The following is a 288358-nucleotide window of genomic DNA, read 5'->3' on the forward strand; positions in this document are numbered from 1 at the left end:
TCCTTGTATATATAAGGGGCACTGCATAGGGGGGACTACTTCTGGGGGCACTGCAAAGGAGGGACTACTACTGGGGGCACTGCAAAGGAGGGACTACTACTGGAGGCACTGCAAAGGAGGGACTACTACTGGAGGCACTTTATAAGGGGCACTGCATAGGGGGGACTAGGATAGATTGGGGATATTGACTGCTGTGCGCTGGTGGGAGCAGACCCCCGGCTGGGCCTGTCAGTGACAGTTACTTTTATTGTGGCAGGGGGGAAGGGAAGTAGCAGGTGGGCCCCTCAAGTGTCCGGGCCCGGGATTCCAGTCCTGGCAGTCCCCCCCTGATGGCGGCCCTAAAGTCAATCACAAATTATTTCTCACAATGGTCACTTCTGATTTCGTTGCAGTGAAAGTGAGTTTCACTGTGTCCCTCCCTACCAATCATTTTCAAAGTCAGTCTCTGGGATCAATCTAATATAGAGCTTCTGTCCCCCTCTGGCATACAAATTATATAATCTTATGTAAGTGTTTTTGCATTATATTCTCCATGTAATTTTTATTAAATGTTTTTTATATTATTAGCTGAGATACCCGTCGTTTCCCGGGTTGAAGACAGCCTTTGTTTGCAATGTCTTCGCCTATAACAAAATTCCATTGATCCTGAAAAAGACCCTAAACAGTGGCGTAACTACCGTGGGTGCAATGCGTGTGGCACACATGGGGAGGTGAGTGGCTGCCAGAGGGAGACGGGGAGGTGAGTTGCTGGGGGCGGGGATTATGTGTAAGGTGCATTACTGTGTGGCATAATGTTATGATCCTTGAAAAAGGGCCAGGAGCCTGAAACGCGTTGGTTTTAGCGCACATCTGACACACAACGGAGACACAGTGACGTCATAACACTGCACCTTTGCAGCATCGTGCCATTTACACGGACGAAGAAGACGATCACCCCGTGCAGGGAACCAGCCGGACGAAGCAGAAGCCGCTAAAGGTAGGCAGAAATAGGGAGAGACAGCTAGTATTCACTTCTGACTCCATTATCACACCGCACCGCAAGGCATTTAATCGGAACCCTGGTGTCAATACATGGACTTCCCTAAATATTAAAAAGGGTTTTAAACATCTTTACTAATCTTTTCTTTTTACAGGTATTGCTTTACACTTATACATGTTTATTCACAAGCGCTCTCTACTTGTAACACATTGAAATTATTTTATTAGGAGCTGCTTTTAAAATAACATCCATAGCGCAGAATATATATATTTTTTATCAATGTTATAAGGGGCATTACTGTGTGGCATAATGTGTAAGGTACAGTACTGTTGTGTGGAAAAATTGTTTTTTGGGGCACTACTACTATGTAGCATAACCTGTAAGGGGCATTACTGTGTGGCATAATGTATAAGTGGCACTACTACAGCTTGGCATAATGTGTATATGGGGTGCTACTGTGCCCCCAAAGTTCTAGTTGCACCCTTGCATGCAAACATAAGGCTGACTAATGTAAATGGTTACTTTAAAAAGGCCTAACTCTGGATTTAATATTAACTTGCATGAGTCATAAAGTTTGACACTTGCTTAGACTGCGAAGTTAAAAAGATACTTTTGTAGCTTTCAGATTAAAACAAAAAATGCTGATGTGCTAATCAAAAAGGGTAATGTTCCCAATATGGCAGACACAAGAATTCAGGACACCATCTGTTTAAATCAATACATTTTATATTATAAATACGTATACATCAATATCTAAAAAGTAAACATATATAACTTCTCATTAAAAATATATAACGCTGCTGACAAAATTTTGCAGAGTAAGAATATGATATGGACAGCCTCAAACACGGAAAGAAAAATATTAGTTACAATCAGTAACAGACTGTTTCAAAATAATATCAATTTGTCACTGATCTCACCACACAAAATAACATATTACGGAGTCCCGATAGTTAAAGTGCTGGATGGATGAACAAGTCCTCCTGTTACGCACATCTTGGGTTTTTCACTCCTAGTTGTTTGGTGGAATTATTTGAGCCTTCAGATATTTGTAACCTATATGCATGTTCTTGATGTTGTATGGAGCGTCTGACATCTACAGCCCCCCAAGCCGGACGTCACTAATGATTCTCCGGGATCCTCTGGGTCTCCGCCTAGACCAAAAGCAGGACCAGCACTGGTAAGTAATTGTGGCTCCAATCTCCGAACGGCTTTATGATGTCACTCACCGCTGGTAAAGGGAGCTCTTGGTCTCTATAACAGCTGTAGCAGGAGATCAATAGTGTCCTTTCAAGACTCAATTCTCAGTAAAATACAGTCTTTCCTGAACAGCGGCAACTGCTAGAAGTTCCGGAAAACAAGGCAATGTCACTCTGCAGTTTGTCAGCACTGGGCAGGTATATCTCTGACTAGTTTCGCTCCTTTATGGGAGCTTTGCCAAAGAGAATCTCCTGCTCACTAAGAGTTGATTTAAATGCCTGACCTCCTTCAGCTAACCTGAGGTTTTGCCTAATTATTCAGAATACCTGTAACAAAAAATCAAGCACACATATACAGTATCTCACAAATATCTAAAGTTACTCTTAAACCTCTACATCCATAAATAAGTATTCAAATACAGAAATAGCTAAGATATTTATAAAAAAAATCACACACGGTGTCCTGAAAATATCATATAAATACAGAAAACACAACTAAGGAGAAAAAAAATATTTATATATATATATATATATATCCCAAATGGGGCCCTGGACTCGCATTCATAGAAAGATACTCGTCGGGGTGCTTCCAAGGACACAAGGTCCCTATACAGTCCAAGAAATATATCCAATAAGGAAGGATGCACTCTCCTTTTAAAAACGTTGAAACTATTTATTCTTGTTACAAAACATCATGTTAGCCACAGAGAATCTGTAGTGCGGTCGACGTTTCGGTTCCCAGATGAACCTTTCTCAAGACCTTTTCAAATACCTGTAGTAGACATCAAATATGAAATGACAAAAATCTGTGAAAATGACAAGAAACACAATAACTTGTCTAGTAGGCTCCAAAATACTTAAAGTCACATATACACCCGTGCTAAGGAAAAAACACCTTTTACCTGACAAAAAATCACCCAGTGTCAGTACAGGTAATCTTATCAGCCCCTGTGTGCAAAGATATAGATAGATAAATACCTCTGTACTGTTTGTATTTGCATAATTGCCCCAATTTACATAGGGCTCCAAATATATCCACAATCCTGTGGATGAACAACAGGTTCAATATTAATATTTACTGAAATGCTGACATAAGTGACTAGTATGTTGTATAATATGTAGGTGATAGTATCTACCTAGATACAGTCAAAAAGGAAAAAAGCTCTCACCACTTGTTGTACAAAAAGTATAAATTGATTGGTTTAATCCATACCACACAGTCTGTCGAAGTTTCGGTCCCTAAGGACAAACACTGTGCGTTCCACATGATGGGACGCATAGGGGCAGAGGCAGCACACTAATGACATATCATTTTTGATATGTCATTAGTATGCTGCCTCTGCCCCTGTGCGTCCCATTATGTGGAACGCACAGTGTTTGTTATAGCTGGGTTCATTATAGATTCACTTGCTCTCTCGGACGCGCTGCTGATCATGTGACTATGCACTTCCGGTTTGCATGCGTTCCACGGCGTGGAACACATGCCACTTCCTGTTTGTCCATGAACAGCCGTTTTTTTGGTGTTATCACATTTGTCCATACATATGCGATGCGCATCTGTCGAGGTGAGTGAGGGATTACACAATATCATGTCTCATAGCCTGCATGGGCACATTGCAGTATTTTTTTGCTATTCTGCAAGGCTACTTCCGGTTTCATGCTGATGAGACACAGGTGTTGTGCATTACCAGGTGTGGGGACTATATAAGCAGGCTCAGACATATGGGTGTTATTGCTTCTTGGTTGCTGTACTGTCTTGGGTGGTGAGTCTTGACAAAGGTCCTTAGGGACCGAAACGTTGACAGACTGTGTGTTATTGATTAAACCAATTGATTTATACTTTTTGTACAAGTGGTGAGTGCTTTCTTCCTTTTTGACTGTATGCAAATGGGCCTTTGAGCCTGTAGAGGAGCACCCCCTGATGTCATTTTGTATGGACTAGAGTGCAGTCTTTTCTGGAAAAAAAAAATTATATATATATATATTGTGATGACTTGGGGTATTTAGCTCGGCAGAGGGTGGATGGGTGCAGTGTTTAGGTGCTTATTGAGGGTCCACACACGGCTTTCAAGTAAACAAATTATGCTTTTACTTCCAGCTTGTGAATTCAGGGTACAGAAAATAACAAACAGAAAATAACAAAACAACCTAGCCCCTGTTTAGGGCATTTAGCTCTCTTCTTGAGCCCTCCCTATAAGGGTGCAGCTAGTCTGCCAACACAGTCTGTAAATGGGGGTCCTTCCTGCCACGTGCAGAACTGGACCCTGGCCTCCTGGCCTGATATAGCTTCCTTAGCCTGCAGCCTCGCTGCTTTATAGTACCACAGTCTGAGAGTTTGATGGTCCCCCCTTGCCTCTTGCAAGATCCGGACTCAGGCCTCCTGGCCCCCAATGGCTCGCTTAACTTCACACATATATATGTGTGTAAAAAAACATTAAAAAAATAAATTCCCTAACACTACTGGGGATTGAACGCTAGACTCCTTAGATGGGAGGTAATGTAACTATCACTACTCCATCACTGATCTGAATTAGAAAAGAGATCTCAAGGAGGATAAACTATACTAAATTCAAAAATGCATAGTAAAGCTCTTCAGGATCTAGTATTTAGTAAATAAAAAATTTACATTATTGTCTTAAACTATAGAACACAGTATGTAAAAGCGAGAGAGACTGTGCTACCTTATTTCTGCTTAATGCTCAATAGCCCATTATTATCAATATAATATTGGATCGAGCTCAGGGCCTGATTCAGACGCGGACGCTATTTGTGGCCGCTCGCTGACTAAAAGGGGCTGGCTATTTAAATTATGTGGTCGCACTGCGTCGCGTAAAGCCGCCCACTAAGTAATAGCGAGCGGCCGCACTATGCGCTCGCACCTGTATAAAGACGCACCTTTGCCACTCGCAACACACGTCATCTCCGGCAGGATTAATTGGGAACATCGAGAGCCATCGGAGCTGCTTGCAGTGCTTGTGATAGCCTTTTCCCACCACAACATTGCGAACAGTTCTGGCTAAAATACAACCCAGTCACGTGTGTAATGACGCTACTTTGCTAATTATGCACACCCATTAAACGCCGTTCTGACTGTAAGACACGCCTGCGTTCACACATCCACACCCCCGTTTACAAGCACCTTCCCCTGTTACCACCCGCAAACGGCACTATCTGTCACTCAAAATAGCGGCCTGACTGCAGGTCTACGGGCGAGCACTTTCCCATCGCTATGACTCGTTCGCGCACGCACATTGCGACTCATACGCATGCGGAGATTGTGAAAAATCGCTCATTGCGAGCGAGCACAGCATAGCGTCCGGGTCTGAATCGGGCCCTGAGATCACTGTATAAACATAAAAAAACAGACAACAATTGGTTATTACCCCCACACTACCAACATAGTTATCAAAAGGGGTCAAAGTATCTGAACTTCATGTGACAATGATCCACATAATACACCCAACCTAACAAAATATACATAACACCCACTGAGAAATGTGTAGATTGTATATAAGCAGCCTAATGATGTACCTCACACCAACAACAAATGAAGATCAACAAATTGATTAAAAATCGATATTGTCATTTAAACCTAAAGGGTGTAATGTTTGTAACTTAAATATCCATAAGGCCTCCTTAGCACACAAAGTTTTAAACCTACAATATCTCCTCATCTCCTGGTGGTGACATTGTGTTGAATGCCTATAAATTTCAAATCTGTCAGGTCTCCCCTATGATACTTGGAAAAATGTGCAGATACGCTATGTAAAGCATATTTTTTAAGAATATTAAGACGGTGCTTGGAAATGAATCTGAGAGACGCAGATGAAGCTGAGAGACATGGGTGGGGAGATTATGGTGCTAAGAGATACAGGAGAGATAAGTGGATGACTGCAGATAGACAGGCACAGGGGATTAGGCTGTTGACAAAGATGGTACTGGAGTGACAGGTGAGGAAGAGGCTGGAGAGATAAGAGTCTAGGCTGGTGCAACACAGACGAGGATAAGGCTGAGAGATATAGTTGGAGATGAGGCTGCGAGACACAGGGGGAAGAGCCAAATGCCAACCTGCATGTACCTACCGGGAGGGGATAGGGGGACCAAAAACATGAGTGTTCCCGGGCCCCAAGATTTCTGTTGCCGGCCCTGGTGTGAAGTGTTAACTTTGTTGACTATCAAAATGCAGAGTGTGCGCAATTGGGTAGTGAAGTTTCAGGGTCCTATTGAGTATGGGATCCTCACAGTAAGGATGCCGATGGTCAGAATACCAACTGCTGCTTCTAATTGGGTATGGGATCCCGACAGTCAGGATGCTGATGGTCCGAATAATGACAGCAGCATCCCAACATTTAGAATCCTGACATTTAGGTAAGTCTTCTAACCCTTACCCTAACCCTAAACTTCCCAGCCTAAGCCTAACACCCCCCTCGCACCCTAACCCTTCTGACCTGCAGCCTAACCCAAATCCTTCCATCCCACAGTTTAACCCTAAACCTAACCCCTAAAACTGATACTTACTGCCTGGATTATGACCATCGGGATTCCGGGGCCGGTATTCTGATTGATAGACGGGATACTTGAGCCGGTATTTTAGAGGCAGTATTCTTACCGTTGGCATCCCTATTGACCTTATTCAATATTGGGAGACAGCTTTAAGTGTTCATGGATGTGAGAGAATTGTGCTGGGGATGGGACTCAGCTTCAATAGATCTATAACCTGTGTACCAAGTAAGTGCAAGATTATGGGTGGAATTCATGCGTGATCCAAGTCAGACAAATGGTCTGGTTCCTGATGAATTGATCATCACTTTGGCACAGTGGTAAGCAACACTGTCTCCTAGCATTAGGGTCATGAGTTCAATTTCCAACCAGTGCCCTATCTTTGTGGGATTAATAGTCACCTCATGATTGCATGGGTTTACTCTGGTTTCAATAAGATTGGTATGGCTTTAAATGCTCAAAGTTCTTGACTGTGAACATTGGGTCTGATTCGGAGCCGGACGCTATTTGCGCTCGCTCGTTCATAAAAAAGGGCTGGCTATTTAAATTGACCGTTCGCTCTTTGCGGTCTGTTGACGCCTCCATGTCTGAACAAGCGAACAAAACATGCGGTCGTAATTTTGAAAAAAACGCCCCCTGGCCGCTCGCTTCATACGTCATCTCCGCTATTTATTAGATTAATCGAGTACATCGAAAGGTGAATGAACTGCTCGCAATTCTTGTGGTTGCATTTTCCTACCGCAATCATGCGAGCAGTTCTGGCTATAAGACACCCAACTGACGTGGTCGATGACGCTGCTTTGTTAATTATGCACACCCTTAAAACGCCCGTTTTGACCTTTTGGCACGCCTGCGTTCTGATCTCCACTCCCCGTTTTCAAGCACCTTCCCCTGTTACCACCCACATACGCCTCATCCTGTTACTCAAAATAGCAGGCATTCGCTATTTTGCGAGCACACGATTTTCGGCCGCACTGACTGGTTCGCGCATGCGTACTAAAACCCGTACGCATGCGCAGTTGTGCGAACATCGCTCGGAGCGAACGAGCAGCCGCTTACGAGCGGCTCTGAATCAGGCCCATTGTACTCAAACCAATGCCGTAACCTCTTATGTTCCTTAATCCTAATCTATAACTACTTAATTTTAACATATTAAATATATTAAATAAGGAGTCAAATACATAGATTTGCCGTAAAAATAAAGCCAATTTATTTTGACAAAAATCAGTAAAACATGGGAAGGTATGGTAGCAAAAATCAGTGAGAACAGCACTGACCACAAAGCATCTAAACACACAACATTCATTGGTGAACCATCCTCCCTTAGTAGCATCTTATGTTGTACCTGTCTGTGTCGCAATGTCTATCCAGGGTCATCAGCATCATAAAACTAAGGGAGGATGCACCCAAAGATCTTATAGAACCACTAAAATTAACATGAGCCACTCCACACCGCAGCACCCAAACCACACCAGGACACATCCACCACTGAACTCAAACCGACATAAATGGAGGACAGGAGGAAAATTTTCAGGATCAAAAAGGAAGAGACCAAGAAGCGCTTTCCCTTGTAAAGGCAATTGTCCAAACTCCTCTTCTTCCATAGACACAACCAATAATCATCCCCTTGCTAACAATATCACAATGAAACATTATTAAAAAGACAAAAGTTAAACCCATTGCACGTCCAAGGTTACACACACAAAAACAGACCTGTGGGTACATTTACTAAGACTTGAGTTTGGTCGAGTATGTAATATGGGGTGAGTTTAGGCATTTTTTTCAACTCTCAAATTTACTAAAGATAAACTCGGGTGAGTTCGGGGGAGATTTCTCTCTTTTCAGTGTAAAACTCGGGTGAGATTGCAAACTCAAATAAACTCACCATCGGCCAAACTCTAAAGTACTTTTCATGAAAAAGATACAATTCGGGAATTTAATAAAAAACAATCTTAGGTGTAGTTGTTGCAAACTCGCAGCTAATTAGAAGTTTCAAATAGACCAGCTCCTGAGCTGCGAGTTTGGCAGAAACATACACAAATCATTGTGCTTTGTGTATGTTTCTGCATTGAATCACTATTGCAATGGTTAATGTTATAAAAAAAAATTATGTAGGGTCAGCCCTCAAAAGACATAACCAGCCCCGGACTGCTCAGCTAGTTCTGGTTCCTAAAATTACGGGGAAAATATGAGTGTGGTAAGGAGGTGAGTATTGTTTATTTTTCAGGTACTCCCAGTGGATTCTATGGGACAAGGGGACACACACCAGCTGGCAACAGGTAAGTATGTGTGAGTGAGGCAGGAATGTATATAATAAACTTGTACTATACACGGTGTGTGAGTGTTGTGGGAAATAGTCATAAACTATTGTATTTTACAGTGGTACTACAGGTGCCAGCCGCCTGCTGACACTTGTAGTTTCACAAGTGCCAAAGGGCAGGCATGCTGGCACCTGTAGTACCACTGTAAAATACAATAGTTTATGACTATTTCCCACATTATTACCCCAGCACCCACAGCCTATGGGTGCGAGGAAGAGCCCCGGGCTTCAGCCTAAGCCTGGGGTTTTCGGAGAGGGGGGACCCCTTCTTGGGGGGGCCCCCATCTCCCCTGAGATCCCTGGCTTGGGTTGACTTGCTTGGGGTATTAATGCTTTGGCAAGGGAGCCCCGGTGATAGGGTCCCCTGACTGTGGCATTACACCCCGGTCGGTTTGGGTCCTGTGCTGGTTTTAAATGTAGAGGTACCCCTATGCATTTTTTTCCTCCTATATTTAAAACCAGGACTGGTTCCTAAATTACGGGGGAACCATACACTTTTTACCCTGTAATTTTAGGAACCAGGACTAGCTGAGTAGTCCGGGGCTGGTTATTTCTTTTGAAGGGGGGGGGCCCTACGTCATTTTTTAAAAACATTTAACCCTTTTTTTACAGGTAGACCACACAAGCAGCCTTCACATATTTCACTGATATGTGCAGGCTACTTGTTCTGGAGAGTTTGGCAGAGAGAAAACACTGCATTCTTGGGTGAGTAATCTCATCTAAACTTGAAACTCGGGGGGAGAAATATTGATCTGCTTCAGCATCGGCCAACTCACACTCAGCTAAACTCACTTCTTAGTAAATTTGTGAGTTTTAGGAGCCTCAAATCACCCAAGTTTTGGCAATGTTAATCAAGTTTAAGGAAAAAAACTTGATCAGACTCAAATCTTAGTAAATTTACCCATTGGGGTTTCATCTGCCTCATTCTTAATTACTCATTCAGCTATATGTCTACACTCACTAGAGTAAGTCGAAAGTGACTCTGTAGACCTAAGAAAACCAGTGGTGGAACCCGACATAGTTAAAATGCTACTTACTTACAGTACAACATTTTAACTGTGCGGGCATTATAACTTTAAATATGCTTCGAAAGCTGTTCACTTGTAGTTCACTATTCAGCAGTTTGTATTTTTTCTACTGACATCTATTACCTCTGCTCAGAGATAGGTAACTCTGATTTGTTTATGTAAGCCAGGACAGTAGCAAAGATATTTGATTTACAAAGATCAGTACAGTATGCATTTGCTGCATACTTTTCATTCATCTGACATGTACAGTACGGTTTTGTCACAATGCCATCTTGTGGCAGATTACTCTATTACAAGGAATTTAAACATTAAATATAGGTCAACCTACCTAAAACAGAGTTTTGTTTCCTTAAAGAATTTTTAAGCACTGCATGATATTAGTCATGCCATAGTAGATGTTATGATTGTATATGCTCTTTAAGTGTGCTTTTCACATATTCCCCACTAATCAGAGACTTGCCTTGAAAGTCATCATACAAGGATTTCACAAAATCATTATTATGTGTAAGTTGCATTACTGTGTGGCATAATGTTATAAGGGGCATTACTGTGTGGCATAATGTGTTATATGGGGAATTATTATTAAGTGGCATAATCTGTAAAGGGCATTACTGTGTGGTATAATGTGTAAGTGACATTAACATGTAGTCTAAGGGGAACTACTGTGTGGCATAATGTATAAGTGACACTACTACTGCATGGCATAATGTGTATAAGGGGTACTACTGTGTGGCATAACATGACTGGGCTATGTGTGGGGCAAATATATGTGTTTATATACCTCTAGGGGGGCCCTTTTATGATCTTGCTATGTGGCCCCAAAAGTTCTAGTTATATATGGTTACTTTAAAAAGGATTAACTGTGGATTTAATATGAACTTCCATGAGTCATAAAGTTTGACACTTGCTTAGACTGTGAAGTTAAAATAATACTTTTGTAGCTTTCACACAGGGTTTTTGGCAGACTGTCAATTTCCACTTGAGTCAGCCCTAGAACCTGTGTGATGTAAGAGTGTACCAATTTGTAGGGATTGTGTGGCCCTGACGAAACTCAAACCTCTGCAAAAACCTAATCCTGGTCAAACTACACCACCCTGCTAAATTTGGTGGAGCTAGGTCCAAAACTCTGGCCGTGCATAAAGGACAAACAGACAGACACGCTTTCTTGCTTATTATATAAATAAGCATTTTACTTGTTATAGTAAATCTAACATTTAATATACAGGTTGAGTCTCCCATATCCAAATATTCCGAAATACAGAATATTCCGAAATACGGATTTTTTTGGGCATGACTGAGATAATAAAACCTTTGATTTTTTGATGGTTCAATGTACAGAAACTTTGTCTAATGCACAAATTATTAAAAATATTGTATAAAATTATCTTCAGGCTGTGTGTATAAGGTGTATATGAAACCTATATGAATTTCATTTCTGTACACAAACTTTGTTTGAGCCACAAAATTATTGAAAATATTGTATAAAATTACCTGCAGGCTGTGTCTATAAGGTGTATATAACACATAAATGCATTCTGTGTGTATATTTGGGTCCTATTCCCAAGATATTTCATTATGATATGCAATTATTCCAAAATACGGAATATTCCGTTATCCAAAATACCCCTGGTCTCAAGCATTTTGGATTTGTTTTGGTTGCTTTAACTAATCCATAAACCTTCTAGAGAATTACTGTTTGGCTGTGTTAACATTTTGATTGCTAGTGTGTGAAGGAGGCCCGGCGACAGGAGTGTACAAAGGGTATACTTATACCAGGCCCCGAGATTCCAAGAGGCCCCGACCCCTCAGGAATTTCAGGAGCTCAGTTCATGTGTCCCCCTTGTCTCTGCCACCTGCTGTGTAAGCTGTTTACACAACGGTCCTGATAACTTGATCATCACTTTGGCACAGTGGTAAGCAACACTGTCTCCTAGTATTAGGGTCATGAGTTCAAATCCCAACCAGTGCCCTATCTGTATGGGAATAATATTCACTTCATGTTTGCATGGGTTTCCTCTGGTTTCAATGAGATTGGTATGGTATGGCTTTAAATGCTCAAAGTTCTTGAGTGTGAACCTTGTAATGCCGTAACCTCTTATGTTCCTTAATCCTAATCTATAACCACTTAACTATAACATATAAAATATATTAAATAAGGAGTCAGGTGCATAGATTTGCAATAAAACTAAAGGCAATTTATTTTGACAAAAAACAGTAAAACATGGGAAGGGGATGAGAAGGCATGGTAGCAACAATCAGTGAGAACGGCACTGACCACAAACCTGTCATGACCTGGATCTGGGGATCTTCAGTCGACAGACTGGTGTCACAACCTGGGCTTTGAGATTCCAGTCCGGGGACTGGGAGTTGAGGGAACTAGGTGGGGAGGCAGCAGATAAACACTAGACGGTGTTGGTAGTGACTGATACAGGGAACACTGGAGAGTATTGGTAAGAATATCACTGGAGAATGTCACATACAGAATGTCACGTAAAGAATATCACATAGAAAATATCATGTAGAGAATATCACTGGAGAATGTCCTGTTGATTATCGGTGAGAGCCGATGTTGAAGAATATCAGAGATAATCGATGTTGAATGCCCAGGAGAATATCGATGAGAACCGATGTTGAATGCCCTGGAGAATATCAGTGAGAACTGATGTTGGTAAAATTGTAGAATTATCAATAGTGACCTATGGTGATCATACTGTAGATTTATCGGTAGATTATCACGGAGGCATGTCACTGGACAATATCACTGAAGAGTAACACTGGTGATTTGCACTGGTGATTATCACTAAAGAGAAACAATCGCACTGGGAAATAGTACTGCAGACAATCACTGAAAAATATCACTGGAGATATTCTTCAGTGACATTCTGCAGAACTATCAATGCAGAATGTCACTGAAGAATATCACTGCAGAATGTCACTGAAGAATATCACTGAAGATCAGTAAATAGAAATAGCACTGAAGTACAACATTGGAGATAGTCACTGGAAGTATACAGCGTGGAGCCTGGAACGATGCTTAGCAGCAAACAGCTTCTAGGTGTAGTGAAGAGTTGCTCAGACAACTTCCTGTTTCCTGAAATCCTGCTTTATACTCTAAGGTAGCTGTCCATTGGAGGATAGAGTCAGCTGAGAACTGATAAGGCTACAATTGGATAAGCATCCTATCAGGTGATACAGACAACATGGCTGCGCCCTTGACCACCACCACGGGAACTCCGATATGGAGAATTGCGTGAAAGTCACCTGGGACCCCGGGAGAATACTCAGCATGTCACCCACTGCCGCACCTGACGTCTGACCGCTCTTGCTAGTCAGGAAAAACCGGCGCCGCGGTAAGCAACAGCTGATCCCAAGGCTTACTGGACTAACCAGACTATGTGGTACGCTTCACAACATAAAGGTATTATTATACACTTCATAGGTTACAGAGAGGTATAGTAGGAATGTAAATTAGTGATCAGACAGGATCTACCCCCCCACCTTCCCCCCCCCTTTTTTCTCCCTTTATTTTACTTATATCTTTTGGATAATTTTTATATACTGTATAATTTGTCATAATTTCAGGAAACTATGTTGGCAATTTATTTGAGTTTGTCTTGCCATTTGAATTCTTCTTTTCTTATTGTATAATTTGATTCTACTTATATACACCAACTGATGTATGTGAAAATATTTTTCCAAAAACTTCAATAAAAAAGATTTATAAAAAAAAAAAACCCAGCAGATCCCAGGCTGAAACCTGACAGTACCGCCTCCTTTTAGGGTGGACTCCGGACACCTTGAAGGTTCAGCTGGAACTTCTCAAGAAAACCCTAATAGGCTGTGCAGCAAGAACATCAGAAGCTTTTCTTAACGAAAAATGAGTTTCCTGCTAGATAACAGAATAAGACTTCAGAATCTTGAAACTTCAGGACATGAAAATGCTCTACTGGGACGGAGATACAAATTGGTTTGGTACGTGAAACTGTAGATTCAAGAAATTCAAAAGTTTCTCTTTTTTCTACGAGAACGTCCTGAGCCATCCGAAAAGGGTGACATTTCTGTCTTGGAAAAAACTTTACTCGAGAACATAGGACCTTGGGGGAGTGGAGTTTCCTCATGATCGGGATCATAATCAGAGTCAGTGTTGTAGTTTAGCATCCGAATTGAATCCTTTTGCTTTGGATGGGAACATTCCGGTGGTTCACTGTAATAACAAGAAGCAGAGGATCCAATACATATTGTAGGCTCTGAAGGTCTAGAGAACTGAGTAGAAGATGAATTGAGGGAAACATAGTAATTTTTTATGTTAACAGGCTGTTGTCTTTGAACTGTTTTTGGTGTATTCTTATTACAGATGTCTTGTTCTTGCTCAGAACTGCTGTAGGAAGGAGATAAAGATGTGTATCTAAGTTTTATGTCCAGGGGTACAGATTCTGAAGTGTTGTTTATCTTGGAGATTAGAAAGTCCTTAGTATGCTGGCTCTTCCTAACTTGATTTTGCTCAAACTGCGAAGAAATGGAGGACTGAGGAATAGTTGATTTCTTGGTGGAACCAGTAGAATACTTGGACAATAACTCAGAGCTAGAAACTTCACCAGAAAAGTGTTATTAATAGGTTTTGGTTTCTCCGTCTTTGGACCAAGGGCCTGATTCAGCAAGGAATGCATGGATGCAGATGCATGCACCCGTCCACTGCGAGAATATGCTAATCACTGCACACGCATGGAGGCCGCAGCACAAGCCGCAGATGCCCGAACCCATACTAAGCAGCCCATCTCCGTTTACTCAGCCTGATCAGCATGTAAGATAGCGTAAACATTGGTAACATTGAGAACCATCAAACCCATTAGCATAATAGTGGTTGACCTGACCTGCCGCAGGATTTTGCCCGCTTCCTGTGTACAGCTTAAGGTATGGCTGCGTATGCCGCTGTACTGCCTTAATTATGCACGCCCCTATAACACCTGCGTTTGCCTGATCATCCCCCGTCACCATCCACAAACGGCACTTCCTGTCAATCAATTTAGTAAGGGTCTGCGTACACACTGCATATAGTCTGCGTACCATAACCAGATCGTACTGGCTAGTTCACGCATGCACAGCGTGATACATATGCATGCGCAGTGCAAAAACATCACTCAACTGCGTGCATTCTCTCCTTTGCGTTCCTTGCTGAATCAGGCCATAAATTCTTTAATTACAAGCTTCACTGGAGGTCACTACATTTTGAAGCATAGGATCCTTAGACTCAATGATAGGATTAGCCAGTCCAAAGCTTTACAGAGAAGAAATCTAACGTTGGTAGATTATTGCCTTTACAAATCAGAAGTCTAGGGGAAGCAGTTTGAAATATAGATATAAATGGCATCAAAACAAGTAAATAAGACACATTAGGGCAACATGCACTTTTTGCTACTGTGTGGGCACTACAGTGTGGCATAATGTGTGGGCTCTACAGTGGCATAATGTGAGGGCATTACAGTGTGGTGTAAAGTAAATGCAATACAGTGTGGCATAATGTTAGTACATGTGCAGTGGTCTCATTTACCCACAACTGACGAGCATTGCAAAGGTTACTGGGTGGCTCATCACTACTTCTCTGACTCCTCCATTCTTACTACTACCTCCATGACCCCTCCATACTCACCACTACCTATTTACACTACTCCCTGACCCCTCCTTACCAAACACTATCTCACTGCACTACCTCCCTGACCCCTCCATACTTACCACTACCTATCTTCACTACTCCCTTCACTCCTCCATACCAAACACTAACTCTCTGCTGTTTGTACTATCCCCTTGGCCCCTCCATACCAAACACTGCACTGCCTACATGACCCCCGATGCCCACCACAATCTTCCTTACCCACATAACTGACTGCCATGCACAGGAGTAGAGCATGACCTCTCCCATTAATAGAGAGAGAGAGAGTTTAATAATATTATATTTTTAGTATATAAAAATAGAAGACTATAAAATATTCCCATTATAGCAGGCCACTCTGCCTCCAGTGACTTACCACACTCCTTTGTGGGCCTCTATTATTGCATTCCCCTGTGGGTCCTTCTTGCTCCAGTCCACCAATGGTCACTGGAAGTTTACAGTGTGGAGCCTCGAACGATGCTTTGCAGCAAGCAGCTTCTAGGTGTAGTGAAGAGTTGTTCAGGCAACTTCCTGTTTCCTGGAGTCCTGCTTTATACCCTAAGGTAGCTGTCCATTGGAGGAGAGAGTCAGGTGGGAACTGAGAAGGCTACCATTGGATAAGGATTATCAGGTGATACAGACAACATGGTTGTGCTCATGACCACCGCCGTGGGAACTCCGATATGGAGAATTGCGTGGAAGTCGTCTGGGCCCCTGGGGAGAATACTCAGCGTGTCACCCACCACCGCACCTGATGTCTGATCTCGCTCGCTAGTCAGGGAAAGTTGGCGCCGTGGTAAGTAACAGTCGATCCCATGCTGAATCCTGACAAAAGCATCCAAACACACAACATTCATTGGTGAACCACCCTCTCTTAGAAGCGTCTTATGTTGTACCTGTCTGTATCACAATGCCTATCCTGGGTCATCAGCATCATCAAACTAAGGGAGGATGCACCCAAAGATCTCTTAGAACCACTAAAATTAACATGAGCCATTCCACACCGCAGCACCCAAACCACATCAGGACACCCCCACCACCGAACTCAAACTGGCATAAAGCAACCTATTGAGGACAGGAGTAACATTTTCAGGATCATAAAGGAAGAGACCAAGAAGCACTTTCCCTTATAAAGGCAATTGTCCAAATGTCTCTTCTTCCATAGACACAACCAATAATCAACCCCTAGCTAACAATATCACAATGAAACATTATTAAAAAGACAAAAGTTAAACCCATTGCACCTCCAAGGTTACACACACAAAAAACAGACCTGAGGTTTATTCTGCCTCATTCTTAATTACTCATTCAACTATCTGAAATTTTACAGACAATAGTTTTGCCCTCTTAACCTTACAAATAAATTTCAGATCAAATGAACGATCTTTTTACTCCTACACCTATAATTGGATATGGTAGAAAGAATAAGCAAGGTGCCAGTTTATGGAAAAAATTACTTTATAAATTATTGTACTAAAAATACATGCTTATTCTTTCTACCATATCCAATTATAGGTGTAGGAGTAAAAAGATTGTTCATTTGATCTGAAATTTATTTGTAAAGTTAAGAGCGCAAAACTATTGTCTGTAAAATTTCATGTTGGTTTATTAGCGCTTGCACAAGCTCTTTTTTGCTTTGCTGCTAGTTGTTATATTTTTTTCAATCAATTAATTAGTGCCTCACCTTTTTTCATTCAACTATCTGTCTACAGTCACTAGAGTATGATCCAACATAGTTAAAATGCTACTTACTTACAGTACAACATTTAACTGTGCGGGCATTATAACTTAAAATATGCTTCTAAAGCAGATCACTTGCAGTTCACTATTCAGCAGTTTGTATTTTTTCTACTGACAACTTATTACCTCTTCTTAGAGATAGGTACCTCTTATTTGTTAATGTAAGACAGGACAGTAGCAAATATATTTGATTCACTACAGTATGCATATGCTGCATACTTTTCATTCATCTGACATGTACAGTACGGTTTTGTCACAGTGCCATCTTGTGGCAGATTACTCTTTTACAGGGAATTTAAACATTAAATATAGGTGATTATTGAATTTGTAAGCATTGCATGATTTTAGTCATGCCATGGTAAATGATCATGTAATGATTGCATATGCTCTTTAAGTGTGCTTTTCAAATATTACCCAGCAATCAGAGACTTGCCTTGAAAGTCAGCATACAAGGATTTCACAGAAAAATGCTTCTGCCAGTGTATGAGATGTTCACTCTTAGATTAATGATCAATAATAGTTTTATCTGCTCAAAATTAGACTGATTTTATTCAGAAATGTAAGAAGGTGAATTTACAATAATCTATACATTAAAATTAGAGATGTGCTCAGACACCCGTGTTTTGATGTTCATTCTAAATCATTGTTGAGTTTTCGTTTTGGCAAAACCAATCTCAAATTAGGGATGGACATCGGAAGCCCACCCTCAGATGATGGAAAATATTGATAGTAGTAAAACATCGGAAGCCAACGTCCATCCCTAACTCAAATGTCTTTGATTTGGATCTGTATTTCTTTAAAAATTGCTAAAAACAGCTACATTCTTGTAACTTGGATTTGTTTTTGTTCCTATATTATTATTAACATCAATAAGATTCATTTCCAGTAAATTTTGACCACCTCTCAGCTCACAATATTATTATCACCAATTTCGGCCAAAGGCTGCAGCGAGCTGGCTGGCTAAACTAAGCGACAGAGGAGCGGCAAAAACACATAAAAGAATATAGCACTTCCATGAAAAACAACTGTAAGTAAGTGCAGCTCACTTCAAGTTCACTTCTAAAGCTGCATACACACACAACGATTTAGTAAATGAACGATTTTAGTAAACGATTTTCGTTCATATTTTCAAGGGAAAAATGAACGAAAATCATTTACTAAAATCGTTCATTTACTAAATGTAATGAACGATTTTTTTTTAACTACAAACGATATTTGCATATTCCCTTACTGAAAATCATTGAGTTTGTCAGTCTGACTGAACTTCAAACTACAAAGGTGAACGCGCATGAATGATAATCATTCATCGTTTTAACTCAGAAAGTGAACGATTTTTCAACAATTGAACGATAAACGATATCTTTATCGTTGTGTGTGTATGCACCTTAACAAATATACACAAAGACTGTTTGCACTGGATTGCAGAGTGACAAAGATGCCTGCAGTCTGTCACATGCTTCCCACCCACTTCATCTACCTACAACTCTCTAATGGTGACTAGTTTGTAGTATTACAGTGTGAACTACAAAATTAATTTTTGGTGCAATAAACACATACTGTCACATACTATTTACAAATATATAACAACTTCAATTAGCAGGAGATAAAGTTACTGTAGTATGAAGTGAAATTAATGTATTAGAGTGAAACAAATGAATATCAGTGGGGACAAAATGGAGCCCCAAGAAATGAAGCTGCCTATTGGCTGGCCATAAAATAGTTGCAGGTGACTACGTGGACCAATAGCAGAGAGCCTGTGGCTTCCTATTGGTCTGTGCGGTCACATCACTCAAAATTGTACACATAGCACCATCTTTTATTGTGGATGTGGAGGGTCCCACATATGGCCCTGGCAGTTAGATGGTCCATAGAGCCTACTTATCTCCTCTGTCTCTTCTGCACTGCTCTGTGTAGTGTAACCTGCAACAGTGGCTTAGAAAAATGGAAATTGTGATATATATAGTTGGTGAGTGCTAACAACACTCTGTCATCAGGGTGACATTCTGTGAACAATTACTGCATCCTTGTGTCCATGCTCCTTCAAACTAAAAAATAGGGACTCATGTAGAATCATCATTGATTTGCAGGGACGGATTAAAGCTGGGGAGTTTGCACCCAGGCTCACACACACAGGGGCCCCAAAATAGGGTCAGCCTGACTCACCAATTACTGAGAACAGGTGCCCAATGGTATCTGTCCTCGGACGGGGCTGCCGCGGTGCTGCTGCTAATTAATGGTAGTGGGTAGATCCCCTTCAGTATTTGTACCCTGACATCATCAGTTACTGTCCAACGTCATTCCTCATGATCCATGTGGACATATGGAGGGGGAATATAAACCTGTGCCTGAAGCGTGGCGAATGAAGTGTACCTGCAAAGGGACTAGTTTCTTCTTTTGGTGGACTTTATGGGCATGGAACCGCACTTCTGCCCTCACGCCACGTCACTTCCAGGTACATCTAGTGAAAGAGATCTATAAACTACCTTAAATTAATAGGACAATATTAAGACTATGCACTGGGAGGTAGGAGTCTCTGTATACACCACTAGGAGCAACTGTAAATGGGTAGCCAGCCCAATTATAAAAGAACAAAAAAAGTTTTATACAGCTCTATAGTGGTGAAAGATATCACACAATAATTCCAATAAAAAGTCTTGTTTATTTAAAACAACGGTGGGGAACCTTTTTTCTGCCAAGGGCCATTTTGATATAGATAACATTATTTGTGGGCCTGGTGCAGACCATGCCCCCCTCCGTGTGATGTCACACATGGGCCGGGCCACAATCGCTGGTTATTACAGCAATGCCAGGAGCACCCTGAGGATTCTCCGGGGAGCTGTAAGGGCAGCGGTGTGACCATCTGGAGCTTCCTAAGGATGCTCCAGGCGCACTGCTGCATATATTCTGGCCGCAGGTTGCCATTCTAGATATCCTGCTAGTCAGATGAGGCTAGCAGAAAAAAGCTTGGATGGCCAGACCAAATGACTCTGCGGGCCTTATACGGCCCCCAGGTCTGAGGTTCCCCATCCATGATTTAAAAGACATAATAAAAAATTCAATCAGCATTCATAAGCATCCTTTTCAAAAGCAACTTATTCTCAATCATGCAATATTCATATAAGTATATAAAATAACCTTCTTGTTGTTAGCATTGTAATAATTACATTACGTCCGAAATACCAAGAATATTGCTAGAAACATGGTGTTCAATCTCGCTGGTCTCCAAGTACCGTGATGTATTGTAGGGAGCCGGCCGAAGCTGGCTTACGACCTGCCAAATATAGCTCTGGTGCCAGAACATAGTCATCAGCATCACAGGCGTATTTAGACCTCATGGGTCCCTAAGCAAGACATCAATTTGGGGACCCCCATCTCGAACAATTCATAGCACATCTTCATTCGTGACAGTGTCCCCCCCCCCATTTGTAGCAATCCTCAGGGCCAAACTCAGACAGTGTTATAGTGTGTGCTCCACCCCCCCCCCCTGTATGTGCCCCCCTCCTCCTCCCACGGCTGGTACTTTACATCAAACACTGATACACTGACCTCGGCAGGCGTCAGCAGACAGCAGCCCAATTCTATGCGCGCGTCCCGGCTCCTCTCACTGTGCATGTGACGTCATACAAACGTACGTCATGACGGGTCATACGCACAAGGCACAGAATGTGAGAGGAGGATGCAGGTGTGCGTTGTGCTGGAGCTGGCACCCGGAAGCTGTTATAACTGACAGCTTCCCGGGACTCAGCCAGCCCAGCACGCAGACATTTCTGGCGGAGCTCAGGTTCCGCCGTAAATAAGAAATGCTCTCCAATCAATGCACCTGTTGGCGTGCAGCCTTGTGGGACCTGTCAGGCCTTAAGCAGCCACCTGGGGTGCCTAGCGGTAAATCCCCTACTGATCAGCATCCTCCTGGACAATAAACATACCAGTTCGTATGGTGAAAACTTGAAAGAAAGTATCCAGGAATATTGCAAAGTATGTAGCAAGTAATCCTGTGTAGCAAATAAAGGTTACAAACCTCCCAAGCTGACCTCCTGACACGTTTCTTCCGGTGAACCTAATTTTTTTACTATGTTTTCAGCAGCAGGAGACCCCGTTCAGATGCTGGAATATAAGCAGGAGGCAGAAAACAAAAGGTAAGTACTCAGTCTGGGGCTCTCTGGGGCATACTGGGGGGAGGGGGGGCACTGGGATATAATATTAGTATGGGTGGCTCTGTGTGGCATATTGTGGGGCACTATCTGGCATAATGGGGGGAAGCGCATTGGAACATATTAATATGGGAGCTCTGTGTGGCGTACTGGGGGAGTACTGGAACATAATATTAATATGGTGTCTCTGTGTGGCATACTGGGTGGGAAATATGTGGCACACTGGGAAGAGGCACAGTAGGACATAATATTAATATTGGGGCTCTGTGTGGCATACTGGGATGGCGATGCGTGGCATACTGGGAGGGTACTGGAAAACAGCAATAATATGGGGGTCTCTGTTTCACACTTAGGTGGTACTGGCACATAGTATAAAAATGGGGGGATCTTTGTGGCATACTAGGGGGGCAATGTGTGGCATGCTGGGGACGGCTGGGAGGGCTCTGTTTCATACTGAGGGGGCACTGGGTCATAATGTTAACATGGATGTCTTTGTGTGGCATACTGGGGCCCTATGTGGCATACTGGGGGCACTGGGGCATATTAATATGGGAGCTCTGTGTGGAATACTGGAGTGGGCTGTTTTTCATACTTTAGGCACAGCAGCATAATGTTTATACTGGGGGTACTGTGATACAATGTATATGATGGGGACAATATGTGGCATAATTTTATTTTATTGGTAGGACCCCCAAATTAGTTGCCCTGGGCCCCCCGCAAACCTTAATCCAGCCCTATTGATTTGTATGGTGCCACAAATTCCACAATGCAGGACATTAAAAAATGATTTCAGGAGAACAAAATACCAAGACGTGTGGTACAAATACAAGTATGACTTGCATTGGAACAATGACAACAAACCAAGGGCAGGTTCCAAATGTATAGGTTGAATGTAGCAAAATAGCACTCAAATTTAAGCATAACACATCATGTCTACAGGGTATGCAAAGAGAGTTCTACCATGAGATGTGAGATTCCTGATTGTGCCTTACAATCTAAAGGAACATTGTAAGTGTCACTTTGTACCAGCAGTCATGAAGACAACTGGATAAAAGAAAAATATAGACTGCACTTGTGCGTATGTGAATCTATACACAAAGCTTCCCAAAAACCTTTTTGTAGGGTATCGTCTATATACTGTAGCAAAAAAGTGGCATATAGCCTGTTGATATAGAGTAATAATATATAATATATATTATGTCACACTGCTCCAATAAAACACTGCTAGGTACCTTAAAAAGAAAATTATTTTTGCAACAATAGAAAAATTAAAAAAGCATTAACAAGATGAATTGTTTTTAGTAGAAATTATGCGCCTCTCGTCCAGATCACAAGGGTCCTTCAAAGCAGTACTTTGTGGTTTCTGTAACTGTAGAACAAAGTACCTTTGAAACAATGTAGCTGCCCATTAAAGTAACAGTGTTTCTGAGTCATTTCACCTGTATGCTGCACTACCTCTTAGGGGGATATTTACTAAAGTGAGAGTTTTTAGAAGTGGAGATGTTGCCTATAGCAACCAATCAGATTCTAGCTATTATCTTCTACAAGCTGCTAGATAAATGTTGATAAGTAAGAATTCTTAGACCGTCAGTTTGTGATAAAGCAGATATAGGTTTTATTAAAGCAATACCTCCACTATTCTGCGCAGAGTAATGCAGAGGTTAGCACATGGAGTACCAGTCAGATCTCTCTGGCAATATACAAGCAAATAAGGGATTTTATACACACCAGAGGCATACATTACAACATCATTAACAAGATGGTGTTTACATGTATATTACAATCAAGATATTGGATTGGTTAATGCACAGGGAAAGGGTTGTGACAATATACAGTAATGCATGTAACAGGGTTGGGTTTCTTAGTGAATGAGTAATTAATATCAGATGATGAGTCTGTGATCTTTGACATCTTATGCTCTGGTCATCATGACATCTTAGATGAAATCTTCTCGATAGGTTGGGGTTATCTCTTCAAGTAAACATAAAAATAGGCTCAAATGTATCACGCCACAGTCTGACAGGCGTCAAACTTCACATATCACGTAGTCCACAGTAAAAGACAGTTTTATGATTTATTTTCTGATTATAAAAGACAATTTAACCCATATACATCCAAACACTCTTGATTCTAAGGCCTGTATTCAATTAGAGGTGAAAAGCCGCGATCGGCGAAAAGGTTTCGCCGATGCGCAGTTTTTGCCTGTTTCCGAAGTGCCGCCCAATTCAATTCCAGGATGATTTTACTTAGGCGAAAACTCCATAGGCAAAATCAGGTGAAAAAGTTGCTCCACCCAAAGGCAGGTGAGAAGAAGTGCAAAATCCATATTTTGGGGTACAAATGTGGGGACTTGGTTCAGAACCCTCTGATCACCAAGTAAATGACGAATTAGGCAAAAAAAAAAAAAAGTCATCTTAATTCACCCCGACAAAGACATGTGATTTTTGGGGCAAAAATGTAGAAGTGTTGGAAAATGGGGCTAAAGTACTGGGACAGGTATTTTGGGGTGCTGTATGGATGGGGCAGGTGTTATTAGGATTGTAGGTTGCTATATCAGGTGTATTTTGAATTTTTTTTTAAATCTGCACTTTATAGACATAAAAATATACTAGTACCCATTTTAATTGTACCCCCAAATTAACTACAGCAATTATTTTTCCCAAAAGACATTGCTTTCCATCATTTTTACACACTTATGCAAATATGCATATAAAAGAAATTTGATATTGATTCCCCACGTCAGTTATGCTTTATAGGGGATACAGACTGATTTCCTCCAGAAAAGCTGACCTTTCCGCTAGTTTCGCTATTTGCTACATTCGCCCATATGCGTTTGCCTGTTTTGTAATTGAATAGGGCGAAAAGCGGGACGCGCATTGTGAAATCACGCAAAAAACTTTGCTTCAACACAGGCGAATGAGTCGAAAACATTGCGCTTTTCGCCGATCTTGGCTTTTCGTGGCTAATTGAATCCGGGCCCAAGACGTAGTGCAGCATACAGGTAACATAACTCAGAGACACTGGGCCTGATTCAGACCCGCTCGCGAGCGCTCGCAAGCGGGTCGATGTTGGCCGAGTGCGCATGCGCACGACGGAGCCGGCTCCGTCGTGCGCTTGCGCGAGACCCGAATAACGACGGCCAAGCCGTCGCTATGGGTCTCACACCAAAGGGGGCGTGCTGTCGATGGTGATTGACAGCACGCCCCCTTTGGTGGGCGTCCCAGGGGCGTGGCTGACCAGATGGAGGCGTTCCCATGGGAACGCCTACCGTCTGGGGCCGGCCCCACTGACGTCACTAGTGATGTCAGTGGGAGTGCTTTTGGCTCTGATATAGCCAAAAGCACTCCAGGGCTTGCGGCAGACGAGACCCTACCACAAGGGTCTCGTCGCAAGCCCGATGGTCGCAATGGTCTTGACCATCGCGACCGTCATTTTGGCCGCTCGCTATAGCTGTGGGTGGTCACCCACAGCTATGCGAGCGGCCAGGCGGCCGCTCTTAAATTCAGAGGGACGGCCCTGATTCAGAGCGAGCGCTCTGTGAGAGCGTCCGGCTGTGAATCAGGGCCACTGTTCATTTAATTGGCAGCTACATTGTTTCAAAGTTACTTAGTTCTACAGTTACAGAAACCACAAAGTGCTGCATTCAAGGACCCTTGTGATTTGGACTAGAGACATTAGTTGGGTATGATCCCTCCCACAAATAATGTTGTGTTTGGCCAATATTTGTCCCGACAAGGAAATTGGAGTTGGGTGCTTTGTGGATAGGGAGGGAGTTGAACACCAATGATTGTGTTGTTATTTGCAAGTCATTGTCTTGTTTGTTTTACATTCTTTTTGTCCGCCACCATACTAACATTTTTAATAATTTAATTCTATATAAAAACTAAATTTTAATCAACTTTTGAATTCCAATTCCAGGTGTCATTATTTTTTAATTAAGGTTTTAATTGTTATATATTTATTAAAGGGGCCAAATGACAGATTTCAACCGTTATGGAGTTTAAGGTTTGAAAAAGTGAACTTGCGCTGACCTACAATAAAAAAAAAAAAAAAATCACAAAGTTGGTTAAAAAGTGTGCTTTTATTGATGTTCTTGTCTATGGTATGCAACTTTTTTGAATTACAATATAAATATACTTCAAATATGTCATATATGAAAAAAACTCTCTAATTAAACTAAGCACCTAAGTATTTCTCCAATGCCATGTTTACATCCCTGGCAAAGTAAAGATGGCACAACCTGTGCCACCTCTACCACCATTTAATAAATATGTACTAAAAAATCATGTATTTCTTCTATTTATTTTAAACTTTGTGTAACGTTGTGACATTTGAAAATTATAGTGTTATGGTTCAAGTCTAGATTAATTGGTTAGGAACAGATCCATTTAAAATTAAAAGTTTTATATTTTTTGCACACTCTTTGAAGGAGGCAAATCATAAAATACAACAGTACTGGTCCTTGTCTGTCTGCCATGTTCCCATTTCTCTCTGTCCTGGACTGTTTCCAGAACTATTTTGCGGTACAGTTTGCACAGGTGGAGAAACAAGGTCATCACAATGTTCGATACATTTGGGAATAGGACATTCAAAGACCGGTTGTGGCATGGGAGAACATCCATTTTGCTCGGATGTGGTGCTGATATAGGATTGAGGTAATTTCTGATGAAATTGTAAAGACATTAACTTGGTTTGTTCAGAGTTGAAGATGTGTTGAATTACATTTGTCTGTTGCAAAGATGTAGAATTTTTCTGTTGCGATGGTGAAGGTGTTTTTCCAATTAGGTTTTTATTTTGGATATCCAGTACATTTTGATTTGACTGTAAAAAGGCTTTCTGTACAGGAGTATTTTCAGTCACGGAATCAGGTGTTTTTGCGTTTGTATGTGAAGCTGGAGATGTTACTTTCCTCAAATAATTCCTGGTCTTTGTTGGGCTTGAAGATTGAGTTCCTGTTTGTAGACCAAGCACTTGATTTTGTGATTGTGATTCTGCAGAGTCTATTTGTATGCACTCATTTGTACTCTGAGAGTTGATCACTTTCTGTTCTGATTGTGGAGCTACAGCCACAGGTTGCCGCAAGGCCTTCATGGTCTGAGGAGAGGGAACTGCTTCTTGAGAATTAACAGATATAGTCCCAGTTTGACCTAGGGTATCTTCCACTGGCAAATAATCCAGTTTGATGTGCGAAAACAGTGATCCTGCTTGATTGGACTCATTTGCCACCATATAATTGGTCACTTTTGGTTGCAATTGAGATGAAGCTATTTTCTCAAATACATTAGGTACTTTGTGTTCTATACAAGACGATGGAGATCCTGTTTGCCCAAAGACACCTGTAGTTTGTAAGTTAAGCACTGTATCTTGTGGGTGTAATGATGAAGACCCGGTTTCTAGAAGTGCATTTTCAATGTGGAAAGCAGTCTTTCTCGGTTGGGTCTGTGGTTCTGAAGATGCAGAACTTCTTAGCACATTTTTATTCTGAGTATTAGTTATGTTTTTTTGTGACTGTGAAAATGGATATTCTAATTCCTCATGTCTACTTCTTCCCTGGCAGTCGTCTTCCTTCTGGTATGATTTTGCAACAGAATGTGAATCCTGAACAGTCTGGTGTGGTTGTGACAATAAGTGTACTGTATTTTGGGTTATCCTGTTTGGATGTGAAACAGACACTTGATGTGTTTTTGGAAGACTCTTTGAATGGGTATCAGATATCATTTGTTGTGTCTGTACAGAATGTACTGATCCAACAAGCATTCTGTTGTCAATACCTGATGCTATCTGTGATGAAGCTTTAGGAGAGAGGTCTACAGTAGGATTGGTAAATTCAGTGGCTTCTTTGGCATCAATCTTATTGTTCTTTCCCATTACAATTGAGAAACCCGATGAATGTAGAATTAATTGAGCATGATCTGAGGACTGAGATGCATTTTGTTCAGGTTCATTTTTGGTAATTGTTCTATCCATGTCCTGCTCTGTTTGTGAATATGAACTTTCAGCTTGATAATGCCTCCTGTGCTGGTGTGTTAGTGAGGTTAGGTGCTCTGTACATGAGGATGGAGGCTCTGTGAGGTGTCCCGTCTCATTCATTTTGGAATGCAACACATTTTCAGGTGGTGGTAGAGCAAACCTCAGATCTTTAGGTATCTCAACTAAATTTGCATTGCATGATTGATCCTGAGAGGGTAGGCCTTGCTTGGGTTTAGAGACAAATTGAGCTTTGCTTTCGTTTTTTTGTGTTTGAACAGAAGCAACAGGAAATTCTTTGATATCTTTCAAAGCATGAAGATTTGAAGTAAGCGCAGGCCATTCGGTCTTGTCTGGCTCTTGGGCAGTTCTATGTGTTTGAACAGAAGTAACAGCAAATTGTTTGATATCTTTCAAAGCATGAAGTTTTGAAGTAAGCGCAGGCCATTCAGCCTTGTCTGGCTCTTGGGTAGTTCCAAGACAACTGGGTGCCTCAACCATTTTAATGCCTTTAAATTGCATTGTAGAAGGTATGCTGCCACCATTTTCTGGAGCCTGCTTGTTTTGTAAGATCTGCTGCTTGTGTCCCATCTGCCCCAAGTAGTTTGTAAACTGTCCTCCTGTGAGCGTCATTTGATTCTGTCCAAATGAGGAAGATTGGTCATTACAAAGAGGCAGTGATACAGTCTGGTGCTGTGTATTGTCCTTTTTATTCAAAGAACTTGAAACATGTGGAGCAGTTATTGCTACACCCTGTGTCTTGTTTTGTTTAGCATACATAGAATCAGCATTGCCTGAAATACAAATAAGAGATTACTCAATGGCTGCATTGTACAGGTAACGTAAAGTGCATAACTTTTGTTCAAATGTAGAAGTGCACAACCTCATTACACATCTTGAAAGTGCTATAGTCTGGGCACCTTAACCATCATTTGCAAGATTTGTGGTCTATGATTAGGCTGAACATGTTGGTAAAAGTACAAATTAAATTTTAACGTACACGTTTGGTCCCCCTCCTTAATCCATTACAAACTTATCGCCTAAAACTCAGCTTTCTGCAATCTCATTTATGTCTTAAATAAGCTGTGTGGGTAAGGGGACAGCAAGTGTGATGTTGAGCTTTTAATTCAGTTGGAAATGTGCTGCGTCATATAATACAGTGGTTTTCAACTCCAATCCCCAAGTACCACCAACAGGTCATGTTGTGTGAGCACAGTAAGGCTGGCCACACACTAGAACAACTTACATCCAACCAGCCAACTTATTGATTGGTTGGAATGAAAATCTGGTAAGGAATGGGAGTAAATGATGATCAGCAATTTACTCCTAAATGCCAGAAAACAGATGAAAATGGTCGTTCAGACAAGTTGTTAAATGTTTGATCTAAACTATTTGTTCATACAACAGTTTTGGTAAATTTTTCAGCGTCTGGGAGCAAGTTGCTGATTGTATTCCTTACCAGATTTTCATTCCAACCAATCTACTAGTTGGCTGGTTGGACAGATAATCTTTAGATGTGTGGCCAGCTTAAGGGTGTGATTATGCAGATGCAGCTTCTGAGGACCAGCAGAAGTGTGCACAAATTCCTGTAACACAACTGGTACTGAACAGATAGATGACACCTTGTAAACAGTTGTATATGCTGCAAATGTAAATAATGCATCTGACACTGCATTAGACCCAAAAAGTCTCTGAAGATAAATTATATGGGCAGATTTAATTAATCGTCAGCCCTGAGTTATTCAATTAAGGATCACTATGCCGTGTGTCGAGCCCCAGAGGTTGCACTTAACACAGTCTTTGTGCCTTAGGAGCTGTGAGGAAAATATCTGAGTTAAATGTACATTCTGGGAATAAACGCGCGGGTTAACCCATAGGTTCCTGCACTCAATGTGGTATCTATGGGTTAACAAGAGTAACCCATGGGGTTAAAACGCAGGGAAATGGACTATTGATTGAATAGCTTTACCTGCATGATAACTGAATCTGCCCCATTGGCAGGAAGCAACTGTCAGGCTGCTCAGTAAAGTGTATCACACCAGCAAAATCTCAAATGATGTGTAAAAACCCTCTTTTGTCCACTCATACATTTCAAAGCAAGATTAATAAAAAAATGTTGAGGAAAACATGTTGGGGCAGAGCCAGAGCTAAATTATCAACAAAGCTTAACAGGCGCCAGCCTAGGTCCTTATGGGAACTAGAGGATCTGCCTGCCACCGTCAATCCCCTATTATTTTAATGTTATCTCGACCATCTGGGTAGTTTTAGCATTGTAATCGGCAGCCACTGCAGGAAGGATTTTTGTTTTATTTTGTTTTTAAGACTGACACAGTGCCCATGGAGCCAGAGCCAGGCTCCCAATCCTAGAACCCAGAGAAGGATAACCCTCCAGAACCCAGAGAAGGATTAGCTGCATGATGGAAAGCTGCAGTGCAAGCATGGCAGTGGGCACCGGGCTTCAAAGGTGCACCATCATCCTCCAGCTGCCTGCCAGTAGTTTTGGCAGTCTTGCCACTGAAAGCGCGGCTCTCACAAGAAGAGGTGGAGTGCAGCATCTGGCGCCCAGAAGGAGGGCTGTGGACCAAGTAGCACAAGAGAGAGACGGGTAGGAAAGAGATCTTTGTGAGAGAAGGGTTGGGGGGTGTATGAGGGGGGAGAACTGTGTGAGTGATCAGGTGGTGAGCTGTGCGGGGATAAGCTGCGTGTGGGGGCAGAAATGTGTGAGGGATAAGCTGTGTGAAGGGGGAGAATGGGAGAGCTGTGTGAGGGGGAGATCTGTGAGGTTGGATACCTGTGTTAGGAATAGTTGTGGGAGGAGGGAGATCTGTGAGAGGTAAGTTGTGTGAGGGGGGAGAGCTGTGTGAGGGGGGAGATCTGTGAGGGGTAAGCTGTGTGAGGGGGAGATCTGTGAGGGCGAGAGCTGTGTGAGGGTGGAGAACTGTGAGAGATAAGGGGGAAGAGCTGTGTGAGGGGGAGATCTGTGAGGGCGAGAGCTGTGTGAGGGTGGAGAACTGTGAGAGATAAGCTGTGTGATAGATAAACTGTGTGAGGGGGAAGAGCTTTGTGAGTGATAAGTTGTGTGAGGTGGTAGTACGGTTATGCAGGGTACACACTAGCCGATATTTCGTCCATTCAATTGAAGCAGCTATATTGTGGGCACATCTGCGGGTGTGTACCAGTGATATGTCTGTGAACGGCATTGTTCACAGACATATTGCGCCAGCTGTGCAGCACAACCGATGGTCGATATATCTGCAGATGTATAGGGACATCATGCTGTGTGTATGGGCGGTCAGCCGTCCACCTGTTCACTTGCTGCAGATGCCGCCAGTGACTGACATCACAACTTTCCAGGCACATGTAAATGCCGGCCAAGTTGTGACTTCAGGCACAACACATCAGGCCAACGTTTGGTAAGCGTGTATGCACTTGCCAAATTATTTAGTGTAATTTAGAAAATTAATGGTTACTCACAACAAATTTAAGTTAAATTGGAAATGTATTTGCATCTTTACCACTGGGCCGCCTCCTTCAGATTGTAAAAAAAAGAAGCCATTTTGTTATACAAATATTTGCACACTACAGTATTCTAGCACATGACAATTTATAATCTCATCAATGTTTGTATCTCATATGAATTCCTAACACATGTATTTACAGTATATATTTAGAATGTATGATACGTACCAAGATGTCTGTCCGCTGCTATTGATGGAATATCCTCTGCACTTGCTGGATACACAAGCATTTGGACTCCGACACCTTTCATTTTAACCACATCCTTCATTCCCAACAACAGTTGTTTTATTGAAGGGAACTCTTTGCAAGCAAGAGGTTGTTGGAATCTGAAAAGGTAGATTTTCTGTAATTGGAACATGGACATTCCACTTGCATGCTTCTTCAACAGAGCTATGAGGTTTTCTCTGACAATGGAGTTTTCCTTCACAATGGTGTGTAATCTAGGTTGTGCTCTAGAATAAGACTGTATTACATTGGTAGTGTGAATATTAAAGTTTACATTGTTTCTAACAAACTGTTGTCCATCTTGTTTAAATTGATTCATATTATTATTATTTCTGCAGGCTCCTGCATAAGACAGGTTTGGGCGTATTCCTTGCTGCACCTGTTGATTTTGGTTTAATACATCATAAGAACCCTTTTTTAACGGAATCTGGGGAGTGAGCAGAAGAGGCATTTTCTGACTTGGTCCAGTTTTTTTAGGGCACACATTGCCTGGTGCAGCTTTAGGGCCAGATGAACTGGCATTTGGTTTTGGTTTCGAGTTCATTTTCAATTTTGAACTTGCAGGACTAGCATTTTTGATAGATGCATTACTACCTATTTTATTTTTAGTACCTGATGTTTTAGATGTACTTGTAGATTTTGCAGATGTATCTTTAGCTTTGGTGAAATTGCTTGTTACAGATTTAAGCTGTGCTTTTGCAGAACTAGAGCTTGAAGCTGGACTTCCTGCCTTTGCTTTGTTTGAGGCTACAGTAGTACTTGAATATTTAGGTCTTGTTGATGTCCCAGAGTTGGATGAAGAACCAGAAGTTGAAGCACAGCCAATTTTCATTGCAGATTTAGGTTCTCTTACTGGTGGAGAGTAGTTTGAAAGCCCAGAGCTCGAAGAAAAGCCAATGGCTTTTGCAGGTTTAGTTCCTGTTAACAGTTTAGATCCGATTGTTGCATGGCTAGGGCTTGTTGCAAATGTAGGGCTTTCATCAGTCTTTTTTTGCTTAATATTTTCATGGTTGGATGAACTTTCACTGTTTATAGGTCGAGGGTTGTTTTCTTGGCATCCTGAAGGATCAGGACTTTTTGCTGATACAGGGATTTCCGATTTATTGCATTCTTTTGATTTTTTGTTTGGACAGTTTGCACTGTTGACCTGATAAGGAAAAAAATAATTTGTAATTTTTTTATTTACAAAATTTGTTTATATCATTGGGTTTTGGGTTGTATTTGTTGCATTACACACACACAGATATACAAATATATATATATATATATATATATAGGGTAATTTAGCTCGGTTGAGGGTGCACGATAAGGGTCCACATGCAGCTTTCAGGTTACATTACACAAATGTTGCTTTTACTGTCACAATATAGACACAAAATAATAAACAACTTAGCCACCATGCAGGGCACTTCCTCACTTGTTGGCCCTTCTCTATGAAGGGCATCTAGTCTGCAAAGGAAATACAGTCTCAGTCTTTATAGACCTGTCTCTCACAGGTTGAGTCACTGGCCTCCTGGCCTAGCTTGGCTGCCACAAAGTCACACACAGTCTCTCTTGTGCTCCTCCCCGATGCATGCAAAAATGGACACTGGCCTCCTGGCCTTCTCAGATTCAAGGCCTGGCTTCCACAACATCACCTGGGCTGTACACTTGGCAGACCACAGGTTGGTCACATAGTTGTTTATGCTGGTCTCCAAGTAACTGGGATGCTGACCATTGATGTCACACACATACACACCCCCGTGACCACAGTTCCCATGGAAACGGAGGCGGTGGCGTGCAAGATGTCCGGCGAAGGGGAGCATAAATAGTGAGTGTTCTTTTCACTTACACTGTGGTGCCTGACGAAAGCGCCGTATTAAATGCGCTGAAACGTTGCCAGAAGATGCTGTTGTAAGGTATAGTAATTTCAAGTGATGGGATGGCCACACTAAGCTTTATTTTATATATATATATATATATATATATATATATATTACATATATACAAGAAAAAGATAGCTGGCACTCAAATGCTCCTCTGACAACATGCGCCGGTGCCCTTCTAAATTACCAGCCCTGAACAGGATGGAAACACGACATATAGAACAAAATAGGCGGCACTCTGGCGACTTTAAAAAATACACTAGACCCCGTAAATCAGGTCAACATTTCAGAACACTTTACTTGGGTTCTTTCATCAGGATACAGAAGTTATGAAACAGACATACCTTTATACATATCACCACGTGAACAAGACGGCAAAGCTTCCGGTCAGGAAGTTAAATGACGTCAATAAGTGCATACCCATCACCATGCATATTTAAATACAATGCAAAAAACGATTAAAAACACATGACTAAATGTCAATAGATACATGGTCTACATAAGTACATCATTTAGTAACAAAACTGTCAGACAATACACAGACACAGTATCTGAATAATCATAGAAACTGTGTAACTATAGAGAAGCAGTTATAACGTAGCAGAAAACATGAAAGCTCATTCATTATATTATTTATGTTATTAAACATTACCCAAAGATTCGATGCTTTCTCATAAGTACAATGTCTGCATAGACCTGTCAAATAACTCCTATGCTGAATGTAACTCCCTCGGATTCAGAACAAACTTCAAAGAAAAGAGACCAGAGATAAACCAAGCAGCTCTCGCCGCTTGCTTTAACTCACAGCTGACCGATCTGTATAGAAATGGGAAACAACCTGTGTAAACCTTGCAATCATGTCAGTCACGAGATGAATCACAGAATGCGTGTAATGCCATGCCGTAAACACAATTGCCACTAATTGTAAAAGAGACAGAACAAGCTAGCGAGGCAACATTAGAACAGGAAACCTATTACTAAACCCAGCCAATCTCCACATATAATTAATAGGGATGTGCAGGCTCGGTTTTACTCGGATTTACTCGGATTAATTAACCATTTGTTATCAGATATTTGAAGGGAAACAATATACCCATATAATCCATACGGCGTTGTTAATAAAAATGCTTCTCAGTATGAAAGATAAACAGTGGAGCAGTATCATATAAATCCACTCCTCCGTAATAAAATCGAAATCAACAACACTCGTATAAGATGATAATCGCAAACATTTTGAAATTAAGAATAATCAGGATTTAGGTGGAAAATTTTCTATATGTAACAAATAAACTGTAAAATTATAAAGTATAATTTTTTACCTATTTGAAAAAATGTTCACAAAATACTCTGATTAAATTTGTTTAAATTATCACCTATGTAAACTCCATAATTATAGCCAACAAGACAGAACTAAACTTAGTCCGTGGAACCACGGAATAAGATAAAAAGCCGAGTATGAGATAAAAAATGCACATCAATTCTGCAATATAGATATCACTCGCATAAGAAAATATGTACAAATTACAAGAAGCATTGTAGACCTAATTGTTCATTCAGACCAAACGGTGAAATAGTATTTAATCTATAGATCCATTTGGATTCTAATTGTAATAGGCAACGTGACCGGTCACCGCCTCTAGTTGGTGGGGCGACATGGTCAATGATTTTGTATCTGAGTGTAGCTAGACTGTGTCCTGCCAGTAAGAAATGCTTAGCCACAGGCTGATCGCTATGTCCCTTTTGGAGCGTTAATATAATGGAACTTCTGAGCAAGGCCATCCGCTCTCTAAACATGCGATCAGTCTTTCCGATCTAATTAAGACTGCAAGGGCAAGTAATCATATAGATTACAAATTTAGTTGTACATGAAAGGAAATGTTTAATGAGATATTTTTTACCCGTCTGAGGGTGTAAAAAACTGTATCCACTGGACATATATCGACAGGTTAAACAATCTGTACATTTAAAGCAACCCATTTTATTGGAACGTAACCAGGTGCTATTAGATTTGGACAGTTCGGTAATATCAGATCTTATTAATATATCTTTTAAATTCATACCTCTAGTGTAAGATTGCATGATAGAATTTGATGTAAACAATTTAAGCTCCGAATCGGATGTAATGATAGGCCAATGTTGTTGAATATCGCAGTTAATATATTTACTTAAAGGATTAAAATGATTGATCCACGGAATCCGTGATTTTTTTGTACAAATGGAACTGGTTTTATCTGACGGGGCTAATAATTGCCTACGAGGGATGGCTAAAGCTCGATTTTTTTTGTTTCAATAGATCTTTTAAAGGGTAACCCCTTTGTTGAAATTTTTTTATCATACTATCCAAATGGATAATGGCTGTGTCTCTGTTACTTGTAATACGACATACTCTTAAAAATTGGGAGTAAGGTAAACCTAATTTCATACTATTCGGATGACAGCTTTTATGATGGAGCATGTCATTCCTGTCAGTAGGTTTAGAGAAAATCTCTGTTTCAAAATTGTTGTCAGTTTTGATAATAGATATATCTAGATAATTGACTGTATCAGCGCTGATATTCCAGGTAAATTTGATAGGATGGGTCTCAGAATTATGTTGTTCCAATAATTCAACCAATATGTTAATGGGTCCGACCAAACAATCAATAAATCATCTATGTATCGTTTATAAATAAACAGATATTTAAAGATATCAGATTTAGAGTAGAAAATATCCCTCTCAACTACAGACATATAACAATTAGCTAGGGCCGGGGCCACAGTAGAGCCCATAGCACACCCAGAAACCTGCAAATAAAAATTCCCATCAAAGTAAAAATAATTTTTAGTCAGAGTCATCTCCAACAGTTGCATAAATACATCAATATCAGGACCATCATAATGCTTATTGTTACTTATTAATTACCTTACAGCCCACAGACCTGCTTGGTGTGGAATGCTAGTGTATAAATTTTGTACATCAGCAGTACATAACCACAACTCAGACGGCAAAGATGTACAAGAACACAAAATATTAAGTAAAGCCGTAGAATCTTTTAAAAAAGAGCGTTCTTGTTGAACAACAGGTTGTAGAAATTGGTCTAAAAATACTGCAACAGGGTGAAAAGTAGACCCCCTGGCAGATATGATCGGTCTGCCAGGGGGTTTGTCCAGAGATTTATGCACCTTCGGCATATTTCTTCAATCCATAACTTCCCCCAATAGGGAACTCTCAGGGACAGCAGTTACCGCAACTGCTGTCCCTGAGAGTTCCCTATTGGGGGAAGTTATGGATTGAAGAAACAACCAGAAGTCGTATATCACATAGCTGGAATATTTTTATTAAAAATGAGAACATCCCCAGCGAGTTAGGTGGATAATAATCGCGGAAGTACCGTGATTATTAGTACATAGACCCCTCTGTCTGTAACTGGGGAGTTATACATTACTTTGCTAGTTTGGAAAACAGACTTTACTCAGTTGCAGTTAATGGAAACAAATCTTTCGAGATTGTTTTAGCTGTATCCAAAGTAAGAACATTAAGTAGCAATTTACAGCTGTAACCTCAAGCCATCAACTTGTATTATATAGCTGGATTCTACAGACAATAAGAATAAACGGTGAAACTGTAAACTTCAGAGACTATAAATATTTATGGTTGGATGTTTCACAATTCAGACATCGTATGTTATGTAATAATTGTTTCTGATAATAAAGTAATAGGAGCATATAAATTATGATTAAAGTTCGGTTAATGTTCATTTAACACAAAGTATGTTTGTATTCCAAATTTAAACAATTTAAGACGTGATAAAAGTTCACCTACTGTCCCTCCAGCAGAACAGGTATATGAACAATTGTTATGTTATTGATGCAAAAGAAGGTAACCATATCAGTATTGTGTGGAACTGTACTGATATGGAGAACATTCACAGTGTGTCTAGAGTAAAATCACTTCTGTATGTCTAATATTACCACTAATTTATCCTATAAATATTGCATCAACTATACAAAGTCATAGGGGTAAATTTACTAAGAATCGTGTCTGGTCGAGTTTTGCAGATTAGAAACTTGATTAGGCTCGCTAAAACTTGGGTGATTTTAGGCTTCTGAATCACTGAAATTTACCAAATATCATGTTTAGCTGAGATCGTGTTTTCCGACGGTGCATGTGATTGAGATCACTTACCCGAGTTTTCAGGGTCTGACCGCAGCCGAACACTGCCGAACAAGCAGCCTGCACATACCAGTGAGATATGTGAAAACTGCTAGTGTGTTTAATAGTTGAAAAAAGGGTTGACTCTAAATAGAATGATGTAGCCCCCCCCCCCCCCAAAAAAAAAAAGGCATAACCAGCCTTGGGCATGTCAGCCACTACAGGTTCCAAAAATATGGGGGGGAAAAACGTGTAGGGTTCCCTCGTATTTTAGATACCAGCACTGGGCTGTTGAGCCAGTCTTGGTTTTAATAATAGGGGGGAAAAAATTGTGTAGGGTTCCCCCTATTTTTAAACCAAGCACCAGACTCAATTCCAGCCGGGGTGTACTGCCACAGCTAGGGGACCCTTTCACTGGGTCAGCACGGCCAAAGCATTATCACTCCAAGCCGTCAGCTCAATCTGGGGATTTCAGTGGAGGTTGGGACCCCCTCAATAAATGGGTCCCCCTCTCCTGAGCACCCCAGGCTTGAGCTGAAGCCCAAAGCTCTTCCCTGCACCCCTGGGTGGTGTTTGCAGGGGTAATAGTGGTGAAATTAGAATGAAAACTATTGTTTTTTTTACAGTGGAACTACAGGTACCAGCAGGCGGCCGGCACCTGTACCACCGCTGTAAAAAAAATAGTAAAAAAAAGACAGAACACACACACACCATAGAAATTACACATTTATTTCACACCTACCACACTCACACATACTTACCTGCTGCCAGATGTTCACGCCCCTTTCTCAAAGTAGAAATCCATGGCTGTACCTGTGAAAAAAAAACCTATACTCACCCACGTCCTGGCGTCGTTCTCTGTAGCATCCAGGGGTCTTGGCAAAATAACAACCTGACACCCCGAACCATTTTGGACATTTAGGGATGCATGTGTTAACCTATGCATCGCTACCCGGCTAATGACACGAGCCCACGTGGCATTTGTCATTCGCCGGAGTCACCAGCCAAAGGCGACCCCCTCTACAGTTAATGGCCGCTGATTGGCTCTGACCTTCATGGCTGTTGATTGATAAAAAAATTAAGTGGTTTGTTTGTTTGTCTATCAGTTATGCATTCGGACACCCCTGCACCATTTGGAATGAAACCAATGTGAGTTGGTCCTGTTAGATCCTGGCTAGGTTTTGGGGTGGTTGAGGTCCTGGTCGGACCTCCTGTTGGAGTACGCTGGGCAGAACTTTGACCTGGGGAGCCTGTTCTGAGCCTTCCACTAGATGGATTTGGACGACATCACATAGTTTGGATGAAACTTCACAGAGTGGTAACATTGGATCCCAGAAGACATACTAGAGGGTTGAGGTCCCGTTCCGACCTCCCGTTGGTGTACACTGGTCAGAACTTTGACCTGGGAATATTGAGCAGAACTTTGACCCGGGGATCCTTTTCTGGGCCTTCCACTGGATGGCTCTGGATGAAAACTTCACAAAGGGGTGGCAATTGGTCTGGGATGCCTAATGGAATATTTGGGGTCTCAGTCGAACCTCAGGGCGGAGTGAGCCGGGCAGAACTTTGATCCAGGAAGCCTGTTCTGGGCCTTCCACTGGATGTATTTGAATGACTTCACAACATGAAACTTAACAGGTTGAAGATATAAACCTGGGCAATTATGCGTACTTCAGCTAATATATATATATATATATATATATATATATATATATATATTGAAGTGACAAAAGTCATGCAGTATGTATGGGTAATGGTAGGTGGCATCACCATACTGTGGCATCTTAGAAATGCCCAGACCTGCATCAGTTGAATCTGACATCTCGTGATTCAGTTTGAACACCGGCTAGGCTACTCACGGCAAGGCAATATGAATTATCAAAGTTTGAACTAGGCAGTATAGTGGGTGCTTGATGGTTGTGCATACATACTGTACAACATTCCTCATTCTACAGTGTCACGTTTGTACCAGGAATACCTCATGGAAGGCATTACCACCCACCATGTAGTGGCCGACTACGGGTGCTTAATGATTGTGATCTGGCCAGAATAGTCCATTGTAACAGACAAGCGACACTGACTCAAATCACATCCACATTCAATCCAGCAGGTCCCAGACGCATATCCAACAGGTCTCTACAGCATTCTTTAGCTTCCATGGAATATAGAAGCAGAAGACACAGCAGAGTGCCCCTGTTAACATTATGACACCAGACACATCATCCCCCCTGGGCTTGTGACAACGCCAATTGGACCCTAGAGGACTGGCAACATGTGACGTGTTCTGATAAATCATGGTTCTAGTTGTTTTGGGCTGCTGATAGGGTTTGGGTGTGGCGCAGACCCCATGAGACCATGGACCCCAGTGGAGCAAGGCACTGTGCCAGCTGGTAGTGGTTCCATAATGGTGTGTGGTGTATTCACGTGGCATGGGTTGGGTGTTCTGGACCGCCTGAACATGTCATTGACCAGTTGCATTGCTTGCTGACCATTTGCAGCCCTTCATGGACTTCTTGTTCCCCCACAAAGATGGAATATTCCAGCAGAAAAATGCACCATGTCATCAGTCCCAAGTTGTCCAGAATTGGTTTGATTAGCATTCTGGAGAGTTCAGACGAATGGTGTAACTACCAAGTTTGCTTAATATGAACCCAATTGAAAAATTGGGACGTGGTGGAGAGGTGCACTTGCGCCCATGATCCTGCACATACAAATATCAAGGAACTGTGGGAAGCTATCCAGATAGCATGGGTCAACAACTCTCCAGAAGCATCTATCCCATGACTTTTGGTCCAGTATTTCAGTGTGTGTCCTTTTCTCTGGTTTATCCCATTGATGGCAAGTACTGAGATAAAGGGGTCTATTTACTAAGCAGTGTTAAGAGACAGACTGAAAAGTGAAAAGAAAGTGATAAGGTGCCAGCCAATCAGCTCCCAACTGTCATTTTTCAAACAGCCTGTGAGATGGCAGTTGGTAGCTGATTGGCTGGCACCTTATCACTTTTCACTCTGTCTCCTAACACTGCTTAGTAAATAGACCCCAAACTCATCTAACTGACCTAGCAGGTAAAAAAAAGATCCAATTTGATGTGAACACAAGTCTGCAAATTTGCTTTTACCGTCCTTGTGCTATCGCTCTTTGCTACCTTGCCACCTAACCAGACTAATGTCTCCACATTTGGGCTATTGGCCATACAGAACAAGATGAGAAGGTGGGATTGGAACTCCTGTGTCTTATTTGTCCTGCAGCTTGCTAGACCAGGAGATTGCCTACTGTATATCACTACAAAAAGAAAGAAAATTTTCTTTCAGTAGTGTGGACAGTCTTACCTATATGGGAAAACATCACCGGGGTCACTGATCATAACCACTCTAGAGGTAGCTTTAATGGACAGCAGAGAAAAGTAAAAACCTATTACAAATGAGCTTTGCCCTAAAAGCATATAACTTTGTTAATGTAAATAAATGGGAAGGACCACGCCAGCTTGATGTGAGCTCAGATTGCTGCCACACATTGATACCTAGTCTCTCTGTTCTCTAGGTCAGGTTAGCACTCTGACTTAAATGAGGGCAAACCAGCTTAATTTGAAATCTGGAATCGACCTTCCTCCTTGGTATCATCAACTGGTAAAACAGATCTTGGGAGAATCCCATTTGCAAGATGGTTGCTAATATTTGGAATTCAGTAACTGAATCTGCATGGTGGTGAGTTTTTGTTGCTATCATGTTTGCGTTTGTTATCTGTTAAAGTGTTCACCTTTGAGCGATCCTCTTGGGAAGAGTTAGGCTGTGCACAGTAACTTGTGCTGACGAGTCCTAAAGAGACAAAAAGTAAGGCAAGCTTTTTTTAATTTATGATTAACTAAAAACACAGTATATTGTAAGGCTTTAATTGAATAGATATGATAGATAGAACAAGATGATTCTAAACATAAATAACAAGAATTCCGTTCGTTTACATCTTGATTATAAAAAAGGGTCGTGTTTTATCTCAATAAATTAAATTTACAGTACGTGATGGTAAAACAATATGTTTAAACTTATACTATCAACACTGTTACAATGGTTTAAGTAAGATTAGTACCATGTCGGCATAATGTGCTCAACATCACGCTCCCACCAAATAGATTCTCAACATTGTGAATGTCAGAAAATGACTACCTACCAGCCCGTCATAGCCATTTAATAGTTGCAGCTTTTGTGATGGGTCCAGACACTGTTTGTCCCCCCACATTCACAGTAATAGCCCTGTCTGTGAACGCTAGTACATCACTCACCTTTGGGGGAATGGGATGGATGTGGTTTTATTTTATTTATTTTAATTGAATAGTATTAAAATGCTAGTGAGTCACCATCATTAAGTTACTGAAGGTGACTGGTATATCTAGAAGGAAGCCACTTTGTTATACGCTATCAGAGAAGTTTTGTAATGTGAATGGTGTGGATGACATAATGAAGAGGTGATGAATCCTAAAAGACATATTAAAATGCCAAAAACTTGCAAATTTTTGGCGTTTTTATATGTCTTTTAGGATTCATCACCTCATTATGTCATCCATTTATGTATATCTTCAGTTTTGCTTTTCACCCCTTTAGGACACTTAGGTGTAGCGTTTACATGTTCTCTCTTCTCGCAGGAGGCAGTGGAAGATAAGTTATTTTGCTTTCTATAGTTGTATTCACATGTGGGTTCACCCCACACCATTCAGATTACATCACTTCTCTTTCCCTATACTCCACTGTATTTACTTTGTATCCCTTACACATGGTGCTGACTGCATATGCAGTACATTGTCTTGCACCTGCGCATCAGTGACGTTTGTATCTTCACGTTTGTACTAGGCTCCTATCCCCTCCGATGCACTAGGGGCGCCAGACTTATCAGCTCTGTACTGTGCCTGAACGTCTGGGGCAGTGCAATGCGTCATCACGTTGGTGACATCATCGTGTCCACATCAGGATGCTCAGAGCGAACACAAGGATGATGTCACACTCTGGGCTCCCGGTGGCATGGAGCATAACGCTGCACCTATCACATTAGACATGCTGGTATATAGCTATGTACACTTGTATTTTTTGTTGTGTTCTTGATAAAAGTAATTCCGACTGAAACATTGAACAAGGCAGACAAAGTTGTCAGACTGATTCTTTCATCTACTAGGCCCGTGAGTGCCGCCTCTCTTTTTCTGTTCTATATGTGTGGGTGTTCTGATTGAACATCTAGGAGGCCACCAAGGCAAGGTACTTATTGCATTATTGTGGAGTGCCAGCCTATCTATATAGCGTATGTTTAGTTATTTATTTATATTAATATATATATATATATATATATATATATATATTTACACACACACATATACATACACACTCTTTAGCTCTTATGAGGTGCATTCATGATTACCTGATGAAGGCTCAGAGGTAGGTAAAGATACGTTGCACAACTGTGGAATGTTAAGATTTTTTTGAGATGAGTGGTTACTGTTGAAGAACACCACATGGTACTCAGCAGGCGATCGTATTTTTATGAACTGCTGCCCACCTATCGTATATAGCTCAACTAAATCTTTCATGTCGTCCAATAAACTTTTTAGTGAGCTGTAGCCATAGTTTGACAGCTTGAACTGATATCCATGGATCTGACAGAAGAGTCCAGCAAATTCTTCAAATGATACACTTTCACTCTTCTCCAGCACAACGGCCAAAATCTCTGACTTTAGAATCTCGTCCATGTTACAGCTGAAGCAATCCCAAGACACAGGTGCTGTAAAAGGATATAACAATGGCAGAAGTATGAATCCATTGGACAAAGAAAATGTAAGTATCTTTGTAAGTGCTTCAAACTGACAGAAATCAATTAAAGTATTTTACTGATCATGTTAAAGTAAAGGCATATTGTGATTTATTTTCTGTTATGCCTCAAACGGCTAAATCTGTAGACCCACAAGTGCATCTACTTGTTCACCAAGCACATTTCATAATAACACCAATATTAAACAGCTTCATTTATCATTGATTTATCATGCCAACAGTCTCAAACATGATATTAAAATACCTGATTTATGAGCTGGTGCCACACCCATCCTTTACAAACATTTAAGGGACAAGAATTACTGACTATGATTCAGTAGTGACCTCAACAGTGATTATTGGCATATGCTGCGTTCTTACAACCCATTCCTTATAGTTATTATTTAATGTCTACTCATAAATCAACTTTATATATATATATATATATATATATACACATATACACATTTATTTTTTTAATTAAATTTAGTTGATGATTCTCATTAATACGTTGACTGGCTCTCATATTAATATCCGCTTCTGGTACACATTTTGTTGCACTCCGCTATATTGTTCTACCACTGTGTGGGTGGGGAGTGACAACCATATTTGGGAACAGTAAGAAACAGAATTGTGGGCAGTTGCTGCTCACAATATATACCCATACTGTGGGCAGTTGTTAATAATTATATATACACATACTGTAGCCATTAATATTGTATATACATACTGTGGTAATTAATAATTATATATTCATACTGCGGCCAGTTGTAGCTCACAATATATATCCATACATACATACTGTGGGTAGTTACTGGTATATATATTATACATGCCTACCCTCCCGGTTTTCGTAGGATGCTCCCGATTTTTCGGGTAACCCCCCTCACCCCTGGAAGGGAAGGCACTTCTCCCACATTCTGCCCACTTCCTAATGAAGTGGGCAGAATGGGGAGAACTTCCACGGCAATCGCGGGTCCCCATGTAGGGGGCAGGGCTTAATGATGTGATTCTACATGAATCACGTCATTTAGCCCCGCCCCATATTTAAATGTGCAGCAATTTGCTGCGGAGGGGGCAGGGCTTAATGATGCAAATCGTCAGGTCCCGCCCCCGTCGCGACCCAGCTGCTTCTCCTATATATATATATATATATATATATATACATATGTGTGTGTATATATATATATATATATATACATATACACACACATATGTAGGATGTTAATAGAATAGTGTTAAATGTTGTTGAATGTTGTTGCCTATTACACGTGCTGCAAGCCTGAAACCCTGGGAGAGTTTTGCAGAATAAAGGGGCATGGCCAATTTACTAAACCCGAAACGGTGGTATGTGGAGTGGAGCCATTGCCTATAAAGGGGACAGGTGTTTCCGCCTTTGGAGAGACACCATAGAGCTAGGGAGCAGGGAGAGAGCTCCTGCATTCCCCCCGGAGGGGGAGAAGGGTAGGGTCGAGGCAATTGCCACGATGCCCATCTAACACCCAAGGAAAGCGCAACCAGGAGAGAGGTCTGGAGAGAGACCTCATAGATAGTGTGAGCAGCCCAGTGTAATTTCCATTATAAAGCACCCAGGAGAGAGTAAGAGCTCCAGGGCTATTGCTGAGAAGGTGGGAAGAGGAGTGCCCAATGATATAGAGATTTACTGTTAAGGGGAAAGAGGAGTCCCCTATGCTTGAAAGCCCCCAACAGCCAATAAAGTAGGGGGGTCATTGCTGGAGCAGTGTGGCTATAAGCACCACCCCTGTAGGAGAAGGGTGGGCTGCAGCTGAGAGTGTCATAGCTGCATTGGAGAAGTCTGTATACTGCTGTCCCATGTGATGGAGAAGGGGTGCAAAGAGAGGCAGATGTGTGTGTGACCATCTGTATATTGCTGACCTTTAGGGAGCATAGCGAGGCAGACTACATTGTCTGCAGAGAGGCAGAGTGTAGCAGCGCACAAGGACGGAATAAATAATGCACTATTGTAGGGTTTGTTCTTCATTAAAGCTGTAGAGGTGAGAGCAGTGAGAAATCTGTTGGGGAACTACAGGCACGAGCCAGCGTAGGGCCAGGTGGACCTTTCTGTGGCTGGTGGAGAAGTTGTGGGGTAATGTAACCATATTCATAAAATTGGCATATACAGTACCATCTGACATGTCAGGAATATAAGCTGGAGGGAGAAGAGAAACTGCTGTAATCATATTCGTGTCCTTTAAAGTCATGTGCAGGATGGGAGACACATATACTGTGTCTATACAGTATATGTGACTGTTCTAAAGCCTGCATGGGCAGAGACCCCTTTCTCAGGTACTGCCCATTCTCTGGAGAGCTAGCCTGGGGCAATGGAAGGTATATCACTCCAAATGCACCTTGTTGCTGAGGACACTTGGAGATAGGTGGCAGCGGCTTTTAGAAAGTTAGGCTCTTAATCCCACATTCTCTCTTAATCATGGACTTCCAGATATGCAAGTAGTACTCTATCCCCTCCTACTCTGTCCTTCATCCCTACTATGGGGCATATGGAGGACTCCTATTTGGGAATAGATATTGTGTTGGGAAGCGTGCACAAGGGGTAAACTGCAAGTGGATTATTCCGGTTTGATGCTGCACTGGAGTTTAATGGTTGCAAAAAGAGTATATAGCTGCATGCGAATCAGCATCTGTAGTGATTTCCATATATCATTTGGGACATTCGTATGGGACTGAGTCATTGTTATAAGCATGGGAGTAGAAACGTTTATACATTAGGTCATTAAAGAGAACTATTATGTTTTGAACTTTTCTAGGTTTGTGCAATAAATAAATGCTGGGCGTATGCTGACAGATATAATGTGTCAGAACGACAGACATTTTATGTGACAGCCTGACACCCAGCAGATATCATGGCCAGATAAGTCACAGTTTATGCCCACAGAATAGCTGGTTTCCCTGCCCTGGGGAGAAGACCTATCACCATTCCTCCCCTGCAAAGTGGATATGTCAGTTGGCTGGCTGCAGTAGTGCATACACGGCCCAATGCGGCCAACTTGTAGTTCCAAAATATTGCATCGAAAGGACATGATGGACGATCTGGCATGTCCGACCGATTTATATATATGGATTGCTCGCACACATACACAGTAAAATTATCTGGACAATACGCCAATATTCGTCAGATCTCCCAGTTAATTGTATAGTGTATGGCCAGCATTACTTCTTCATCATATAATAGAAGTTTCCCAACACCTGGAGAAGTGTTCTCACCTTGCTAACAAAAGACTACGCACATTCAACATAGATCTGAACAGACAACACACAGCTTCAGTAAATATATGTCACAATTACTCTTTGTAAATGCTGTATCATTTTTCTCTACATTATATTCATGTTTTAACATACCAGCATGAAGAAAGGCATTGTATGGGCAATTATGAATATTCAGCCAGGTGTATCAATGAGAGTGTGAAGAGCCCATGTGCTAATAGGTACAGGTTCACATTTCTCAGGGGAAACATGACATTGTAAAGCTTCCAGCTTTCATTGTTGTGATCTTAAATGTCCTTCAAGGCGTCCTTGAAAAAGGCTCTTAGAGCAGTAACACGTAGGGGACAGTAGGCAGGCAGGAGGACTAAGGGCCTGATTCAGACCCATTCGCTAGCAAGCGACAGCTCTGAGCGAGCAATGTTTTGCAATGTGCACATGCATCGTATTGCGCGTGCGTGAACTAGTCGGAGCAATCGGGAAGCACTCGCTCGCCCAGCATAGACAACCCAGCTGAATGAGTGACAGGTCAAGCCATTTGTGGGTGGTAACAGGGGCAGGCCACTGGAAACGGGGGAGTGGAAATGCGAATGCAGGTGTCCCTGAGAATCTTATCACCATTTCAGTTGTGTGCATAATTAACAGCCAGCGTCATATGACACGTCACTTGGTTGAATTATACACTGAAGTGATCGCAGTGCTTGTTGTAGGGTATGGTCAACCTCAAGCGCTGCGATCGCTTCCGATGGTACCAGAGGTACTAATGGTTTCATGTACTTATGGTAGATGACGTTCGCAAGTGGGCGTCTTATGAATGGCTGGTGGGCGTCTACATACACAAAGTGATCGCACTCCAAGACATAGTGCTTATGCCTTGCCGTGCGATCACCTGCCTTGCTGTCACTTAGCAGAATTTGCATACGCTGGGAGCAATCATCCGCATCTAATGAACGGGTCTGAATCAGGCCCTAAGTAGCAGCCAGGGGAGAAAATAAATGACCATCTTCACAGACAATGAATGGGAAATGCCGGGTTCCTTCCATTTAATTGAATGTGCTACGCTTTATAGCCAACTTTGTCTGGTAAGCAGCCAACTGTGTGTTTTTTATTGCATTGATGTTCTCCATTGGATGGTTATATGGATTTTAAGATTTTGTTTTAAATGTGAGTGCATTTATTAAAGCTTGTTATATGCTTGAAAACTCCTTTTTTATGCTAGATACATTTTTTTTTCTCCTATCCAAGGCCCTCATTCAGAGCCGTACGCTCTGAGCAGAGCGCACGCTCTGAATGAGGGCCGTCCTCCATAATTATGGAGCGTCCTCCTGGACGCTCGTATAGCTGTGGGTCACCACCCACAGCCTATAAGAGCATGCAGTTTGATGGCCGCGATGGTCGCGACCATCGCCACTGCGAGCCGGAGCCTGCGGTTGAGTTTTTCAACCGCAAGGCCCGGAGTGATTTTGGCTCTATCAGAGCCAAAATCACTCCCACTGACATCACTAGTGATGTCAGTGGGCCGGCTTCTGACGGTAGGCGTTCCCTTGGGAACGCCCCCGTCAGGGAGGCACGCCCCCGACACGCCCACCAAAGGGGGCGTGCTGTCAATCAACATCGACAGCACACCCCTTTTGATCAGACACAACGAGCGAAGGAAAGTCCTTCGCTCGTCGCGTCTGGCGCATGCGCACGACGGAGCTCCCGCCGTTGTGCGCATGCGCAGTGCACAACATCGACCCACTTGCGAGCGGACAGCCGCTTGCGAGTGGGTCTGAATCAGGCCCCATGTTTGTTGTTGACACAATGAATTCAGCTTCCGATTTGCTCTAAAGACATTTGTGATGAGCAAGAATGGAAGTTTGTATCTTGTAAGAGCCCTATGATTAGAGGGAGTGGAACACTTTAGTGGTGCCATGTTCTCTTTTACCCCATATTGGCTTGGGAACTTAAACTATCCTAAGGTTGTGGTACAACACATGGTTTACATTTGATGTAAAGGAGTGAATAAACTGGGTGAGTTGGGTACGGGATGCCTGTGCTCAGGATACCATTGTTCAGAATCCTGGCACCGGCATCCCGACAGGGTTAGGATACCATCATGCCTGTTGGTTAGTGTCCTGACCCTACCCCTAAACCTAACCCTCCCTCACCACAGCCTAAACCTAATCCCCCTCCCCCACAGCCTAAACCTAACTCCCCCCCACAGCCTAGCCCTGACCCTCCCCCTAGAGTCTAAAACTTCTTATAATAGTAAGATCCAAATTTGCTCAATTCACTCAGTACCTAATTTATGCATGTCATGCTGAAGGCCTCATAAGCCTGAAGCTACATAAGTGTACAGTCTTGGGGGCGAGAGGTGTGTTTTGATAGTGTAAGGGTTTACATAGTTTAAATTGACAGTTTAAAATTGTCCTGTTAGCCTATCATAGGGCAGGTGCGGAGGGTCTTAGGAAGTTATAAAGGGTGAGGTCAAGTGCACTGACTTCCTCTTTGCTTCATGATTCCCGGCCCACCTTATCCCTTTGTTGTGTTGTTGTATTTTCTGCATGATCAGTGGGGGTCATTCAGACCCGCTCGCGAGCAAAGGACGCTCGCAAGCGGGTCAATGTTGTGCGAATGTGCATGCGCACGACGGAGGGAGCTCCGTCGTGCGCATGCGCGAGACCCGGACTGCGACAGCCAAGCTGTCGCTCCGGGTCTCGCACCAAAGGGGGCGTGCTGTCGATGGTGACTGACAGCACGCCCCCTTTGGTGGGTGTGCCGGGGGCGTGGCTGCCAGACGGAGGCGTTCCCATGGGAACGCCTACCGTCTGAAGCCGGCCCCACTGACATCAGTAATGATGTCAGTGGGAGTGATTTTGGCTCTGATAGAGCCAAAATCACTCCAGGGCTTGCCGCAGCGAGACCCTACCGCAGGGTCTCGTCGCAAGCCCGATGGTCGCGATGGTCAAAGACCATCGCGACCATCTTTTTGGCCGCTCGCATATGCTGTGGGTGGTTACCCACAGCTATGCGAGCAGCCAGGAGGCCGCTCCATTTTCAGGTAGGAGGGCACTGATTCAGAGCGAGCGCTCTGGTCAGAGCGTTCAGCTCTGAATCAGGCCCAGTGTCTTTTCATCTAATAAATTTAATTCATCAATAGCAAGGCTCAGCTTGGCTGGGAAGCATTCTCAGCAGCCACTAGGGGTCGCAAGTGGTAGCTGTGGGGGCACCTTCCCTTTCACAGGGCAAGCTGTCTCTGCCCAAAGGGAGTACCTGGGCTTCTCCATTAAGGTTGGGCCCCAGTAGTCCTAGGCTAATAGAGAGGTGAGTGTAAGCCTTTGCGGTGGTAAATGATAGTGAATAGTACATCTAGGCTAGAGCTGAGATTTGCAATGCTTTTGTTAGCCACCTTTTTATTGATTACAATTAAATAACAGCTGTGACCTTATTTAAATTCCAATACCTGTGTCTGGTCTTGTTATTTCTTGTTATTGGTATTATTAGTTATTATTTAATTAGATTAACTAAGCTTGATGTTCTCAGGTAATAGACAGCATATAAACTTTTGAGAGATTACAGACATTGAAGTTTTTTTATTTATTATTTTGACACTCAAAGTTATTCCTGCAATATTTTTTATTCAAATGAGAAAAAAATTATAATTGTAAACTAACGTTGCTTATAAAGCACGAGCAGAACGAAACAGGAAACAGCGTACATGGGATATATGAGTAAGCAATACACTGATATAAAGGTATGGAAACCTTGGAAAAAAACAACTTTTCAAATTACAGAAACCAACCAGACACCATGTGACAACTGTAAAATCACAGGCTGCAGTAAAATCAGTTGCCAAACTTTCATTACAGACTTGGATTATTAGGTTTGTTTTGACAAGTATTGCCAAGGATTAAGACAATTGTTCTAGTGATCTTGGAAACCAGACACTAAAGGGATACAGGCATGAGTAAAAGTAAAGTACTTGCCCATAATTGCAGAAATGAGAACACATTAAATAAATGCAAAGGATAAAAATGATTAAATGGAGTTAATAATTAACCCAAATTAGTGAATAGGTAATAAATACAATTACAAAAGGTGACACTCCGCAACATAAGGAAAAAACAAATGAAAAAAACATATTACAGTTAAAATTCAGAATCACTTGAGCACACCCAAAAAGGGGACGTGATTTTGTGGGAAGGGATGGGGCACGACCCCTTTTCCGTCGCTCTGTGGACATATGCAGCACTCCTGGAGATGCTGGGCTGCCCCCAGGCTCTGCCCACATTGTAAATCGTATATTAATATGCACAATACCAATGTTAAAATAATAATATATTAATAAGAGGTAGAAAGAAAGATGGGGGGAGGAGTTAGAGGGAAACACATAAACATAAATTATTACAGACAGGTATAATTGTGGCCAGAATAATTAAAACCTTTCAAGAGTTACAATGCAATAAAGGCATGATATGAAACACTGTATCGATGCAAAATGTCAATTGTGTTGCAAACTGTAATAACAAATTCTAAATAGAATAGCCTCGTTGCTAAATAATTAGTCCCATAGAGAAGGATAAAAATGTTTCAACTCACAGTCAACACAGTATATTAAGGAGTCATATAGGGTGACCAAGGTATTCCGCAAAACATGTAGTAAGCCCACAGTAATTAGACTGTGTATGTGGAGCGTACTGAAATGTTACTGACAGGTGTATGGAATATCATGGAGGTGATCAAGGATTGTAGTATTCAAATATTCCAGCCTAAAGGACAAATGTCCCGTTCATGGTGTACTGCTTGTTGTACTTGCCGGTTAAATGCAGAATAAAAACTGTGGATACTGCTGGGCTGTTGCCGTCAGGATGTAAATAGCGCTTAGCTGTTGCCGTGATATGTGGAAGTCCTTAACGCATTTCGTCACGATCCACATGACTTTCTCAAAATGGTACCTTTTTTTATTATGCATTTTCCCGGCCTTGTCCTAAATTTCCAGCAATAGGAGGACTGCTCCCGGTAGATTCCGAGGACGCTCGGACTGAGAGTCTTAGCCACTACAGACTACAGAAGTGTGAGTAGGCACACGGCAAACGCCGATTGTGTGCACGGATTGCTTTTTCATTTTTGGCCCTTCAATTGAAGTGGCTTGTTACAACAAGCAGCACACTGTGAATGGGACATTTGTCCTTTAGGCTGGAATATTTGAATACTACAGTCATTGATCAACTCCATGATATTCCATAAACCTGTCAGTAACATTTCAGTATGCTCCACATACACAGTCTAATTACTGTGGGCTTACTGTATGTTTTCCGGAACACCTTGGTCACCCTATATGACTCTTTAATATACTGTGTTGACTGTGAGTGGAAACATTTTTATCCTTCTCTATGGGACTAATTATTTAGCAACAAGAGGCTATTCTATTTAGAATTTATTATAGTTTACAACACAATTTACATTTTGCATCAATACAGTGTTTCATATCATGCCTTTATTGCATTGTAACTCTTGAAACATTTTAATTATTGTGGCCACTATTTATACCTGTCTGTAATAATTTATGTTTATGTATTTCCCTCTAACCCCTCCCCCCATCTTTCTTTCTACCTCTTAGTAGTACATTGTTATTTTAATATTGGTATTGTGCATATTAATATACGATTTACTCTTTATGATCTGTATTCATGACTATATATGACCTAGGCATGGTTATTTGTATCCTGTCACTTGTATAGACATTCAGCGCAGATCATACATACTTTATATTATTTCGCAATTTTAAACCCCCCACAGGAGCGCTTAGTTTGTCTGCCCACATTGTGTAGATGCTATACAACAAACCACGGGATACTGTGGCCCTCAGGTGCGACAGGACGGTTCCTGAGAAGTGTCACAGTAGGAGGAAATTACTGTATACTAATAATAATAATAATAACAATAATAAATCATTTGGAATATATTGGAAAAGGTAAGTAAGAATCAGTTTTGATAGAAGACTTGATTGCCTTCTTATGTATATATTTTAATTCATTTTAATTCCATAACTACTAATACTGGATACTTAAATATAAAGATGTGAAAAAGAAGTTAAAGACTTACTTACAGGTAAGAGTTACATGCTGTCTCGGCTGTAAGCAACAAACAGCTCTTCATACTGTATGTTCGGCACAATGTGCTCACTACAATGAAGAGATCTCAGGGCTGTTCATTTCCTCTACTATAGCCTGGGTTTCGTTTCAGCAACATAACAAAGGGTCACATGTTATGGACAACCAATCACCACACTTCCTCACAAACCATCTGCTTCTCTGACATAATGGTAGCTCAAGCATTGAAACTGCTTCTAAAATAACATAACTGCAGGGCCGGTATATCAAGATTTTCAGCCCTTTAAATCACTGGAATATGTAAAGCTCCTTTTTACCTAGTGCAGTAGTGTTTTCAGGATTTCAAAAGGTGGGATAAATACGAACACAGCAAAATAAATCAGCTCAGCTGTGCCTGATTAAAGAAATCCAGAAAACATGAACTGAGGACTGGAATTGTGAACCACTGACCTAGGACCTGATTCTGAGCCGCACGCAATCCGCGCGCTATCCCAATGTTCATGTAGTTGAGTGAACTGTGCATGCGTGATCATTTCTGAAAACCCCTACAGCGTGGGCATTACAGAGTGTGCGCACAAAGCTCCTGTCGTGGTCGGGACAGACAGTATCAGAAAGGTGGAGGAAAAATGATGGGCGTGACTGGGAGGTGGCTAATAGTTCATGCAAAAATGGTCCGTTCAGTGGGTTTGATATGGCGGGAAGCAATCAGGAAGCCGACTGTCATATCCCGGCAAGGGTGAAATGCCGGGCGTCTAGATGTAGACGCCCGCATTTCCCCGATGCCGGGAGACCGGCGCCCGGCACCCCGATCGTAGTGATGCCGGGCGCCGCGAGCGGACAGCCGCGGTGGGGGGGGGTTAGGTTTAGGGCTCGCGGGGGGGGACTTAGGGTTAGGCACAACCCCGGGAGGGTTAGGCTAGGGGGAGGGAGGGTTAGGGTTAGGCACCCCCGGGGGGGACTTAGGGTTAGGCACCCCCCAGGGGACTTAGGTTTAGGCAGCGGGGAAGGGGGTGGTTAGGGTTAGGCACTTAGAGGGGGGATTAGGGTTAGGCACTTGGGGGGGAAGTTAGGGTTAGGCACCCCTAAGGAGGGTTAGAGTTAGGGGGGTTAGGTTAGGTTAGTAGATACTCACCTATCCACGATCGGTTTTCCAGCGCTGTCGGGCTTCCGCTGCTTCGAACTCTGCTCATGTCGGGCTGCCGCTGACGGGAATTGGCCGGCGGTATTTCATACCCATTCCGATATGGCAGTGTCATGGGCGAGTCAATGCAAGCTGCTTTAGTCCTGATTCAGCAAGGAACGTAAAGGAGAGAACGCACGCACTTGGCCAATGTTTTTGTACTGTGCATGCATCGCACTGCGCATGTGCGAACTAGCCAGTGCGATCTGGTAACCGTACGCAGACTACATGCAGCATGCACGCAGACCGCTTCTGATATTGATTGACAGAAAATGCCATTTGTGGGTGGTGACGGGGTGGTCGGGCGAATGCAGGCGTGCCTGTGTGTTGGGATGCCATTTTAGGGGCGTCCATAATTAAGCCAGTGTGGCGACGGACACAGTGATGAGACTCCATGCACACAGGAAGTTGCCAAGATCCTGCACGAGGTCTGGTCAACCACTATTATGCAAATGTGGTAGATGGTTCCCTATGTTACCGATGTTTATGCTATATTGCATACTGATCAGGCTTTGAGTAAAGGGAGATGGGCGGCTTCATATAGGGCTGGGCGTCTGCATGTTGTGCCACGGTCTCCATGCATATGTATTGATTACCCATTACACAGTTAGTACCATAATTATGTGACAACAAACAACTGAAACACAAAAATAATACCAAGACACTGGACACGACGTTAACTAAGCAACTAAGAATGTATTAAGCCACATACGATGACCCGCAAATATCTACATATTAGTTTATATCTAAAATAAATTAGATAGTTTCCATGACAACCACATTAACATTAGTAAAGGAGAGACAGACTTTCCTGCAATCAATTACATCCGGTTTCCTTGACAACCAATATGCAAACCATGTCAGACAGGAAACCAATTAGAACCACACCCGGTTTCCATGACAACCCCTATGCTAACCACGCCTCACAAGAAGCCTATTTAAACCTGATTAAGACACATCCATCATTCACGTTAATGAGGAAGGCCGGAAGGCAACAACGCGTTGGACAACATTCAATCCATCTTTGGAACACACGCTGAGATAGAAACGCTTACTGGAGTAAGCACTTACAAGAATAGCTGTTCTCCGAGATCCCACGAGATCTCGCAAGGATTCGCTCAATTCAGGAAGCGAAAGGCAAACCAGAGTATCCAGGAAGTGTGCACACGGCACACACCATAACTGCCTCCATACGGACCTAGTCTCCCCACCATCCGGTGGGTAGAGCGGCCGGCCACGGCGATCGATAGCTGGCGACCAGGTGATCAACTGTGATCGTGGTTCCGGTCGTCTCGCTGCATCTGGTGAATCAATGGGACCTATAGAGAGTGTGTAACTTGGCACACACTCCAATGGATGCAGAGCGACTGTGTACCTGAAAGAACCTTTCACACAAGACAGCAAGAAGAAGGGTAAGTTGTCGGACCGGAGAGCACGGGACGCCGCCCCTCTAGAGCGCAACCCCCCCAGGACATTAATTCCATCTGCATTATATATTTAAATTTGTTTCCTATATTTAAAGGACATTGGCCCTCATTCAGAGCCGTACGCTCTGAGCAGAGCGCACGCTCTGAATGAGGGCCGGGCTCCATTTTCATGGAGCGTCCTCCTGGACGCTCGTATAGCTGTGGGTCACCACCCACAGGCTATACGAGCGTGCTTTTTGATGGCCGCGATGGTCGAGACCATCGCGACCATCGAAATTGCGAGCCGGAGCCTGTGGTTGAGGTTTTCAACCGCTAGCTCCAGAGTGATTTTGGCTCTATCAGAGCCAAAATCACTCCCACTGACATCACTAGTGATGTCAGTGGGCCGGCTTCTGACGGGAGGCGTTCCCGTGGGAACGCCCCCGTCAGGGAGGCACGCCCCCGGCACGCCCACCAAAGGGGGCGTGCTGTCAATCAACATTGACAGCACGCCCCCTTTGATCGGACACAACGAGCGAAGGACTTTCCTTCGCTCGTCGCGTCTGGCGCATGCGCACGACGGAGCTCCCTCCGTCGTGCGCATGCTCAGTGCATAACATCGACCCACTTGCGAGCGGACAGCCGCTCGCGAGTGGGTCTGAATCAGGCCCATTGTTCACTATTTTATCCTCCCCCATTTTTTCTATGTTCATTTGACCATATACTCCTATATACTACCCATTCCCTGTACCATATCCTGCGTACATTACTCCTCAAATTATAGAGCACTGTGACTTCTCAATTGATTTGTTGTATTTATCGGATCCATTAAAACCACCTATTATTCCTGTGTGCTTGGTATTATTAGATCTACATATACATATTGATTGTCACATTAGGCACCTATAGAATTACGCAAACTAGTGCAGGCACTATAATTCTATATATTATCATTGTATGCATTGATTAGCATATTGCGTGCATCTGCTAACGTGCGTTCCATGCTGAATCACACGCTTTGTTCCCAGACGCACAGTCATAGGATGCCATAGACAGATGGAGAATCTGTACCTGTTATAGGGCAGGTGCAAGTATCAATGATGTGATCGATGGTGACGTATAAGGACACACCAATCAGTATTACTGCTTTTATGGATACTGCATGTGGGCGTCTCAGTCCTTGCAGATTCAACCACACACATGTACATGAAGGAAGGAGTTTCTAGCGGTATTTTCCTAAACCCACAGACGGGTGACCATCAATAGACGCTGCTGTGTGCGCTTTTGTGCGCGACTCAGAATCCACCCCCTGATATCCATGTTATCTCCAGCGTTGAACACAAAATTTGAGCATACTGCTGTCTAACAAAATGTATGTGACGCATTAGCGTCACTAAGGGGTGTGGGCTGGACACAATCTGATGGGGCGACACCAAAATAGTAGAGCTCAGATGGCGTCACCGAGCTAATCTGCAGCGTGATGGATGTTGCGTACATGCTTGCATCATCCAGACCAAGCTGGTAGAGGTTGTGGGCTTCCCAGTAGCTCTTGGAGCACTGGACAAGCCCCCAGTGTGACGAGGATGGGGACGTGACACTTGGTCATGCTTCCAAAACTGGACAAATCAGGGGGTGTGACCTCGGCGGCACAAGCCTACGTCCCCTTTGACATGTGCACTTACTTTCGTTTTGTAAAAGTTTTCTAGCTCTATCACTCCCTCTAATGTGTGCAGGTATATGGTAAGATATAATGGCCCATGTGCTACCCACACCATGTTTAGCCTGTATACAGTGCTGGGACACTGGTTGGTCATTATGACCCCTTTCTAGTGCCTGTCGAATGGCTGTTGAAGAGATGACGAGTCATACGCTCTTCAAATTTTCTTTCGGTCTTGCCTACATAGTATACACCACATGGGCAAGGCAGCATATAAATGACGTGTGTAGTGGTACAAATAAGGGCAAAGTTGATTTTTTATTGCTTTTCAGTGTGTGGGTGGTTACATGTATTCACCACAAGCAGTGATCTACATGTCACACGTCCTAGGCATTAAAAGCAACCTATTTTTTTGCTAAGGAAATGTATATTATTTTGTGTATTCATTACAGTTTAACTACTAAATTCTTCAAATTCTTGTCTCTAGTATACTGTAGCTAGGTAATGATTTACATCCGTAAAGCACTGGCAAATCCTTATCACTATTTACTATTGGCCACCATTGTTTAGCCTTTTTTGTTGTAACATTACTATTAGTAGTGTACAGTATTTATTAACCCATTGAATGATGTTTAGAGGGTTTTGATCACTATTTTGTCTGTTGGTGTTACAGTTACTTGCCATGGGATCTTTAGTACCTTATTTTTAACCCTTTCTAATTCACGTCTGTTATAACCCCTGAGTACAAACTTCTCCAACATAGATTGTATAGCTGGTTCTACCTGGGTTGGATCTGAGATGATACGTTTTATCCACAAAAATGTATAATATGGGAGTCCTCTTTGTAAAGGCAAAGGGTGAAAAACAATCATGTTTTACTTTTAATACAATACTTCTATTTGTACTTTTTGTGTACAATGAGGTAGATACAGTTGACCATTAACCCAGCTGATGTTAACATCCTAAAATTGTATATTTGTTTTACTGGTGGTATGCGTGAATTTAACAACACTAATCAATGAATTATGTTCTTCCAGTATTTGCACCAGAGTTTCCTCTGAGTAAACCCAAAATATCAGCAGCTCATCAATATATCTCAAATACAATGCGAATTCCTACACAATGGTGGCTGTGGATTAATCCTTAGGTACCCTGTACTGGGCAGCAGCTGGCACAAATTGGTTCTGCTATCCACAAAAATACTGAATAGGGAAAAAGGAATCGGAGCGCTAGGCCAGAAGCAGTAGATACGCAAAAAATTGCTTTATTAACAATCAGTATATAAAATAAGTCTATAGAAGCTTTGTGAAGCAAAGCACTGTATATTTTCTTTACTGTACCTTTTTATTGTATTTTCCTAAAATGTATTTTGACATTTGTTTTGTTACTTGTCTGGCGCTCGCCCGCAGGCTCATATGTTTTATTTCTTCTTTCCCCCCTCTCACCAGGTACTATTTTCTGGAGGGCATTGTACTCGCTTACAAAGCCCTCACACACTCCTCTCCCATTTACATCTCTGAACTCATCTCCCTTCACTCTCCTGTCCACCCTCTTCGTTCAACAAATGCACGCCGCCTGTCATGCCAACTGATTACTTCCTCCCACTCCCACCTCCAAGACTTTGCCCGTGCTGCTCCCCACCTTTGGAACTCTATCCCTCTCCCCATCAGACTGTCCACCTCTCTACAATCTTTCAAACAGGCTCTCAAGACTCACTACTTTATCAATGCTTTCCAGCTCTCATCCTAACTTGCTGCTACATGCTCCCTCCTCCCTGTCTTCCCCATCTGTATCATGCCTGTATGTCTGCCTCTCCCCTTGAGAATGTAAGCTCTTGCAAGCAGGGCCCTCTACCCTCTTTTGCTTGTCCTTACTTTATTTTCATCAACATCTTACCCACCACTAGGGCATCTAACACTTTGTTGCTTATGCTCTGTTGCTTATTTGGGTGTTATGGCCACCAATGTATCAATGTATATTATCAATTCCCTTGTTCTTCATTGTATTGTATTGTATTGTACTGTAAGTCACTTTTTTGGTTATGTACTTTGTAAGGCGCTGTGGAACACTTGTGGCACCATATAATTATAAATAAATGATAATAATAATAATTGCTCAAAATTTTCTTAGATGTCACTGAGGGATAGCCTACCCACACCAGGAGTGGATCCGTCCTCCTACCGTAGCCTGATTAGGTTAAGCATGGTCTCGTGGAATGTTGGGTGTCTAAATTCACCCATAAAGTGCAGAAGGGTGATCACTCATCTTAGGAAGTTATATCCTGATATAATGTTCTTACAGGAGACTCACTGGCGTACGGGGATGAAGCTACCCTTCGTGCCCCTTATCTAGACTCATGTATTGCAGCCAGATACCACACTAAATCTAGGGGTGTCTCCATTCTGTTCAAACGGGGCCTACAGTTTACTATTTTAAATCAGATTGCAGATAGGCATGGTAAATGTATTGTACTTCATGTTGAAATTCTGCATTCTTGGTTAATATTAGTTAATATCTATGCTCCGAATACGGATTCCCCATCTTTCTTTAATCAATTAATTAAATTATTACAACAAAGGGAAAATTACTCTTTAATCATAGGTGGAGACTTCAACATAGTGTTAGATCCCCAAATTGATAAGGCCCCATCCACCGCCTAGACCCTTTTCTACCACGTGGCGTGCACTGCCATCTCTACTGACCGCGTTACATCTCTCAAATCCCTGGCATCTATTAAATCATACTGAGCGCTCCTATACACATCTTTCAGCAGCACATGGTCCCGTATAGACTACATTTTATTGTCTGATGTCCTAATGTCTCGTCTCCATAATGCCGGTATGCATAATGTAACAATCTCTGACCATGCTCCTCTCACTGTGACACATTTCCCTCAGATCCTTACCGTGATAATATATGGCGATTTCCACGTATCTGGCCTCCTCAGCTGATTTTCTCAAGTTAAAATGGTCTGACTTTGTTGACAATAATCTTGATCACTGGGACAATCCTGGCCTTATGTGGGAAACTTCAAAGGCAGTGCTACGGGGCCATATCATTAGTTACATGGCCAAGCGTAAATGTGAGACGTCAGCAACCTGTGCCTTGCTATGCACCGCGGTATTCCAAACTTTCACTGCCTACACGTTGGCTTCATCACCTGATAAGTTGAGGCAATATGAACAAGCCCGTCAATTATTGGAGGACTTCCTTCTCTCTCAGGCAAAACACAGTTTAGAGATCTTTAAACATAAATATTACCATTGGAGTAATAAGGCTGGCTGCTTTTTGGCAAATATAGCCAAATCACGGAAACCTAGGAACCATATTACAGCAGTACTCCATGTCACCATTAGGTCCCTAGTTACTGATTCGCAGGATATCTTGTCCTTATTTACTACTTATTATTCTATTCTATATTCCCCTCAACCAGACGATGTGGAATGAAAAAGGCTCTTGTTAGCCGAAGCCCGCCTTCCTACACTTACTCAAGATCAACATGACATTCTAGACTCTGCCTGCTCATAAAGCTTCCGGGCCGGGACGGACGGTTACTCTGGGGAGTATTATAAAATCCTTCAGGAACATCTCTCCACGCTTCTCCTGGATCTCCAAAGTACAGCAAAGGCAATGCTAGTAGGGCATTGTGTGAATAGATGGTCCATTCGAATCTGGATCTCACAGCCCAGCACTGAGCAGCACCATACAGACTGTAGTGTAGAATAGTCCGTTTGGGTACAAATGTCACAGCCCAGTGATCCGTACAAGGCTCCAGATACATTAGTGCTCGTAGTTTTGGAAAGATAGCAAGGTGCATAGGCCAGTAGAGTCAGCATAAACCTTGACGCATTTCTCCGGGTCCAGTGGCTCCCGGTTTCCTCAGAAACTTTGCTTTTTCATTATTTGATAAATGATTACGAAACTGATGATTTGTTTGTTGATTTAAACTCTCATTTTTGATAAGACAAATTAATGTTTTTATTGAAGGGCTCTGACTGGGAAGGTCAAATTTAGATTTAGGGCTTGATTCAGCATGGATCGCAGCTGCATAATTGCGCGCAGTGAAGATGTAAGAATATGCTAATGTCTGGCACTGCTCAGCCAGCATAGAAACGACCACTACTGCTTTCTCACATCTGTAATACCTCGCAGTCCTGCGTATACATCGGTAACATTGGATAACATTGGGCTGTTGCGCACAATTACAGCAGGTCTGACTTGTCTCAGAAATTGCAAGTCTCGTCACATGCAGTGAATACACAAGCTGTATAGGCAATCGCAGTGGCTAATTTATGCACCCCCATGCAACGGCGTTCAAACAGACAGGCTCGCCTGCATTTCTCCAACCACTCCTCCGTCACCACTCCAAAATGCTCACGGCCTGTCACTCACTCTGCGAAGGATTCTACGGTGCATCTGTAATCACAGTCAAATCACCGCGTGAGCGCATTGTGATGTATATGCATGCGCAGTATGCAACAATCGGCCGGTCTGCGTATGTGGTTGCAATTGCGATCCATGCTGAATTAGGCCCTTAGTTTGTAGCTTCTTTATTTGATGTGGTATAGTAACTGGTGTAATCGGAGGTGAATGTTTCATAGATTTCCCAAAATATTTTTTTAAATGTAAAGTCCTGTTCAATCTGCACATGTATACTTTCCATTGAAAGGGATCAACCCTAGTGGTAGGCACGAAAGATAGGCCCTATGACAGAACCTTTATTTCCATATCAGAGGAATGGAGGACAAATTAAAGACAAGGTGTTACAAGTCGCCTTGTCATAATTAGGATTCACGGTATGGATCATCTTGGTGGCAGCTCCCAGCCGCAGTTGTGCCTGGGACACTGCACCCTGTCTTGTCTATGTGCAGTTCATACCTGTGTGCTTCCCTGTCTGTATCTGTGCAGATCTCACCTGCACACTAGTTAATTAACTGTCTGTGTGCAGAATTCAGGTGCGCAGTAGTCTCTCATTAGGGCAGCTCTCTGCAGGATTTTTGCTCTGATTGGAGCTTTGTGCTACCATCAATACCACCGGTTGTACAAAGCTGATTGGACCCCGCATCTGAAAAAACACTGCCAGGCCTTCACTACATGCCGGCTATAGCATCTCTGTACGTGCCTTTCTGGTTCCTGTTGCTAGACTCTGTCTCAGTGTTGTTCTAAGTCTCGCCTCGGCCTCCAGGCCACTTCAATTCCTCCTGCTGCAATTATCGCTGCATGGCGAACCAAGCCGCATCAATTCCTCTGGCTGCAATAGCAAATGGCAAACTGAGCCACACCTCGGTCTCCAGGCTGCATCAATTCCTCCGGCTACAATAGCCGCTCCACGGCGAATCAAGACGCATCTTGGCCTCCAGGCTTTTTCAATTCCTCTGGCTGCAATAGGTGCTCCATGTTGAACTGAGCCACACATCGGCCTCCAGGCCGCATCAATTGATCCGGCTGCAATAGCCACTCCACAGCTAACCAAGCCACACCTCGGTCTCCACTAGGCCGTGTTACAAATTCCGATGCCTACCTCATGTGACACCACAAGAACCCAGCTAGCGAGATCTTCTGCCAATAACATGCGCCCATTGTTCCCTTAGAACTAGGATACGTTCACCAGGAAGCCGTTTGGAGATTGGTGGTAGCACGGAAGCTACTTGGAGCGGCTAGGAAGCCGTATGGTAAACATTGGCAGCACGGAATCTGCTGGATTCGGCTAGGAAGCCGTTTGGAGATTGGTGGTAGAATGGAAGCTACTTGGAGTGGCTAGGAAGTTGTAAGGTGAACGTTGGCAGCACGGGAGCTGCTGGATGTGGCTAGGAAGCCGTTTGGAGATTGGTGGTAGCACGGAAGCTACTTGGAGCGGCTAGGAAGCCGTGTGGGAGTTCAGTGAACAGGAGAACAGGAACAACCTGACTATGCAGCCAGGCTGTGGGAACTGACAGACAATCTATAGTCGGCATAGGTGCAATAGATCAGTGAGTATATATAGGCTGAAGTCCCAATCAGGTTTGCACTTGTGGAATACACATCACTTTCTGAGGCATGCCTATCTCCTAGCAACAGGAAGAACTGGAGAAAACTCATCCTGCCTGGGCAGAAAGTGTCAAGTCGTGACCTCGACTTGTAACAGTACCCCCCCTTGATGCGGGGTTGAAGACCTCCAGAACCTGGTTTGTCTGGAAACTCCTGAAAGAAGCATTTTCTCAACCTGGAAGCATGTAGTGCAAAATCAGGAACCCAGGAACGTTCCTCCAGACCATAGCCCTTCCAGTGGACTAAAAATTGTAGACGATCCCTGGAAATTCCAGAGTTCAAGATCTTCTCCACTATGAACTCGTGTTGACCATGGACCATCACCGAAGCAGGCCTGGAAGAGGACCTGAGTTTGAATTTGGCTGAAGAGAAGACCAGTTTGAGCAAGGAACAATGGAAAGTATTATTAATATGGAGAGAGTTGGGCAATTGAAGTTTGAAGGCTACTGGGTTCAGCTGTGAAATAGTTTGGAATGGAAAATAAATCTGGGACCCAACTTCTGTGTAGGCTGACAGAGCTTGATGTTTTTGGTGGAGAGCCAAACCAAATCACCTTTCTTAAAACAACATGACCTCCGATGCTTGTCAACAGATTCTTTGGAGTGGAGAGATACCTTCCGAAAGCTTTGATGAACCTTGCTCCAAATATGTCAGAGCCGAGAGACAGAAGAAGAAGCTGGTGATCCAGAGTCGAAGGCATTTGACCTCGGATGTTGTCCTGTAACACAGAAGAATGGGGATACAGAAGATGCAGAATGGCATGAATTATTAAAAGCAAACTCAGCAAGCGGCAGATGAGATACCCAGTCATTATGACACTTGGAAACATAGAAGCGTAGATATTGTTCCAGACACTGATTAATGCGCTCAATCTGTCCATTCGACTGAGGATGGTAACCTGAAGAAAGACTAAGCTCAATGCCCAGAGAGGAACAGAACACTCTCCAGAACTGTGCCACAAATTGTGATCCTCGATCTGACACGATATCCATCGGTAAGCCATGTAGCTGAAAAATGTGTTGAAGAAACAGGCCGGAGATGGTATGAAGTGTGCCATTTTGCTAAACTGGTCCACCACCGTCCAGATAATGGAACATCAAGCAGATAGTGGGAGGTCAACGATGAAATCCATGGCAATGTGAGTCCAGGGTCTCCTAGGTATAGAAAGTGGAAGTAACAGACCAGAAGGAGCCGTCCGAGGTGTTTTATTATGGGCACATACCTCACATGCCAAGACAAATTCATGCACATCTTTGTTCAAAGACTGCTACCAAACAGAGCAGGAGAGTAATTCTTAAGTCTTACTGATGCCAGGATGACCAGCAACTCGAGAGGCATGAAAATCCAGAAGAACTGCTCTTCTAAACCTCTCTGGGACAAACAATCAACCAAAAGGCTTCTCCGGAGGTGCTTCCGATTGACATGCCCGAATGAGATCTGCCAGATTTCCGGTGAGTGCACAGTGGAAGAAAGAGTGGAATGATAGCTTCATCTGACCTGGATATCTGTTGACTAGGTCCAAAACTCCTGGAAAGGGCATCAGCCTTGATGTTCTTGGAACCAGGAAGGAAGAAGATGAGGAAGTTGAACTGAGTAAAAAATAAAGCCCAACATGCTTGCCGGGAATTCAACCTTTTAGCGGACTGAATGTAGGACTGGTTCTTGTGGTCAATAAGAATCAAAATTTGGTGTTTGGCCCCCTCCAGCCAGTGTCTCCAGTCCTCGAAAGCCCATTTAATAGCTAGTAATTCCTAATTTCCTACATCATAATTGCATTCGGCAGAGGAAAATTTGCGGGAAAAGAATGCACATTGGTGCAACTTACTATCTGCAGGGTCTTTCTGTGACAAAACGGCTCCAGCTCCTACTTCAGAGGCATCTACCTCTAAGATAAAAGGAAGGTCAGGATCAGGATGTCGAAGAACAGGTGCCTGAGTGAAAGCAACCTTGAGAGTTTTGAAAGACTGGATCGCCTCAATTGGCCAGTTTAAAATATCCGCTCCTTTTTTGGTCAGATTAACAATGGGTGCCACAATGCTGGAAAAGGATTTAATAAATCGGCGGTAATAGTTAGAAAAGCCTAGGAACCGCTGAATGGCCTTAAGGGAAGTTGGTTGGTCCCACTTAAGTATGCCTTGACTTTTCCATGATCCATTGAAAATTCCTGGGACAAGATTGTATACCCCAGAAAAGAAACCTGAGTGATGTCAAATTCGCATTTCTCCAACTTGGTGTACAGAAGGTTCTCCCGCAATTTTTGGAGAACCTGTCGTACGTGGTGATGATGTTGATCCAGTGAATGAGAATAAATGAGGATGTCGTCCAGATATATGACCACGAACACCCCCAAAAACTCCAGAAGAATGTCATTGATCAGGTCCTGAAACACAGCTGGGGCATTGGATAAGCCAAATGGCATGACTATATACTTGTAGTGTCCGGAATGAGTACTGAAGGCCATTTTCCACTCGTCTCCACTCTTGATTCGAATCAGGTTGTATGCCCCTCGGAGGTCAATCTTGGAGAAGACATTAGCCTGAAGCAGTTGATCAAACAGTACCGGAACGAGAGGTAACGGATATGAATTTTTTACCTTAATGTTGTTGAGTCCTCTGTAGTCAATACAGGGATGAAGAGATCCATCCTTCTTACCCACGAAGAAAAAACCAGCTCCCAATGGTGATTTTGAGGGATGGATGAATCCTTTAGCCAAGGCATCCTCAATGTACTCTCTCATAGCTTTGTCCTCCGTTATAGAAAGAAAATACAACCGGCCTTTGGGTAACTTGGCGTCTGGAATCAAGTTAATGGCACAATCATAAGATCTATGTAGAGGATGAACATCTGCAAGTTTTTGGAGAAAACGTCAGCGTAATCCCGGTACTGAAGCAGAATCGCTAGAGAAGTCTCAGCAATGGTAGCAAGTACAGGCCGAATAGGCATGGTCAAACAACGAATCTGACAAGTCTGACTCCATCTGATTATTTTACCAGATTGCCAATCAATAACAGGATTATGTTTCCTAAGCCATGGAAAACCAAGAACGACTGGAGCCAAGGGACAATGGAGGAGATAAAAAGATAAAGTCTCCGGGTGTAAGGAACCCACCGATAAACGGAGAGGAGGTGTCTTAAACTTCACATGACCTGATAAAATTAAACCTCCGTCTAGACCACAGATATGAATTTCTTGTTCCAAAGGGACAGCTGGTACTTCCAGAGTTTGAAAGAAATGAAAATTCATAAAATTGCCTGCTGCCTCGCTATCCAGGAAGGCTGAAGTAGACAAAGTGGAATTGGTGAGCTGGATGACTGCTGGGATTAAAATATAATTTTTGGAGAAAATGGATGGTAGGCCTAAGTGCAAATCCTCCCGAACATTTAGGCCTTGCCTTTTACTGGTCTGAGTGGACAGTTATTCACTGTGTGCCCCTTGTCACCGCAGTACATTCAGAGGCCAAGAGACCGTCTCCTGTGTCTCTCTACTGACGATAGGCGAGAGGCGCCAAGCTGCATAGGTTCCTCTGTGACCGAGGATGGAATCCAGGCGGGAGAACGAAGTGATCTGACGGGAAGATCTTGTTCACGTTTGCATTCCCGTACCCGCTGGTCAATCCTTATGGCTTGTTGCATGAGGTCATCCAAGGACTCAGAAGGTGAGTGTTGCACAAGGATGTCCTTGATGGCCTCAGACAGACCAAGATGATATTGGCTACGTAAAGCCGGGTCGTTCCAACTGTAGTCAGTAGCCCATCTGCGGAATTCTGATGAGTAATCCTCTGCTGCCTTCTGGCCCTGTTTGAGAGCACGCAACTTGGACTCAGCCAAAGCAGCATGGTCCAGGTCATCATACAATAGGCCCAAGGCCGTAAAGAAAGCCTCCACTGACTGTAATGCCACGTGAGTAGAATGCAGTCCGAAGGCCCAAGTCTGTGGGTCCCCCTGAAGGAGAGAGATTACCAGTCCAACTTGTTGCAACGGTGTCCCTGAAGAGGCTAGACAAAGTCGGAAATAGAGCTTGCAACTTTCACGAAAGTTTCAAAACTGTCGGCGATCCCCAGAAAACTGATTTGGCAAATTCATCTTAGGCTCTAGATGAGGAGCTGCATGCACAGGAGAACGGTTCTCTTCAACTCGTATAGTGAGTTCCTGGACTTTCTGGGTAAGAGTTTGGATCTGGGCTGCAAGCATCTGAGCAAGACTCTGGACAGCTTTTGAGAGCAGCCAGGTGATGGTCCGATGGTTGCGACCATCGGGGCTTGCGATGAGACCCTTGTGGTAGGGTCTTGTATGTCGCAAGCCCCAGAGAGCTTCCTGCTCTAACAGAGCAGGAAGCTCTCCACTGACATCACTGGTGTTGTCAGTGGTGCCTCTCACAAACGGCAGGCGTTCCTTCGGGAAAGCCTCCGTTTGTGTAACCACCCCCCTCCCCGCCTACAAAACGGGGCGAGCTGTCTATCAACATCGACAGCTGCCCCTTTTGTAGTGAGTCAGGGAGCAAGAGAATTTCTCTCTCGCTACGGGGCTTGCGTGCACAGTACTCCACCATTGACCCCCTTGCGAGTGCTATGCGCTTACGAGCGTGTCTGAATCAGGCCCTCTGTCCCTGCTCCATGATAGCAGAAGTTATAAGTCTGACACAACACTTTCTGTAACTATATCCTAGTGTATCAACTATTATTTTTTGTGACACACAAGAACCCAGCTAGCAAGATCTGCTGCCAATAACAACCGCCCATTGTTCCCTTAGAACTAGGATACGTTCACCGGTACTTAGGCGGGCACCTGGACTTATGCTCGAGGTAGTAGCGGCTCACATGGAGATACAGGGGAATCCAATAGGTAAAGAATGTACAGTTAGGACTGACACAGTTGATGATGATAAGGATATCGATGGTACGGATGTTGTGAGAGTACAGTTAGGTTTTTTGGACAATAGCTTGGGAGCCGATGATGTGGCAGCTGTGCCGATGGTGCAGCAATGATGCCAATGGTGTGGCAATTATGTCGATGGTGAGGCAATAGCCGTAGATAAACAGTCTAGGGTTAGCAAATGGCTCTGAGAGCCGATGGTGCGGCAACTGTGCCGATGTTGCAGCGATGGTGCCGATGTTGGGGCAATTGCCGTAGATAAGGAGTCTATGGTTTGATAATGGCTTTGAGAGCCGATGGTGCGGCAAGTGTGCCGTATGATGAATGTTGGCAGCACGAGAGCTGCTGGATGCGTCTAGGAAGCCGTTTGGAGATTGGTGGTAGCACGGAAGCTACTTGGAGCAGCTAGGAAGCCATATGGTGAACGTTGACAACACGGGAGCTGCTGGATGTGGCTAGGAAGCCGTTCGGAGATTGGTGGTAGCACGGAAGCTACTTGGAGTGGCTAGGAAGCCGTGTGGGGGTTCAGTGAACAGGAGAACAGGAACAACCTGACTATGCAGCCAGGCTGAGGGAACTCACAGACACTCTATAGTTGGCACAGGTGCAATAGATCAGTGAGTATAATTAGGCTGAAGTCCCAATCCGGTTTGCACTTGTGGAATACACATCACTTCCTGAGGCATGCCGATCTCCTAGCAACAGGACGAACTGGAGTAACCCATCTTGTCTGGGCATACAGGGCCTGATTCTGACCCAGTCGCAAGCGCTGTGCGCTCGCAACCGGGTCGATGGTGGGCCAGTGCGCATGCGCACGGCGGAGCCGGCTCTGTCGTGCGCATGCGTGAGACCCAGATAGCGATCGCTCTGGGTCTCACACCAAAGGGGGCATGCTGTCGATGTTGAGTGACAGCACGCCCCCTTTGGTGGGCGAGCCAGGGGGGTGGCTGCCCAGACAGAGGTGTTCCCATGAGAACGTCTAATGTCTGGGGCCGGCCCCACTGACATCATAAGTGATGTCAGTGGGAGAGCTTTCGGCTTTGTTAGAGCCGAAAGCTCTCTGGGGTTTGCGGCAACGAGACCCTACCACAAGGGTCTCGTCACAAGCCTGATGGTCGTGATGGTCTTGACCATCGCGACCATCTTCCTGGCTGCTCGCTATAGCCGTGGGTGGTCACCCACAGCTATGCGATCGGCCAGGAGGCCGTTCTAAAAAAAAAAAAAAGACCGGCCCTGTCAGAGCGTCCGGCTCTGAATCAGGGCTACTGTCAGAAAGTGTCAAGTCATGACCGCGGCTTGTTACAGTCCTCAACTAATCCTCAAGCTATACCAGCTGCATCCAGTATCTCCGGCTGTAAAAGCCATGTCAATTCCTCCAGCTATACTAGCTGCATCAAGTACCACCGGCTGTGCAAGCCGCATCAATTCCACATCAGCTATACCAGCAGTATCAAGAATACTGGCTGTACAAACCGCATCAATTCCTCCAGCTATACTAGCTGCATCAAGTACCACCGGCTGTGTAAACCGCATCAATTCCACGTTAACCATATCATCTGCATTAATACCATTGGTAGCACAAAGCTGCATCAATTCCTCCAGCTATACTATAGCAGCATCTAGTACCACCGGCTTTGCACCCCATATAAATTCCACGTCAGCCATACCAGCTGCATCAATTCCACCGGGTGTACAAAGCCGCATCAATACCACTAGCTATACTAGCCATATCAATTCCACCAACTCCTACTGTGTCGTGTGTAACTCTGGTCCTCCTAGGTTTTCTGTGTAAACCACTACTACTCAGAGTGTAAGTCCAGATGGCCACCTAAGTACTGGTGAAATTATTCAGTTCTAAGGGAACAGCGGGTGGCTGTTATAGACAGAAGACCTCGTCATGTTTGGGTTCTAGGAGGTTTACACAGTGTTACCTAGGAGACTGTAACATTAGGTCATTTATAAACGTGGCAATTTTTTTTTGTCTGCGTTGCCTCTCATTTTGCCTCACCTCGTATATTTGCTGTAGGTTGTTGTTCTTGTTTGTAATCCTAAACAGTGGTGTCACAAGGGGGGTACGGGCTACACCCAGGTGTCACCTGCCAAGGGGTGACACCAAAGTGCCAACTCCTCCTCAGTGACAAGAGCCGGGTGCTGCACTGTAGTATTACATTATAAATAACTGGTAATAAATAAATAATAAAATAAATTACATACAGCACATGGCTCCTGACACAGTGAGGGGAGCCGGCACTGCACAAAGGCTGGTCCCCGGGAGGCAATACGCATCTCCAAAGTAACTAAAACAGGGTTCAGGTCGAAAGGCCACACCCCTACCTGTGAGACCACATCCCCTTTTTTTTACCAGTGAGTAATGCCACTGATTCTAAAGGGTGCAATTCTATCAGAAGAAGTAGATGGTTGTACATCACTATCACTCACTGAAGTGCTAGAACCCCCCATCCCCCTGAATCTGTGGCGTGGTCGCTGATTTCATGGGTGGGTATAATGGTCAACATAAGGATTAGAACTGTTTAACCATTATTAGGATCTTGTATGAGAGAAGATTTATGGGTTTTTTCAAAGTCCACAGAGTTTTCTTTAGTGGAATTCAATTCCCTGGAGGATTCCTCTATAACCAGCAATAGCAAAGAACATTTGTTGAGGATTCCAACCCAGCTACGCCAAAAGGCAACATTATATCTTTAAATTGTGGGCATATTGCGAATAGGAATTTGTTTGTTTTTGTAATAGTCCAAAAAACCTAACTGTACTCTCACTACATCCGTACCATTGTTTTAATTTCAAACATTGACCAAACAAAATTTCATTAGTTTCTGCTATAACATCGTTACCAAAACTCTGTGTAAATAAAATAGTCTCAGCTTCCACATCTGAATAATTGAACACTCCTTGGCATCTACTTGTGCAAAATCCAGTGCTTGCTCCCAGAGTCGTAACTAGGCATTTTGGTGCCCTGTGCCAGAACACTGGTGCCCCCCCCCTATATTTTAAACAGGCATAGTGCGTGCCGAAGGCATGTGCCTAAAAAAGGGGCATGGCCTCGCGGGGAAAGGACCTGTCCGCACAAAAGTACCAATTCACATTACATTTCACAGTAGTGTGTTGTTCACATTACACCGCACAGTAATGTTTGTTATTCACATTACACTGTACAGTAGTGTTTGTTATTCACATTACAAAGTAGTACCCCAATCTCTTTATACACATTATGCCACACAGTAGTATGCCTAATACACATTATGCCCACACAATAGTAGTGCTCTAAGGGGATTCTCATAAATGTAATTCATAATTCAGGATTAATAATCCCCCCCTTCCAACCCTCTCATATGCATGCACTGCAGCACTAGAACAGCATCACTGATGAGTCACTTTGATGGATCAAACACTCTCCCCACTGACACACACCTGCTGGGGACCTGCTGGTGCTGGCCGCCGCTGCCGCCAGACCTGTCACTGTCTGTTTAGGAACTGCTGCAGACAGAGCTTTTTGATGGCCACTGCACCGCCGCCTATCATATTGCAATTTGCAACTAATCAACAGCTCCTCACCCTAGGAACTGTGGGAGCGTCGTCCCAAGAAACAGTGCACAATGGGACCGGAGGGAGGCTTGAGACAAGGGTGCATGAGTGACATGCCCCTTCATTGGAAGAGTCAAAATCGTGGTGGGCGGCCGGTGCCGCCCACAGGGCTTTTGTGTTCTGTGCAGAGGCACTGCCCACACCACCATAATTATGGCCACCTCCCCTGAAGACCAATCTGAGGCCGATACGCATTGGGACACTTTGCACAGACCTAATACAGACACCACTGTATACTGACCTATATGGAGAAACAGCGCTAATTAGCGCTGCCAGCAGAGGCGCGATTCTCATCTGAGCCTGATTAATAGATCTTCTCCTTCCTGAAGGAGAGCATGCGGTGACACCTGTAATCTACCACCACTGCAAGCCTGCAGAAACCGGAGCGCTCTGTGGACCTCATTCAGAGCCGGACGCTATTTGCGCTCGCTCGTCCAGAAAAAGGGGCTGGCTATTTAAATTGACCGTTCGCTCTTTGCGGTCTGTTGACGCCTCTATGTCTGAATGAGCGAACAAAACATGCGGACGTTTTTTTGTAAAAAACGCCCCCTGGCCGCTCGCATCATCCGTCATCTCCGCTATTTATTAGATTAATCGAGTACATCGAAAGGCGAATGAACTGCTCGCTATTCTTGTGGTAGCACTTTCCTACCGCAATCATGCGAGCAGTTCTGGCTAAAAGACACCCAACTGACGTGGTCGATGACGCTGCTTTGTTAATTATGCACACCCATAAAACGCCCGTTTTGACCGTTTGGTGCGCCTGCGTTCGGATCTCCACTCCCCGTTTTCAAGCACCTTCCCCTGTTACCACCCACAAACGCCTCACTCTGTCACTGAAATTACCAGGCACTCGCTATTTTGCGAGCACACGATTTCTGACCGCACTGACTGGTTCGCGCATGCGTACTAAAACCCATACGCATGCGCAGATGTGCGAAAATCGCTCAGAACGAACGAGCGGCCGCTTACAACCGGCTCTGTAGGAGACCCAGTGTACAGTAACATCCCAAGACTGCAGGAAGGAGAATGGCCACGTGAGCACACCGCAAGACGTTGAATCAGCAGTGAACAGACAACTCAGCCTCCCACAAAGCTGTTGAGATGTCTAAACTTAAAAAGCCTAAGTGACTGGGCGTTTACTTGGGACTGAAACAATTGACCTTAAAGAAGGTTGCTACTGAAGCTCTGTCTATATTGGACAGATACCATCAGGATTATTACTCAAGACAACTACCCTGATAAAAATTTGTGACACCAAGAGCACTTGCAACACTTTCCTTCAAGTAGCTTTACAGGTGAATACAAAGGGAGTGGTAAGTACATGTGCGAGACGCCGCCTAAAGTACGTAGCACCCACTTTTTCCCTTACCTCCCTGCCTTCACTGACAACTACATAGCAGTACCCTTGGGGGATGTATGACAAAAGCCCCTAAGCAGAGATCATACGGAGAGCTATCCCTGAAGGAGTCGCTGACACCCCACAGTGAAACAAGGAGAGAAGTTCCTAATATATACTGTATATTAGATTGTTTAATTAGTACTCACTGAAGATGGCTTAATAACCTTTTGGGGAATGTATGAGAGTTGCTTATAGCACAGATCATACGGAAAGTTGATCCCTGCAAGCAGGCCCGGCGACAGGGGGGGACTAAGGGGACACCCATACCGGGCCCCAAGGTCCAGACAGGCACAACATGGGGCCACGGATAGCAGACTCACTGTTCCAGCTGTGGCCGCCGGGACCCATAGTACTGTCCAGCCTCAGCTCCAGGTCACTTGTAACCTGGCCCGGGCAGTGCTGGGCTCTTCAAGGTGGCTTAGCTGCGGCCCGATCATGCATGACCTTTAACTCTGCAACACAGCAGCATGACATCATAGGTCACGTCACCACACATCTTCCCTGCCCGGGCGGTAGTGGACTGATCCCCAGGTGGCCGCCAGGAAGGCCGTGCCACTGTGGCAGTAAGGAATTGTGGCTGCTGTTAGGGATGGGGCTCAGGATGGAGGTAGGTGACAGGGGCTGGGGGCAGAAGGTCACAGAGGCTGGACACTGAGGAAGGTGAAGGAGGCTGGACACTGAGGAAGGTGAAGGAGACTGGGGGCAGAGGAAGTGAAGGAGGCTGGGGGCAGATGAAGGTGATGGGGCTGGGGCAGAAGGTGATGGTCTGGAAGTAGAAGGGGGCAGAGAATGATGAGGAAGGCTGGGGGCAGAGGAAGGTGATGGGGCTGGGGCAGAAGGTGGCAGGGGCTGGAAGCAGAGAAAAGTATTGGTGCCTGGGGATGGAGGAAGGTGAAGGGAGCAGAGGAAGATGAAGGGGACTGGGGGCAGAAGGTGATAGGGGTTTCTATGCAGAGGAAGGTGGTGGTGCCTGAGGACAGAGGAAGGTGATGGGGCTGGGGACGGAGGAAGGTAATTGGAGGCTGGGGGCAGAAGGTGAAAGGGACTGGGGACTGAGGATGGGGGCTGGGGGTGGAGAATGGTGACGGGGGGCTTCTGGGCTGAGGATGGTGATGAGAGGCTGAATTTTAAGAAGGTGATGAGAGGCTGAGGACTGAGGATGGCTTGCTGCAGACACCATCCTTCCTACCCCTGAGGCATCCACAGCACTGTCATCAAGAAGACCTTGCAAGAGACGAAAGACAAGAAGTGCAGCCTGCATCGTTAGCGACAGAGAGACAGTGTGGAAAGTCATAGTGTATTTTTATTTTATTTAGAGGCTGATATATCTTTCAGTTAACATTATCATGCTTCACATATCACACATGCAGGGGAGGGATGTGCGGTGGTGAGAAGATGGGGCCCACAGATAAATCAGTGTATTGGGCCCCGAGATATCTGTTGCCGGCCCTGCATGCAAGAGAAATGGAATCGGTATGTAATACCGCCGGCCGCATGGCCGGCAGTTCGAATCCCGGCAGCGTCAGGCCGACAGAGGAAGAGATCCCGACAGCAGCAGCCCTGGAAATCCTGATCGTCCCCAGGTAAGTGCTAACTAACCTAACCTACCACCCTAAGCCTAACCCTTCCTTAGGGGTGCCTAACCCTAACCTCCCCCCCAAGTGCCTAACCCTAATCCCCCCTCTAAGTGCATAACCCTAACCCCCCCTTCCCCTAGTCTAACCCTCCCGGGGGGGTGCCTAACACTAAGTCCCCCCTGGGAGCCCTAAACCTAACCACCCCCTCCGCGGCTGTCCGCTACCGGAGCCTGGCATCCCTTCGATCGGGATGCCGGGTGCCGGTCTCCCGGCGTAGAGGTAATGACAGGCGTCTAGATTTTAGACGCCTGTCATTTAACCCTAGCTGGGATTGAGGAGTCGGGAACCCAGCGGTCGGTATTGCGGGCGCCGGCATCCTAAACGTATACCAGAGAAACTGACCCCCCACAGTGAGCAAGGGAATAATAGGACACAGATGTCAAACACACTTATCCTGTTTTATATGTATTGTACAAATTAATAAATGTTTTTTTGTTTTTACACTACAGTCTAAGGCAGGGGTGGGGAACCTTTTTTCTGCCGAGGGCCATTTTGATATATATAACATTAATCACGGGCCCAATGCAGGCCGCACCCCCTCCGTGTAATGTCACACAGGGAAGGGGCCACAATTGCCAGTGATTACAGCAATGCATGGAGCATCCTGAGAATGCTCTGGGGAGCTGTAAGGGCAGCGTTGTGACCGTCTGAACCGTCTTAAGAATGCTCCAGGCGGCACTGCTGTATAGATTCTGGCTGCAGGGTGCCATTCTAGGCACCTTCTAGCCAGATGAGGCTAGCAGAAAAAAGCTCGGAGGGCCAGACCAAATGATTCCGGGGGCCTTATACGGACCCCGGGCCTGAGGTTCCCCATCCCTGGTCTAAGGCTAGTTTTCTTTAACACGAATTCCAATCAGTTGAGCACACCTGATATCTATATATTAATTCATTGTCTAAGAGAGGTGGACCCCTCTTTGTTGAGTGCTGCCACAGATTGTGGACCTAGGAGCTCATTCAGACCCGCTCGCAAGTTGCTGCCACTCACTGGCAAAAAGGGGCCGGATATTTAAATGAAGTGCTTGCACTGCATCGCGTAAAGGATGCCCACTATGTTTTAGCGAGCTACGGCAAAGTGCGATCGCAAGTGTATATAGACGCCCCCTTGCCATTCGCAAAACAAGTCATCTCCGGGAACTGTAGGATTAATCAGTACCATCAAGAGCCATCGGAGCTGCTTGCAGCCCTTGAGGTTGCCTTAACCTGCTGCAAGCACAGCGATCAGTGTGGGCTGAAATACATGCAGGTGACGTGTACAATGATGCTACTTTGCTAAATATGCACGCCTTTAAACAGCATTTTGGCGGCCTGATACGCCTGCGTCCGCAACACCATTCCCCCGTTAACAAGCACCTTCCCAGTTACCACCCACAAACGGCACTATCTGTCACTCAAAGTAGCAATCTGATAGTGGCTTACGCGCAACCAAAACCAGATCACAAAGACTGGCTTGCGCAAGTGCACTGCGAATTATACGCATGCGCAGACAGGCAAATATCGCTCAGAGCGAGCGAGCGCAACTTAGTGACTAGGCCTGAATCAGGTCCCTAGTCCAACAGTTCCCAGAGCGCAGTTTACCCTAATTGAGCTATACTAGTTACGGCCATGCTTGCTCTATTTCAGCATTTGAGGTAGACATATTTGTGCAAGCAATGGAATAGTATAAAGTGCAAATGGAAAAAGTGCAAAGTGGTTTAAAAACAATGTATGTACTTATAGACCCACCAAAAGCAATGTACCGATGAAGATGGATAAAAGTCTTAGGGCCCCATTTATTATTGAGTTTTATCACCAAAATGAGTGATAAATTTCACTGTGTATGATAAATGGTGCTCCAGCCAATCAGCTCCCAACTGGCAGAAAAATGACAGTTGTGAGCTGGAGCACCATTTATCATACACAGTGAAATTTATCACTCGTTTTGGTACTAAAACTCGTTAGTAAATGGGGGCCTTAGTTGGGGTGCCTTGGTGATGTCATGAACTGAGTCGCTTTAGTGACAAATACTCCATATATAGTAATGTACTTCCCATAGTATAGCTGTGAAATGCTCCAGTAGCTTCCCAGGGTACGATACTGCCCACTATAATCCAAATAAGGGCGGCACTAAGCAGGCTTATTTAAATCATATAAATGTGATCCTTTATTTCCGACATTTCGGGAGCTACCACGTCATCAGGGACAAAGATACAAACAGTGCACCAAATATTTATTTATTACCAGTTATTTATAAAGCACGCACAAATTCTGCAGCACTTTACAGAGAATATTTGTCCATTCACATCAGTATACAACATATATACCCTTCTATATACCCTTAGACATTATCCAATAAGCATCAGAATGCAACTCACCTGTAGAATGCTGCCATCAGAAATCCAGGAGAGCACGCCATCAACCAGCGCCCCACCCGATGCCTCCAATACACAAAACCGTTACCTGGCAACCTTTACAAGGCATAAAGCATGCATTGGTTATAAAAACTTATGTTCAATTTTCTGTTTGTATATATGCCATGCATGTCCCTGCATCATTTGAAAGGTGAAGCCTGTTGAAGGGACTATTGGGGAGATGTATTAAGACTTGGAGAGATATAGGAGCTCATTCAGACCTGCTCGCTAGATGCTTTCGCTCTCTCCCAGCGTATGCAATTCTAGCGCATGACCAGTAAGGCAGGCAATTGTATGGCAAGGCATTAGCACGCCCGCTATGGGCGTGTGATCACTTTGTGTATGCAGACGCCCACCAGCCATTCATAAGACGCACACTTGCGCACGTCATCTCCAGGAAGTGCATGAAAACATTGGTACATGGAGCACCATCGGATCTGCTCGCAGCGCTTGAGGTTGACTATACCTTGCCGCAAGCATTGCGATCACATCAGTGTGAAATACAACCAGGTGACGTGTGCTATGATGCTGCATGTTAATTATGCACACCTCTGAAACGGCGTTGAAACACTCAGGCACGCCTGCATTTGTACCTCCACTCCCCCATTTCTAGTGGCCTGCCCCTGTCACCACCCACAAACTGTTTCTCCTGTCACTCATTCAACTTTGCTGCCTATGCATGGCGAGCGAGCGCTTCCCGAACTTACGCAGTGGTTCGCACACGCGCATTGTGATGTATACGCATGCGCAGATTGCAAATATCGGCCAGCTACAAGCGATTGCATCCTAGCAAGCAGGTCTGAATCAGATCCATAAAGTGGAGAAATTGCCCAAACCAACCAATCAATCAGCTTCTGTCATTTATCAAGCACAGTCAGAGGTACTAAGCTCTGGAAAGTGATAATTTGGAAAGTGATATATTACCAGCCACTCAGCTCCTAACTGTCATGTTACAGGCTGTGTTTGAAAAATGACAGTTAGGAGCTGATTGGTTGGTAGTTTATCACTCTCCAATGTATCACTTTCCAGAGCTTAGTTAGTACATCTGCCCCACAGTCTTTGAAATGATAGCAGCTGATTGGTTGCTTTGGGCAACTACTTCACTTTACTGCTCTCCATGCTTGATACTTGCATAATGGTGGGTTTCGCTCTGATCGAAATTAAATAGTTACACATGTGACCAAAATGAGTGAGTACAAATGAACACACTATATTTACAAGTAACAAACAAACAATTAACAAACAAAGTATACAGTATACTCAACTTTTGTCTAGGTATTCAGATGACACCGGTAATTCATCATCTTCAACATAAGATGTACTTCATCTTCTTCCGGGGAGCTCTCATTTCACAACGCCCAGGTAGTTCAATTCACATTGCAGGCATCTTTCTGCAGCCTTAGATCCATGCATGAGCCATGACCTTTGTCTAGCTCTCGATTTATATAGCCTAGTATGGGGTGTTGGCGTTCCGGATATTAAGCCCATATTGGTTACATACTAGGTACTGTACCAAGCACTGATTGGTTCAGGCATAGCATTGACCAAACTTATCTCTCTTGCACATGCTCCGTAAGCACTAAGATATATATTCAGACAAAGAAATACAGTAATGATGTATCCTTGTATGTCTGGAGATGAACTCTATTTCAAAATTCCTTTGTGTAGAGTCTCAGATTACCCATAATGCTTAGCGTCTCTACACATCTTACAATGGAATTTGGCTAACTACTGATAAGACCATGTAAGCTATGAATGGCTCATTATACATCTACTAATAGTAATGGTAGGTACAAGCTAGGCCTCTCAAATTATGTCTTATTTGACCCCAAAAGGTTATATCTAACCATTCTATGCTTAGACTGCAACTGTATGAATACAATCTCTTTTCAACCCTCAATGGGGCCTAGTAAGGGTGGGCCTGATTCAGACCCGCTCGCGAGCGCTGAGCGCTCGCAAGCGGGTCGATGTTGGCCCAGTGCGCATGCACCCGGGTCTCGCACCAAAGGGGGCGTGCCGTCGATAGTGAGTGACAGCACGCCCCCTTTGGTGGGTGTGCCGGGGGCGTGGCTGCCCAGACGGAGGCGTTCCCATGGGAACGCCTACCATCTGGGGCCGGCCCCACTGACATCACAAGTGATGTCAGTGGGAGTGCTTTCGGCTCTGATAGAGCCGATAGCACTCCAGGGCTTGCGGCAACGAGACCCTACTACAAGGGTCTCGTCGCAAACCCGATGGTCGCGATGGTCTTGACCATCGCGACCATCTTCCTGGCCGCTCGCTATAGCTGTGGGTGGTCACTCACAGCTATACGAGCGGCCAGGAGGCCGCTCTAAAAATTAAGAAGGCCGGCCCTGATTCAGAGCAAGCGCTCTGTCAGAGCGTCTGGCTCTGAATCAGGGCCGGTATGTGTGTTACATCTTATATGCTTATGTAGAAATTAATTATTTAACACACTGGTTACAATACTTCTACCCTTAAGGTCCCTAAAGGTTGCTGATTATTATCATTATTCATTACACACTATCACATCCACTGTTTTTTTTATTCTTTGATTTTAGGGCAAAGTACATGATTATGCTTCCTATATACTGACTAACGTGGTGCATAACATTGATTGCCTTAGGCAAATTCTATCCATACTAGTGTTTCCCTAATTTGTTTCTCAGGTATGCCAGCCTGGAAAATTTGCCTAATGTTCCAACAGGTCATGACAGGGAGAATAACTAAAAACTGTCCGTGTCTGACTCAAAACTAAAGACTCATTTATTTTACCGTGCCAGTGGAACATTTTATGAAAAATAATAAAATAAATGAAAGTCATGAAGTTTATTGCCAAAATCTGCAGATAATATCCAATAATTTAAAGACTTAAGGGGCCCATACATTTCCTGATCCAGTCCATTTCGCCATCGCTGATTGGTGATCCTTCAGGGAATTGGGGATATGCAGCATGTTAAAAATCCCCGATTTGCCAATTCTGTAAATTTTTGGGTCGGGGAATCAAAATCTGTCAACATGTTGAATATTCCAGATTCCCCGATGTCGGCAGAATGGAGAATTCTCCCAATCCGTCGTAGATGTATGAGGGCCTTAGCTCGCTATAAATAATGCATAAAAGAAAGACATCATATTACCAGGGATCACCGTTTTAAAGAAGGATCTAATGGAGGGAAGAAATCTGCACTAAGTACTGAGGACCAACCAGTAAATTTATCAAACCTTCTAAAGAGGGCAAGTGAAGGTGTTGACCAAAGCAACCAATGAGCTTCTAGCTATCATTTATCTAGTACTCTGTAGAGAATGATAGCTAGGATCTGATTAGTTGATATGGGTAACAACTTCAATTATCCTCTTTAGAAGGTTTAATACTGTAAACCTCCTTCAAAGTATATAGAGTCTGCAACACCACTAATAGCAATTCCTATTATTGTATTAGTAAAATTATATGGGGGGGATATAAGGTGCAGGAAAATTGCCGAGCAATATAAATATTCTCATCTTCGGCAATTGAATCCCCAGTATAATACATATTTGTTATAATGAAGGAAAGGGGATAGGGGAAAGCTTCTGCACCAGTAAGTAATATGATGTCAAAATAGATATAACTAATGTTGATTGCTAAAGAGCTATATTAAGGGTATCTCAGAAAGGAATCGGATCCTCAGGAATACAATATTATAACACCTCCACGTGATATTAAAGAGTTAATGACACATGTAGCTATATAGGAATGATGACATCATGGAAGCTGGAGATCAGCAGCCGCCGACATACGGTTCACATGTGAGAGTTTTCTCAAGGCAAAAAAAAGTGCTTAGGGTATTATGTGGGGACAATTAGACAACATATGATGTCATTCTTTCACTCTTACAGGATATTTGTGAGATGAAGTGAATTAATGTATTAATCCATCAACCCCATGACTCCACTTAATAAATTATACTTACTATTCCATACTAATTACATGACATCCAGCTTCCATGATGCCATCATTCCTATATAGCTACATGTGTCGTTAACTCTTTACTATCATGTGGAGGTGTTATAATATTGTATTCCTGAGGATCCGATTCCTTTCTGAGATACCCTTAATATAGTTATCGGTCTCTTTAGCAATCAACATTAGTTATTATATGTATGACAGCTCACTTTTATATAAGTCTTAGTTGGCTACTTAGGTATATGGATACACTACGGCCACAATCAATGTGTATATCCTAGCAATTTTGGTATGCAGTGGATATTGCAGAATATTATCCCATAATTGATAGGGATGTTATATTAGCACTATTCCACATATAATTGGTCCCAATTAAATGCATCTTTGATTTGCTAACTTGGATTTACACATTTTGTGATCTGTTTGTGACTAATTAGATTCTTAAATATACCAGTATTCATCCTTAATTTGCCATTGCGTGTGTGAGAATAAGACAAGATACCACATAATAAGTAAACAAAGACTTTTTTTCATATTTAATAATATTTCACTGGAGAGTACAAATAATTTTTTAATATATATATTTTTTAATATTAATTAATAAAAGTTAATTCTTAACTATTTTCTATGTAAGTGCGACAGCAAAAAGGACATCTCTGTTCTCTTTTTCTTTAATACATATTTGTGGATTAAAACTACAGTGAAAATACAGAATACTTACATCATACCTGTAATTTACTAACAAATTACACCTTACTATAAATTATATATTGCTGACACATTACACCTTATGCTAAATTATATATACACTGGTACATACAGACTTAGGACAGAGAAGCTGGCACAGCAGAGCATGAGAGAGAAGCTGGGACATACAGGGTAAGGGAGGCTGGTTCAGACAGGGCAATGACAGAGAATGGCAAGATAGAGTGGGAGGCTGGTACAGACAGTGTAGGCAGAGCTAGCACAGACAGGGAAAGGAGAAAAAGGTTGGCACAGACAAGATAAGGCATAAAGCAAGACAAGGGTAGAGAGCAGGGGGTGTAACTAGGTATTTGAAGGCCCCATAGAAAAAGTTTGTAAGGGCCCCTATGTACAACCCAATGGTGAAAAATGTATATACCACTTTGACAAGGAAGATGGGCCCCACTCAGCTCTGGGCCCCATAGCAGCTGCACCCCTTGCACCTACGATAGTTACGCCCATGGTAGAGAGTCTGGCACAGACATGAAAGAAATAAAGGAAATAGGCCTCAGACTAAACACCCTGAACAAATATATATATAAATGGAGGTGCTACCTGTGGAGACAATTGATATATGCACAAAAAGAAATAAAGGTGCTCAACTCTAAATTAACTGATTGTATATAAATAAATACATTTTTGCAGTGAATAGAGGTTTTTAGCATAATCATGGCCAAGGTTATGGGCCTACCCACCACATCCGGGTAACCTCTGTCAGATAGGTCCCTAACATACAAAGAAATAAAGTAAGATAAAAAGAGCACATTTGATATAACCATAGTGTCAAAAAACTCTAGGACATGGGACTGCTTTTATAGATGGCACATATTGGGGTGGAGTTTGTAGTTACTGGGTTAAGGGAGGTACCCTATGGGGTTAAGTTTTGAGATGGGAAGATGGGTGGTCGTTTGTTTGTTAAGTTAATGTCAGGGTTTGGGTGGTCCTTTTTTGCTGAAGATGTTGAACAGAGAAGTACTCTGAGGGGTTTATTTTACTATAGTGTGGGTTTTTAGAAGTGGATATGTTGCCCATAGCAACCAATTAGATTCTACTTAACATTTATCTAGCACCTTCTAGAAGATAATAGCTAGAATCTGATTAGTTGCTATGGACAACATCTCCAATTCTAAAAACCTGCACTTTAGTAAATATATCCCTGAGTGTTAAACTTTACCTTTTCCTTTCCACGTAACAGGGCCTCTAACCACGGAGTGTCTCGGTCACCCCTGGGTCATAGGAAACCTCCCAGGGCTGCTGTGAGGACATGTGCATGGCTGAATCCAGTGACTGCTGATTCAGGGATGCACATATCATGGGAGACTGCTGGCTCGGCTGCTCCTGAGATGAGGGGACGTTTACAGACTGCTGGCAGCTTGTGTGGTCGTATTCCGGTGGTCTCAGCCGGGTCTGGCGTGCAACGCGGGCATAATAGTGGAATGCGGGTCTCGGCTTCCGGTGAGTCCTCTGCTTGGGGAGGGGTTGCCGGTTCCCACAAGGGGATTTCCAATACTAACTAATGGGCCTGCAGCACACAGCAGTGGGAGCAGAAATGTGGGCTATGGTTGCACAGCATGGGGGGCTAGGCCTCGCGGATCCGCCATTATTTTAGATTCACAAAGGGGATCCAATGTCTCCTCATATTATGATGGCAGGGTGAGAGCGGTTTCACAGCAAGGGATTGTGGGGCAGAGTGCAAGTATTAGGCGTAGAACTGTGCTGGGCCGCCAGGTGGTATGCTATGGCATAGAAATGTCATCTGGAAGGGATAGGTCCCTGCGTGTGTGGGGCAACAGCAGTGCAGGCGCAGCACGGGGTCTGGGTTTTCTTCACTGTGCACTTCTATAGTATCTGCATTGCTCTCAATCCTGACTGCTGGGCTCGGCAGCAGGGTGGGTTAAGCTGACAGTTAGCAGCTTTCTTCACAGTAGGAGCAGGTGATTGGCCCAGCTGTTTCTGTTGTGATAACTGCGCAGCATGGAGGTTCACCTGGGGAGGTTCAAAGAGGTGATCTTGCAGCTGACCCTGTACTGGAGGATGTCACCTTTTGTGTCCCCTGCAGGGTTCTTGGTCAGAGTCAAGGAACTGGGAGAATTGGTGGATTGGCAGAGTGTGTCAGGATCGTGGTCGCTGCAGTTCCTTTTCCTTCCGGCGAGTCAGGTTCTGATCCGGACTGGGGGGTCTATCTTGCTTCTGTGACATCTGATAGTTCTGAATCTCTTGTGTCATCTAAGCTCAGGGGCCGTAGGTCTGGGGGGCATAGGAAGAAATCCTGCATTAGGCATAGGGATTCCTGTAGTTCCTCCACTTCGTCTACTGACTCAGAGGATAGTGTACGGTGGTAATGCGTATTCATGAAGGACGGTATGTTAATGTATTTGTACCTACAAGCAAAACTAAGAAGGACCTAGCAGCGGCAAAGAAGAATAGCGGCATAGGGAAGAAGCGTAAATGTAATATTTTCATTTGCAAAGGGCCATGTACGTCTTTGCGGCATGTTACTTGAAAACACACCCAGCAGAGCATGTGAACCATATTAAGTATGTCTACCTTATTCATGAGCATGTAGGGTCTGCGTGGTGCAAGTACGATGAGGAATTATGTAGATAGTAGCACAGGAAGGATAATATTGACTTTGGCACTAAGGATGTTTAGGTTTTTGTAGATGTAATGTAACCTCAACGGGCACAGCAGGAGGGCTTGCAGCAATGGCGCCCCGCAACGGTGGCTAAAGCCCCTCTATCGAAGGCAGGCCATGGCAAATGCTTTAACAACAGTCAGTGCTCTCTTGGTTCACGGTGTAGTGTTCAACACTTCTACAATCGATGTGGGGGTGGACACCCAATTAAGGATTGCCCACGTCAGACAGGTGAATCTGGGAAGCAGCAAAGTTGCATCCCCGCTAAGTAGGGCACCTACGCCAGTGCAGATGGAGAGGTTGGATGTTTACCTGCTTAAGGAGGACACAAAATTTTTGAGGTATGGTTTCCTTAATGGTTTTCCCTCGCCCATTAGGGGTGACGTGCGCATGGGGAAGGTGCGACATTTGCGCTCTGCGGCAGAGTTTTCTGAGATTTTGCAAGGGAAAGTTGATCAGGAGGTGTGCTTAGGATACATGGTTGGCCCGTTCAGCAGTACCCCCAATACAGGATTTGGTGCTCTCCTGTTGTGGTAGTTCCACAAAAGATGCCAGGAAAATTTTGTTTGATTCAGCAATTGACATATCCATCAGGGACCTCAGTTAATGAAGCCATTCGAGAATATTGTTTCCAGGTGGTGTATCAGTCATTTGAGGAGGCCTTGGTCTTAGTCCACTCCTTTGGCCGGGGCTCCCTGTTGTGTAAAAATAGATGTTGAGTCTACTTTTCGGCTATTGCCCCTTCACCAACGGTTTTTCCATTTTAAGGCGTTTCATTTACAGTCGGGTTTCTACGTAGACAGGTGACTTCTCAGGGTTGATCATTGTCTTGTGCATATTTCAAGAAGTTTAGTTGCTTCCTTCACTGGTGTCTCTCGGTCGGGTCCGGTGAGCTCATTATCTGGATGATTTTCTCTTGATGGGCCCAGCCAGGTCTCCTCAGTGCAGTAGGCTTCTATTAGCCCTGTTTTCAGAATTGGGCGTCCCTGTTGCACAGGATAAGATGATAAGCCCGGATACAATCTTGAAGTATTTAGGGATAGAGGGCCTGATTCAGAGCCGCTCGTAAGCGGCCGCTCGTTCGCTCCGAGCGATGTTCGCACATCTGCGCATGCGTATGGGTTGTAATGTGCATGCGCCAACCAGTCAGTGCGGTCGGAAATCGTGTGCTCGCAAAATAGCGAATGGCTGCTAATTTGAGTGACAGAATGAGGCGTTTGTGGGTGGTAACAGGGGAAGGTGCTTGAAAACGGGGAGTGGAGATTTGAACGCAGGCGTGCCAAACGGGCAAAACTGGCGTTTAATGGGAGTGCATAATTAACAAAGCAGCGTCATCGACCACGTCACTTGGTTGTCTTTTAGTCTGAACTGCTCGCATGATTGCGGTAGGAAAATGCTACCACAAGAATAGCGAGCAGTTCATACGCCTTTCGATGTACTCGATTAATCTAATAAATAGCGGAGATGATGTATGATGCAAGCGGCCAAGGGGCGTCTTTACAAATTAGCGAGCGGATGTTTCGTTCGCTCGTTCAGACATAGAGGCGTCAACAGTCCGCAAAGAGCGAGCGTTCAATTTAAATAGCCAGCCCCTTTTTCAGAACGAGCGTCCGCAAATAGCGTCCGGCTCTGAATCAGGCCCGGAGATTGACATGTGGCGAGTTGTTATTGGTTGCCATATGAAAAGGTTTTCCGCTTGTGAGATGCGATCATTCTTTCCCTGGCTCATGGTAAAGTGACGCTACGGCAAGCACAATCTTTCTGGGCTGTTTTAATTTTGCACGTTGGGTTATAGCCATGGGTAAGATATTCTGTAGGAAGCAGGAGCAAAGTAATTTAGTAATTTGGGACGAGTATTTGTCTGTTTTTAATGGGATCTGAATTTGGCCATCCCTGCTGGTATCCAACATAGTTTTCCAGTTGTACACAGATGCGGCCAGTTCTCCTGGCTTTGAGGCATATCTTGGCGGAAGTTGGTGTGCCCAATGAGTGGCATGAGCAGGGCTTGGTAGAAAGTTTGCTTCTCTGGCATGATCATCTGGAGAATAAATGTGTGGTCTTCTGGTGTGATAACTTAGGAGTGGTACATGCTGTTAATAAACAATGGGCGTCTGGCTTGCAAGCTCTCTGTCTCTTGGCACAGATAGTTTTGTGATGCCTACAGGCTAATATTAACTTTAGGGTGAAGCATGTTCTCAGGGTGGAAAAGTCTATTGCCTTATCATGTTTCGGTTGGGCTAGGTTTTGACTAATGGCGCCAGAAACCCCTTCTTATGTCTGGCAGGTGATCCAGCTGACTTGGAGGGCCTAGCGTTGTGGTCCCTGGCCCCTTCCACCCTCCACTCCTACAAGGCAGCCTTACAGGAGTGGAAAAGGATGCTTGGTTGTGCAGGAATCAAGGTAGGAGTAAACAATCTTTGTTTCTGTCCTTTATTTGACGTTGTTATCAAGGTGGTAGGTCGAGTGTTTCAGGAAGTAAGTTGTTAGCTGGGCTTTCTTATTTCTAATGGTCGACGAAGCAAAAGGACTGTACCAAGTCAATTTTGCTATCATGGGTCATGAAAGGATAGGCAAGGGTGGCTCCAGTTTCTCCGGATCCACCCCGGACCATTGACGAGATACTCTTGCGGTGCCGTTAGGGGTAGCCCTTAGCATTTTTTATTCCTCTTATGAGGCATTATTGTTTGGTTTGGCTTTTTCTGTGGCTTTTCACAAGGCATTTAGAGTTGGAGAATTTGTGGCAGCTTCTTGAAGGGCAATGGCTCCATTGCTGCTCAAATATGTTGTCTTGGGTGACGACGTTGTTTTGTGCAGAATACAATGTTACAAGATCAGATGGGCAGAGTTCATTGGGTCCACTTGAAGCAGTGCATTGGGGTTGGGATTTGCCCAGTTCGCTTGGCAAAGCAATATTGTAAGCAAAGAACAGAGGGTCCTGCTACTTGGTTGATGCATTTGGATGGGTCACCAGCCACCAGGTACTAATTCAGTTGGTTCATGTTCATGAAATGCTGTATTTGGGATTTGCATCTCTCTCTGGGGGATTTTTGGTACACAAGCTCTAACGAGGAGATTTGTGCATTGGGCAGGTGGAAGTCTAATGTATATCTTAGGTACATTCGATTTTAACCTGATGTAGTGCTCCTGACTTGAGGATTAGCTACTTATCTTTGATGTAGGTCTTGAGGAACTTTTGTTTCCTGCTGGGTGATACCCATCTGGAAAGGTTTTTTGGTTTTGTCCCTCGTCAAGTCAGGATTCTTGCCCCGCCCAGCCCCCTTGACACTCCCCGCATACATTCTGTTAATCCGCCATCTTAATAGTTATTCATGCTTACATACGCCTCATATTGGTTTGTTTTGCATGGTTTTGCTTTGTTTTGGGGAGTCAGTTTATATTTCAAAGTTTTGTTTTGCTTTTGGGGATTAAGCATAGAAACATAGAATTTGACAGCAGATAAGGACCACATGGCCCATCTAGTCTGCCCCATTTTTAAACATATTGTTACCTCAACCCTTATTGATCATTACTTCTTCTGAAGGATATCCTTATGTCTATCCCATGCTCCCATGCATGTTTTAATTGCTCTACTGTCTTTGCCTCTACCACCTCTGATGGGAAGCTATTTCACTTGTCCACTACCCTTTCTGTGAAGTAATTTTTCCTCAAATTTCCCCTGAACCTACCACCCTCCACTTTCAGTACATGTCCTCTTGTTCTAATACTTCTCATTCTTTGAAGAATGTCTCCTTCCTTTACCTTGTTAAAACCCTTTAAATATTTGAACATTTCTATCAAGTCCCCCCTTTCCCTTCTCTGCTCCAAACTATACATATTAAGATCTTTTAGTCTTTCCTGATATGTTTTGTGGTGTAGACCTTGCACCATTTTAGTTGCCCTTCTTTGTAAAGTCTCTAATGTATTAATATCCTTCTGGAGATATGGCCTCCAGAACTGAACACAGTATTCGAGATGAGGATGTACCAATGACCTATACAGTGGCATTATCACTTCTTTCTTTCTGCTACTGAATCCTCTCCCTATGCAACCAAGCATCTGACTTGCCTTCCTCTTTGCTTTGTTACAATGTTTGCTTGCCTTTAAGTCACCTGAAATAGTGACTCCTAGATCCCTTTCCTCTTCAGTAGTTTCCAGTATAGTGCCATTAATACTATATTTAGCCTGGGATTTTTGAGACCAAAGTGCATGATCTTGCATTTTTTGGTATTAAACTGTAGTTGCCACGTTCTTAAACATTCCTTTAATCTACCTACAGTAGATCATCAATCATTTGTTGTACCCCTCCTGGTATGTCTACCCTGTTGCATACCTTTGTGTCATCTGCAAAAAGGCATAGTTTCCCTTCAATACCATTTGTAATGTCACAAATAAAGATATTAAAAAGCACTAAATGTAAATGTGCTTTTTCCTACCTCATTTTTCTGATTACAACTGCAACTTAACTGTGGCCCCTTGCCCTCTCTCTCAGTAGTGAATTATTAAAAAAATAATTATTAAGATGATAAGCTATTACATTACCTCCTTTAACAAAACTACCTCTCTCTATCTGTCTTTAGTCTATTTATTCCACCTTTTGTTTTTCTCCTTTTGCTTACATACTTAAAAAAAAGTTTTTCCCCCTTTACCCACTGACTGTCATTTTCTCCTCAGCTTTTGCCTTTGCACATCTGAATACTTTCTTAGCCTTGTCAAAGCTGGATTAGTGGCTGAGACGGAATCAGCGTAAAAATTAGCATGCGTGACGCCATCTTGCAAATGGTAGCTAGACTCCATTTTAGAAACAAGAATCTGCAAGATGCCATTTTGTGACCAGCGCCATTTTAAGTTACAACTCACGAGCTAAGTATAGATGGCAATGTTTTTGATAATCTTTTTAGAAGCCATGACAGGCCCATTCTGGGGACAACCTTGCATAGAGAAGTACCAAAAACAACTAGAAAAACAGCCTCCTGAGAAAAGTAAATAGAATAGACAATACACCAGAATACTATGAGTGTTTTACATACAAATTTGGAATCCTTGTATATAGACAAGTATAGTTTTGGCAATTGTAATATAACCCAGACATTGATCTACACAATTGAATTTGTCTGAATCCTAAACAGGTTTTAGTCTCACTCCCAGACAGAATGGCCGCAGCTTCACAGCTGGGGGTCTCCACCTTGTTTGAGAAGTGAACCTCACTTCCCGCAACACATTTGCATTGCAGTTTGAAACTGTTAGTAAGGAATGAGATATGTGTGTGTATATGTATATATATATATATATATATATATATGTATGTTAAGTCCATCATAGATAGAATCTCATGCATAAACACTGCACATTACGCACAGTTGTGCTGCTTACATGATGCTCAGTAGCGAATGCACAATATCCTGCATGCGAACGCTGTTTATTAGCTGCATGCGTGCCCATCTGCCCCAAATCAGATAGACCTAACTAGTGTATTTTCTCATATCCCTAATACTTACATAATGCACACTTACACAAAAGGTTCCATAGCTATAAAGTAAAAGATCCAAGTTTTATTCATTTATTACAAATCCTGTGAAATAAAGACTATTTTGGTATCTAAGGTTTAATATGTGATAAGTAAGCCGTGTTTGATATTATACTGATCCGCACTTTATCCACAGCTTTCCGGTATCATCGGTGTGAAGATCGGAAAATGCGTTCGCAGCTTATGGACCGTAAAGACATAAAGAACCAAAATGTACTTTGTAAAACCGACAGCCTAGATTTGCATGAGGTGGGAAAACGAAGGCAACCAGCTGTTGGATGCTGGACTGTGGCCATTTGAATCAACCTGTTAAATGCCCTGTAACAAATGCACCCACACTGGGAACCAATGGGATCAGCAATAAACTCCTCTATTGTGTTTTCTATTTCTGGGGGGGTATAAATATGTGTGCTCTGACCCTGGGTTGCTAGTCTATTCTGCTGATTGCTCATTGACGGAGGTCTCTTGCTGATGCCGGAATCTGGTCCCAGAGCACTTGCGTATGTATGACTGTATCTTGGGTCTGTATAATTCTTTGCGCTAAATTGTACTTAGATCACAGCATGTAACTGACTGTACTTTACTTGAATAATACTTTGTGCTTTGGATCACATGTCTAAGGTCTAAAGTATTTATTTTACTGTATGACGCAAATAGCGTCTATTTTAGAGGTTTATAGGCAGGGTTTAGAAGGTATAGGTAGGTGCGTATAGAGGTATATTGCCAGTATCCTTAGTTGGGGGCTCATAGTGAAGTCACGTACCTAATCTCACGATATATACACGGATATCTATATCTCAGCAAAGGGTGGATAGTGGCCACAAGCAGTCTTACCTGCAACCATTCGATGCTGAGAGATCGCTACCCATTATCGTGTGACCAACAGACGCTGACTAGATTCCAGGGACAAGAGAGGAAGAAGTTTGTTTTCCTTTGTTGATAGTATTTTGCATTTAAAAGGGGTGTCGCAGTATTGCACACGCGGCTAAGTTGCATTTTTGCGCGCAATAGGGACGCACTTTTGCGTACGTAGCTAAGGGTACGTCATACGGTTGTGTGGTGGTCGCATCATTGTGTATGCGACTAGTCACACAATAGCGTATACGCATTTCCGGTTGTGCTGCTACGTGTTTAAACAAAGCCATTGAGTTTACATTATAAATTGTTGCTAATATCTGGGTTAACGTGTATTTTTCTGCGCAGGAAAAAAGTGTGTATCAGTGAGTATTTGTTTAGGGTGTAACACGGGACCTAAATGTTAAGGGTATCGTAGGACCCTTAAGTGCTAGGCACAGGAGTTGGCCTAGTGACTCAGTAGCAGCTTACCGTTTACTTTACACAGAGCAGGTGTATGGGTTGTTATTTTTGTTAGGGTTCGGCCCCCAGCGTGATTATAGCGTTCAGTAATCAATGTGTGTGATCTGTTAGGCTTATTTGAACACTATAATTGAACCGCATAGTCTTGGTTAGATTGTGATTGTGAGCTGGTGGGAGGGTGGACGAAATCAACTGGAAAACAAAGGGTACTTTGCTGCCCCTAGCAGTTGAAAGGTAGTCAAAAAGGGATTGCTGAGCGGAAGCGGCCTTTACTTCCGTAGGTGAGTGGAAGTGTCTAGAAGTCCTCCATAGGGTTTGCGGATATACCCTTTTTCAAAGGCGTCCACAGGTAAGTGAAAGTATCTTAATTGTCTTTCACCAGTTTAAATTTTTATTGAAAAACGTAGGAGTTGTCCCAAGATGGGAGCCACGCAAACAATAGAAATGTTAGACAATGATGTGCTGCTAATGGAGGCGCCGCTTGGATCGGCCCGTCGTATTATGCATACTAAGTACAGTACTTATGCAATAAGGTATTGTGACATATGGTTTAAAATAACGATGAAGAGTGTTAGACCGTTTCCCAGAATTGGTAGTTTTGATAAAGATGTATTGGATAATGTCCGGGATCACATCAGTCTGATGCGTTCTTGAGAGAAAAAAAGTAAAATATTATGAATGTTTAAAGTTGTGGCAGCATGAAGGGGGTGCGTGGCTTAAAAATGTGCAAGCGACACAAACTAGTATTGCGAGCGCATTGCCAGCAAATACACCCGCGGCGCTGGATTGCAATGCGTGCGAGCCGCAAAATGGCGCGCACATGCGGCAAGGTAGCATTGCATAAAGTATTGCCAGTAGTTCACGCGCACCACTGCCACCTTATGTGGATGGAGGTGCAGATACAGTCATGAAAAAAACTCATAAAAATGTAACAAGCAACTTGTACCCTCTCTTAAGTAACCATAAAGAAAATGTTTATGATGTGGATGATGAGCCTATTGTTATGTCTGCCGTTTCCCATGCTGTGCACATGTTAGATGCGACACCACGACAAGCTCAAGTGGTGCCACCATCTCCAGCTGTAACAGCACGGGAAGTGTTAAACTCCTCTGCGCCCGTGGAGGAAGTTGTTAATACTATACGTTGCAGCAACAGATTAAACCCCCAGCCAGGTAATAAGGTCAAAAGGTAGCACTGCGGCCGGTCTGCATCCCATTCGGACAATCACTGCTCCGAATGGGAATGCGGACACGAACGGAGTTGTACCTACAAGGGATGTGGTAATGCATTGTCCTTGGACAAGAGCAGAGCTAAATTCCATCATGAATGATTTCCCCGATCCCAAAAAGGAATTAGCCAAATGTCAAAGATTTTTGAGAAATTTGGGTAGTTCTCATGAGCCCACCAATAAAGTGGCGGGTGGTGTTAAGGGCCTGTATACCACGCAATATCGACATGACAAAATATATCACGGATTGTGTATTGGATGGTGACGTTCCTTTAACAGACCAAGTAAACCAAGTAAATCCCACATTATAACTCAATTGGGTATATATTATCCAGTAGTAGTTAACTGGAACAAAATTTTCACCATAAAGCTAAAGGGGAGTGAATCTGCAAAAGATTATTGCGACCGGGCTCTGCAGGCTATCGGACTCTGCAGGCTATCACCCAGTACACTGGGTTAGAGGATATTAAAGATAGCATTCACCACAGGGGAATGATTGTCACCATACTCATGGATGGCCTTAAAAGAGAACCTAAAAACCCGGGTTCAGACCTCACAGTCTGGCTGGAGGGGAGTCACAATAGATACCCTCATAGAATCTGCCATAGAACATGATAAAAACATCTCAAAGAAGAGAGAGACAGAGCGAGAAACTAATGGCTTTCAGTATTCAAGCTCTGGAAGGAATGACGGTAACATCACAGCCAGCAGACACACCTGCACCCACACCTGCACCTGAACAGTTATACGCCCTCACTAATCCTACACCACAGCAAACACAGCCTTATCCCACTTATCCTACACAACCACAAGTCCCATACTACCCATAAGCTCCATACCTCCCACAATATCCTTTTCCTCAATATCCTTACCCATACCCACCACCTTTCTCTCCTGCTCAATCCACACAACAATCCTTCCCACGGAAGTGTTTTAATTGCAACCAGCCAGGACACATAAGTAACAGCTGCACGGCAAAGAGGGTAGGACCCCAAAACCAGGGAGTACCTGGATATCCCCATAAGGGAAAAGCACAGAGACCAGCAAATGTCCAACAGCCACCAGCTCCAATTGTAGCTGTTAATGCTTTATTGGAGAGTGGGAGCCAACGCTAGGAGTCGGGTCATACTTGTGGTCTGCAGATCGACAGGTTGACGGGAAGTACTAGGGAAAAACTGGTAATGGTAATTGATGTAACTGATACCCAATCTCTGTTCTGCTTTCTTCCCTGTGCCCTAACACCCTGACTGTCAGTATTTTTCTTTTCCCACCTAGGGGGAGGTGTACACTACACATGGACATGAGTGTCCCATGGGTTCATAGACAACCCCAGTATCTTCTCCCAGGCCTTATATGACTGTTTTACAATCTTTTCAACATGCCAATGGATCTGTTCTAATGTAAAATGTGGACGATTTATTGTTGTATTTAGGTCATGTTTAAATGATATTAAACTGTTGTGCTTTATCTCTTACACACAGGACACAAGGTCGCTAAGGACAAATGGCAGCCATGCCAGGCTAAGGTCAAATACTCAGAATACTGTCCAACCCAGGGGTCCAGGCAATATTTAGAGCAGTAGATATTGATAACAGAATTTAAATTGCAGGAATTTGTGTACAAATACAGTATCCATAGAATAATTGAATATAGGAGGGATACTCATTTCACAAGTAATGTCTTCTATAACCTGTGTAAGGTGATGGGTATTAATATCAAGATCATACCAGACCATCTGTCTACCTGTCCCCCTTTGAGATACTGTTTAACAGGCAGCCTCATGTGAAAATATGATAATGAGGTTACTGTGCAGTGTCTCACGAAGATGAGTAAGAACAACTGAAATTGAAAATCTTATTAACTAACATGACTGAAGCAAACTCTCATGATGTTAAACCTGGAGAATCCATTATGATCCAATAATTTCTTATGTTCAGGTTGCCTGACTGATTGGTGGAAAGGTCCGTATCTGACATTGTTGACAAAGTACCACATCCTCAAAGGGTGGCCGAGGAAGATACGTGGGTCCATTCCACTCACTATAGGGAGGTTAACCAACCAGTGGAGATACAAGGTGGAGACGAGGCCGATAACGTGGACCTGTCGATCGCAACCTTGTGCCGGGAGGATTAAGAGGTGACAGTGAGAAACCTGAGCTAAAAGAAAACTGTAGATCAATGTCGCAGCAAGGGATTGTTCTGCTGTATTCATTTTTGTATTCTTCTTCCAGAGTTCCCATTATCTTGGTTTGTTTGGGGATACCCAGTTTCTGTGATAGAGGACCGATATTCTGCAGCTAAAATGGGAATTTCGGAAGAACCATAATGCTTCAGTGGCTGAAGTAGAGGAAAAGGTAGAGGAATGGGTGTCATGGTTGAACCCCGTGAAGTGGTTCTCAGGTCTAGGGTAGTAGGTCCAGGAAATGATCGCAAGCATAGGTAAACTCCTGATCCTTATATTGGTTGTCATCATAGTAATTGGCATATGTGTCAAGTGTGTTCCTAATGTGTTGAAGTGTGGAAAATGTAAAAAATAAGGTAAATCGGAACAGCGAAATTATGATGGTGGTTAGTAGTACCCATATGAATACTGAGGTAAATGTAGAACTGCATTACAACCCTGAATTAGAAATACCATCATATAATGTATTATATTTAGATCTGCATAAAAAGTATTATCAAAATGTTATTTTAAAAACACCTCAAATAATGTAAGTCCCTAATTCCCCATCAAAACTTCCTTTATAGGACTGGTGCATCCCCACATCTTACACATGATCTCCCAAGGTCCGCGGTGTGCGTATAATGGTAGTTTTATGTCCCCTCCTAGGGACACATTGTTGATGGATTAAGAACCACCTTATGCCATCCCATAATAACATTAAATAATATATATATGTATGCCTAAAATTAATTTTAACATCAGGATGTGATAGCATGTTTTCTTCACTATCAAAGGGTGGACTGTCGAAGCTGAATTAGTGGCTGAGATGGAATCAGCGTAAAAATTAGCATGCATGACGCCATCTTGCAAATGGTAGCTAGCGTATAGAGGTATTTTGCCAGTATCCTTAGCCTCCTTCTGTTTTACAAGATATACCTCTTTGTCCTCATTATTTTGTGTCTGCTTGTATTTCCTAAAGGCTGTCTTTTATGCTTTCACAATACTTGCTACCTCTTTCCCAAACCACACTGGCTTCCTTTTCCTTGTGGTTTTCCTAACTCTTTTGATACAAAGGTCTGTTGCCTTTAATATTGCAGTTTTTATATTTTCCTACCTCTCCTGCACTCCTTTCAAGTTCCTCCACTCTGACAAAGATTTGCTTACACATCTTCCAATCCCTGCAAAAATCAGCCTTCCTAAAATCTAATACCTGTTTTTGTATGAGGTGAGTCAGTATCTGTCTTTAATCTGAACCATACTGCTTGATGATCACTGGATCCCATGTTTTCACCCACTTTTACATCAGAGATTCTGTGTTCATTTATAAGTATTAAGTCTAATATTGCATCTTTCCGAGTGGGCTCCCTCACCAATTGCTGGAGGGAGGCTCCCTGCAATGAATTCAGGATGTCACTACGTCTAGTGGAACTTGCCACAGACACCTCACAGTTTATATCGGGTAGACTAAAATCTCCCATGATTATAACCTCTCCTTTTAATGCCATTTTAGTGATGTCCTGCAATAGTTTATTGTCCAGTTCATCTTCCTGACCTGGTGGTCTGTAGATCACCCCAATACGAAGAATCACTTTCTCCCCTGTTCCTATAGTCACCCAAAGGGACTCATTGTACCATGTATTGAAGTAGTATTTATGCTTTCCTTGACCTACATTGCTACTCCTCCTCCTATTCTTTCCATTCTGTCCTTCCTAAATAAAGTATATCCTGGCAGTGTCGGACTGGAGCATGAAGGGCCCACCGGGGATATGCAGTGGTAGGGGCCCATGTTTTGGGATGTGGTTAGTTACCACAGGGGATGAGGCCAGCCCCCACAGAGGCTTAAACAGACAGTGGAGACAACGTAATTGACCCCATAATAGAGTAACAATGTATAATTTGAGTATACAGTCTGGAACCTGATATTAGAGCAAGTGGTGGGACCCTCAGTCAGTGGGGCCCACCAAGGTTTTCCCCTGTACCCCTGTGGGCCAGTACAACCCTGTATCCTGGTATAGCTATGTCCCAGTCATGATTTTCATTGCACCATGACTCCGTATTAGCCACAATATCCAGATCATCCCTTGTTATTATTGCAATTCGTTTGGGGATTTTATTTCCTAGCATTTGCACACATTGCTCTTAGAGTTTTGTTTGCTTATTTCTCCTGTTCCTAGGTACAGTATGTTCATCTCTGCCTATGTTTATTTGGTTTTGTTCTGAATTATCTTCTGTTGCTATGGATATGCTTCCTGTTCCATTTGCCAGCAGACATAATACCTCTTGGTTGGGGGAGCAGATTTATTTTTTTTGGTTTGGTTCACTGTCCTCATCTTCTAGTTTAAATAGTTCTTGGTGAAACTTTCAAACTGTTCACTCAGTATTCTAGCTCCTTTTGAAGATGAGTGCAGGCCATCATATTTGTGTAAACTTCTATCTTGCCAGATGACATGGCTATGGACTGTCAGTCCAAATCCCTCCTCATAACACCACTCCTGTAACCAAACATTGAAGTTTCGGATGCAATGATTTCTATCTCCCCTATCTGTGTACTGGCAATACTTCTGAAAAAGTTACAGTAGTTGCCACCTGCTTTAGAGCAGTCCCTAACTTCCTGAATTCATCTTTTACTGCCATGACTTCAGCATTGGTCAGGTCATTTGTCCCTAGGTGGACAATGACATCCACCTCTCCATCTTTTCTTGCTGGCTTCACAATTCTCAGGATGCGCTCTTTATCCCTTGGAGCTGTGGCTCCAGGTAAACACCTTACTTGTCTCTCTACTTCAGCAGTGTTTACCAGATGTACTCCTCTAATAATGGAATCTCTTAAGAGAAGTGTAGTCCATTTTGAAAATGTAATTTTCCTGTTCCTATTCCTTTTTCTATAGTCAGTGGAAGACCCCATATCTTCCTGTTCTGTATTGCCTATTCTAGCTGTACCTCCCAGCCCTGCAAGAGCAGCATATGAGTTTTGCAGTGTCACAGCTTGTGGGAGGTGTCTCTGTCCCTCTGGAAATGAGCCCACAGCAGTCCAGGCAGTATAGAAATAAAAGAGGGGTTTGGACGCGCTAGTGATTATGGGGTACAGTTGTAAAAAATGAAAAGATGGATGAATATTGTTAAAAATAAAGAATTTAAATGTGTGCAAATAAAATGTGACAACAATTACATGTTATTAAGACCGGCAAATGCTAAGTATACAGTTTGCTGAAAAAGATACATAGAAACACAAGGATGTTCATAGCTCTTTCATTGAAAATTGTTTGTGTTAGAAAAAATGGTAAGTCTGTTGCGGCGGTCCCGTGTCTTGTACACCGAGAGCAGAGCAGCGGTCTTGTTACTCACCCTATCTTACCCTACTGACGGCGCAGACTGAAGTCCGCTGACGACTGTTGGGAACGGGCTGTACCGGCTGCGTGCTCTGCGCTGTGGCCGTCCTGCTGGAGTTTTTCCCGGCTGTGTTCTTTTTCTGGCTCTGTGATGCGAGCCAAAGTCCGGGGTTCCTGCTGCCGCTTACGGTCCCGCTGTCTCTCTGTGATGTCACTACAGGCTCTCCTAACACCAACGCGTTTCGTCATTCAATTACTTTTTCAAGGTGTCTGTCAAAAGGATTCCAGCCTTCTTAAATACCCACTGGAATGTTCTCATTGGTTCTTTCTTTAAAACTTGTAAATTAGCGGCTGGATTCTCTTAATACTGTGTGGCCTTACTGATGTATTAAATATGTAAAAAATAATGACAAATGCAACTATCTTTAATGGTTAAAAAATATAATGGTTGAAAATATATATATAAAATGTTTAAAAATTATTATATAATAAAAGAGCTACATGTGTTCCTTTGTCATTAGTATTAATTAAGCGCATCAGTGTTACTCAGGTGATTGCCAGGTCCTATAATCAAGAAATCAAAATTTAAAAAACAAAAATGTTAAAAGGCTTTTAAATTATGTGCAGAATTTACATGTGGAGATTTGAAATTATGTGCCATAAAATTGATTAAAATCAAATCCTCAGAAACCTCCTAAATCAAAGTCAATGTTGAAACCTCTAGGTTGGAGAGTACCCATTTTGTAAATCCATTCTGTTTCAGACTTCGAGATTTTATCCACATACTGTCCTCCTCTCCAATTTTTCTCAACTTTTTTTATTGCTGTAAATTTCAACCCTCTTGGGTTCTTTTGATGGTGTAATAAAAAATGGTTTGACACACTATGTGCTGTAAAGCCAGATGTAATATACTCAAATACACCACCAGAAGTGAATAATGAAACAAATGGCATATTTAACCTCAGCTCGATGGAACTCACAAATGACCAACTTAACCTCCTCAAAAAAAGACTGAAATTTGCACCTCAATCAATACCCAATAAATTTGAAATATATATAGATCTACAGAAATTTATAAGGAAACTATGTCTAAAGAAATACTTTCAAAGGAACGCAATTGCCAGAAATGGTATGGAAAACCGGAATGAAGAACAAACCATCCAACAAATTCAATACACCCAACTTAAACCACAAAGTAACTTTTTTCCAAGCCATATGAAAGGACCCATATTAGAAACATTTCAAAGACTTGTGGAAGCAGACATTGAGAATATACCTACCAAACCCAAAATCAAAATGAACTTGAATAAAGGAGAAAAAAAAGTGCTAGAAACTCTCAGAAAAAATAAAGACATAATCATCAAGGGAGCGGACAAAGGTGGAGGACTTGTCATTATGGATAAACATAAATACATAGCAGAAACAGAAAGACTTTTGTCTGACAACTCCACGTATGAAAAATTGGAACAAGATCCAACAGAGACATATAAAAGGGAATTAGATGAGCATCTTGAAGAAGGTCTGAATTTAGGCATTCTAAATAAAAAAGAATTTGAATACTTAAATAACAGCGCACCTAGAATACACAAGGAAGACCAATAGTATCCGGGATACAATCCCTGTCATCAAACCTTTCAGGCTATGTGGATACTTTTTTGCAACCATTGGTAACCGGACAAAGGAGTTATATCAAGGACACCACGGTGGTATTGCAAGACCTGAAAAACATTATTTGGAAGGACTCTTTCTTTTTAATTACCTGTGACGTTAAATCACTATACACATGCATACGACATGCAGATGGATGTGCCCACACATACCATTATTTGAACCAGAGGTCGGATCTTCCGAATTCACAAATAGATTTTATAATGAGCAGTATAGAATTTCTGCTAAACCACAATTATTTTTGGCATCAAAATCAATTTTTTAAGCAAGTGACGGGGACCGCGATGGGCAGTCGTTTCGCACTGAGCTATGCGAATCTGTCGCCAAGTGGGAGGACGATAGGATTTGGCATAACAACCCGTTTCAGGATCATCTGAGACATTGGAAGAGATTCATAGATGATATCATCTTCATCTGGGAAGGAGATGAAAATACCTTAATAAAATTCCTGACGTACCTAAATAACAATGATCTGAATCTACAATTCACCCATAATTACAGCAAGAAGTCAATACAATTTCTGGACTTAGAGATCTATGTAGACAGCAACATCATACATACACGCACTTTTTAAAAAAAAAGTAGATTGCAATAACTACCTACTGCCATCAAGTAATCATCACCCCAAATGGATTGGGAACATCCCAGGGGGACAATTCCAACGTCTTAAAATAAATTGCACTAAGAATGAGGAATTCAAACTTCAAACAGAACTTTTGAAGCAAAGATTCTTGGAAAGAGAGTACTCAGAGCAACTAATAGATAATAGAAAATTGAAAAAATCAACAGAGGAGCTATTACAGTACAACAAGAAAAAAGAAAAACCTGCAAGCATGTTGTTCATCAAACAATACAATAGCTATACAAAAGGCTTGGAACAGAGTCTGAGAAAACACTGGCATCTACTTCAATTGGATTCAGAAATTAAGGACCTGATTCAAAATAAACCAAGAATTGTATACAAAAGAGCAGAGACACTCCAAAGTATGCTGACTGCTAGCTGCATTCCACCAGACAAAGCACCATTTACCACCATACAAAAAGGATTTAATTTTTGCTTAAATTGCAAAGCGTGCAAGGACACTGGAACCATTAGCACCAAACCAATAAAGAATTTCTGTTCCAATACCAAGAATGTGGAATTCGAAATTAAACAGAGTCTCAACTGTAATACGGAAGGTGTGGTTTATCTACTAGAATGTCCTTGCGGGCTCCAGTACATCGGCCTCACCATTAGAAAATTAAAATCGAGGGTGGGAGAACATATAAATAATATTAAAAAAGTTTTTACAGCACATAGTGTGTCAAACCATTTTTTATTACACCATCAAAAGAACCCGAGGGTTGAAATTTACAGCAATAAAAAAAAGTTGAGAAAAATTGGAGAGGAGGACAGTATGTGGATAAAATCTCGAAGTCTGAAACAGAATGGATTTACAAAATGGGTACTCTCCAACCTAGAGGTTTGAACATTGACTTTGATTTAGGAGGTTTCTGAGGATTTGATTTTAATCAATTTTATGGCACATAATTTCAAATCTCCACATGTAAATTCTGCACATATTTTAAAAGCCTTTTAACATTTTTGTTTTTTAAATTTTGATTTCTTGATTTTAGGACCTGGCAATCACCTGAGTAACACTGATGCATTTAATTAGTACTAATGACAAAGGAACACATGTAGCTCTTTTATTATATAATAATTTTTAAACATTTTATATATATATATATTTTCAACCATTATATTTTTTAACCATTAAAGATTGTTGCATTTGTCATTATTTTTTACATATTTAATACATCAGTAAGGCCACACAGTATTAAGAGAATCCAGCCGCTAATTTACAAGTTTTAAAGAAAGAACCAATGAGAACATTCCAGTGGGTATTTAAGAAGGCTGGAATCCTTTTGACAGACACCTTGAAAAAGTCATTGAATGACGAAACGCGTTGGTGTTAGAAGAGCCCGTAGTGACATCACAGAGACAGCAGTAGAGTAAGCGGCAGCAGGAACCTCGGACTTTGGCTCGCATCACAGAGCCAGAAAAAGAACACAGCCGGGAAAAACTCCAGCAGGACGGCCACAGCGCAGAGCATGCAGCCGGTACAGCCCGTTCCCAACAGTCGTCAGTGGACTTCAGTCTGTGCCATCAGTAGGGTAAGATAGGGTGAGTAACAAGACCGCTGCTCCGCTCTCGGTGTACAAGACACGGGACCGCCGCAACAGACTTACCATTTTTTCTAACACAAACAATTTTCAATGAAAGAGCTATGAACATCCTTGTGATTCTATGTATCTTTTTCAGCCCACTGTATACTTAGCATTTGCCGGTCTTAATAACATGTAATTGTCACATTTTATTTGCACACATTTATATTCTTTATTTTTAACAATATTCATCCATCTTTTAATTTTTTACAACTGTACTCATAATCACTAGCGCGTCCAAACCCCTCTTTTATTTCTATGAATAGAGTGTTAATCGGGTATCTGATTACACCCAACAGGACAGCTGCTAATTCACTAATTAAGCACGCAGGATATATCTGTAACAAGTCCAGGCAGTATGTCTTCTGGTGGTTCTCTGAGGCAGTGGTGGCCTCAAGGACACAGACATCCTACATACTGTATCTCAGCATGGAGTTTTGCTATCTCCTCCTCTGGGATGTAGTCAGGAAGCCGACAGTCTAAATACCGACCGCCGGCTTCACGACTGTCTAATACCGGCAAAGTACTAATGACAGGCATCGAAATCCCGATGCCTGTCATTAGACCTATGCCGGGAGCCCGACACCCGGCATACCGAACGAAGGTAAGCCGGGCGCCAGACGCGGGCAGCCTGGGGGGAAAGGGTTAGGTTAGGAGCTCCTGGGGGGACTCAGGGTTAGGCAGCCCCCCGGGAGGGTTAGGTTTAGGCTAGGGAAGAGGGGGTTAGGGTTCGGCACCCCCGGGGAGAGGTTAGGGTAAGGCACCCCCCTGGGAGACTTAGGTTTAGGCTGCGTGGAAGGGGGGGCTAGGGTTAGGCACCCCTAAGGGAGGGTTAGGGGGGGGAATTAGGTTAGCGACACTTACCTTAATTAGCGATCGGGATATTCACCTCTGCCAGGCTTCCGATACGGCCGGCGGTAATACCTACTGCACCCCCTCCTGCAGCTGAGTCTCCAGAATTCTTCCTGAAAAACAAATGCATTACATCCCCTGCACTGCACTAGGCCAAACATTGTCTCAGATGTAAGTGATATCGGAAACATGTGTTACTGTTTGTGTATAATAACTCTCCTTTTTCTGTATTCTAACTCACCTGCTTCTGATTCAAACTCACAATTCCCTTAAGTATTCAAGCTTCTCTCAATGAGGATTCAAATATGGTTGCTTGCGGGTAGATTGTAGAGCGACAGTTTTTTGGAAGTTTTTGCTTTTCTTATTTTGTTCTTTTCTTTCTTGTTTTTTTCTATTTTCTTTATATTAGACTTTTGTTTGAATGTTGTGCTAATATGGTTCATTGGCTATTCTTTTATATACTGCGTGTCGCAGTCTCAAGCTGGAGCGGATTTGACCGATTTGCCGAAGCTTCGGCTTGTTCGATGGATCGGACGGCAAGGGTCTTCGGTGAGAGAATTTTCTTAAGCTTTTCTGGGACAAGATGTACAGATTTGCGTGCCCTCTATTTTTTATAATCCACATCGCGGACCTCACTCGAGCTCTAGTCAACAATTAGGCGAGAACTGCTTGGGCTAGTGGGACGATTTCCGTTCATCCAGTTTGGGTGGTAGAAGGTCTTTTCCCTCCACTGGCAAGTGGCCCCCTGTTATCGAGCTGGTCTGGCACCGGGTCAATTTGGTGGTTGGGAGGGCCTTTGTTGCACCTGGGAGCTTCGTAGTACATAACACCCGCATTGTGTTTGGTGAAGTCCACTTTTTCAGGGCAGATGAGGTCCATCTGTCAGAACAAGGGATGACACTCCTTGTCGGACCTGGTAGGGACTCTTAGAGAGCTTTGTTATGTTAATCTGTGTTAATTCAGGTTGTTAGGTTAGCTGCTGTGTCCACAGTTGGTTAGATAAGTTAGTTCAATTTAGTTTTGGTATGAGGTTCTGAGAACACGTGGTGGGTGGGATGACCTAGTTGGCATGTGGCTGAAGATTTAGGGTACTCTGAGGTGTGTCGAGGACTGTCAACAGGGGCATAGGTAATTGCTTTGTAAACAATTGGGGCATCACTGGAGGGCTCCTTTTTCCTACAGGGTCAAGTTGGGGGAGGGTGGGGTGGGAAGTTGGCCACCATACTTCCTGTCTGTAGTTTCCAAGATGGGGTGGCAGTTGGTCGCTTTTTCCCCCTTTCGAGTTGGTGTGGAGGTTGGGCTGGTGCATGTGTGATATTTCAAGTTAATCCTGGTTATAACATATTTTGGGTTATTTGATTGTATTTGTTAATTTTAAACACAGTCACTATTTCTTAAATAGGCTGTCCTACTTTATGCCACCATATTCCCTTCTGAATTATAAATAAAGCTGACCTAATTTATAATTGACAATCTGGTTGTCTGTGCTTTTAATTTTATAAACTGTATGCATCTGTGCAAGGATGAAGTAGACCCTAGGGCAATAGAGGTTTTATGACTCAGACATAATAGTGTAATCAAATGGACAGAAATACATATTTATTTTGTTTGCCTTACAGTCCTTATTTATGTGCAGCCCAGTGCAGGATCCTGCAGCCCAGTGGAGGTTGAGTCAGGGGGTCATCAGCAAATGGTGTGGAGCTGGCTGGCCCCTTTTCAGGGTCAGATTATTGGTGGGGCGGACGGGGCCCCCACACTGTACCAAGAATTGCTCTGAACCGGGCCACTCTGGACCGGTATACACTACCTTACTGGCTCGTTTTGGCTTGAGACTGATGGAGGAAGCTTTGTCTCCGCCTTTACATTAGGTGGCCAGGCCTTGGCTGCCGATCAAAGCCCTGCCCACTCGCTGGCATATTGCTGTGATTCACGGGTATATGGGTGGGATTGGGGCATAATGCTGTGACATGCCCGCCCCATCAGAAACCTGATGTTGGAACCAGGGGCGTCTTTAGAGAGGAGGAGGCCCATGTGCCTCCCCTGTCATGGGCCCCTCCTCTCACTCCGGTGTCCAGCAGCCGACAGACACGGCTGGCCAAACACCGCATAATCAATAGACTCTGGGCACTAGAGGGTTACCACAGTGTATTGCGCATTCGCAGATCACAGGGAAAATGGCACGGCCAACATTTTCACTGCTTTCTTCTCACAGCGCATGTGCAAAACGCCGGAAAAATGGCCGCGGTGGCCATTTTCTGGTGTTTGAACAGCGCTGGGAGACCTGACCTGGGACTTCGAAGAGGTAAGTATGACAAAGTATGGGAGCAGAAAGTGTGGTGTGGGCCCCCCTGGACCAGGGGGCCCATGTGCACTGCACACCCTGCACCCATTATAGATACACCCCTGGCTGGAAGCCTGAAAATTAAACAGGTAGTGTGACACTACTAGTGTCAGTGCATGTGGCTGTGTGTGTGCTTGTGCTCTCTACCTCTGTCTTTCTCTCCCTCCCTCTATCTCCCCCCTTCTCTCTTTCTTCTCCGCCCCCTCTCTATCATTTCCCTCTCTCTCTCACTCTGGGCCTGATTCAGCTTTGGGAATAGACTAATGTTGGTACTACTAAGACTGCTTACCAAATTAATCTTTTACTAAATTTCCAATCTTCTGCTTTCTTTTTGGTGAGTTGTTGCCAATAACTGTTCCATCATGTCCATGGACGCATCTCTCCATGGACTTCGTAACGGATCTACCGAGCTCTCAGGGTTACGCTACTATCTGGGTCGTAGTACACCGATTTTCAAAAATGGTCCATTATGTATCCCTAAAGAAACTGCCTACTGCTCCTGAATTGGCTCATCTGTTCGTAAAACACATTCCGTCTCCATGGTCTTCCTACCGAAATAGTTTCTGATCGTGGTGCTCAATTTGTAGCAAGATTTTGGAGAGTCCTATGTTCTGTTCTACAAGTAAAACTAAACTTATCCACGGCTTATCATCCTCAAAGCAATGGATACACAGAAAGGGTTAATCAAGACCTTGAGACCTTCTTGAAGATTTTTATGTCATCTTCTCAAGACAATTGGTCTGTATTGCTACCATGGGCTGAATTTGCACATAATGCCTCCTATCATTCTTCTACAAACCAAACTCTGTTCCAAGTTGTCTACGGCCTTCATCCTCGGGTTCCTGAATTTGAAAGCCTGCCTGTCTTCGATGTACGAGCCGTGGAGGATACTGTACGGAGATTTGCATATATTTGGACTCAAGTACGTACTGACTTGGAGAAGGCGTCCTCTTGCTACAATCTTCAGGCAGATAAAAAGCATAGGAAGGTGCCATGCATGCAAGTTGGAGACGAAGTCTGGTTGTCCACCCAGAACCTACGGCTCAGAGTAGCATTGATGAAGTTTGCTCCACGTTTCATCGGACCCTTCTCCATCATATAAATAATCAACCCTGTGGCTTATCGCCTTCAGTTGCCCTCTTATCTGAAAGACCCCAATTCTTTTCATATTTCCCTTCTTAAACTCCTGGTGCTGAACAAATTCCGCAGAGTTCTCCCTGTTCCCCCTTGTATCCAGACTGAAAGAGGCGTGGAGTTTGAGGTCTCCCAGGTCCTGGATTCTCATGTACGCAGAGGGCAATTGCAATATCTGTTGGACTGGAGAGGTTACGGCCTGGAGGAGCGCTGTTGGACCGATGCTCGAGACATCCATGCTCCCGCACTCATCAAGAAGTTCCATGCTGCCCAATCTGAGAAGCCTTGTGAGTGTCCTGAGGCCACCATAAGGGTGGGAGAATGTCACGACCAGGGTTTCTCGGCATGGTGGTCGACGGGTAATACCTGTGAGGTCGCTGTGGTGGGGGGCGTCTGGCAGTGGTGCTTGGCATGGGGCATTGGCTGTGCGTGGTTCTGTGCGGGCACATTGTCACTCTGGGCTGGTGAGGCCTGGCGGTGCTTCCGGTCTGCCCGGGTGCCGCCATTTTGCCTCTGGCCATGTGATTCAGTTGTCCAATCCTGGTGGGTCACGTGCTCTCTCAGGCCAGTCACGGTGTGGCACTTGGTATTTAGGGAGGTCCAGAGCCTCCCTTCATTGCCAGTGTAACGTGTTTCTCAGCAACAGCTGAGAGAGAGTTCCTGTGCTCATTACCTGCCTCCTTGGAAACGCTACCTAGCCTGTTTACCTTACCTGCTCCAACCGCTGGACTTCCCTGCACCCTCCATTTACCTTCCTCCTGCCTGAGTACCTGAGTCTGCTGTCACCCTGCACCTTACCTCCACTTACACTCTGCTGGATTACCGTATATCTCCTCTGCCTGCATACCATTTCAGCTCACTATTCCTGCATACTTGACTGTTTCCTGTCTGTCACTATCTGGACATTCTCCCATTTGGTTCACTACAGTTCCCAAGTGCACTTCAGTGCTTTGCCTGGACTTTTACTTTTGCCATATTCATGTCTACTAAACCACTCATTAAAAGTTCCACAGTTTCATTTAAATCTGCTTCTGTGTCTGCTCTTATCATCACCCCGGGTCCACAACAAAACCAGAACCTCACAGTAATCACCATACAACAGCGGTTCAACCAGACTAGTTCCCCCTGTGTAACTTCCTGCCCCCTGCATATCTCAGCTACACCATCTCCCCCTTCGTCGTCTCTCAGCACACCATCACCTCCCCAGACACACACACACATTGACACGGACACAAACACCGCTTTGACACAAATGCAGCCAGACAAATAAACTAATTTGCATATGCAGGTGCTTTTAGCATTACAATTGCCTGTATACCCACGGCTGAAAAAGCGTGCTGAAGCTTGAAGATATCGTCCAGGACCTGCTGGGACCTGTAGTGACACAGAAAACCCCCCCACAAATTTTGTGACAAAATTGTGGATTTTACTAAACATTTCCCCAAACTTTGTTTAACCAATTTACTTTACTTGGCCTACATGTATGCAGAGAATCAGACCGGCAGTGTTGGAGTGATACCACAATGTAAAGGGTTTAAATTTTGTCATCCAGGAAGAAGTGGAACTTGCCAAAGAGACCCTGGGTTTATGTTAGGAAAGAGGGTTACTTTCCAGTGCTGGAATGTAAACCCAGAATAAACTACAAATACTTTATTTGTGGGTTTACAATTCAGCACCAGAGTGTAATCCTCTTCCTGCACGTACTGTACACGCCCCTTCCCTCCCGCATTCTGCATCTCCAGACTCAAGGATGTACATGTCAGGGATACACAAAGAGTGTTAAATGGACGCTTGGATACGCATTTTTCATGTGCATAAGATGTCTGAAAAAGCTCATTTTACACTCTAGAAAAAGGCCATACATCCAACTCTAAGTGGCCCCCAGAGTGTATATTTTGCACAGTGGGCCTCCGTACAGCATACAGAAATTATCTGTTAATTTAAATAGCACATACTGTGTACTATATACAGCTGGTTAACAACATTTACCAGTCAAATTCCTTGTGTGATAAGGAATAACAGTTTCTTTTTGGATATTATATTCTATGTGGGATCCAGACAGAAGTGGAATGTGCTTAATTGTTTATTATCTCTTTTAAATGTATGTCTCTGGGACTGTCTTGTCCAATATATGTTCTTTATGATAAATTCCTTTTAGAAAGTTTTGCATTAAATGTTATGTTTTAAACTGGATATACCAGCATAAGAGTGCCCCCAACCAAAGAGTCTTCTTTACTTCTCTTTTTTTTTCTTGTTCAATATTTTCCCTGACTTGTGGGGAGCACCGCCGAACTTAAATATCAATACAATAAGAATAAGGCAGGGATGCCACTTATGATGTGATAGGAATAATATTGTTGGCAATAAAAAATGTCACTTCACGAAAGATTTTTTGTTAATATACCTGTGCACTGACCACCCCCCATATCCTGTATATGATGGTACTACTAAGACTGCTTACCAAATTCATAATTTACTTCATTTTCAATCTTCTGCTTTCTTTCACCCAAAATCTGTTTCACGCCTCCCAGAACTATCCTGTAAATAGAATTAAGATTTGATAATCTTCGCACTACATAGTAGTTTAAGGTTATGGCCTAATGGCAATGTGCGGGATATGGCGGTGGTACATGATGTCATTGGGGAAGTGGTCAAGTCCAGAAAGGACACAAAAAATGAAAGAGACCAGGTGAAATAGAAATAATATAAAATGTTTTCTAACATACTGTATATACTCTTCTGTGCTGGACAAAATGAAGCAAACAACATATGGAAAGTTACAGTACCTTTAAATGGGGCGTGCCAACATGACACACCACCCATTTATCGTCACTCTGGGGACATTACTTTACATTCCATATGCACCTTACCTATACGGTGGCTTCTCACAATGTGGAACCGCTGAAGAATTGTATCCACCATGGGAAGACAGTGTCTTCAGTCGGCATTCACTATTCCTGTAGGACCCATCGTCCGGAAGATGCCTGTTTGTGTGGGAATATTAACAAGTTCATCATCTTACAACAGCTGTTCAACCAGACTAGTTTCCCCTGTGTAACTTCCTGCTCCCAGCCACACCATCTCCCCCTGCATCATCTCTCAGCACACCATCACCTCCCCAAGACATATACACACTGACATAGTGAACAAAAGCACTGAGGAACAGCGCACACAGGTTGTATAAAACAAAAAATAAAAAGTTTTTACTATTTTTCTACTTTTTCCGAAAATTACAACTGCAGAGTCACACTGCTTAGTGGGGTATGGCCTGAAGGGTCACATTGCAGCACCACTGTGTGACAGACTAGTAATAATACTATAATAATTCCTGCACTATAAAAAATAAAAATAACAATTCGCTATCTTCCTGTACTGTAAATCTAGCCCAGCCCATAATATTAACAATTTTTAACACCAAGGGGACTGGAAACACAGGGCTGGCAATACATATTTTGGGGCCCAGCACACTCATGTTTTTGGGACCCCCTATCCCCTCTCCTAGCCCTCTTCCCCAGCACCATTCTGTCACACACCCCTCTATCCCAGCACCTGTGTCTGTCACACCTCTCCATCTTCCCCAGCACCTGTGTTTGTCACACCCCCTTCTTCCCCAGCCCATGTCTGTCACCCACCCTCTTCCCCAGCACTTCTGTCTGTCGAAGCTCCCCCTCTTCCCCAGCACCAGTTTGTCACACCTTCCCCTCTTCCCCAGCACCTGTGTCTGCCACCCCCTTCATCTGCAGATCCATCCCCACCACTCATCCCGTGATTCTCTAACCCAGCCCGGCCCCAGCCAACACTCACCTGCTGCGTTGCCTGTGTTCTTCAGACTTCCCCGGCGGGTGGCTGAGCGGCTCCGACTCAGTGGCTCCTCTCTGATTCAGCAGTGTGACGTCATGACTTCATGCACACTGCACCAGCCCGGCTTCCCTGTCACTGCCAGGACTCGGGAGTATCTAGTTGCAAGCCCGCAATTGTTGTGCCAAGAGTGTCTTTGACCCACAATCAACCAGTGCATGCATTACAATCTTTCTTAGACTGGTTGATTTAGAAGTACGAGCAAATAAATAGAGTAAAACTGAACAGTTTAAGCACCTCAGTCTTGGTGAAAGACGAGCCTTGAAATCACTATGCTCTGATGAGATTACTGTTATTAGAACGGCAGACAAAAGTGGTGCGGATGCACTACAAGATGGGGCAGATTATGACCATGAAATCCTTAGACACTTGTCTGACACATCCACCTTAATGAAAATCTCCTTTAACCCTATACCCAGGATTAAAAAGAAGATAGATCAGATCATCACCATGGCACTTACTAACAACTGGATACATTAGACATTGGGCACATTTTTGATGGTAGACCATCCAGTTTTCCAAATGATATACACATTACCCAAGATACACAAAGCCATGGTGGACCCACCAGGGTGCCCGATCATCTTGGCCCGGGGTAACTATTGTAATCTGCTGGATTATTATCTCCAACCCATTGTGAAGAACATTAGCAGCTATATTAGAGATACTGGTCATTTTGTGACTGGTATTGAGAACTTGATTACTACCTGACAATTGTTGGTTTTCTATCATGGATGTCTCATCCTTATATACCATAATACCAAATGGGATATTGAGGCAGTCTGTGCAGGTTTACTAAAGGGTCAATATTCAGGCCCACCAATCGATTTTGTACTTTGTTGCTCATGAAGGTACTTGAACTAAAGTGCTTTCTTTATCATGAGGACTATTACATAAAGAAACAGCTTGGATGGCCATGGGTTCCAACCTAGCCACCGCTTATGCCACTTCTATATGGAGAAATATGAATCCAGCTTTATTCTCTCCAACTTTGTGCAGGGTATTATCTATTACAAATGTTTCAATAACAACATTTTCATTGTCTGTAAGAATCCAGAAATAGCTTTTCAGGTGATGATTCAGTGCCTCATATGCCTAACAGCGTACATTAATGATGTGAGTATCAATTTTGTAGATGTCAGTCTTTAAAAAGGGCACAAGATTGAGTTACCCATTATATCACAATACATAGGGTGTGGGGCCCTAGATTGCACACCCTAAGCACAATGTGAGGTGCTACTTGCTGAGACTTGTAGTGCTGAAAGCAAAAAAAAAGACAGATGCAAGTGCACACTCTAACTATGCTGAACCTAGTAAAAATACTGCTAAATTGCATCCAAGAGGTTCTTAGCATAATAATGGCCATAATTATGGGCCTGCCCACCGCGTCCAGGTGACCTCTATCAAGCAGGTCCCTAACACTCCTATGGAACAAATACAGGGCACGGGACCCCCCAGGCCAACCCAGTAGAACCGCCCTATGGCATCACACTAGTGTGAGATTTAAAGGGAGAGTTAAAGAATTATATCACAACCCTACAGACCGGAACACTTTGCTATACTCAAGCAACCATCACCCAGATACACAAAAAATAACCTGCTGGTCTTACAGTTCCTTAGATTATTGCACAAAAACTTGGAGGCTGATTTAGCGGAGAAGCAAGTTAAAGAAGATTAATCATGCTTCCTGGAACAAGGATACAAGGGTGACATTATTTCCAAGTGCCTCACCAGGGTTAGAACACTACATCAAAGTCCACGCAACAGGAAACGGACGCAGGATGATCGGCTTATATGGAGGGTTAAATGTGAAAACAGACCCAAATCTATGGAGTCTGGGCCAACAGCCACCACTACTAAGCATCTGACGGGGTCCTAACCTCAAGGACCTGTTATATAGGATGAATAGACAATCCAAGGATATGCATTGCACCAACTGGCTCTCCTTACAAAGAGGATGCTACAAATGCCTAGGTTTCACAACCTTTGCCCTGATCCCTGGTAAACTTTTTACACATTCATACAGTGGATGCAAGCTTTATATAATGCATTGACTGATGTTCCAAATGCACAACATCATACTCTCCTTGAAATGCCCATGCAGGCTAATCTATGTGGGGAAGACGACACGTACTTTCCGGGAACGGAAGGCACAACATTTATCGTCGGCATACACCAATGGTGAATCAGACAAACTAATGCAGCTCACTTTCTAAGAGCAGGTCATCAGGTCTAATCTACACCATTCACAACATGATTATTGATTGGTTCCCCCATTCTAAGAGGGGTGGCATCAGAGAATTAGCCCTATTGAAATTGGAGGCTAGGTGAATCATTCGACTGGACTCGATAGCCCCCAGAGGACTGAATGAATATAATCATTTGAGCACTTTTATTCACAGTGACTTTCCTCTGTAGAGCACCAAGACTATTAAACTAACAGGTTGGGTTTAATAACCCATGGCCCCCAGGAATGTAATGAACAATATGAACATTTTCTGTATACATTTTTTTTATATATTTCTGGTCTTATGTAGGTCCCCAATGTTGTTGGTTAATGCCTGGTTCTGACAGTGCTTATCTTCTTTTTTGTTTCTATTGTGCTGTTTACACTTTGTATATATGAGGTGTTTATTATTCTACACAGCCTTACCAGCACTGGTCCATATGTTAAGATTTTATTTGTGTTTGGAACAGCAAGTTTGTGATGATTACTCTTCATTATTACAAGCTACACTAACTCATGTGTGGCTAAATATATTCCTAATTGGGCTCCCCACTGGGTGGTGATGTTGCACTAACATCCCATTGTACAGTTTTTATTGACACAAGGTTCACACCTTATCTATAATCAGCCCAATTTGCATGGAGCGCAAGCCAGAAGTGCTGTGTTCCCCTTTCCAGTGCGGACCGAAAGTGCCCTATCCACTGCTAGTGTTGTCAACTGTTGTATCCCAGGAGAGACTGGAGGGGAAACATACTGTACAGGTAATATCATATGATGTAGTGGGGACCGGAAGTGCATGGTCCAGCACTTCCGGTTAAGCTATTATTATGACAAAATAATTAGATGCTTGAGGGTCAAATGACAATCATTTATCATGTATTGATGTATCTTTGCTACAAACATATTTTCACTTTATTTGCATTTGACACTACTTCAGTTCCAGATCACCGTGGAACGGAAGTGTAGATTTTGTAACTTTAAGTGGATTATTTACAATGTCTATCATTATGTTTATTATGTGCCCAGACACACTCTATATGCTCCACAATACTCTAGATTTGTTTTGATCTGCAGCCCAAAATTGAAAATGCAATCTAATGACACTTCCAGTCAACAGTAACATGTGATCAGGTACTGGTATTTAAGGGGATATGGTCCACTAGGATGGGGTTTATTTATTCTTCACTGTCATGGTGGCTTTGTCTTGAGAAGGCCAGGATATGGCCAAAATGTTGAGTTATAATGCTGTATGAACTTTGGGATATTGGGATATATATATATATATATATATAGATCAGGGAAGTTAGCACTCATTCATGATAGGCAAGGGGATGCACAGTCCTAAACAAAACATAAACCACTAACACTTCCTGATGCAACAAAGTGTAAAATCCAACACTCATGTTTAGTAGGTAGAAATGTTCCTTTATTCACATAGTGATAAGAGGCAGCGCTGCAACAACCCAACGTCCATTTCAACTGTAATGACAGTCTTCCTCAGGGGCTAAACACACACTGCCCAGAGCTCCCTCTTATAGCAGAAATAGGCACCAGCTGACAACAATCTTAATCAATGCTGACAGGGACCCGGCCGAGCCTCCTCTGTGCTCATTGGATGCCGGACGTCATGATAGTAGGCGGGGCCTGGAATGTAACCAAACCCTGGAGTGCAGTTAAGCTCTGGCTGTCAGCATGTGTAACAGCACTGCTGCAGAGAGGTGATATCAGACAGGGTGATATACCACCGACTCAGTCTAGAAGAATCCTTGTATGCCATGCTGATGGGAGTGGATTTTCATCCCAGAAGGGGACCAGGAAGACTACTAGTAGTGCATTCCAAAACAATTGACTGTTAAACATCCTTTGCAAAGATTCCACTTGAAAAGCATTTCCCAACCTGTACAGGGACATTAAAAAAAACATAATTACTGGCCTCCAAAATGCTGTTGTGTCCACTTAGCCACAGATATGTGGACAAGCCAAACAGAGCAAAATGCAAGATATAAGATTTAAGGTTTAAGTCTTACGTGTCTTTCTTTAGAATCCTTGAGCACCATACCTGCTGCTGCTGCTGGAAGTGGATTTTCATCCCAGAAGGGATAAAGACATTGGGTCTCATTCAGACCCACTCGCAAGCACCTGAGCACTCGCAAGCGGGTCGATGTTTGGCTGTGCACACGCGCAGCGGCCGCACTGCACGTGCGCAAGCCCCGGAGTGAGAGAGAAATTATCTCGCCGCGGTAGCTCACTACAAAAGGGGCGGCTGTTGATGTTGATCGACAGCTCACCCCATTTTGTAGGCGGGGGGTGGTTTCACAAATGGAGGCGTTCCCAAGCAAATGCTTGCCATTTGTGGGCGGCCCCACTGACATCACCAGTGATGTCAGTGGGAGAGCTTCTGGCTCTATTAGAGCCCAAAGCTCTCTGGGGCTTGCGGAAGATGAGACCCTACCACAAGGGACTCATCGCAAGCCCCGATGGTCGCGATGGTCTTGACCATCACGACCATCATCCTGGCCACTCGTGGGTGGTAGCGAGCGGCCAGGAGGCCAGACCATTTTTTAGATGTGGCCGCCCTCATTCTGAGTGAGCGCTCGCATTTTGCGAGCAGCTCTGAATGAGGTCCATTGTGTCTTTCTTCCCAACGGTCACAGATCTGAAGAGATGCCAAGAGCTGTTGGTAAGCAAATTGTCAGCTCAAGTGGCATGTGATGCAGCGATGGCTTCTCCTTCAGTTTCTCCAGAAAGTGCATCTGCCGAGAAAAAACTAAACTTTCAAAACACCGACTGGTGATGCAGATGAGTCAACACAACCAAGTTTTGACATCTGGTCGGGTCAGAATTGCCTACAATTAATTACACCTCTACCATGACTCCATCTGATGAGGTCACCATTCAAAGAATGGTTGAGGACTATTTAAAAAATTTTAATTATCACATCCAAAATCAAATAAGCATTTATGACAGTCCGTTTGACTACTGGCAGGAAAAAAAAAAAAAATTTGCACAAACTGGCTTTGCTTTAGCTGCCCAGCCGCCAGTGTGTACTCAGAAAGAGTTTTCAGCACAGCCGGGAACCTTGTCAGTTGCTGGCCTATGAGGCTACTTCCCCAAAATGTGGAAAAGATGATGTCCATCAAAATGAACTACAAATTCTCCGAAAAAGACCGTCAATTACATGCAAAAATTACAGAGGCACCTATAATGGTGGTTTCCAGAAGGGACAAATTAATATTGTGTGAAGACGATGTATACACTGATGAGGGTGAGGAATCGGATGATGATGGCGACAACATCTTGCCTCTGTAAAGTCAGTTTGTGCATGTAGAGATCATTGCCAGCAATATCAGCTGCCCATTGCTAGCTTGTTTTGTGGGGACCCAAACAAACCAATCTGTCACAGCGCGCCGGATACCGGCTGTCACTTACCGGGTCCAGCGGCGCTGGAGTTCCAGGCGACGGGTGGTGTGTCCCCGACACCCGTTGCTCGTGTGTGCGGCGTTCATGGAGGATGGCTGCGGCTCCCCCTGCTGGGCGGCTGGTAAAACTACAGGTGGCTGCGGCTCCTAGGAGCACGCTTGCCGACCTGTAAGGAAATTTAAAGGGCCATAAACATGTAGGGGTGATATCACAGTAGGCGCCAGTTTCAAACCTGCCTATTTAAGGAAGTCCCTTGGAGCCCTCCTGTGCCAGAATATAGGCTCCATTACCTTACTCCAGCATTCCAGTGTATATCCTCTAAACATTCCTGACCTTTGGCTTGCCTGTGACTTCGATTTTGCCTGTTTCTTGGTACTGCGTTATATCTGGTTCTGACCTCAGCTATTCGGTGACCTGCTTTTCGTCTGCTCCCTGGTACCGTATTGTCTGTTTGGTCCTGACCCGGCTTGTCGAGTATGCTGAATATTCCCTACGCTCCATCCAGAGCTTCCTAGCAACTATATAGGGGAACCTATCCTGGGGGCCGCGACCTGTGTGTCGGGCGCAGCCAAGTCCATACCTTCTTGCGAGGGTCCCTGGTGAAAACCGCCGGCACATTAGACTCCGCGCCTCAGGAATAGAAATACGGGCCGCATCCATAATCTACCCGAGAGTTGTGACACAATCGCTTCATGATTGAGATTATTGTTGATGAAGGTGTTGGTGGTGAAGATGGTAGGTGCTTGGATAAATTGCAGAGAGATGGGATTTAGTTGACGCTGGACTGCTTGTTGTTACTTTTTTAGCCAAAGTTTTCTGACTTTTGCAAAAACGTTTTTGATGGATGTGCTGCGGATGATGTAATAGGGTGAAGGTTCCTAGATGGTTAAGGTCCCTATCTCTACTAATTTTGGCTTTACAAATGGTACAGAATATAGATGCCTTCACAACTGTTGTTAAAATAATTCCACACCAAAGATGTGGCTTTTCTGGTCTTATGCCCATGCATTACCCCAGCCTATAACCCCAGTTTATATCATTACACCAGCCTATACCATCACCCCAGATTATACCAGCACCCAAGCCTATATCGTCATGTCATCCTGTATTGTGTATAAACTACAGCTGCGCTCCCTGTTAGATTGGGGTTTCATTGTCCACTTTAGTGGATGTGAGCTCCATTTTAGTCCATATCACCACATCTTTACACATCTTCTGACCTGGGCTACAGGAGGAGCAGCTACACTCTGGAATACGGTTGCATGGAGTTGCCCCTCTGACTCGCTGAAATTCAGGTAGAGGTGCCATGGGGAGTAGGAACACTATATCAGAGAATACAGTTTTAGCTGCACTATTCCATTTTTTAAACCATATCCTCTATTTTCACTTTTGAAAATATGTTTATGTGAATCTCAGCTGAGGCGTTTGTGATGTCATTATGTTTCATATATTATGCACGTTATTTAGCACTTTGTTGTGGTCTTGTAGTCGGTGTTTAGATCAATCATTTATTCATGATTGAGGAAAGAAGTGAAAAGTTGCATTTTTTTTATTGCAAATTTTTTGTTAATAAATTGTAAAATTGTGAAGTTTACAATTACAATGTCCCAAGATTTTTTATGAATAAGAAAAGAATAACACACTGCGCTACAACTTACAGTGTCACATATTTTTTACAAATACACTGCATTTTCTACTTACAGTGTCACAATATTTTTTCTGAATACACTGCATTTCCACTAACAGTGTTACAATATTTTTACGAATACAGGGCCTGATTCAGAGCTGAACGCTCTGACCAGAGCGCTCGCTCTGAATCAGTGCCCTCCTACCTTTTTTTGGAGCGTCCTCATGGACGCTCGCATAGCTGTGGGTTACCACCCACAGCTATAGCGAGCGTCCATGATGATGGTCGCGATGGTCATGACCATCGGGCTTGTGACGGAGACCCTGCGGTAGGGTCTCGCTGTCGCAAGCCCTGGAGTGATTTTGGCTCTATCAGAGCCAAAATCACACCCACTGACATCACTAGTGATGTCAGTGGGGCCGGTTTCAGACGGTAGGCGTTCCATGAAAATGCCTCCATCTGGCAGGCACGCCCCCCGGCACGCCCACCAAAGGGGGCGTGCTGTCAATCAACATCGACAGCACGCCCCCTTTGGTGCGAGACCCGGAGCAATGGTGAGCCCGTCGCTCGCCGGGTCTCGCGCATGCGCATGACGGAGCTCCCTCCATCGTGCGCATGCGCAGTGGGGAACATCGACCCGCTTGTTAGCATACTGCCGCTCACGAGCGGGTCTGAATGACCCCCACAGTACATTGCGTTTTCCACTCAGTGTCACAATATTTTTTATGAATACACTACATTTTCCACTGTCACAATATTTTTTACAAATACACTGTGTTTCCACTAACAGTGTCAATATTTTTTACGAATACACTGCATTTCCATTTCCACTAACAGTGTCACAATATTTATTATATACTGCGCTACCACTTACAGTGTCACAAACAATACATGTACGAATATTACACTGCAGTCTGACAGGCAGCATCACAGTAAAAAAGATATAATAATTAGGGGTGAGCGGGTTCAGATTTCTGAAATCCGAACCCCCCGAGCCCCCCAAATCCGAGGCCGATCCGAGTCAGGCTCGACTTTTCCCGTCTGACTCGGATCTGAAATCGAGGCAAAACGTCATCATCCCGCCTTCCGGGTCTCGCGGGTTTTGGATCCTATATAAGGTACCCGCGTCGGCGCCATTTTCTCACTCGGCAGTGGACAGTGAAGAGGGAGGGTGGGAGTTAGGGCTGGCTGGGCTGTGTAGTGTAGTGTAGTGTAGTGCAGAGTAGTGTTGTGCTGTGCTGTGCTGCGCTGTGCTGCTGTTGTCCATAGGGGCTGTGTCCACTACTTCAAAGTCCATAGGGGCTGGCTGTGTTGTGCTGTGCTGCTGTTAATAGGGACTGTGTCCACTACTTCAAAGTCCATAGGGGCTGGCTGGACTGTGTTGTGCAGTCAGTTCTCCATAGGGGCTGTGTCCACTCCAAAGTCCTGTGCAGTGTCCCAGTCCTAAAGGGGTGCTGTAGTGTTGTCCAGGGGGTGCTCTGTCCATCAGGGGTGCTCCCCCCAAGTGCTAAAAAAATAATATTTTTTCTGTGTTTGTGAATTGTGTGCGCAGTAGCCGCACGTGCATCAACAAAGTAGTGCCAAGCGTGCGCCTGTGTCATAAGTAAAGGGCCGGCTGGCTTGACCATTAAAGGGTGCTGTAACCCCCAAAGTACACTCCAAACCCCCAAAAAATATATTTTCTGTGTTTGTGAATTGTGTGCGCAGTAGCCGCACGTGCATCAACAAAGTAGTGCCAAGCGTGCGCCTGTGTCATAAGTAAAGGGCCGGCTGGCTTGACCGTTAAAGGGTGCTGTAACCCCTAAAGTACACTCCAGTCCAAACCAAAAAAAAATTATTTTCTGTGTTTGTGAATTGTGTGCGCAGTAGCCGCACGTGCATCAACAAAGTAGTGCCAAGCGTGCGCCTGTGTCATAAGTAAAGGGCTAGCTGGCTTGACCATTAAAGGGTGCTGTAACCCCCAAAGTACACTCCAAACCAAAAAAATATATATTTTCTGTGTTTGTGAATTGTGTGCGCAGTAGCCGCATGTGCATCAACAAAGTAGTGCCAAGCGTGCGCCTGTGTCATAAGTAAAGGGCCGGCTGGCTTGACCGTTAAAGGGTGCTGTAACCCCCAAAGTACACTCCAGTCCAAACCAAAAAAAAATTATTTTCTGTGTTTGTGAATTGTGTGCGCAGTAGCCGCACGTGCATCAACAAAGTAGTGCCAAGCGTGCGCCTGTGTCATAAGTAAAGGGCCGGCTGGCTTGACCGTTAAAGGGTGCTGTAACCCCCAAAGTACACTCCAAACCAAATAACAAAATATTTTTTCTGTGTTTGTGAATTGGGTGCGCAGTAGCCGCACGTGCATCAACAAAGTAGTGCCAAGCGTGCGCCTGTGTCATAAGTAAAGGGCCAGCTGGCTTGACCATTAAAGGGTGCTGTAAACCTCCAAAGTACACTCCAAACCAAATAACAAAATATTTTTTCTGTGTTTGTGAATTGTGTGCGCAGTAGTCGCACGTGCATCAACAAAGTAGTGCCAAGCGTGCGCCTGTGTCATAAGTAAAGGGCCGGCTGGCTTGACCGTTAAAGGGTGCTGTAACCCCCAAAGTACACTCCAAACCAAATAACAAAATATTTTTTCTGTGTTTGTGAATTGTGTGCGCAGTAGCCGCACGTGCATCAACAAAGTAGTGCCAAGCGTGCGCCTGTGTCATAAGTAAAGGACCGGCTGGCTTGACCGTTAAAGGGTGCTGTAACCCCCAAAGTACACTCCAAACCAAATAACAAAATATTTTTTCTGTGTTTGTGAATTGTGTGCGCAGTAGCTGCACGTGCATCAACAAAGTAGTGCCAAGCGTGCGCCTGTGTCATAAGTAAAGGGCCGGCTGGCTTGACCGTTAAAGGGTGCTGTAACCCCCAAAGTACACTCCAAACCGAAAAAATATATATTTTCTGTGTTTGTGAATTGTGTGCGCAGTAGCCGCACGTGCATCAACAAAGTAGTGCCAAGCGTGCGCCAGTGTCATAAGTAAAGGGCCGGCTGGCTTGACCATTAAAGGGTGCTGTAACCCCCAAAGTACACTCCAAACCCCAAAAAAATATATTTTCTGTGTTTGTGAATTGTGTGCGCAGTAGCCGCACGTGCATCAACAAAGTAGTGCCAAGTGTGCGCCTGTGTCATAAGTAAAGGGCCGGCTGGCTTGACCGTTAAAGGGTGCTGTAACCCCGAAAGTACACTCCAGTCCAAACCAAAAAAAAATTATTTTCTGTGTTTGTGAATTGTGTGCGCAGTAGCCGCACGTGCATCAACAAAGTAGTGCTAAGAGTGCGCCTGTGTCATAAGTAAAGGGCCAGCTGGCTTGACCGTTAAAGGGTGCTGTAACCCCCAAAGTACACTCCAAACCAATAAAATATATATTTTCTGTGTTTGTGAATTGTGTGCGCAGTAGCCGCATGTGCATCAACAAAGTAGTGCCAAGCGTGCGCCTGTGTCATAAGTAAAGGGCCGGCTGGCTTGACCGTTAAAGGGTGCTGTAACCCCCAAAGTACACTCCAAACCAAATAACAAAATATTTTTTCTGTGTTTGTGAATTGTGTGCGCAGTAGCCGCATGTGCATCAACAAAGTAGTGCCAAGCGTGCGCCTGTGTCATAAGTAAAGGGCCGGCTGGCTTGACCGTTAAAGGGTGCTGTAACCCCCAAAGTACACTCCAAACCAAATAACAAAATATTTTTTCTGTGTTTGTGAATTGTGTGCGCAGTAGCCGCATGTGCATCAACAAAGTAGTGCCAAGCGTGCGCCTGTGTCATAAGTAAAGGGCCCGCTGGCTTGACCGTTAAAGGGTGCTGTAACCCCCAAAGTACACTCCAAACCAAATAACAAAATATTTTTTCTGTCTTTGTGAATTGTGTGCACAGTAGCTGCACGTGCATCAACAAAGTAGTGCCAAGCGTGCACCTGTGTCATAAGTAAAGGGCCGGCTGGCTTGACCGTTAAAGGGTGCTGTAACCCCCAAAGTACACTCCAAACCAAATAACAAAATATTTTTTCTGTGTTTGTGAATTGTGTGCGCAGTAGTCGCACGTGCATCAACAAAGTAGTGCCAAGCGTGCGCCTGTGTCATAAGTAAAGGGCCGGCTGGCTTGACCGTTAAAGGGTGCTGTAACCCCCAAAGTACACTCCAAACCAAATAACAAAATATTTTTTCTGTGTTTGTGAATTGTGTGCGCAGTAGCCGCACGTGCATCAACAAAGTAGTGCCAAGCGTGCGCCTGTGTCATAAGTAAAGGGCCGGCTGGCTTGACCGTTAAAGGGTGCTGTAACCCCCAAAGTACACTCCAAACCAAATAACAAAATATTTTTTCTGTGTTTGTGAATTGTGTGCGCAGTAGCCGCACGTGCATCAACAAAGTAGTGCCAAGCGTGCGCCTGTGTCTTAAGTAAAGGGCCGGCTGGCTTGACCGTTAAAGGGTGCTGTAAACCTCCAAAGTACACTCCAAACCAAATAACAAAATATTTTTTCTGTGTTTGTGAATTGTGTGCGCAGTAGTCGCACGTGCATCAACAAAGTAGTGCCAAGCGTGCGCCTGTGTCATAAGTAAAGGGCCGGCTGGCTTGACCGTTAAAGGGTGCTGTAACCCCCAAAGTACACTCCAAACCAAATAACAAAATATTTTTTCTGTGTTTGTGAATTGTGTGCGCAGTAGCCGCACGTGCATCAACAAAGTAGTGCCAAGCGTGCGCCTGTGTCATAAGTAAAGGACCGGCTGGCTTGACCGTTAAAGGGTGCTGTAACCCCCAAAGTACACTCCAAACCAAATAACAAAATATTTTTTCTGTGTTTGTGAATTGTGTGCGCAGTAGCTGCACGTGCATCAACAAAGTAGTGCCAAGCGTGCGCCTGTGTCATAAGTAAAGGGCCGGCTGGCTTGACCGTTAAAGGGTGCTGTAACCCCCAAAGTACACTCCAAACCGAAAAAATATATATTTTCTGTGTTTGTGAATTGTGTGCGCAGTAGCCGCACGTGCATCAACAAAGTAGTGCCAAGCGTGCGCCAGTGTCATAAGTAAAGGGCCGGCTGGCTTGACCATTAAAGGGTGCTGTAACCCCCAAAGTACACTCCAAACCCCAAAAAAATATATTTTCTGTGTTTGTGAATTGTGTGCGCAGTAGCCGCACGTGCATCAACAAAGTAGTGCCAAGTGTGCGCCTGTGTCATAAGTAAAGGGCCGGCTGGCTTGACCATTAAAGGGTGCTGTAACCCCTAAAGTACACTCCAGTCCAAACCAAAAAAAAATTATTTTCTGTGTTTGTGAATTGTGTGCGCAGTAGCCGCACGTGCATCAACAAAGTAGTGCTAAGAGTGCGCCTGTGTCATAAGTAAAGGGCCAGCTGGCTTGACCGTTAAAGGGTGCTGTAACCCTCAAAGTACACTCCAAACCAATAAAATATATATTTTCTGTGTTTGTGAATTGTGTGCGCAGTAGCCGCATGTGCATCAACAAAGTAGTGCCAAGCGTGCGCCTGTGTCATAAGTAAAGGGCCGGCTGGCTTGACCGTTAAAGGGTGCTGTAACCCCCAAAGTACACTCCAAACCAAATAACAAAATATTTTTTCTGTGTTTGTGAATTGTGTGCGCAGTAGCCGCATGTGCATCAACAAAGTAGTGCCAAGCGTGCGCCTGTGTCATAAGTAAAGGGCCCGCTGGCTTGACCGTTAAAGGGTGCTGTAACCCCCAAAGTACACTCCAAACCAAATAACAAAATATTTTTTCTGTCTTTGTGAATTGTGTGCACAGTAGCTGCACGTGCATCAACAAAGTAGTGCCAAGCGTGCACCTGTGTCATAAGTAAAGGGCCGGCTGGCTTGACCGTTAAAGGGTGCTGTAACCCCCAAAGTACACTCCAAACCAAATAACAAAATATTTTTTCTGTGTTTGTGAATTGTGTGCGCAGTAGTCGCACGTGCATCAACAAAGTAGTGCCAAGCGTGCGCCTGTGTCATAAGTAAAGGGCCGGCTGGCTTGACCGTTAAAGGGTGCTGTAACCCCCAAAGTACACTCCAAACCAAATAACAAAATATTTTTTCTGTGTTTGTGAATTGTGTGCGCAGTAGCCGCACGTGCATCAACAAAGTAGTGCCAAGCGTGCGCCTGTGTCATAAGTAAAGGGCCGGCTGGCTTGACCGTTAAAGGGTGCTGTAACCCCCAAAGTACACTCCAAACCAAATAACAAAATATTTTTTCTGTGTTTGTGAATTGTGTGCGCAGTAGCCGCACGTGCATCAACAAAGTAGTGCCAAGCGTGCGCCTGTGTCTTAAGTAAAGGGCCGGCTGGCTTGACCGTTAAAGGGTGCTGTAACCCCCAAAGTACACTCCAAACCAAAAAAATATATATTTTCTGTGTTTGTGAATTGTGTGCGCAGTAGCCGCACGTGCATCAACAAAGTAGTGCCAAGCATGCGCCTGTGTCATAAGTAAAGGGCCGGCTGGCTTGACCGTTAAAGAGTGCTGTAACCCCCAAAGTACATTCCAAACCAAAAAAAAAATTATTTTCTGTGTTTGTGAATTGTGTGCGCAGTAGCCGCACGTGCATCAACAAAGGAGCAGCGCCAAGCGTGCGCCTGTGTCCCATAAGTAAAGAGCCGGCTGGCTCATTTCTTAAAGGCTGGTGTAACCCACAAAGTGCACTACTCTCCAGCAAAAATAAAAAAATATTTTCTGTGTTTAGCCGCACGTATATATCAATAAAACATAAATGGAGGACCAAACTTTCTCCGATAAAAATAAAATAGAGAAAGATCAAGAACCACTTCCTCCTAGTGCTGAAGCTGTTGCCACTAGTCATGACATAGATGATAACATGCCATCAACGTCGTCTGCCAAGGCCGATGCCCAATGTCATAATAGTGGGCACATACAATCCCAAATGACAAAGTTCAGGAAAATGACCTTGAAAAAAACATTTAAATCAGCTGAAGAGAAACGTAAACTTGCCAATATGCCATTTACGACACGGAGTGGTAAGGAACGGCTAAGGTCGATCCCTAGTATGTTCATGACTAGTGGTTCAGCTTCACATGACGATGGAAGCCCTCCTCCCACTAAAAAAATCAAAAGAGTTAAGCTGGCAAAAGCACAGCGAAGAACTGTGCTTCCTATGAAGATATCACAAATCCCCAAGGAATGTCCAAGTGTGGTGGTGGTTGCGATGCCTGACCTTCCCAGCACTGGACGGGAAGAGGTGGCTCTTTCCACCATTTACACGCCCCCTGCAAATGCTGAAAGGAGCACCCACAGTCCACTTGCTGATATGCAAATTGAAGATGTCACTGTTGAAGTACAACAGGATGAGGATACTGGTGTAGCTGGCGCTGAGGAGGAAGTTGGCGTGGAGGATTCTGATGGTGATGTGGTTTGTTTAAATCAGGCTCCGGGGGAGACAGTTGTTGTCCTTGGGATGAAATAGCCCATCACGGTCATGCCTGGGCAGAAGACCAAACATTCCACCTCTTTGGTCTGGCAATATTTCTATCCAAATCCGGACAACAACTGTCTTGCCATATGTACCATATGTAAAGGTAAAATAAGTAGGGGTAGGGACGTCAACCACCTAGGAACATCCTCCCTTATATGGCACCTGCAGTGCGTTCATAAAAAGTTACTGTCAAGTTCAGAAACTTTGGCTAAGACCGTAAGCAGTCCAGGGACACCTAAATCCCGTTGTCCTGTTGTATCCAAGCGCCTGCAAACCACACAGTCAACTCCCTCCTCGTCAATTTCCTCCTTAGTCAGGATCGGAAGTAGTCCTGCAGGCCATGTCACTGGCATGACTGACTCTCCTATCCGGGATTCCTCCAGAGGATCCTGCATTGCTACGCCTACTGCTGCTGCTGCTGCTGTTGCTGCTGCTGGGAGTCGTTCATCATCCCAGAGAGGAAGTAGGAACACCACTACTTTTACTAAACAATTGACCCTCCAACAGTCCTTAGCGAGGAGGATGAAGTACGACAGCAGTCATCCTGAAGCAAAACGTATAACTGAGGCCTTGACTGCTATGTTGGTGTTAGACGTGCGTCCGGTATCCGCCATTAGTGCAGTGGGATTTAGACAATTAAGTGAAAAAGAAAAAAGTGATATATAGTGAGCGCTATCAATTAGTACAATGGGATGTGTATATAGTATGGGCTAGTCTAGGCTGCCCCTACAATGTGGGTCTGGATACTCCACAAAGATAAGATATACAACTTAAAAATAAATAGAGGCGCCTGTGACCAGCTGCTGATTTAAAATGTTTACTCAATTCAAAAAAGAAAATTCACAATAATACACAATCATAAATACACATAAAAATTGCCAATTCTTCTAAATTGTATTAATGACAATGACAATAGCATATGCTTATTCTAAAATAATAATTTTAGCTTCCTGGTCGTCAACTGGAAATAATCCCAATAACATGACCCATTTAGATTAATGGAACCTGATAAAATTGAAATTTATAGCAGGATTGAAGTTTGTTAATATAAGCAGGTTAGTATCAGGAAGTATATTGCAGCAAGTGGTTAGTAAGCCTAGGGATTGCAGAAACCAGCAACAGTTATGGAGAAAGTTCGTGCATTTGTTAGTTTGAGTCCTCTACCTTTATTCAAGGGAGGGTATCTCCAGACAATCCGTACTTAGTGTATCGTAGGAGATGTGCCAGAGTAATAATCCTGGCATAAATGCTCACGTGATGGTAAGTGGTAGGTTAGATACCTGATATGTCCCGTTGGTGATTGTCAAGCGGTCGCTCACCCTATCTCCGGTGGCGCCGAGTCCCAATGTAGAGGGACCTCTTCTCCTGTGACACGGCCCCTCTGTAAGCCGGGAGTGATGCGGATATATCCACCGCTTCCTCGTGCTACTGAGTTCCGGATGCTGCTGTACAAACTTCCTGTGTCTGCGTTCCACCTGCGTGTCAACAACAGCCAATCACTGACGTGTTTCTCCGCCCACAAGGCCGGCGGTTTCTTCAGAGGGATGGTCTTACAGCAATCATGGCCTCCTTAAATACCTCATATGAGGTCTCCAATTAATCTGATTTTATACAGGTTATCTCATTTATTATCCACTTTGGCTCTTTCATGGAAACAAGTATATCACTACCATATACACATTAACCCATTCATATCAAAGATGAATTATCTGCACAACAAAACATAATAAAACTTAAAATTACCATAAATTATGACATTGAGGTGTGAAAACTTTTATGTCTATTTTTAAAAAAAATATAATATTTATTTTTATTAATTATTAATTTATTTATATACTTTTATTATTTTTATTTTTATTTATACTATTTTTATTTTTGTTTTTATTTATATTTTTATTTTTATTGATCCCGCTGGTTCTACATTTCCAACATACCATACTCTATACCAAAGACTAGTTTCCATCATACCATAATACATATCTCAAAAAAAAAAAAAAAAATTATAATGGATCATTTCTAAATGGTAAGTTCTTTGTTTTGAATCTGGAACCTTCACATGTTATCAATGTGATGGTCTTCCTATCTAATAACCAATCCGAACCTCATATCCATTAAGATATACATATAGTGCTATTTTGTAAGCTTACTTATATCAAGAGACAACATTTTGAGTAGTTTATCATATAATTAGTTTAACTTAAGAATAGAGGGTACCCTATACCCTTTTGACTATGAGACCAGACTTATAAGTTATATATAGCCTATACCAATATAAGTATAGAGTGCCATATACACACATATACTTCCTACATATTCATCATAAATATATCACAATACAAATCTACCGCTATCATAAACGTCATGACGGTAGGGTCAGACCCAAATGTTATTAACCCAGCAATACACAATCTATATGTTGTTGAGTTCTATGGTTTCATTCAGACCCTGGGGTTCAAGAGTCCTGAGTCTGAATATCCAAAATGCTTCTCCGACAGAGACGATGGAATCTATCTCCTCCTCTCTCTGTAACTCCTATTTGTTCTATGGCTTTCACTTTTATATTGGATAAAGATCCCTGTTTGCATTCCATTACATGTTTTGAAAGGTTGTGATAAGTATTTTGTTTCCTGACATTCCTACGATGCTCAAGAAACCATGTATTCGTTGGGCGTATGGTCCGCCCAACATACTGGCGGCCACAGCCACATTCTATAAGATATACAACAAAATCAGAATTGCAGTTAAGAAAGCTGGTAATCTGAAAGATTTCCCCTGTAACAAATGACCTATAGTTTGTGCTCTTCCTGTCTGTATGTGTGCATGTAATGCACTTGTCCCTACCACACCGAAAAAACCCTATAGGTCTACTCGTTAGCCAATTGCTACCCACAAATCCTACCTTATCACATATTAATTGGGTTACGGGCTTCTTCTTTTTATACATACTTGGTGCGAGTTTGGTTTTAAGATTATCAGATTTTCTATAGACCACCTTCACTGTATCTCCCAATATGGGACCCAAAATATGATCCGCCTGTAGAATAGGTGCATTCTTCTGTATGACCTTTTTAATATCTCTAGCATATGTATTATATTGGGTGACAAATGAACATTCTTCCTGCCTTGTCCCCATTAACAATTTCTTAGATGTATGGTTCCTACCTCGTTCCAATAATTCTGATCTATCTTTCTTATTGGTCTCATGTAAGGCTTTATCCAAGACCTGTGTGGGGTAACCTTGTTCTAAGAACGCTGAATACAACTTGGTGACCTGTTGATTATAACTTTCTAAATCCGAACAATTCCTCTTTATCCGATAGAATTGGCTTTTGGGAATATTATCCCTCCAACTTTTCAGATGACTGCTGTTATAGTTTAAAAAACCATTTGTATCTACCTTTTTAAAAAAGGTTTCTGTATGTATCCTATCTACAGTGGCTAGGAGTGAAATATCCAGAAACTGAATACATGAAGTGCTGATAGTGCTAGTGAATTTTAAACCATACCCATTATTATTAAGTGAACAAATAAACGTGTCAATGGAAGAACTATCACCATCCCAGATGAAAAATAAATCATCGATATATCTTACATAGAGGACCAGGTTTGCCCCAAAGCCACTTCCCCAGATGAGCTCCTCCTCCAAAGAGCCCATATAGAGGTTGGCGTAGCTTGGGGCAAACCTGGTCCCCATTTCTGTGCCTTGTGTTTGTAAATAATATTGTGTATCAAACAAGAAATAATTGTGCTCTAAAATAAATTTTATAGATGTAAGTAAGAAGTCACGTAGCCCCTCCCCCATATCATCATCTTTCTTTAGATACTTCTCAATTACTTTAAGTCCTTTCTTATGAGGGAAATTAGAATATAATGACTCTACGTCACATGTAATAAACGTGTAAGAATCCCTCCACCTAACATGTTTCACCCTGTTTAGAAACTGGGTTGTATCTTTGATATATGACCTGAGGGTGACTACGTGACTCTGTAGATGTACGTCAATATAATGTGATAGGTTCGAAGTAATTGACCCAACACCTGATATTATGGGACGCCCAGGGGGTGCAGTGAGGGACTTGTGGATTTTGGGCAAATAATAAAATGTGGGAGTGACCGGATACGTGATAAACAAAAATAACCACTCTTCTCTGGATATAACACCCCTCTCCATACTAATATCCAACAGGTCCCTAAGTCCTCCCTGGAACTCCCTTGTGGGGTTCCGGGATAAGACCCTGTAAAAGAGAGTATTCTTCAACTGTGAGAGTGCTTCTTTTAAATAATCACTAGTATTGAGTAAGACCACACCACCACCTTTGTCGGCCATTTTTATGGTGATTTTGTCATCCGACATTAGTGCCTTTAGTGCCCGTCTTTCATCAAAAGTTAAATTATCTTTTAAGGAGGACTTATTTGCATTTTCGCACAGTTTGAAGAAATCTTCCATGGTGGTCTTATAAAAACCCTCTACACATGGACCCCTATATTGTAAAGGATAAAAGTTGGATTTATTTTTCAATGTATGGATTTTTTTAGAAAGATTATCATTATGATTTACCAGAGTATCTATGTCATAAATGGGTACATACGGTTCTCTATCAAGGTCTTCCCCACTCGCTAGATCCTCCAAGATTCTTAAGGCTTCATTATCTTCCTGATCTAATATTATGGGAAATGTATCTTCTTTGGTCTTTTTCAGATGTTTAAGTGCAAAGTATCTTTTCCTACTCAGATTCCGAGTGAATCTGTTGAGATCTACAAATAATGTAAAAAGATTGGGTTTCTGGGCTGGAGCAAATTTTAATCCTTTACTTAGGATAGTTTTTTCAGGGGTACTCAGAACTCTCGAGGACAATTTGAACACACCATTGGTTCTTACATCCATCTTATATTTTTTCCTCGTGTATTTTCTTCCTCCTCTGGCTCCTCTATATCTCTTTCCCTTGTTCTTTTCATGTTGCCCCATTCTCCTTTGTTTATCCCATAGCTTTTTGGGGGGGCCATTCCTAAAAAATCACTGTGTGGGTTACGCCCTTCCTTATTCTCTATATATGCATGAGTTTTATTTTTAGGTTTAGCACCTCCTATGGCTAGGCTATCTGGAGATGGTACTTCTTTCTCAAGGCATTCATACCTATTTCTATGTACATATCCATGTAATTCACCATTAAATGTTTGTTTATTCAATCTATTAGTGGTCTTGTTGAATTGTTGTTTAGGGGTAATAAGCCCTCTTCCCTGGCCATGTTCAGAGGAGTAATTTTCTTCTCTTACAAACATTTTTTTATTATTATTCCTATTTCTGTAATGTTGGGAAGGGGAGTTATATCGATTGTATGGACGGCTAGATTGCACCTGTTTAGAAAATCTTAGATTCTCTCTATTATATGTTCTAATGGTACCAGTCTCATAGTCATGTCTATCTCTTTCTAATTTTTTATTTTTTGTTTGTACTATAAATTTCTCGAATTCCTCGACGTGCGTCCGGTATCCGCCATTAGTGCAGTGGGATTTAGACAATTGATGGAGGTAGTGTGTCCCCGGTTCCAAATCCCGTCTAGATTCCACTTCACTAGGCAGGCGATACCGAGACTGTACAGAAACGTCAGAAAAAGTGTCCTCAGTGTCCTGAAAAATGCCGTTGTACACAATGTCCACTTAACCACGGACATGTGGACAAGTGGAACAGGGCAGACTAAGGACTATATGACTGTGACAGCCCACTGGGTAGATGTATCACCTTACGCAGCAACAGCAGCAGCGTCACCAGTAGCAGCATCTCAGAAACGCCAGCTCGTTACAAGGCAGGCTACGCTGTGTATCACCGGTTTCAGTAAGAGGCACACCGCCGACAACCTCTTAGAGAAACTGAGGGAAATCATCGCCCAGTGGCTTACCCCACTTAGACTCTCCTGGGGATTTGTGATATCTGACAACGCCACCAATATTGTGCGGGCATTACATCTGGGCAAATTCCAGCACGTCCCATGTTTTGCTCACACAATAAACTTGGTGGTGCAGAATTTTCTGAAAAGCGACAGGGGCGTGCAGGAGACGCTTTGGGTGGCCCGAAAAATTTCTGGCCACTTTCGCCTTTCAGCGACTGCGTGCTGAAGACTGGAGTGCCAGCAAACACTCTTGAACCTGCCCCGCCATCACCTGAAGCAAGAGGTTGTGACGCGGTGGAACTCAACCCTCTATATGCTTCAGAGGATGGAGGAGCAGCAAAAGGCCATACAAGCCTATACATCCACCTATGACATAGGCAAAGGAGGGGGTATGCATCTGACTCAAGTGCAGTGGAGAATAATTTCCGTGTTGTGCAAGGTTCTCCAGCCCTTCGAACTTGCCACACGTGAAGTCAGTTCAGACACTGCCAGCTTGAGTCAGGTCATTCCCCTCATCAGGCTTTTGCAGAAGCAGCTGGAGAAAGTGAAGGAGGAGCTAAGATGGAGCGATTCCGCTCGGCATGTGGGATTTGTGGATGAAGCCCTTCATTCGCTTTGCCAGGATTCCAGGGTGGTCAATCTGTTGAAATCAGACCACTACATTTTGGCCACCGTGCTCGATCCTAGGTTTAAAGCCTATGTGGTGTCTCTCTTTCCGGCCGACACAAGCCTGCAGAGGTGCAAAGACCTGCTGGTGAACACACTGTCAGCTGAAGCGGAATGTGACATGTCAACAGCTCCTTCTTCATTTTCTCCCGCAACTGGGGCTGCCAGGAAAAAACTTAGGTATCCTAAGCAACCCGCTGGCAGTGATGCAGGGCAGGCAGGACCAAGTTTGGACATCTGGTCCGGACTGAAGGACCTGGCAACAATTTCTGACATGTCTACTGTCACTGCATATGATACTGTCACCATTGACAGAATGGTGGAGGATTACATCGGTGACAGCATCCAAGTAGGCATGTCAGACAGTCCATACCTGTACTGGCAGGAAAAAGAGGCAATTTGGAGGCCCCTGTACAAACTGGCTCTATTTTACCTGAGTTGCCCCCCCCTCCAGTGTGTACTCCGAAAGAGTGTTTAGTGCAGCCGGGAACCTTGTCAGCGAAAGGCGTAGGAGGTTGCTTCCACAGAATGTGGAGAAGATGATGTTCATCAAAATGAATTATCAGCTCTTCCAGGGAGACCAGCCTCCAGAACGTACAGAGGGACCTGTGGTGGTGGATTCCAGTGGGGACGAGTTAATACTCTGTGAGGATGAGGATGTACACACTGAAGAGGGTGAGGAATTGGTGGATGAGGAGGATGAGGATGACATCTTGCCTCCGTAGAGCCAGTTTGTGCAGGGACAGATTGATTGCCAGCTTGTTTTGTGGGGGCCCAAACGAACCAATCATTTCAGCCACAGTTGTGTGGCAGACCCTGGCGCTGAAATGATTGGTTTGTTAAAGTGTGCATGTCCTGTTTATACAACATAAGGGTGGGTGGGAGGGCCCAAGGACAATTCCATCTTGCACCTCTTTTTTTTCTTTGCATTATGTACTGTTTGGGGCCTAGTTTTTCAAACTGCCATCCTGTCTGCCACTGCAGTATCACGCCTAGATGGGTCACGTGTTTGTGCCGCCCACTCGTGTCGCTTAGCATAGTCATCCAGCTACCTCGGTGCAACCTTTTGGACATAAAAACACTATTGTGAGGTGTGAGGTGTTCAGAATAGACTGGAAATGAGTGGAAATTAAGGTTATTGAGGTTAATAATAGCATAGGAGCAGAAAAACCTACAAATTCTGTGATTTTAGCTGTTTTTATGCTTTTTTTAAAAAAAATACAGATCCAAAACACAAAACCCAGAACCCAAAACACGGAAGGGTAGTTTTGGCAAAACCAATCCAGATCCAAAACACGAAGAAAGATCCAGATCCAAAACCAAAACACAAAACACGAAAAGTGGCCGGTGCACACCCCTAATAATAATATAGTACACTGGGGTACAGTACAAAAAAATATACATTATTTTTTTATTAATTATATTATTATTAGCTTTTATTTTTTGATACACTGGGCACCCTTGGATGGACAGATCACCCCTGGTTGGGCACAGCAGCCCCTGCCCCTGGATGGACACAGAAACCCCTAGATGGACACAGTAGCCCTTGCCCATGATGGACATAGCATCCCCTTGATGGACACAGCAGCCCCTGCTCTTGATGGACAAAACAACCCCTGGATGGACACAGCAGCCCCTGGATGGACACAGCAGCCACTGCCCCTGGATGGACACAGCAACTCTTGGATGGACACAGCAGTCCCTGCCCTGGATGAAGAGGATTGTCACAGCAGCCCCTGGATGGACACAGCAGCCACTGCCCTTGGATTGACACAGCAACCCCTGCCCTGGACTGATACAGCAGCTCTTGGATAGACACAGCACATCCATTCACTACACTCTCCACAGCCGTAGTGAAAATGGCACCGATTGTGGGGACTTTTATATAATCCCAAACCCATGAGAGCCTGACAGCAGGAGGATGATGTTTTGCCACGCTTTGAGATGAGAGTCAGGCGGGAAAACCCAAGCCAGACTCAGTTCTTGCCTCGGATCCAGAAGTTCAGGTAGGTCCGGTTCTCTTAGAACCGGACCCTCTCATCTCTACTATATATAAATATATAATACAACCTATTAGTGCACTAATCAAACAATTCAACATATAAAGGTCCAGTCAGTCCAATTGTTAAATGTAGGTGGAACCAAAATATAGGTCGGCGTCTTTCCCAAAGCGAACCCATTCCAACCCGGCATAAAGATTCTAAAAGTTAAGCAAAAAAAAAGGGGGCTCCACATTACATTACAAGATAAAAAAACATTTTATTTCTGACATAAAACATCAGGTTGAAAAGTGCATTCGTACCAACGATGGCGGTTCATTCCAAAAACCTCCGGCAAACAGCAAGTTTGATCCTCGTCTCCCAGTCAAGCCAAGCCACGCCCCTACATGTTTTGTCACTCTGACTTCATCAGAGGGCTGGCTTAGCATCATCTACCAATTCCCTTTGTACTAGGTGGTGTCCAATGGCAACCATTCTTCTTGGTTCAACATGTTCCAAGATCCATTAGTACTTGACACCTGATCAAATTACTTGTCATTTGGTTCTCTGTATATATATATATATATATATATATATATACACACACACACACAATTAGCGAACGGTTCATTTGAATAGCCACCCCTTGTTTTAGAACGAACGACCGCAAATAGCGAGCGGCTCTGGATAAGGGCCAAAGGGCCTGATTCAGAGCCGCTCGTAAGCGGCCGCTCATTCGCTCCGAGCGATGTTTGCCCAACTGCGCATGCGTACGGATCGTTATACGCATGCGCGAACCAGTCAGTGCGGTCGAAATTCATGTGCTCGCAAAATAGCGAATGCCTGAAAATTTGAGTGACAGAAAGAGGCGTATGCGGGTGGTAACAGGGGAAGGTGCTTGAAAACGGGGAGTGGAGATGCGAACGCAGGCGTGCTTAAAGGTCAAAACGGGCGTTTTATGGGTGTGCATAATTAAAACAGCAGCGTCATTGACCATGTCACTGGGTTATTCTATAGCCAGAACTGCTCGCAAGATTGTGGTAGCAAAAACCAACCACAAGAATAGCGAGAAGTTCATACCCTGGTCGATGTACTCGATTAATCTAATAAATAGCGGACATGACGTAGGATGCGAGCGGCCAGGGGGCGTAGTTTTCCAAAAAACGACCGCAAGTTTTGTTCGCTCGTTCAGACCTAGGGGCGTGAACAGACCGCAAAGAGCGAACGGTTCATTAGAATAGCCACCCCTATTTTCTGGACGAGCGAGCGCTAATTGCGTCCGGCTCTGAATCAGGCCCAAAATGCTTTATTTTAATAATAAAGTACTTTTTATTTTATCCACATCTATCGACAATCCTGAAATCTATGTAATTAACTAAAAAGTCTGCCACACCACCTGTATCACTGACCAGCCAAAAAGGAATAAATCAAGACTGAGGAAATCCATACCATTAGAGAGTTACTGATGCAATCATTGAAAGTGTCATATGTACCAATTCTTCAAGTTTTTACAATAAGTATAATTTATGAAGCAAGCTCTCATGGCAGTGAGCAAATTATCAGCTTGTTAATATGTGAAAACTAATGTAGGCAATATGTCACTGCTGATGTCAGTGCGGCCGCCCACAAAACGGCAGGCGCCTCCGTTTGTGTAGCTCCCCCCCCGTCCCACCTACAAAATGGGGCGAGCTGTCTATCAACATCGACAGCCGCTCCTTTTGTAGTGAGCTCCGGAGCGAGAGAATTTCTCTCTCGCTCCGGTGCTTGCGCACGCGCAGTGCGGCCGCTGCGCGTGCGCATGGCCTTAACATCGACCCGGTTGCGATCGCTCAGCGCTTGCGACCGGGTCTGAATGAGACCCAATGTTTGTACAAGTGATCATTTAAGCCATCAGGGAACACACCTTGGTACATCAGCTATGTATTGTAAAAATATTTGTTTAAGAGAATGGCAGTTAAAAAATAGCAGTTGGTTATTACCTTAAAGTGCCAAATTTACTAACATTTATAAAAGTGAGACAAAAATAGCTTCAGTAACATTGACATCTACTTCACTTATTCAACATGAACAAAGTGAGGAAGATGAGGCACCTGATGTGGGGGTATCAATGAAGTCAGTGTGTAGCATGGATGAGTTAAAGCACTGAATTGCCAATTTGGTTTCCTAGGGCCCCCGCTGACTATCACCTCCAGGTGAGGCTGAGGGGGGCAAAAGGGTGTCTTCGGCAATGTGGTGCATTGCAAGCACAATGCATGGCTACACACACTATTCTACCACCCTGCTGGGTCGCTACAAGGGATCAGATGAGCATGTGCTGAACTCATATTGGTAGAGCCCATTTCATGTTTCTCTGTCTGCTGATGATTAGCAGATGAGCAGGCTCATGGAGGTGATCTCATCAGAGGTGGTCGGTCTGCTGGAGATTGTCACCTAATAGCATGTGAAGGAGGACTGTGATGTTCTGTGGAGGTTGTCTAATGGTATGAATGGGTCTGGGTAGGCCTTATGACATGTGCAGGGGATCTGGTGGCATGTGTGAGGGCATCTGGTGGCATGTATGGAGGATTTGAGGGCATGTGTGGTGGGACTGATGACGTTTGGGAGGATTTATAGCATGTGGAGGGGATCTGATAGCAAGTGTCAGGGATTTGATGCCATGTGTAATGGGCCTGATGTCATTTGTGGGGTCTAATGTTATGTGTGTAGTCTGATGGCATTTGGTGGGGGTCTGAGGGCATGTGTGTTCTGATGCTTTGTGTAGGGAATCTGATGGCATGTGGAGCATTTGATGACAAATGAGTGGGGATTAATGGCATGTGGTGGGTATTATGGTAAGTTTGGGGTCTGATGGCATGTGTGGTTTGATAACATGTGAAGGGGATCTGATGGCATATGTGAAGAGCATCTGATGGCATGTGGTGGGGAATCTGAAGGCATGTAAAGTGAATTGGATGACATGTGTGATTAGGCTGATGGAATGGGTGGGGGTCTGGTGGCAACTCAAAGCTTTTATGGCATTTGTAGGGTCTGATGGCATGGGTTAAGGGTATGATAGCATTTGGGGGACTCTAATGGAATTTGTAAGGGGTCTATTTGGAAGAGTGGGATTGCCAATTGCATATGGGGGGGTCTGATGGTATGTGGAGAAGGTTTTATGTAGAATGTCCAATGGCATGCTGAATTTTAAACAGAAACACCCCATATCTTAATTTTCCCATTACACCCCCTCACATAAATAAATAATTGTTGCCCCATATAAATCATTTTTTATTGACACAAATGAACAATCAATTCATTTTAAATATACTTAATAAATAATATTGCTTCTTAGATTGTTGCAGACAGCAGCAGAGGAACCTTCCCACAATATGAACTAGAGTAACTGGCTCCTCTACCAACTTCACTGTCTACTGGAGATGGCACAACAAGAGCATGAGATTAACCAATTCCTAAATTGGTGAACACCCCTCTTTTGTTTAGATCCCCAAGCAAATATCCAATGGTGTGTCTAGCCAGCCACCACTATGCACTATTCTTGCAAGTTATTAGAAAACATTAGAGCCCCAGTTGTAGAAAGAGATATGGCTATGGGAAATCACGCACCCAAGGATGGATCATCCCTCAGCTCCAGCACCTTAGACTCATGACTTTAATCCAAGTCTAGAAACGTTCTTTCCTGACCTGTGGAGGTGGGTCCACTGAGGCTGTTTCACTGAACTATCTGACACAGAACTTGTTCTGGCCAAATGACACCCAGACCTTCTGTAAGTCCAGTGTTTGCACACCCGTGGTGGGAGTACAAGCTGGTACTGTGTTTTATTCGTTATTTGTTTTTTATAAGGCTTTACCATTTATGGATAGATTGATTTGGGACATTCGGGCATACTGTAGGAAGTCATATGTTAATTACAGTACTGTGGGGCCTATTCATCAAAACAAAAATAACTTTTTTAAGGACATTTTCCTTAAATAACGTTATTTTGGTATTCATGAACAGACTTAACACAGGAGATATCACAGATATCTCCTTGCTAAGTTCCCCTGCGTTAATTTCCACACTCCCCATACATTAGTATGGGGATGTGGAAATTGTGGTATTCATCAAATTCCGAAAATTATGAATTTTCGGAATTTGATGCAGTTACTATTCGCCACTGTGAGGTGGCGAATAGCAGAATCCACTTACCTGTATCAGCGTGTGCAGGTCCCCCAACGAGTCCCTCCGGCGCTCTGCTCCGTCCTCAGGCTCCGGAGGCTGGTCTGTCATGTGTGCTCCCCAGCAGAGCACAAGAAAGTTTAGAAAAAGAAAAATTTTTTTTTTTTTTTCTAATCTGTCATGTGGTCTGCTGGGAAACCACATGACAGACCAGCAGGACGGAGCCGGAGGCTGCTGCGCGGACAGGTAAGTCGGGGAAAGGGAAGGTGAGCGGAGGGGGGATTACGAAACTTAACGCATCTGTAGGCAGTGCTACGCATGTGCTGGTTTTACAGATGTAACAGCGCATGCGCAGCACTGTTTCCAGATGCAATAAGGTAGTGTAGGCAGGGAAAAGTATCTATTTCCCGAAAAGCTGTCATCGCAAAAATGACAGCTTTTCGGAATAGATACTTATGGAGAGGTGGAATGATGAATTCCACCTATAATTAGCTAGAACTCCATGAGAGTTCTAAAGCTAATTATCTCCAGAGAATTTTAATGTTTAATGAATAGGCCCGTGTATCTTGGAATCTGCAAAGGTATAATGTTAACTACAGTACTAAGCACTTTCTTCAAATGGCCACAAGGGTGTGCTACTGAGTGCAACTCTCCCAACCCAAGTTGGAAGATAGGGCTGACGCCTTAAGAGTTAATTGAACAAACAGTAAACCATCAAAGGAGTAGCATGAATACTTACAAGTCAATAAACTACAGTCCAGGAGTGAGACATACAGGTGAAAGGCTAGAGCAGCTCGCTGTAGTTGGAGTTAGCAAGCAGCGGTGAGTTGCAGCTGAAGGCACAACAGCTCTCAGTGATCCTGTACCCATTGTATTGGTGAGTGTCAGAGTGACTGAAGAGGAGGATACAATAAAGACAAGGAGCACTGGGGGTAAGGATAGTGCAACATTCTACAGAGTTTTATTTCTGAAATATGTATTTTGTTGAAATTATGCTATTACATTTACTAAGAAAAACAATGGAAATGTCTAACTTATGGCCTGATTCAATGGTGGACACAGTGTCCATGTCAGACGCAAACAGGCGTTTTTTTTCAGTCTGTGCATGTGTCTGAGTCACACTGTGCATATGTCTGAGTCACACTGTGCATATGTCTGAGTCACACTGTGCATATGTCTTGATAGTCACCGTCAGGGGACGCAGGATGAATTTGGCCACATAGAGAGACAATTTCAGTGATTTTGGCAGCCCTATTCAGACGAACATTTTATGCCTCCATAGGGCTTGTCGCAAAGACCAATACAGTGTCTTAGTGCCAGGGGCGCCAAGAGGGGGGGAGCGGGTACAGATTACCCGGGCCCGGGCTTCCTGAGGGGCCAATTCCGGTGCCGACCCCCCTTCCCTCACAGCAGCCCAGCACACAGCGTGTGCTGAGCTGCAGAGGGAGACTGCTCGTGGCTGCTGAGCAGCAGGGGAAGGGGGTGGTTAGGGTTAGGCACTTAGTGGGGGGATTAGGGTTAGGCATTTGGGGGGGAGGTTAGGGTTAGGCACCCCTAAGGAGGGTTAGGGGGGTTAGGTTAGACAATAGTTACCTATCCACGATTGGGATTTCGGCGGCCGGCGGTATTTCATACCAATTCCGAAATTCAATATACTCTACAAAACAAATACAAAGTGTCAATGGGACTTATTGACTACATACTATCTGATGTGCTGTCCTGGCATAACATTAATTTTAAATTGCTCCATTCATTTATCTGTTACTATTGTGAATATTGGCAATAATAGTTGTTCCTTATGGTATAAAATTGCAATCATTTATAAATAGGGTACTAAGATGTAAATAGTTCCCTGGTTCTGTCACAACAAACACAAGCAATACTTATATAATGTCTTATTGTTATACTTTAATATTTATATAGATTTTGTGTATTCAATACTACCAAAAACAAAACTCTGCTCTATTGTATCAAATAATTAAATTTCCAATGGCTGCATAGATTTCATAACGATAGCAATTATGGCTAATGTGCACTCTTAGTAACTGTAATCTGTAATAGCTGCATAGTATTGTACAGTTCACAGAGATCTATGTAATCAGCCTTTGAGAGATATAAAGTGGACAGAGATAAAGTATCAACCAATCAGCTCCTAGCTGTCATTTTTCAAACACAGCCTGTAATGTGTCAGCTAAGAGCTGATTGGTTGTTATTTTATCTCCGTCCACTATATCTCTTTACAAGGTTAGTACATAGACCCCTAGGTCAGAGATTGCACATGTTTAGTTTAATTGCATACATACTGTAGCAAGTCAGAGATTGGAATTTGTGCAGCAAACAAAGTAAATATATTCTCCGCATTATAGTGTTTATAGCACCATCCTGGCATTATTACACTGCATGAAAAAAGACTGAACAAAATACTTTGCAATGGGTACAATCAGTAAAAATGAAAATTTGTATTATTTGAAAAAAACTCACCAATACAAACTAACATAGAATAAATATATGGAATTTTGGATAAATAGACTTCTATTTAGCTAAATTGCAAATATAAGGGTCAGAAGGTCCTGATGTCTCTATAGCATATTGCATATTGCAAGTAGGATAAAGAAAATATGTACACCAGAACAGGTAGGAAATAAGTGGGCAAAAATACAAGTAGGTGATAAAGGGGAAAATGTGTGGAATAAATGAACAGATAAATATATATATATATGTATATGTATATATATATATATATATATATATATATATAAAACTTTCCCCCCCCCATTCATAATTAACAGCTTATTCGTACACTAATTATTCACATATTTTCATAACTATTCTATTATAGGGTTGGGTACGGGATGCTGGCACTCAGGATCCTGGTGGTCAGAATCCCGATGCCGGCATCCAAACAGGGTTATTATACCAACACCTGTGTCCAGTGGCTGCTGTGCTGTGTCTATCCTCTCCACCACCAGTGGTTGATGCTGTGCTGTGTCTGGAATCGGTATGATATACCGATTGACATCAGCCCGGCAGATGGAGATCCCGGTAAGGTAAGTATAGAGGCTATCTGTAACCGTCTCCTCCCACTAACCCTACCTTAGGGGTGCCTAACCCTAACCTCCCCCTTGTGCCTAACCCTAACCTCCCTCCAGGGGTGCCTAAACCTAACCCCCCTCTCTGTAGCCTAAACCTAACCCTCCCGTGGGGGTGCCTAACCCTAACCCTCCCCCCCCTGCAGCTATCCGCTCCCGACGCCCGGCTTACCTAAGATCGATATGCCGGGCGTCAGGATTTCGGCATGGGGCTATTGATAGGCGTCGGTATTTAGACTCCTATCATTAGTCCCATGCCGGGATTTCACTGTCGGGAAGCCAGTGGTCGACATTTCAACCGCCGCCTTCCTGACTACATACCCTGTGTCCATCCACTCCTTGGGGTAAATTTACTGAGGGTCCAGTTTGTGTGAGTTTGCAAACTCACGTGAGTGTAGGCATTTTTTTCATCTTGCAAATTTACTAAAGACAAACTCGAGTGAGTTTGAAGTGAGTTCTCTTTTTTCACTGTTAAAACTCATGTCAGTTTGCTAACGCGAAAAAACTCACCATCGGTCAAAATAAGAAGTAGTTTAGATGAAAAAGATGAAAAACTCGCAAATTTACTAAGATTCGAGTTTCCAATCTCGTGTGGGATTGTGGCAAACTCACTGTGAAATAGAAGCTTTAAACACTCACCTCCTGAGCTGCGAGGGTGGGTGAAACATACACAAATCATTGTGATTTGTGTTTTTTTTTTTTTTTTACTTGTTTAAGTAGTGTTAATTATTTTTAAAAAAATTACGTGAGGTCCCCCCCCCAAAAGACTAATCAGCCCCGGACTTGCCAGCCTGTCCTGGTACCTAAAATTACGGGGATCAAAACAAGTAGGGTTCCACCGTAAATTAGGCTTCAGGGCAGGTCCTGGTTTTAATTATAGGGGTAAAAAATTTGCGTAGGTGCCCTTTCACCAGGCCCCCCAGCCACAGCATCAGCCCTGACCGCTAGTCAGCCCAGGCCAGGGATCCCTGGGGAGTTGGGGACCCCTCCAATAAAGGGGACCCCCTCTTCAGGGCACCCCTGGCCTAGGCTGATAGCCCGGGGCTATCTCCACCACCCATGGGCGATGGGTGGCGGGTTGATAGTGTAGGTGTTAAAAATTTAGTTAACAACATTGTCTTTACAGTAGAACTGCAGGTCCCAGCAAGCCTCCACCGCATGTTGGTACTTGGAGAATCACAAGTACCAGCATGCGGGGCATTAAGGGGCCACTGGTACCTGTAGTTCACCTGTACAGAAACACACACAGTGAAAATAAAGCTTACTTACATACATACACACACATACTTAACTGCTCCCAGAAGTTCACGTCCCCTTCTCAACATAAAGTATCCAATGGTTCTGCCTGAAAAAATTATCCAATACTCACCTTTTGTCCCATGATGTTCTCTGCAGTAATCCAAAGAGGGCCCCGGAGACACTGTAACAAGACGCTACAGCATATTGTTACAGTATTGCTAATGTCAGCTCCAGTCTTGAGCTATCATTAGTGCTGGGGCACCAGCCAATCAGCGGCGGCTTCCATTAGTGATCGCTCATTGGCTGGAACCCACTCAGCTCCTACATACAGTAACTTTCATGTCACAGGCTGTGTGTGAAAAATGACAGGAGCTGTTTGGTTGGTAGTTTATCACTCTTTAATTTATCACTTTTCATAGCTTAGTACATCTGCCCCTCAGAGTGTAGAAGAGGCGGCAAAAAAATGAAAACTGGAAAATCAGTTCTAAAAAAAAAAACTCAGCCAGTAGAAAAAACTGTGTTCAGAAACATCACAAATCCCTGAGGAGAGTCTATAGGTGCATACACACTAGACGATATGCTCCCTGAGCGATATCGTCTAGTGTGTCCCCGGCAGGCTGTGCTCAATGTCGTTCATGACACTGAGCACAGCCGCTGAACGATATCATTAGCGATATCGTTCAGCGCCGGGCTCTCTCACCCATTCCCTGACATGCAGCAACCTGACGAGGTCGTCAAGTTGGCCTGCATGTCAGCCCGATGAACGAGGATGACGAACGACCCGCGGGAACGCGCGTCGTCGTCATCGTTCATCTTTTTTGTGTTAAAAATGGACGATAAAGTGGACGACTGAACGATAACGATATCGTTATCGTTCAGTCGTCCACTTTAATCGCCCAGTGTGTACGCACAAGAGTGTCTGCAAGTACTATGTGTGAGCCGGACCTTTCTGAGCTTATAGAGAAGCCTCCTTCCTCTATTTCTGTACCCTCTGCCAAAGTGGAGATGAGCAGCACAAGGCAAGAAGTTGCTGCCCTAGACATTGAAGTTTCTATGGTAAAAGTGCAACAGGTTGAGGGGGATATTTGTGTAGCTGACGCAGGCGCTATTGAGGATGTTGATGATGTTCTTTGTGTAAGTGAGGCACCAGTTGAAGCAGGTCTTGCCCGTGATAAGAAGATGGCCATTGTCATGCCTGGATATAAGACAAAAAAAATCACCTCTTTTGTGTGGAATTATTTTTACCCAAATTCGGACAATTATCTTGCCATCTGTACCATTTGTAAAGCCACAGTAAGTAGAGGTAGAAACTTAAACCATCTAGGAACCTCCTCCCTGTTACATTATTTGGGTTTACTGCTAACCCTGAGAAATGTGCTATTGGAATGGTGGAGGCAAAATACTTGGGATATGTCGTAGGCAGAGCACAGGTTAAACCTCAGCCCAGTAAAGTGGAAGCAGTCCTCACATGGCCTAAACCCAAATGTAAATGGTCTGGTGGGTTATTACTGCAGTGGCGGCTCCACTGACTGAGTGCCTTAAGAAACAAGTAATATGGTCTAGGCCAGCAGAGACTGCTTGGCAGGATTTAAGATGAGCATTGTACAGTATGTAGAGCCTATTTTGCAAGCTCCTGACTTTAAGAAGCAGTATGTGTTGCAGACTGATGCCTCTGGGCAAGGCTTTGGAGCAGTATTTTCCCAGAAGGTAGACAGGGAGGAGAAACCTATATTCTATCTTTGCCAGAAATTGCTGCCCAGACAACGCAAGTACTCAACTGTGGAACAGGAGTGCTTGGCGATTAAGTGGGCAGTAGAGTTGCCCAAAAATAATCGTTTGGGGCGAGAATTCCGGCTAGTCAGAGATCATGCTCCCTTACAGTGGATGCACACAAACAATGAGGTGAATGCCCGGGAGACCCGCTGGTTTTGGGCTTTACAGCCATTCAAATAAGAGGGACAGCATCGACCATGGAAACAGCACCTCAATCCTGATGCCCTTTCCAGACGGTTTGTGGGTCCCGAACCTCCTAGCAACCGTATGGTGCAGGGGCGTTTCTAGAGAGGAGGGTACCCATGTGCAGTTTCCGACACAGGCCCCCTCCTCTCCACCCGATGGCTGGCAGCGCACTGAGCTGTGCACGGCCAGCGCCGGAGTAATAGACTCTGGGCACTAGATGCTAAAATTGTTTTAATAAACACCTTTTAATTTATGCCCCAGACATGTCTCCTAGTATTTAATAATTTGTAGTTATAAGTAATTGTGAATCTAGGTTTATGCCACTTAGAAGACCTGATTCTGAGTTGGATGCAAACTGCACGTAATGCTTATGTTTACGAAGTTGAGCAATTTTATTTGCTACTGCGCTTTCACCAAAACTTCTTAAAACCGCCACTATACATGCGTTACACAGAGTGTGCGCATAAAGCTGCTGCTGTGATCATTTCAGACGGTATCAGAAAGGTGGAGGAAAAGTGATAGAGGTGGATACTAGTGCACGAAAAAATGGGACGTTCAGTGGGCATATTATGAGAGTGTAACACCCTTGGCTGTTACCTATAATATATAATCTACAGTATATATCCGTGATAGTTAAAGCCATTAGGGATTTTTGGAGTATTTATTATTAAAATATATATGTGTAAGTTTATGATTAGTCTTATTAAGTAATTTATGTGTATAGAATACAGTATGTGTAGGTTAGGTATCCACTAATAGTATGTGGGAGTTCTAAATATCTATGTATGTTGAACTTTGCATAGGATTAATGTGTGGGGATTCATGTGTTTATGTGACTCATAAGGTAATTAATACCTCAGTGTATAGTGATGGTAATATATGTTTACATGGGGGACAGTGTGGCACGAGCCAACTGTAGAAATCACTAGAAGCAGCACGAGCATTAGAGCGGGAGAGAAGGGAGGCTCGTGGGCAGCAGGATCCAGAGGTTATAAATAGAGCTTGGGTAGTGAAAAAATGGCAGAATGCAGTCCCCTCACCAGTGCCGACTAACTTGTGCACCTAGTGCTGTCTCACAGGAGGGTATGGAGTCGGGAAGCCGGCGGACTTAATCCCGACAGCCGGATTTCCGCCTGCTTTATCCCGGCGAGGGTTAAATGACAGGTGTCTAAATCTAGACGCCTGTCATTTTACCAACGATCGAAGTGATGCCGGGCGTCGGGCGTGGACAGCCACGGGAGGGGGGGGGGACTTAGGGTTAGGCCCCCCCGGGAGGTTAGGGTTAGGCTAGGGGGAGAGAGGGTAAAGGTTAGGCACCCCCGGGGGGGACTTAGGTTTAGGCGGTGGGGAAGGGGGGGGTTAGGTTTAGGCACTTAGAGGGGGGATTAGGGTTAGGCACTGGGGGGAAGGTTATGGTTAGGCACCCCTAAGAAGGGTTAGGGTTAGCGGGTGGAGGTTAAGTTAGTGAATACTTACCTTAGGGACGATCAGGATTTTCACCCATGTCGTATGTCGGGATTCCAACCGCCGGCCAAGTGTCATACCGATTCCCACAGGAGAACTGCATACGAGCAGTGGCCGGGTCACAGGGGGAGTACAGCCCGAGTGAGCTCAGCAGGAAGTTCCTGAGAGAAGGGAGACACAGCAGAAGGAGCATTCAGCAGCTGCTGCTGGTTGTTGGGCAGGGCGGAGACAGGAGGTGCCCTGTTTAAAGGAGGTGGACCAGAAGTCTGATTACACAGCTGTGAGGCAAATAGCTGACAGGAGGAATCCCTGTCAGGTGGAGGAGAGGCAGGTCTGCACAGCTGCTGGACGATATCTGACAGCTTGAAAGCTGCAATTGAGGTGGTGAGCAGTATTAACACCCTACACTACAGGTTCTCAAACTCGGTCCTCAGGACCCCAAACAGTGCATGTTTTCCATGTCTCCACACTAAATTAAGTGAAATAATTAGCTCCACCTGTGGACCTTGTAAAATGCGTCATTGAGTAATGACTACACCTGTGCACCTGCTGGGTGACCTGGAAAACGTGAACTGTGTGGAGGTCCCGAGGACGGAGTTTGAGAACCACTGGTATACACCAACAGGAGATCACTTAGTGGGGTCAGACTATTTAGGCTATTTATTTCATGTCCCTGGAGGATTATAATTAGGACTAAACAGAAGTATACCAGCAATACTAATGCTACAGAGACATACTAAATAACAAGAGAGCTGGGGGAGGAAAAATAAGACCTTGCACATTACTTATGAGGATCAACTAGTGACTATATTGTCATAAATCTGCTATCAGCTATAATTAACCCTATCATACCAGCTGTGTTATTTATTGTCCAGAGTCTATTAACCCTTTATGATAATTGCTTATCACTTTATGAACACGGAAACACAGTTATGAATCTACATACATGAGTGAGCAAACTAGAAACAATTTTCCATAGTCTACTTATACAGTACTAAGTGTGAATTATAAAGCTATAGACACTGAAGCTAGGAGTGACTACATAGAACCTTTCAGTCTGTTACCAGAAGAAAACATTCCAGTGATATAAAATAATTGGACTATAGATTACAGCATTATAAAAAAGAGCATCTTAGTAAAGAATTGACTCATTAGTTACAAGAACAAAGCTGTGGATGATCTCGTCTTATAAACAAGGAAAAGTAGAGATCAATTGTGGATAACAAAGGAATATACATAACCAGCCGTTGTATAGAAAAGACTTAAACCAACAGGAATAAAACTTAACTAGTGCATCAGTATCCTATACAAAGCATAGGCAGGGCTGGTGCTACCATTAGGCAGCCTAAGGCAGCCGCCTAAGGGCGCCAGCCACTGGAGGGCGCCGCTGAGCCCACAAAAAAAAATGAATGGCATAATTCATGGTTGAGTGGTATATAATGAATTTGTGGCAAAGCTGTGTGGCATATTATGAATTGGCGGGAGTGTTATGAGGTACATTATGATTTTGGCGCTCTGCTGTAATATTCTATATAGTATATTATGAATTTGGGACACTGCTGTGTGGCATATGATAAACTGGGGGGGACTGATGCGTAGCATATTATGAATTGGAGGGAGCAGGGGCGATAGGTAAAAACACAGTTGCATTAACTCTTTACAACAGACAAGGATTAGTAGGATCAGCCAGCCACAGGAGTAAATAGTTGCCGTTATTACACCTTGATAGACTTTAAAAAGGTTAAATGTGTTATAACCTGTACTTTTGTATGGATAAAGTCCTAGTTTAAATGTCAGTATGTCAACATAGAGCGTATAAACTAGCATCAAAGCCAAGGGCGATAGTCTGTTGCTATTGCACAATATTCTGTTTGATGTTGACAATGTGTATTGAATATGTAATGTAACCAATATCTATGTAATCTTAAAACTATAAACTAAGTATTCAGTTTCATATACTTCAATAGACCTTGTGTGATTACTTACCTGCACATTGGCGGTGAAAGCGAGATTTCACTTGAACATGAACCTGTAAGAAGAAAGAAGGTATCATTAGAAGGTATAATTTTACTTAAGTATCCACGTTTTACACACAACTAGTTATACCGGGGTTTTCCAAAATCTCAAATTACTGCACATATTAATCTATATTATAGCTTGGGTGGAGGCACTATATAATAGTATCCTTAAGTGGGGTTACAAGAGTGTCACAGGCATGTCAATGCAAGCATCAGAATTCAGGTGGTCAGGCAGAGAAATCGTACCTTCCATAGGATACACCAATCGCTATTATAGCGTGCACAGGCGTTTAAAGTGGGCATAGGCAAATGCAGGGGGGGGTTTCCGTCTGCCTGAAAATCCCCCTCCCCAGCCCACACCATGACCACAATAGAAATAGTATTTTAGAATAGAATTTTACTAGCGCTGCATGTTCTTTTCAGTATCACAACTGAAATAATTAGCACCACCTGTGGATCTTCTAACATGTATAAGCCAGTAATAAATAACCTGTGCACCAAATAGGATATCTGGCAAATATTCACTGTTAGGGATGTGCTGCTATAGAGCCCAATATTTACATATTTGTCCAGGGCAGTGCTAGGTTCTTCTGCTGCTCCCCCAGGCTCCTGGACTTGCTCTGGAATGTGTGGCCCTGGAATGGTGCCCTGGAATGGTGCCCACATCCGAAATATAGGCATTCAGCTCAGAAAGGATGGACCTACTGCCGCATTTAATGGCTTACTGTGATCGCTGGTCCTGTATATGCTGGAATTATGACACACAATATACTTTGTATGACGCATATTAAAGCTGGTTAAGTGCTAATTCTACCCTCTTCATGGACTGGCCACACTCACTCTAAAATCAGGCATTTGGAAACCCCCCTGTAGAAATCCTGCGTTTGCCACTGGTGGGCGTTTCAGTCCTTGCATATTTGGCCACACAAACCTACACAAGTGAAATAATTTGTAGGCCAATACATGTGACCGCGTTCACTTTTGAGTGTGACTCAGAATCAGCCCCACTCATGCATGCCTACTTTCCCAGAAGTCGCTGGAGGCTTCAAATATTTTGGTTAACCCCCCCCCGCCACACCCTTGGTAGAGTAGGCATTTCGCCCCTTCCCCGTGAAGTGGGCAGAATGGGGAGAATTTCTGTGGTGATCGCGGGACCCCGTGTAGGGGGCGGGGCTTAATGACGCAATTCTTCAAGAATTGCGTTATTTAGCCCCGCCTTCTATTTAAATTGTCATTTGCCTTGCCCCCATCGCAACCCACCCGCTTCTCCTCCCTGGGCTTCTCCCGAGGAGGGGAAAGAAAAAGTAGCTAAGTATGCCCTTAGTCTTAGTGAGCTACATGCAAAAGCAGCACTAGCAGTGCAACATGGTTTGCACAAGTCCACAGCTCTTTTTTGCTTTACAAGCTACTCAGAATCAGGCCCTGTATAAACAAAAAGGCATGAAATCTCTGCTCTCAACAAATACGTTATTAATGCCATTCTAGCTAGTTAAAGCTGTAAAGGGGTGCTCTCAATAAGACCTATATATCATGTGTTGCTCCCTTAAGGTGGAAAATGTCTGTGAAGTACACCGATTATAAAGGAATACTCTTCCCTCATAACACAACCAATGTAGAAGATCTAACATTTGTGGAAAATGAATTTCAAGCCCGAGATGATGACATCCTTAACATCACATATCCAAAATCAGGTAAATGATGAATCGACTACTGTATACAGGTAAACAAAAATTTATTATTTTCTAAAACTAGTCAGATGTCAGATACTGATTTTTTTTTATGTTAAGCAAATCGCACAAATGGCATATTTGAGTAAATGTACTTGGCATACTGTATTTTAACTAGGGATGTGCAGGCTCGGATAGGTTCGAGTTTGCACGCATACTTAAGTTTCAAGCCTAAAAGACATATTCATCCTAATTCTCATTTTTAATGTGTATGTGATAAATATTTTTTGCCTAAATTCGCAATGTGAAAATGAATAGTTTTATGCAAATTTACCATTTTTCTCTTGCCAGGAGATGAGCTCCAAAAAACCGTCCTGGAGAAGAGCTCGAAGCAGGGTGATAGCATAACGCTATCACACTGCTTCCTGGCTCGGGTCCGCTGCAAATTCAACATGAATTTGCGAAACAGGCTGTCATAGGCTAATGGCATCCAGTGGTGGCATTACCTACCAGGGCCAACCTATATCTGACTGCATAGCATCCCCCATTGAAACCATGGGGGCTGCATTTGCGGTTGGAAATGAAGAGACAGCGGTAGATAGCAGAGATATCTGCTGTGATCCCTTCCTGGTACAACTGGGGGATCCCTAATATTTGCAGGTCCTGGAAATATTGAATGATAAATATGCCCCAAAGAGAGCAATCTGTGTCCACCTGCTCAGATGCTTTATATTCATTCATATTATTTTATTCCACAACTTTTACTGACTCTAAAGCACATAAATTTCAACTATCATGTTAAAGCACCACCTATTATCCTATTGGACATCCCTCTCATTATTTGAATTGTAATATTAATTTTTTTATAACTTATTGGAGTTCATTTGGGAACATTACATACTTGCCTACACTCCTGGATATCTCAGGAGGCTCCCAAATTTTTCGGATAGCACCCCGCACCCCTGGAAGTGTAGGCAGATCTCCTGCATCCTTCCAACTTCCTAGTGAAGCGGGCAGGATGTGGAGATTTAATGGGGAATTTGCGAGTCTACAATGAGGGGGCGGGGCTAAACGATGAAATGTGTATTGTTTAGCCCCACCCCATCTTCGCGGATCTGCAAATCGTGGACTTACCAGGTAAAAGGGCAGGTTCTAATTATGTCACCAGCCCCGCCACCGAAGCGGGGGTTCACGTAAGTATGTTTTTATGTGTGTTTGTCTGTGTGTTTATGTGTAAGGGGGCTCTATTTCAAGGGGAACTACTACTATGGGCACTACTTCAAGGGGCACTACTACTACTACTATGGGCACTACTTCAAAGGGCACTACTGCTACTGTGGGCGCTCCTACAAGGGGCACTACTACTACTACTGTGGGCACTACCAGTACTATGGGCACTACTACAAAGGAGCACTACTACAAGGGGCACTAATATGGGCACTACAAGAGGCACTATTACTCTGGGCACTACTGCAACGGGCACTAATACTATATACTGTGGGCACTAATACAAGAGGCACTTTTATTGTGGCCAATGTATTGATGGCACTGTTACTCTTGTGGGCAATGAATAGGGGGCACTACTACTGTGGGCAATGTATAGGGGCACTAATACAAGGGGCACTACTACTGTTGGCAATGTATAGTGGCACTACTACTGTGGGCATTGTATAGAGAGCACCATTACTGTGGGCATTGTATAGGGGGCACTACTACCAAGGGCGCTGCATAGGGGCACTACTACTGTGTACATTGTATAAGGGCATTACTACTGTGGGTCAATGTATAGGGGTCACTACTATAAGGAGCACTACTACTGTGGGCATTGTATAAAGAGCACTACTACTGTGTACATTTTAAGTCTGCTTAACTTTGCTCCCATCTCTGACCTGGCCTCAATATGTCTAAATAAATCCCTGGGTAATAAATGACTGAAGTATTTTTAGCAATCACTGTAGGTACAGCACACAAATACCTGGAACCTTTATTTTATATTGCAAGTTACAGTTGTGCTTCAATGTTCCCACCCAGGGCCATAGAGCACCGGCCTGGGGGGGAGGGAGCTTGGCATAATCACGGGTGGTGTGGCCACAACCCCTCAGGAAAAAAAAAACTTTTATGCAGTGCCGTGAAGCGATGTGAGCCCCACAGCCCGATGCAAATCCAGGGGGAGCGCGATCAGTGTGACTGCTCCCCCCACAGGCAGAGGAGGCTGCTGCTGCTCAGCAGCAGTGAGCAGTCTCCCACTGCAGCCCAGCACACAAAAGCGTATGCTGGGCTGCTGATAGGTAAGAGGGACGGAGGGGTGACATCGGACCCGGACTCCCGCTGAGCCTCTCCAACATGCCGGGCCGTGGTTATTATAACCCACCCCCCCCCCATCTTGGCGCCCCTGTTCTCATCCTCTGAATTGAAAGGTCTAAAAGCTGCTGCAGCCGATCACCCAAATGACCTAAAACAGACCAGATCCCTTTAAAGCTCCCACCAAAGCAATAGCAAGCAACCAGTCCTGGCTTATCCCTCGAAAGAAGTGCAAACAACCTAAGGCAGCACTTGAGAAAAGTGCACATAAGCCTTGTAGGCTAAAGATATCCAATGGCCCAAATTCTGAATACATGCAATGGAGGAACCAGCTTCAGCCACTGAAGTGGCTGCACAGATACAGAAAGAGATTGTGCTATAATTAGCAGCACTCAAATCAAACACACCCAAACATTTATTGAACAATCATCTGAATTGAAATTTTATGTGCAACACACATCAGAATGTACCAACCACTGAGCCCCCAGTGTCATGACCAAGTGCCCAAATCCTGCAACAAGCATAGCCTGAATACAGCTAAGACTACATAGTCATGGAGAGAAACTCAATGTCCCCTACATTGCCTGGGAAATTACCAAATGCTTAGTAATCATGGCTATACAGATGTGTCTTTGCTCCATACGTCATGTAGCGTGCCCTGCTAGTCTCGCTGTGCCATGGCATATTGAGTCACATCGTAACATACTGAAACACTGGAAAAGCCGGAGAGTGTAATACAACTTTCGATCCACCAGATGTCACTTTTCCTAAACTGCACTGCGCATACATAAAAAAAAGACAATGCACTGTCTGTAGCACCACCCGCTGATTGGTTGCCTGAACCTGTCATTCGGTATGCTATAGAATGGATCGAGAGCTGTCATTTAGTGTGTAATAAAGGAATAAATCATTTGGTGTACGAGTCCTGGGTACACTTTTGAAAAACTATTTATAATTGTGTTCTGTCATTATTACAGTATATTATGCTACATACATGTATCGGCAAGATAACACCTCATTTTAAAAAAGTCAGTGTCAGTACATGTGTGTTGTGCCGTCCACTCACACAGTGATGACATGCCTTAGAAATGAACAGTGGGGTTTGAGCAGTGGGGTATAAGACTATCACTCAACTACAAAGCTCAGAAAAAGGTGTCTTTGGATGACAAACTGACTGTGCACCTTCTGCAGCACACTTGCGCTTTGAGCTTGATGCTAATCATTACACATCACCAAGTACTGGTCACTGCGTCAATGTAGACAGTGATGTGCAGTGCTCACACAGTGATGGCATGCCTTTGAAGTGAACAGTAGGGTTTGATGGGCACTGTATGAAATCATCATTGAACTACAAGTCTCAGCCCAGGGAAAGTTGTCTTAGAGAAGGCCAGCCCAGAGAAAGTTGACAGAGAGGGCCAGTGGAGGAGCTGGGAGCTATGAACAGTCCCTGGTAAAGTGAAAAGCACCACAGTTTTCACAGGAGTGGTAAAAAAAGATGCAGCATTCTGCATACATAAGTACTGATTAAAAGGTGTCTTTGGATGACAAACTGACTATGCACCTTCTACAGCACACTTGCGCTATGAGCTTGATGCTAATCGTCAGAGCCATAACTATACTTTTTGGTGTCCTTTGCCAGAAAGAGCATTGGCGCCCCCCTCATTTTTCAAAGGGATATAATGCACCCAAAAAAGGACCATGGCTTCATGGGGAAGGGCCAGGGAAGAGATAGGAGAGGCCAGGGGATGCTGGGAATGAAATAAGAAGAAGCTACAAGCAAGAATGATAGTAAACAAAAATTTGACAGGCCCAAACAGTGCCCCCTGACCTGTGGTGCCCTGTGCGATGGCACCGGCCGCACTACCCTAGCTACGGCCCTGCTAATTGTTACACATCACCAAGTGCTGGTCACTGCGGCAATGTAGACAGTGATGTTCAGTGCTCACACAGTGATGGTATGCCTTTGAAGTGAACAGTAGGGTTTGATGGGCACTGTATGAAATCATCATTGAACTACAAGTCTCAGCCCAGAGAAAGTTGTCTTAGAGAAGGCCAGCCCAGAGAAAGTTGTCTTAGAGAAGGCCAGCCCAGAGAAAGTTGACTTAGAGAGGGCCAGTGGAGGAGCTGGGAGCTATGAACAGTCCCTGGCAGAGTGACAAGCACCACAGTTTTCACAGGAGTTGTAAAAAAAGCTGCAGCATTCTGCATACATGAGTACTGATTAAAAGAAAACCATGAAAATGGCAATGCTATGGAACAGACAGAATAGTTGAATGATGACCAGAAGGGACATCTATCACTCATTCACACTGATGCATTACATCCAACTAAACCTCCACATCCTTAATACCAAAGGACATGGAAACTCAGCCATCACACTGATGCCAAAACTGCTCATCATAAGCCCTCCTGGTGATACTCATATATTATACTTTACATACATTGAATGGGTAAAATGCATATTCTTCAGCACATCAAGAAATTTAGCAGGCCTGAAATCCAGAGAAAAGTTGTGAAGATACATATGCCGCTCAACCAAATGGAGTAGGAATTAAATGCTTCCTCCCAGATGCCCTAGGCTACATCAACAGCTATTGGCCCTCATGCACTATAACTGTGGCCTATCCAGTTTTGCAAGAAAGCCCAATACCCAGAGGTATCACCATCCCACTAGATAATGAACAGCACCCTTCAAACCCCACTGCTCATTTGTAAGGCATACCATCACAGTGTGAATACTGCATATCACTGTCTGCAGTACCGCAGTGACCGGCACTTACTGATATAGCGACATGTTGTACAAACTCCTAGCGGCACAGCAGTGCCGACATTGCCGCAAGTGTGCAGCATAAAATGCACGAGCAGTTTGAAATCCAAAGCCACCTCTTTCTGGGCTGAGAGTTGTGGTTCAGTAATGATTTAATAAAGAGCTGCTCAGACCCCACTACTAATAAGACATGCCATCACTGTGTGAGAGTCACAACATAACTGCCGAAATTGCCATAATCACACGTGCTGTCTTTCAGAAAATAGCCTGCCGTGTAGAATTACTACAGTACTGTATACTGTATTAAAGACACTGTTTACACTGTGCAGTAGTGTATGAGATTGGCCCATCTGTCAGGGCTTACTGTACGATTGTATGCTGTAGTGCCATATCCATCCATTGCTGTATTATTCACCCCTGTAGTTTTAATCAGTGGAGCACTGGCCACCCAGTGGTAAAGTTCTTTATTGCATGCTGTGGATTTTGTCAACTCTCACTGTGCCTTACCGCGTTACTCCGCACTATTCTCATGCCGCGACTTAGTAGTCTGTATGGCGCATTATGGGCAAAGACGTAGCAGGACACATCTGTAGAACATGAATAGTGCACATGCTCATATACAGCGTAAGGACCAGTGGAAGCCTCAGGAATCAGAAGGGCTTTCAAAATCCTAGGAAAATCAGGAAGGGCCCCCACATTCAAAGCAAACCCCAAAACACCTTGAAAGGGTCCTCTTATGGTGAGCCTGGAAAAGACATAGCATCACTGCCCAACAATTCTGCACCAGAGAACATTCAGAAAGAGAAGATGGAATAGCAGCAGAGGCCCAAAGCCAGTGCAACTGTTCCACTGACCTGTCATAGGAAAACAAAAATGAACTATGGGAAGACCCCACAGGAGTCAGAAGCTGGATGACATGGGCAGGGGCAAAGGTGCAACAGCAGCATACAAGGGATGCACATGTAACTGAGATAGTTCTGGGGAAGGTACCCCTAAAGGCAGTTGCAGGATCCCCAGAGGCAGGCAGGAGCTGGTACAAACTGGATGAACAAAAAGAAACAAACTTGTGCGTGGGGGGAAGAGGGACAACGGCTGTATGACCTACATATGAGATCCAACCCAGAAGATTTACTGTGGAAGTAGAACAGGCAAGACAATCCAAAGAGGTAGAGTAAGGAGTGAGGACTAAGGCTTAGAGGGTTTGCTGCAATCCCCTGCATGAACATGGGCAACAGCAAGCATTCTGATCAGAGGAAGTAGGGGAAGGCCAACACCCATGTGCATGTTCTGCTCTGAGCTCCTTTCCCTTGAATAAGCACGAGAACCTTGAGCTGAGCATGGAGCAGTGGTGGCTGAAAGAGCAGATGCAGAAAAGGGTTCCTGGCACTAAATCCACATGTCATACAGAATCCAATTTCGATTATTCTATTATCCTTACTTACAAAGCCCTCAATAATTCCCCCGCATCAAACATCTAAAATCTTATATCAAAACAGTCTCCCTCTTGCCCTCTTAAATCTGCCCCCAAACCTGCACTTTGTCACTTCTCAGATAATCACCTCTCGCTTCCAACTGCAGGACTTCTCCCATCCTGCTATCAAGGGGTGCTGAAGTGGGGGGACTGGTGCAAAGTTCCAGTCTGGAGGCCCTGGCAGATGACATAGAAAGCACATACCTGGATATAGTTACACCCACTTGTCCATCTCCCCACCAGTACCAGGGCCCAAAATAATATTTTAGCACCCCTGCCAATCTTTACTCAAGGTGTTTCCAACAATGCTCAATAAAAAACAATCATCAATTTATTTATTGAAACATACTCTGCTTTGACCTGCAGTACAATGCACTACCCACATTAGAGCACTCACTTCTTTTGTTTCAGCTCTGCTCTATTAAAAGTAAAATTATAAGAATTACATACGTTTATAACTTCCAAACTTATACAACCTTGATTAGCTTACTTAACCTTAACTACAAATAAAGACACAGACACCATAGCTTGGCTAAAAAAGGTCACAGCTTTTATTTATAATTGAATCAATTAACCTAACCAGGGTGGCAAAGAGACGCTGCAGACTCAGTTCTAGCTTTTTAACTTACTCCAAAATACTCAGGGAACGCCTAAACCGTTCCCCCTTTCAGACGCACTTAAACCGTGAGGGTCTCACTTCCCTCCTGGGCCAATCCGAGGCGTTTCGTGCAAAAACGCCCGGGTCCCCCCGTGCGGAGCAGGACAAATCCGCCTTGTACATCGAGAGCAAGTGCTCCCACAGTTATCTTGCGTCCCATAAAACCACTGAGCTGCAGCGTACTCCCGCCAAAGCCAGGCCCTAATAGAGACTGGCCCGCCACCCAAAAGAACTAACCAAGAAACGAAAACAAATCCTGACCAAAAAGATTCATACCCAGTCCGTTCAAATGCACGCCATCATGACGGAAGAAACGTACAAGATCACCCTCAAAAAAGCCATGACGCACCACCAAGCCACCTATCGACACGACATGCTTAGACACTGCCACGTTCACCTTCCTCTGTGTTCTTTCCAATGCCCCAAACTTTCGCACTCCTCTCCACGTCAAGCGGGGTGTCATCTCTGACCACACCATCTGAATGGATGGCCATTTTGTACGAATCGAATCCACAATCTCACGCAGACTCACGATTAAACCCACGCCTGTCAGCTGACCAACATCATTGCCACCAACGTGAAGCACCAGCCATTCGGGCATTCCCCATTTTGCTACCGCAGAAACAATCAGTGCCAAAACACCGTCCACTCGCAAACCTCTCACTCCAATCCAACGCACTTTCCGACTACCAATTGGCAAGCCACTAGTCCGACCCGAGACATGTTTTTCCGCCCAAAAAATGTAGGAGTGGCCAACCAACCACACCTGCCCGTCTTCTTTTGTCAACACTGCAAAAGAAGAAACCCTAACATGAGAAACCACACCCAACCTGGATCAAAACGACACAACTTAGAACAAAACAGAGCAACTAACTAGCAGGGATGCCAAAAAAGGGGGAAACAGGAACCCGAGTGAAGAAGAAAAAACCAAAAACCTACCCGTGAACCAAATTGGGCCAGATCATGGCTAACGGGAGGAAAATTAAAAAATCCCCTCACACCCCCAATTGTTGAACGCTAACCGTTCAACGATTGGCAGGTAAACAACGTTTTCGGGTTATCGCAGGGTGCGCACCTACAACTTGTCGCAGCGAACATACTTCTTATAACACCCTGACTTCCAACGCCCCACCTTTTGAATATCCGAAGGAGATGCCCCTGCAAGCGCTGCACAAGTGGCTGCCCCTATTCGAAAGGAATGGGTGCCATAATCTGTATGATCTAAACCCAATTCTATTAAACTTCGCTTAAATAACGCAGTGAACTGAAACTTTGTGAGAGGCTTAGCATCCGCATGAACCAACCACTGAATCCCCCCAACTGGGCGCACTAACATGTATTGCGATGCTAAATGAACCGGGCAAATATTACAATCCTGCTGCTGCGCAAGCGTGACCCATTAACCCCTACCTGACTGATCCGTTTTAGAGAGACGGAGCTTACAAAGCACCGCCGCATCTCTAAAAACAATGTCCTTATACAACAACCCGGAGGACTCAGATAAACTATTAACTGCCACTAATTCGCTAACCCTGAAAGCTCCAAAAAACGCAGCAGAAAAAGCTAAACGAAAAAGAGCAGCCTCAAACGAATCAGAAGCTACCTTCTCCATAACCTTAAGCAATGCTGCCAAAAGCTGGGTGTCCACCGGCCGATGGGAATCGGCGTGAACAGGAGCTTGCCTAGCCCAACCTTTTAGAGCCTTAGCAAGAAGAAAAGACCTGGTTGGGTCAATCAAACCTTTTAGTTTGCAAAAAAAAAAGAGACTCCCGCAAGCGCCGATGCCACGTAGGCCCTGGACCTCCCCTGCTGATATCTCTCCCACACAAAGGATGACAGCAACTCCTTCGGAGACTTACCCTCCGAATCTTGGCGCGCGCAGTGACTGCTCCAATCCCGCCATGCGGCCGAGTATTTGCGGAGAGTTGATGGAGCGAGCGATTGCATCGCCAAAGCCTCTAAGCCGGCCTGATTATCTGCCACACAAACGGGGGGCATGTCAAACCAACAGCAGAAGCAGACGGTGCAAGCGCCCGAAAACGTTCAAATTGAAAACGAGACAATGCGTCTGCAATCTCGTTAACAACACCCGGTACATGACGAGCTCTAAAACGTATGTTGGCCTCTAAACAGCGCAAAATTAAATGACGAAGCAAACGCAAAACTAACGGAGAGGATGATCGCTGATTGTTAATAGCATGCACCACCCCCAAATTGTCGCACCAAAAAATTACATGCCGGTTACTCAGACGCGCTGACCAGAGTTCCACAGCAACGACAATTGGGAACAGTTCCAAGAGCAACAAATTACTAGTTAAGCCTTTGTCGCGCCAAACTAAAGGCCAAGCAGTAGCGCACCATTCCCCATTGAAAAAAGCCCCAAAACCAGATGATCCAGCCGCATCAGTATACAGTTGCAATGACCCATTTGCCACTGGAGGCGCTGGCCAAATACGTTCGCCATTGAACTGAACCAGAAACTTGGCCCAAACCCGAAGATCTTGCTTAATCTCTGACGACAAACGAATATGATGATGCGGCTGTCTCGACCCAGCAGTGGCCCTCTCCAATTTCCTACAGAAAACCCTGCCCATGGGAATTATGCGACAAGCAAAATTAAAGGAACCCAGCAGTGACTGAACTCCACGTAATCTTACCGTGTCCACTGCTAAACAACCCGCAATCTGTTCTAACAATCTAGCCACTTTGTCGCTTGGTAACCTACAACAACCCGCAACCGTGTCTATCTCAATTCCCAAGTACGACAGACAGGAAATGGGACCCTCCGTCTTATCTTGCGCAATGGGAACTCCTAAACTGCGAAACAGAGCTTGAGCGGAAAACAGGAGGTCTGCACAGACGTCGCTCTCCCCTGGACCTATGAAGAGAAAGTCATCTAAATAGTGTGCCACGCCCGCTTGTCCTGTGCCGGCATGAACACACCAGTGTAGAAAAGAGCTGAATTTCTCAAATTAGGCACAGGAAACCGCACAACCCATAGGCAAACATTTGTCAACAAAGTAACCTGACTCTAGTTTGAATCCCATAAACTGCATAGCGTCTGGGTGCAACGGCAATAAACGGAAGGCTGACTCAATGTCTAACTTAGCCAGCAGCGCGCCCTGCCCAAAACTGCGCACTAAACCTAAGACTTCATCAAAACTTTGATATTTCACTCTACAAAAACTATCAGGAATGGCGTCATTCACCGAACGCCCATCAGGATATGATAGGTGTTGGATCAAACGAAACTTCCCAGGGGCCTTCTTGGGTACCACACCTACCGGAGAGATACAAAGATCCTGCAACGGAGGAACAGGGAAAGGACCCTCCATCCTCCCCAGCAGCACCTCAGCCCTAACTTTCGCTTGCACAACTTCTGGGTAGTCCCTGGCCGAGCGCAAGTTACGGGGAGACCGGACCCATAAAGGACCCACTATTGGCAGAGAAAAACCGAACGAAAAACCTTCTAACAAAAAAGAAGCGTCCTCCTTATGAGGACATAGACCCAACCAGCGAGCTAGTGCAGCTAAACAAATAGGCGAATGAGCCTTAACCAGCTCCTTTTGACCCTTCACGATCCTGGGTGGCACTAGCAGACCCTCTACGGCAATCCTTGGCTGGATGTTCCCCCCCGCAGAGACGACAGGAGTGACGAAAACGACAGGACGACCCCCGTGTACACCGGGAGTCGTTGAAAGCAAAACACTTGCCCTTCATAACTCCCGTCGCCCCCATCCTGCCACTAGCATAACCCTTGCGAGGATGCATCCCGTCCAAAGGGGGCCTACGCTGCTGCGACACCTCTAACCACACCTCTACGTCTTTTGCTCCGAACGGAATAATCTTGCTGCCATCATGCTTTCTTCTAAATTGCACGTCGTATTCCCGCCATGCCAAGGCCCGCGAACGGACAAACATGTCTAGCACTAAAAAAAATATATCTCACTATGTTTACATGTTCATCCGCTCGCGTCTCCAAATAGCACGCCGCAAATACCAGCATGCCCTTCAACCAACTGGTGAAACTACAGAAAGCCTCCTCGCCCATACCCCCCGTCTTCTTAGCCTGACCAAAAGCCTTTTTCATATCTTCGGTAAGCGTAAAGAAGTCGACAAATTTACCTTTACGAATTCTCCCCCTCACACTCTTTCGCAGGCCGCGAAGAACGGCGGTGTTCGCACAATGCACTGAATCAGCCCCTGCCGCCACTGTAGCTAGCTCCACACTAACGCCCTGTGCAGCTGTACTCACTGACTTCTTGGCTAAACGCCTGGCAACCATTTTGGCTATTTTACGCGGGCGCGCAGGGGAACCAGAAGAATGAGAAGAAGAGGAGGAGTCAGACATAGACGAACAAGAAGACTCATGCTCACCAGCACCAGATGGACCCGGAACAGCTCCCTCGACTTGCTCATTCGTCGTGGCCGAAGACTCGCCTGTCGTCCCTTTCTCCGCGCACACCGGATCAGCTGCTGCAACAGTGATTGGTTCGCTTGACGGAGCCTCGATCGCCCTCCGATTATCTGCAACCGGGGTAGACTGGTGAACAACAGGACTGGAAGTCACTACCATCTGCGCGGGGGGGGTGGGAATGCCGGGCGTAGGCGGAAGGGGTGCAGGCGCGGCTAACAGACGAGCCGGAGGCACCAGCGTGAAGTCGGGCGTCGCGGACAAACTGGTGGAGGTTTGACTGTACATGACAGGAGATGCGGAAGGTAGCATCGGCATGGGAGCCGATGATGCGCTTTGCTGCGAAATTGGCAAATAAGGGAAATAAAGCTGCGGATGAAAACCTGAGAAAGGGTAAGGTCCAAAAGTGGCCCCAGAGTAGTTGGGATAAAAAGGCGGAGAGGACACAACTGAGGTGGAGGGATAAATGGGGGGGGCCGCCCCGGAGCTCCATGAAGCCTGACCCCAGGATGAGCCGACTGACAAGGGGGGCGCATTATAAATGGGAGGTGGGGCACTGTTGGCGGGGAACCATGGATTCTGATAGGTGGAAGGGACAGCTTGCCTAGGCCAAAATTGGGCAGGTTGACTAAGCATGGGGCTGATAGACCCAGGGGTGCTACTCAAAATGGCCGCCGGGGTTAAGATGGCCGCCGGGCCCGACGTGCAGACCAGGCCTGCGGGACCCCCCGCTCCCCGGGGACCAAAACCTAATGACCCCACGTGACCCGCGACGCTAACCGCCGGCGGGCCCAATGCAGAGTAACCAGCGGGAGGCGCGAGCACTTGCGCCCCCGCCGGTGCAGCGTAAGCGGCAGCCGACGTGTGGCTGATGGGCGCCGGCAAGGAGCGTCCAGCGGACGCTCCCGACGGCGGGCCCGATGCAGAGTGACCAGCGGGAGGCGCGAGCACTCGCGCCCCCGCCGGTGCAGCGTAAGCGGCAGCCGCCGCGTGGCTGGTGGGCGCCGGCAAGGAGCGTCCATTGGACGCTCCCGTCGGCGGACCCGAAGCAGAGTAACCAGCGGGAGGCGCGAGCACTCGCGCCCCCGCTGGCGCAGCGGAAGTGCCAACCGCTGCGCGACTGCTGTGGGACGGCGAGGAGCGTCCATCGGACGCTCCCGCCGGAGCCGCGTGGGGAGTGAGTCGGCCCGGGGAGGTTGCCGAGTGCACAACCTCCGCCGGGGTAGCAGGACCCGCATGATGCGCTGGTGCAGCCGCACCAGCGTGCACGGGAGGAGGGGGAGCCGATGGGAAGGACGGCAGTATCAGAGGTGAGGTGGGGGGGGAAGGAGGACGTGGGGACAGCACAGGTGGGGAAAGGGGGGGGCGCGGACGCGCAGGGGGCAAGCTGAGGGGGCTAGCATAATCAGCTAGCTGACGGGGTGGGGGAGCAGAGCGACGTGGGCGAGGCATGATCAAACTAAGCTGCTTGGGCTATGGCACAGGGGCACTGGTACTTAGCTTTCAAAATTTCTTTCAAAGAGGCTGATCCCAAGGACCACAGGCTCCTATATAGTCCCCTATAACCACTCCCCCAAACTATATGACTGGCCCTTGGAAGCAGCTGATCACACCCAAACTAATACTCAATTTACCCAGCAACAAGGCTGTCATTCAAAACACACTGTCAGTAAAAACTAATAATCTTAACACTCCTCAATCCTATTCATATTTCGTCATTCAAACTCTTTTGTTTCATGTCTGAATTTACTTTATTTATTTTGTACTTCAGCACCTTACAATATAAATAATAATAATAGTAATAATAATAATAATTAATAATAATAATCTCGCACATTCCTCATAGAGGTATTTATTTCAGTCTGTTCTTTTCTGCACAATAGTAGTAGTTTATTTCTTTTGTGTGCATTTTTACAAAACAGTTATTCTGTAAATATAGCCTGTCTATGTCATTTTGGACAGATGTGTCCAAATTATTTAATATATGTTTTTTTTTCTTTTTTATTCCATTTATTGCTAGGTACTACATGGATGATTGAAATTTTAAGTCTTATCCATAAGAATGGAGATCCAACATGGAACAATACTGTCCCCAACTGGGACAGGGTGCCATGGTTAGAAACTGCTGGTATTGTGCAAAGACTGAATAAAAGTGAGGAACACCCACGTCTTTATTCCAGCCACTTGCCCAGAAACTTTTTAATGAAAGCATTATCTGATTCCAAGGCTAAGGTAATATATATATATACAAATAAATACATAAGGCGTCCATAACTTTATTGCAATTAAAATACAATATATAACAGCTTACCACTAACTTATACTAAAAGTAAAGACACGGACTGCTTTGGTTAAATGGTCATAACTCGCTTATTGAAGGTATGACCCTAAATTTTACGTTAATTATTTTATTTAATTTATTGGGAAGCAAAGAAGGATGCTACAAACACTCAGCTCCAGCCACATGATCTTAGCCAATATTTGGGAGCGACTGAAATGCCCCCCTGTGGTCATTGTAAGCTAAGCTGTGAAGACTCACAACCCCTATAAGATTGCATAGTATGAGCGTGTCGCAGAGACGGACGCCCAAAGTCCTCCTGCAGAGGTAGGCCATACTATGACCCTTCAAAGGATATATGCTCCACAACGATATTCTTACACTTTACGTGGCCACTAGTTTGTAGCACCTTCTCGCCAAACACGACAACAAGTGTTAGTAAGAATATACACAACAATTGCACAGTAAAAAGAGTTAGGGAAGGGAGGGAGGGACAAACACCATCCAGAAAAGAAGTTGCTGGGCGTACACCAGCCTTATAAAGTCCACCAAGCCACTCCCACGAGCTCCCACATGGTCAGAGACCAACCAACCATGATAACTCCCCGAAACTACTCTACCTAGCAACTGCTGACCAAATTCCAGCCAATTACAAAAAACTAAGGACTCTTATATAGACTTAAACTTATTCACTTCTCATCTCATCTAAGGTGTCCATAACTTTATTGCAATTAAGATACAATATATAACAGCTTACCACTAACTTATACTAAAAATAAAGACACTGACTGCTTTGCTTAAATGGTCATAACTCGCTTTTATTGAAGGTATGACCCTGAATTTTACATTAATTATTTTATTTTATTTATTGGGAGGCAAAGAAGGATGCTACAAACACTCCAGTCATATGATCTTAGCCAATATTAGGGAGCGACTGATACGCCCCCCTGTGGCCATTGTGACCAATATTAGGGAGCGGCTGATACGCCCCCCCTGTGGCCATTGTAAGCTGAGCTGTGAAGACTCTCAACCCCTATAATATTGCATAGTATGAGCGTGTCCACAGAGACGGATGCCCAAAGTCCTCCCGCAGAGGTAGGCCATACGATGACCCTTCAAAGGATATGTGCTCCACAATGATATTCTTACACTTTACGTGGCCGCTGGTTTGCAGCACCTTCTCGCCACCGCCAGGTACAAAGAACTGCAGCCTGCCACCCAAACCAAAACACTAGACTGCATTCAAACAGGAAAAAACATCACCCAAAAACACAAATAAATCTAACTCTGATAAATGCACCCATCAGGGCGAAAAAATAGAACCTGTTCCAGCTTCAAACTTGTGTGCCATACCACCAAACCACCTGACCCAGAGACAAAACGAGAAACAGCCTTGTTAATCTTCCTGTGAGCCTTATCCAAAGCCAAAAGGTCCCTAGAACCCCTCCATACATGGCGAGGGATAGTTTCCGACCACACCAAGCGCACCTCCGGCCACCGCGACCGAAGGGCAGCCAAATCAGCCTGCATCCGCTAGATCAGATCTATACCCTTAGACTGCCCAACATCATTGCCTCCAAGGTGAATCACCAGCCATAACGGGCGCCCACACCGCATCTCCTGCTGAAACAAAAGATCCAAAAGAGCTCACCAACACATGCCTCGGGCCCCAAACCACCGAACCTGAAGCCCCCTAATAACAGGGACGCCCTTTTTGCCATTGCATGCCTTTAAGCCCAATAAATAAATGAATGGCCCACAAACCACACTTGCTCAGAAGACATGTACATAGCTGTAAAAGAACAAAGAGAACTAAAACGTCAGTAAAAGAACATTATATAAAAAGGATAGAGTGGTAACCATGATGTTAGTAACAATGCCCAGGCGAAGGAGAAAATCCAAACACCTCCCGTGTGCCATGTATAATAAGCCAATTGAATTACGGCCCTTTTGTGGAGGAAAAATGTAAAAATCCCTTCACACAATGCTAGCCATTTAAAAACTGGTGGGTAAACTACGTTTCTGGGTAGGAAAACACAACTTAAAGCTTATCACATCTAACATACGACTTAAAAGCAGACAACTTCCATCTACCAATCGCTTAAATGGCAGATGGAGGCAACCCGTTAGCCGCTGCGCAAGTAGCTGCGCCAATACGGAAAGAATGAGTACCGTATTGTGCAACATCCAAACCCAGCTGACCCAAACAGCGCTTAAACACAGCAGCAAACTGAAATTTAGTCAAAGGGGAGGAGTCAGCATGCAATAACCATTGCGGGCCAACTGACGGGCACGGACCCGCTCATAAACCAGCCAAGCGCAAAGGGCAAATCTCAGTAATAGGATGAGGCTTGATGGTAACCCAATGCCCACGCCCTAACTGATCAGTTTTAGAATGGGGAATTTTGCATAGGATAGCCCCGGCCTGGAGTACCACATGCTTAAATAATAGCCCCGAATCAGCAGACCTCTTACTAGATGCCACAAGCTCACTAATCCGAAACACGCCAAAAAAAGCCTGCGCGAACGCTAATTTTAACAAAATAGATTCAAATTCGGAAGAAGTAATCAACGAAACCACCCCTACCAGACGCTGCAGCAGTACCAGATCAATTGGCCGTTGAGAATCACCTACCATGGGACTTTCTTTAGCCCAACCCTTAAGGGCCTTAGACAGCACAAAAGACTTTGTGGGGTCATGACCGCCATGAAGGCGAGAGAAAAAAGCAATACCTGCAAGGTCGGAAGCCATGGCCACCTTAGATCGGCCCCTCTGATAATGGCCCCACACAAACTCAACTAAGTGCTGATCTAAAGACTTACCCACAGCAGGATATCTAACCCGATAAGCCTTCCAGTCACGCCAAGCTGCCTCGTAAACCCGCAAAGTTGACGGAGCCAGGGACCTCCGGGCCAGAACAATTAGTCCGGCTCGACAACCTGCCAGACAGAATACGGACTAGTCATCCCAATCGGATTAGCCTCAGAGGCCAACATCCGAAACCTATCAAATTGAAAGCGGGATAGTGAATCCGCTATCCTGTTCTCAATGCCCGGGACATACCGCGCCCTAAAGACAATATTTGCCTGCAAACATTTAAAAACTAAGAACCTTAACATATGCAGCGCCATAGGAGAAGAACACTGATTATTAAAAGTGTGCACCACGCCTGGGTTGTCATACCAAAAAATTATGTTCCGGTTAGACAACCTGTCAGCCCACAAATCCACAGCTACTATTATTGGAAAAAGTTCCAATAACAGCAGGTTGGACTGCAAGCCACGAGATATCCATGGTGTAGGCCATGGAGCGGCGCACCAGTCCCCATGAAAAAATGCACCAAAGCCAGTTGAACCTGCAGCATCGGTGAACAACTGCAATTCAGCATTGTCAACCGGCTGCAATGGCCAAATCAACTCCAAATTGAAATCCACCAAAAACTAAGCCCACACCGGGAGGTCATCTAGGATTTCCCTGGAAAGGTGGACACTGAAATGCGGGTTGGAGACCCTTGCAATGGCACGCTCCAGCTTACGGCAAAACACCCTCCCCATCGGAATGATCCGGCATGCAAAATGAAATGAACTGAGAACCAACTGCACCTGATGCAATTTAACCCGCCGTGAATCTTTGCAACATTGGTTCTGACCTAGCAATCACTGCACCTTATCGGACGGCAACCGGCAGCACCCAGCAACTGTGTCCACTTCGATACAGAGGTAAGACAAGCAAGAAGTCAGACCTTCCATCTTGTCTGTGGTGACCGGCATGCCAAGTACCCAGAAAAGGGTCTGCGCAGAAAACAAAATGTCCCCACAAACTGCGCTATCCGATGGGCCGACGAACAAAAAGTCATCCAAATAATGTGCAATGCCCGCATGGCCAGTACCAGCCTGGATACACCAATGTAAGAAAGTGCTAAACTTTTAAAAATAAGCACACGAGATAGCGCAGCCCATGGGGAGGCACCTGTCAACAAAAAATTGGCCATCTAACAAAACCCATAAAACGTAGGGACTCGGGGTGTAACGGTAGTAGGCGGAAAGCAGATTCCATGTCCAATTTTGCCATCAAAGTCCCAGGACCCAAACCCTTAATCATCGCGAGTGCCTCATCAAACAACTGGTACTGAACCTGGCAAAGTGAGTGAGGGATTCACAGAGCCCCCATGAGGGTACGACAAATGCTGGATCAAATGGTATTTACCCTGGACCTTCTTGGGAACAACACCAAGAGGGGAAATGCATAGGTCTGGCAAAGGAGGGGAGGGAAAAGGCCCGGACATACGGCCCAAAGCCACTTCAGCAAAGAGTTTCTGTCGCACCACATGGGAAAGCTCTCTGGCCAAACGCAAATTCCTGGAGGAGACTACATGCAAAGCACCAGCTACGGGTAACTGGAAACCTAAACTAAAACCACCCAGCAAAAATTGGGAATCGTCCCGCAAAGGATACTAGCCCAACCATTTAGCTAACTCATCTAGTGCCACTGGAGAATAGGTCTTACTTATCAACTCCGGCAACATCAGACCTGCTCCCTGAAATGCCCTTCGAACCTGACTGACAGTCCGTGGCAGGGTGACTGCCATTACAGATGCGGCAGGAGTGACAAAAATGACACCCAGACCCACAGGGGACACAGAGAAACATTATAGGCAAAACACTTCCCATTAGCAAGCACATTCACACCAGCACGCGAAGGGAGGGAAGCCTTCCTACCCTGAACTCCTTCTGCAGGCACTTTAGCTTCCTGGGTAACCACTAACCAGACCTCAACATCCTTACAGCTCAGAGGCATAACCAGCTGACCATCCTATTTCCTACGAAACTGTTTGTCGTAATCTCTCCAAACCAAGCCCTTGGATTTGACAAAACTATCGTGCACCAAATGAATATACGTAATTACATTACGGTGCTTCATTGGGCGCGTTTCAAGGTAGCAGGTCGAAAAAAACAGTATACCCCTAAGCCAATGGTGAAAGCCATGGCAAGAATCCTCCCCACTACCCCCAGGTTTCTTGGGTTTAACTATAGCTTTCTTCATGTCATCGGTTAGAGAAAAAACATCCACAAACTTACCCTTGCAAATCTTGTCCCTAACCCGCTTTCGCAAACCCCTTTCCACTGTCGTATTGGCACAGTGAACCATACCAGCATCTTCAACAGGTGCTACATTAGCAACAGGAGCTGACTGACACTTAGCTGCCTTCTTAACCAAACGCCGCGCAACCAGTTTAGCTAATGTACTCAGGCGCGTCGGAGAACCAGACGAGGAGCTACTATCGCTAGACCCTGAAGATTCCGTATCAAACAGCAAAGGAGGGACAGTAGAATCGCCACCAGCCAGCCCCAACATCCCATCACCGACAGCTGCAGGCACCGCGACATCATGGGCAACGATCACGACACCTGTAGCAGGACCAGCCACAGCGCTTCCACTCGAGATCCCAGAACCACCAGAAGCCATCATGGGAACACTAGGCGTAACACTGTGGCAAGACATGGAGGATGTTAAATCACTGGACACCACAGCAGGGGTACCTGGAACTGTCGCTGGGGGAAGCGCCAAGGCAGGAGGAGAAGGAGGTAAAGGGGGAGGGGTGTGCAAACCGCACTGTGAGAAGGCATCGGTGGGTGCAGGAAGGACCCTATGTGGGAGCAAAATGCTGTGACCAGGATGGGGCGGGTGGCAAAAAACCTGAAAAAGTGGGCACAGGGTAATGGGGGAAAGGGTAAGGCTGATAAAAAGAGGGGTGCCAGTAAGGAAAAGTTGCCCCCACAGAAGAATAAAATGGAGAAGGGGATCCTTGGCCAAAAAAAGGAGGAAAAACAGATGGTTGGGAAACTGTAGGAAAAACGGGAGGACCAGTCAGGGAGGGAAGGAGCAGAAAAAAAACAGGGAAAGCAGGATGGGCTGCTGGAAGGGGAAAAGGGGGGAGTGAGGAAACAGGCTGGGGGTGAAGGCTGGAAGGCAATGGAGGGGGGTGATAGGGGGTGGGAGCTGCCCCCCCAATAGAAAATGTGGAGTGCTGGATGAAGGAATCCCCATCAAAATTACCCCCCAAAGAAACAGGGGCTGCACCCTGATATGAAGGGGCGGGGCCAGTGGACAAAATGGCGGGAGGGGGCCACACAAACAGGGCTGTGAACCGTGCCCCCCACAGCTTGATACAGCACCGCAGGTGGGCACCCGGCGGAGGGGGATTATAGGAGGCAGAGTACTGGAGGGTGTGTTGGGCAGGGGGCACCCGCATGCGCCGGAAATGACATCGCGCCCACGGGGGCATGCTGGGGGAACGCCTGGGTGAGCTGTGACTCCGCTGAATGCGGGGACCGATCGCCCGGGGAAGCAGAGGACCCGGAAAGAGGCCACGGGGAACTAGCAGCAGGGGGCATGGCCGAGCCCCAGGCTGAAGTTGAGACTCCGGGGTGGAACACCAAGGAAGGTAGGCTGAGGTGGAGCTGGGCAGAGGCAGGAGGGGGGCATGGTGAATCCATGAAATGGCGGTAGGAGCAGGGTGAGAGCAATGAAAAAAAGGGGGGGAGGTGTGGAGGAAGCAGAGCAAGTGTGGATAAAATAGAAAAAGGAGAAGCAAAGGGGTAATAGAAAATCTACAGGGACACACAGACAGGGAGAATACAAGTTTAAATGTCACCGGATACTGTCCAGGGGATGGCACCAAGGTACAAACACCGTCCAGAAAAGGAAGTTGCTGGGTGTACACCAGCCTTATAAAGTCCACCAAGCCACTCCCACAAGCTCCCACATGGTCAGAGACCAACCAACCATGATAACTCCCCCAAACTACTGTACCTAGCAACTGCTGACCAGCCAATAACAAAAAACTAAAGACTCTTATATAGACTTATTCAGTTCTCATCTCATCTTTCATACTGTAAATCAGTGGTGGGGAACATTTTTTCTGCCGAGGGCCATTTTGATATATATAAAATAAATTTTGGGTCCAGAGCAGGCCACGCCCCTCAATGTGACGCCACATGGGGCGGGGCTACAATTGCCGCTGATTACAGCAATGCCTGGAGCATCCTGAGAATGTTGCTGGGAGCTGTAAGGGCAGCAGTGTGACCATCTGAAGTGTCCTAATTTAGGACACAATTTAGGAACACTACTTCTACAAATATTATACTGTATCTACTGACTATAAATCATCATGTAAATGCAAAAAAGAGAGGGAGAACATTGAATCATACTATGAAGGAATACTCATTTTTCTTTTAACACTTTCACATTGTTAAGTGTTCCATTAGACAAGTACAGTTAGTGCCTAACCCCTAACTCTAACCCTCTCCCTAACCCAAGTACTTACCTTTGGGATGCTGGCGTCAGGATTCTGACAGGTGTCGGGATCCCGGCACCGGCGTTCTAAGCACCAGCATCCCATCTGTCGGGATTTTGAGTGGATCCCATATTGCAAACCAATCAATCCCATGCATAAATGAAGCATTATAAAAGCCAAGTCACATGAATCCTTGAAGAACATAAAGACAGAACACTATTAAATGGGATTTAATGTGGCAAAAAGTTACAAACGCTTATTGAAAAATAAATTGCAATAACAACTTGACATAAAATAAAAATAAATGCAAAACAGTTTTTTTTATAATAAAATAGAAAAAAACCCACAGAAAACTGCACTTACATAACATTTTGGGTAATCCGCTATTGGGTGGAATGCTAAAAGTGGGACAATTCTGTTATAAACTGATCCTCCAAAAAACTAACATTTTATAAAATCATACCTGCCCTTTTTAAACATTTTTTTCTTTGCTTAAACACACCGCTCCTATGCTAATCAGTTTCACAACTAATGTACATATTTCCATATCATTCTAAAACTGTTCTAGTAGTAATTTATAAAATGCATTCCAACTCCCTTCTGCAACATAGCTGAGATACAGTACGGCATTGATTTCATTAAACATATAACGTTCTGCAAATCTACATTTGGAACAAATTTTGGATGATAGATATTATCCCCATAAATACAGTACCTTCCGTGGCCTGTATAGGTCATTGACATACATTATTTGGTTACTTACAGCAGGGTTTACAAATATACAGAGATCTTCTTAAACATGGATTATAGAAAGTAATGATTTGATCCAAAATATCTACCATACGGAATATATATATATAAAATGACATTGATTTGACTTGGATATTATTCTACCTGAACAGAACAAATCTAGCCTATATTTTAGGATCTGTGGATCTCTTAATTGGGCAATAAAAAAATGCTGATTGCTCTTATATGATAACAGGGCATCTTTGAGTTAGTAATCAAGGTAAAGTTACAGAACACAAGCTTCTGAAGTACTGTATGTCTGTCTCCTTCAGAACATAACATTAAGTCATTGCTTACACTACATAGGGCTATTTTCTATAAACCATATGGTCTTAGTAGGGGCGTCTTAAGAGAGGAGGGGGCCTGTGTGCACTCCCCGTGCGGGGCCCCCTCCTCTCTTCCCGGTGGCCGACAGCCGACTGACGCGACTGGCCAGCCACCGGAGCATTAGTAGACTCCGGGCACTAGAGTGTGCCCTGTGTCTACTGTGCATGCGCAGACACCGGAAAAATGGCCGTGGGACCATGGACAGGTAAGTTTAAAATAATATGGATGCAGAGTGTGCGGTGCGGGGCCCCCCTGGACCCAGGGGCCAGTGTGCCCCGCACACACTGCACCCATTATAGGTACGCCACTGGGTCTAAGTCAGTGTATATATTTCATGGCAACATTAACATATTTTCATAATTCTTCTGATTAGGCTATAATCATGACACAATATCAGTATATAAAACAATTGTTTGAAGACAAATATTTAAAATATTGTTTCAGATCATATATACAGTCAGAGACCCTAAGGATGCTGCAGTCTCTCTCTATTATTATGCCAAAATGTGTGAGTTCTACGAAGAACCAGAAAGTTTTGATCAGTTTCTTAAATATTACTTATCAGGAGACTGTAAGTAGTTCAGAAAATAAACTATACATATTTGTAAAGGAAATTCATATTTTTCAGTACTGTATGTTTTATTTCTAGTGCCCTATGGATCTTGGTTTGTTCATGTCAAGGGATGGATGGAAATGTTGGGAAAAGAAAACTTTATGTTCCTGACATATGAGGATCTTCATATGGTAAAATATTTTTCTACACTACTCAAAGTATAAAATTAACTGTATATGATCATTCCTCATATATTTTTAAATAATAACCATTCTAAAATTAAATGGTCAAAATACTAATACTGTAGTATCTATGATGACACCAAAATACACCAATTAAAAATATTGTACATTACTCTCCCTATGTCTATTGCTTTGAAACTAGTCTCTAATGAAAAAATATATATATATATATATATATATATTTATATATATTTATATATATATATATATATATATATCCCCCCCAAAGGTGCGGCACTCCGGTACACAAAATACAGACAAGGAAACGTGGCTGTTATCTTCAGTGTTTCAGTTTATCCACCAAACTGTTCTCAAGAAGTACATAGTATGTGTGTTCCTGAAGAAGGGGTCGCCATACCCTGAAACGTTGAATAAACACGTTGGTGGTTAACTAATTTTGCAAAGTCTCCTGGAGTGCCGTCTGAGTCTCTTCTATATGCTGTATGGCTTTGCCCTATAAGGAGGGCACCCGGAGCAAGGTAATGGCCCGCAGTGGCCAGTAGAGTGCCGAACATTAGTTTGTATATATTTATATATACAGTCAGGTGCATAAATATTGGGACATTGACAGAATTTTCATATTTTGGCCTCTATTCACCACCACAATGGCTTTGAAATGAAACAAACAAGATGTGCTTTAACTGCAGACTTTCAGATTTAATTTGAGGGTTATTACATCCAAATCAGATGAACGGTGTAGGAATTACAACAGTTTCTATATGTGCCTCCCACTTTTTAAGGGGCCAAAAGTAATGGGACTATCAACTCAAAAGCTATTTCATGGGCAGGTGTGGGCTATTCCCTCATTATTTCATTATCAATTAAGCAGGTAAAAGGTCTGGAGTTGATTCTAGGTGGGACATTTGCATTTGGAATCAGTTGCTGTCGACTCTCAATATGAGATCCAAAGAGCTGTCACTATCAGTGAAGCAAGCCATCATTAGGCTGAAAAATCAAAACAAACCCATCAGAGAGATAGCAAAAACATTAGGTGTGGCCAAATCAATTGTTTGGAACATTCTTAAAAAGAAAGAATGCATCGGAGAGCTCAGCAACACCAAAAGACCACGGAAAACAACTGTGGTGGATGACAGAAGAATTATTTCCCTGGTGAAGAAAAACCCCTTCACAACAATTGGCCAAATCAAGAACACTCTCCAGAAGGTAGGTGTATATGTGTCAAAGTCAACAATCAAGAGAAGACTTCACAAGAGTGAATATAGAGGGTTCACCACAAGATGTAAACCATTGGTGAGCCACAAAAAAAGGAAGACCAGATTAGAGTTTTCCAAACAACATCTAAAAAAGCCATTACAGTCCTGGAACAACATCCTATGGACAGATGAGACAAAGATCAACTTGTACCAGAGTGTTGGGAAGAGAAGAGAATGGAGAAGGAAAGGAACTGCTCATGATCCAAAACATACCACCTCATCAGTGAAGCGTGGTGGTGGTAGTGTCATGGCGTGGGCATGTATGGATGCCAATGGAACTGGTTCCCTTGTATTTATTGATGATGTGACTGCTGACAAAAGCAGCAGAATGAATTCTGAAGTGTTTCAAGGAAATATTATATGCTCATATTCAGTCAAATTCTTCAGAACTCATTGGACGGCACTTCACAGTGCAGATGGACAATGACCCAACGCATACTGCAAAAGCAACCAAAGAGTTTTTTAAGGCTAAAAAGTGGAATGTTATGCAATGACCAAGTCAATCCCCTGACCTGAATCCGATTGAGCGTGCATGTCACTTGATGAAGACTAAACTGAAGGGAAAATGCCCCAAGAACAAGCAGGAACTGAAGACATTTGCAGTAGAGGCCTGGCAGACCATCACTAGGGATGAAACCCAGCATCTGGTGATGTCTATGCGTTCCAGACTTCAGGCTGTAATTGCTTACAAAGGATTTGCAACAAAGTATTACAAAGTGAAAGTTAGATTTAGGATGGTTTAGTTTGTCCCATTACTTTTGGCCCCTTAAAAAGTGGGAGGCACATATAGAACCGTTGTAATTCCTACACCGTTCACCTGATTTGGATGTAATTACCCTCAAATTAAATCTGAAAGTCTGCAGTTAAACCTCATCTTGTTTGTTTCATTTCAAAGCCATTGTGGTGGTGAATAGAGGCCAAAATATGAAAATTCTGTCAATGTCCCAATATTTATGCACCTGACTGTATATATATATATATATATATATATAAATATATATATGTATATATATACACACGGGCAGATATCTGGACCTAGCACCACACACTGTCACACAATCCCTAAAAAGTGGGACACACTCTTACATTACACTGGTTCCGGGGCTGGCTCAAGTGGAAATGGCAGGAGAATCATGGATGAGAGATATGTATTGCAGCTACCATAAGCATTATCAGCAGCATGTCTCCAGGGCTGGGCACCTGTGCATATTTCTGCACCCTCCATGCGCACCCCTCCCCAGCTGACGAACATGGCAATGAGCAATATCCTCTTTGCACAATGTACCCTGCATTTTCTGGTCTTCCTGTTGAGCTTCCTCGCCGTGGTACCCCTGTCCAAGAATAGCCCTGACTTCCATGGGAGGTGCCTCCTGTTCACTGAGGGCATGTGGCTGAGCTAGAACTTCACAATGGAGAGGGAGAACTGCATGATGTAGGAGTGGTGGCCAGAGTCCGCCTGCAGGTTTAGTGTAGGACGGACATCGGAATCTGATGGTTACCAACTATCAATGATTTTGTTCCGATGGTAGGGTTTTTAATATCTGATAGTGGCAGTCCGATATTTGCCAACATCGAATGGAAATCATTTGATTGTATTCTGTTTGTTTTTTATTCCTGATAGCTATGCCTCCCCTGGCTCCTTTCTGTATACTGTGTCTACATCAGAGCACCTTCACAGGTTTGTTGGAGGCTCTCTCTCCCTCTCTGTCTGTCTCAGACATGACCCTACTCAGCAACTAACTCTCTCCCCTCTCTAGGCTGCTGCTAAGCAACAGGGCACATTGCTATCTCTGATTGGCTCTCACTGTCTCTTGCTGAGTCAACACCCTGGCCAGCAGCTTGATGCAAGATTTTGTTTTGTGACTTTGCTTCACTAGAATTGTCACTGCTCCCTTTTGTCACAGATGAATGGTTCACACCTAAACCTTCCTCGACCAATGATGTATAGATTAGTGAAAACCCCATCAAAATCCGCTCAGTGGTTCAAGAGATTAGCACGAAAAAAACAGGCAGACCTCTAAACCGGGAATATATATACATACGTACAGTATATAACATTCACTCCTCCTACTGGGGGTAATGGATAATCAGCACTAACTGTCATATGATATAATAAGTGAAGATTTATTCAGGAAATTTCAGTATATCACAGTGTCCACCTGATACCCATTTCAAATAGAAAGTGTTTTCTTCTCTAGTTGAAACTAATGTTGGGCATACACTGTGATGTACTGAAATTTCCTGAGTAAATCTTTACTTATTACATGACAGTTAGTGCTGGTACTTCAATATTCCCAATATCTTCATCAGTTTTTTGTGGGCTTGTGCACCACACAAAAGTCTTTTTAAAACAATATTTGGAAAGAGAGCAGCTTGTTTGATATATAAAATACATGATACTTATTTAGTGAATTCATTTTTAGGGCAGGACTCAGGCCTTCATTCAGAGGCGGCCGTACGGTCTACGATCGCACGGCCGCCTCGATGTTTGTCAAGTGCGCATGCGCACGAGGGAGCCGGCTCCTTCGTGCGCATGCGTGAGACCCGCAACGACTGACAGCGCCGGTCGTAGCGGGTCTCTTTCCAAAGGGGGCGAGCTGTCGATGTTGATTGACAGCTCGCCCCGTTTGGAAGGCGGGCCGGGGGGTGGCACCCCAAACGCCAACCGTTTGGGGGAGGCCCCACTGATATCACTAGTGATGTCAGTGGAGAGCTTCCGGCTCTGACAGAGCCAGAAGCTCTCCGGGCTTACGACAAGTGAGACCCTACCCTAGGGTCTCGTCGTAAGCCCTGATGGTCGCGATGGTCTCTGACCATCGCGACCATCACCCTAGCGGTCATTAGAGCTGTGGGTGTAAACCCACAGCCTAACGACCGAAACAGAGGCGGGCGGTCAGGATGCAAGTGGCCGCCCAGTTTCTGAGCGACCGCTTGCATCCTCCGACCGCCTCTGAATGAGGCCCTCAGTCTCTAGGGAAGATGTCAATGTTGGACCAATCTTCTTTGCTTGCTGGTCCTGAATTAACCTGTACTGGCTGTGACTGTTGCCCATTGCTTATTGCCCTCCAAAACTTCCCTACCATAAGTGAAATGATATAGTAATAGTTTGGACATTTTGCTCTATTGCACTATCGGCAAGTGCAACTCTGATGAGTTGAATTACCTGTCATCTGCCAGAGTGAAGGTCTTTCTTATTAGCTTAAAGGAACTCACATGGGAGCCCTCAAAGCAATAAAGAGGTGAGGTCACTCCAGCCCTACACTGTAGGGTGCCTGCTGGTTTACAATATTCCATGATAGGAGGATCTATTGCTAAGTATGATATTATGGAGACATTTATACTGATTTTACCAGTTTTTTCCAATTGTTCATGTCCTGGCTCTATGGCAGCAGCTCTTTTGCTTTGATAAAATGTATTAGAATTGTTGTTTATTTTTAGAACCTGTGTAGTGCTTGATGTAGTGTAATACTAAATCTACAGATAGATGAATAAATGAAGAATATTACTGCCAATCATATCAGAACTATTTAGGGATAACTTTATGGTGCTGATAATGAATATAACTTTGGTTGTGCTAGTTTGGCTGTAATTTTTGATATACATGGATGAGAAACAAGGAAAACACTATAGGCAACTGCTGGTTAGGTGGCCGATCACTTATTTATGGAGGGGGAATATTCTAGAATGATTGCGGAGTGAACACTTAGAATAACCTTCTAGAATGTTTTCCGATAGATTCCCATATGCACACGTTATGGCTAAGTTCCCTATCATTTGGGGGTATCCACTATATCAAGAGCTAGAGCCATTAAAAAAAATGCTTTGATTTTTGCTGAATTTTTCAATTCAGCAATCCCAAAACAACTTAGATATGTTGAAATATCCTTGGCAACTAAACATTTTTTTGTTGGGCTGTGTGATCATTGTATGACATAAATTTTCCAGAGATGCTTATTAGTATCAGAGTTGTGGGAAATCATTTCAAATATAAACTATAATATATTGAATAAAATAATATTTTCCCCTAATATTATTATTATTATTATTATTATTATTATTATTATTATTATTATCACTGTATTATTATTATTATTATTATTATTATTATTATTATTATTATTATCATTATTACTATTATTATTTTATGACTATCCCACAGTGCTGTATAGAAAACTTTTTTTTCATGAACATTCCCTGCCTTAAGAGAGATGACAATTAAATTGCACATAAACATACAGAAAATTTGATTATGTTTCTCTAGTGCATTGGGCATGTAAATACTTAACTATAATCTAATGCCTTGTATTTCTCTTTGTGTCATACAACTGACCCATCACAGGACCTGCGGGGAAGCGTGATAAAGATTTGCAAATTTCTAGGAAAGGAGTTGGATGAAAGAGCCATAGATTCTGTGGTTGAAAATGTTTCCTTCCAGAATATGAAAGATAACAAAATGGCTAATTTCTCTCTTCTCCCAGCTAATTACATGGACCATGAGAAAAGTCCTTTCTTGAGAAAAGGTGAGAAAAAAATAATCCATAATTTCATTGTTTATTCAAAAATGTAGTTTTATTTTCCATGTACATTTTTACAGTTTGTAATTAAAGAGCAAACTTGAGGATACAGGTTTCAAGTTGCTTTTTATTACTCCTTATCTGGGCCCATGTTTACATATTTGAACCAATTTGTTTATTTTGTAGAACTGTTTGGCGAAATACTAGTGCAGTGTTGTGTGGTGAGGTCAATGGCTGGGGAGACACACATAGAGATGGGTCTGAGTGCTGGGAGCCTGTCTCACCCCCTACTCACTGTAACTCTCCCCTCACAGCACTAAGCTTCAGTGTCCCTTGATTCTGCTACCTGCATCACTGTGTCTTCTCTTGCTGCTGCTGACTGGCATCTGATCTATAAACAATGCAGTGCATTTCCTGGTCACATGACATAGTGTTCCCTCTAGCTCCGGCGGCAGGCAGGGTGCCGGAGCTAGAGAGGGCAATCTTGTGCGCGCGCCGAAGGCGCGTTCGCGTCTGGAAAGGGGCCGTGGTTATGAAAAAGGGGCGTGTCTATAAGACGCTCCCCCTTTTCGTCATACTTGGGGGCATGCCTGGCGCTTACGGACATGCCGGGCAGCCCCCAAGCGCTGCAGAAAGGGAGAATAGACGCCCGGCGTCTATTCTCTGGTGGTGACCGGGTCACCGCATGTTTGTCCACCTGCGGGACACTGCGTCCCGCGGGTGAGAACGGCTCCTGCAGGCTGTTAGGGCAGGGCGCTTTTTGCCCTCCTCCTGGAGGGCAGGGTGCTTTTTGCCCTCCAGAAGGAGGGCAGGGCGCCGCGCCCCGCTAAAACAGCCTAGCGGGAACGCTATGACACAACCAAGGTGCCCATCAGTGCACGCCCCCTTACTCTGAGGCAGGCCTCTATTAGCTCTCTTTCTGTGCAGCTTACTGACTGTGGTGTGGCTCTAACCCCAGCTCTGCAAGCAGTGTCTGACATACAGAAGTGAGGTTGAGCTGTTCCTGCCTCATCTCTTGTCTCCTTGCAGTCCCAGGGAGCTCTATAAATCTGTTGCGTATTAACTATAAAAATGATTACAATAAACAAAGAAGATGTTTATAAGTTATAAATATCTTCTTTGTATTATTCTAATCATTTTTATATCAAATCTCAGGAGTATGACTCTGCCTCCCCTGCATATCCTGACTGCACGTCCCTGCACTAGTGGGAGATCTGCAGCTACCTGGTGCTTCTGGGTCTTCCATGATATATACAGTATTATTAGCATGTGGTACCTCCCAGTGGTGTAGACAGCTTTTGACATGAGTGGGGGTGAAGTTTAAAAAAATAATCGCCTTAGGCTCAGGTGTTTCAAAATTCAAATATCAACATCAAAATACATTTGCCTCCAAATTACATCAATTATTACTTCTGATATTACATTAAAACTGCTCCATACACGCATGTACAACAAGAACAGTGTAAAGCAGTGCAGTCAGAACTCATGAACGCCATACAAAAAACAGCACTTCCAGTGACCGCCATAAAATACAAGCATTGCAGTGACCACCATAAAGTACAGACCATTTTTGAGACCGCCATTCAATAGAAAGAACATTTTTTTACTGCCACATAAATCATAGCTTCATCACTAATTAACCCTTGTGAAAACTCATTAAAATTTTTAACATCATCATGACAACCACATTTAACATAATTATTCTAGTAATGAGCAGTTCAGATTGCTTGGAATTCGAACCCGCACGAACAGCAGGAACCCGAGTCAATCTGAGCAGCAGCACGGGTCTTCCCGCCTGACTCGGATTCCACTTCTCATGGATTCTATATGAGGTGCCGACGACGGGACTCGGCGCCATTTCCTTGTCAGGCATGCAGATGTTCTGTATGCTGCACTTAGCCCTGCTGTTTAGGTTATGCAGTGTCCAGACTCACAAGTGGCTGTGCTGTTTAGTGAAGCATGCTTCTGTATGCTGTGCTGTGCTGTACTCTGCTATATAGGCTGTGTCCAAACTCACAAGTCACATGTGGCTGTGCTGCCAAGTCAGTGTACATAGGGGGTGCATGCTGCTGTATGCTGTACTGTACTCTGCTGTATTGGCTGTGCTGTGTCCATCAGTAAGACATTCTCCTGCATATATAAGCCTTGTGACTCCACTCCACGCAATTTGAATAGAGATGTGCCCGCGACATAAAAAAAAACAAAAACAAAAAATTTAATAATTGGATTGTTTGTACTGTTTGGTGCGTTTGTTCTTGTGCATATATAAGCCCTGTGCTCCAGTCCACACAGGAATAAAGCTGCGCCATCCAAACAAAATAAAATAATAATTGTATTGTTTGTACTGTTTGGTGCACTTTGTTCATGTGCACATATAAACAGTGATCTGCGAATTGAAAAATGGATAATGTTCAGTTTATAGAAGAACGACCTAATACTGTTGCTGGTCTAAGTCAGGGCATCTAAAATAAAAAAAAACAATATTTAGTGCTAAAGAAAAAAACACATCTAATAAATGGGTAGGGATGTTAACCATCTAGTAACCTCCTCCCTGTTATGTCATTTGCAATGAACTCATGAAAAGCTTTTGACAACATCAGAAACTGGTGCTAAAAATATTACAAGCAGCAGTCCAGCATCAGCTAGCTCCCTTCTCTCAAGTTCAACTAGATCCCAACACCTGCAACACTTTCATCGTCAATATCCACAGTAATGATCGGAGGTAATCCTGCATCCAATTTGTTTAGGATAGGTGACTCCTTTTCTATCCAGGATTGCTCAGAAGAATTCTTCAGTGCTAGGCCTGCTGCTGGGGATGGATCTTCATCCCAGAAAGGGACCAAGAAGACTACTATTTAAAAAAAACAACTGACTGTGAAACAATCCTTCGCAAGGGGAAGGAAATATGACAGCTCTCACCCAGTCGCAAAATTGAATATTGAAAACAATATTGTGAGGTGATCAAAATTGACTGGAAATGAGTGGAAATTAATGTTATTGAGGTTAGTAATACTCTAGGAACAAAAAACGGCTAAAATGTTGGTGAGAGTCTGGACTCTTCTACACAGAATTCTGTACCAATGGACATTTTCCTTCCTCTGTGTACTCTGTCCAGGTACCCAGGACTGTCTTGTTCCACACATCTAGGTCATGGACTTTTCCAACATGGGGAGATCCTAGACTTCTTTGACACTGCGTATTCATGCTCTTCCTTGCAGCATGGTATCTTCAAGCTCCAATTTTCCATATACGTCTTCTGCAGGTAAGGACCCTTTTTCTTTAGTGCTTCTTCCTTGGAGCATAACAGTGTCTCAGTATCTTCTCAGGGATACTCATGGTTCAAGTGTTTCTGCTGACTGCACTTACAGTCTCCATCTGCATGCAGGGATCTTTTCTTTTATACCCATTCCCAGATGAAATGGGCATCTGCGATCTCACTTCCAACAGGCCCTTCTCAATTTCCCAGGTTTATTCAGTCCATTTCTAGGCTCAGCCATCCAGAAAATTTACATTGCAAAAATTGACATACACTTAACTGCAAATTAGGTCCTTATTGGGCATTTCTAGTTTAGCACCCACAAAGCTATTTTTTACCACAAACCAGCACCATTTTACAGAGGTGCCATGGACCAGGTCAAGACATTACTTTCAATGGAACAAATTTTTACCATTTGATTGCTACCAAAGTGGTAGGAGCACACATTCAGCACTAAAAAATTTTAAAACTGTCCCATGGAATGTGCACCCCATTATATATTTTCCTATGAAATTTCACGTGTTTCTTCAGCAGAATTTGACTTTAGATTTTCGCTGTTCTACCAAATGCTGTACACAGCAGATTGATTTGACTGTCATTGTCCCAACCTTATTTATAAATTATATATTCTGCAATATAAAAATGCACAAATACATTGTGTAGTGGCATATTGTGGAATGGTAAAGCAAAACCAGAACTCGGATCACCATCACTTTATACGGTAATTGGTCCTCTTGAAGCTTTTCAGTAAAATCACAATTTTCTCATTTTAACTCAATCTTAAGAATATACTAAGTGCATTTGCTGGATTTCTCTATGCATGAATTGGGCTGAAACTTGGTGGATATTTGACTTGTGGCAGTGTCTTGGGAGTGTCATGGGCATGTAGCTAGAGTTCCATGTGATTCTGACACACAAAAGAGAAGGGAAATCTGTTTCTGATGAATCTCCTGCATCCAGCAAGCAGTTTCCCACTTGAGGATGCACAGATTCTCCCATTAGCTGAAAGGAATCTAGTATTAGCATAAAGTAGTAAATCAGGCTACAGTGGCTAAATGCAAAACTGGTCACTTTGGGTCCAACTCAGAATCAGGCCCAGAAATACCAACAAATAGTGGACTTAGTTGAACTTATTTGAACTTTTTTCTATCTAACAAAAATGATTTATTTTGGAACACCTTAGTAATGGCGTTATATTGGAAGGATTGTTATACTATTTATCTCACTCGTCAATCTTTTATGCTTCTGCTGCTGGCTAATTGGAGTTTGTGTGTGATCTGAACCTTTGCAATTATTCTGTATTGCCAGTGGAAGAGTTACATGATCTATCTAATTTAAAATACAAACAAATAATCCTCAACTACCAACTGACATCATATCAAAGTAATTGAGGATTCTTCGGTGCTTCTGGCTACAGTTTTGATCATACAAGTTCTTGGGATGATTACTACTGTACCATTGATATTATTGTTAGTAAATAAGATAAATCTGTGGATGTTACAAAACATTTAGCCAGATATAGGGGGAAATGTAAGATACAGACATCAGCAAGATTCCAGTGAGCCTGACTATTTTTTTAAAGAGACAATAATTTAAAAGGCTAAACTTGATAAAATATGAACAAACAAAACTGTTTTTAAACACAAGTAGAAAAACAAAATACTATCCAGAGGCATAACTAGTCATTTGTGGGCCCCATAGCAACTTTTATAAGGGCACCATGCACCATCCAGGACCATTTGTGGAAGCACAGGAGTGGACATCTGATTTGGGGTGGTTGCAGTAGGAGTTCAGGACTGACAATTGCCTTTGATGGACCTTGAAGAAAAGATGATATTATTTTGCTGGCAATATATTTATTTTCTCTTCAAAACAAAATAATTCCTGGAACTTTATCATCAACAACTCCTGTGGCCGTGGCTGAAGTTCTCTTATTAGTTAGTGTAGGTGTAACAAATGTTATTAGTGGTGTATACAGAAAAAATTAAAAAAATTATTACCAGGCTGTTGTGGCTGGGGGGTCATCGCTATCATGCATGTTGACACCTTCTATTTTCTCTGCTGGTACTACCCCTGCATTGGCTCCTCATATTCCAGATACTTCATTTCAAGGGAAGGACCACCACCAGTCATGTATGCGGCCTTGTACGCCTTTAGACATTTGCACCTTCACCTTTCTCTTGATGCCCAAGAAATGTTTCCTGCATCATCCACAGTCCTCTTGTAATGGCCACTGCCCATAATTGCCTCTTCCTCCTCACAAAGGTCTTTGCTGTCTGCCTTCCAAATAGAACTTCATAATTAGGTAGGAATTGGTTTAGCTGCTGGATCAAATACTCACAGCGGTGGCCCGATGGGTCGGAATACCAACTGCAGCAGGTAAGTACTCTAACCCTCCCCTCCCCCTACCCTATCCTAACCTCCCCCCTAGTGCCTAACCCTAACCTCCCCCCTAGTGCCTAACCTCCCCCCGTTAGTGCCTAAACCTAACCCCCAGTCTCCGCACCCTAAACCTAACCCTCCCGTGGGGGTGCCTAACCCTAAACCCACCTAGTGGTGCCTAACCCTAAGCCCCCCTTTCCCTACCCTAACCCTCCCGGGGGGTTCCTAACCCTAAGTCCCCCCGGGGGTCCCTAAAGCTAACCCTCTCCCCTATGCGTTTACATGCTAAGACACCCGGCTTTCCTTCATCTGGTAAGCCGGGTGTTGGGATTTAGTAGTTGGGCAATGACAGGCATTGGGATTTCGACGCCTATCTTTAGTCCCATGTCGGGATGTGGGTGTCGAGATATAGGCAGGCGGTAGCGCCTGCCGGTATCCTGACCGCATCCCAAATAGGTATAAGCTTGTAGACCAGAGCCACATTCACCTCAAATGAAAAGCATACATTCCATCTAGATTTGTTTTCTCTGAATCCCTCTTCTTCTCTGACTCTGAATCCACCTCCTGCGCTTCTTCCCCTACCTCTGGGTTTCTAGCCTCCTCTATGCTTCTTCTCCTCTTACTTTCCATATTGAGAAATAATAAACAAGATAAACATACACTGAAAAAAAACCTATAATAACACTACTCTCTACACTGGCAGGCCTCATGCACACACAGATATTAACTGACAAGACAGAAATAATAAGGAGACACCAGACAAAAAATAAGATAGACATTGAAAGGACACAATGCTACAAAAAAGACAACTTCCAACAATTACTTAAATAACTTCAGAAACTCCACCAAATAACAATCTCATATATCTCTCTTACCACCAGCCAACTAACTACACCCTCACAACATGTTGGCTTGGTTTGGGGCATTTTATAATGGCTTTGGAATGTTAAAATTCCATGTATAAGCCAATAGAAAAGAACTAGGAAAATGTGAATGGTCTTTGGTTGTATATCCATCAGTGTGCTTTGGAATTACACTTCTATTTGACGTTGGATTCTTTGGACGGTCAAATCTAATGGTAAGCACATACAGATTTTTTAGACAGTAATCCTCATGGCGATACCCAACAAAACCAACCTTTAATAAGTTAACCCCTAGGGCTCTTAGGAAGGAGGGGTCAGGTAATTAGGGTGGACAGAAGAGGGAGGTGTTGACACTGCGAGAGAGATGAAGGGGTTTGGAAGATTATGTGAAATAAGAGATTTGAATTAACTTTATTTAGCACTAGGGAGGGCAGAGCTCTAAGAAGAAAGAATACATTGGAAGTGGAGGTGGTAAGTGTCAGAATGATATTTCCTCCGGCATACCGAAAATTAAAGAAAGAAATACATAACGTGTACTGATTGTAAAGTTCTGCAGCAGATGTTTATACTAATTTAACTCATCTATATTAGGTAATAAGCATACATTGAATATAGTTAGAGAAAACAGTCGGACGTACCTGAAGCTCATCTGCGCCTTTATGCTAATGGCATTACAAAGCCCTTCCCTGGTGTATATCTGTGCATCTGAATGTGCAAGGACTAAGATGCCAATGGTCAGCATCTGTAGAAGCTGAAATTCTGACACCTGAAATATATCTAAATCGACAGAAAGTCAATATAAGGTTACCTTTAGAGTTAGAGTTACCATTAGGGTTAGCAAAATACAAAAAAAAAACATTGTTGACATTTGGTGAATGTCTACATTATGACCATGTCAATGCTCTCATCATGACATTGTGACCGATGACATAATATACAGCACTATTTACTCTTGCAGTAATCAGGGGGAGATGTATCAAACCTTGTAAAGAGATATAAAGTGGAGAGACATAAAGTACTAACCATTCAGCTCCTAACATGCATTTTTTTTTTAATTTTAAAATGCCAGTTAGAAGCTGATTGGATGGTACTTTATCTCTCTCCAATGCTTGATACATCTCCCACTTAGTGTTTTGGAAGCACTTTTGCAAGAAATGTGTCTGGTTGGGGTGCCATGACTGGAATTAGAGTGCTAGAGGCTGTGAGTAGTGACAGGGGTGGCCAAGTCAAGAACTGAGATTATCATTTTTCTTAGCTTGTTGGTAGCTCTAATAATGCTTAAAAATAATACGTGTCTCTAAATTAATTTAGCCTTTTATATGATTTTGAATTAAAATCTACCGCCAAGAATCGTTTTGCCTCTGAAAATTCAGACCCTCCATCAAGTTTGCAATACTTACAGTATCTGGGATTTCTCTTAATTGTAAGTGATGCTTTAAGTGTGGAGGACAGTGACAGATTTTAATTTAAAAAAAATCTCTATATATATACCAAAATATGCATTTCATCTTATGTTACTATTAGTATTTTAATATTATATAACTGACAATTTGCAAATGACTACATAAAACTATTATACATGACGTGTGACATTTATTTTTCCAATATTCTTTCATCACAGGAATAATTGGAGATTGGAAGAATAATTTTACTGTTGATCAAGTTGACTATTTTGAGAAGACGTACAAGAAAGAAATGCAAAATTTTAGAGTGAAGTTTCCCTGGGATAAGAATTTATAATTTTTTTTATTATTTAAAAATTAGACATTGTTCACAGTGATTTTTTGTAAAATGCCCCCAAATTCCTTATACAAGATGGCATGGTAATGATATACAGTAATTGTAGTTAAACAAAATCACAAATATATGTATAAATTCTGACATTTAATTTATTAGATGAAATTGAAGGTTTGTCAGCACCAATTTGAATACCACTAATACAGGAAATTATTTGAATTAATCTAGTTCAACAAAAAGTTTAATCCAAGGCAAACTACTGTAACTGGCGTATGAGTTAAAAGCTAAATGTAAAAAAAAACTGCATTGAAAAGTATAAATGTACTCACACTAACCACGGTTCCAACCATGGTTAATAACAGAAATAAAGAAATGTCACAAGACCCACTAGGACATGTGTGATATGTGGGTTTGAAAAGGTTAGTCAAACAAAAGCACCTGCCCTCTGAGTATAATATCCCAAAATATATTTCACACTCACTATTAAACACACAGGGGGTCAATCCTATTAGGTGCGAAGAGTGTGATGTGCCGTTGCAACGGCGTTTAAACGCCGGCAATGGCACCATGTCTCGCACCCTTCGTTACCTGACCCGAGCCTGGATTCACGTAACTTTGCCCGGAGCCCTATGGAGCAATATTAGGCGTATCCGGGCTGCCGTAAAGTGTGTCCACTGCCATGATGACTCGCACCAGCGATATCATCGCGGCTAATTGGATTGACCCCACAGTTCTGCCTACACTAAAATCAATGTTAAAAAATAAGTTATGATTTAGTGCGCAAAAAACAATCTTGCAGCTTCAATGGTACTGAAAGATGGAGTAATACCACCTCCACAGATAAAATTTGTACACATATAAGTACCTGATAGCGCTGATTGAAAATACACCTAATTAAAATCGGGATACATAAATAGAATACCCATGGGTATAAAATGATGTCAATTTATTAATAATTATACATAACATACAGAGAAATAAAAAATCATGAGGTATAACATGGAGGGGACAAGGGTTCCATACAATAATTTCTCACCCAAACAAGGTTGCCCACCGCAGCAGGTGTCCTTTTGCTCGTGTAAGCTTTGCAACCATTAGCATATTTTCGCAGCTGCGATGCGTACGAAATTGCAGCTGTGATCGCATTAGCATCCATCTCTGAATCAGGCTCATACTTCAAATATAATTCACATCATACTTGAAGCATTAGCAAAACCAAACTGACTCATTGATTATTTAATAACGCATACTGTAAGTCCAAATGTGATAGACTGTGATTTGGGAGCACTAGCACAATTTCAGCGACATAGCCACTAAGTTTAAAGCAGCAATTACTTTTAAGGCAATATCTCAATAAATAGTGCACACTTGGATACAGTATATCAGTGTTTACACTGCAGGGTTACACGGTCATTCCATGTTAAAGCCTGCAAGATACCCAGTTTGGATTGCTAGGTCACTCGACCTGGGAATCCAGCCCTTGTCCCTTTTACACCTAGCAGCAACCCAGGTTAACCCTGCAATAACCTGGGATTTTGCTGATAGTTTTACAATGTCAAAGAAAAAAACATCACCTCTAACAATAAAAGAAAAATTTACTGCCATAAAATTTAAAACTGCCAACATTCTATATACCACACACAGTGGAAAGGAAAGGCTTCCTTTGCTAGTGGTGGTCCTGCTACTGATGTTTAATGCACTAAAATGCCTATTGCGGAAGCCAGGGGCCAAATACAGTCAGGCATCTTCTGAAATGTCAGGCAAATACAGTCAGGCATCTTCTAACAAACCTTATTCATACTCCATGAAAATTGTAAAGTTTACTACAGTATATTTGTTTTGTTTATCAGTATTCTTAGTGCTTAGAGTGTGCACCTGCATTTTCCTTTCTTCTGCATAGTACTATAAGTCTCAGCATTGTAACACTTCTTATTATGTTTAAAATTAGTGTGTGCAGTCTAGCCCCCCACCCCCCCACTCCCACTTATTTCCTCTGTATTTATTTATACCAATATTGGTCAAAGATTGCAGCAAGCAGGCTGGCTAACCTAAGCGACAGAGCAGCGACACTTATGCACAGCAGTTTAAAAGAATACAAAACATCTATGAAACATTGCCACACAGCAGTGGCAGGCAGGAGGCATTAATCAAGAACTAGATCAGAGGTACCATGGCAGTACCTGAAAATGAAGGTGGCATATGTAGTGGAAAGCAGATAAAGGATTGCTTGATTGATTAATGAATTGATTAAGACATGTAAGTTTTGGAGCAAACTTTTAAAAACAAAGCACTAAAGTATTTGATCCTGGTGGCTCTTTATTATATTTTACTGATATACAGCAAACATACCAACTACCAAGATAACATTTTTAAGTTTATTTACTAGAGATCTGCGGGTTGGGATTTATTCGGTTCTTTTCGCCACATTTCGGATTAGTTCAGATTGATCGTATTGGCTATCCAAAACACATGACAGCTTGATAGCCAATAAGATAAATCCAAACTAATCCAAATTTGTGCTAATGCGATGAAAAGAACTGAGTAAAACCGAACCCGCACATCTCTAGTATTTACAAATCAGACACTGCAGATCATCCCTTCTCTTGGTTTCGGTTGAGGAACCTGACTGATTCTCTTAGTTCACTCTTAAAGTTACTAAACAATATACCTTATAGAGTAGGTAACATACTCATTTATCCACTATACAGTGGGTCACATTGCTTAATACATGGAAGAATGATATTATGGCAATATCTTCTCTTCTTCTATCTTTTTACACTCTTTGATTCCACACTAAGGAGATTAAAAAGATCTTATCTACAGGAAGTACATACACGTACGATCCATAGGGCATACATTTCCCCGGCACAACGTGGACATACTGTATGGTAGTCAGAGTCAGGTGTTTGTCCCACATGTTGCATGGTTAATGCTACATTTATTCACTGTACTGTATGTGGGAATGTGGTAAGATTCTGATATTTGGAACAAAGTTATACACTTTGTTAATAATCTGTTCTCACACCATTTATTACCTAATCCATTAGCATTCCTGTTTGCTCATTTTAATCCTTGGGATTTGGGTCCGAATAAGATATCAAAGCTTCCTCTGATCACTGCTTTAGTTACAGTGGCAAATAAATTAATTCTTACACACTGGACTAGTAAGAACTTCTCCCTCTCTTACTGGAGTCAAATAAAAAATGTTACAACTATTGTATTATGACAGATATTAATAAAGGGGTGGAGAAGTTTTACAAAATGAGAACCCTACATTAATATGTTAGATAAATCGTCCCAGGATCATATAATTAAGTTATTTGAAAATACAGATTGGTACTTAAATGTTTATCTTCATCCTCACAATGTAGAAGATATTGTCTCTGCTTTATTCCCCTACTTTTTCCATTAGATTTAGTCAAGTTCAAATCTCTACCATGCGTACTGTATGTATACTTACTCATTATCTCACCCTTCCCCCTTTTTTGCCTTTTGTGTTTTCCTTTCTTTGTTGACACCCTTTTATTGTTAATGATCAAACCTATCAACTTCTCCCAGTAAAAAAAATAAAATAAGATCTGTGCCAGTTGGTGAAGAAATATTAAGATTCTTATTGAGAAGGATGCAAACTCATAATTAATGACAGTCCCTCTATACCAGTTCTTTTATATTTTACCTAAAGTGCATAAAGACAAAGATAACCCCCAGGACAGCCAGTGGTGGCTGAGACGGATTACATAGCAGCCAACCTATCAAAATGTATAGATTTGTTCCAACCAGAGGTCAGGATAATTCAGACATATCTCAAAGATACAATTCCGGTACTGGGTATCATAATTGACATGCCACCTAGAAATGGATGCATACCACTTTTATTCTGTGTGTGGTAGTCATTGTACACACTATTAATCATTTATTTCACCGCATTTTCACTGTATCCTCCAGGCACTATGAAGGCAAAATTGTACATTCTAGTGCCAAAAATACTGGGACACTAGAGGTCAAATTGCCATTCCTCTACTGCCCATAGAATCTAAGGGATTTTATTGATCTCTCACAATGGTTACCATCTGTTCAATCGAAGACTGGAAAGTGGCCCACTTAAATCAATTTTTTTATAATTATGACTCTGGATTTATACATATGTACTGTATTTTAATGATATGAATAAATATTATGTTTTATGGACTTATTTAGTAGTTTAAGTACTGTTACAGGTTCCCACAGCAACAATGAGGCAGAAGGACCAGACTCAGTATAAAGGACATTTCAGGAAACACAGCACCATCACCGTGAAAAAGACATTTGGTTGTCAAAACGCATTGGTGGTATGTGTAGGACTTTTTTTATATCTGTTTTCCAGTGACTATTTGCATAACTAAGGGGTGAGGATATCCGGGTCTTCACTCCTTTAAGATGTGGTGACCATCTCTGTCACAGATGCAGGTCCTGATTTTTGAGTATCCATGTTGTATGATTTTTATTTTTTTTTTATTATTTCATTATTTACACCATGGGATTTTTTGTCTGTTTAATACCAAATATGGAGGAATCGTATTTGTTCAACGGGTTTAAAAGATAAAAAGAAACCATGACATGTCTGCAATAATATTATTCATGTAAGCATACATGTAAGCATTTGTGCTAATAATGATACACATGGTGATTGTGGGATTAAATGGCTGGTGGTTCCCCACTTGGGAGTGGACCCTAATTCCAGACATCTGAAAAAGATAATGAAATATGGAAAGCATAATAAACATATTAAACATAAAACATATGTTGTGATGTTTATAGTCTTTTGGTCCACCTGTGCCCGATCTAACTGTCCCTACCTTACCGGCGATCTTTTCAGGAATTACCTCCGTCAGGGGTTTCCGTCTTCTTCTTTGGCGGGGACTCGTTGCGGGCAGTCGGTTTAGCCGCGGCATGGATGGATGACGTCAGACGCCCGGCGCTGGATGTTATCCTCTGACGCTATCGGAGTTGACTTGGCTTTCTTCCAGTTTAGCTTCTACACGTTTCGGACCATCTAGGTCCTTTCTCCTGACGGAGGCAATTCCTGAGAAGATCGGCGGTAAGGTAGGGACAGTTAGATTGGGCACAGGTGGACCACAATACGGACCAGGCTTGGTCTTCCTCCCAATCAGTCTCAAAAGACTATAAACATCACAACATATGTTTTATGTTTAATATGTTTATTATGCTTTCCACATAGCGCTCTTCCATATTTCACAATTTACCCCTATTTTATTGAGCTGCTTACATTTCACTAAGCGCATCACACTTATCTATCATCTAATCTGAAAAAGATACTTTTATGCATTTACTTACCTCAGTGCCAATGTAAGCATACATGTAAGCATTTATTCAATATTTATCACACCCTGGGTGACTACCTACAGAGTTCCAACTCATATCACCTACCGAAGGTGGTTTCCAGTGTTTCGATTATATTATTTTCCATATTCAGGATTTCTATTTATTCATACCCTTTTATCCTCTTTTTCCCACATATGACTTTGTATTTGGAGAGATTATTTGAAGAAGAAGAAGGAAGATCCTCAGTGAAATCATTTAAGACTGCTCTTTTTTGTTCCCTTTCATCAGGTTGAAGCAGTTTAATTACTTTTAATATCCTATATTCTACCAATGGAGCCCGGAATTTCTACAACATTTTTAAAAACTACTTTTGTGTGAGATAAGTTCTGGTGTTTTTCCTTTGCTACTCCATTTCCAGCACTTGGATGTACCTTTGTATTTCTATTTAAAAAAGAAAATTAAGCATTGTCCCGCAAAGGATACCAGCTCAACCATTTAGTTAACTCAACTAAAACAATAGGCGTGTATGCAGTATCTAGTGCCTCCGTGGCCATTGCTATGCCCTGCCAGACCACCTCTGGCTCCGATTCTACAGTCCTTGGATGGATTTCCTGCACCACAGATATGGCAGGAGTGGCAAATATTTTACCTTGCGCCCCTCATACATTTAGAGTCATTGAAGGCAAAACATTTACCCTTTGCCACCAAACCAAAAATAACCCTAGAAAGAGCTGTCGGCCTCTTCAGATGACTCCCTTCTAGTGACCCCTTGCTATTGTATAACCTCCACCCATACCTCAACATCCTTATAACCAAGGACATGATTATTTTACCATCCTGCTTCCTACTAAATTGTTTATAGTTATCCCTCCAAATAAAACCTTTAGATTCATGAACAACTCTTGAACCAAATGGATACATTTTATTACATTACAATTACAACCATCTGTTCTACTTACAAGATAACAGGCCGCAAAATTTAAAATGCCCCCTATTCAAATGTGATAACTCTGGAAGGCATCTTTGCCAATGCCCCCATGCTTCTTAGCCTTATCCAAGCCCTTCTTCATATCTTCAGCTAGGACAAAATATCCACATAGCTCCCCATTCTAATTTTGTGCCTAAACCGCCATCTCTACCCTCTAATAACCACTATATTAGCACAATGCACCATACAAGAGTGCAGAGCATGTTCAGTAGGCATAACCACTGTAACTGGCAGCATGCACTTTGATGACTTTCAAATCAACTGTTGTGCAATGAGCCTTGCTAATTTTTGTGGGTGCTAGGGGGATCCAGATGAATGCTGATATGGCTACACTCAGAAATGCAAACATCATATACAGTACATTTGGCATAACATACTCACCAGATGTAGATGGACAAGGAAACTCACCTACATTCCTAACCAGAGCCAACAGAACACAATGCCTGGATAATCCCTCTTGATTCAACATTGTAATCTATCAATACAGCCCATCTGCAATGGCAAGCTGCTTCAGGGAGGAATAGGAAGTAGAGGGAGGGATTTATATGCAATTCAAAACATGCAAGATCAGACATTTCTGGGATTATGACATTTTGGCTCAATCTGTTACCCAGGTTTGGATAGGGTAACCAAGGCATGTCAAATAAGGGTCTGTTCAGCTTTGAACTGAACCAAACTGCTCATCTCTAACAAAATAAACCTACTAAAAGTGGCCAGCTCATGCTGTGCCACTGTCACAACCTGATTAAGCAAATTTATATCTCTGAACACCACTGGGGATGGTCAGTTCTCTTTTGTGGCATCTGGCATATACATATGTCCACCAGGTACTGGGATACTGCAGTTTGTGGAAACACACAAGCCATGGAGAACACTGGGGCCATGACGGACACTGGAGGATAAGTCTGAGGTGCAACATCCCTATCCAGAAAGGCTGTGAACTGGCCAAGGGACAGCTTTCTGGACAGGAAGGCAGTTGCACTGAAACTGGGCTGCTGCTAAGTTGCGGAGGGTGGGCACAGAGTGCTTAGGACAGGGCATAATGAAGATGAAGGGGGGGCCACTAAAAATATAGGTGAATGCTGAAAGGGTGGGCATTGAAAAGTGGGATACAGGCTGGAAAAGAATAAAAGTGTTAGAAATAAGGAGGGAAAATAAAGAAAGAAGAAGGAATAAAGGGAAAACAGAGCAGAAGGAGAACAACAACATAATTAGGTACATTTGCACAATGACACTGAAGGCCTGACTGAGAGGTGGATGCCATTGTGGCATCAGATGCATGTGGCCAATGTCTTGAGTCTTGCATGCTTCCGAGTTGCACTGTGCATACTTTCCGATGGTTACTGCTGGGGGACACAGAGCGAACTTGGTTGCAGAACGGATGCAGAGCTTCTTCCAGAAGGTAGAGATGAAGCAGGTATAGTCAGACAGGATGGAGTGAGACTTTTCCCATAGGGGAGGCACCCAGGCTAGAATTTTGGTCAGAGAGCAATGAAATAAACTATGCCCCTCGGGCCGGATTCCCTTCCAAATCCATGGGGCCAGCCGCCAGAAAAAACTGTCAAAACTTCTGGATTTACTAAACCCGGAACAAGACCAGAGGGTTGTGTATAGAAAAGTGTAAGACTCAATTAGGTCTCTCCTCATATGGTAGTAGCAGACATGAAAATGCTTAGCAGACCTGGTGTCATGCTGCAAGGTAAATGGATAATACCAACTACAGTATACTGTATGTACAGGGTACAGAGTACTAGGATCACATAAGTAGGCTGAGGTACTTGCAGATCTAGGAACCTGCAGAGCTGGACACTGCAGTGAATACACAGATTCACACTAACACTAAAAGGGCACTAACAGGTAATATTCGCTGGAACTGATACTGTGGAGTAGGATTCTGTGCCCAGTACAATGGTTGCTGGCATTGAGAATTAGTTTGCAGATACTGCTAGCAGGGTGTAGGATTCTGAATTAAGATAGTGCACCCAGCACAATGGTTGCTGGCACTGCAGATACTGGATTCTGTGGATCAGGATACAGGATTCTGTGAATCAGGTTTATTGCACCCAGCATAATGGTTGTTAGTGCTGCAGATACTGGATTCTGTGGATCAGGATGCAGGATTCTGTGAATCAGGATATTGCACCCAGCATAATGGTTGTTAGTGCTGCAGATACTGGATTCTGTGGATCAGGATACAGGATTCTGTGAATCAGGATAGTGCACCCAGCACAGTGGTTGCTGGCACTGCAGATACTGGATCATGTGGAACAGGATTCTGTGAATCAGGATATTGCACCCAGCATAATGGTTGTTAGTGCGGCAGATACTGGATTCTGTGGATTAGGATACAGGATTCTGTGAATCAGGATAGTGTACCCAGCACAATTGTTGCTGGCACTGCAGATACTGGATCATGCGGAACAGGATTCTGTGAATCAGGATAGTGCACCCAGCACAATAGTCAGCAGTGTTACAGATACTGAAATCTGTAAATCTGGATCTAATGGTGCTGTGTTCAGACATGTTGCAGACAGCCTGGGCTTGTATGGATTACAAGGAGACCCCTGTGTTTTGGTTTTAGTTCTAAATCATTGTTGTGTTTTTGATTTGGCAAAACTACCCTCAATTGTTTTGACTTTGCTTTTGGATTTCTTTAAAAATTGATAAATACAGGTAAAATCATGTAACTTTGACCTGTTTTTGCACCTACAGTATTGTTAACATCAATAACACTTATTTCTAGTCATTTCCAGTCAATTCTGACAACCTTACAATACTGTTTTCACTAATATTGGCCAAAGGCTGCAGTGAGCTGGCTGGGTAAACTAAGTGACAGAGCAGCGGCACAAACACATAGCAGTTTAAAAGAATGTAGCACATCTATGAATCTATGAAACAGTGGCACAGCAGTGGCATACAGAATGGCAGCTTCATAAACTATATGACCCTATAGAACCTTTCATTAAGCAAGAACTAATAGCCTAAAAGTAGAAGCCTACTAGAAAATATAATATATCACCAATATATCTAAACAGCAAATCACAGGAGTCAGGTCAATACATGCAATTCAAGCCAGAGTAACAGCCTAGTAGAAAAGATAATACATTAATAAATTAATTAATTAAGTAATAACACCCTTCACCAACCAGCAAATCAAAGGTCTTAGGCCAATACAGGTGATTGGAAGTGCAAGAAATGAAATAATCATTCAATTATTGGGTATATAAAAGAAAGTCTCATTACCAGACGGCACCAATTAGTATTTCCATAAATTTGGTTTGGCTGAGATAATCTGTTTACTTCTTTATTTCCGTAATAGTTAGCATGTGTTTATACTGTCACCATAATGATGTACATTCATTGTGCAGGAGCATAGTGGTGATAATTGCATGAAGACTTGTAGCCTTGTCTTTATGCCATCAGAATTTTACTTTGCATTAATATCATTTTTATTTGGTGCCAAACCCCCCAGTAAAGTACAGTAATATACTGTATGCTGCCTGTTAAACACACAATCTTTGCAAAGCCCATTATAAAAAGTGGTGCACAATGGAATTGTTCTTGGACCCTCCCACCCATCATTAAGTTGTATATTAATAATGACATACACAGTATAACAAACCAACCACTTTAGGGGCAGGAACTGCAATTTTTGTGGCTAAAGTGCTTGATTTATTTGGCCTCCCACAAAATAAAACATCTTGGTGGTTTGGTTAAACCAAGCTACCAATCGGCTTAAGGCTAACAGTGTTAATCCTTCTTACAGTTGGAAGATGTCCTCATCCTCTTCATCACTGTTGTTAATGTCATCACACAATATTAGCTCATCCCCACTGGAATCCACTATTACAGGCTCTGTTTGTTGTAATTGGTGGCAAAGGTCTTCCTCATAGAATTTGTAGTATATTTTGAAAAACATAAGTTTTACCACATTTTGCTCACAAGGTTCCACACTGTGCTAAACACTCTTTCTGTGTACACAGTCGATGGTGCACCATAGCTAGTTTGTGCAAGGGGCTCCAAATTTACTTTTTTTCATCCCAGTATTCAAAGGGACTGTGTGAGATGCTAAAATGCACATTATTATTACAGTAATCCTTCACCATTCTATTGGTGCTTACTGTATCAAATTGAGTCTTTGAAAATATGTTAAAATGTGGGCAATTCTTTAAATCCTGATTAGATGTTATGTTTTACTCTGGTGCGTTGAGTTGACACATCATCATCAACAGTGGGTCTTTTGGAAAAGGCCATTTTTTTCCTGGCAGCAGCATTTGCAGGTAGAACATGTTTTGTCATGTGTCACTTGAGCTGAAAACTTTGCTTGCAAGGAGTTTTTTGCATCTCCTAAGAGCTTTGTCATTTGGAAAGAAAAACATTACCTAGGACTTAAAGCTAAAATCAAGCCCGGTACCCAAAATGTTATGATCCAAATACAAGATGTTGCAAACCTTTGAGTCCTGGCAAAACAAATAAAGAATTTGATCTACAATTCCAACGTACTTAGGGAATCACTTCATTTAATCTCCTTCAGCTTTTTTGGCTGCTTTTCGAGTAGACTAATTAAGGGTATGACCTGACTCAGGCTAGCAGTGGCTGAACTCACTTCATAAGTTACAATTTTAAATGGTTTCAGTTGCGTGCATAAAAAGCAAGAGAGTTTTCTTCAGTGTGCTGGTGTAAGGTAACATGACCCACCTCTCCCTATGTCATGGCTTGATGTGTACATTTGGATGACTTGTTGCTGTTCCTCCAATCGCTGAATCATATATATGGTGGAATACCACCTGGTTACAACCACTTGCTACTCATGCTGCTGCAGTCTTCTATGTGTGGTTGCTGAATGCTGAAAATGCCAAGAAATTTTTCAGACCACAGCCACCATTTCCTGCACTGTACCATCATTTTAAAGACATTCTGAACAACCAAGTTTATTGTGTGCAGAAAACATGGAAGATGTTGAAATTCACCCAATCAAATGATTGTACAATGTTAGCTCCATTGTAGGAAATGACAAATCCTGAGGAGAGTCTTAGCGGGATAATCCATTTTGTTATCACATCCCTGAGTTTGTCCTACAGATTGGTAATGGTATGTTTCTTAGTGAAGCCATTGATGCAGAGAGTAGCCTGCCAGTAAATTACCTGGTGTTGTGTGTGAGATACTGCTGCTAAAAGTGATACACCCACCCAGTTGGCTGTCACAGCCATGCAATTTTTAGTTTGACCAGTACTGCTTGTCCACATTTGTAGTTAAGCGGATAGTCGGTACAATGGCATTTTCTTGGCAACTAATAACTTTTTTTATTGTCCTGGTACAGGTGAGGAATTGCTGTTAAAGTAAAACAGAATTGAGATGGACACATGACCTCAACTAATCATCTAAAACCCAATGCATTTATGGCAGGTATTGGACACAGATATAATGCTAACATAGCCATCATGGCTTAAGTTCACTATCAGAAATGTCAGATATACATAGCACTTTTAGACACCCTATATACTCTCTTAAGGAATCTGTGAATACACAATTTGTTCTTCAGCCTTAGTGCAGTGACTTACCTGTTTGATAAGTGAACCCTCTAGACTCAAGAAGTAAGAAGGTGCTGCTTGAAAGGTTACAGAAGATGCCTGAGTTACAGAAGATGCCTGACTGTGTTTGGCCCTGGCTTCAGCAATAGGCATTCTAATGTATGAAAGAGTAGTAGCAGGGCACAACTCCCACTAAAAACCATGGTCTGGCTCTTTCCTTGCCACTGCATGTAGTATATTGGCTATTTTTTTTAAACACTTTTTATTAAAGCATCATATACATCAAACACAATGTGTCAGAGTTTACAGGAGAAAAAATGGAAAATAGTTCCAAGTTTATAATCATGAACAGAGATATACATAAATGTAGTCATTAACATGTCTAATTCACCCAGTACAACTGTTGCAATAGCAAATATATATCGAATACAGTATCAGTTCCAGGCCCATATCTCAATATTTCCCTCATTGGAGACAGGTGGAGTCAGATATCCTAATGGAATGAAGCGTTATCTAAAAGCTAACTATCCAATATTAAGGGAGGATCAACCATCAATAGTCTAGTTTCATACCATTCCATATTTCTAAAGCCGCACATCCACTAGCGGACCGTTATCGTCAGGTTGGCCAGCATGTTCGAACAATGATTGATGTCGGAATCGAGCGACTGAATAACAACAATAACAATATCGTTCAGTCGCTCATAGAAATCAGCAAGTGGATGTGCGCCATAAGGGAACGTCTGGTCTGACCCTGAAAATCTACTGGGAGGATAGCAATATAACTTTCCCTGGTTTAAAAAAAATGTAAAAAGACTTTATCTTTATCTAAGGTAGTCTCCAACCAGTCTATTTGAAAAATGTGGTGAAGCTTCCCTTTGAACAGGTTCAGAGAAGGTGGAAGGGGGAGAATTCATGCTTGCAAAACAGATTTTCAAGCTGCCGCACTGATTGCAAGCAGTACCTTCCTACAACCTCTGGAGACCCGCTGGTTTTCAGGTATAAATCCAAAGATTACCCATTCCGCAGTTAATGGTAAATAATTCACTAAATGTTCCATTGAATAATTTCGAATTTGCAGCCAGAATTGTCTTATCAAAGGGCATCCCCAAAAGCAATGAAAAAGATCTGCTTCTGATGTAAAGCAATGACGGCATTCATGAGAAGCAGACATGCCTGCCAGGTATTGCCTATGCAGTAGATAATATGCTTTATGAAATATATTTAAGAACATTTCTTGGTATTGTATTGAAGGAAGCAGACAGCATGAGGAAATCAAGTTTTTAAGTTGTATAGGGCAACTAAGTGATGGAAGGTCTATGAACCATAGTTGTACTCCCAAATGAGTTACAGAATGGTCCATTGGAGACTGAAAAAAAGAATAATGTGCAGATGTGGCTCTTTTGGTGGCAGATGAAGACCCCAACAAGCAGTCAAGAGAATTCAACCAGTCTAGATCTGAAAAAAAACCCAATTACTGAATTGGTGTAGTGTTGCATTTGCCAATGGAAATCATTCAAGAATTGGAAAGTCTTGTTTGGCAAATGTTCTTAGCTTTTAGTTACAGAGTCCATCACACCAGTGATGTTTCTAAGCCCCTCCCACCAAAAAGTCATAAAGGGGTAGGCCACCTCCCCATGTTGGAAGAACTGTTACTTAGAAAGGTCAAGCATAAAGACCTATGTGCATTAAAATTGGCTTTATGTCTCAAATATATGCCATAAGCGATAACCGACCAAAGTAAGGGATTCTCCCTGATTTCCTGGTGTTATAAAAACTCCTGGAGTACTGCAGAATTACAAGGTCAGGAAATAATAGTAAAACACAAAATGTTTATTAAGGTTTGGAAGATGATGGCAGGGTAGTGCAGATGAACTTGAAATACAAAGATGGCTAAGCAGGATACACTGGAACAGTGCTAGAACAGAAACAAACTGACCGTGTGTGGCTGGTTAGCAGGTACACTAGCTCTGAGATATGCAGAGGAATAAATGGCAGACTAATCAGTAGATACAAGTTCCTAAATCTTGACGGATTTTATGATTCACATATACAAAAGTTCAGAAACATCCATTTGCTGGGTACACAGAATTTGCATGTATAATAGTCAGTAGACTTAACTGTGAGTAATGCAGAGGATTAAACAGCAGACATGTGCTGGGAACACAGCATTTGCACGTATAATAGACAGTAAATGTAATGCAGAGGAATAAACAGCGACTGGTAAGTAGATACAGGTTCCGAAAATCTTGACTGATGTAATGGTTCACATTTGCAAAAGTTCAGAAACATCCATATGCTGGGAACACAGAGAATTGCAGGGATAACTCAGCTTTGCAGACAGGAAAATGCCAATGACTAGACAGGCAGAACTGGAACACAGACAGCGTTTAAATGTAAGGATAACAAACAATGACCAGCACTCCATGCTGGTTCCAAGCAGCTTATAAGGCTAGCAAACAGGTGTAGTTCATGACACTAATTAGCAGTGATTCACCAGGAAACTTGATCAAGAATTGTTCAGAGAGCAGCACCTCTGGCAGGGACCAGAACTGCAGTCCATTTCTGAAGGGCCTGGTGACCCCTGCTGGCAAAAAAGAATACACAAGGATGATGATAGAAACAGACAATACTAACATCTGGTCAATCTCATCTTCAAATCCATGGAGGAAATAAATAAGATTCGCAACAGGAATAATCTGATTGTCCGAGGTAGTATTTGCATAAATTTCACTATTGGAGATCCAATCACACAAATATCTGAACATTGCCGCATAATTATAAAATTGATCTGTGGAAGATTAATGCCCCCATTTAACTTATGTTGCTGCAGTTTTAACAATGCTATATGCGGCTTCCCTTTCCATATGATTTACAAATTAACATATTCATTTTCGCTAAGTCAGAAGAAGTAAAGACAGCATTAAGACGTGGAAAAGTGGATATTTTGATTAAATTGGCTCTGAGAATATAAGAGAGCATTAAATGGTTCCACCCTTCTAGTTCAGATGATATATTTGTGATCGCTGCTCCAATGTTTATTCGATATAGTTCCAAGGAGGATTTCGGAAGCTTTATACTTAAATAAACAATACAGGATTTTGCCCAAGTTAGTCGAAGTTATCTACTCCAACTTGGTTCAGTTACCCCCGACAAAGGTACATACCCACTGATTTGGTGAGATTCACCTTGAATCCCAACACCCTCCTGAACTCTTGTAGAAGATCAAGGATCTTGGGGAAAAAAACTCTTGGATTGCCAAAATATAACAAGATGTCATCTGCGAACGCAGATAGCTTAACCTCTACATCTCTGATTTGTATATCCTTAAAATCAAATGAGGCCTGTAAAATCCAAAGTAAGGGATCAATGGATAGATTAAAAAGGAGTGTGGAAAGTAGACATCCTTGTCTTGTGCCCTGTTAAATGACTAACTGCTCTCCCCTCAAGCCATTAAACAATAGAGATGTAGAGTGCATCTTGTAAAAATAACTAATACATTTGACTAAGTTCTCATCGAAATCTCTGCACTCCAACACTTTAAATAGGTGGGGCCAGGCCATAGTGTTGAAGGCCCTTTAGGTGTCAAGGCTGAGAGGCATGTAACCAGCCTCCCTTTGAGCCTTTACTGAATGGTGCCCCTGAACAAAACCCAATTGGTTAGAGGTTAACAAATCGAAGAGGATCTGTTGCAATCCATTAGCCAATATCTTTGATTTTTTTTTTAAAGCAACGTTTAATAGAGTGATTGATCTGTAGGAATCCACCGACAATGGGTCTCTCCCTGGCTTTAGAGATTTATACATTGTATTGAATAGCTCTAAAGGAGTAGGTATAACTTCACATTTGAGCATCTTAAAATAGACCCCAGTAAAGCCGCCCGGACACAGAGATTTATGTGGTAACAAACAAGCAATCATGGTTTTCAACTATTTTCAGTGAACTCTCCCTCTAAGACAGCCCTTTGAGCTTGTGTTAATTTGGGCAATGCTGTCTGATTCAAGAGATGTGAGTGTAAAGTCTCCAGCAGAGGAATGGGGCCTTAAAGATTAGAATAAAATTGGTGACAATGCACTAGGAAATCACCAGTGTAAGTATGGGTTTTGTCCAAGGGCATGTCCCTCAGCACAGCCACAAATGATCACCTTTTCCAAGGCTTAGACATTGCAGCTAGGAGCCTGCCCAAACTATTTCCCCACTTGTAATAGGAGTGCTTCCTATAGTCCAGGCATTGCTGTGCCTGGGTATCACAATCCGGTGCAAAAGTTCCTCTGTGGAGGACGGTGAGCCGGGGGGTTCGGATGACCAGGTAAGTGACAGTCCTAGTTTCCCCAATAAAGGTCAAACCCAGGTGTTGGCAAAAGACCTAGCCAGAGGCACGGAGTCTAACCCACTCGGTAGTCTTCACCAATGACCCCTCCAATTGGGATGTGGATTTTGCCGCACCGAGTGAGCAGCGGCCTTCTGTCTAGGTACCTGGGAGAGAAAAGGAAACAAGGATGACACTGTAACTAGTACACAAGAGATGAACTGAATACAGGAAACTAACACAACACTTGCACTGGAGATGAACTAAATACTTGAATATTGGAAAGGAACTGAATACTGGAACACTTGTGATTATCTAAATACTTGAACACTGGTGATGAACGGAATACTTGAACACTGGAAATTAACTAAATACTTGAATACTGGTGATGAACTAAATACTTGAACACTGGTGATGAACAGAATGCTTGAATACGGGTGATGAATGGAATACTTGAACACTGATGATGAACAGAATACATGAACACTGGAGATTAACTTGAGAATGCTTGAACACTGGTAATGAATGGAATACTTGAACACTGGTGATGAACTAAATACTTGAACACTGGAAATGAATGGAATACTTGAACACTGGAAATTAACTTGAGAATGTAAAGATCCTGGTGTAGATTTGCACAGAGGAACTCAGAGAAATGTGGACACAGCATGTACTGGGATTTGGTAGAGGTCCAGCTAAAAGGTAAGTAGTAATTAGCAGGAAACCTGACACCTCAGTACCACAGAGAAGCTGCTATAGAGGCTGAGAAGCACACTACAAAATACACAGGAAAAGTAACATAAAAGACTGGAAAACTGAGAAAGAGCTCACGTCTCAGACGGAAAATTAGCATGGAAGCAAATGCAGGAAATACTGGAGAACTGTGAGTAGGTTGAAGCAACACTGTGAAGGAAATAGCACAGAGCCACACTGGTGAGAAACACAGTCACTGGAACAGTGAAGTTGAACAGTAGTTTCCTGTTGCTGGAGTCAGACTTAAATACCCCTGGATAGCTGGTCATTGGATCAGAGGATAAGCTGAGTGACCACAGTACTACCATTGAGAGAGACTAGTCAGGTGATATGGACCAACATGGCTGTGCCCATGCCTGGCACCCCGGAACCAGGACTCATGCAGAAAAGCCCTAGCAAACCCCGGGGAGAATAGTCAGACACCACTCACCTCCATTCCCAGCGACTGAACACCTAAGCCCAAGGACACCGGTGCAGAGATGAGTAGCGGCCGATCCCAGGCCACATCCTGACACTGGGATGTGAGAAAAGAGTCAAACAATTTCTTGTCTCTGAGGTAAGCCTCCAAATTGGATTTGAAAAGGTGATTCTTAATAAATGTTGAAACTTTTGGAAGCTGCTTATTGAAACGATTTGTATTTGGCAGTATTGTCCCATCTCAATTTAGCAGTGTAACTGAGGATATGACCCTTCATTACTGCTTTTGACGCCTCCCAGAACAAAACTGGATTGTCCCAGTGTTCGATGTTATCGTCCAGAAAATTTGATCAAGAATAGTTTAAGAAACAACGAAAATCTTCCGATTTCGAAAGATCATCCGGAAAGCCCCAAAAGCAGTTAGGCAACTTGTCCACAAAAGGGTCATCCACCGTGTTGAAGTCTCCACCCACCACCAGAAAGTATGAGGATCTGCAAGCCAAAATATGAAAAAGAGAGCAAGAAAATCTCATATAGCAATGTTAGGGGCATAAAGGTGTACCAATGTATATTTGATACTATACCTTCAATGTCTGCATCCACAATAATATACCAACCTTCAGGATAAATCTGTGAATTTAAAACTTCATATCTCAAATTCCTATTGAAGAGATTTGCTACCCCCGTAGATATTGAATAGTATGAGGCTGACAGTCATTCTGCTACTCAAGGTGAATGCATCGTAGAATTATCCCCCAATCTCCAGTGTGTTTCTTGTAGAAACATCACAGCTGGATGTTTCTTACGGATATGAGTCAGGACCTTTTTCCTTTTGAGTGGGGAGTTTAGGTCCCCTACATTCCACAAGAAAAAGGATAGATGGGCCAGAACCATAGAGTTATCTATGTTATCAACATTGGATGCCATTCAATAAAAATAACAGTGGATGCAACCAGAACTGGGCAAGAAGGAATGTAAAACCAGAGGGTAAACTGAGGCCAAGCATCGATTCTCAAAGAGGAAGTTAAAAGCTGCGATTCCTCCAGTCTCCACTCCTCCAACATGTGTAAGACTACAATCATAAACAAATGACTACAATACATTAATGAAACTGTAATATCAGAGAGATAAAGCAATGCCAAATACTTTTTAGTACCATTAACTGGGCTGGGAACAATGGTGCATCCCGCATGTCCCGCAACCTATATGGTTGATGCAATTTTAAATAATTGTTTGTGAATCTTCATCATCAAAGCACTACTACCTTTTGTCTATTAAAATAATGACGCCTATCATAATCCCGATGCCGGAACGCAGAGGACAACATCCCGAACAAAGGTAAGTCCTGGGTGCCCTTAGCGTTAACCGTGGGGGGGAGGGTTAGGATTAAGGAGTCCTGTCGGGGTTAGGGTTAGGTTTGGGGGGATATTAGGGTTAGTCATCCTTAGGGTGGAGGGTTAGGGTTAGGTACCACTGAGGGAGGGTTAGGGTTAGGGGGGAAGGGAAGGTTAGGGTACTTACCTGCCTCTGTCGGGATCTTGACCCTGTCAGCCACCACTGTTAGCATTTCAATCCCATTCCGTTTATACAATGAGAATCATTCCATACATTTTTAAAGCTCATCTCAATCACGGAGCTACTGTATCTTGAGAATGAGCCGGGGAGGGCAGAGGTGCTCTAGAGAAATGAGATCTGGCTTGCTGCGGGTCAGTAAATATAATAAGTCATTATCACTCACAACTTGGCTGGGTATAATAGGGCAAATCTCACCTTTCTCTCAATCAACAGCTTACACACCTCAGAGAAGGCTTGATGCTTCTGGGAGACTAAAACAGAAAAATATTGAAATATGGGAATGTGATGCCCACTCTCTCTCCACTCTCAGCTCTGGAGTAGCCCGATATGCTTGTAACATTCTCTCCTTGTCTCTATAGTCTAGAAATTTGGCAATGGTAGATTTAGAGTGGGCATCTCTTTTGCGCCAGCCTATCCCCATCCTGTGAACTCTCTCAATTTGAATTGGAGAACTATCATCAAAAATCTCTAAAGCCCGTGGGATTAACTCACTGACAAAGGGATTTAGTCAAGAATCAGTCATGGATGCCGGGATCCCTATAAATCATAGATTACTACATCTGTTTCGATTCTTGAGATCATCTAATTTTTCAGACATGTTTTGGATAGTTTGATTTTTTATTTGCAGTTCCTGTTGGAGAGCATGAATCGAGTTTTCAGCCCTCCTTGTCCTTTGTTCTAGAGTTTAAATTATGGATGTGTTAGTATCTAGATGCATCTAGCCTGGCATTAAGGTCCTCAATTATTTTGTCTAATAGAGGCATTAACTTAGTTCTAACCTCTTTAGCATTATCAGCTGAGGTAGGGATTGTGATTCCTTTAGAGATAGTAGGCGAGGAACCTCCCTCCGAGCAAGAAGATACTAGGGTAGGAGACGGTGGATGTACAGCTGTCAATTTTTGGGGCTTGCAATTCCCTTTTCTAGTAGATGTAGAGGGTGTAGCTGGGTGAGATGAACTAGATTTGTCTAAGTATCTGTCCATAGTAGGGGAAGCCCTGCCAAAGAGCGCATGATCATACACAGCCTATTATTGAAATATACATTTGACCCTTTAGGAGTAGTGTGCGCTACATGATATATAGAAAAGAGCCAACAAACAAAAAAAGGAAAACAAAAGAGCCCTCAACCACCATGTGTTTAAATAGAAATGTTACAAAGAGGAAGAAAAACCTGTAGTTATAAGATGTGACCACAAGATGGTGGTTTTGTATTACAAAGAATGAGATAGCTGCTATGGAAAAGGGATCAGAAAAATCTTAGGGGTAAATTTACTTAGAAATGGGTCTGGTCGTGATTGCAATCTCGGGTAAGTTTAACCATTTTCACCAACTTGGAAATTTACTAAACGCAAACTTGGGAGAGATTTTTCTATTTAGACCGAAAATCTTGAATGAAAATGCAATCACGAATCAATACATCATTGGCCAAACTCGCAAGTACTTTTCATAGCAAGGAATACAACTCGGGAATTTACCAAGAAGCGTGATTATAATTACGGGTGTAAATTGAGCAAACTCCATCCTCAATGGAAGTTTTAAATAGACTACCACCTAAGCTGCAAATTTTGCAGAAACATACACAGATCAGTGTGATCTGTGTATGTTTCTGCCTGTAATTACTGTCTAAAGGGTTAATTACTGTCTAAAGGGTTAATGTTTTTAAAAAAAAACAGTCTTGGTTTTAAAAATAGGGGAAAGAAATGGCATGAGGTTCCCCCTATTATTAAAACCAGCACCAAACTCAAATCTAGCTGGGGTGTAATGCCATGCCCAGGGGACCCTTTCACTGCAAAACATTAACACCCCAAGCTAGTCAGCACAAGCCAGGTATCTCAAGGGAGGAGGGGACCCAATAAAGGGGTGCTCTTCCCTGCACCCCTTGCTAGTGGGTGCAGGAGTAATAGTGTGAATAATAGATTAATACTATTATTTTTTACGGTGGAACTACAGGTGCCATCAAAAAAAGATAGTACACACACCGTAGAATTTAAAAGTTTATTACATACTTAACACACTCACACATACTTACCTTCTGCCAGATTTTCATGTCCCCTTATCCAGTAGAATTCCAACAGGTTTACCTGTGGAAAAAAAACCTGATCCATTTCGGACATGTAGTGATGAATGTGTTAACACATACACCTCTACTGCTAGATTTGAGTCCGGTGCTGGTTGTAAAAATAGAGGGAACTCCACACCATTTGTTTCCCCTATTTTTATAACCAGGACTGGCTCTGGGTGCCCAGTGCTGGTTCATAAAATATGGGGGAACCCTACTAATTTTTTCCCCATATTTTTAGAATCAAGACTGGCTTAGGTCAGGTTATGCTTTTTTGGGAGGAAACCTACATAATTTTTTATTCTTTGTACATTAACCCTTTATTTATTTTTTAAACACACAAGCAGCCTGCACAGTATTTTTTGGTCAACTAAGCTTGAAATAACAGTCTCTGCCCCTAATGCACAAAATATACAGTATACCCTTCAAATGTGTACCCAGCAAGTGCAACTCAGACTCAAACACAAGCAGGTTGAGCCTGTGCAGATTGCTAGCTATACTGTCTGTCCCTTTATCTTCCATTGACATGAACAGTTTAAAAGACTGTGCTTTTTTGTCCCCCAAGACACAACATTGAGCAAACTAGATCTTTGGTCAGCTACGTTTGGAAGTACAGTACTGTCTCTCATAAACAATATATCATGTAGATAAATATCATTGTGAAAACAACTGTACAGTAAGTGCCACTCACTTTCAAACATACACAGGAAGGACCTGTATTGCAGATTGTTTCCTACAGTGTCTGACCGTCACAGACACATGGATTAAAGATGCTTTCCCTTCCACCCTATCCACCCACTTCAACCACCTACAGATCTCTCCAATGGCCACTATTGCAGTACAACTACAGCCAGCATCCCTCTCCGTACAATCTCCTATCTAAAATGGCTCCTGAAATCATGAGGGAGGTATTTATATGCAAACCAATAGACACAAGATCCATAATTTCAGGGAAAATTAAGTTTTGCCTCGATTTAAGAACCAAATTTGGTGGGAGGAACCGAGCCACACATCTGTTCTACACAGTACTCCAGAATTTGATTCTGTTGGATTTCTCTGAATCCAAACAGCTCATCTCTAATATACTCCTCACTATACTCCTCATTTATTAATAAACTTGTGCAAATATCAAATTTCATGTCCAGATTATAGTTAAACATTGTGGAAATATCAAATTTCATGTGCAGATTTATATTTTACTTTTGTACTTATTTTAAAGATTTTCTTACAAATTGTCTTACACTGTTATCCCAAACAGCCTTATGGTTTGCTTTTTTAATGCTGTCCCAAGTATTTATTATGGTGAGTGTATCTTGATTTCCTTTCCTCTTCTTATTTTGAATGCATAACCAGGACAGTGCCAGTGCTCTTTTTCAGAATGTTGTATATAGTTTAGCTGCATGTGACAATGTTAATGTTTACTCTGGGTAGTCACATACTGTATGCAAGAGGAGACAGAAGACGGTCCTGCCTGAGAACTTATATCCAACAGGTATTTATTTCTGTATTTTGTTGAAATTATGCTCTTTCATTTACTAAGAAAAATAATGGAAATGTCAAACTTCATGTCGGGGTTCAGCCTAGGATCGGCCTCTCTCACCTCCTTGCCGGCTTCCCCTGACCTCCTTGCGGTCAGACGTCTGGTGCAGTGATGGATGTGGGGCTGAGTATTCTGCCTTAGGTGCTTTTTGCGAGCTTCCATGGTCGGCTGTGTGTGCTGGGGATCGGAGTTCCCATCATGGGCGCCGCTGCAGGAGATGTTTCACTACCAAGTCCCTTCGATTGTCAGTTCTGTGTTTCCCCCTTACCAGTCGACTGGGAACCCCAATAAATCAAACAGCAAGTCGTGTTTAAGAGATTGAGACTGAAAACTCATTTATTCCGATGGGGTTAATATAGCAGATTCTTTAAAACACACAGTATCTCATTTGTTACAGAAAACAGGATGTGGTTCGGAGAAGTAAGACACATACTAATCTTTAGATACAAGGGTATTTCCAGAGTCTAGTGCACTTCCTCTTTTGAGATGGTCTTAAACATTAAGCATATGACACCAAGACTTTTGTTACATTATAAACATCTATAAATTTCTAGACGAGACAGCAGGGGAAATAACCCACAGATTACATCAGCTGATCCTAAACTAGGGGGAACATGCAGAAACACACACACCCCCAACAAAGGTTATTAGTTCATAAAGCAATAATCAAAGATCAGTATTATTTATATCTATATATGTTTGATTACATAGGGGGGAATACATTTATCTCTCTCATTCCCTCCTTTTATAATTAATCTGATCTAGCAGTTGAGCTTCTGGCAGTACAATTTGTCTACCTATCATACAGTTAAGCAAACAGTTTAGGAAGAATGGTGCTAATGGCTATGGCCCCACTGAGATGATGCTAATCATACTGTCCGAGCGAGGGGCTTAAAGGCGCGAATCACACATATCCATTCTCGTAAGCTGTTCACGACTTTTCTTTGCCCAGCTCTTCTGCAGTTCTTTGTATTTGGAGGAGTCCAATGCGTTAGTCACACATTTCTTACAAACTGAAAAACAACAGAAAAACACTTTAAGACATACATATATCAATAATCCTAGGCTCACTATTTTCAGAAGGAACATCAAAATGCCCACAATCCATCCTTTTATCCCACTAAACCAGTTAGCTGGATTGAGCCAGGAAAACCATCCATCTGTAGAAATGTCATATTCAGGGTCATTGTGTTTTTTCCTGAATTCTTCCTTTAATTCCTGTATTTTATCTAAATGTTCCTCTATAGCTTCTTCTATAGAGTCAGTTCTATTGAGGTAATTACAACAGGATTCTGCTACTACCATGCACATTCCTCCTTCTTTTGCTGTCAAGTAATCCAATACCATTCTATGTGCCTGGGCTTCCCTCTTTATCATTTTTACATCATCCAGCACCAATCTAAATGTCTCATCATATATTTGGGTTACATTATCTAGCAGTTTTGCTAGGGCTTCTATGTTATGTGCATTCTGTATTGTACCTCCTGCTAGTGCTAAGCCCATTTTCTTATACCATGGAATGAATATTAAGTCATGTGCATGTGTATTACTTTTCTTTATACTACGGCGGGCTAGTTGGTGAGTATGTTGGGCATTTTCTTATACCACGGAATGAATATTAAGTCATGTGCATGTGTATTACTTTCCTTTATACTACGGCGGGCTAGTTGGTGAGTATGTTGGGCAGCTTGCACCTGTTCTACAGTATATTCCTTCTGAATTCGCACTGCAGGAATGACTCGTCCTATAGTGCACATGCCTGAAGCCCCATAAGGTATCCACTTATAAGCACGTCTCCCACACAGAAAACACAACCCTTGTTCTAGGATATATGTATATCCCAGAACCACTCCGTATGCCACTTGAAGCACACTTGAATCTCTGCTGTGTCGGGTTATTCTGCGATATTCACTTATGTTCTGGGAGTATGGGCCTAGTATGTCTCGATTATTTATACATGAATCGTTTGCTTTGAACCACTCTCGTATAATTGCATTGGTGTGATTAATCTGTACTTTGATTTCTCGGTGTACTACCAGTTGTCCTTTGTCACACCATCCTAGATAATATCCTTTATTATGAGTGGAATTTGTTGTGAAATTTACTTGGGCCTGTGAACATTTTACCTGTCCTACTCGTGCCTGAGTAGGAGTTAATACGAACCCATCTGGAAAGATTCGTTTCGTTGTGACTGGAGGTGCTTCTATGCAGAATTGTGGATATCCGATGGTATATGCTGTCATAAATGAGACAGGAGTCTCTGCCATCGTTTTGTTATATGTGCTGCCCAGACTATAATTAAGTTCCTTAAGCTCTGATAAAGTCAGTGGTACTGCTACCCAATGCATGGACCTAGCACTGACTGGGGCATGTGTGCATATCCAACAATCAGTCAAATTCAATGCTCGAGCTACCATCATGTGGGACTGTATAACTGAGTTGGGCCACACTGCAATGTCCCTTTTTCCTCTTGTCAAGGTATGATTAGTTTGAGTAAAATTCTTCTGTTCCTCAGCCTCTATTATCATTATTCCAAAGAAATATGTATAGGTGAGCACTATAAAGAGGCTTATACACATAATGCATCCCCACACACCTCTATCTGGATTAGGACCCATTAATTCTTTCCACATGATCATATTTTTTTTTTGTTTTTAAAAATCAAACTTAACTTTAGTGAGTTTGCAATGTGACGCGTGAATCCAAGTCTCTCTCCCTTTAACTTTCACCGATGTTGGAGTAGTCAGTAACACTTGGTATGGCCCATCATATCTGGGTTCCAGCGATTTCCTGACGTGTCTTTTCAGATAGACCCAGTCACCTGGTTGCAGCTGATGTGGACTGAGATCTGCCTTAGAATCTGGGAGAGAGGCGAAAGCTAGAGAATGCAGAGAGGTAAGTTTTTCAGTTAAGGCTTTTACATATGCAGTTAAGTCAGCATGTTTATGTTGCATTTCTTGTGGATAATAACATCCTATCTTAGGGATAGTCCCAAACAAAATTTCATATGGAGACAGCCCTGTGGCTTTAGATGGGGTGGTTCTTATACTAAACAGAGCTATTGGTAAACATTCTAACCAATTTTTCCCTGTCTCTTGTGCTGCTTTTAATATCTTAAGTTTAAGAGTTCCATTGAATTTCTCTACTAGGGCACTGGTCTGTGGCCTGTAGGGCGTGTGAAAGGCCTGTTGAATCCCCAAATCTTCCATGATATGAGTCAATACTTCTCCTGTGAAGTGTGTGCCTCTATCTGATTCAATTGCCTCTGGTACTCCATACCTACAGACGATTTCTGAGAGGAGTTTTTTTGCTGTGTTCCTTGCAGTGGCTTTAGCCACTGGCCAGGCCTCAATCCATTTTGTGAAGGTGTCTAAACAGACCAGTGCATATTCATAAATTCCAACTTTGGGCATCTGAATATAGTCAATTTGCAGTCTCTGGAAAGGAAAATAACTTTTTGGAATGGCTCCCATGGTAGTCTTTACCTTTTGTCCTGGGTTGGAGATCCCACAGATCCAGCAGGCTTGTACAAACCGTGCAGCTGCTGGGAAGAATCCTGGAGCTATCCATCTTTCCTTTACCAGGTTTCCCATTTGATCTTTTCCTATATGCGTGAGACCATGAGTAACTTGACACATGGGTGGGTACAATGCCCTTGGTAGACATAATAGGTTACCTGCTTTCCATAGTCCTGTGAATTCCTCCTTGCAGGCTCCTTTCCTTTCCCATGATGATTTTTCTTCTGGTCCTGCTTGTTCTTGGAGTTTTTGTAGGTCTTGAAAATCTGGCATTGTTGTTGTACCTTCAGTTTGTGTGACATATGCTGTTATGCCTTTGTAAGGCTGTTTAGCTGCTTGTTTTGCTGCTCTGTCTGCTGTGCAATCCCTTTGGTTATGCTGGTCTGATTTCTGGTATGTGCTTGAACCTTAATAATAGCCACTTTATGGGGTAATTCAAGTGCTTGAAAAAGTTGTTTTATAAGTTCTGCATGTTGTATTTGTTTGCCTGTCACTGTTTTAAAGTCTCTGCTTTTCCATATGTTTCCATAATCCTGCGTAACCCCCCAAGCATATCTTGAATCTGTATAGATGTTGGCTGTAGCTTTTCCTGCATATTCTAGAGCCTTTGTGAGAGCTACTATTTCTGCTGCTTGTGCTGATAGATGTGAGGGTAGTGGTCCTGCTTCTATGATGTCATCTTGTGTGGTTACAGCATATCCTGTGTAAGGTGTCCCATTTTCATAATATCTAGAGCCATCTACAAACAGTTCATAATGTGCATTTGGGAGAGCAGTGTCTGTAACATGTGGTAAAGGTGAGGTTTCTTGATCCATAAGGGCCAGACAATCATGACAGTTAAAATTTTTTGAGTTGTATATTTTATCGTCCCTTACTTGATCATTTTGCTCTTCATCACTTGCAGTGCAGGCATATAAGTCTGAATAGACCATATTTCTCCCTCCTTTTGAATCTAGTGATTCAGGATCTTCTTGTTGCTCGAGTAAGCTTGGAAGGAGAGTGGCGGGGTTGAGGGTAGTACATCTTCTTATAGTTACGTTAGTTGCACTGAGTAATGCCACTTCATATTTGGTTAGCCTTGCTGCTGAAAGGTGTTTAGTTCTGGCTTGTTGAAGTATTTCTGTTACTGCATGGGGTACTTGAATAGTTAACGGATGATCAAGTACGATGTCTGTGCTTTTGTCTTTTAAGACTGCTGCTGCTGCTACCGCTCTGATGCAAGTAGGTGCCCCTTGGATAATGTTGTCTAGCTTGTTGGAGTAGTAGGCCACTGGTCGTTGCTTCAGTCCATGTTTTTGGGTGAGCACTCCTAGTGCATGGCCTTTTTCTTCGTGGCAGTAGAGGGTGAAGGGTTTGCTGTAATCAGGTAAGCCTAGGGCCGGGGAAGTGGTGACAGCTACTTTGAGTTGCGTCACTGCTTCTTCCATCTGCTGGGGAGTGGGATATGGGCCCTCCTTTTTGGTGCTGTCATACAGTGTCTGCATGAATACCGAGGCTAGGGGGACCCATTCGCGGCAATATCCTAAGAGACCCAAAAAGGAACGGACTTGTTTTATAGTCTTTGGTACCTTGGCTTGTAATATCAGCTTCTTCCTTTCCTCTGTTAAATGCCTTGTGCCGTGTGAGATGCAATGTCCTAGAAAGATTACTTTCTGTTTTGCTAGTTGTAGTTTTTCTTTGGAAACTCTGCAGTTTTGTTCCTCCAGGAAACAGTCTCTTCTTGGCACTTGCTTTCAGATGTGGTAGCTAGCAGTAAATCATCAACATACTGGATGAGTTGAGTTTCATCTGGAAATAAAGGTCTCCATGCTTGAAATATTGTGGACATAGCTTCAGAAAAATCACTTGGTGAAGTGGCACCCCCTTGTGGCAAGCGTGTCCAGCAATACTGTTTTCCTTTATGTGTAAATGCTAGTAGACGCTGGGAATCTTTTGTAATATAAACAGAGAAAAAAGCATTTGCAAGGTCTGCTACGGTGAACCATCTTGCTGAGGGTGGTATCTGACTTAGGAGAGTATGTGGGTTTGGTACTATTGGGGTGTTGACTACAAGTCTCTTGTTTATTTCCCTCAAATCATGAACCAGTCTGTATTGTACTTCTCCTTGTTTTCCTGTACCCCGCTTCTTTACAGGGAAGAGAGGGGTGTTGAAAGGGGACCTGCATTGTATTATGACCCCTATGTCCAAGTATGTTTGCAGCTGTTGTGAAATAGCATTTTCTTGTGCTGGTGTGAGTGGGTACTGTTTAACAGAGACTGGTATGGTACCTGGTTTGAGGGATAGTTGTACTGGCTGCACTTGTAGAAGTCCCACATCAGTCTTTCCTTTTGACCACAGTCTGTCAGGTACAGTTAAAATCCATTGTGGCAGCGAGTCAATTGCTGGATGTTCCTGAAATAGATAAACTTGTATGGCTGCCTCAATACTATTGCTCACCTCATTTGGAATATTGCTGGTGTACTTGACTCCTTTTGGTGTGTATTGTATTGAGGCTTGCATAAGTGCGAGTATATCTGCTCCCAACAGGTTCACCGGACAGGTGGGAGAGGTAAGGAATGCCACTGGAACTGGAGTAGGTTCATCATTAATAAGCAAAAAGAGTTGTTTACTTTCTTTGAGAGGCATTGCTTGACCTCCCAGACCTGTGCCTTGTATTGTCTCTGTAGTAAGAAGTTGAGGGGTGATCTGATCATGCATAAAAACTGATTTCTGAGCTCCGGTATCAATCACACAATCGAGTTCTTGTCCTGTGGGTAAAGTAACAGTGACAGTACCTGTGGGTGTGGTGTTATCCTGAAGTGAAGCAAAGACAGGCACTGATGACACGGGAGCTGTATATCTTCATGCTTGTGGGTGCTGCATTCCTGCAGTGTACGGATGTTCAGACATCTGTCGCTGTGATAACAAATATTTCTGATGCTTTCTGCAATCCTTTTTTTGGTGTCCTGGAAGTTTACAAAAGAAACACTTGCCTGCCATATCATTACCTTGGGAGTCATACTGCTTCCTCTGTGTATAACCTTTAGTTGGTTGCTTTGCAGTTGTTCTCAGCTGCGGTGGCTGACTCTGAACCAGATTCACCGTCACTACCTGTGCTTTTGTAGCTTTCCGGTCTTTCTTATCCTGTTCAACATCCTCAATCCCTTCCAATACTTGTAAAATTCCTTCAATATCCATTACCATGGCTTCCGGTCTGATCTGAAATAACTGAGTTCTCAAGTCATTTCTAAGTCCATTCAAAAACTTCGTTTTACACAGCCTAGCTCCTGCTACTTCTGTAACAGGATAACCTTCTTCTTCCTGTCTAGTAATTAGTTTATCATAATATGCCCGTACTGTGTCTGTTTTTTGAACTAAATCTGGTGCAGCTGGAGCAGTTTGTTGAATCTCTGCACATCTCCATTGTATTCTATTTAGTAACAAGTTTCCACTATGTTGGCTATATCTTGTTCCTACTGCGGGAAGTGCCACAATTTCTGGTCTGCCCTGTTGAACTCCCTGAACAATGATTGCAATCATTTTATCATATTCTCCATGTCCTGCTGATGCTTTTACAATTTGTTCCAGATCTACCCAACATGGTCTGTAAATAGTTTTAACCTGTTCCATTTTCTGATAAAACGTATGTGGATGTCGTCTGATATCAGGCAAATCATTAACAATTCTTAACATATCAGATTGAAACCATGGGTTATATTCCTCTTGTTCAATGTATTCAGGACCATTTGCAGGATCTACTTGCTCTGCATTAAACCAGGGATTTGGAGATGTTTGTACTCTTATAGGTAAAATGTGATGTCCCTCTGGACCCGCTATTGTACCCCTACAAGGACTCATGTTATGGGATGCCAGTCTTTTTAGTACATATGACATTTTTTGTTTATTTGTAAGGGAAGTATTAGTTACATTACTACCTTGATTACATGGTGGGGCATCAGGTGATACCCAGTTATCACAAGCGGGACATTTCTCTGAACCCTCTGGGACACAAAAATGACAAAACGTACATTCTCTTCCTCTAGTTATATCTAGATTTACTTTATCTTGTGATTCTATACCACACCCTTGAATGGTATTTAAGTCAATTCTGGGATACAAGTTCTGGGATGTTAATGTGGATACTTCATTTTGTATTGCAGTTGATGGAGCTGCCAGTCTAACTGGTACATATGGTGGTGGGTTATCTATAACATCATTTAAATCAGACCTTTTCCTATGCTCATCCTCTATTTCTTGTGTAACTGTTTGCCATATTGTGACAGTGTCCAAGTAACTCTTCTTTGTCAACCAGTCTATATTATTATTTCTGAACCGTTTCCATTTGTCAGGGTCTAGCGTACCTTCAGGTGGAAATCCTGCTCTTTTGAAAATAACAGAAATACCTTTTAGAGCTTTCGCGCCCTCTCTCTGACAAATTATTTCTAGGGGACTCAATTCCCCCATTTTACTAACTTGTGCACCCATTGTCCGTCTGTGTGAGGGATCAGGTCACAGGACAATACTGTAGTGGGCTACTCAACTGTATCGCACTGCTTAGATTACTGTAATAATTAGTCTAAAATCTGTTATTTTCTGAGCTTTCTATGTATATTGTTCGTTTTCTTTTGCCACTGACTGATATGTTCAGAATAAACACTGGGACTTCCTCTTTCAATAATTCTCTGTACTGACAGGGGAAATTTTCTACTATCACTATAACACAGTATTTCAAATTGCAGAGGTACAAAATTAATAGGTAAATCAACCAAACAATCAGGAAACCCTTGTCCTACAAATCTATCAATTATGTCTTTATCAACATGACAACCAATACTGACCACAAAAGAAATATCCTTGTTTTGTAAAACACCAGAATGTACAATAGAACCTACAGATTGCAATTGACAGTTGAATTCATTAATATTTTTCTTATACCAGAGAGTAACAGTACACAAACAGTTATTACATGGCATTCATATAACATTAATTTTTACTGTATCATGAAAATAATTCAGAAACAGACAATCGGGTTCAAAATATACCAGGTATACTTACTACATATAGATAGACTGTCTCACAGGCAGTAAACAAACACTGACGGAGTAATTAAGTTGAAATCATAACTTTGAAATCACTCACCCGGGATTGTCAGTAGTTGTGTACAGCAGGCGGACGTGGTGTCATCTATTCTGTAGCAGCGGCACTGGTCCCAGAAATCCTGGATCGAGATCAAGAAATCTCCCTCCTCCGAGCCCCCATGTAATGCAGGAGATGTTTCACTACCAAGTCCCTTCGATTGTCAGTTCTGTGTTTCCCCCTTACCAGTCGACTGGGAACCCCAATAAATCAAACAGCAAGTCGTGTTTAAGAGATTGAGACTGAAAACTCATTTATTCCGATGGGGTTAATATAGCAGATTCTTTAAAACACACAGTATCTCATTTGTTACAGAAAACAGGATGTGGTTCGGAGAAGTAAGACACATACTAATCTTTAGATACAAGGGTATTTCCAGAGTCTAGTGCACTTCCTCTTTTGAGATGGTCTTAAACATTAAGCATATGACACCAAGACTTTTGTTACATTATAAACATCTATAAATTTCTAGACGAGACAGCAGGGGAAATAACCCACAGATTACATCAGCTGATCCTAAACTAGGGGGAACATGCAGAAACACACACACCCCCAGCAAAGGTTATTAGTTCATAAAGCAATAATCAAAGATCAGTATTATTTATATCTATATATGCTTGATTACATAAATTTTAAATTAAATTTTCTGAGCAAGCTAGTGAACCTCTCAAATGTCCTCTGGTTCCCCAATTTTCTGATATGCGTGACCCTGAACCTTTCAAGAGTTTCTACTGGCTTCCAGAACAACTACAAAATCTCCGTCCCAAAATTTTTCAAGTTATTCCCAAGCTTTCTAGTGCTACTCCTGACTTGACTAACAGCTTTTCCAAACAAACTAAAGTAAAGCATCAAAGTTTCCTGCGCCCTAAACTTACTGAGGTTGAACGTCAGCGACGCCAGGAACTGCATCTCTGTTTATATTGCGGTTATGACAATCAGTTTCTTAAGGACTGTACTCTGCGCCCACTGAGAAGTGGTGACAAGTGTGTGACTCCCAATGTCTGCGCTTTCAGTGCTCCCCATCATCCATCAGTGATTCCCATTTCTTCAGTTACAGATAAGGAGGTGATGTCCACTGAGCAAAAGAAAGTTCAAGTTTTTGATTGGGGCCCTGCTACAAGATGCTTCAACCCTCGTCTAAGAAATATTGGGAGGATACTTCAACCTTCTAAGGTCAGGGACACTACTCATTCCATTTTTACTGGTCACGGCCCGGATTCCATTTCCATCGGTCCCAGTCCGGATTCTGGTTTTCCCAATACGGGACTCCAGTCAGTAGCCCCAGGAGGGGTCTCAACTTCCTTACCCCGAGTGGAGGTCCCAAGTCTCGCACCCCAGCAGGGGGTCCCAAGTCTCGCACCCCAGCAGGGGGTCCCAAGTCTCGCACCCCAGGAGGGGGTCCCAAGTCTCGCACCCCAGGAGGGGGCCCCAAGTCTCGCACCCCAGGAGGGAGCCCCAAGTCTCGCACCCCAGGAGGGGGTCTCAAGTCTCGCACCCCAAGAGGGGGTCTCAAGTTCCACGCCCCAGAAGGGGGCTTTCGTTTCAAGTTTCAAGCCCCAGGAGGGGGTTTCAAATCTCTCACCCCAGAAGGGGGTTACAAGTGTTGTACCCCAGGAGGGGGCTTTCATTTCAAGTTTCACACCCCAGGGAGGGGTCTTCATTTCGAGTTTCATGCCCCAGGAGGGGGCCTTCGTTTCGAGTTACACGCCTCAAGAGGAGACCATCATTTCGAGTTTCACACCCCAGGAGAGGGCCTTCATTTCGAGTTTCATGCCTCAAGGGGAGGCCTTCGTTTCGAGTGTTATTTCCCAGGAGCGGGCCGTAATTTCAAGTGTTACTCCCCAAGAAAGGGTCTCAAGTTCCATACCTCAAAAGGGGGTTCTGAGCCACTCACCCCAGGAGGAAGTCTGTGTTCTTGCATCCCAAAAGGGGGTTTCATATTGTGTACCCCGAAAGGAAAAGCCAAGTCAGCTTCCCCAGAAGGGGGTTTTAGGTCCCATACTCCAACAGGGAGTGTCAAGTTCTGTACTCCGGAAGGGGGACTTTACAAACCAATCATTTCAGTGCCACGGTCTGCCACATGACTGTGGCTGAAATGATTGGTTCATTTGGGCCCCCACAAAACAAGCTGGCAATTAATCTGTCCCTGCACAAACTGGCTCTATGGAGGCAAGATGTCGTCCTCATCCTCCTCATCCACCGATTCCTCACCCTCTTCAGTGTTGTGTACATCCTCATCCTCACAGAGTATTAACTCGTCCCCACTGGAATCCACCACCACAGGTCCCTCTGTACGTTCTGGAGGCTGGTCTCCCTGGAAGAGTTGATAATTCATTTTTATGAACATCATCTTCTCCACATTTTGTGAAAGCAACCTCCTACGCCTTTCACTGACAAGGTTCCCGGCTGCACTAAACACTCTTTCGGAGTACACATTGGAGGGGGGCAACTCAGGTAAAATAGAGCCAGTTTGTACAGGGGCCTCCAAATTGCCTCTTTTTCCTGCAAGTACAGGTATGGACTGTCTGACATGCCTACTTGGATGCTGTCACCGATGTAATCCTCCACCATTCTGTCAATGGTGACAGTATCATATGTAGTGACAGTAGACATGTCAGAAATTGTTGCCAGGTCCTTCAGTCCAGACCAGATGTCCAAACTTGGTCCTGCCTGCCCTGCATCACCGCCAGCGGGTTGCTTAGGATACCTAAGTTTTTTCCTGGCAGCCCCAGTTGCGGGAGAAAATGAAGAAGGAGCTGTTGACGTGTCACGTTCCGCTTCAGCTGACAGTGTGTTCACCAGCAGATTGACCACCCTGGAATCCTGGCAAAGCGAATGAAGGGCTTCATCCACAAGTCCCACATGCCGAGCGGAATCGCTCCGTCTTAGCTCCTCCTTCACTTTCTCCAGCTGCTTCTGCAAAAGCCTGATGAGGGGAATGACCTGACTCAAGCTGGCAGTGTCTGAACTGACTTCACGTGTGGCAAGTTCAAAGGGCTGGAGAACCTTGCACAACACGGAAATCATTCTCCACTGCGCTTGAGTCAGGTGCATACCCCCTCCTTTGCCTATGTCATAGGTGGATGTATAGGTTTGAATGGCCTTTTGCTGCTCCTCCATCCTCTGAAGCATATAGAGGGTTGAGTTCCACCGTGTCACAACCTCTTGCTTCAGGTGATGGCGGGGCAGGTTCAAGAGTGTTTGCTGGTGCTCCAGTCTTCGGCACGCAGTCACTGAATGGCGAAAGTGGCCAGAAATTTTTTGGGCCACCCAAAGCGTCTCCTGCATGCCCCTGTCGCTTTTCAGAAAATTCTGCACCACTAAATTTATTGTGTGAGCAAAACATGGGACGTGCTGGAATTTGCCCAGATGTAATGCCCGCACAATATTGGTGGCGTTGTCAGATATCACAAATCCCCAGGAGAGTCTAAGTGGGGTAAGCCACTGGGCGATGATTTCCCTCAGTTTCTCTAAGAGGTTGTCGGCGGTGTGCCTCTTACTGAAACCGGTGATACACAGCATAGCCTGACTTGGAACGAGCTGGCGTTTCAGAGATGCTGCTACTGGTGACGCTGCTGCTGTTGCTGTGTAAGGTGATACATCTACGCAGTGGGCTGTCACAGTCATATAGTCCTTAGTCTGCCCTGTTCCACTTGCCACATGTCCGTGGTTAAGTGGACATTGGGTACAACGGCATTTTTCAGGACACTGAGGACACTTTTTCTGACGTTTCTTTACAGTCTCGGTATCGCTTGCCTAGTGAAGTGGAATCTAGATGGGATTTGGAACCGGGGACACACTACCTCCATCAATTGTCTAAATCCCACTGCACTAATGGCGAATACCGGACGCAAGTCTAACACCAACATAGCAGTCAAGGCCTCAGTTATACGTTTTGCTTCAGGATGACTGTTGTCGTACTTCATCCTCCTCGCTAAGGACTGTTGGAGGGTCAATTGTTTAGTAAAAGTAGTGGTGTTCCTACTTCCTCTCTGGGATGATGAACGACTCCCAGCAGCAGCAACAGCAGCAGCGGCAGCAGGAGGCATAGCAATGCAGGATCCTCCGGAGGAATCCCGGATAGGAGAGTCAGTCATGCCAGTGACATGGCCTGCAGGACTACTTCCGATCCTGACTAAGGAGGAAATTGATGAGGAGGGAGTTGACGGTGTGGTTTGCAGGCGCTTGGATACAACAGGGCAACGGGATTTAGGTGTCCCTGGACTGCTTACGGTCTTAGCCAAAGTTTCTGAACTTCGCAGTAACTTTTTATGAACGCGCTGCAGGTGCCGTATAAGGGAGGATGTTCCTAGGTGGTTAACGTCTCTACCCCTACTTATTCCACCTTTACATATGGTACATATGGCAAGACAGTTGTTGTCCGGATTTGGATAGAAATATTGCCAGACCAAAGAGGTGGAATGTTTGGTCTTCTGCCCAGACATGACCGTGATGGGCTTTTTCATCCCACGGACAACAACTGTCTCCCCCGGAGCCTGATTTAAACAAACCACATCACCATCAGAATCCTCCTCGCCAACTTCCTCCTCAGTGCCAGCTACACCAGTATCCTCATCCTGTTGTACTTCAACAGTGACATCTTCAATTTGCATATCAGCAAGTGGACTGTGGGTGCTCCTTTCAGCACTTGCAGGGGGTATGCAAATGGTGGAAAGAGCCACCTCTTCCCATACAGTGCTGGGAAGGTCAGGCATCGCAACCACCACCACACTTGGACTCTCCTTGGGGATTTGTGATATCTTCTTAGAACGCACAGTTCTTCGCTGTGCTTTTGCCAGCTTAACTCGTTTGATTTTTTTTAGTGGGAGGAGGACTTCCATCGTCATGTGAAGCTGAACCACTAGTCATGAACATAGGGAAAGACCTTAGCCATTCCTTGCCACTCCGTGTCGTAAATGGCATATTGGCAAGTTTACGTTTCTCTTCAGATGATTTAAATGTTTTTTTCAAGGTCATTTTCCAGAACTTTGTCATTTGGGATTGTATGTGCCCTCTACTATGACATTGGGCATCGGCCTTGGCAGACGACGTTGATGGCATGTTATTGTCTATGTCATGACTAGTGGCAGCAGCTTCGGCACTAGGAGGAAGTGGTTCTTGATCTTTCCCTATTTTATTTTTATCGGAGAAAGTTTGGTCCTCCATTTATGTTATATTGATATATACATGCGGCTAAGGCGCACACAAACACAGAAAATAATTTTTTATTTTTGTTGGAGACTAGTGCACTTTGTGGGTTACACCACCCTTTAATAAATGAGCCAGCCAGCCCTTTACTTATGGGACACAGGCGCACGCTTGGCGCTGCTCCTTTGTTGATGCACGTGCAGCCACAGTGCAAACAATTCACAAACACAGAAAATATATATTTTATTTTTGTTTGGAGTGCCCTTTGGGGGTTACAGCGCCCTTTAGCGGTCAATCCAGCTGGCCCTTTATTTATGGGACACAGGCGCACGCTTGGCACTACTTTGTTGATGCACGTGCGGCTACTGCCCACACAATTCACAAACACAGAAAATATTCTTTTATTTTGTTTGGAGTGCCCTTTGGGGGTTACAGCACCCTTTAACGGACAAGCCAGCCGGCCTTTTACTTATGGGACACAGGCGCACGCTTGGCGCTGCTCCATCGTTGATGCACGTGCAGCCACAGTGCACACAATTCACAAACACAGAAAAAAAAATTTGATTTTGTTTGGAGTGTACTTTGGGGGTTACAGCACCCTTTAACGGACAAGCCAGCCGGCCCTTTACTTATGACACAGGCGCACGCTTGGCACTACTTTGTTGATGCACGTGCGGCTACTGCGCACACAATTCACAAACACAAAAAAAGTGACTGACAGTATAATACATACTGCAGTGTAGAGATACTGATTTATCCAGGTGAATAACAAGTGCGAGCTCACTTTAACACACACCGACTGTTTGCAGCAGTAGATTGTAGGTGCTACTAAGTCTGACAAACACAGTAGCTGTTTATACTGCAGCACACTCAGGGGCGTATTTCTATAATGGTTGCAGGGTGTGCAGGGCACACGGGCCCCTGAGTCCAGGGGGCCCTACACAGCACATCCTGCACCCATATTTAGTTTATACTTACTTTTCCACAGTATTCAGAGCTCTGCTCTGCAGAGCAGCAAAAATCACTGGGAAAATAACGGCGGCCATCATTTTCCCGGTGACTCGCGCATGCTCAAAAAAGATTTCCTGCAGAAATCCTGGAGACCCGTGCATGAGCAGTAGATTCTGGCATTATGCCAGAATCTGGATTATAGTTGTTACTAGCTGGTGTGTCTGACAAACACACATACACACACAGTGATATAGATGCCTGCAGCCAGTCACCCTTCCTACCTACTCCCCATCTACCTACTAATACAACTCTGTGTGTAATTGCGCACTCCTATAGTATATGCAATCCTTCTGAGAAAATGACATTTTGCCTCATTATGAGATTCCAGCTTGCCGGGAAGACACGAGCTGGGTCTAGATTCTCATCGCAAAACCCAAGTGCAGGTGTGTTTTCGTTTTCATAATGTAGAATAGAACGAGATAGTGTAAAAAAAAATAAGTGTTTTTTTGCTGGCAATCTACAGTCCTTGCCCAATGCATACCTCCCAACTGTCTCACATTCAGCGGGACAGTCCCATTTTTCTGGGACAGTCCCGCTGTCCCACCCACGGGACACTGTGTCCCGCGGGTGGGGGGGAAGTTGGGAAGAGCACATACCGCTGCTCTGCATAGCAGAGCAGCGGGTGTGCAGAAGGTGAAGAGATGCCGTGCGCATAGTGTAAGGAGAGCCTGGGGGGCTGCCCAGCATCTCGGAGAGTGTTGGCCATGCCCCATATAGTGACATAAATGGGGGTTGCCGCGAGGCTCCATCGCGTTTTCTAGACGTCCCGCCCCCTCTTCCCAGCCTCCAAAAGTTGGGAGGTATGCCAATGCCTATAGTGTCTGATTATGCTGGCACATGTAGCACTACATGTCAGCATGCACTGACATGCAGGGGCCACTGGGTCCTGCAGCCCACCTTTAAAGAAACAGTGTTAAAATAAACAGAAACCATGAGAAAAAAATGTAATTCAAAGAAAGACAACTTAATCACAGTGACAGTTTCAGAACATTATTTATCACCTATTTTCAAGGGAAGGTCCTCTTCTTTCTGTCAGGCTTGCAATCCACTTGGAAATATAAATTCCGCAGAAACGTTATCATACTGCTCCATGAAGGAACCCTGCTGCAGAATGACAGCTTCTAGACTTGTAATTTGAATTAAACAAAGTGACTTCACTCTGATTGGTCAGAAAATGGGAAAGTCACCTTGATTGGAGCTGTTTGGTTAGAAGCAGCTAAACCCTTGATAGTTTCTGTCGTGGTCTCTTTATTTAAATACAATTTTATTTTATGGTGACTGTGGTACACTTATTTGTAAAAAATACTTACATGTGATAAAGGTCTCAATTATTCTCTACCTTGAAATTCTCCACGTCAGCTTATGGTCCAAGAACCCCTGATTCCTCACTGTCTATGCTAGTCTAAGGCCTATTTTGATATAAAGCCAGATTGTGCAGTAGACAACAAGTGACTACATTTTTGCAGGAGCATAGAGAACCACACAACAAAATGTTTCAAGTCATCTGACCTGGTATTTAATAGTCCAAAGGTTTGTTTTAGCACACACCTAGTGTTCATATGTACCTCAATATATTTTTAGTCTGTGAAGTTGACATAGGTGTCATTGGTCTGGTGTGACAGACATATCCTGAATCATTGGAAATGATACACAGATTACTATTTACATTTAGTTAATATATATTGCAGTTATCAGATGGTGAGAGCATTTCTCCTCTCTCACAGGATATAGGAGTCATAGGGATTTATTTATTAAAGTTAAATTGTGGGAAATCCCCGGAAAAAAAGCAGTTGTGATCCCCACAAAATCTAAGTATCCCCAGCATTACAGAAGGAGGAACTGCAAAATATATCTCTGATATCTATGCTGTCTCTCAATTCCCAACCACAAGAGCAGTCTCCATGGGTTTATTTTGGATTTACAAAGATCCAGAATGAGAAGCTGAAGATTGCGTTAGCCCACAGTAACCTATGGGCTACTTTTACACAAATTTTAATGGAGAGATGGTATTGCATCATAGAGGGTGGGGCCAAGTGATGTGATCTGCTGGCACCTACACACGGTGGCCAGCTCCATCTCCCCTCTGGGACGTCTAACTTCTGGGAAGTTTTTGCATATAACGTCATCATATTTCTGCTCCAAGTACTTGATGCTGAGATTCATGGCATTGCGATGGGCGGGCCCAATTGATGCAATTTATAAACACACACACACTGGCCACAGGGAAGTCTACCAGAGAGGAATTTATAAATATTGACCAATACGCAGTGAACACTCTTATTTGGCCTAGGCTGTACTGTAAGTGACCTTATAAGGTCCACATTTAAAGGGTTAGGATATCAAAGACAGTTGTACAGTTCAACAGCAGTTTTATTAGAACCAGAAGGAGGGCACTAAACAAAGCACCCCAGGAATAGGAGTGAAGAGGATAAAGGATGAGAGTAAGGACTTATGTACAATATACAATACTCTAGACACTATTTACTCAGACAAAGAGTAGCACAAAGTAAGGCAACATACTACATTCTTCCTCTTTTTTCAGCCTATGTATTAAGCCTTAATCCCCAGGAAAACAAACTTTGATACATAGATTCTAATCTTCACCAAGAATTGCTGAAAATTAGTTTGAGCTTCACTGCTGGGTACACACAGGTTGCAACCCTCTAACTGCCCCTTTAGTGATACTCGTTGGGATATGGAGATGTGGTAAATAGAGTCATACTACAACCTGATCTCCTTGAAGACCAGGCCAAACGCACAGCAGAGCTGGGAATCCTTTACCAGCAGAAGACAGACAATCACGGGTATAACTCCCAAGGGAAGCCATGGTCGGACTCCGTTATCGCCCTTAAAGAATATATTTTTTAACCGGTAAGCAGGATGCCACTAATCACTATGGTTCATAGACCCAAATAATAGAGACCTTTTTATCGTTATTTTTGTTACAAAATTAATTTGGGACTCAGTTATGAACTTATACTTTTGGAAAAGTCAGTGCAGTTTGTTTCACTACTAGACACCCAAGAACCATTATATATAGTTCAAGCCGTCCAAAGTGCCACTATTCGGAATACTATATACACACTATACTATAAACACTATTTTATTTTATTTTGAAAAATCCACCCATTATAGTCAATTTTTTTTTATTTTTATACTTGTAGCTGATATTTAAAATAATTATTATCTTAACGTTACGTTCACAATTCCAGCGCTAGTTTGTACTAATTACACTTGTACTGTAACAATATTATATGATGCTTTTGCTGACCCTTTTAGCTCTAGTATCATAACTGGTAGTGACTATGGGGCATATTTATTAATTGTCATGTCCTAGACATGATAATTATAATTTCTTATCACCAATACTCGGTGCAATAAGAAATCAAGATTCACAAGGAGCCTGTCCCTGTGAAGTGTTAGAAGTGAAGTGATTGCATTGTTGATCACTTCACTCCTTTATCAGGACCCCGCAGTGCTACTGTGCATATGCATTCTGCTGACCGCTCATGTGTGACGATACTATCTGAAGATAGCTTTCTGGTGCTTGGTAAATCCCACAGCCTAGCAGCCCCCATAAAGCGAATGAGGGCTGCTTCTGCTATCAGAAATGCAGGGAGCACTGAAGATATTGGATATATCTACTGTGGTCCCTCCTTCTTACATCCTGAGGATCCTTAATATATGCAGGTAACCCAAAAAACATCCCACAAATATATCTTGCTTGTAGTCTTGAAATAGGGGGTGTCCGCTACAGGCGCACTGTATGGGGGGGTACCCGCTACTGTATTGGGGTGGCCACTATTGGGGGCAATTTATGGGGGGTGGCCACTACTGGGAGCACTGTATAGGGGTGGCCACTACTGGGGGCACTGTATAGGGGGGCTACTACTGGGGGCAATGCAACATAGAGGGGATAACTACTGGGGGCAATTTATGGGGGTGGCCACTGCTGGGAGCACTGTATAGGTGTGGCCACTACTGGGGGCACTGTATAGGGGGGGCTACTACTGGGGGCAATGCAGCATAGGGTGGATTACTACTGGGGGATTACTACTGGGGGCACTGCATAAGGGGGTTAGGGGGGCGCAAGTACATTGCCAGGGGCGCTTGGATCCCTAGATACACCCCTGTTGCTTAGCTTAGTCAGTCAGCTAGTTTGCTGCAACATTTTGGTCTAAACTAGATGAAAACAATATTGTGAGCTGTGAGGTGGTCAAAATTGACAGGAAATTACTGGAAATGAATGTTATTGAGGTTAATAATAGTGTAGGATCAAAACCAGACCAACATTACATTATTTTAGCTGTTTTATCGATTATTTTAAAAAATAATAAAATGCAAATCAAAAACCAGAACACGAGGGTGGTTTTGCAAAACCAAAACCAAAACATGAAGATTAATCCAGATCCAAAACAAAAACACTGGGGTCAGCGCACATATCTACTTCTTATTATATGGAGTTGTATTGTTTATATGGATACTGTAAACCTCTATTCCATGAATGTTTTTCTAGTGATTTTAGAAATGGCTACTATTTATTATATTTTCTTATGGGCAATTTCCTACATCCATTATTACACAGTTATGATTTACCATGTATTGAGCAGGTATGAGAGCATTGCCTAGGTTTGAATTATAAAGTGCTAATACAGGTCCTGATTCAGAAGTGGACGCTAATGCATTTGTGGCTGCAATAATATGCAAATTCTAGTTTCAGCCGGGTGTGGATTAAAAGATCGACAAGTGGAAGGTCGATAATGTATAGGTCGACACCAAATTGTCGACAGGCAATAGGTTGACCGGTACAAAAAGTTGACATTTTTGCACCATCATGATCACTATCGACACTTACAACACCCTATACTGGCACATTGTGTTCTTCTGAACTTTCTCTGTATATGGCCTCTGTAGCTGCGGCCCTGTGTTTGAGAATGCTGCTGCTTAGTAACTTTTGCCCCTAGACTCAGAGAGAGGTGTCGCATGTGAGGTTACAGAAGATGCCTGACTGTGATTAGCCCTGCCTTTCGCAATGGGTATTCCAATGCATGAAACGGCATTGCAGGACCACCACTCGTGACGAAAGGCCTTGGTTTACACACCTACTAAGGGCCTGATTCAGAGATGTACGCAATGCCAATATTTACGCAGTTGGACGATCATCGGTAAACTGCATATGAGTATAAGTCGCACTGTGCATGCATCAAAGCATATTACCATAATCATTCACAACAGCTTTTTACTCGCAGTGTTTGGGGGGTGGTAACAGGGAGTATTGGCTAAAAACACAGACATATCGTGACCATGTCTGGGGAGTGTCACTTCCTGTATCTGCGATTCAGTACGCTGTAAACATGGCTCTGGAGTCTCAGGGCCTGATTCAGAGCCGCTCGTAAGCGGCCGCTCGATCGCTCTGAGCGATGTTCGCACAACTGTGCATGCATATGGGTCGTAATGCGCATGCGCAAACCAGTCATTGCGGTCGGAAATCGTGCGCTCGCTAAACAGCGAGGGGCTGCTAATATGATTGACAGAATGTACCTTTTGCGGATGGTAACAGGGGAAGGTGCTTGAAAACGGGGGAGTGGAGATCCCAATGCAGGCATGCCTATCGGTCAAAAGGGCGTTTAATGGGAGTGCATAATTAGTAAAGGAGCGTCATCGACCACGTCACTTGGTTGTCTTTTAGCCTGAACTGCTCGCAGTGATAGCAGTAAGAAAAACCTACCACAAGCACTGCGAGCAGTTCAGAAGCCTTTCGATGTACCCGATTAATCTAATAAATACCGGAGATGACATGTGATGCGAACGGCAAAGGGGCGTCTTTACAAAATAGCGAGCGCATTTTTCATTCACTCGCTCAGACATAGAGGCGTCAACAAACCGCAAAGAGCGAGCGATCAATTTAAATAGTCGGCCCCTTTTTTGGAATGACCATCCGCAAATAGCGTCCGGCTCTGAATCAGGCCCTCAGTTCCTGTGGCCTTTCTACATGACCATAGAGTGACTCAAGACTGCCAACATCGAATTATCTGCGACTGATGCTGCGTCTTTGTACGCAGAGGCTTGGATTTGCAAAGATGCCGGTAGGCATCTCAATACATCTGCCAGTGGCTGCAACATTTACATATTTTCAGCTGTGGTGGCATTAACGTATGTCTCTGAATCTGGCCCTAAGTACAGTAATAATATATACCCCCTCTACAAAAAACACTCTTGCAAGAATACAATTTGAATTGAATTATAATTAAAGACTTGTAATGTTTTTTTTTCCTCTTACTATTATTTTTGGGGAGCAGCTGACAGGGGCACGTCTACACACCCACTAGTATAGTAATAATATACCCTGCCCCTAACAATCACACACTCTTGTAAGAATATCATTTTAATTGAATTATAATAAAAGATGAAATGGTTATTCTACACCGACAAAACAAAATCCTCTTTACCACTCATTATTATTTTGGGGTGCAGCTGACAGGGACACATCTACATACCCACTAAGGGCCTGATTCTGACCCGCTCGTGAGAGCTGGACGCTCGCAAGCGGGTCGATGGTGCCTAAGTGCCCATGCGCGCGATGGAGGGAGCTCCGTCATGCGCATGCACGAGACCCGGCGAGCGACAGGGAATCCGCCGCTCGGGGTCTCGCACCAAAGGTGGCGTGCTGTTGATGGTGAGTGACAGCTCGTCCCCTTTGGTAGGCGTGCCGGGGGCGTGGCTGCCAGACGGAGGTGTTCCCATGGGAACGCCTACCGTCTGGGTCCGGCCCCACTGACATCACTAGTGATGTCAGTGGGAGTGATTTTGGCTCTGATAGAGCCCAAATCACTCCTGGGCTTGCGGCAGCAAGACCCTACCACAGGGTCTCGTCGCATGCCCGATGGTCGCGATGGTCTTGACCATCGCGACCATCATCATGGACGCTCACATAAGCTGTGGGTGGTAACCTCCCAACTTCTCATATTCAGCGGGACAGTCCCATTTTTCTGGGACAGTCCCGCTGTCCCACCCGCGGGACACTGTGTCCCGCGGGTGGGGTGGAAGTTGGGAAGAGCACATACCGCTGCTCTGCATAGCAGAGCAGCGGGTGTGCAGAAGGTGAACAGATGCCATGCGCATAGTGTAAGGAGAGCCTGGGGGGCTGCCCAGCATCTCGGAGAGTGTTGGGCATGCCCCATATAGTGACGTAAATGGGGGTTGCCGCGAGGCTCCACTGCGTTTTCTAGACGTCCCGTCCCCTCTTCCCAGCCTCCAAAAGTTGGGAGGTATGCCAATGCCTATAGCGTCTGATTATGCTGGCACATGTAGCACTACATGTCAGCATGCCCTGACATGCAGGGGCCACTGGGTCCTGCCGCCCACCTTTAAAGAAACAGTGTTAAAATAAATAGAAACCATGAGAAAAAAATATAATTCAAAGAAAGACAACTTAATCACAATGACAGTTTCAGAACATTATTTATCACCTATTTTCAAGGGAAGGTCCTCTTCTTTCTGTCAGGCGTGACTGTGGTACACGTATTTGTAAAAAATACTTACATGTGATATAGGTCTCAATGATTCTCTACCTTGAAATTCTCCACGTCAGCTTATGGTCCAAGAACCCCTGATTCCTCACTGTCTATGCTAGTCTAAGGCCTATTTTGATATAAAGCCAGATTGTGCAGTAGACAACAAGTGACTACATTTTTGCAGGAGCATAGAGAACCACACAACAAAATGTATCAAGTCATCTGAACCTGGTATTTAATAGTCCAAAGGTTTGTTTTAGCACACACCTAGTGTTCATATGTACCTCAATATATTTTTAGTCTGTGAATTTGACATAGGTGTCATTGATCTGGTGTGACAGACATATCCTGAATCATTGGAATTGATACACAGATTACTATTTACATTTAGTTAATATATATTGCAGTTATCAGATGGTGAGAGCATATCTCCTCTCTCACAGGATATAGGAGTCATAGGGATTTATTTATTAAAGTTAAATTGTGGGAAATCCCCGGAAAAAACACAGTTGTAATCCCCACAAAATCTAAGTATCCCCAGCATTACAGAAGGAGGAACTGCAAAATATATCTCTGATATCTATGCTGTCTCTCAATTCCCAACCACAAGAGCAGTCTCCATGGGTTTATTTTGGATTTACAAAGATCCAGAATGAGAAGCTGAAGATTGCGTTAGCCCACAGTAACCTATGGGCTACTTTTACACAAATTTTAATGGAGAGATGGTATTGCATCATAGAGGGTGGGGCCAAGTGATGTGATCTGCTGGCACCTACACACGGTGGCCAGCTGCATCTCCCCTCTGGGACGTCTAACTTCTGGGAAGTTTTTGCATATAACGTCATCATATTTCTGCTCCAAGTACTTGATGCTGAGATTCATGGCATTGCGATGGGCGGGCCCAATTGATGCAATTTATAAACACACACACACTGGCCACAGGGAAGTCTACCAGAGAGGAATTTATAAATATTGACCAATACGCAGTGAACACTCTTATTTGGCCTAGGCTGTACTGTAAGTGACCTTATAAGGTCCACAGTGAAAGGGTTAGGATATCAAAGACAGTTGTACAGTTCAACAGCAGTTTTATTAGAACCAGAAGGAGGGAACTAAACAAAGCACCCCAGGAATAGGAGTGAAGAGGATAAAGGATGAGATTAAGGACTTATGTACAATATACAATACTCTAGACACTGTTTACTCAGACAAAGAGTAGCACAAAGTAAGGCAACATACTACATTCTTCCTCTTTGGAGCCTATGTATTAAGCCTTAATCCCCAGGAAAACAAACTTTGAGACATAGAATCTAATCTTCACCAAGAATTGCTGCAAATTAGTTTGAGCTTCACTGCTGGGTACACACAGGTTGCAACCCTCTAACTGCCCCTTTAGTGATACTCATTGGGATATGGAGATGTGGTAAATAGAGTCATACTACAACCTGATCTCCTTGAAGACCAGGCCAAACGCACAGCAGAGCTGGGAATCCTTTACCAGCAGAAGACAGACAATCACGGGTATAACTCCCAAGGGAAGCCATGGTCGGACTCCGTTATCGCCCTTAAAGAATATATTTTTTAACCGGTAAGCAGGATGCCACTAATCACTATGGTTCATAGACCAAAATAATAGAGACCTTTTTATCGTTATTTTTGTTACAAAATTAATTTGGGACTCAGTTATGAACTTATACTTTTGGAAAAGTCAGTGCAGTTTGTTTCACTACTAGACACCCAAGAACCATTATATATAGTTCAAGCCGTCCAAAGTGCCACTATTCGGAATACTATATACACACTATACTATAAACACTATTTTATTTTATTTTGAAAAATCCACCCATTATAGTCAATTTTTTTTTATTTTTATACTTGTAGCTGATATTTAAAATAATTATTATCTTAACGTTACGTTCACAATTCCAGCGCTAGTTTGTACTAATTACACTTCTACTGTAACAATATTATATGATGCTTTTGCTGACCCTTTTAGCTCTAGTATCATAACTGGTAGTGACTATGGGGCATATTTATTAATTGTCATGTCCTAGACACGATAATTATAATTTCTTATCACCAATACTCGGTGCAATAAGAAATCAAGATTCACAAGGAGCCTGTCCCTGTGAAGTGTTAGAAGTGAAGTGATTGCATTGTTGATCACTTCACTCCTTTATCAGGACCCCGCAGTGCTACTGTGCATATGCATTCTGCTGACCGCTCATGTGTGACGATACTATCTGAAGATAGCTTTCTGGTGCTTGGTAAATCCCACAGCCTAGCAGCCCCCATAAAGCGAATGAGGGCTGCTTCTGCTATCAGAAATGAAGGGAGCACTGAAGATATTGGATAGATCTACTGTGGTCCCTCCTTCTTACATCCTGAGGATCCTTAATATATGCAGGTAACCCAAAAAACATCCCACAAATATATCTTGCTTGTAGTCTTGAAATAGGGGGTGTCCGCTACTGGGGCACTTTATGGGTGGGTGCCCACTACTGTATTGGGGTGGCCACTACTGGGGGCAATTTATGGGGGGAGGCCACTACTGGGAGCACTGTATAGGGGTGGCCACTACTGGTAGCACTGTATAAGGGTGGCCACTACTGGGGGCACTGTATAGGGGACTACTACTGGGGCTACTACTGGGGGCACGGTATAGGGGTGGCCACTACTGGGGGCACTGTATAGGGGGGTCTACAACTGGGGGCACTGTATAGGGGACTACTACTGGGGGCTACTACTGGGGGCACTGTATGTGGGGGCTACTACTGGGGGCAATGTATAAGGGGACTACTACTAGGGGCAATGCAGCATAGGGGGGATTACTACTGGGGGCACTGTATAGGGGGGCTACTACTGGGGGCAATGCAGCATAGGTGGGATTACTACTGGGGGATTACTACTGGGGGCACTGCATAAGGGTGGTAGGTGGCGCCAGTACATTACATTGCCAGGGGCGCTTGGATCCCTAGATACAGGGGTGTATCTACCCATTGGCCAGGGTGGCACTCGCCAGGGTCGCCGACCAAATGGGGGGCGCCGCCCGGCAGTGCCACCAGTAGCCAAGGGGTGGGCAAGTCCCTCGTCCCCACAAGTGTAGGGCAGACCGCAGTGAGAGCGGTCTGCCCTACACAGTTTACAAACAGACAGCAGCGGCTGTGTGTTTGTAATAGCTGTCAGCCAATGAGAGTCTTACAGACTCTCATTAGCTGCTGCGTCGTCCGCGGAGGGAGCCAGCTGGAGCTCATTCATGAGCTCCGTGTTCCGGCTCCCCCCGCAGCATGTGATGGGAGAGACGTCATACGTCATGACGTCTCTCCCATGCAGGAGAAGAGCGGGCCGGGATTCGGGCAGCGTCGGTCGTGTCAGGAGCGGGGACCAGGACAGTTTAATATTTTTTTTGGTTCTTTGTGTGTGTGTGTGTAAACCTGGCACTACAGGGGGGGGTACTGAAATAGGGGGTGTCCGCTACTGGCGCACTTTATGGGGGGGTACCCGCTACTGTATTGGGGTGGCCACTATTGCGGGCAATTTATGGGGGGTGGCCACTACTGGGGCAATTTATGGAGGATGGCCACTACTGGGAGCACTGGCCACTACTGGGGGCACTGTAAAGGGGGGCTACTACTGGGGGCAATGCAACATAGGGGGGATAACTACTGGGGGATTACTACTGGGGGCAATTTATGGGGGGTGGCCACTACTGGGAGCACTGTATAGGTGTGGCCACTGCTGGGGGCACTGTATAGGGGGGGCTGCTACTGGGGGCAATGCAGCATAGGGGGGATTACTACTGGGGGATTGCTACTGGGGACATTGCATAAGGGGGTTAGGCGGGCACCAGTACATTACATTGCCAGGGGCGCTTGGATCCCTAGATACACCCCTGTTGCTTAGCTTAGTCAGTCAGCTAGCTTGCTGCAACATTTTGGTCTAAACTAGATGAAAACAATATTGTGAGCTGTGAGGTGGTCAAAATTGACAGGAAATTACTGGAAATGAATGTTATTGAGGTTAATAATAGTGTAGGAGCAAAAACAGACCAACATTACATTATTTTAGCTGTTTTATCGATTATTTTAAAAAATAATAAAATGCAAATCAAAAACCAGAACACGAGGGTGGTTTTGCAAAACCAAAACCAAAACATGAAGATTAATCCAGATCGAAAACAAAAACACTGGGGTCAGCGCACATATCTACTTCTTATTATATGGAGTTGTATTGTTTATATGGATACTGTAAACCTCTATTCCATGAATGTTTTTCTAGTGATTTTAGAAATGGCTACTATTTATTATATTTTCTTATGGGCAATTTCCTACATCCATTATTACACAGTTATGATTTACCATGTATTGAGCAGGTATGAGAGCATTGCCTAGGTTTGAATTATAAAGTGCTAATACAGGTCCTGATTCAGAAGTGGACGCTAATGCATTTGTGGCTGCAATAATATGCAAATTCTAGTTTCAGCCGGGTGTGGATTAAAAGATCGACAAGTGGAAGGTCGATAATGTATAGGTCGACACCAAATTGTCGACAGGCAATAGGTTGACCGGTACAAAAAGTTGACATTGTTGCACCATCATGATCACTATCGACACTTACAACACCCTATACTGGCACATTGTGTTCTTCTGAACTTTCTCTGTATATGGCCTCTGTAGCTGCGGCCCTGTGTTTGAGAATGCTGCTGCTTAGTAACTTTTGCCCCTAGACTCAGAGAGAGGTGTCGCATGTGAGGTTACAGAAGATGCCTGACTGTGATTAGCCCTGCCTTTCGCAATGGGTATTCCAATGCATGAAACGGCATTGCAGGACCACCACTCGCGACGAAAGGCCTTGGTTTACACATCTACTAAGGGCCTGATTCAGAGATGTACGCAATGCCAATATTTACGCAGTTGGACGATCATCGGTAAACTGCTTATGAGTATAAGTCGCACTGTGCATGCATCAAAGCATATTACCATAATCATTCACAACAGCATTTTACTCGCAGTGTTTGGGGGGTGGTAACAGGGAGTATTGGCTAAAAACACAGACATATCGTGACCATGTCTGGGGAGTGTCACTTCCTGTATCTGCGATTCAGTACGCTGTAAACATGGCTCTGGAGTCTCAGGGCCTGATTCAGAGCCGCTCGTAAGCGGCCGCTCGATCGCTCTGAGCGATGTTCGCACAACTGTGCATGCATATGGGTCGTAATGCGCATGCGCAAACCAGTCATTGCGGTCGGAAATCGTGCGCTCGCTAAACAGCGAGGGGCTGCTAATATGATTGACAGAATGTACCTTTTGCGGGTGGTAACAGGGGAAGGTGCTTGAAAACGGGGGAGTGGAGATCCCAATGCAGGCATGCCTATTGGTCAAAAGGGCGTTTAATGGGAGTGCATAATTAGTAAAGGAGCGTCATCGACCACGTCACTTGGTTGTCTTTTAGCCTGAACTGCTCGCAGTGATAGCAGTAAGAAAAACCTACCACAAGCACTGCGAGCAGTTCAGAAGCCTTTCGATGTACCCGATTAATCTAATAAATACCGGAGATGACATGTGATGCGAACGGCAAAGGGGCGTCTTTACAAAATAGCGAGCGCATTTTTCATTCGCTCGCTCAGACATAGAGGCGTCAACAAACCGCAAAGAGCGGCTCGGATCAATATAAATAGTCGGCCCCTTTTTTGGAATGACCATCCGCAAATAGCGTCCGGCTCTGAATCAGGCCCTCAGTTCCTGTGGCCTTTCTACGTGACCATAGAGTGACTCAGGACTGCCAACATCGAATTATCTGCGACTGATGCTGCGTCTTTGTACGCAGAGGCTTGGATTTGCAAAGATGCCGGTAGGCATCTCAATACATCTCCCAGTGGCTGCAACATTTACATATTTTCAGCTGTGGTGGCATTAACGTATGTCTCTGAATCTGGCCCTAAGTACAGTAATAATATATACCCCCTCTACAAAAAACACTCTTGCAAGAATACAATTTGAATTGAATTATAATTAAAGACTTGAAATGTTTTTTTTTCCTCTTACTATTATTTTTGGGGAGCAGCTGACAGGGGCACGTCTACACACCCACTAGTATAGTAATAATATACCCTGCCCCTAACAATCACACACTCTTGTAAGAATATCATTTTAATTGAATTATAATAAAAGATGAAATGGTTATTCTACACCGACAAAACAAAATCCTCTTTACCACTCATTATTATTTTGGGGTGCAGCTGACAGGGACACATCTACATACCCACTAAGGGCCTGATTCTGACCCGCTCGTGAGAGCTGGACGCTCGCAAGCGGGTCGATGGTGCCTAAGTGCCCATGCGCGCGATGGAGGGAGCTCCGTCATGCGCATGCACGAGACCCGGCGAGCGACAGGGAATCCGCCGCTCGGGGTCTCGCACCAAAGGGGGCGTGCTGTTGATGGTGAGTGACAGCACGCCCCCTTTGGTAGGCGTGCCGGGGGCGTGGCTGCCAGACGGAGGCGTTCCCATGGGAACGTCTACCGTCTGGGTCCGGCCCCACTGACATCACTAGTCACTAGTGATGTCAGTGGGAGTGATTTTGGCTCTGATAGAGCCAAAATCACTCCTGGGCTTGCGGCAGCAAGACCCTACCACAGGGTCTCGTCGCATGCCCGATGGTCGCGATGGTCTTGACCATCGCGACCATCATCATGGACGCTCACATAAGCTGTGGGTGGTAACCTCCCAACTTCTCATATTCAGCGGGACAGTCCCATTTTTCTGGGACAGTCCCGCTGTCCCACCCGCGGGACACTGTGTCCCGCGGGTGGGGTGGAAGTTGGGAAGAGCACATACCGCTGCTCTGCATAGCAGAGCAGCGGGTGTGCAGAAGGTGAACAGATGCCATGCGCATAGTGTAAGGAGAGCCTGGGGGGCTGCCCAGCATCTCGGAGAGTGTTGGGCATGCCCCATATAGTGACGTAAATGGGGGTTGCCGCGAGGCTCCACTGCGTTTTCTAGACGTCCCGCCCCCTCTTCCCAGCCTCCAAAAGTTGGGAGGTATGCCAATGCCTATAGCGTCTGATTATGCTGGCACATGTAGCACTACATGTCAGCATGCCCTGACATGCAGGGGCCACTGGGTCCTGCCGCCCACCTTTAAAGAATCAGTGTTAAAATAAACAGAAACCATGAGAAAAAAATATAATTCAAAGAAAGACAACTTAATCACAATGACAGTTTCAGAACATTATTTATCACCTATTTTCAAGGGAAGGTCCTCTTCTTTCTGTCAGGCGTGACTGTGGTACACGTATTTGTAAAAAATACTTACATGTGATATAGGTCTCAATGATTCTCTACCTTGAAATTCTCCTTGTCAGCTTATGGTCCAAGACTCCCTGATTCCTCACTGTCTATGCTAGTCTAAGGCCTATTTTGATATTAAGCCAGATTGTGCAGTAGACAACAAGTGACTACATTTTTGCAGGAGCATAGAGAACCACACAACAAAATGTATCAAGTCATCTGAACCTGGTATTTAATAGTCCAAAGGTTTGTTTTAGCACACACCTAGTGTTCATATGTACCTCAATATATTTTTAGTCTGTGAATTTGACATAGGTGTCATTGATCTGGTGTGACAGACATATCCTGAATCATTGGAATTGATACACAGATTACTATTTACATTTAGTTAATATATATTGCAGTTATCAGATGGTGAGAGCATATCTCCTCTCTCACCGGATATAGGAGTCATAGGGACTTATTTATTAAAGTTAAATTGTGGGAAATCCCCGGAAAAAACACAGTTGTAATCCCCACAAAATCTAAGTATCCCCAGCATTACAGAAGGAGGAACTGCAAAATATATCTCTGATATCTATGCTGTCTCTCAATTCCCAACCACAAGAGCAGTCTCCATGGGTTTATTTTGGATTTACAAAGATCCAGAATGAGAAGCTGAAGATTGCGTTAGCCCACAGTAACCTATGGGCTACTTTTACACAAATTTTAATGGAGAGATGGTATTGCATCATAGAGGGTGGGGCCAAGTGATGTGATCTGCTGGCACCTACACACGGTGGCCAGCTGCATCTCCCCTCTGGGACGTCTAACTTCTGGGAAGTTTTTGCATATAACGTCATCATATTTCTGCTCCAAGTACTTGATGCTGAGATTCATGGCATTGCGATGGGCGGGCCCAATTGATGCAATTTATAAACACACACACACTGGCCACAGGGAAGTCTACCAGAGAGGAATTTATAAATATTGACCAATACGCAGTGAACACTCTTATTTGGCCTAGGCTGTACTGTAAGTGACCTTATAAGGTCCACAGTGAAAGGGTTAGGATATCAAAGACAGTTGTACAGTTCAACAGCAGTTTTATTAGAACCAGAAGGAGGGAACTAAACAAAGCACCCCAGGAATAGGAGTGAAGAGGATAAAGGATGAGATTAAGGATTTATGTACAATATACAATACTCTAGACACTGTTTACTCAGACAAAGAGTAGCACAAAGTAAGGCAACATACTACATTCTTCCTCTTTGGAGCCTATGTATTAAGCCTTAATCCCCAGGAAAACAAACTTTGAGACATAGAATCTAATCTTCACCAAGAATTGCTGCAAATTAGTTTGAGCTTCACTGCTGGGTACACACAGGTTGCAACCCTCTAACTGCCCCTTTAGTGATACTTGTTGGGATATGGAGATGTGGTAAATAGAGTCATGCTACAACCTGATCTCCTTGAAGACCAGGCCAAACGCACAGCAGAGCTGGGAATCCTTTACCAGCAGAAGACAGACAATCACGGGTATAACTCCCAAGGGAAGCCATGGTCGGACTCCGTTATCGCCCTTAAAGAATATATTTTTTAACCGGTAAGCAGGATGCCACTAATCACTATGGTTCATAGACCCAAATAATAGAGACCTTTTTATCGTTATTTTTGTTACAAAATTAATTTGGGACTCAGTTATGAACTTATACTTTTGGAAAAGTCAGTGCAGTTTGTTTCACTACTAGACACCCAAGAACCATTATATATAGTTCAAGCCGTCCAAAGTGCCACTATTCGGAATACTATATACACACTATACTATAAACACTATTTTATTTTATTTTGAAAAATCCACCCATTATAGTCAATTTTTTTTTATTTTTATACTTGTAGCTGATATTTAAAATAATTATTATCTTAACGTTACGTTCACAATTCCAGCGCTAGTTTGTACTAATTACACTTGTACTGTAACAATATTATATGATGCTTTTGCTGACCCTTTTAGCTCTAGTATCATAACTGGTAGTGACTATGGGGCATATTTATTAATTGTCATGTCCTAGACACGTTAATTATAATTTCTTATCACCAATACTCGGTGCAATAAGAAATCAAGATTCACAAGGAGCCTGTCCCTGTGAAGTGTTAGAAGTGAAGTGATTGCATTGTTGATCACTTCACTCCTTTATCAGGACCCCGCAGTGCTACTGTGCATATGCATTCTGCTGACCGCTCATGTGTGACGATACTATCTGAAGATAGCTTTCTGGTGCTTGGTAAATCCCACAGCCTAGCAGCCCCCATAAAGCGAATGAGGGCTGCTTCTGCTATCAGAAATGAAGGGAGCACTGAAGATATTGGATATATCTACTGTGGTCCCTCCTTCTTACATCCTGAGGATCCTTAATATATGCAGGTAACCCAAAAAACATCCCACAAATATATCTTGCTTGTAGTCTTGAAATAGGGGGTGTCCGCTACTGGGGCACTTTATGGGTGGGTGCCCACTACTGTATTGGGGTGGCCACTACTGGGGGCAATTTATGGGGGGAGGCCACTAATGGGAGCACTGTATAGGGGTGGCCACTACTGGTAGCACTGTATAAGGGTGGCCACTACTGGGGGCACTGTATAGGGGACTACTACTGGGGCTACTACTGGGGGCACGGTATAGGGGTGGCCACTACTGGGGGCACTGTATAGGGGGGTCTACAACTGGGGGCACTGTATAGGGGACTACTACTGGGGGCTACTACTGGGGGCACTGTATGTGGGGGCTACTACTGGGGGCAATGTATAAGGGGACTACTACTAGGGGCAATGCAGCATAGGGGGGATTACTACTGGGGGCACTGTATAGGGGGGCTACTACTGGGGGCAATGCAGCATAGGTGGGATTACTACTGGGGGATTACTACTGGGGGCACTGCATAAGGGTGGTAGGTGGCGCCAGTACATTACATTGCCAGGGGCGCTTGGATCCCTAGATACAGGGGTGTATCTACCCATTGGCCAGGGTGGCACTCGCCAGGGTCGCCGACCAAATGGGGGGCGCCGCCCGGCAGTGCCACCAGTAGCCAAGGGGTGGGCAAGTCCCTCGTCCCCACAAGTGTAGGGCAGACCGCAGTGAGAGCGGTCTGCCCTACACAGTTTACAAACAGACAGCAGCGGCTGTGTGTTTGTAATAGCTGTCAGCCAATGAGAGTCTTACAGACTCTCATTAGCTGCTGCGTCGTCCGCGGAGGGAGCCAGCTGGAGCTCATTCATGAGCTCCGTGTTCCGGCTACCCCCGCAGCATGTGATGGGAGAGACGTCATACGTCATGACGTCTCTCCCATGCAGGAGAAGAGCGGGCCGGGATTCGGGCAGCGTCGGTCGTGTCAGGAGCGGGGACCAGGACAGTTTAATATTTTTTTTGGTTCTTTGTGTGTGTGTGTGTAAACCTGGCACTACAGGGGGGGGTACTGAAATAGGGGGTGTCCGCTACTGGCGCACTTTATGGGGGGGTACCCGCTACTGTATTGGGGTGGCCACTATTGCGGGCAATTTATGGGGGGTGGCCACTACTGGGGCAATTTATGGAGGATGGCCACTACTGGGAGCACTGGCCACTACTGGGGGCACTGTAAAGGGGAGCTACTACTGGGGGCAATGCAACATAGGGGGGATAACTACTGGGGGATTACTACTGGGGGCAATTTATGGGGGGTGGCCACTACTGGGAGCACTGTATAGGTGTGGCCACTGCTGGGGGCACTGTATAGGGGGGGCTGCTACTGGGGGCAATGCAGCATAGGGGGGATTACTACTGGGGGATTGCTACTGGGGACATTGCATAAGGGGGTTAGGCGGGCACCAGTACATTACATTGCCAGGGGCGCTTGGATCCCTAGATACACCCCTGTTGCTTAGCTTAGTCAGTCAGCTAGCTTGCTGCAACATTTTGGTCTAAACTAGATGAAAACAATATTGTGAGCTGTGAGGTGGTCAAAATTGACAGGAAATTACTGGAAATGAATGTTATTGAGGTTAATAATAGTGTAGGAGCAAAAACAGACCAACATTACATTATTTTAGCTGTTTTATCGATTATTTTAAAAAATAATAAAATGCAAATCAAAAACCAGAACACGAGGGTGGTTTTGCAAAACCAAAACCAAAACATGAAGATTAATCCAGGTCGAAAACAAAAACACTGGGGTCAGCGCACATATCTACTTCTTATTATATGGAGTTGTATTGTTTATATGGATACTGTAAACCTCTATTCCATGAATATTTTTCTAGTGATTTTAGAAATGGCTACTATTTATTATATTTTCTTATGGGCAATTTCCTACATCCATTATTACACAGTTATGATTTACCATGTATTGAGCAGGTATGAGAGCATTGCCTAGGTTTGAATTATAAAGTGCTAATACAGGTCCTGATTCAGAAGTGGACGCTAATGCATTTGTGGCTGCAATAATATGCAAATTCTAGTTTCAGCCGGGTGTGGATTAAAAGATCGACAAGTGGAAGGTCGATAATGTATAGGTCGACACCAAATTGTCGACAGGCAATAGGTTGACCGGTACAAAAAGTTGACATTGTTGCACCATCATGATCACTATCGACACTTACAACACCCTATACTGGCACATTGTGTTCTTCTGAACTTTCTCTGTATATGGCCTCTGTAGCTGCGGCCCTGTGTTTGAGAATGCTGCTGCTTAGTAACTTTTGCCCCTAGACTCAGAGAGAGGTGTCGCATGTGAGGTTACAGAAGATGCCTGACTGTGATTAGCCCTGCCTTTCGCAATGGGTATTCCAATGCATGAAACGGCATTGCAGGACCACCACTCGTGACGAAAGGCCTTGGTTTACACACCTACTAAGGGCCTGATTCAGAGATGTACGCAATGCCAATATTTACGCAGTTGGACGATCATCGGTAAACTGCATATGAGTATAAGTCGCACTGTGCATGCATCAAAGCATATTACCATAATCATTCACAACAGCATTTTACTCGCAGTGTTTGGGGGGTGGTAACAGGGAGTATTGGCTAAAAACACAGACATATCGTGACCATGTCTGGGGAGTGTCACTTCCTGTATCTGCGATTCAGTACGCTGTAAACATGGCTCTGGAGTCTCAGGGCCTGATTCAGAGCCGCTCGTAAGCGGCCGCTCGATCGCTCTGAGCGATGTTCGCACAACTGTGCATGCATATGGGTCGTAATGCGCATGCGCAAACCAGTCATTGCGGTCGGAAATCGTGCGCTCGCTAAACAGCGAGGGGCTGCTAATATGATTGACAGAATGTACCTTTTGCGGGTGGTAACAGGGGAAGGTGCTTGAAAACGGGGGAGTGGAGATCCCAATGCAGGCATGCCTATCGGTCAAAAGGGCGTTTAATGGGAGTGCATAATTAGTAAAGGAGCGTCATCGACCACGTCACTTGGTTGTCTTTTAGCCTGAACTGCTCGCAGTGATAGCAGTAAGAAAAACCTACCACAAGCACTGCGAGCAGTTCAGAAGCCTTTCGATGTACCCGATTAATCTAATAAATACCGGAGATGACATGTGATGCGAACGGCAAAGGGGCGTCTTTACAAAATAGCGAGCGCATTTTTCATTCGCTCGCTCAGACATAGAGGCGTCAACAAACCGCAAAGAGCGGCTCGGATCAATATAAATAGTCGGCCCCTTTTTTGGAATGACCATCCGCAAATAGCGTCCGGCTCTGAATCAGGCCCTCAGTTCCTGTGGCCTTTCTACGTGACCATAGAGTGACTCAGGACTGCCAACATCGAATTATCTGCGACTGATGCTGCGTCTTTGTACGCAGAGGCTTGGATTTGCAAAGATGCCGGTAGGCATCTCAATACATCTCCCAGTGGCTGCAACATTTACATATTTTCAGCTGTGGTGGCATTAACGTATGTCTCTGAATCTGGCCCTAAGTACAGTAATAATATATACCCCCTCTACAAAAAACACTCTTGCAAGAATACAATTTGAATTGAATTATAATTAAAGACTTGAAATGTTTTTTTTTCCTCTTACTATTATTTTTGGGGAGCAGCTGACAGGGGCACGTCTACACACCCACTAGTATAGTAATAATATACCCTGCCCCTAACAATCACACACTCTTGTAAGAATATCATTTTAATTGAATTATAATAAAAGATGAAATGGTTATTCTACACCGACAAAACAAAATCCTCTTTACCACTCATTATTATTTTGGGGTGCAGCTGACAGGGACACATCTACATACCCACTAAGGGCCTGATTCTGACCCGCTCGTGAGAGCTGGACGCTCGCAAGCGGGTCGATGGTGCCTAAGTGCCCATGCGCGCGATGGAGGGAGCTCCGTCATGCGCATGCACGAGACCCGGCGAGCGACAGGGAATCCGCCGCTCGGGGTCTCGCACCAAAGGGGGCGTGCTGTTGATGGTGAGTGACAGCACGCCCCCTTTGGTAGGCGTGCCGGGGGCGTGGCTGCCAGACGGAGGCGTTCCCATGGGAACGTCTACCGTCTGGGTCCGGCCCCACTGACATCACTAGTGATGTCAGTGGGAGTGATTTTGGCTCTGATAGAGCCAAAATCACTCCTGGGCTTGCGGCAGCAAGACCCTACCACAGGGTCTCGTCGCATGCCCGATGGTCGCGATGGTCTTGACCATCGCGACCATCATCATGGACGCTCACATAAGCTGTGGGTGGTAACCTCCCAACTTCTCATATTCAGCGGGACAGTCCCATTTTTCTGGGACAGTCCCGCTGTCCCACCCGCGGGACACTGTGTCCCGCGGGTGGGGTGGAAGTTGGGAAGAGCACATACCGCTGCTCTGCATAGCAGAGCAGCGGGTGTGCAGAAGGTGAACAGATGCCATGCGCATAGTGTAAGGAGAGCCTGGGGGGCTGCCCAGCATCTCGGAGAGTGTTGGGCATGCCCCATATAGTGACGTAAATGGGGGTTGCCGCGAGGCTCCACTGCGTTTTCTAGACGTCCCGCCCCCTCTTCCCAGCCTCCAAAAGTTGGGAGGTATGCCAATGCCTATAGCGTCTGATTATGCTGGCACATGTAGCACTACATGTCAGCATGCCCTGACATGCAGGGGCCACTGGGTCCTGCCGCCCACCTTTAAAGAATCAGTGTTAAAATAAACAGAAACCATGAGAAAAAAATATAATTCAAAGAAAGACAACTTAATCACAATGACAGTTTCAGAACATTATTTATCACCTATTTTCAAGGGAAGGTCCTCTTCTTTCTGTCAGGCGTGACTGTGGTACACGTATTTGTAAAAAATACTTACATGTGATATAGGTCTCAATGATTCTCTACCTTGAAATTCTCCTTGTCAGCTTATGGTCCAAGACTCCCTGATTCCTCACTGTCTATGCTAGTCTAAGGCCTATTTTGATATTAAGCCAGATTGTGCAGTAGACAACAAGTGACTACATTTTTGCAGGAGCATAGAGAACCACACAACAAAATGTATCAAGTCATCTGAACCTGGTATTTAATAGTCCAAAGGTTTGTTTTAGCACACACCTAGTGTTCATATGTACCTCAATATATTTTTAGTCTGTGAATTTGACATAGGTGTCATTGATCTGGTGTGACAGACATATCCTGAATCATTGGAATTGATACACAGATTACTATTTACATTTAGTTAATATATATTGCAGTTATCAGATGGTGAGAGCATATCTCCTCTCTCACCGGATATAGGAGTCATAGGGATTTATTTATTAAAGTTAAATTGTGGGAAATCCCCGGAAAAAACACAGTTGTAATCCCCACAAAATCTAAGTATCCCCAGCATTACAGAAGGAGGAACTGCAAAATATATCTCTGATATCTATGCTGTCTCTCAATTCCCAACCACAAGAGCAGTCTCCATGGGTTTATTTTGGATTTACAAAGATCCAGAATGAGAAGCTGAAGATTGCGTTAGCCCACAGTAACCTATGGGCTACTTTTACACAAATTTTAATGGAGAGATGGTATTGCATCATAGAGGGTGGGGCCAAGTGATGTGATCTGCTGGCACCTACACACGGTGGCCAGCTGCATCTCCCCTCTGGGACGTCTAACTTCTGGGAAGTTTTTGCATATAACGTCATCATATTTCTGCTCCAAGTACTTGATGCTGAGATTCATGGCATTGCGATGGGCGGGCCCAATTGATGCAATTTATAAACACACACACACTGGCCACAGGGAAGTCTACCAGAGAGGAATTTATAAATATTGACCAATACGCAGTGAACACTCTTATTTGGCCTAGGCTGTACTGTAAGTGACCTTATAAGGTCCACAGTGAAAGGGTTAGGATATCAAAGACAGTTGTACAGTTCAACAGCAGTTTTATTAGAACCAGAAGGAGGGAACTAAACAAAGCACCCCAGGAATAGGAGTGAAGAGGATAAAGGATGAGATTAAGGATTTATGTACAATATACAATACTCTAGACACTGTTTACTCAGACAAAGAGTAGCACAAAGTAAGGCAACATACTACATTCTTCCTCTTTGGAGCCTATGTATTAAGCCTTAATCCCCAGGAAAACAAACTTTGAGACATAGAATCTAATCTTCACCAAGAATTGCTGCAAATTAGTTTGAGCTTCACTGCTGGGTACACACAGGTTGCAACCCTCTAACTGCCCCTTTAGTGATACTTGTTGGGATATGGAGATGTGGTAAATAGAGTCATGCTACAACCTGATCTCCTTGAAGACCAGGCCAAACGCACAGCAGAGCTGGGAATCCTTTACCAGCAGAAGACAGACAATCACGGGTATAACTCCCAAGGGAAGCCATGGTCGGACTCCGTTATCGCCCTTAAAGAATATATTTTTTAACCGGTAAGCAGGATGCCACTAATCACTATGGTTCATAGACCCAAATAATAGAGACCTTTTTATCGTTATTTTTGTTACAAAATTAATTTGGGACTCAGTTATGAACTTATACTTTTGGAAAAGTCAGTGCAGTTTGTTTCACTACTAGACACCCAAGAACCATTATATATAGTTCAAGCCGTCCAAAGTGCCACTATTCGGAATACTATATACACACTATACTATAAACACTATTTTATTTTATTTTGAAAAATCCACCCATTATAGTCAATTTTTTTTTATTTTTATACTTGTAGCTGATATTTAAAATAATTATTATCTTAACGTTACGTACACAATTCCAGCGCTAGTTTGTACTAATTACACTTGTACTGTAACAATATTATATGATGCTTTTGCTGACCCTTTTAGTTCTAGTATCATAACTGGTAGTGACTATGGGGCATATTTATTAATTGTCATGTCCTAGACACGATAATTATAATTTCTTATCACCAATACTCGGTGCAATAAGAAATCAAGATTCACAAGGAGCCTGTCCCTGTGAAGTGTTAGAAGTGAAGTGATTGCATTGTTGATCACTTCACTCCTTTATCAGGACCCCGCAGTGCTACTGTGCATATGCATTCTGCTGACCGCTCATGTGTGACGATACTATCTGAAGATAGCTTTCTGGTGCTTGGTAAATCCCACAGCCTAGCAGCCCCCATAAAGCGAATGAGGGCTGCTTCCTGCTATCAGAAATGAAGGGAGCACTGAAGAGTTTGAATATATCTACTGTGGTCCCTCCTTCTTACATCCTGAGGATCCTTAATATATGCAGGTAACCCAAAAAACATCCCACAAATATATCTTGCTTGTAGTCTTGAAATAGGGGGTGTCCGCTACTGGGGCACTTTATGGGTGGGTGCCCACTACTGTATTGGGGTGGCCACTACTGGGGGCAATTTATGGGGGGAGGCCACTACTGGGAGCACTGTATAGGGGTGGCCACTACTGGTAGCACTGTATAAGGGTGGCCACTACTGGGGGCACTGTATAGGGGACTACTACTGGGGCTACTACTGGGGGCACTGTATAGGGGTGGCCACTACTGGGGGCACTGTATAGGGGGGTCTACAACTGGGGGCACTGTATAGGGGACTACTACTGGGGGCTACTACTGGGGGCACTGTATGTGGGGGCTACTACTGGGGGCAATGTATAAGGGGACTACTACTAGGGGCAATGCAGCATAGGGGGGATTACTACTGGGGGCACTGTATAGGGGGGCTACTACTGGGGGCAATGCAGCATAGGTGGGATTACTACTGGGGGATTACTACTGGGGGCACTGCATAAGGGTGGTAGGTGGCGCCAGTACATTACATTGCCAGGGGCGCTTGGATCCCTAGATACAGGGGTGTATCTACCCATTGGCCAGGATGGCACTCGCCAGGGTCGCCGACCAAAGGGGGGGCGCCGCCCGGCAGTGCCACCAGTAGCCAAGGGGTGGGCAAGTCCCTCGTCCCCACAAGTGTAGGGCAGACCGCAGTGAGAGCGGTCTGCCCTACACAGTTTACAAACAGACAGCAGCGGCTGTGTGTTTGTAATAGCTGTCAGCCAATGAGAGTCATACAGACTCTCATTAGCTGCTGCATCGTCCGCGGAGGGAGCCAGCTGGAGCTCACTCATGAGCTCCGTGTTCCTGCTCCCCCCGCAGCATGTGATGGGAGAGACGTCATACGTCATGACGTCTCTCCCATGCAGGAGAAGAGCGGGCCGGGACTCGGGCAGCATCGGTCGTGTCAGGAGCGGGGACCAGGACAGTTTAATATTTTTTGGGTTCTTTGTGTGTGTGTGTAAGCCTGGCACTACAGGGGGGGGGGTACTGAAATAGGGGGTGTCCGCTACTGGCGCACTTTATGGGGGGGTACCCGCTACTGTATTGGGGTGGCCACTATTGCGGGCACTTTATGGGGGCTGGCCACTACTGGGGCAATTTATGGAGGATGGCCACTACTGGGAGCACTGGCCACTACTGGGGGCACTGTATAGGGGGGCTACTACTGGGGGCAATGCAACATAGGGGGGATAACTACTGGGGGATTACTACTGGGGGCAATTTATGGGGGGTGGCCACTACTGGGAGCACTGTATAGGTGTGGCCACTGCTGGGGGCACTGTATAGGGGGGGCTGCTACTGGGGGCAATGCAGCATAGGGGGGATTACTACTGGGGGATTGCTACTGGGGACATTGCATAAGGGGGTTAGGGGGGCACCAGTACATAATATGCAAATTCTAGTTTCAGCCGGGTGTGGATTAAAAGATCGACAAGTGGAAGGTCGATAATGTATAGGTCGACACCAAATTGTCGACAGGCAATAGGTTGACCGGTACAAAAAGTTGACATTGTTGCACCATCATGATCACTATCGGCACTTACAACACCCTATACTGGCACATTGTGTCCTTCTGAACTTTCTCTGTATATGGCCTCTGTAGCTGCGGCCCTGTGTTTGAGAATGCAGCTGCGGTCATATGCAGCAAGTAGCAGTGATCAGTGGGAGTAGAGGGGGCTAGGAGGCACATAGCCAGGTGGCATTACCAGCTCCCCCTGCCCTCCTGTCATGTGCCAGGGATTAGGCACCTCTTCAGCAAGCAGCAGCTGCCTCTGGAATACCAGGGGAAGCAGGAGATCACTGCTCCGCATAAGGCACATTGCAGGGAACTAGGGGCTGAACAGGATTATTGTGTTGGTGCTAATGCTGGAAATGGGTCTTGGTGCCTGGTATTGCAAATTCTACCCATCTGATTGTGTCTGGACTAGGGGTGTGCACCGGCCACTTTTCGTGTTTTGTGTTTTGGTTTTGGATCTGGATCTTTCTTCGTGTTTTGGATCTGGATTGGTTTTGCCAAAACCACCCTTCCGTGTTTTGGGTTCTGGGTTTTGTGTTTTGGATCTGTATTTTTTTTTTAAAAAGCATAAAAACAGCTAAAATCACAGAATTTGTTGGTTTCTCTGCTCCTATGCTATTATTAACCTCAATAACCTTAATTTCCACTCATTTCCAGTCTATTCTGAACACCTCACACCTCACAATAGTGTTTTCATGTCCAAAAGGTTGCACCGAGGTAGCTGGATGACTATGCTAAGCGACACGAGTGGGCGGCACAAACACGTGACCCATCTAGGAGTGACACTGCAGTGGCAGACAGGATGGCAGTTAGAAAAACTAGGCCCCAAACTGTACATAATGCAAAGAAAAAAAAGAAGTGCAAGATGGAATTGTCCTTGGGCCCTCCCACCCACCCTTATGTTGTATAAACAGGACATGCACACTTTAACAAATCAATCATTTCAGCGCCAGGGTCTGCCACACAACTGTGGCTGAAATGATTGGTTCGTTTGGGCCCCCACAAAACAAGCTGGCAATTAATGTGTCCCTGCACAAACTGGCTCTATGGAGGCAAGATGTCATCCTCATCCTCCTCATCCACCGATTCCTCACCCTCTTCAGTGTGTACATCCTCATCCTCACAAAGTATTAACTCGTCCCCACTTGAATCCACCACCACAGGTCCCTCTGTACCTTCTGGAGGCTGGTCTCCCTGGAAGAGCTGATAATTCATTTTGATGAACATCATCTTCTCCACATTCTGTGGAAGCAACCTCCTACGCCTTTCGCTGACAAGGTTCCCGGCTGCACTAAACACTCTTTCGGAGTACACACTGGAGGGGGGGCAACTCAGGTAAAATAGAGCCAGCTTGTACAGGGGCCTCCAAATTGCCTCTTTTTCCTGCCAGTACAGGTATGGACTGTCTGACATGCCTACTTGGATGCTGTCACCGATGTAATCCTCCACCATTCTGTCAATGGTGACAGTATCATATGCAGTGACAGTAGACATGTCAGAAATTGTTGCCAGGTCCTTCAGTCCGGACCAGATGTCCAAACTTGGTCCTGCCTGCCCTGCATCACCGCCAGCGGGTTGCTTAGGATACCTAAGTTTTTTCCTGGCAGCCCCAGTTGCGGGAGAAAATGAAGAAGGAGCCGTTGACGTGTCACGTTCCGCTTCAGCTGACAGTGTGTTCACCAGCAGGTCTTTGCACCTCTGCAGGCTTGTGTCGGCCGGAAAGAGAGACACCACATAGGCTTTAAACCTAGGATCAAGCACGGTGGCCAAAATGTAGTGGTCTGATTTCAACAGATTGACCACCCTGGAATCCTGGCAAAGCGAATGAAGGGCTTCATCCACAAGTCCCACATGCCGAGCGGAATCGCTCCGTCTTAGCTCCTCCTTCACTTTCTCCAGCTGCTTCTGCAAAAGCCTGATGAGGGGAATGACCTGACTCAAGCTGGCTGTGTCTGAACTGACTTCACGTGTGGCAAGTTCGAAGGGCTGGAGAACCTTGCACAACACGGAAATCATTCTCCACTGCGCTTGAGTCAGGTGCATACCCCCTCCTTTGCCTATGTCATAGGTGGATGTATAGGCTTGTATGGCCTTTTGCTGCTCCTCCATCCTCTGAAGCATATAGAGGGTTGAGTTCCACCGCATCACAACCTCTTGCTTCAGGTGATGGCGGGGCAGGTTCAAGAGTGTTTGCTGGCGCTCCAGTCTTCGGCACGCAGTCGCTGAATGGCGAAAGTGGGCAGAAATTTTTCGGGCCACCCAAAGCGTCTCCTGCACGCCCCTGTCGCTTTTCAGAAAATTCTGCACCACCAAGTTTATTGTGTGAGCAAAACATGGGACGTGCTGGAATTTGCCCAGATGTAATGCCCGCACAATATTGGTGGCGTTGTCAGATATCACAAATCCCCAGGAGAGTCTAAGTGGGGTAAGCCACTGGGCGATGATTTCCCTCAGTTTCTCTAAGAGGTTGTCGGCGGTGTGCCTCTTACTGAAACCGGTGATACACAGCGTAGCCTGCCTTGTAACGAGCTGGCGTTTCTGAGATGCTGCTACTGGTGACGCTGCTGCTGTTGCTGCGTAAGGTGATACATCTACCCAGTGGGCTGTCACAGTCATATAGTCCTTAGTCTGCCCTGTTCCACTTGTCCACATGTCCGTGGTTAAGTGGACATTGTGTACAACGGCATTTTTCAGGACACTGAGGACACTTTTTCTGACGTTTCTGTACAGTCTCGGTATCGCCTGCCTAGTGAAGTGGAATCTAGACGGGATTTGGAATCGGGGACACACTACCTCCATCAATTGTCTAAATCCCACTGCACTAATGGCGGATACCGGATGCACGTCTAACACCAACATAGCAGTCAAGGCCTCAGTTATACGTTTTGCTTCAGGATGACTGCTGTCGTACTTCATCCTCCTCGCTAAGGACTGTTGGAGGGTCAATTGTTTAGTAAAAGTAGTGGTGTTCCTACTTCCTCTCTGGGATGATGAACGACTCCCAGCAGCAGCAACAGCAGCAGTGGCAGCAGTAGGCGTAGCAATGCAGGATCCTCCAGAGGAATCCCGGATAGGAGAGTCAGTCATGCCAGTGACATGGCCTGCAGGACTACTTCCGATCCTGACTAAGGAGGAAATTGACGAGGAGGGAGTTGATGGTGTGGTTTGCAGGCGCTTGGATACAACAGGACAACGGGATTTAGGTGTCCCTGGACTGCTTACGGTCTTAGCCAAAGTTTCTGAACTTGACAGTAACTTTTTATGAACGCGCTGCAGGTGCCGTATAAGGGAGGATGTTCCTAGGTGGTTGACGTCCCTACCCCTACTTATTTCACCTTTACATATGGTACATATGGCAAGACAGTTGTTGTCCGGATTTGGATAGAAATATTGCCAGACCAAAGAGGTGGAATGTTTGGTCTTCTGCCCAGGCATGACCGTGATGGGCTTTTTCATCCCACGGACAACAACTGTCTCCCCCGGAGCCTGATTTAAACAAACCACATCACCATCAGAATCCTCCTCGCCAACTTCCTCCTCAGCGCCAGCTACACCAGTATCCTCATCCTGTTGTACTTCAACAGTGACATCTTCAATTTGCATATCAGCAAGTGGACTGTGGGTGCTCCTTTCAGCACTTGCAGGGGGCGTGCAAATGGTGGAAAGAGCCACCTCTTCCCGTCCAGTGCTGGGAAGGTCAGGCATCGCAACCACCACCACACTTGGACTCTCCTTGGGGATTTGTGATATCTTCTTAGAAAGCACAGTTCTTCGCTGTGCTTTTGCCAGCTTAACTCTTTTGATTTTTTTAGTGGGAGGAGGGCTTCCATCGTCATGTGAAGCTGAACCACTAGTCATGAACATACTAGGGATCGACCTTAGCCGTTCCTTGCCACTCCGTGTCGTAAATGGCATATTGGCAAGTTTACGTTTCTCTTCAGCTGATTTAAATGTCTTTTTCAAGGTCATTTTCCTGAACTTTGCCATTTGGGATTGTATGTGCCCTCTACTATGACATTGGGCATCGGCCTTGGCAGACGACGTTGATGGCATGTTATCGTCTATGTCATGACTAGTGGCAGCAGCTTCAGCACTAGGAGGAAGTGGTTCTTGATCTTTCTCTATTTTATTTTTATCGGAGAAAGTTTGGTCCTCCATTTATGTTATATCGATTTGATATATACGTGCGGCTAAACACAGAAAATAATTTTATTTTTGGTTTGGACTGGAGTGTACTTTGTGGGTTACAGCACCCTTTAACGGTCAAGCCAGCCGGCCCTTTACTTATGACACAGGCGCACGCTTGGCACTACTTTGTTGATGCACGTGCGGCTACTGCGCACACAATTCACAAACACAGAAAATAATTTTTTTTTTGGTTTGGACTGGAGTGTACTTTCGGGGGTTACAGCACCCTTAACGGTCAAGCCAGCCGGCCCTTTACTTATGACACAGGCGCACGCTTGGCACTACTTTGTTGATGCACGTGCGGCTACTGCGCACACAATTCACAAACACAGAAAATAATTTTTTTTTGGTTTGGACTGGAGTGTACTTTCGGGGGTTACAGCACCCTTTAACGGTCAAGCCAGCCGGCCCTTTACTTATGACACAGGCGCACGCTTGGCACTACTTTGTTGATGCACGTGCGGCTACTGCGCACACAATTCACAAACACAGAAAATAATTTTTTTTTGGTTTGGACTGGAGTGTACTTTCGGGGGTTACAGCACCCTTTAACGGTCAAGCCAGCCGGCCCTTTTCTTATGACACAGGCGCACGCTTGGCACTACTTTGTTGATGCACGTGCGGCTACTGCGCACACAATTCACAAACACAGAAAATAATTTTTTTTTTGGTTTGGACTGGAGTGTACTTTCGGGGGTTACAGCACCCTTTAACGGTCAAGCCAGCCGGCCCTTTACTTATGACACAGGCGCACGCTTGGCACTACTTTGTTGATGCACGTGCGGCTACTGCGCACACAATTCACAAACACAGAAAATAATTTTTTTTTTGGTTTGGACTGGAGTGTACTTTCGGGGGTTACAGCACCCTTAACGGTCAAGCCAGCCGGCCCTTTACTTATGACACAGGTGCACGCTTGGCACTACTTTGTTGATGCACGTGCGGCTACTGCGCACACAATTCACAAACACAGAAAATAATTTTTTTTTGGTTTGGACTGGAGTGTACTTTCGGGGGTTACAGCACCCTTTAACGGTCAAGCCAGCCGGCCCTTTACTTATGACACAGGCGCACGCTTGGCACTACTTTGTTGATGCACGTGCGGCTACTGCGCACACAATTCACAAACACAGAAAATAATTTTTTTTTGGTTTGGACTGGAGTGTACTTTCGGGGGTTACAGCACCCTTTAATGGTCAAGCCAGCCGGCCCTTTACTTATGACACAGGCGCACGCTTGGCACTACTTTGTTGATGCACGTGCGGCTACTGCGCACACAATTCACAAACACAGAAAATAATTTTTTTTTTGGTTTGGACTGGAGTGTACTTTGGGGGTTACAGCACCCTTTAACGGTCAAGCCAGCCGGCCCTTTACTTATGACACAGGCGCACGCTTGGCACTACTTTGTTGATGTACGTGCGGCTACTGCGCACACAATTCACAAACACAGAAAATAATTTTTTTTTTGGTTTGGACTGGAGTGTACTTTCGGGGGTTACAGCACCCTTAACGGTCAAGCCAGCCGGCCCTTTACTTATGACACAGGTGCACGCTTGGCACTACTTTGTTGATGCACGTGCGGCTACTGCGCACACAATTCACAAACACAGAAAATAATTTTTTTTTGGTTTGGACTGGAGTGTACTTTCGGGGGTTACAGCACCCTTTAACGGTCAAGCCAGCCGGCCCTTTACTTATGACACAAGCGCACGCTTGGCACTACTTTGTTGATGCACGTGCGGCTACTGCGCACACAATTCACAAACACAGAAAATAATTTTTTTTTTGGTTTGGACTGGAGTGTACTTTGGGGGTTACAGCACCCTTTAATGGTCAAGCCAGCCGGCCCTTTACTTATGACACAGGCGCACGCTTGGCACTACTTTGTTGATGCACGTGCGGCTACTGCGCACACATTTCACAAACACAGAAAATAATTTTTTTTTTGGTTTGGACTGGAGTGTACTTTCGGGGGTTACAGCACCCTTAACGGTCAAGCCAGCCGGCCCTTTACTTATGACACAGGTGCACGCTTGGCACTACTTTGTTGATGCACGTGCGGCTACTGCGCACACAATTCACAAACACAGAAAATAATTTTTTTTTTGGTTTGGACTGGAGTGTACTTTCGGGGGTTACAGCACCCTTAACGGTCAAGCCAGCCGGCCCTTTACTTATGACACAGGCGCACGCTTGGCACTACTTTGTTGATGCACGTGCGGCTACTGCGCACACAATTCACAAACACAGAAAATAATTTTTCTTTTGGTTTGGACTGGAGTGTACTTTCGGGGGTTACAGCACCCTTAACGGTCAAGCCAGCCGGCCCTTTACTTATGACACAGGCGCACGCTTGGCACTACTTTGTTGATGCACGTGCGGCTACTGCGCACACAATTCACAAACACAGAAAATAATTTTTTTTTGGTTTGGACTGGAGTGTACTTTCGGGGGTTACAGCACCCTTTAACGGTCAAGCCAGCCGGCCCTTTACTTATGACACAGGCGCACGCTTAGCACTACTTTGTTGATGCACGTGCGGCTACTGCGCACACAATTCACAAACACAGAAAATATATTATTTTTTTAGCACTTGGGGGGAGCACCCCTGATGGACAGAGCACCCCCTGGACAACACTACAGCACTCCTTTAGGACTGGGACACTGCACAGGACTTTGGAGTGGACACAGCCCCTATGGAGAACTGACTGCACAACACAGTCCAGCCAGCCCCTATGGACTTTGAAGTAGTGGACACAGCCCCTATTAACAACAGCAGCACAGCACAACACAGCCAGCCCCTATGGACTTTGAAGTAGTGGACAACAGCAGCACTACACTACACTACACTACACTACACAGCCCTAACTCCCACCCTCCCTCTTCACTGTCCACAGCCGAGTGAGAAAATGGCGCCGACGCGGGTACCTTATATAGGATCCAAAACCCGCGAGACTCGGAAGGCGGGATGATGACGTTTTGCCTCGATTTCAGATCCGAGTCAGGCGGGAAAAGTCGAGCCTGACTCGGATCGGACTCGGATCGGGGGGGCTCGGGGGGGTTCGGATTTCAGAAATCCGAACCCGCTCACCCCTAGTCTGGACAATGACGTATGGAAAGGGTGGGCAGCTGGGGGCATAGAGAGGAAACTGCAGAGAACATATGGTTCAGAGAAGCACTGTCAGACTATTGGTAAATGGCTATGACTTGCCCCCATATGCAGCCCAGTCATCTATAAGTATATAGCTCAGCCTCACCTGCAGCAGAACATCTTATCAGGCAGCACTGAGAATGGTTGCAGAAATTATTTGGAACCATGTCCCAGAGTTCCCAAAGATGCTCTGCAGCAACTTATCTAGCCCCTAGCTGGGAATTCCTGGAGATCTGAGGATGTAAGTGTTAAATGTATTATTGATGAGAATTACTAACCCTGTTGCATGCTACATGGATTTAAGGGGATGATTACTAAAAATCATGTTTATGTGCAATTCTTAATCGCAGCCATCGGAACCTTTTCCACCACCAATCACACATTTACTAAGAAGCATATCTACCTAACTATTGGCATTCAATGGTGATACTTACTGTGTTGTGGCATGTGGTACTCACCGTAATGGCCCAAAATCACACATTATTTTGCATATTCCAGTATCACTGAAACTCACACATCATTTCTCAAAAGGTGAATGCACTTGTATATGCAACACACATCTCAATCTAATCGGATACAAATTGCAACACGTTTGCAAAACTCTTCTGATTGGTCAAAATTCACACATGAGAAAAAAAGCCCTGTGCTGGTTCTTAAAATACAGGTGGCCCCTATACATTTTGTCCCCTGTGTTTTTAAAACCAGCACAGGCTCTACAGATCCCCGGGCTGGTTATGCTTCTGGGGTAGGGGGCACGTCAATTTTTTAAAAAAATGTTAGTGTCACTTCTTTTTTTTAACACACAGAAGCCTTCACGGATCTCACTGATCTATGAAGGCTTCTGTATAACTCACGCCTTTTAATGCTAGTCGCATTAAAAGGTGTGAGTTTACATAGGAAATACTCACACACATTCGCATAGTATAGTAGCCTCAAACTCAAATGTTCGCAGGTTATTACATTTGCAAGTCCCGGCACCAGCTCGCACCTTCTAAAAATGCGAGAAGGTGTGAGTTGGTTTTATACAGAACATTTGCACTCTATTACATCCGTCCCCAAGAGTTTCCTCCTTTGAGGAAAATGTGGCTCTCATCAGAGGGGTTATGAAACAATTAAGTTTTGTTTGGCCAGTATGCCTCCAGAATGAGTGGATGCAAAAACTACCTCATTTGGCATAAGGAAAAAGATAATAAGTGATTGCTAATTCTGGTGAGTTTTCTTGTTCTGTATTTGTCTATTTGAGGTGCGTTTTCCCTATTGTCTTTTCTTTATGTACTACAGTATATCTGGGGTTTTTTTTGCGTGTGTGATTGTAGTGTGATTGTGTTTTATATTTTTATTTGTCAGTGTACTGTATTTCTGTTAAAGACCAGTCATATCTGGTGAGAAACATCATAATCCTCCATAGTCCAATTAGATGATGTTCCATTCAATTAATTGCCTAGTAAATCTGTGGAGAGCAAAACCGCCACCAAACCACCAGGGTTTAGAACCTGCTGCTTAGTAACTTTTGCTCCTAGACTCAGAGAGAGGTGTCGCATGTGAGGTTACAGAAGATGCCTGACTGTGATTAGCCCTGCCTTTCGCAATGGATATTCCAATGCATGAAACGGCATTGCAGGACCACCACTCGTGACGAAAGGCCTTGGTTTACACACCTACTAAGGGTCTGATTCAGAGAAGTACGCAATGCCGATATTTACGCAGTTGGACGATCATCGGTAAACTGCATATGAGTATAAGTCGCACTGTGCATGCATCAAAGCATATTACCATAATCATTCACAACAGCTTTTTACTCGCAGTGTGATTGACAGTGAGAGTTTGGGGGGTGGTAACAGGAAGTATTGGCTAAAAACACAGACGTATCGTGACCATGTCTGGGGAGTGTCACTTCCTGCATCTGCGATTCAGTACGCTGTAAACATGGCTCTGGAGTCTCAGGGCCTGATTCAGAGCCGCTCGTAAGCGGCCGCTCATTCGCTCTGAGCGATGTTCGCACAACTGTGCATGCATATGGGTCGTAAATCATAATGCACATGCGCAAACCAGTCATTGCGGTCAGAAATCGTGCGCTCGCTAAACAGCGAGGGGCTGCTAAATTGATTGACAGAATGTACCGTTTGTGGGTGGTAACAGGGGAAGGTGCTTGAAAACGGGGGAGTGGAGATCCCAATGCAGGCGTGCCTAACGGTCAAAAGGGCGTTTAATGGGAGTGCATAATTAGTAAAGGAGCGTCATCGACCACGTCACTTGGTTGTCTTTTAGCCTGAACTGCTCACAGTGATAGAGGTAAGAAAAACCTACCACAAGCACTGCGAGCAGTTCAGATGCCTTTCGATGTACCCGATTAATCTAATAAATACCGGAGATGACATGTGATGCGAATGGCCAGGGGGCGTCTTTACAAAATAGCGAGAGCATTTTTCGTTCGCTCGCTCAGACATAGAGGCGTCAACAAACCGCAAAGAGCGAGCGCTCAATTTAAATAGTCGGCCCCTTTTTTGGAACGACCGTCCGCAAATAGCGTCCGGCTCTGAATCAGGCCCTCAGTTCCTGTGGCCTTTCTACATGACCATAGAGTGACTTAGGACTGCCAACATTGAATTATCTGCGACCGATGCTGCGTCTTTGTACGCAGAGGCTTGGATTTGCAAAGATGCCGGTAGGCATCTCAATACATCTCCCAGTGGCTGCAACATTTACATATTTTCAGCTGTGGTGGCATTAACGTACGTCTCTGAATCTGGCCCTAAGTACAGTAATAATATATACCCCCTCTACAAAACACACTCTTGCAAGAATACAATTTGAATTGAATTATAATTAAAGACTTGAAATGTTTTTTTTTCCTCTTACTATTATTTTTGGGGAGCAGCTGACAGGGGCACGTCTACACACCCACTAGTACAGTAATAATATACGCTGCCCCTAACAATCACACACTCTTGTGAGAATATAATTTTTATTGAATTATAATAAAAGATTAAATAGTTATTCTACACCGACAAAACAAAATCCTCTTTTCCACTCATTATTATTTTGGGGTGCAGCTGACAGGGACACATCTACATACCCACTAAGTACATTAATTATATAGTCTGCCTCTACTAAACACACACATCCAAATTTAATTGAATTATTGTATAATAAAAAACTTTATATACGTTAAACTAACTTTTTTTATATTTAAATATTTTTTTAAAACTGGCAAAAAATGTGTTATTTATTTTTTTGCAACTATTATTTTTTTATAATGGGAAAATAGTTCTTTTTTTAGGGTGCAGCTCAGTCAGACACAGCACAATAATGTTTGGATAAATAATCTTGAAGTTGAAATTACATTGTCTTTACCATCATATACAAGTGACTGACAGTATAATATATACTGCAGTGTAGAGATACTGATTTATCCAGGTGAATAACAAGTGCGAGCTCACTTTAACACACACCGACTGTTTGCAGCAGTAGATTGTAGGTGCTACTAAGTCTGACAAACACAGTAGCTGTTTATACTGCAGCACACTCAGGGGCGTATTTCTATAATGGTTGCAGGGTGTGCAGGGCACACGGGCCCCTGAGTCCAGGGGGCCCTCCACAGCACATCCTGCACCCATATTTAGTTTATACTTACTTTTCCGCAGTCTTCAGAGTTCTGCTCTGCAGAGCAGCAAAAATCACAGGGAAAATAACGGCGGCCATCATTTTCCCGGTGACTCGCGCATGCTCAAAAAAGATTTTCTGCAGAAATCCTGGAGACCCGCGCATAAGCAGTAGATTCTTGCATTATGCCAGAATCTGGATTGTAGTTGTTACTAGCTGGTGTGTCTGACAAACACACATACACACACAGTGATATAGATGCCTGCAGCCAGTCACCCTTCCTAAGCGCACTCCTATAGTATATGCAATCCTTCTGGGAAAATGACATTTTGCCTCATTCTGAGATCCCAGCTTGCCGGGAAGACACGAGCTGGGTCTAGATTCTCCTCGCAAAACCCAAGTGCAGGTGTGTTTTCGTTTTCATAATGTAGAATAGAACGAGATAGTGTAAAAAAAAATTAAGTGTTTTTTTGCTGGCAATCTACAGTCTTTGCCCAATGCATACCTCCGAACTGTCCCACATTCAGCGGGACAGTCCAGTTTTACTGGGACAGTCCCGCTGTCCCACCCGCGGGACACTGTGTCCCACGGGTGGGGGGGAAGTTGGGAAGAGCACATACCGCTGCTCTGCATAGCAGAGCAGCGGGTGTGCAGAAGGTGAACAGATGCCGTGCGCATAGTGTAAGGAGAGCCTGGGGGGCTGCCCAGCATCTCTGAGAGTGCTGGGCATGCACCATATAGTGACGTAAATGGGGGTTGCCGCGAGGCTCCACCCCGTTTTCTGGACGTCCCGCCCCCTCTTCCCAGCCTCCAAAAGTTGGGAGGTATGCCAATGTCTATAGTGTCTGATTATGCTGGCACATGCAGCACTACATGTCAGCATGCACTGACATGCAGGGGCCACTGGGTCCTGCAGCCCACCTTTAAAGAAACAGTGTTAAAATAAACAGAAACCATGAGAAAAAAATGTAATTCAAAGAAAGACAACTTAATCACAGTGACAGTTTCAGAACATTATTTATCACCTATTTTCAAGGGAAGGTCCTCTTCTTTCTGTCAGGCTTGCAATCCACTTGGAAATATAAATTCCGCAGAAACGTTATCATACTGCTCCATGAAGGAACCCTGCTGCAGAATGACAGCTTCTAGACTTGTAATTTGAATTAAACAAAGTGACTTCACTCTGATTGGTCAGAAAATGGGAAAGTCACCTTGATTGGAGCTGTTTGGTTAGAAGCAGCTAAACCCTTGATAGTTTCTGTCGTGGTCTCTTTATTTAAATACAATTTTATTTTATGGTGACTGTGGTACACTTATTTGTAAAAAATACTTACATGTGATATAGGTCTCAATTATTCTCTACCTTGAAATTCTCCACGTCAGCTTATGGTCCAAGAACCCCTGATTCCTCACTGTCTATGCTAGTCTAAGACCTATTTTGATATAAAGCCAGATTGTGCAGTAGACAACAAGTGACTACATTTTTGCAGGAGCATAGAGAACCACACAACAAAATGTTTCAAGTCATCTGACCTGGTGTTTAATAGTCCAAAGGTTTGTTTTAGCACACACCTAGTGTTCATATGTACCTCAATATATTTTTAGTCTGTGAATTTGACATAGGTGTCATTGGCCTGGTGTGACAGACATATCCTGAATCATTGGAAATGATACACAGATTACTATTTACATTTAGTTAATATATATTGCAGTTATCAGATGATGAGAGCATATTTCCTCTATCACCGGATATAGGAGTCATAGGGATATATTTATTTGCCTTGACAAAGACCTTAATGGTAGAAACGCGTTGGCGGCAGAGAGCGGTCACAGGATCCATCCAGAACCAGTGAGGGATAGATGAGGACTGATAGCTGAGGCTGAACCCGGGTCAAATACATCTTCCCAGTTATTATTACATGCATCTGTTTACCTGGATTCTGGTAGGAGGCCAACTTCACCTGTTATCATGATGTATTTGTTTTATTTTTAAGGGATGCTCATTATTCATCTAGAGCTTCTTTTGTGTATTGTATTGTATGTGCCTATGTTGTTCTCAATTTGTGCTTAAAATAAATGTGCCTTATATATTAAGTGCTCTTCATATAAGCATTTTATGCACATGGCATTAGCAATTTTGGAACAAGGTATATTCAAATCATAATGAACTTATTGTTAGACCATCTGCACTAGATTTCTCTTCCTCCTTTTTATTCATGTTACGGTATACACTGGTTATACCTCACCATTATTTGGAGACAAGAGGTCTAAAGACATCTTTGATACATATAAGCTAAGTATCTGTCGATTATTTGTTTTGAGCAGGCGCTACGGTGGGATACCTTACTTATTCTTTTTGCATATTTATTAAAGTAATGGGAGAGACGTCATACATCATGACGTCTCTCCCATGCAGGAGAAGATTGGCCCGGGACTCGGGCAGCAGCGGTTGCGTCAGGAGCGGGGACCAGGTAAGTTGTATTTTTTTTTGGTTCTTTGTGTGTGTGTGTGTGTGTGTGTGTGTGTGTGTGTAAGCCTGGCACTACGGGGGGACACTGAAATAGGGCGTGTCTGCTACTGGGGCACTTTATGAAGTGGGTGCCCGCTACTGTATTGGGGTGGCCACTACTGGGGGCAATTTATGGGGGGTGGCCACTACTGAGAGCACTGTATAGGGGTGGCCACTACTGGTAGCACTGTATAGGGGTGGCCACTACTGGGGGCACTGTATAGGGGTGTCTACAACTGGGAGCACTGTATAGGGGACTACTACTGGGGGCTACTACTGGGGGCACTGTATAGGGGTGGCCACTACTGGGGTACTGTATAGGGAGGTCTACAACTGGGGGCACTGTATAGGGGACTACCACTGGGGCTACTACTGGGGGCACTGTATATGGGGGCAACTACTGGGGGCAATGTATAGAGGGACTACTACTAGGGGCAATGCAGCATAGGGGGGATTACTACTGGGGGTACTGTATAGGGGGGCTACTACTGGGGGCAATGCAGCATAATGGGATTACTACTGGGGGATTACTACTGGGGGCACTGCATAAGGGGGGTAGGGGTGCGCCAGTACATTACATTGCCAGGGGCGCTTGGATCCCTAAATATACCCCTGTTGCTTAGCTTAGTCAGTCAGCTAGCTTGGTGCAACATTTTGGTCTAAACTGGATGAAAACAATATTGTGAGCGGTGAGGTGGTCAAAATTGACAGGAAATTACTGGAAATTAATGTTATTGAGGTTAATAATAGTGTAGGAGCAAAAACAGACCAACATTACATTATTTTAGGTCTTTTATCGATTATTTAAAAAAATAATAAAATGCAAATCAAAAACCAGAACACGAGGGTGGTTTTGCAAAACCAAAACCAAAACATGAAGATTAATCCAGATCCAAAACAAAAACACTGCGGTCAGCGCACATATCTACTTCTTATTATATGGAGTTGTATTGTTTATATGGATACTGTAAACCTCTATTCCATGAATGTTTTTCTAGTGATTTTAGAAATGGCTACTATTTATTATATTTTCTTATGGGCAATTTCCTACATCCATTATTACACAGTTATGATTTACCATGTATTGAGCAGGTATGAGAGCATTGCCTAGGTTTGAATTAGAAAGTGCTAATACAGGTCCTGATTCAGAAGTGGACGTTAATGCATTTGTGGCTGCAATAATATGTAAATTCTAGTTTCAGCCGGGTGTGGATTAAAAGATCGACAAGTGGAAGGTCGATAATGTATAGGTCGACACCAAATTGTTGACAGGCAATAAGTTGACCGGTACAAAAAGTTGACATTGTTGCACCATCATGATCACTATCGACACTTACAACACCCCATACTGGCACATTGTGTCCTTCTGATCTTTCTCTGTATATGGCCTCTGTAGCTGCGGCCCTGTGTTTGAGAATGCAACTGCGGTCATATGCAGCAAGTAGCAGTGATCAGTGGGAGTAGAGGGGGCTAGGAGGCACATAGCCAGGTGGCATTACCAGCTCCCCCTGCCCTCCTGTCATGTGCCATGGATTAGGCACCTCTTCAGCAAGCAGCAGCAGCCTCTGGAATACCAGGGGAAGCAGGAGATCACTGCTCCGCATAAGGCACATTGCAGGGGACTAGGGGCTCAATAGGATTATTGTGTTGGTGCTAATGCTGGAAATGGGTCTTGGTGCCTGGTATTGCAAATTCTACCCATCTGATTGTGTCTGGACAATGACGTATGGAAAGGGTGGGCAGCTGGGGGCATAGAGAGGAAACTGCAGAGAACATATGGTTCAGAGAAGCACTGTCAGACTATTGGTAAATGGCTATGACTTGCCCCCATATGCAGCCCAGTCATCTATAAGTATATAGCTCAGCCTCACCTGCAGCAGAACATCTTATCAGGCAGCACTGAGAATGGTTGCAGAAATTATTTGGAACCATGTCCCAGAGTTCCCAAAGATGCTCTGCAGCAACTTATCTAGCCCCTAGCTGGGAATTCCTGGAGATCTGAGGATGTAAGTGTTAAATGTATTATTGATGAGAATTACTAACCCTGTTGCATGCTACATGGATTTAAGGGGATGATTACTAAAAATCATGTTTATGTGCAATTCTTAATCGCAGCCATCGGAACCTTTTCCACCACCAATCACACATTTACTAAGAAGCATATCTACCTAACTATTGGCATTTAATGGTGATACTTACTGTGTTGTGGCATGTGGTACTCACCGTAATGGCCCAAAATCACACATTATTTTGCATATTCCAGTATCACTGAAACTCACACATCATTTCTCAAAAGGTGAATGCACTTGTATATGCAAAACACATCTCAATCTAATCGGATACAAATTGCAACACGTTTGCAAAACTCTTCTGATTGGTCAAAATTCACACATGAGAAAAAAAGCCCTGTGCTGGTTCTTAAAATACAGGTGGCCCCTATACATTTTGTCCCCTGTGTTTTTAAAACCAGCACAGGCTCTACAGATCCCCGGGCTGGTTATGCTTCTGGGGTAGGGGGCACGTCAATTTTTAAAAAAAATGTTAGTGTCACTTCTTTTTTTTAACACACAGAAGCCTTCACGGATCTCACTGATCTATGAAGGCTTCTGTATAACTCACGCCTTTTAATGCTAGTCGCATTAAAAGGTGTGAGTTTACATAGGAAATACTCACACACATTCGCATAGTATAGTAGCCTCAAACTCAAATGTTCGCAGGTTATTACATTTGCAAGTCCCGGCACCAGCTCGCACCTTCTAAAAATGCGAGAAGGTGTGAGTTGGTTTTATACAGAACATTTGCACTCTATTACATCCGTCCCCAAGAGTTTCCTCCTTTGAGGAAAATGTGGCTCTCATCAGAGGGGTTATGAAACGATTAAGTTTTGTTTGGCCAGTATGCCTCCAGAACGAGTGGATGCAAAAACTACCTCATTTGGCATAAGGAAAAAGATAATAAGTGATTGCTAATTCTGGTGAGTTTTCTTGTTCTGTATTTGTCTATTTGAGGTGCGTTTTCCATATTGTCTTTTCTTTATGTACTACAGTATATCTGGGTTTTTTTTGCGTGTGTGAGTGTAGTGTGATTGTGTTTTATATTTTTATTTGTCAGTGTACTGTATTTCTGTTAAAGACCAGTCATGTCTGGTGAGAAACATCATAATCCTCCATAGTCCAATTAGATGATGTTCCATTCAATTAATTGCCTAGTAAATCTGTGGAGAGCAAAACCGCCACCAAACCACCAGGGTTTAGAACCTGCTGCTTAGTAACTTTTGCTCCTAGACTCAGAGAGAGGTGTCGCATGTGAGGTTACAGAAGATGCCTGACTGTGATTAGCCCTGCCTTTCGCAATGGGTATTCCAATGCATGAAACGGCATTGCAGGACCACCACTCGTGACGAAAGGCCTTGGTTTACACACCTACTAAGGGCCTGATTCAGAGAAGTATGCAATGCCGATATTTACGCAGTTGGACGATCATCGGTAAACTGCATATGAGTATAAGTCGCACTGTGCATGCATCAAAGCATATTACCATAATCATTCACAACAGCTTTTTACTCGCAGTGTGATTGACAGTGAGAGTTTGTGGGGTGGTAACAGGAAGTATTGGCTAAAAACACAGACGTATCGTGACCATGTCTGGGGAGTGTCACTTCCTGCATCTGCGATTCAGTACGCTGTAAACATGGCTCTGGAGTCTCAGGGCCTGATTCAGAGCCTCTCGTAAGCGGCCGCTCATTCGCTCTGAGCGATGTTCGCACAACTGTGCATGCATATGGGTCGTAAATCGTAATGCGCATGCGCAAACCAGTCATTGCGGTCGGAAATCGTGCGCTCGCTAAACAGCGAGGGGCTGCTAAATTGATTGACAGAATGTACCGTTTGTGGGTGGTAACAGGGGAAGGTGCTTGAAAACGGGGGAGTGGAGATCCCAATGCAGGCGTGCCTAACGGTCAAAAGGGCGTTTAATGGGAGTGCATAATTAGTAAAGGAGCGTCATCGACCACGTCACTTGGTTGTCTTTTAGCCTGAACTGCTCACAGTGATAGAGGTAAGAAAAACCTACCACAAGCACTGCGAGCAGTTCAGATGCCTTTCGATGTACCCGATTAATCTAATAAATACCGGAGATGACATGTGATGCGAATGGCCAGGGGGCGTCTTTACAAAATAGCGAGAGCATTTTTCGTTCGCTCGCTCAGACATAGAGGCGTCAACAAACCGCAAAGAGCGAGCGCTCAATTTAAATAGTCGGCCCCTTTTTTGGAACGACCGTCCGCAAATAGCGTCCGGCTCTGAATCAGGCCCTCAGTTCCTGTGGCCTTTCTACATGACCATAGAGTGACTTAGGACTGCCAACATTGAATTATCTGCGACCGATGCTGCGTCTTTGTACGCAGAGGCTTGGATTTGCAAAGATGCCGGTAGGCATCTCAATACATCTCCCAGTGGCTGCAACATTTACATATTTTCAGCTGTGGTGGCATTAACGTACGTCTCTGAATCTGGCCCTAAGTACAGTAATAATATATACCCCCTCTACAAAACACACTCTTGCAAGAATACAATTTGAATTGAATTATAATTAAAGACTTGAAATGTTTTTTTTTCCTCTTACTATTATTTTTGGGGAGCAGCTGACAGGGGCACGTCTACACACCCACTAGTACAGTAATAATATACGCTGCCCCTAACAATCACACACTCTTGTGAGAATATAATTTTAATTGAATTATAATAAAAGATTAAATAGTTATTCTACACCGACAAAACAAAATCCTCTTTTCCACTCATTATTATTTTGGGGTGCAGCTGACAGGGACACATCTACATACCCACTAAGTACATTAATTATATAGTCTGCCTCTACTAAACACACACATCCAAATTTAATTGAATTATTGTATAATAAAAAACTTTATATACGTTAAACTAACTTTTTTTATATTTAAATATTTTTTTAAAACTGGCAAAAAATGTGTTATTTATTTTTTTGCAACTATTATTTTTTTATAATGGGAAAATAGTTCTTTTTTTAGGGTGCAGCTCAGTCAGACACAGCACAATAATGTTTGGATAAATAATCTTGAAGTTGAAATTACATTGTCTTTACCATCATATACAAGTGACTGACAGTATAATATATACTGCAGTGTAGAGATACTGATTTATCCAGGTGAATAACAAGTGCGAGCTCACTTTAACACACACCGACTGTTTGCAGCAGTAGATTGTAGGTGCTACTAAGTCTGACAAACACAGTAGCTGTTTATACTGCAGCACACTCAGGGGCGTATTTCTATAATGGTTGCAGGGTGTGCAGGGCACACGGGCCCCTGAGTCCAGGGGGCCCTCCACAGCACATCCTGCACCCATATTTAGTTTATACTTACTTTTCCGCAGTCTTCAGAGTTCTGCTCTGCAGAGCAGCAAAAATCACAGGGAAAATAACGGCGGCCATCATTTTCCCGGTGACTCGCGCATGCTCAAAAAAGATTTTCTGCAGAAATCCTGGAGACCCGCGCATAAGCAGTAGATTCTTGCATTATGCCAGAATCTGGATTGTAGTTGTTACTAGCTGGTGTGTCTGACAAACACACATACACACACAGTGATATAGATGCCTGCAGCCAGTCACCCTTCCTAAGCGCACTCCTATAGTATATGCAATCCTTCTGGGAAAATGACATTTTGCCTCATTCTGAGATCCCAGCTTGCCGGGAAGACACGAGCTGGGTCTAGATTCTCCTCGCAAAACCCAAGTGCAGGTGTGTTTTCGTTTTCATAATGTAGAATAGAACGAGATAGTGTAAAAAAAAATTAAGTGTTTTTTTGCTGGCAATCTACAGTCTTTGCCCAATGCATACCTCCGAACTGTCCCACATTCAGCGGGACAGTCCAGTTTTTCTGGGACAGTCCCGCTGTCCCACCCGCGGGACACTGTGTCCCACGGGTGGGGGGGAAGTTGGGAAGAGCACATACCGCTGCTCTGCATAGCAGAGCAGCGGGTGTGCAGAAGGTGAACAGATGCCGTGCGCATAGTGTAAGGAGAGCCTGGGGGGCTGCCCAGCATCTCTGAGAGTGCTGGGCATGCACCATATAGTGACGTAAATGGGGGTTGCCGCGAGGCTCCACCCCGTTTTCTGGACGTCCCGCCCCCTCTTCCCAGCCTCCAAAAGTTGGGAGGTATGCCAATGTCTATAGTGTCTGATTATGCTGGCACATGTAGCACTACATGTCAGCATGCACTGACATGCAGGGGCCACTGGGTCCTGCAGCCCACCTTTAAAGAAACAGTGTTAAAATAAACAGAAACCATGAGAAAAAAATGTAATTCAAAGAAAGACAACTTAATCACAGTGACAGTTTCAGAACATTATTTATCACCTATTTTCAAGGGAAGGTCCTCTTCTTTCTGTCAGGCTTGCAATCCACTTGGAAATATAAATTCCGCAGAAACGTTATCATACTGCTCCATGAAGGAACCCTGCTGCAGAATGACAGCTTCTAGACTTGTAATTTGAATTAAACAAAGTGACTTCACTCTGATTGGTCAGAAAATGGGAAAGTCACCTTGATTGGAGCTGTTTGGTTAGAAGCAGCTAAACCCTTGATAGTTTCTGTCGTGGTCTCTTTATTTAAATACAATTTTATTTTATGGTGACTGTGGTACACTTATTTGTAAAAAATACTTACATGTGATATAGGTCTCAATTATTCTCTACCTTGAAATTCTCCACGTCAGCTTATGGTCCAAGAACCCCTGATTCCTCACTGTCTATGCTAGTCTAAGACCTATTTTGATATAAAGCCAGATTGTGCAGTAGACAACAAGTGACTACATTTTTGCAGGAGCATAGAGAACCACACAACAAAATGTTTCAAGTCATCTGACCTGGTGTTTAATAGTCCAAAGGTTTGTTTTAGCACACACCTAGTGTTCATATGTACCTCAATATATTTTTAGTCTGTGAATTTGACATAGGTGTCATTGGCCTGGTGTGACAGACATATCCTGAATCATTGGAAATGATACACAGATTACTATTTACATTTAGTTAATATATATTGCAGTTATCAGATGATGAGAGCATATTTCCTCTATCACCGGATATAGGAGTCATAGGGATATATTTATTTGCCTTGACAAAGACCTTAATGGTAGAAACGCGTTGGCGGCAGAGAGCGGTCACAGGATCCATCCAGAACCAGTGAGGGATAGATGAGGACTGATAGCTGAGGCTGAACCCGGGTCAAATACATCTTCCCAGTTATTATTACATGCATCTGTTTACCTGGATTCTGGTAGGAGGCCAACTTCACCTGTTATCATGATGTATTTGTTTTATTTTTAAGGGATGCTCATTATTCATCTAGAGCTTCTTTTGTGTATTGTATTGTATGTGCCTATGTTGTTCTCAATTTGTGCTTAAAATAAATGTGCCTTATATATTAAGTGCTCTTCATATAAGCATTTTATGCACATGGCATTAGCAATTTTGGAACAAGGTATATTCAAATCATAATGAACTTATTGTTAGACCATCTGCACTAGATTTCTCTTCCTCCTTTTTATTCATGTTACGGTATACACTGGTTATACCTCACCATTATTTGGAGACAAGAGGTCTAAAGACATCTTTGATACATATAAGCTAAGTATCTGTCGATTATTTGTTTTGAGCAGGCGCTACGGTGGGATACCTTACTTATTCTTTTTGCATATTTATTAAAGTAATGGGAGAGACGTCATACATCATGACGTCTCTCCCATGCAGGAGAAGATTGGCCCGGGACTCGGGCAGCAGCGGTTGCGTCAGGAGCGGGGACCAGGTAAGTTGTATTTTTTTTTGGTTCTTTGTGTGTGTGTGTGTGTGTGTGTGTGTAAGCCTGGCACTACGGGGGGACACTGAAATAGGGCGTGTCTGCTACTGGGGCACTTTATGAAGTGGGTGCCCGCTACTGTATTGGGGTGGCCACTACTGGGGGCAATTTATGGGGGGTGGCCACTACTGAGAGCACTGTATAGGGGTGGCCACTACTGGTAGCACTGTATAGGGGTGGCCACTACTGGGGGCACTGTATAGGGGTGTCTACAACTGGGAGCACTGTATAGGGGACTACTACTGGGGGCTACTACTGGGGGCACTGTATAGGGGTGGCCACTACTGGGGTACTGTATAGGGAGGTCTACAACTGGGGGCACTGTATAGGGGACTACCACTGGGGCTACTACTGGGGGCACTGTATATGGGGGCAACTACTGGGGGCAATGTATAGAGGGACTACTACTAGGGGCAATGCAGCATAGGGGGGATTACTACTGGGGGTACTGTATAGGGGGGCTACTACTGGGGGCAATGCAGCATAATGGGATTACTACTGGGGGATTACTACTGGGGGCACTGCATAAGGGGGGTAGGGGTGCGCCAGTACATTACATTGCCAGGGGCGCTTGGATCCCTAAATATACCCCTGTTGCTTAGCTTAGTCAGTCAGCTAGCTTGGTGCAACATTTTGGTCTAAACTGGATGAAAACAATATTGTGAGCGGTGAGGTGGTCAAAATTGACAGGAAATTACTGGAAATTAATGTTATTGAGGTTAATAATAGTGTAGGAGCAAAAACAGACCAACATTACATTATTTTAGGTCTTTTATCGATTATTTAAAAAAATAATAAAATGCAAATCAAAAACCAGAACACGAGGGTGGTTTTGCAAAACCAAAACCAAAACATGAAGATTAATCCAGATCCAAAACAAAAACACTGCGGTCAGCGCACATATCTACTTCTTATTATATGGAGTTGTATTGTTTATATGGATACTGTAAACCTCTATTCCATGAATGTTTTTCTAGTGATTTTAGAAATGGCTACTATTTATTATATTTTCTTATGGGCAATTTCCTACATCCATTATTACACAGTTATGATTTACCATGTATTGAGCAGGTATGAGAGCATTGCCTAGGTTTGAATTAGAAAGTGCTAATACAGGTCCTGATTCAGAAGTGGACGTTAATGCATTTGTGGCTGCAATAATATGTAAATTCTAGTTTCAGCCGGGTGTGGATTAAAAGATCGACAAGTGGAAGGTCGATAATGTATAGGTCGACACCAAATTGTTGACAGGCAATAAGTTGACCGGTACAAAAAGTTGACATTGTTGCACCATCATGATCACTATCGACACTTACAACACCCCATACTGGCACATTGTGTCCTTCTGATCTTTCTCTGTATATGGCCTCTGTAGCTGCGGCCCTGTGTTTGAGAATGCAACTGCGGTCATATGCAGCAAGTAGCAGTGATCAGTGGGAGTAGAGGGGGCTAGGAGGCACATAGCCAGGTGGCATTACCAGCTCCCCCTGCCCTCCTGTCATGTGCCATGGATTAGGCACCTCTTCAGCAAGCAGCAGCAGCCTCTGGAATACCAGGGGAAGCAGGAGATCACTGCTCCGCATAAGGCACATTGCAGGGGACTAGGGGCTCAATAGGATTATTGTGTTGGTGCTAATGCTGGAAATGGGTCTTGGTGCCTGGTATTGCAAATTCTACCCATCTGATTGTGTCTGGACAATGACGTATGGAAAGGGTGGGCAGCTGGGGGCATAGAGAGGAAACTGCAGAGAACATATGGTTCAGAGAAGCACTGTCAGACTATTGGTAAATGGCTATGACTTGCCCCCATATGCAGCCCAGTCATCTATAAGTATATAGCTCAGCCTCACCTGCAGCAGAACATCTTATCAGGCAGCACTGAGAATGGTTGCAGAAATTATTTGGAACCATGTCCCAGAGTTCCCAAAGATGCTCTGCAGCAACTTATCTAGCCCCTAGCTGGGAATTCCTGGAGATCTGAGGATGTAAGTGTTAAATGTATTATTGATGAGAATTACTAACCCTGTTGCATGCTACATGGATTTAAGGGGATGATTACTAAAAATCATGTTTATGTGCAATTCTTAATCGCAGCCATCGGAACCTTTTCCACCACCAATCACACATTTACTAAGAAGCATATCTACCTAACTATTGGCATTTAATGGTGATACTTACTGTGTTGTGGCATGTGGTACTCACCGTAATGGCCCAAAATCACACATTATTTTGCATATTCCAGTATCACTGAAACTCACACATCATTTCTCAAAAGGTGAATGCACTTGTATATGCAAAACACATCTCAATCTAATCGGATACAAATTGCAACACGTTTGCAAAACTCTTCTGATTGGTCAAAATTCACACATGAGAAAAAAAGCCCTGTGCTGGTTCTTAAAATACAGGTGGCCCCTATACATTTTGTCCCCTGTGTTTTTAAAACCAGCACAGGCTCTACAGATCCCCGGGCTGGTTATGCTTCTGGGGTAGGGGGCACGTCAATTTTTAAAAAAAATGTTAGTGTCACTTCTTTTTTTTAACACACAGAAGCCTTCACGGATCTCACTGATCTATGAAGGCTTCTGTATAACTCACGCCTTTTAATGCTAGTCGCATTAAAAGGTGTGAGTTTACATAGGAAATACTCACACACATTCGCATAGTATAGTAGCCTCAAACTCAAATGTTCGCAGGTTATTACATTTGCAAGTCCCGGCACCAGCTCGCACCTTCTAAAAATGCGAGAAGGTGTGAGTTGGTTTTATACAGAACATTTGCACTCTATTACATCCGTCCCCAAGAGTTTCCTCCTTTGAGGAAAATGTGGCTCTCATCAGAGGGGTTATGAAACGATTAAGTTTTGTTTGGCCAGTATGCCTCCAGAACGAGTGGATGCAAAAACTACCTCATTTGGCATAAGGAAAAAGATAATAAGTGATTGCTAATTCTGGTGAGTTTTCTTGTTCTGTATTTGTCTATTTGAGGTGCGTTTTCCATATTGTCTTTTCTTTATGTACTACAGTATATCTGGGTTTTTTTTGCGTGTGTGAGTGTAGTGTGATTGTGTTTTATATTTTTATTTGTCAGTGTACTGTATTTCTGTTAAAGACCAGTCATGTCTGGTGAGAAACATCATAATCCTCCATAGTCCAATTAGATGATGTTCCATTCAATTAATTGCCTAGTAAATCTGTGGAGAGCAAAACCGCCACCAAACCACCAGGGTTTAGAACCTGCTGCTTAGTAACTTTTGCTCCTAGACTCAGAGAGAGGTGTCGCATGTGAGGTTACAGAAGATGCCTGACTGTGATTAGCCCTGCCTTTCGCAATGGGTATTCCAATGCATGAAACGGCATTGCAGGACCACCACTCGTGACGAAAGGCCTTGGTTTACACACCTACTAAGGGCCTGATTCAGAGAAGTATGCAATGCCGATATTTACGCAGTTGGACGATCATCGGTAAACTGCATATGAGTATAAGTCGCACTGTGCATGCATCAAAGCATATTACCATAATCATTCACAACAGCTTTTTACTCGCAGTGTGATTGACAGTGAGAGTTTGTGGGGTGGTAACAGGAAGTATTGGCTAAAAACACAGACGTATCGTGACCATGTCTGGGGAGTGTCACTTCCTGCATCTGCGATTCAGTACGCTGTAAACATGGCTCTGGAGTCTCAGGGCCTGATTCAGAGCCTCTCGTAAGCGGCCGCTCATTCGCTCTGAGCGATGTTCGCACAACTGTGCATGCATATGGGTCGTAAATCGTAATGCGCATGCGCAAACCAGTCATTGCGGTCGGAAATCGTGCGCTCGCTAAACAGCGAGGGGCTGCTAAATTGATTGACAGAATGTACCGTTTGTGGGTGGTAACAGGGGAAGGTGCTTGAAAACGGGGGAGTGGAGATCCCAATGCAGGCGTGCCTAATGGTCAAAAGGGCGTTTAATGGGAGTGCATAATTAGTAAAGGAGCGTCATCGACCACGTCACTTGGTTGTCTTTTAGCCTGAACTGCTCACAGTGATAGCGGTAAGAAAAACCTACCACAAGCACTGCGAGCAGTTCAGATGCCTTTCGATGTACCCGATTAATCTAATAAATACCGGAGATGACGTGTGATGCGAATGGCCAGGGGGCGTCTTTACAAAATAGCGAGAGCATTTTTCGTTCGCTCGCTCAGACATAGAGGCGTCAACAAACCGCAAAGAGCGAGCGCTCAATTTAAATAGTCGGCCCCTTTTTTGGAACGACCGTCCGCAAATAGCGTCCGGCTCTGAATCAGGCCCTCAGTTCCTGTGGCCTTTCTACATGACCATAGAGTGACTCAGGACTGCCAACATCGAATTATCTGCGACCGATGCTGCGTCTTTGTACGCAGAGGCTTGGATTTGCAAAGATGCCGGTAGGCATCTCAATACATCTCCCAGTGGCTGCAACATTTACATATTTTCAGCTGTGGTGGCATTAACATACGTCTCTGAATCTGGCCCTAAGTACAGTAATAATATATACCCCCTCTACAAAACACACTCTTGCAAGAATACAATTTGAATTGAATTATAATTAAAGACTTGAAATGTTTTTTTTTCCTCTTACTATTATTTTTGGGGAGCAGCTGACAGGGGCACGTCTACACACCCACTAGTACAGTAATAATATACGCTGCCCCTAACAATCACACACTCTTGTGAGAATATAATTTTAATTGAATTATAATAAAAGATGAAATAGTTATTCTACACCGACAAAACAAAATCCTCTTTTCCACTCATTATTATTTTGGGGTGCAGCTGACAGGGACACATCTACATACCCACTAAGTACATTAATTATATAGTCTGCCTCTACTAAACACACACATCCAAATTTAATTGAATTATTGTATAATAAAAAACTTTATATACGTTAAACTAACTTTTTTTATATTTAAATATTTTTTTAAAACTGGCAAAAAATGTGTTATTTATTTTTTTGCAACTATTATTTTTTTATAATGGGAAAATAGTTCTTTTTTTAGGGTGCAGCTCAGTCAGACACAGCACAATAATGTTTGGATAAATAATCTTGAAGTTGAAATTACATTGTCTTTACCATCATATACAAGTGACTGACAGTATAATATATACTGCAGTGTAGAGATACTGATTTATCCAGGTGAATAACAAGTGCGAGCTCACTTTAACACACACCGACTGTTTGCAGCAGTAGATTGTAGGTGCTACTAAGTCTGACAAACACAGTAGCTGTTTATACTGCAGCACACTCAGGGGCGTATTTCTATAATGGTTGCAGGGTGTGCAGGGCACACGGGCCCCTGAGTCCAGGGGGCCCTCCACAGCACATCCTGCACCCATATTTAGTTTATACTTACTTTTCCGCAGTCTTCAGAGTTCTGCTCTGCAGAGCAGCAAAAATCACAGGGAAAATAACGGCGGCCATCATTTTCCCGGTGACTCGCGCATGCTCAAAAAAGATTTTCTGCAGAAATCCTGGAGACCCGCGCATGAGCAGTAGATTCTGGCATTATGCCAGAATCTGGATTGTAGTTGTTACTAGCTGGTGTGTCTGACAAACACACATACACACACAGTGATATAGATGCCTGCAGCCAGTCACCCTTCCTAAGCGCACTCCTATAGTATATGCAATCCTTCTGGGAAAATGACATTTTGCCTCATTCTGAGATCCCAGCTTGCCGGGAAGACACGTGCTGGGTCTAGATTCTCCTCGCAAAACCCAAGTGCAGGTGTGTTTTCGTTTTCATAATGTAGAATAGAACGAGATAGTGTAAAATAAAAATAAGTGTTTTTTTGCTGGCGATCTACAGTCCTTGCCCAATGCATACCTCCGAACTGTCCCACATTCAGCGGGACAGTCCCATTTTTCTGGGACAGTCCCGCTGTCCCACCCGCGGGACACTGTGTCCCACGGGTGGGGGGGAAGTTGGGAAGAGCACATACCACTGCTCTGCATAGCAGAGCAGCGGGTGTGCAGAAGGTGAACAGATGCCGTGCGCATAGTGTAAGGAGAGCCTGGAGGGCTGCCCAGCATCTCGGAGAGTGTTGGGCATGCCCCATATAGTGACGTAAATGGGGGTTGCCGCGAAGCTCCATCGCGTTTTCTAGACGTCCCGCCCCCTCTTCCCAGCCTCCAAAAGTTGGGAGGTATGCCAATGTCTATAGTGTCTGATTATGCTGGCACATGTAGCACTACATGTCAGCATGCACTGACATGCAGGGGCCACTGGGTCCTGCAGCCCACCTTTAAAGAAACAGTGTTAAAATAAACAGAAACCATGAGAAAAAAATGTAATTCAAAGAAAGACAACTTAATCACAGTGACAGTTTCAGAACATTATTTATCACCTATTTTCAAGGGAAGGTCCTCTTCTTTCTGTCAGGCTTGCAATCCACTTGGAAATATAAATTCCGCAGAAACGTTATCATACTGCTCCATGAAGGAACCCTGCTGCAGAATGACAGCTTCTAGACTTGTAATTTGAATTAAACAAAGTGACTTCACTCTGATTGGTCAGAAAATGGGAAAGTCACCTTGATTGGAGCTGTTTGGTTAGAAGCAGCTAAACCCTTGATAGTTTCTGTCGTGGTCTCTTTATTTAAATACAATTTTATTTTATGGTGACTGTGGTACACTTATTTGTAAAAAATACTTACATGTGATATAGGTCTCAATGATTCTCTACCTTGAAATTCTCCACGTCAGCTTATGGTCCAAGAACCCCTGATTCCTCACTGTCTATGCTAGTCTAAGGCCTATTTTGATATAAAGCCAGATTGTGCAGTAGACAACAAGTGACTACATTTTTGCAGGAGCATAGAGAACCACACAACAAAATGTATCAAGTCATCTGAACCTGGTATTTAATAGTCCAAAGGTTTGTTTTAGCACACACCTAGTGTTCATATGTACCTCAATATATTTTTAGTCTGTGAATTTGACATAGGTGTCATTGGTCTGGTGTGACAGACATATCCTGAATCATTGGAAATGATACACAGATTACTATTTACATTTAGTTAATATATATTGCAGTTATCAGATGGTGAGAGCATATCTCCTCTCTCACCGGATATAGGAGTCATAGGGATTTATTTATTTGCCTTGACAAAGACCTTAATGGTAGAAACGCATTGGCAGCAGAGAGCGGTCACAGGATCCATCCAGAACCAGTGAGGGATAGATGAGGACTGATAGCTGAGGCTGAACCCGGGTCAAATACATCTTCCCAGTTATTATTACATGCATCTGTTTACCTGGATTCTGGTAGGAGGCCAACTTCACCTGTGATCATGATGTATTTGTTTTATTTTTAAGGGATGCTCATTATTCATCTAGAGCTTCTTTTGTGTATTGTATTGTATGTGCCTATGTTGTTCTCAATTTGTGCTTAAAATAAATGTGCCTTATATATTAAGTGCTCTTCATATAAGCATTTTATGCACATGGCATTAGCAATTTTGGAACAAGGTCTATTCAAATCATAATGAACTTATTGTTAGACCATCTGCACTAGATTTCTCTTCCTCCTTTTTTTTCATGTTACGGTATACATTGGTTATACCTCACCATTATTTGGAGACAAGAGGTCTAAAGACATCTTTGATACATATAAGCTAAGTATCTGTCGATCATTTGTTTTTAGCAGGCGCTACGGTGGGATACCTTACTTATTCTTTTTGCATATTTATTAAAGTGATGGGAGAGACGTCATACATCATGACGTCTCTCCCATGCAGGAGAAGAGCGGGCCGGGACTCGGGCAGCGCCGGTCGCGTCAGGAGCGGGGACCAGGTAAGTTGAATTTTTTTGGGTTCTTTGTGTGCGTGAGTGTAAGCCTGGCACTTACGGGGGGGGCACTGAAATAGGGAGTGTCCGCTACTGGGGCACTTTATGGGGGGGTGCCCGCTACTGTATTGGGGTGGCCACTACTGGGGGCAATTTATGGGGGGTGGCCACTAGTGGGAGCACTGTATAGGGGTGGCCACTACTGGGGGTCTACAACTGGGGGCACTGTATAGGGGACTACTACTGGGGGCTACTACTGGGGGCACAGTATAGGGGTGGCCACTACTGGGGGCACTGTATAGGGGGGTCTACAACTGGGGGCACTGTATAGGGGACTACTACTGGGGGCTACTACTGGGGGCACTGTATATGGGGGCTACTACTGGGGGCAATGTATAGGGGGACTACTACTAGGGGCAATGCAGCATAGGGGGGATTACTACTGGGGGCACTGTACAGGGGGGCTACTACTGGGGGCAATGCAGCATATTGGGGATTACTACTGGGGGATTACTACTGGGGGCACTGCATATGGGGGTAGGGGGCGCCAGTACATTACATTGCCAGGGGCACTTGGATCCCTAGATTTCATCTTCTACATCAAATGCTGATGTTGGTTGAATATCCTGTTGAGCTTCCCCGAAAGTCTTCTTGTTGTAGCTGCTTAGACAATTGTATAAAATATTGAACAGTCAAATCATGTTGTAATCTCAAATCAGTCTTTGGTTTAGTAACACATCTTGATTGTAGTTAAAAAAAAATTAATAATGAATAAGGAGAGATTGAGATAAGGCTCAGGTGTGATTCTATTACTATGAAGTACCAAATGTAGGCCTTCAAACAATGCCATTCCTGTCTCTTTTGTAAGTTTAAATCATTTATTTTTTAGAACACCATTGTGTGTAACTTTAATTCTATTCTCATCATTTCACTTATTTGAAAAACTTCCCCTGTAACTTTCAATAAAACTTACAGTAAGCAACTTATACCTTAGATACAAATTCCTCCAAAATCTCTTCTCTTAGCATTACAGAGCTATAAATTCAGTAAACTAACATGCTAACACTATATTTTAAAACATCCTGAAACCTTAACAAGAACATACTTTAATCCTCTTTTTAATCAACATACTTCAATCCTTTTTAATCGACATACTTCAATCCTTCTTTTTTTCTTCATTGGTAACTGAATAAAATCAATTATCAATAGTACTTTGAAAATGTTTTAGTACGTATCATATTCTCTACATTATTTATCAACCAAATTACATAAACATTCACATTTTCTCTTTATCTCTGGCTCGAGAATACCAGTTTGATTGTACAATGCTATTCATATTGTCTGCTCTTAAATGTACTAACCCATGAACAACCCCTATAAGGCTTGTAATAATTTCAATTCCACTCAAATACCCATTATCATCTTCTCTTGTAACAATGCTTTAATTTCCAAACATTGACCTCATTGTGAGAAGTATTTTCCTGATATTGTCTTAATTGGTCAAATGTTATATCCTTAAACAACATCAACTGAGTTTCTATAACTGGCTCATCATATGTACTTAAAATTTCCTTTCATACTACCCTGTCAGCTAATATGTTACCCATGAAAATAATATCAATCTCTTTAGTTTGTACCTAACACTTAATTACTGCACTTATTTTTAGTAAACATATTGCTTCTTTCAGTTCTTTAACTGTTTGTACATGTAAAATTGTAGTTCCCAGAAGCTATGTGGTAACCCCTATGCTTCCAATTGCTATAATCAATACTGTACATTACATTCAGCTAACTACGTTGAATGTGGTAGTCACTGTAATGCATTCCCTGTAACCAAAAAAACATTATGTATCTGTCTGTAACAGTCATCATCAGTAAAGAGAACTAAGTCATGATTATCTAATGAAATTTTCCATTACTGAAAAATATTTTTATATTTCATTATTGCAAACATGTTCATTGTCTTCCTTTTTCCTCATCATTAGTTATTATCAACCATATTCCCCCCCTGTTGAGGATAAAGAAGATCAATGTAGCACAATTGAAAATATTACATATGTAAGATTGATATGAGTCTAACATATTATCCCCCATCGAAAAAAATCTGGCTGTAGGAATATGTTTAAGTTGAGCATTATTAAATATCTGCATAACAGTATGTAAAACAAATAGATGCAATTCAACTTAACAATAAATGCCACCCTTTAAGGATATAAATGTCTTCGAGCTGGTGGAAAACAACGTCCTGTATATTTAAAATTATCAGTATAGAGTTGGATTTTGTCCCACTAAAATTTTAACTTGCTTCTGCAAAAAAAAAAAATTGCAGATTATTCATCGAATATTGTAAACTGTTTGTCTTTTTTTTTTTTTAGAATATTACCCGGCTTTTTTTAAAACACTAAGTAGATATAGCGTAACTACTAAAAAGTATATTTCATAACCTTCTTTTATTAGTACCCTGGCTGAGGTACAAAAGAAACCTATGTTGCAAGAATACAGACACAGTCTCATGCTCTGAGATAGTTAAAGCATTTCTTTGAAACAAAACTTTTTTTTTTCTTCTCCTCGGTGCAGCTTCTCGATCTGGGAGGGGTACACAGAGAGAGTTAAACTCACACTGACGCACTAGGTACACAGACAGACAGTTTCTCACTCTGAAAATATTGAAAGAACAAGTTAAACAGTTTGTCATTACAAAAGTTTACAATCCTGCTCTGAACATAGGAAGTATATAGGATCATATTTCTTACACTCTTCTAATATAGATGAAGTATCTACACTCTTCTCATCTCATTCCTAATACTCCACAGAAAGAGCATTCTCTTCCTATACAAACACTATAATACCTAGGTTTTCAAGACACATCCCTTCTTGATTGACATCCTACTTATATAATCGCTCTTATACTGTGCACTTTTCTGATTCTACCTCCATTCATAGCAAACTAATCTGCTCCTTTGGTTTTCAGTATCATCTGTATGCAGAGGATACTCAAATTTTCCCTATTCTCCCCAGATTTGTCACTAACTGCACTCATCTGTGTCACTGTATATCTCTCCACCATTACATCTTGGAATGTCATCTCGCCACCTCATAATTAATATATCCACAACAGAATTAATTATATATTTACCAGCCAATAGTAGTTACCATCCTGATATCTCTATAACTATTGACAACTTGACAACTCGAAAGAAACAGTTTGTCATAAAAAAGGCGCTAATTGTCATAAGTTCTCTTACATTGGAATGTATCATTAGTATCAAAGTTCGTCCAATTCTGTGATGTAAAAAATCCCTGTTGTAGAAATATATTGGACCAGTGTTCTTATAGATCAACAATTCTTCATTTAATGGTGCATTTCAAAGAAGAAAAGAGAAAAAAATCATAGTGTAACACGGTCCCGGGCAGCTAGGGTCCCCGAATATGGAGGATGGTAAATCAAATGGTGATCCAGCAGTACAAACAGAAAGGTCCTTTCTCACCACTGGCTTAACATGTTTCGGACGCTCTGGTCCTTCCTCAGAAGCCTAATGGTGAGTCTTCACAGCATGGTTTAAATACCCCATAAACCCCTCCCCTGGGGTGTGTCCATTCATTTTCCCGCACTTCCGCTAACCGGAAGTGCATCATCACGTGCGTCCCGCGAACCGGAAGTGCATCATCCAAAATGGCCGCGGCACTTCCGGTTTTGCGGACATCCTGCGTTCCATATATAGGAAGTGAACGATTGTAAACACCAACTCAGCATTCAGTTTCCATGGAGACAGGGGGAGTATAAGTTTCAAGAACGTTGATAGGCAATGTAATAGATATAAATAAAAATCCGTGGTAACGTCCATACATAATTCATTATTAGTCCATATAAAAAAGGAGAGAAAGAAAGGATATATCAAATTCAGACCGATTATACTTTTAAAAGCACATATTTAAATAAGATTTGGGACAACAAAATAAGGATAAAAATCAGCTGCATTTTAGGCTATAATTTAAAAGAATTAAAATGATAAAAAGCACTTAATTTCAAAATCCCCATTGAGGCCATTAGGTACCAAAGTATTTAATTTGTATATCCAACGCATCTCGGCTTGTGATAATCTCACACTCAAATCTTTTGACCTCCAAGAAAAAGAAAGTGCTTGTATACCCCAAAAAGTCTTAATACAACATTCATTTAGATTGTGTTTCTTTTTAAAATGCGCTGAAACAGTATGGGTATCCAACCCTTTTCTAATGTATATATGCTCAGAGAGGCGGACTTTCAGGCTCCTACTAGTCTTGCCTATATATACAAGTCCACATTGACATTCAAGAGCATAGACAACATTTTGCGTATGACAGGTTATAAATTCTTTAATGGGATATTTATGGCCATTAATAATAAAGTCACAAATTTTCCGGTCCCCTTTTACCGTTCTACACATTAGACAACTTCCGCAGCGATGAAAACCTCTAGAGCGGATACTAATACGTTTTTCATCCTCTAGACTACTCCTTACTAAATCTTTTAAAGAAGGAGCTCTCCTATAAATAAATTTGTGGTAATCAGGAATTTTGGTACCAATTACTGGATCATTCTTCAAAATAGACCAATTATCTTTAAAAATTCGCTCAACTTCCTTAAATTCAGAATGATATTGGCTAAAGAATGCCCACTCAAAATTATTATCTTTCTCGGGTTTCTTAATACTTGTCAAAAGACTCAATCTATCACACGTTTACACTTTCTTTCTTGCTCGTTCAATGGTCTTGGCATCATAACCCTTTTTAAGGAAACGATTTGCCATTTCAATAGTTTGAAAGTCACAAACATCTGTACAATTTCTTTTTACCCTTAAGAACTGGCTGAAAGGAATACCTTCTAGCCAATTCCTATGGTGCTGACTTGATCTTTCAATATAGCCATTAGAGTCTGTGGGCTTTCTATGATTTTTAGTATATATAGCACCTTCTTTAATATAAATATTTAAATCTAAAAACACAATTTCACTGCTACTTATACTAAAAGTAAACTTAATATTAAAATCATTCATATTTAATTTATCGCAGAAAATGGAGAGTTCATTTTCTGAACCTCTCCAAATAAAAAGAACATCATCTATATATCTCATCCAGGATACCAGGCCCGCCCCCAGTCGTTCATCTTGCCAAATGTTTTGTTCCTCCCAGAATGCCATAAAGAGGTTGGCATAGTTGGGGGCGAACCTGGTACCCATAGCAGTCCCGATTTGTTGTAAAAAATAAATATGTTCCATTAAAATAAAAATAATAATTTTTTAAAATGAATAAAATACTTTCTAGTATAAAATTCTTTAAATCGGAAGAATAATCGGTCTGATCTAAAAAATATGATGTAGCTTGTAACCCTTTTTCAGGTTTAATAATAGTATATAAAGTACTAACATCAGCACTGACCAAAAATGAATCATCTTCCCACTGTAAATTCATTAATTTGTTTAATGCATCATTTGTATCTTTTAGGAACGCTCTAGTATTTTTCACTATAGGTTGAAGAAGCGAATCAATAAAAGCGGATAGGTTAGAAGTTATACTATTAACGCCTGATATTATTGGCCTTCGGCAACATATTGGCCTTCGGCAACATATATATTGTTGGTGTGGATGGACATTTGATATTAATAAAGTCAGATTCTGATTTTGTAATAACTTGACAACTCGACAATCAACGCCACTTCACAAGCTCGCTACCTAGGTGTCATCCTTGACTCTGAACTGTCCTTTGTTCCTCACATTCAATCTGTCTCTAAATCCTTTCACATACATCTAAAAAACATAGCCAAAATTCGACCATATCTTACGCAAGACAATGCAACAAATCTAACACATGCAGTCATTATTTCCAGCATTAAAAGTCCCTTAAGCATGTAATCATGTTGAATCCTTTATGATTATCAGCAACTGTCTCAAACATTTCTTATTTAGTTTGGTATAGCGTAGCATTAAACATTTGGCTTATGGTCGTTAATAACATCAACACTATTTATCTAAAAAATCACATTTCTCATTAGCTGTTTCCAAACTTTCTCTATTGGTTTATGTAACAATGATAATGTAATAAATCTATAAGCCTTTATAGTTATCTTGCTTTTGTAAACTCTGTCTTTTGTCTGGGACATTCTGAACTTCTAAGCACTCTTTCTTCTTTTTGGCTCCAATAAAGTAAAATAGCCTGTACTGTTGTTCAGATACTATGACAGCGTTTTGTTTCACAGATACTAAACACTATTTTAGAGATTTTAAGAATATTTTTTAAACATTACTGACACAATTATAGAAATAGCAATAGCAGCTGCAGCCTGCCATTGTGTTCCCAACAACATACATTTGTTTAAGAAAGTGTAGAGTTTAAAGACATGAATTACGCAAGCGCGCGGGCTGATCTCTGCATTTAATTTAGAATGACTTATACCAATTATGTAAACATTACAAATTCACACTTTACACTGCGCTTTTTATTTCCATCCACTGGAATATACATTTTATCATCTCTTGTCATTTTAACACTCACCATAGAAATGCACATAGTCAGAATAAGCTTTCTATGATCACCTGTTTTTCTCCAAACAAATACCAGCACATTATTAAAGTATTACCTCTTGCGACACGTCTGTCTGTCAAAAAATAGGTACATCTCCACATTTCATACATTCATAATTCATACATTCTTCACTATACAAATATTAAATAAACCTTGACTTGTGAGTGATCAGTTCACTGTCTAAACTTATTAAAGCATCTTAATACAGTTACCTCTATTTTTAGCAATATTACTTAAATGCAACAACACACAATATAAAATCATCTCTGAGTTCAACTTTAGCTACATCCCCTCGTCAAGTGGTCACCCATTTCCTCTCATTCTTACATAATATCTCGGAGTACAGAAACATACATAGATATACACATAATGTATATATATAATTAATTCTGATACTCATGAAGATTTTGGAGATAGGATGTCCCAGCTGCTGGCCAGACAGCAGGTACAGCCACTCCTCTCCCATTGTTGAGGTAGTGAGGAAACCTGTCAGGTGCACAGGTAGATGATGGATGTCGTAAAGCCATAAGCAAGTGCCTCCAGCTGTTTAAGTTACCTTTAACCAGGTGTTGTTCCATAATAAGTAATATACTCCAATCCAGTATACTTAAGAATTTGTAATTTTATTAATTAATTAAATAAATAGATCTAGCCCTTTTAACTGGGACATATTCTCCCAGGGTTAATGCAGCAGTCAACCCCGATTGACATTATCACACAGTGCTTATACATTATTACAATATTCAAGTAATACACCCCCCTTATACACCCACTAACATTATCAGATAGACAAAGCTTGTTCTTGCTAGCTCCTCCTTGGCAATCAGAACCGAAACTGAATTCCTTTAAGAGATACTCATTGCTTGCTGCATCCCCATATTTAGTCTGAATGTTGTTCTCAACACAAGGATACATGTATGGGCATACTCTCGTTCACTATGTTAGATAAACAGTTTTCCTTGGGAGCGGCCTTAAAAACCACACTAATTTCCATTTAAATGTGAGTTTGGACAGAGAAACAAAATGGACGTACAAATGCCCTAATATATTTCATGTACTGCTTCATTATACAGCATAAAGCATATGTAAATATGGAATTATGTAAATTAGTCTTTGACAGTGGTGTCTCTCTTTCCGGCCGACACAAGCCTGCAGAGGTGCAAAGACCTGCTGGTGGAAACACTGTCAGCTGAAGCGGAACGTGACATGTCAACAGCTCCTTCTTCATTTTCTCCAGCAACTGGGGCTGCCAGGAAAAAACTTAGGTATCCTAAGCAACCCGCTGGCGGTGATGCAGGGCAGGCAGGACCAAGTTTGGACATCTGGTCCGGACTGAAGGACGTGCCAACAATTTCTGACATGTCTACTTTCACTGCATATGATACTGTCACCATTGACAGAATGGTGGAGGATTACATCGGTGACAGCATCCAAGTAGGCATGTCAGACAGTCCGTACATGTACTGGCAGGAAAAAGAGGCAATTTGGAGGTCCCTGTACAAACTGGCTCTATTTTACCTGAGTTGCCCCCCCCTCCAGTGTGTACTCCGAAAGAGTGTTTAGTGCAGCCGGGAACCTTGTCAGCAAAAGGCATAGGAGGTTGCTTCCACAAAATGTGGAGAAGATGATGTTCATAAAAATGAATTATCAACTCTTCCAGGGAGACCAGCCTCCAGAACGTACTGAGGGACCTGTGGTGGTGGATTCCAGTGGGGACGAATTAATACTCTGTGAGGATGAGGATGTACACAACACTGAAGAGGGTGAGGAATCGGTGGATGAAGAGGATGAGGACGACATCTTGCCTCCGTAGAGCCAGTTTGTGCAGGGACAGATTAATTGACAGCTTGTTTTGTGGGGGCCCAAACGAACCAATCATTTCAGCCACAGTTGTGTGGCAGACCCTGGCGCTGAAATGATTGGTTTGTTAAAGTGTGCATGTCCTGTTTATACAACATAAGGGTGGGTGGGAGGGCCCAAGGACAATTCCATCTTGCACCTCTTTTTTTTCTTTGCATTATGTACTTTTTGGGGCCTAGTTTTACAAACTGCCATCCTGTCTGCCACTGCAGTGTCACTCCTAGATGGGCCATGTGTTTGTGCCGCCCACTCGTGTCGCTTAGCATAGTCATCCAGCTACCTCAGTGCAACCTTTTGGACATAAAAACACTATTGTGAGGTGTGAGGTGTTCAGAATAGGCTGGAAATGAGTGGAAATTAAGGGTATTGAGGTTAATAATAGCATAGGAGCAGAAAAACCCACAAATTCTGTGATTTTAGCTGTTTTTATGCTTTTTTTAAAAAAAAATACAGATCCAAAACACAAAACCCAGAACCCAAAACATGGAAGGGTGGTTTTGGCAAAACCAATCCAGATCCAAAACATGAAGAAAGATTCAGATCCAAAACCAAAACACGAAAAGTGGCCGGTGCACACCCCTACATCAAACTAGCTTGACCAGTATTAGGGATATGTGGGTGCCACTGCCCAACAAACAGAAATTGAATGTCTGAAATCACTGCAGGAGTGACTTATATCGGATCCAAATAACATGAGATCCGATGCCGGATCACATTTTGCCTCATTTTGGAATCCAAAATGGCAGGGAGATCCAAGTTCCAGCTTGATTCACTCGGATTGGGTATGTTCGGGTGGGTTTGGTTTCCTGGAAACTAAACCCGCTCATCTGTTATTAGAAATACTTCCTACAGTATATAATACAATATCATATAGTAGAATATATATTATTATAGATAGCTAAGGTCAAATGTAATAAGGTGAGAGTTTAGAAAATGTGAGAGTTTAGAAGTGAACTCTCCCATTGGTCGAGTTTTATCTTCAAAATGGGAAAACAGCTGGATGAGAGTTTAATCCGTGAGAATTTTTTGAGGCTAAAAACATTCAAGTTTGCATGTTTTTGGACTCTATTACATTGACTGAGTGTAAAAAGTGTGAGAGTTTATTTCTAAACTCTCACATTTTCTAAACTCTCACCTTATTACATTTGGCCCATAGATTTTATAAAGGGTGGTTCAATAAATAAGGTAACAAGACCACTCGTTGGGTAAATTTATTCAACTTGTACATATAAGTATCATCAATAGTGTTGCCTTGGTACAGATTTTTTTCCACAAATAGTAGTCTCCATACTTGTCTAAGCATTTGCTCCAATGGTACACCAAGGCAGCTATCATGGCATAGAAGATATCAGTGTCAAGCACCGGAAGCCAGGACATGATGGCTTGCAGAACTTCACTGTCTTGTGAATCGCCTTCCACCCAGGTGTTTCTACAATGGGCCAAGGAGATGTAAATCACTTGGTGCCAGGTCAGGGCTTTTGAAAGGATGGTCCAGTACCTCCTAATGGTAGCAACGTAACAACTCATGCATGCAATTAGCTGAGTGTGGCCTCCAGCAATATGACACCTGTTTGCAGCAACCCAGGTAGTGATAAATTGCCCTTCGCATGCTGCTCAATGTGTCACAATACCAGACAGCATTCTCAGTATCTCCCTTGATGAGGAAATTAACAAGAAGCACTACCCTATGTTCCCAAAACACGGTCACCATGACCTTCTTTGCTGATGGAGTTGCCTTGAATTTCTTTGTAGGAGGGGATGATGCATGTTTCCATGTCATGGATGCTTGCTTCTTCTCCGGTGTCACATGATGCACACACGGTTCATAGCCGATAACAATACACTAAGGAACTGCACTCCCTCCTCATGGTGCTGCATCCAGTGCACAAGAGACATTTCCATCCTATTGGTTTTGAGAACTTCTGTGAGTTGCTTCGGTACCAAGCGTGAACACTCTTTCCTTTACCCTAGTTGCTCATGCACAGTACGCACTGAGATGTTC

General features: G+C 43.5%; 5 protein-coding genes across 13 annotated transcripts in view; 2 read left to right on the plus strand and 3 right to left on the minus strand.

Moving 5' to 3' along the window:
- The first annotated feature begins 21211 nt into the window (after positions 1 to 21211).
- Positions 21212 to 185968, plus strand: LOC148508407 (sulfotransferase 2B1-like). 8 transcript variants are annotated; one of them, XM_088444522.1, is made up of 11 exons: positions 21212 to 21388; positions 21495 to 21549; positions 40813 to 40976; positions 42863 to 43085; positions 146651 to 146742; positions 148250 to 148392; positions 162000 to 162211; positions 171116 to 171242; positions 171321 to 171415; positions 177020 to 177200; positions 185317 to 185968. In XM_088444522.1, exons 6-11 carry the CDS (start codon positions 148257 to 148259, stop codon positions 185433 to 185435), a joined length of 870 nt encoding a protein of 289 aa, XP_088300648.1. In that variant the 5' UTR covers positions 21212 to 21388; positions 21495 to 21549; positions 40813 to 40976; positions 42863 to 43085; positions 146651 to 146742; positions 148250 to 148256; the 3' UTR covers positions 185436 to 185968. The 8 variants fall into 8 exon arrangements, with proteins under 8 accessions (XP_088300648.1, XP_088300649.1, XP_088300650.1 ...); XM_088444523.1 differs by having other exon boundaries at positions 42962 to 43085; XM_088444524.1 differs by having other exon boundaries at positions 43008 to 43085.
- Positions 23175 to 52476, minus strand: LOC148508408 (uncharacterized). Of its 2 annotated transcripts, XM_088444519.1 has the most exons (5): positions 52390 to 52476; positions 42673 to 43032; positions 41029 to 41087; positions 31219 to 32422; positions 23175 to 28325 (listed from the first exon to the last, which is right to left on the minus strand). In XM_088444519.1, exons 2-5 carry the CDS (start codon positions 42998 to 43000, stop codon positions 26002 to 26004), a joined length of 3915 nt encoding a protein of 1304 aa, XP_088300645.1. In that variant the 5' UTR covers positions 43001 to 43032; positions 52390 to 52476; the 3' UTR covers positions 23175 to 26001. The 2 variants fall into 2 exon arrangements, with proteins under 2 accessions (XP_088300645.1, XP_088300647.1); XM_088444521.1 differs by lacking the exon at positions 52390 to 52476 and having other exon boundaries at positions 42673 to 43035.
- A 21849-nt stretch (positions 185969 to 207817) lies between the features above and the next one.
- LOC148508409 (sulfotransferase 2B1-like) overlaps positions 207818 to 288358 on the plus strand; it is a 138543-nt gene continuing 58002 nt past the window's right edge. Inside the window, exon 1 of the mRNA XM_088444503.1 lies at positions 207818 to 207877. The gene's annotated coding sequence lies outside the window, so the exon portion shown is untranslated. The remainder of the gene's footprint in view (positions 207878 to 288358) is intronic.
- LOC148508410 (uncharacterized) lies at positions 211752 to 212947 on the minus strand. The gene has a single exon (XM_088444463.1). It carries the CDS (start codon positions 212925 to 212927, stop codon positions 211752 to 211754), a length of 1176 nt encoding a protein of 391 aa, XP_088300589.1. The 5' UTR covers positions 212928 to 212947.
- On the minus strand, positions 214165 to 215908 carry LOC148508411 (uncharacterized). The gene has a single exon (XM_088444502.1). The coding sequence runs from the start codon at positions 215906 to 215908 to the stop codon at positions 214286 to 214288; it is 1623 nt and encodes a 540-aa protein (XP_088300628.1). The 3' UTR covers positions 214165 to 214285.

This window comes from Taudactylus pleione, unplaced genomic scaffold (genome assembly GCF_031769625.1).
Source record: "Taudactylus pleione unplaced genomic scaffold, aTauple2 ptg000366l, whole genome shotgun sequence".
Classification (NCBI taxonomy): Eukaryota; Metazoa; Chordata; class Amphibia; order Anura; family Myobatrachidae; genus Taudactylus; species Taudactylus pleione.

Coding starts and splice junctions, on each gene's coding strand:
- LOC148508408 (XM_088444519.1), bottom strand. CDS start 43,000: ATGGACGAGATTCTAAAGTCAGAGATTTTGGCCGTTGTGCTGGAGAAG. Junction 32,423..41,028: donor CCCAAGAGGATCGCTCAAAG/GTGAACACTTTA, acceptor TTTCCTTATCAG/GTCAACAGTGCAAACTGTCC. Junction 28,326..31,218: donor AGCAGCGGACAGACATCTTG/GTACGTATCATA, acceptor TTTGTATTTCAG/GCAATGCTGATTCTATGTAT.
- LOC148508407 (XM_088444522.1), top strand. CDS start 148,257: ATGTCTGTGAAGTACACCGATTATAAAGGAATACTCTTCCCTCATAAC. Junction 148,393..161,999: donor CATCACATATCCAAAATCAG/GTAAATGATGAA, acceptor ATTTATTGCTAG/GTACTACATGGATGATTGAA. Junction 177,201..185,316: donor AAGTCCTTTCTTGAGAAAAG/GTGAGAAAAAAA, acceptor CTTTCATCACAG/GAATAATTGGAGATTGGAAG.
- LOC148508410 (XM_088444463.1), bottom strand. CDS start 212,927: ATGCAGACACTGTATGACAGCACCAAAAAGGAGGGCCCATATCCCACT.
- LOC148508411 (XM_088444502.1), bottom strand. CDS start 215,908: ATGGGTGCACAAGTTAGTAAAATGGGGGAATTGAGTCCCCTAGAAATA.